At 36.1% G+C, this 270,216-nt stretch overlaps 3 protein-coding genes across 5 annotated transcripts; 1 reads left to right on the top strand and 2 right to left on the bottom strand.

Annotated features, from left to right (window-relative positions):
- Positions 1-69,252: 69,252 nt before the first annotated feature.
- On the bottom strand, positions 69,253-88,991 carry ALX1 (ALX homeobox 1). The gene is made up of 4 exons (XM_026097106.2): positions 88,496-88,991; positions 86,101-86,405; positions 82,279-82,407; positions 69,253-69,899 (listed from the first exon to the last, which is right to left on the bottom strand). The coding sequence occupies exons 1-4, from the start codon at positions 88,725-88,727 to the stop codon at positions 69,579-69,581; spliced, it is 987 nt and encodes a 328-aa protein (XP_025952891.1). The 5' UTR covers positions 88,728-88,991; the 3' UTR covers positions 69,253-69,578.
- A 12,946-nt stretch (positions 88,992-101,937) lies between these two features.
- LRRIQ1 (leucine rich repeats and IQ motif containing 1) lies at positions 101,938-219,264 on the bottom strand. Of its 3 annotated transcripts, XM_064509843.1 has the most exons (28): positions 219,067-219,264; positions 217,929-218,244; positions 216,615-216,726; positions 214,563-214,657; positions 213,226-213,340; positions 212,251-212,480; positions 210,460-210,534; positions 209,084-210,295; positions 208,010-208,162; positions 206,358-206,508; positions 201,685-201,878; positions 200,800-200,927; positions 194,475-194,548; positions 194,061-194,154; positions 186,216-186,392; positions 180,119-180,508; positions 177,693-177,831; positions 174,973-175,092; positions 159,535-159,624; positions 158,613-158,737; positions 157,907-158,002; positions 157,452-157,537; positions 150,124-150,225; positions 134,119-134,121; positions 124,252-124,375; positions 122,641-122,701; positions 117,779-117,899; positions 101,938-102,484 (listed from the first exon to the last, which is right to left on the bottom strand). In XM_064509843.1, the coding sequence occupies exons 2-28, from the start codon at positions 218,067-218,069 to the stop codon at positions 102,345-102,347; spliced, it is 4,548 nt and encodes a 1,515-aa protein (XP_064365913.1). In that variant the 5' UTR covers positions 218,070-218,244; positions 219,067-219,264; the 3' UTR covers positions 101,938-102,344. The 3 variants fall into 3 exon arrangements, with proteins under 3 accessions (XP_064365913.1, XP_064365907.1, XP_064365910.1); XM_064509837.1 differs by lacking the exons at positions 101,938-102,484; positions 117,779-117,899; positions 122,641-122,701; positions 124,252-124,375; positions 134,119-134,121 and adding an exon at positions 134,678-136,954 and having other exon boundaries at positions 219,067-219,263; XM_064509840.1 differs by lacking the exons at positions 101,938-102,484; positions 117,779-117,899; positions 122,641-122,701; ... (1 more) ...; positions 134,119-134,121; positions 219,067-219,264 and adding exons at positions 134,678-136,954; positions 218,787-218,934.
- On the top strand, positions 219,177-233,216 carry TSPAN19 (tetraspanin 19). The gene is made up of 10 exons (XM_026097117.2): positions 219,177-219,292; positions 222,263-222,426; positions 222,988-223,081; positions 223,172-223,244; positions 224,272-224,402; positions 225,760-225,834; positions 227,690-227,800; positions 230,279-230,422; positions 231,767-231,850; positions 232,958-233,216. The coding sequence occupies exons 3-10, from the start codon at positions 223,016-223,018 to the stop codon at positions 233,030-233,032; spliced, it is 759 nt and encodes a 252-aa protein (XP_025952902.1). The 5' UTR covers positions 219,177-219,292; positions 222,263-222,426; positions 222,988-223,015; the 3' UTR covers positions 233,033-233,216.
- Positions 233,217-270,216: the final 37,000 nt, after the last annotated feature.

The raw sequence follows: 270,216 nt of genomic DNA, 5'->3' as shown, positions 1-270,216 counted from the left end.
TTAAAATTGCAACGCTGTCGGAAAGCTTTTTATACACTCATAATTCAAAAACTTCTTTCCCAAACCAAAGTTATGCTGGGGGACTGGATGAGTCATGGGACTGGGAATTGAATATGAAGCCTTTCATCTCTAGATCACAAGTTCAAATATGCCCTGGGTCACTAAAGCTTTGCCACGTACTGACTGTTCAACACTGTATGATCCAATGCATATGAGAATGGCAAAATTCCATTCTTGGGGACTATGGAGAAATCCCACCAGGAGGGTAAAAGCACCCCACTACAATAAAATGTTGGGGGGGGGGGGTGCCTTTTTTCTTTCCTTCTTTTTTTTTTTTTAGCAAAGATAAAAAACTGTCTTATGAACCTAGAATGTATATATTTTTCGCTGCTTCAGTTATAATAAAAGACACAACATGAAGTTTTACAACTTCATGAACAGTTGGGGTGACTCAGTATCAAGGAGAATCAGATCAAAACAGACTTGACAAACAAGAACACTGAAATTCAGTTAGGGCTATGTTGCTATTTTCTTTTGTATTTTCTTTTGTATCTTTGAAAATGTCAGAATAAAACAGAAACATTATTTTGGAATCTTATTATTGTTGTCCCTAACTTTAGATGTATATGTTTAAATTTACATACTACTAAGCATTGCAAACTCTATTTTCATGTAGGTAAAAAGAAAATCACTGCAGATACGTTTCCTTCAGTCTCCCCGTTCCCAAAACACTAAAAAAGGGAATGAAGACCTAAGATAGAGAACAAGAAGTCAGGACACAATATTTATGATCTCATTCAACCTCAGACGTTATCAGTCTGTAGGAGAAATTTAATCCTGAACATAAATTGCATTTCCTAAAAAAACATAATCTTGCCTTAAGACACCAAGCGCACTGATTACAGGGAATGTCTGTGTTTACACATTTGTACAGAGCATGCTGACTGTATTAGTGTCCTAGGAAACAAACTGTGTGCAGCATAGAGGCCTACTCCAAGCACTAAGCAGAAAAAGAAAAAGAAATTTTGAAATCAGACCCTCCGATCTCTAAATCCTTTCAAATTCCTGAAGCACATTAGCTTTACTACTGCATGATGTGCGCGGTAGTATTTCCCCTAATGAAATCTGACTAAAAGTTTAAATGAGTTTAATGCATGAAATGTATAAATAAAATGTGGCCTTGATTAAATTTAGACTTGATACATAACTTAAATGGGTAGCACAAGAGCAGCTTCGGTATCATGTGTCCAGGCTATTTTTGGCTACACTTTGTTAAAAAGAGGGTGAATTTTAACATTCTGCATACCTTCTAAAGGATAGGCAATACAGGGAAACTGCATACAAAAACAATAAAGTGCAGCTGAGTTAAAAATCAGATATTTTCTGTTATTTTGTAATGTTTCAAAAGGAATTACTAAGTCAAAAATGGATGATGCATGGTTTCTCCACATTATATTTTTAAAGCGAGTCTAGGATTCTGTGTGACGCCTGACTGACAAGCATCCTCCAGCCATCCCCAGAACAAGTAGTATCCGTGTAAACTTTGTCACATTACCTCACTAATGTGTCTGAACCCTGACCTGTAGGAGCCCATTCTGTGGCGAAGAAGGTAATTCACTTTCCGTATCCATTAAATCTTTGGCTTCTTTCCAAAGTCTTCCACTGGGCACCCGTACAGTTTTCTGTCACAGCTTCTGAGAAGCTGACTTCAGTAAATTCGATTAATTTTATAGCGATCGCAAAGAAGGTGCCACTTTTTTGTTAAGGCTACAACCTCAGTGGTACCGCTACTACTGATTTAAACTCAATCAGGATATTGTACCCAAATTTCCTCCAACAGGAGTTGGATGTTAGCCAACTTTGTTCAGTAAGAAAATACATACAGCCAATTTTCAGTCCACAACTCCCATTCCATTCTTAAGCTTCTACTTGGTTTATAATCAACTACAAACTTCCCTGAGAGAAAGTGTCTGAAGGGGAGCAGGATTTTCTGGGAAGGGCAGAAGATGCCAAGGAGAAGCCAACACTAACACATATATTTGCTGTAAGTGTCAAGCAGATACATGGCAATCACCATCTCATTTTTGGCAGTCAGTTATTACCCTTGTGCAAGCCCTCTACCAGGGTCATTTTCCTCAAGGACTACAGGTCTCTTCCGGTCTCCATCAGTTATAAGCTCTGTGTGGACCCAAAAAAGAATCACTGCTCACTCCAATTCTCTATTTATTCTGGTAACCCAACACTGACTTTGAATAACAGACTCATTTTCTGAAGTTGATCAAAGTCAAACCTGTGAATGGCACTGCATATTATTCACTAGCTTCTTAAGCAGTAAGCCCTGGAGCCTGCACCCTACAGATGGGTTAACCAGCACGTGCGTGAACTAGCCCACAGAGAGCGACCCACATGCCAGAGCTTGTTCCCTGGCACACATCATAGAGGCAGTAGCGGTTATCTGAACCATATTTTTTCTCCGCTTAATGGCACACTGAAAACAAAAGAGATGCTACTGCATAATTCAAACCAATACCAAGCCATAAAGACAGCCAGAACTGCTCAGTTGATCCCATGAGGAGGAAGAACCAAAGATATTAGACCAGCTACTGCACACTTACATTCAGCAGCAAGATGACTGTTCTGCCCTCCTCATTCAAGGGGAAAATAATATAATATTTGCTGATAATCTGAAATTCTGTCTTCTCCTGTACCAATTTCAGGAGGGCTTATTGGAGGGAATACGCACAAATGCACACACACACTGCTTAATTTAAAAAATTTGCTTATTTTGAATAATAAACAATTCTTAAACTGAGAATTATTCCTAAGTAACACTTCCAGAAAGGTTCATCAGGTTACAGCTTTATATTAAAGCTCTAAAAGCACTAAAGTGCACCCTGAGTGTCTTGAGCTTTTCCTTTCTTTTCTTTTTTTTTTTTTTTAAAGTTCACTTGGATTCTGCCACTTCTGAAATGATGAACACTGTAAAATTGGATTTGAAACCACAGCATTAAATGCTCAAAATCTGATCCTTCTGTTGGGACCTGGGATAAATTAAACTGATGTACATTATTTTTAAAGAAAGGAAAAAATATGGGAAGCGGGTTTTGAAGCCTGAAGGCAGAGAACAAAACAAGTTATGCAGGTGATATAAACCATCTTATTTTCATTTTTTAAATGGTTTTCTGCTTCCATATGGTTACTCAGACTGGAAATAATTCTCTAGAAAACACATTTCAATATAATAACTAAAATGCTTCATACATTCTTTTTTATGAAATAGCTACTATAGCCAATGATTAAAATCCATTTTTTCTCTACTTTTATTCAACTTTTAGCACCTAGTGACTTTTAATATTTGTAAGTCCTATGGAGATTATGCAAGAGCATGTAAAAATTGGTAAATGGCATTAGGTGACATATTTTAAACTATTTCTCATGAAGCTATTTTCAACACAGGATGAAAAGGATTGTGTTTTTAATCCAAATTTTAGGAATGTAAAACAAAATACAACACAGCAATAACTATGCTGAATTTCTTGGTGAAGTATTTAACAGTAAATTTGCAGTTATCAACAACTTTTCTGGTTCTATAAAATAATATTTGTTGAATTAATATCAAAATTGAATATTCAGAATATCAGAATCAAAATAATTAGAGTAATACAGGACCAAGATACTGAGGATCTTCATCTCCCTGTTTCAGATTAACAACCTATTCCACTAAAATTAATTCTAACATGAGAATACTACTTTGTGGCTTTGACTTTAATTAGCACATTCTATTCAGATATTCAGGATAACTGTGGTTACCACAGTTATCCTGAATAGTTAATAAATTCAGCATCATCACAGAAACGTTAGCCTTCCTTCTTAGATTAGGAAAGGGAGAGAAAGATTGGCTGAATTCCCAGTTGCTGCTTTGCAAAAAGGCCTGCAAAAGAGCACGTTCCCCCGCCTAGATCATCTTCAAGAGTGGCTCAGTATTTCTCAGCCATCCCCAGTAACGCAGTGCCAAATCCCTTTCATGTGCATCACACGCTAACTATAGCAAATAGGATGCACGACCCCAGAGGATGCACATCTCAACCTTTCTGCTGTGCTCTTTATTGCAATACTTGGTTCATATTTTGAAGGCTTACGCATGTTCCAGACGATGTAATTTGCTCATAATGACAGAGCAACTCCAGAGAGGAGCCAGAAATAAAACACCATGTTTCGTGAGGCTGTTGCTGTTCAGAGCTATGTTTGTGAGGAAGAAAATCGATAGTTTTCAGATAGTTGAAACAGAAAAAATGCCCATAGGAGAAAGAAGATGCAAGAGTAGCTAAAGGCTGGAAATCTTGTTAAACCCATAGAAGTATTAGCATGGTACACCGGTATTCAGAAGGCAAATGTCTGAGGCTTGTGAGGCGGAACATAATGCACCCATTCTCTACAATAAGGACACAGTCAGACATGCTGCTCTGCTTCTCACTGATCCATGTAAAATGGTTTGTGCCCCATGTCTGCTCCCAATTCCCCGGTCGGCCTGCTTAGTCTAAATACATTTAGCAGCGGCATTTTTTTTACTTAGGGCTTGACAGACCTGGGTGAAGGTGCGGCATGGAGCAGCAGGACCGGCAGCCCTGTGCACAGCGACAGCCTCGGTAGCGAGGGAGGAGGCAGAGGAGAAGGGATGAGCAGCAAGCAGCAGCAACCTGCTCACGCAGAGCAGCCCCATGGAGCTGGCACCTGATCTCAGTCTCAGTGCGTGGCCAAATTAAACCCTGTGGCATGCACCACTGGAATTAGGATGCTCTGGTCTGCCGCTGGAAAGGACAAGTCAGTCATAAAACACAGCAAAGGCTGGGAAAAATTCAGTTTCCATTGAACACCAAAGGCCCTCCCTTGGAGTCAGTGTGTGGTCAATGGCATATCTTTTAACTGGCACACCATTAAAGTGCCATAGTTTATATTTGGAGATTTGTTTTTAATTATCATTTTATTTTCTCCACTCTGTAACTTTTAAAAACGTTGCCAGCCTTGAGGAACTCTAAGAGCACCAAATGGAGAGTGCAAATTTATCACTCTAACTTTTCAAAACTTCCTTCAGCCTTAGAAGTCACAATGACCTCCTATTTCTCCTTTCCAAGGGGTGGTGAGGGAGGAAAAGCAGAAGAAAAACAGACTTAAATTGATCTTAGCATTAGTAAAAAAAGGGAAAAGGGAAAAGAATTACAAAATTCACATTTTCTGACTTAAGCTTATTTGAATTTTACACTGATCTGACCTGTGAAAAAAGTTCACATTTTTATAATAGTGCCCATCAAACTTTATATGCATGTCACATGACCATAGTGGTATTTTTAGGTATCTTAACAGTGATAACATTGCTTTTTTTTCATAATAAAACTACACTGTGAAATCTCTTCTCTGAAATAATACGAGTGCTGTTATTACTGACTTCTGTGGAGACAAGAGCCAAGATATCATATCCACTTTTTGTTGTTTCATAAAATGCTGCTGTCAGTTGTCAGGCAAATTACAAATTGTAAAGCCACTAAAGTGACTGTCACTCCAGTTGTTTGTAGTTCTATAACCATATGATCAGTTCTAAAATAAGAAGTATTAGAGTAACAATTATCTGGGGAATCAGAAGCTAATAAATATATACTTAACTGAATAAAAAGTCTGAAGAGAGCTAGAAGGTGATATTGAAAGAGACCCATGAATCATGCTACTGATATTCTAGAAGTCTATATATATAGTCTGTATATATATAACTATAACAGATAAATATACATACATTCTTAGAATATATACAATTTTGCCAACAGAAAAGCGTACCATAGCATAGAGACTTAATAATTTCTTACATGTTTCTGAACAGTTTTTTTATATGCTATGACCATATCTGAACTATAGAAGAACTTGCTAGATATACAGCAATACTATGGAGTTTAAGAGTAAAATTAAAAGAAATATCTAGTTGAGAAGCTGAAGTTTCATTGTCCTTTAAGGAGTCTTTGTTGCTGACGTCACAAGGGTGGTTAGATACTATTACCAATATCACCATCTCAGCTCGTTCTAAGAAGACTATAAAATTAAAATCTATTAACTGAAGTACCATGTTGCCCTATTACTTACATTTCCATTACTCATCTCAGCTTCACAGAGACGAGTATAAGCGTGTTTGGGGGCTTTGGGGGTTTTGGATTTTTTGGGCACAATCAGATTTGAAACAAATGTTGGTACTCAGCAATAACTTCAGTAGAAAACATGTCTCTAAATTCTCTACACTCCAAAATTAATGAAGGTATGGATATGGACTGAGAAATCACCTTGAGAGCTCCTCTACAGTATATTATGCCTCTTCAAAGTCCATTTGTATCCCTGAATTTCTTTTTTTTTAACAGGCTGTGGCTGTTTTTTTTCCAAATCACAGAATAGGGTTTTCAGTAAGAAACTCTTAATTTTCTGTGGCTTCAACAATAGTAATAGGAACCATTTTGTGGTAATTATGTTTAAATTGTCACCATTTGTATTTCCAGAAAATAAACTGAAGCATACATACAGGATGTCTGTGCTGTAATCTTGTATCTCTGTGTAGAACTGGCAAAATATTTGTTAAAGTGGCATGGAAATATTTTATTACAAATCTCAGTTTCATTAAAATGAATTTTAACCTTCAATGCAACTCATATTTTTGTATTCAATTTTATCTCTGCCATCATATGATTTTGCAAAACCACAGCCTACTTCAGTTTTATAACTGAAGTCAGAAATCAAATTTAGCAGTGTTTTTAAATTTTTCTTTAAAAAATTATCCTTCAAAAATAATTGACATTTTCCACTAGTTCTTTTCATATAGCTGCTATCATGCTATACCTAATATCAGCATATAACTGTTCTTTAACAATTTGTGCACTCTTCTAAGAATCAGCTGTCTAGTAGTTCTATAATCTACAGAAAGCCAGAGAGAAGAGAAATGCTATTTGAAATATTTCTATCATTCCATCTTTGAGAAATGCTGTGCATTTTCCTCTCTCTTATGAAAGAAGAGGAAAAGATTTCTTATCACTTCCTCCAGCCCTTAGAAGCAACAGCAACTTATAAGGCAATTAATAAAATCTACCAGAATCAGTAAATCAAAATGAAGAATCACACACTCCTCCTGTATTGGAATAATGTAGATGGTGGACTTCAGTAATGGAAAAATATCTATTTGACAATCTTATTTTTTGAAGTCAAGACTGTAGAGCAACAGAATCATTTCATTGCTGTTGGCTTTGCAGGTATCCAACAAAAAAATCTCACATACTGGGGAATTTAGTCTCCTTGAGTTTCATGGGCCTAAATGGCAAATTTAGGTCTTTTAAAAGATAATGTTCTAAGCCTGTTTTTGAAGTAATTGTGGCAAAATAAATGACCCCAGTTAGAAATCCCTGCTGCACAATCTCCCACTCTGCCTTGCTTCACCATGTGTCCGTAGTGGATATCCTACAGTTCCCTAGGATCTTCCGTTTTCTAAGTAAATGCAGCTCAAAGCGAAGTTAATGACTGTTCATTATATCCATGAGCAAACAGTTAGTGAAAAGCAGCATAAGCCTCCTCTCATATAGTTGCTATATACCAAGGGAAACTACCCAGACTGATTTGCCATGCTGCCATTTGTCACATCTCATTACCTTAGCTACACTATGGTAAGTTACAGCAGGGATGTGACTAACAGTAACCACATGTAATGCTACACAGTACCATCTTGTCTGCCAAGGAAATTTAACAAGGCATGGTTTCCAGAGATCAGGACCTTTTTTTTAATTGCAGTTTTTAGTGGCTGTAAGACAAAAGTGGGGAGCCCTTAACCCATTAAAAATCATCTTGTGTGCTTCAAAGGGTTCAGTACTATTAAGCCTCGTATCCATACATGCAAGCTGATCATTTGATATGGCAAATTAACAGTAAAAAGTGGAAGGAAATCTGGAGTCTTATCTTATTCTCATTGAAGTCAATGGGCAAACCTATGCAGCTTCACTGGGAGGAAGAACAGAATCTCATCAATCTTAAATCCAGCAGTTCTGTAAACCTGAAGTTGCTGTTGTTGCTTCTGGTCTTTGAATCCTGGAGCCAATATGGTATGAACACACTACAGACAATATTGTTGAATAGACTTCATATTTGATTCCAAAATGGGAAGGCCCAGATCCTCAGATTAACTAAAATTCACATTAATGGTGTTACACTGATTTGCATGATCTGACCTGTAAATTATGTTTTGTTCCATGAATGTGTGGCAAGGTAGAATGATGCAATAGTAAGTATATTCTGATTCCCAAGCATATGTCTATGCCTGAAAATCTAGACAATTTATCTGAAATCTTATAACCTCTGTTATTTAATATAAACCTGGGTTGCCTGTCAGAAGCTAAATAAATCAGGAAGGACTCAATATTTCTAAGTGTTGTAAAGTCAGCTTTGGGTCCATTACTTTCTGTCCAAATAATATTACTATTATTACGTGTTCAGAGAGCATTGAAAAGACAGCTCCAGCAGCAGCAGAAAGATGCATGCTGAAGATGATTGGAAGCTTGAGAAGGAAATGGACTGAAAAGTGTTATTACTAACTGCTACATTCACAGGGCACTGGATTTCTCCCCTGAGCACAATTTTCCATTGTACACAGAAGTTTTCCTTAACATAAAAACAGAATAGTTTTGTTGTAACCCTTATGTTTCATGGAAAACACAAAATAATGAGGTTCACAGCAAACCAACTTAGTTTTAAAAGTACATGTAGTGGGCAATGTCTCACCCGTAACTAGTCCTGTTTTCAGTGTTTATAGTCATTCAGATTCCGAGACTTGTGTAATATTTGTCTCACTGAAAGAATCACATGGGAAACAATGCAATCCTGCAGATGTGACTTCAAACTTATATAGAAATACTTTTACTTTGTATGCTTCTGATAGCCTTTTTATGGTATTCTTTCCATAATTTTATTTTAGGTATGTCTGGCCCCAGGAGTTTGAGTTTAGAAAAGTAAAATGAAATTTTGAAGTTAAATCCCCAGATCAGGGCAGCCTGTTTTGAAGTTTCAGAAAAATAAAAAAAACTTCCTATGTTCTTATGTCACCACCATTGCTCATTCCAGCCTGAGCAGCATATCCTAAAATAAGAGGAAAGAGCTGCTGTCAACTCGTGTCACCTTTTCTTATGGAAATTTTACAGTGTTCCCTGATTTGTAAGGAAAGATTTTATAATTTACCTTTCTTCCTGTTTCAGTAACCCAGATAAACTTTTACAATATTAACAAGGTTGACATAATTTTGACCTTTGAAAATTTGTGTCCCACTCTGCCTTAGTCTGGCAGTTCAGACAGATATCCACGCTTTTGAACACCTTGTATCCCTCAGCAAATCAGTCTGGAATTTATTTAGGTAAGTCATCTGAAGAAGGAGAAATTAAAATAGATCAAAGTGGTACTACATGGAGGGCTAGGTTGGTGGGTAGGTGAATGAATAGTATGACTGGCTTGATGTGCCTAAAATTTCCTTCTTACGTCTTCAGAAAGTTGTTTCTTCCTCTTTATGTACATCAGCTTTGCGTTTGAAGTCGTGTTTTATTAGCTTTTTTCTTTCCAAGTTCCTAGAATTTAATAGAGGACAGCACAGCATACTTTAATCTTTGGATTATGCTCCCTAACTTGTGTTACACAAAAGGATTACAGTAGCTATTTTGCACCCCTGTCTCTTTTTCTGCCTGATGTGGTTTCAATTTTACTTTTGAACTCTTTTTGGAGGGCTGTTTACAGATCTTTGGAGGGTTTTGCTGTTGTTGGGGGGGCTGTTAGTTTTTGTTGCTTTTTTTTTACCTAATTTTGGAAGAGTTCTTCATTCTTTTGCCCAAAGCAATCTCTCCTGAGATGCTATGTTGTTATCCACATTAGATGGTCAAGCAAATAAGCCAATAAAAATAAAATATGTAATGAATGGTATAAGTGAGTCTAGTTAAAGTTGATACTAATCTTGAGGGTATTACAAGATCCTATTTGTTGAAAGTGAGTATTGCAAGGTAAAGAACACATCCAGGTGGTGAGTGTGCAGTCTGGGCTTATGGAAGGTCCATGCAGGTCATGTGCAAGTACTTTGAACTGACTCCTCTAAGATGTTTAGTGCTGAGGCTCCTACATGCTTGAATGAAGGCATCCTGTAGTTGTTCCTATATGGCAAAAGAAAGGAGATAACTTGCCACAGTTTTGGGACATACAAGTTCCAGAAAAACAATGTCAGCCAATATTCTAACTTACAAGAAAATGTGACTGAGAGTTCAGTAAGCTCTTTGAAAACTAACCCTGACAACATGATGCGCTGCCTGCAATAGATCGGCAGCAGTATTCTTATTTATTTCATTCCATCACCATATTACCCATTGCAGTATTTACAACAGAAAAGGATTGCTTTTCACATCTTGTCACACTGCATTACATGCTAGATTTGTACTTTAATTATATTCAGATTCATATGATTTCTAGAGAAAATAATGCAAATGAAGAGAAATTATTTTTTTTCTTATAAAGTCACTAGTTTGTTGATTTGAGAAGACATGGATGCTAAGCATTTCAGGCTTTTATACTTTTTAGGTATTTTATTATAAATGTGTAAATATCATTTGTAGTGTCAGATTGTTTATAACTTATTGATGCTACTTGGAATGCATGCAAGTCAATTTTCAGTAATTCATAATTGGTAGTATAATATCTTTCAGATTCTGTTTCTGCTAATAATTAAGGTTTTCTTTAGTATTTTTAATGCAGGATAATTAATGGAAAGTGAAAAGCTAACGAAACAATAAAGGAGAGAGGTATGATAACATCAGCATATTTTAGTAATACTGAACCTTATCTCAGTAAATTTTAGTCATATAAAAAACCTATTGGATAAGAATTCCCTATATGAGTAAAGTTTGGATGGTAATTGTTTATTCTTCAGTGACAGAAGTAAAAGGTTGGTTCTGTCTTGTATCTACGCAATATCAGCTACTATATTTTAACAATAGCGTTATAAATGGGAAATAGTGAAGAAAATTACATCAGAAGTTGTTGCCTAAATAATAGTGAGTAGAAAGCCATTCTATTAATCTCAACTATCTCAAGGGGCAGTTTAAGGATGAGATGAAATTTCTCTGGAGGAGCATATTTCTTATTGTTGACTAGGAGGAGAAACCCAGGGCAACTAATTTAAGCTTAGGTGATAAACTTTTAAATTCCTAAAATAGGAGGAGGTAATTTCATTAGTAAGATTAAATAATTTAGGAACTCTCCTCATTTTGGAGATTCCCAAATGTGAATTCCAACTTAAGCTAGAATTTTTTGTCAGTATAGCTGTTTGAACTAGAAAGAGGAGGCTTTTGAGTTGTATCTACATCAGTAAAAACTTCATCCCACACTTAACATCAGCATAAAATTGCTTTCATATACAGCTTCAACTGAGGAGCCCACCTAAACTTGGAGAAAGGGCAAAAACATCCTTTAATGGGTTTATATATATATATATATATTTGACATATAAACTGAAATTATACTAGAAAGCTCCACTCTGAGTGTAAAACTAGCCATAGTCTATTCAGCAAAGGCAAAAAGAGAGTTAATCCTCTCCTAAATGCTGTTAATTAGAAACAGGAACATTACAAGAAAGGACAAATTAAGAATTCAAATGAGTAAAAAATCCCAAACAATCCTTTGCAGTTTTTGTTTACCCAGCAATACTGTAAATAGGAAGCTAACACCATCAGTGTTACATTTCACCAGTTATCTGATAAACCAAAACGAGGGACACATTGGCACACTGGGTAGTCCTGTCAGTCACCACTAACCAGTTCACAAGTAGCTCCACAGGACATCCAGACTCTTCAGATGTATGGTTTAATCTCTATTGTGGGAAAGAAGAATTTTTTAATTAATCTTTTAAATAAGTATGTTTAAAGTCCATTAAGCTAGGCCTCATATTTAAGTCTAAAGAGATCGCTGAATTTTTTCCAACCAAATGTTAATAATACACAGACACAGACAGGCGCACAGCTCTCCTTTTGGTTTAACTTTAGCAAGTGTGTCTCTGGCAAAAAAGAGGTCCACAGAAAATTCAAGGATGAAAGATAAAACATTTGATCTATGCTGCTTGTAAAAAACAAGGAGAAAAGTGGGCTACTTAGTGATGCAGGTGGATCACAAATCCTGCTACTAAGAGGAACTGCAGGAAAAACATGCTGCATGCAAGCTGACCGCTCGTCCATAGGGTTGGGGAAACCATTTAGATTGCGGGATGCCTTTTAGAAATGAAACCCAAACTTTCATGGTTGTATGCTATATATTGTAAACTGTTGTGGTTTACTGGGTGCTCTTACATCTATTTTCCTTCATGCCCTAAGATATGTTTTAAGCTATTTAATGTTACGCATTTTATGAAGTGCTTTGAGGTTAACAAAGATCTTCCAAAGGGACTACTGGATGGGGATTACAGTTTTTCAAGAAAAGTTTGGTAGGTGCAACTATTTCTTACTTTTAATCAAACCCAAGACTAACTGTATGTTAACCAGAAGTCAAAATAATTCAGAAACTATAACTAAGCAAACACTAGAGAAGAAGACATTTAGCCTAACTTCAAAACTACAAAAGCTTGATACACTTTTGTCATATCTAATGATCAAATAAATAAAATACCCCACCATCCACCGAAGTTAACATGAGTTGTTTTGGGGCCCTGTCCCACTGAGGAGTAAACAACTACCTCATGTAAATTCATGTAAGTTAATGTGAGTTTAGATTCCTTCCATTTAGGTGCTCATTTTTATACTTATTGTTAATCTTGACCAGCCTTTCTGTTCACTAAAATTTACCACATGGGCATAACCACTGATAAAGTTCAAGTCATAGGAAGACAAACACAGACTAGCCTATGGTGGGGTTTTTTTGCTTGTTTTGTTATGTTGTCACCTAACCTTTCACAGAACATGTCTACATGACACTAAATGCTAAAAATGCCAGCACTGACTTGACATTAGCACTTTTACCATGTTGGCATTTGTGGCTTGATACTTCAGCTGTGGGAGATTTTAAGTATAGACTTACAAAATGAAGGAAAGTAATGACCTGATGTAAAAATCTTGTGAAATACAGCAGAAAGACTTCTATGACTTTTGTGCTACCCTACAAGTAGCATATAAATCATATTCCTTATATAAAATTACATCATTTAGAAAGAGACCCAGGCTCAAAAAATAAAACGTTTAAGAAACAAGAGTTTTAAAATAATTTCATAATTGCTGAGTACATTATATAGACTAATTTCATATTTCTGGCACATCCCCATTGGATCAAACAATTTTTAACGACATAAGAAGTTATTTTTACCACAGAATAGAGAAAATTATATCTATCAAGAGTAGCTTCCTCTTAGTCAGAGCTGTTAGACTGTATTTGAAACTGAGTGACTGCTTCCTTGTGGCTCAAGATTCACTGGGTAATGGAAAGATTACTGTGTTTGGAAAATTCAGGGAAATGGAGGACATCATTATTTGTGACATTTAATTAGAAAGGAAAAAGATATAAGAAAATGTATAAGAATAAAAAAAATACTGCATTAAAATATTTGTATAATCTAATAGGTTTATTTCATGCATAAAATCTTGTTCAAAACCTAGATTTTTAAGAGATGTTATACAACAACACTGACAGCTTTGCTATGAGTTTTAAAGATCCAGTATTTTGCATAAATGTAAAACTTTTGCCAGAGCAACTTTCCTTATCCCGTCTCCAAGTGCAGTAAACTTAATGAATTGAGTTGGAATATATAATATGAACCGACATTCCCCAAGCATAGAGATGAAAGGTATATATTATTGAACTTTATTTACATTTAAACTTCAGATTAAAAAGGAATATAGGGTTTATTCAACATGCTAGTAATAAAACTCTAGAAATAATATTGTAAATTTTAATGATTTTTAGGTCATAAATGTTAAAATCCATTTCTGTGATACTTCATCCATTCTGTTATTCTGAGGGTAATAGATATTTTTCCACTTCATAATCATCAAAAACTTACTAGGGTTTCTTTCTAATATAGGATATTGAGACAGTTGAGGATAATAAAACCTTCCTTGAATTATATTTCCACAAGGTTTCCCCCCACACACACCCAGGTAGGATAAAATATTTTAAATCTTTTTTTTAATGAACCAGTACTCTGATTATTTCTAGAGAAATAGTTAGTCAAATAATCTGAAATATTTAAAACCTCTATCTCTCCTCTGGACGTTATTTACCCTCTCATTAGACCTAATAATACTAAAAACCCAGAAGTAAAGAATATTTAAAATAAATCTTAAGAAACTTTACAGAGGGATTTTATTAGAGCATGGTACGGTAAGCCCTGACATCCAGTGCTGCATTCTCCTCCATAATTCTGGTAAGTAGGAATAATGATATTAAAACTCTGCTTGAAAATTCCACAGGGCATTAGCCATAGCGTATGGTTTTGCATCTGAGTAGTCTATCCCTTCATTTCAAACTGAAGTGTGATATGGTATACATTTAGAATAAATATTACTGACTGCAGTATAAAACATATCTATTGTTTATAGCTAGGAATTGCATACAGACTCTTTCTATAATATATTTTTTTATTATTCCATAAGAGTGAGCAGTAATTTCACAGCCTAATAAAACAGCAATGGTATTCCACACATATGCATTACTCAACAATGTTGAACATGTTCTTTTCCTGGCATCAGCTGAAATTAATTTGAATCTCTCATTAACAAGCACACTAACATAAACCAAGAACATAATGTTAAAAATTGTTTTTCCAGAAAATAAACAGGATCTTTTGCTCTATGGTGATTAATATTCCTTTTTTTTCCCCTGCATCTCGGTGACTTTAATAACTTACCACTGCTCTGGAACTTATTGGTTATGCAGGCTTTTTCACACCCAGACTATAAAAAACAACAAATATTATTTTTAATCCAAGCCACATTTTATCTGCTCCTCTATTCTCCATATTTCAGTAACACCATATATTGGAAAGGAACGTGAATGTTTATAGAAACAAGAAGTTTCGTTGCTTTAGTGTTTTCACTTAAGTCATCTAATTATCTACGTATTGCCAGCTAAAATAGATTATAGGACAAAGTTTGATTGCACTGAGAGAACAATAGAACATAAAGACGTAAGTCAAGGTTTTTGCACTGTGGTCCATGGACTGCTGGCGATCCCTGAGGCAGGCCCATGCTGCTGGCCCATGAATCCATACAACATTTACAGTGTTTTCAGTGAGATCAGATAAAATGTATACATGCTGATCTGTGAGAAAGTTTGAAGGTCAGCAGCGTTTTGGAAGCCAATGAAGCAGACAGCCAATGTGAAAAAAGTGGTTAAAATTTTACCAGCAAAAGCCTGAGGTACTACAGCACAACCAGAGACAGTAAATCCTGCAGTCAAATTGAGTCAAGTTGTAGCTACAGTAATGACTAACCTTGGACCTAGCCATCAATCTGAGTTTGGCTGTGGCATCATATTAATGTTGGGTTGTCCTTAGTTATTTAAAAGAATTAGAATTTAATGCTTTTCTGTTCCACATATCATAAAGAAGATGCAAACAGTTCTTCTGTGTCTTTATAGCTCTGTTATATCACATCTCCTCTTCTCAAGCTAGTTCTTTCAAAGCTAACTTGGGTATCTGTGGGCTATCTTGTCATCTGTCGGATACATATATCCTAATTTTGCTTGAGGGGATGAGGAAGGAAGGATCATAAACATTAATTGTGAACTCTTGTGTCATAGTTGAAGGGAAAAGAGTCCTGAAATTCTAACAAAGATCTCTTTTGTCCTGTCTGTGATTCGATGTTGAATAGCACTCAAAAGAAACAATGAACCTAATTGCTATTTCATTAACTGAAGATCAAGATCACCCTACTGAAGTTAATTAATTAGGATATTAGAAAACCATGGAGAATAAGGCCCCATTCTGGGCTTGCAAAAGCATTTTTCTTCATATTTTCCAGTGTTACACTATAATTTGGACAGAGATGTCAACAGCAACAACACGAAAAGAACTGCTGACATACCATCTGCTGTCTCCTCAAAACCTCTCATACCAGGTCAGACAATATCTCTAGGAGCTGAATCCATTTGATCCAAGGTAAATAGCTACACCTATTTTAGGCATGCAAACTCCATTTTTAGTCAGTGGAGAGAAGGAGCATGTTGGCCAAATTTGGTCCATCATAAAGTAGAGATGAAATGAGGAAGTCAGACAAATCCTGTCTTAGAAGATCTGATTTTAGTCTGTTGATTAGTGGGGAGCTTCATATTACTGGTTCAGAAACACAAGAGACTAAAGTTTGGTGGAATATACACTTAGCCATCAGTATATGACCACAGCCACCGACATACTCTCACTTAGGAGGTTACAGTATACTCTGTTTTGGGGGCATTTGCGTGTATGTGAAGAAAATAATCCTGCCTTCCTTTTTCTCTTTAGTTAATTGTCAGTGCCCAAGGAAAGAGTAACAGGAGCTATCTCTGAATCCCTACCACTTTGTTGGAGTTTTGCTCTAGTGGTAATTCTGTTCAAAAGCTTTCAGAAGAACAGTTCTGTCATTCCCACAAAGTAACTCTGGGCTGAAATGGGAACCCTACACCCACGTTCTTCTATTAATAGCAAAGGAGTTTTTAATTCATCAGCAATGCAGCAGTGTATATTTCTTCCCCTGTTAATTGACTGCATTTTCCTAGCTACCACATGATCTATTTGACAGATCATCTGCCTCAGTGAGGGCATAGAGGAAGTCTGTTAGTAAATGACTCTGCTGCACTTATTTCTGATGTGTGTGTTTTGCTCGTAACAAAAGAAATGGAGAAATGCTAACTGAGAATCAAGAAGTTTCATTTTTAAGCTCACGTACTGTCTAATTCTGGAACCCATGCGGGCTAATGGGTTACATGAAAATGTACTTGTGATTAACTGAAATGTAAAAGGTTTTAAAATCCTTAAGTGATGTTTCTAAATGAATGTAAATTATAACTGTACTATATATTTAGAATAACTGAGATAAAGCTGTTAAAAGCGAGTCCCCTATGGCTGTTGAAATATATTGTTGAGACACTGTAAAAGCTTTACTTCAAAGTGCATGTTGTTGTAAGCTAGATTTCCCTTAGCCTTAAAAAGAAAATTTCTAATTCAATTAACTTGATCGACCAAACTCAAGCCATGACGTTCTCTTAGATAGCAGTGCCACTGAAACTCAGCTATGTTCTCATTTACTGTATTAACTTAGTATCGCATATTGTATGCGATATATAACAAGTCTCAGACTACTTTTTAATTAAAAGGAAAAATACGCAGACATGAAATTGGTTGTGTAGATCAGATCTGTTTAATTTAACTTCATGGCTTTGTCACATCATTTTACTTCTTTGAATCATGCTGGGTATGTGCAGTTTTCCATCTATAACAGGGGTGATATGTAGTAGTAGAGTGAGGGAGATGGTTTTTGGACTGTTTCTTCCCTCAGCTCTGTCTGTCTTCACATCATCACATTTGCAGGAAGAAGAATTGGCTGAAAAATGACTCCGAGTAAGCCCTGCTTAGTGCTTTTTCAGTATAAAACTTGAAAGTGACACTACGGTATCAGGCAGCCACTTTTTTTTTTCCTTTCCCCGCAGTCAGATGCAAAGGCAAAGATATGAAACTGAAAGAAACCACAGCTCAATCGTCTGCCTTCCACTTAATTTTTCATACAAATTTAAGGTCAGGTTGTGGCCTGGTAACCAGTGAGGTGTATGTAACATTAGAACGGTAATTCTCTGAAACTGATTACAAAGAGAAATAAGAGCGAATGGGCAAGAGGCTGCTCTTGGTTAAACTGCTCTTAAACTCGATCAGCTCCATTGCTGTATGGAGTAAGCGATTTCTTCAGATTTATGCTACTGTTAAGTAAGTGCAGAATTCATCAGAGGACCACAACGGTGCTCTTTTGTTAGACTTTCAAGATAATGATCTTTTTATATATATATATGTATTTATATATATTTTTAATATATATATGTATATATATTTTTAATCTATATATGTGTGTATGTATATTTCTATACACACATATTTTATGTATTGAATGTATGCATAAAAGATGTATCTACATACAGAAACATGCCAGTATGAAACATGCTGCTAGATATTTTCAGACAAGATAGTAATATCATTGTTTATAATGTTCTTTTTTATAATTGTTCTTTTCACACGCAAAAGCCAAGTATCATTACAGCAACACGTAATGAGCTGCAGTTGGATTTTGCTTTTATTTGATAAATACAAGATCTCCGCTTACTTGTTCCTTGTTTAAACTTTTACTTGTCTGCTATTTAAGAAAAAATATGTATGTCAGGGCAAAGTATTGTTGGGTGGGGTGGGTTTTTTTGTTTCTTTGTTTTTTTCCAGACACATTTCTACACTGACAGAAAGACTGCTTGAAGAATTTAATAGGACTTGCCTAACTTGACCTTATATCTAGGCTTATCGATACAATACGCTTCTGAGTCTAGGTTAAGGGGATGCCCAGAGGCTGCAGGGACCACATTCCTCACCAGAAATTTTAAGATTCATGTTGCAGAAAATGATCTTATATTTCCAAAGAACTGGATCTCTTGTAAATTTGGTGAGAACAATGATAAAGGATTTTTGGGGGTCAGAATTTAAAACATATTTCTGTTTTGATAAATTCCTGATGATATTTCCTGGAACCCATGAAAGCCTCAAAACCACCTTGATTCTCTACCAGCTTTCTTACCTGATGCCTCTGAAGATGATCTACTGAGCTTCCAGCTGGGCAGGCTTCCTCAGAGATGGAAATACATTGTAGCTCCTTAAGCTCCCTAACTTTCAAAGCATGAAGATACAGCTCACTTGAGAATCAAAGAGCACCAAAATTTTCATCTCCGGGATCCCAGATACCCTCTAGTCTTCAAAGGGCTGAGGGCTACTGAGGACTAAGGTGGTCCCAAACTTCCATATACTCCAGCTCGGTAGTTCACCCGAAGGCTGCAACACAGCCCACGCCAGGCTCTGCGTGATTCTTCTCAGACCGATAGTAAGGCTAACCATACCCTAAGTAACAAAAATCTCATAAAAGTATTTGGTTGCTAGTCAGCAGCGAGCAGCTGGGAGTCTGACAATATTATGTCAGCTCCAGGGAGCAGCTGCCAGTCTGAGAAGAGCTGACAGGCCACCAGGTGCCAGCAGAGGATATGTAGGACATAAAGGTGTGGGTAGCTCGCTGCGAAAACAGCACACTCCAGGGTGAGGTGAAACATGGTGAGATCCACATTCTGGTTTTTCAACTTTTTTGGCTTTTATCAGACTGGCTGGAAATTTTGAAAATGTGAATATTTTCACTGCACTGGAAACCCATTGCCCAGCTGCAGTCCAGCTGATAAGAAAATCATTGCAAATATAAATCAATTCTGCTGTCTGACTGCAGAGAAACAGAAAGATCCTGTTGTTCTACACTGTTTTGATTTGTTTTTAAGACTTAACTCTGAAGACTGTCTTATTTAAACTTCAGTGTTAGTATAAACTCTATAATAATCATTCCTATTTTATTCTTCAGCCAACAGTGGAGGGCAACATGAACTCCTTTCTTTAAATCACTTGGGTAGAAAATGAAAAAGCAGGTCAGATTTCAGAGACTTTTTAGACTGGTGACAAATCAGATAGTTCAGAAAACTCTTCTTATTCAGGCAAAGCGTGTCCAAATAGAAAAGCCTCAAAATACTGTATTAACTCTCTATAGGTTTAATAAGGTTTATTTTACAGTATTGCCTGTTTACAGTATCATTTAATGCAAATGAAGAACTAAAACATCAGAGTAAAAGAACTCAGCAAAAGTGACCTTGGTAATACACAAGACAAATTTATTCCTGTGTAATAGCATCTCTATTATATTCTAACTTGTTGCAGACAAAGTCATCAAAGACCAATTTTTACAAAGAAGTTAGAAACAGTGAAAAACAGACCTGGCTGACAAAATACTATAATTTGCTAGTATCTTCTCTGAATGAGTGTTCTAATGGCAGAAAACTGCTAGTGTAGATAATACTCATTTCTCTGTCAATGGGCAAAGCAATGGTGATTTTATTGCAAACATATTCCCAGCTTACTTAGCAAAACCTTAACTTTGCTGAAATAATTTTGAATTTTCCCATTAATTTCTGTGGGGCCTTAGATTCTCCCTTTGAATATCTTGTACAATTAGAATCTTGTTGACATTCACAAAACGTGAAGATATTGGTTAAAAAAGAAAAAAAAAGACCTTTACATTAGAGAAGTTCAATAAAATAATGCATCACAGCTGAGCAGAATAGCTCAAAAAGAGCAAATAATTTCCTGTTTAGTTATTAAAGGAAGATCTAGTATTTCCAGTCATTTTAAACAATAGTGCATATAAGCCATATACAACATATAACTACATAGCATATTCTACTTGTGAAACCAGTGCATTTTATATGAAAAGACAAAAGCACTGACATTTAATAGCTCACGAATATTTTCACACAAATTCTTGATATTGCACATTTTGCTTCAGTTTTGCACAGTGATAGCTTTCTTGTCAATCACCGAATTTCAAGGAATGCAAATAAGAAATTGCATCTGTTACTTGTAATTTCCCCAATCAAACTCTGAATGCTTTCCATAACGTTTTCAACAATTCTAGCATGTGGTACTTGAGATAATCCTGAATGCAGTATGCTTTCCTGATGGCTAGATTTGTCTGTCACTAGTGTTTGCTTACCAGCAGTATCATATGAATGAGGTGAAATTTCATTGGAAAGAGCATATTGAAAACGTGTGTGTATCCCGTTTTGTCACATCTGTGTAAAGTTCCCCCCTCCCAATGCAATTGTTTTTACTTTCTTTTAATCTCGCAAAGAAATGTAAAAAGGGATAACTGACCCCGTGTTCAAAGTCATTGTCAGAGACAATGAAGTCATAGGCTTCTGTTTTTAATAATGTCTTGCAAAACACAAAGCATCATTAATCATATTCAGAGCATAAAAGATGCACAGATTTCCTAGTCTCAAACATTCCTGAAGCCTTGAACATTTCAGTGCTGTAGATTCACATAGATAACATCCCACAACTCTGCACAAAAGCTTAATCAACAAGTAAATTGACAAACGAAACTATTTTTATTCTGAAATATAATAACTGAGACTGCCTTTTATGCAAAGCAAAATAGCTTCTAATGCCTATTCTGTAGTACTGGTCCCACAACCGATGATGTCTGTAAGTAGATTCTCTCATTCTCACGTTAGAAATGTTAAACTACACCTAGGAACATTAATAAGGGTGTCCGTGTGAGAAATAAAACAGATAACAACCATGCTGTTGCAATATTCTCATTCTTGCTTCCTTTGCAAATACAGTATTTCCACTTGCAGACAAGCTTTGTGTTTTATTGCTTTTAGATGAATGGCAGAAAAAACTCAGACTACAAATTCCTCTAACTATTATTCTCTATGCATTTGCATCTGCCTTCCTACCTAAGTGTCCAGATTTTCATAACAAGCCCAATACTGCCAAATATGATTACCCTCGATTTTGAATTAATTTTGTCTTGAAATGCAGTCTTAGTCAGTTCATTTGTGTATTAATGCTTCAAAAAGTCATATTGTTCTAGGAGGAGGGAGTGCAATGGTACAGTTGAAATTTGGCTCTCTCCAATCCAGCGCATGCCAAGTTGGATCCAAGAGAAGGAATAACCACAACATTGTATTTAAATATGTTGATTTCAGTTCAGCAAACTGTTTAAGAACTGGCTTCACTATGGCTTGAGTTTAAACATGTGCTTAAAATACTTTGCTGAGTTAGGACTATGTTCTCAATATGTATGTAAACTGGCAATAAAAAAGGAAAAATATATTGTATGCTACACTTACATTTTTCTCAAAAACAAGAAAGAGAAGGCTAAACCTTGCCTAGAGTTACAGCTCATGTGCTCCCAGATGGAAGAAGGACTAACTTGACTCAGTCTAGTCTGCAGGATGAAATCCAGCCTCTGTGAAGGCCCAGGGAAGATTTGCCTTTGATTTCACTACAACCAAGATCTCATTTCTAAGCGCTATCATGCTGCACTGGGATAGATACAGCTAGCAGAGGATTCCTCAGCAATGTGGACAGTTTAGAGAGGTGGAGGGGGAGGGGAAGGTGGAGCCAGCTCAAGTACATTTTTTCCATTTATCCTGACAAAAATATCTTAATCATTATTCATAGGCTGGAGTGATTTCCACATCAGATCTAGACAGCTTTTGCACAGAACTGCATTGCAATAGCTTGCAGTTCTTCATTCTGTATTCTGACTTGGCTGATATGTATGCATAAATTAATGCTATAGATAGGTATATAAATATATGCATACATATATACATACATGTGCATTTGTATGACTTTTGCACAACATACATTTTCGTATCTGTGAAAATTTATTTTCCTTCATTCTTCATCAGCAAGTAAGTACCTACCATCTACAGTTTTATGCTTTTATTTACAGTAATCAATTTCTTTACTAAATTATTTCATTTTAGTGTGGTCCTTCCTGCTAAATGATTTCTCTGTTTATATTTAATATGGTTGCAAAGAATTTGCAGAGATTAGGAAATATCCTATTCTTTTCAATCTGAAGAGTAACATTTATTCACTGAAATAAGGTTTGCAGACAAGAAGTACAGAAGAGAAATAAGAAGGTCCCACTTACTCCCTTCATGCACTGAATGAGAAAGAAATTTGATATGTGTAGGCCTTTCTGTTTGTGTGTGTACTCACAGATATTTGTCTGAATGTGCTTCTCCACATTTGCACTCATGTTTCTAAACACTGCAAAGAACTTCAACAACTGTCATCAGAATTTGTAAAGATTTAGATAGTGTTTTTTGTATATAGGTCATGTCTATGTTCAGTGAATAATCTAACAAATCAATTTATTGAAAGGATTGTGTTCAGTGAATGTTAGAGGATGATAATAGAAAGAAAATTTCAAATTTTTAATCATGGCTGTTCTCACTGAAAATCTGATTTTGGAGATTACCTTTATTCAGTGAACTGTATGATCTATTGTCCTGTTGACTTATATAGCAACATTCTCTCAAGGAACTGTAAATCATTTGGTGTAGTAGATATGTTGCTAAGTTTGTAAGTTTTACAAAGATATATTCAGAAAAAATAACTAATAATCTGCTATCAATAAACTAGTCAAATCATTCCCAACAAGAAGGAAACACAAGATGAAACACAAAATAAAACCAGATCATTGCTCTGTGTTATCTATGTAGCAGGTTATTTTTAACTAAAATATACACATTCTTTGGCTCAGTCTCCCTTCTTATTGAATGAATGAAGACACAAAGCATATTGCACTCTTACAGCGTCAAATTCACAATGATGAGATTTTTAGATATGATCAAGTTTCATTGGTTTTTCAATGAAAAAAAAATCTGTCTCTCAAAGTTGAGTTTCTGCAGAGGAGAAGAAGGCAGTTCAGAGTGTCATAAATGTGTTGAGGAACTGTATAATTGGGATGGCTGAAAACCATGTATGAACATGTGTAGTTTCTCTCCTGTACCCATCTATTCTATACTTACCTGTGATTCAAGGTAAATAACAGCCCTTGGGAGGCCATTTCCTTGCATTTTATATTTTTACCTATTACACATAAGTGCCTCTTGTGATTTACTGCCTTGGTACCAAAGTGGTCGGCATCACTGTAAGGTCAAGTATCAGCTCATAAGAAATCATGCCAGCTGCCATATCAACACTGAGAATCATTCATCACTGTTTACTTGACATCACGATTACGTCCCTACAGGCTGAGTAACACACCATAGTGTGTATTGCCAACGTCACAGAGTTTTGCATTTGTATGTATACTTGTGGGTGAAGTGTTGCATAAACAGGCCAAAACAATGATGTACATTCTCATTAGAAAAATGAATAAGAAATGGCTTTCTATTTTGTACTCAGAATGTACTGCAAGAAACAATTTTGATCAGATAAAGATTCTCAAAGTTCTTTTTTTCTTTCTGAATTCTATCGAGATACTTTTAAGTGTTTTAAACTTGACATAAATTTTAAAAAAAAAAAGATTTCTTCTGGGGCTCTTTCTTGGTAATTTTTGTAGAATTCAGCCCAACCTATGAATATTTATTCAGTGTAATCATAAATGAAGAAGTAGTCAGTTACTACGGCATGATTTTTTTCCCTAGGTTATCTTTAAGTTGCAGCATTTCTTCATTTCGTCCTACATGATCTTTTCATTTATTTTGGGCTCAACTATTGTTTCTTGAAGAATGAAATCTGAAAAATCTTACACTGAAAGTAATGAATTGCAGCTTTTCATTGCAAAATGCAATATAGTGACAAGTAATTTGTATCTAGTAAAAATACAGCCATTCCTAATCACTTCATAGTAATGATGACCCAAAATATATATTTAATAAAACAGACTCCAAAAATAATTATTCAATGGAAAAGACTATTGCAATAGTGAAGGATAGTAGGCTGAACTAAGCTGGTTGTGGTAGAGATCAGCATCACAAAAGTATGAGGTTCAAAAGTTTTGCTCATTTTATTCATGTGGCTAAGAAGCAATATTGGCTTTCTTTACTGTGGAACAATGAGATATACTTGTTTTCCCATTAAGATTAAAGAGCTAAATTCTGAATTCATCTTTTGCACTTGATCAACATTAATAGTTATGGTGCATCTCTAACTCTCGTTCTCCGTAGTTCTCAGTTTAAACGGCCTTTACCACTTGTAGAATTGGCCCACACAACTTGTCCCCCATTCTCCTGTTCCCTGCCCCACTGGATCAGCAAAAGCATTTATTCATGGTCAGTCAGACTGGGAAACTTTTTTTTAACTGATCCATCCAGAACAGTTCCAGATTGGGGAATGAATCCAGACTGGATCCACTCCCCAGTCTGCCTTATTATTCAGCTCCTCAAGTGCTTATGACACCACAGGGGAAGGAGGCTGTGAGAGAAAATGAGCATGTGGGTAGAAGATGGGATTGCTGCTTTTGCTGACAGTAAGTTTGTGACACTTTAAAGTATACATGTTACTACAGCAGTAATGTAGCTGCTGAATCACTCTTTCAATCAAGGCTAAGGAACATCAAAATTGGTTCTGTGAGAACAAAGGTAATAGATCTGCTGCCACCTCTCTTGCCTTGCTATATTGTCCAGTGCTATTCAGAAATTTTGAAAAATGTATGCTGTGATAGCTTAATTCTTGCTAAAGTTAGGCGAATGTTTGCATTTTTGCACAGTTCACTTCCCAAAGGCAGAAATGAGCAGAGGTTCAGTTTATTACTAATATATTTCAATAATGCGTGCCCACAGTCTTCTCCAGAATTAGCACAATAAGCCAATGTTCTGTTCAGTGGGGACAATACCTGACTGTTTAGAGAGAGAAAGCCAAGAAAGTGCATGTTTCTGAGGTTTTAGTAAAGTTTAACTTCTTTTGAGGGTAGCTCCACTTTCCCTTTTCACACACAAGAAAAAGTATGATTCTAAACAGCCTTTTTGTAAGCTTACTGAATTTAACTGTGGCTTTTCTTTTTTTTTTTTTAATGCATGGCACAAAGGTCAGCCTTAGTCCATTACCTTTTTTCTGTAAATGCTTGATTACTACTTGCTGATTTCTTTAACCTTGAACCACATAAATCAGTAAATACTTTTTGCGAGCTGAACCATTTAGTAATTCAATGTTGAACATCTGTCTTTAGAAAAACTGTAAATTCATTTTATAAAGAGGCAATTCAGCATAGCTAATAAATATGATTTCATGCTTTTTTACTTCCCAGCTGGTTCTAGGTTCTAGAGTATAATGAATTAGGAACTTCTGAAACTGTCATAAGGGAATAAGCCACTAAATGTAAAAGAGCAAATTTCTGAATAATAGCCTTGTACTTTACAGAAGCATTAAGGTGTCCTTTCTCATGGGGACAGCAAGTCTTTGAGGATCTGAGTTATGGCATACATCGTTCTGATACTGTCTCTTAGCTGGTGTAAATTCAAGCGGCTGCAGTAACTACAGTAAGCACATCTGATTTCCACCGCTGAATATTCAGCTCTATCCCTGTGTTTTGAACAGCAGTTCCTTCTATACCCTCATACAATTCTTTAAATACCAGCTTTCACACTGAAACCTGATAATAGATAAGAATTAAATAGCAAGTGAGAAACCACCACTGAAAGAGCTGTCCAGACTTCTACAATCAATGGAGAGGAACAAGAACACCCAAGGTGTGGAGCATCTCCTATGGGAGGTACATAAAACAAGTCCTATGAAATGAATCATGCTGTAGAAGTCTTCTTTTCCTTGGGGCAGTGAGACAAGCATGACTAGCCCAGATGTGCCCCAGTTCCCACATTGTGGATACCTACAATGAGATAAGACTAAAGCCTTAATCAGATTTGAGAATGCAAACTCAGATAGTGTTGAAGGAGAGGCCTCACTCTTCAATGAGGAAACTGGAGTGACAAAAAGTACTGGTGCTCATCAAGTCAATCCTCTGGCCTTAACATGTGGCTCTTTGCTCAGAGGTGCCCTACTAAATACATTTATTTTTATTTTACAAACTAAATACTCTTTGGAGACAAGAGATGTCATTCCAAATATCATTCTTAGTTTTTCTGATACGTTTTGGAGTTTACTTTTGATGTGTCATTGGATTCCAAAGGAATCTGTTGTAATTTCTCCTCATATTATTCTAGGTGTTTGGACTGGCTGGGTTAATACACTTCATAGTGCCTCCCAGTCCATGGTAGCATTAACCTGTTTGTTGTCTTTGTTTTACCACGAAGTGAGCCACCAATTAGACGCATACTAACCAGAAGAAGAGGATTCACTGGAGGCATTAGCACTTCCTTTCTAAAATGGGAGCACCTGCTGAGTGCTCAGTGGTAAACCTGAAATGGAGGAAAGTGTCAAAATATTTGCTACGTGGCTACTTTGCGTTAAGTACCCAACCTGGGCTGCCTATTAGGCTTAACTACAATTAGAGGGAGAGTGGCTATCGCTGTTCTTCATTCACTAAGAAAACATGAATAAGTGGTTTCTAATTAGCTTCAGGCAAAGATAGAGTTTCCCCAGAGGGGGTTCTAGGTCCACGTGGAAGCTCCCTATGGGATAAAGCCTGAACATCCTCCAGCCTTGTAGCATGCTGAAGATGGAGCTTTATTAGAAACATCTACTTTACCCCACTGCTGTGCCTTCAATACCACAAATAACAGCACATGGAGTCTATTTTTTTTTAATGAATCCTGGTTTCAGCTTGTAAAAAATCCTAAGGATATTTTATGCTAATAGCAACATCATGGGCTATGTCTTCCTTGGCTTTACTGAGAACTTAAGCAAAATTCCCATAGACTTGAATAGGTGATTTGTTTTTGGAAATTGGGCAAACTTATTGCTCATTTGACTAATTTAAATTTTCAGATTATCCATAAATGCATTCTGACTGCGTTATTCTAAACTATTCTAAGAGGTGGTTGTGAACTACTGCCTTTTTTAAGCTATTCACACCTTTTTTTCTTGGTTTGAATGACACAAAAGCACTATTTAAAGCTGTGTGATTGGGTATCTAATGCTGAGAGTGTCTCTGTTCCTTGTTGGGTGAATCTCTAGCTCACTTCCCTGTGCAAAATGCCTAAACAAACAACTCTGTATTTAACACTCAGGGAACGGCTTATGCACCCAGATTATCAAAACACTCTCTGTTCCTTGCAGTCCTTTAACATGCAAGATTATACCTATTCATCTTTCCAGAAACTGGAATTACTCTGTTTCCAAAGTGAATTTGCATATTTTAATTATACGAGCACAAGCATTCCGTGAAGTCTTTGCTGAGCTCTAGTTTTGAGGAAATGAGTCAAGACTTGCCTTATCACAAAACACCAAACTCAGCCATTGCCTGGGATTTTAGCTTTAGTGATTAGTGATTTAACTATTCTTCAGAATTAATGATTTACCCATCATGGGATTTAATCCTAATTTTGGAATTAAACTGTCTCCCCTTCTTCATCACAGTTCAGAACCCCTGTTTTAGCTATTTTTCTTGATGTATCAGAGCATTCACCTGCAGTGCTGGTGAATGCCCATCAAATCCGCATGTGGCTCTGACTGCGCAGAAGCTCAAGGCAGACACGAGGCACATGCTCTTCCCATCCCAGGCACTACTGCCTGGTAGGGCCAGCAGGCACCCAGGGCATGAGGTGGCCAGAAGCAAAATAAAGGCTCGAGGAGGAGGAGGAACTAGGAGGTTACCTTCTGCAAAGGTTTGTGCTCTGGACACCAAACATTTGATTTATCATCTCCAGCGAGATGCTTTTACATGGAGCATTCACTCTTCTAAAATCAGGGCCAGTCAGGGCCAAGGGTTAGGGAAGAACTGAAATCTTCAAGTATTGTTGTTAATAATTCTATTAAAGTCTTCCTGTTGCTCGGTTTCCACCATAAACCGCTGTCTCTTTTACATCTCTCCCATTTTCTCAGACATGGGAGGATGTGACATTGGCACGAAGAAATAATATGCTGAAGTTTTATATTCCCCCCATTTTAGTCAGGTTCGTTGTTTTGTCTGTCACTTCAACATCCAGACAGTATGATCTCATTAATACAACACTTCTTTAAACCTAAGCTGGCCACCTACATAATGCTCACAATGTCTTGTCACTCCATGCAGGACCTGAACTGAAGTCTCTCTTACTCTCCAGTGTTTCTTAAATGATCACAGAAATTTTAGACTGGCAATAGAAAGTGGGAGGTATTTATGAATCCTGTATCACCCTTAAATCATTATTCACATGGGAAGGGAGGGAAGGAGGGAAAGCAAAGAAGAGAAGGAGAGGAGGAAGAAAGGGAAGGAGGGGAAGGCAAGGGAAGGGAGACTTGCTCCAACACAAAAAGGCATCTGACATCAAACTGAAGTTGCTATTAAAGAGCAAGTCAAGACAGGAAGCTAAGAATCAAAGATCTACAGATTTCCAGGACTTCTGTTGGTCTAGATGACTGTAGATTTTTGTCCTAATTCATATAGCATTTTTTTAAATCTTTAATCAATGAAGATTGACAGTAACATTTGCCAAAAAAAAGGGAAAAAAAAGAAATGAGAAAAACAATATAAAGAATATTGCAAAGGAGGATGAATTAGATGAAGCCCCTTATGAAGCCCCTTCTTATCAAGCCCCTGGCAGATCTAGTTTATTCTGATTTCTTCATCAACAATATGGAAAAATGAGTTAAAAAACAAAATTCAGAAAACTGGCCCATCTCTTTTGTAGGCCAAATCCTCTATGAGTTTTCTATCCAGACATTCAGATCACAGAACTCAATGCCTGTTGCTGCCCATCTCAAAGCTGACCAGCAGCAAGTGTCAGTATTTTGTAGGAGAAGATGGATGTTATACCTGGGAGAGGGGAAAATGAATTGTTTTCTTACTATTTCTTCTTTTCTTTTTTCCTTTGGATAGACATTTTGATGCAGCTCAAGACTTGGTATGCTGAAGCAGTCCAAGCAGAGATGGATGAATGGGACAAGCAAAGGTGGATGATAAATGTAATTTATTTCTTGACCACATATGTGGGACATATTTATTTGGGAACAGTCTGGCACAGTCCCAGGTATATATTACTCATCAGTACATTACACATCAGTACATTGCACTACTTCATGAATGTACTTTTGTTTCCGTTGTCCTACTGGTAAATTTAGAGACTGAGCAAATCTCTTACTGGTCTTCCAGCCTTTTCTATAATTTAGCAATTGTACTGTGGCAACCAAAAACTTTTGCGAAATTGCTATAAACATATAGCCAAACACTTTTTTTTTTAGGTTGGTGAATAATATTACTTGTTCCAAAATGAATAAAAAAAAACACTCAAGTATGTTTTGCTGTTGTGTAAAAAGCAGTGACGAAATTATGTTGGTCACGGTTCAGAACAAAGTGCAACCTCCTACTCTGGACCAAATCCATTCTGTTCCTTTCCACTTGCACTCTCTATTTAGGACATCCACACTGCAAATCCTGCCCTTTGTGCAGGATAAACTTACTATCAGAGCACAGCTGGCCACAGAAATCCCATGTTGGTTCTTTGAAAAGCTGAAGAACACAAAGCAAAACGTACAGTAAGCTGTAAAGTGACCAGTATCCTTTAAATGTTGTGGGAAAGGACCAGAACTACATGCATGAACAACAGCAGAAACTAGTTTTTCATGGATGGAAAATACTTTCCCAGAGACAATAGAAACAAAATAAAATAAATGAAAATATAGTAATTCTGGACTCAGAGGGTATAACCAAATCTTTTCCCTACATGTATGTTTTGTTCAAATGTTATTTCTGTTTTGAGGGGCTGCCAAAATACTCTAACTTGTCTCCCAATGAAGTTATGTGTTATTCCCTCTGGAGTGGGTGGGGAAAAAGGAGTCAAATAAGGCATGTTATCAGGTAACATAAATAGTTTACAGTGTTTTGAAATCATGGTCCCTTTATCTGACTAGGGGAATTTTGCCAAGCATTGACATTAAAAGCAGGAGGAACTTAAATAAGACTGACTCCTAGGCTGCCAGAAGATGATTCTTTATGATTTCACCCCAAACCTGCAGCCCTACTATTTTTCTCAAAAACATGTTTTGGCTTCTCTCCATCTAAAACTTTTGCTGATCCACTGTACTTGGCGCATTAATTTTCTATGATGATTTTGGCAACCATTAGACATTGGCTATGCCTAGCAAGGGGGAAAAAAAAAAGAAAGGAAACATGGATATGCTTGACATGAGGTAAGTTTTCCTTTCTATTGCATTACTGATAGCAAGCACCACTTCATTAAGCGTAGATAATGTGTAAGAAAAATTAATAGGAAGGAGATTATGATCTGTTATTTTATCAGATTTGGCCATCTAAGACAAGCTACTGGATACTAAGAAAGATCTGGTATTGCAAACTATAGTGCTCATGTTACAAGCAGCTAGCTCAAACTTAGTAAAAATACGTCTTTTGCCAATATGGATGCAGCAAAACTCTCATAAGCTCCAGGTGATTTCACGATCAATCTAGGAAGTTCACTTTGCATATTAACAGCTGGAGAATCCATTCCTCACTCAACACAATAAATCTAGAGTTGTGGTTGATAGGTTCTTCTGCTAAGGTCCTAACAGCTGTCTGCTGGTCTTCCACACATTTTCATTTCTTCTTGTCTTATCTCTTTCTTCTCTTTTGCCATCCTTGCATGTGGTGGACAAAGCCCATATAAAGCCCATTTGGGCCATAAGGCCCAACTACCTGACAGAGATACAAAAGAGATATAAAAGCATCTCTCATGAAAAACCTGATCACCTTGTAAAGCATCCCAGAAGCATATGATTGTTGTTCAGAAATCTCATGGTTTTCATACGCTGAAAATAAACACTGAGAAATTTAGATTAAAGAAAGCAGCAAATAGAAAGTCACTCGGAGGGAACGTGAAGTTTGTTTGTGATTTCTCAATGTGCAGTACATTGAACTGTTAGCTCTTTACCTAAATTTTCCGTCTAAAGTATGGATTACTGCAGTACTGGAGCACTGAACCTGGGAGCACAGCATATACTCATCACACTCATCAGTTTGTGAAGGAGCAAGGGCATTGGTGTAGCACCCACCAGCAGAAAAGGAGGAACTGGAGAGGCACCAAAGATATTCAGTATTCCTAAAGTTCACAGATCATCCCTATCTCCCATGTTCAGATCTGTCTCAGCTCTGAAACTATGCATCAGATTCTCGTCACTGTTATTTGAGAATAAAGCCATGTTTGCATCTCAAGAGTTTCACTGTGATTTGAATGTGACAATTAGCCTGAAACAAACACACTAAAAAACAAAGAAAAAGTGAGGAATTTTGGCTCTTATTCAGGTCTGTCGTACAAGAAGAGACCTCTCGTGGCAAACATAGGAATCATCAAGCAGCTACGATGTTACATCAAGAAAATAAGGAATTTTCCCAACCCAAGTAAGGAAAGTAAGGAAAATAATTCCCCTCAAAAATCACAATGTTTTTTATAATATATCTTTTAGACCATAATTAGGAAAAAATCAGAAATAAGAAGCAAATGTAGTGAAAGAGATCTAAGTTTTCAATTAGACTACAAAATTAGAATTTATCAGAGCCCTGTAGCAGGATTTAACAATTCTATGTTGCTAACCAGCTCATGATTTCATTGTTATTGCTGGTGGTTTATGGCTGTAGTGCTGCAGTCAGCAAATACTAAAAGAGGCTTTATGCCAAAGCTGGGCTAGTATTCTCTCCCCAGCAGCCAATCTGAATGTGTATAGTACATAGCATCTCTAAATGCCTCCTGCTGATGGTACAGGATGCATAAAACAAGAGAAGAAAAAGCAAGCAAAGCATATACTAAGTTTAAACAAAACAATCTGTTACTCGTAGTCTGATTTCAAGCTGCCTTATTCAAGTTGCTTCAATTTAGCGAACAAACCACCTTTTAAACATTATCAGTGGGGGAAACAATCAAATATATCCTGAAACATGGTGAAAATTAGAATACAGTATGTCATGCATAATTATTTTGAAACCCATAATTTTCACCTAGTAGAAGATAGCATATAGTGTATGTGTGTGTTTAAAATCAGAGTTGAGGCTACATGTCTTAAGTTATTCACTTCTATTCCCTGAGAAAATGACTATCCAGGCCAGACTCTATTACAACAAATTCTGCAATCTTTAAAGCAATATTCATGCCAATAGAAATTCTAAGTAACTAAGAATTGCACAGTTTGGCCAGCTAAGAGTTTTTTCTTAGCAAAACATTGGCTCAGAATGTATTTTTGAGCAATGTCATTCTGTGAAAAATGCCAGCTTTCTGAAATCATCAAACTGTCCTGTATATCTGGATGTATAAATACAGCTATGAAATTTTAGATTGAAAGAAAAATTCTTAAGTGAGTAGCCCAAAAGGCTTGGGAAATTTTCCTGAATGGCCATGCTTGTGTGTTTTTCTAGACTTGATGTTCTACAGAAAATCTCAGGCTGAGTAATGACTTGAATGTGAATTTTCTCTCTTCCCTGATGAACTCCTTCACTCTGCCTTAGCAAGTGAGTTTCTCTGTGTTTAATGTAGTCCCACCAAAACTATTTTGCTCTCATTTAATAGTCATCGAGCAGCTCAACAGCTGGTTTCTGGAGCACTTCATGGGAAACAGCAGGCATATTCAAGAACTTGTTCCAAATCATGTCACGCTACAGCATGAACCTCCATGGATCTACTACAACTCAAGCTGTAGTGTGTCTACTGGCATTCTCCTTCCTCCTTCTCTTGGAAGTTTCCTGTTTTGAGAAGTCTTGCGGTAGAACAAAAACAACGTTTAAAATCTCAGAATATTTCAGTCAGTTCATTGTTCTCCAACCAGCCCCAGCAAATGTAAAAGGTTTGTTCTATGTGAAAGAAACAGGGAAGAGGTACAAAAGTGTTATTCTGTCCTGTTGATAATTTGTCCTAGGCTTCTTTCATTCAAATTACCCTTTGATAATGACAGTAAGGCAATGTCTCATTTATGCATAAAGATCAGTTTCAGTCCAGATTTGATAAGCATGTTGTGAGAATATTTCATAGCCCATTTCATGACCCAACAAGACATACAGGTGGTAGAAATTCTACATCATGACCTCTGATGTGCCTATGTGTGTGTTATTGATATAGTTCTGCAAACATCCAACAGCAGAAATATAGGCTACTGCAGTAAACCGGGGTAATACAGCATCTGAGCTGCACGTCAAGCACCTGAAATTTGAACTTGGGCACCTAAAGTGTGAATTAGTTGCCCTAGCTCCTCTGTAACTCTAGCTGCTGCATTGCTTACTTACTTTAGAAAATGTTACCCTGAATCTCTGATCAAGGCCTCCAGACATTACTGCAATATAAATACAAACCAATGATTTTGGCCTACAATCACTTCCAAAAAGAGTTGCCAAAATGCAGTCATTTTTATTAGTGTTCTGCCAGTCTTTCCTCTTTTTTTTTTCTTCTTGTGGGTGACAAGCTACATGAAGGCATCAGACAGAAAAGTTACGTGACAATATAAGCGCTTATATATGGACTCAGCAGCGTCTCTCACCACACTGCGAGAACAAAGAGCAAAGAGCTAACCCCTTAAGAAAAGGATTGAGTGGCATTTTGCTCTATCAAAATAAATACTAAACAAAACTTTTTAGAATATTTTCTATGAAGTTATTGCATATAATTATCAGAACCCTAAAGAGAGCCAAAATACAAAATCTTGGAAAGGTGTATATATTTCATGTTTCCATATGCACTTTGATGTTTCAATAGGAAATACAATTAACAGAACTTAACTTATGAATCATCTTTCAAGTTGTTTATACTTATTTCTTCCTACTCTTTTTTTTCCCCCTTTAATTATTTATTCAATATTCCCTCAGAGAAGTAGATGGGGGAAAGAATTATTTATATAATGGAGGCCACATACTGTATAACGAAACATTTCATAAGTAGCACACTCACTCTTGTCCTTCATAAGTGTTCACAAAGAATGGTTTTATCCTTCATGGGGTAGGCTTATCCAAAGTAAACAATGTCGTCCTCAAGGAGTGTATGTTGACATGTTTGTGAAAAATGCACGCAGTCTGCAAGAGAGACATTGCTCTGGATTACTACTAAAAGCCCATGAAGATAGATATTTTTGCAAGAGATGGAGAAAATCTTGCACTGAGGACATAATTCATGGTAAGCTTATTAAATGGAAATCTTTATATTTAGGAACAAATGCAGCATGTTGCTATTAATCTTCATTTAGAAGGCGGTACTATAATAGCATTATGATAAGTGAACTGTTTGACTTCATTTTAGAACCAGTTGGGAATTTTTCAAATAAATGTTTTTTCATCTGCCTGCTTCTCATACAAGACTAACTCATGTATCTCTACGTGACACTGCCTTGTGTCATGTAGGTGAATTCATAACAACTCTTAGTCTCATTTCTCTGATAATATCCTTCTTTCCACACTTGGGTTCACTTGACCAACAGTTCTGTCCAGAGTGTTTGGAGGCAAATTCCTGATTAGGAGGTAATTTATGATCAGAATAAAGATCACACTGTAATTGTAAATATTGAGATCTTTGAGAAAAAGACTACTTCTAACTGAAAATCCATAAGATTTGTGTATTTTTCCATTAAAAGCTGCATCTTCTTTGGAATGGAAATGCTTCACAAAATCATGTTCATTTTGTAGAAATAGTATATCAAAATCAAGAAAGAAATAAAAAAAAGCTTTGTCATAATATCCTGCATGAATATTTCAGAAACATTTTTTTCTATCTGATGTGATCTTCATGTTGAATTTTCCATGCTATGATGCAACATACAATTTAACAGACACATTCAAATGAAATGCTTTGACTGAATAAAACAAAACAAAACCTATCCATTTTATCTGTGAAAAATGCAGAAGTGCTGAGGATTTATTCTTAGTCAGAACAGCTCAGTCATCTGCAAGATGGCATTTTCATTCTCCTGCTAACTTTTATATGGGTCCAGAAAAATTACTTAATGTTTAATCTATTTTTAATACCTTTTCCCATTTTTAACAAAATCTAGAAATCTGGACAGATCAAGTCTTCTATTAGATTGATGTACTGTTCATGCATACAGCATCTTCCCTACTATCTTTTTCTGGAATGAGGAATATTCAGAGTGCCTATGGTGCACTAAATAGCTGTTCCAAACCAGACTAAGACTAGTTTAAACTAGACTGTTCTAAACTAAACTAGACATCTGTTCAGACATGTAAGAAACACATTTCATGACATTAGTTGGTGTAGTTCAAATGAACAGAAAGAAATGTCCCAGGGAACAAATTTTGGGATCAGAAGCTAGCCACAATTTGTTTGGAAACACTCTTAATTAGGATGTAAGTTATGATTATGACATGGATTATTATAATTTACCCTCACTGGGCCTAGAGTGCTAACTTGAGCAACAAATAGTAAATATATGTAACCCTAAAATTAGCAAATATGATGCTGAACACCCAAAGGAATGGATCAAAAGAGGTTTTTTTTTTTTTTAACATAGTCTCTTTGCTGCATATAGCATCAGATTTATTTCTTGGTGCAGCTCACAGTAGATGAGGACTGCACAGAAAGACCTTCACAAGGGTTTCTTCTTTGTTTCCTTCACAACAAAGCTAGGATTTCCAAAAGGAATTAAAAGCATGAGAATCCCATCTGTTAGGCAGAAATCCTTATAGTGCCTTCCACATGGGAGTGAATTTTACTTGATACGAATAATCATATAGCCATTGTAATTCACGAAATCTTTAGTCATATAAAAAACAAATGAGAAAGTTCTCTTATTAGATTATATTTTTACTAGCTGCAATTTAGGATATTTTTATGAGACATTGCATAGGTCTGTCTGACCTTTAGTAAAGCTTCTGATATTAACTGTTTGCATTAAAAATTAACATCACCAGGTTTATTTGAAAAAGTAAAGTCTCCAGCCATCCATTATAAAGCAAAATTGTAGATTTTTTTAATAGCTTCTTCAAACCATATTTTGAAAATATATGATATAATGCTCTTAAGAAATTAGCATTCATTGTACCATGGTGGATGTACAGCTCCATGAAAGTCAGTTTTCACATGTTGTTGTTTCAATACAGGGGATTCATAACAGCCAAGTTTATCCAAGACTGGCATGTCTCCTTAACATTTTTGAATAGTCACTTGGGAGAGAAAGTCTGAAAATTAGGTTTTAGTTCCTCTCTTTTTCTCATTGAAAGTCCACCAAACCTTAAAAAAAAACCAAAAAACTTAGCACTGTGTTATGCAGCGTTGTCAGAATGGTTTTCATTTACAGCCAAATGCCCTTTCAAGGTTTGTTTATTACTTCTAAATTCTCCCAATTTGATTGCTTGCTTGTGTGCATATGCAGGAATTTCTGTATATAGTTTGGAGGTGTTTTTTGCAGGGAAGGTTAAATGGTTCCAACATTTTCATGAACTACCATCAGATGCCTTCCAGACCACTACTGGTTCCCAGAACGCAGATTGAGGAATACTGCATTAAAGGAGACATTTCCTTTTTCCATTGACTGTGGAGGAATTCGAAGAGGACTTGGCACCCTGGGCTGAGGTTAACCTCTGTGAACACCATCTGTAGTTTAATTTTAGACACACTTTTAGGGAGGGTGTTACATGATCACAAATGGTTAATGTTCATGGGTAGGCAGTACTTAAGCAAATAGACCTTATATTAAGAAAGAAGTGCAACACAGTGGGCCAGTAAAAGCTGCTATACAGTACTTTGGACCGTTATTAAGACCTTATTGAAGTCTTAGTAAGACAATACAATTCCTGTATGGGAACTAGACGCACAGTTTCAGCTGTCTTCTTGAATCTCTTATATAGAGCTTCTGGGGACTACCTGGGTATCTACAGACCTCTGGGAAGGGGAAGGACCAGGGGCCTTGGCTGTAGATCCAGACTATGTATTAGTATATACATTTTCATGCTTCTGATAAGGATTCAGAAAATGGCATTATAATGGATGCATCGCAGTAGCTGCAACTGGTGTTTGCCACAGTAAGTGGTATTATAAGGCTGCAGTTATGGCTCCTAGGAGCTCGTGATCAGCTTCCAGAAAGCTTCCATCTACTCTTCCAGTGCTAGATTCCAAACCAGAAAAATAAGAAACTAAATCAGATATATCTGAATAGATAGACACCATCACCTCAAAGCTTCAAAGCTCTGTTCACAGGATGAGCTAAGGAAAGAAAGCAAGGAACCCCAGAGCTGGAAATGTACTCAGGTCAGAATGAGTGCCCCAGGCAATTGTATTTCAATTCAATATCATTTGAAGTAGGAAGGAAGAATTTGAAATTAAGTCTGAGAAGAGGTAGATTTTAGTATCCATAAAGGACTATTATCCATGAAATGGAAGAACATCCCCCTTTCACACATGGAGTGTTTTTATTGTTTAACCAAAAGGGAGAACCACTTAAAGACGCAGCATGATATGAATGAGTGGTCAGTAGTTGGGATGTATATCATATTACATTTTTCTTTTAGCATTTCCCTTTTTTACACTAAGACACCTCCCCAATGTTTTTATACTAAGCTCTCAAGTGCTGAGACAGTTACTCTGCTGTTTCAAATTCCCACTTCATCTAGTCAGTATCCAGAAACAGCCTCTGCAGCTAACAAGCAAGACGTGAACTGCCAAAATGAAAATTTCCAACAAAACAATGAATTTGTCCTGTGTTTCCAGGCTTATTAGTGCATTAGAGATTAAATGCCTTTTCACAAGTATTTGTGCCAGGAAAGCTTGCGTTTTCTTAGGTGGTGAAGCTTACCATATGGAAAGGTCTATATATTGTTTAGGTCTCAAAGTATTTTAAAAAATGAATACTTCCTCTGTATGCATGAATAAACCATACTAAACTTTCTTAACCGACTGTATATACCCATTTATGTGCACTTGGAGCATGCATGTAGTATCCTATAATGAATAACATAATGTATAGAACACAAACAGTATCAGACTATTTTTATATTAATAGGCTTGACATTTCAAAGCTGGTTACAGGGGTAAGATAGAGTAAAATCTAGGGGAACTCATCCTGAAGACATAGCTGGAGGATAGCTGTGAAGTGTTGAAGCAGTGCAGCTGTGCCAGACCCAACAAGGTTTGAAGTCCCGAGCTACAAAAGTTTGAGAAGGCAGACCCCAGATATTTGTCTGGCCAAGGGGCTCCAAGAGCCCAAACCAACCACCAGCACTGCATTAATGAAGGGCAGAAAGAATGAGTCATCCTCTATAATTCATTAAAGAAATATCGTGTTTGCTGTGATAAAGGACATTAAAGCAGGTAAAAGAAGACGAAAAAAAGATGATCTCTTGAACTTTTCAGCAAAATACCTGATTGGTGCTGGGCTGCTGTTTCTTCTCATAGTGACTCCTGTTTCTTAGAGGCTGCCCCAACTCTCCCCTGTCCAGCTAACATGTCAGAGGCAAGACAGATGGTGCAGGTTATCAGTGGCCAATAGGAGTAGATTACCACTATGACATACTCTTTATAGCTACATCATCTGACACTGCTTTTTTTGGGTTTCTCTGAAATCTGGACATGTGCTTTACCACGTCTTCAAGACACAACATGTGGGAAAAGACATTAAATAACACAGAAACCAAATGACTATTATTTAAAATATCCCAGACTATCTGCAGTTTCAAAAAAAATTCAGAGATGAATTGTAAAATCTTGGCTAATGGAAATGTTTCTAATATAAATACCAATGACACATCTGAAGGGCTCCTGGGCCATTAAAAGAATGGAAAGTTTTATTGTGAGATGATGACAAGAGGGAAAGTGCTATCATTCTGACTCAGGTTAGAGCTATTAGGGAGCTTGAAACCCTGAAACCAATGGAAAAAGGCAAGCCAGGCTCTAACATTACTTCCATAATTGCTTTTTTATGTACCAAAGCCACATGCTGTTCCATTGACATAATATCATACACAAAGGTGTTTCATTAGAGTGTAAGATCTTCCATCCATGAGACACCATTCTCCTACGCTTTAACACGTGTGTAATGTTCACTTACACAAGTAGAGTTACAAGATTTCTTCGTACAATTCACACAGACCAGGACAGGCTCTGGAGCAGAGATGTTTTCTCCTGTGGTCCCCTTTCAAACATATTTTATGCATACTGCAACAACTCCGATTTCCACAGCCTTTTCTTGCTGTGTTTACAGCAAGGGAGAAAAGGTATTCTTTCTGTTAGCTCCAACTAGCAAAAATATGATCCAAATGATGTACCAGGGAAAAAAGATTTCTGCCCAATATTTCTTCAGGTAATGTCACTTTTGTTCATATGTGCATGTTTAAACTCTATCAATAAATAGATGAAGCAAAGCAATGATTAAGTATTTGTGAAACATAAAGCAGATGTTTAAAAAAGACTCGTTAAGGACAAAGACAATTAGTCAGACTGAAAAAACAAAACACTGAGATATGTATGTCTAGCCTAGATACACACAGTAGCTGCAGTCTGGAAGCATTTATCCTTGGATTACTTTTTATCTATTAATAATATTTGAAAAATGATTCTTCTCCCCAAGTTATTTTCATGAGGCAAGTATAATGTAAAATCTTGTACAGAGTCTCAAATGTAAATAACAGTTATGTTTGGTAGTTGAAGAAATCTCCATATGTTGCCATCTCTAGACTAAGGTTTTTATTTGTAAAGAATTTTATTCCTTTAAATTAAGAAAAATACCAAGCTTGTGTGTTCTGAACAATACAGAAACTGAGGCTTTTTGATGGTCATTATTGTGACTAACTTTAGGTAGTGATCAAGGACACTTGAAAAGAACATTGGATGCACAAGGAATAAAATGATATGCCCCCAAAAAGCATGTTTTTCAGTCAAAAGCAGAGCCTGATCCAAAGCCCATTAAAAATAACTAGAGGCCTCTCATTTGTCTGATTGCATTTTGAATCAGACCTTTAGCCACAACAAAGTACAAAATCATCTGCAGCTGACTGCTAGCAGTTGATTTTCCTTTTCCTGAATTGTATGAAACTGCAAAATCAGATTGACAGTGAGAATATAGTAATGAGAGTGGTAAGGGAGAAAATCCCAAGAGAGTATATAAAGTGGCAAGTCACGTTCATTAAAAGATCAAAACCAAAGGAGAGTGCATAAATCACAAGGCAGCCCCAGTTTGAGCTCTGGCTGTTAATGCAGGTTTTATTGCAACTCTTTTCTGTGACTTTCAATAAAAAAAGCATCTGCTGAACAATCAGCAGTATTTGATACACACACTGCCCCCACAATACAGAGCACCTTCTGAAAGAAATGTGATCACCCCTGAGCAGTTTGAACTGTTGAATCTTTTACTACTTTTTAAAAGAAAAATATGTTCTATGTAATTCAATCATTTCCCCACTTCTTTTTTTTTTTTCCTTTTAAAGTTAGGGCTTAAAATGTTATTGGTTCCTAAATCAAAAGCATATATATTGTTCACAAGAAAGGACATATAAGAGGAAACCTGCAGATGCAGAACAGTAGCAATATGAAATATACTGCATTGCATTAACATTGAGCTTATGGCTTCTTAGGAATTTTCTCTGTGAGCTTTTTCTCACTGGAATAATGGAATAACATTGTAGAAATGTGTTGCCTTTCCACATGGTAGGAGAAGAGAAAGTATTCTGTTAATTAAAGTATTCTTGAATTCTACTTTTCTACCAAAGTAATTCTGCTTTGCTTTGGTATCTGCAGCCTGCAAAGGAAGATACTATCCTCTTCCTATGTGAGCAATTTAAGTAGATTAGGATATCTATGCTGCACAAAATGTTTGGTGCTTCTTGATACACAGGCAAGGGAGACACTTCTCATCACAAGCACAATCAACCCACTAGCATCACTGGAGACACTGAAAAGCACTGTCAGTTCTCAGATGGCTGCTCACCTTTTCGTTATGTGGTTACCTGTCATCTTTTCAACAGTGTGCCAGTCACAGAGCAGGACCGTCTGCAGACCATCATCAATTTGGTGGCAAGCTCAGTGAACTGAATAAAAAATATAAAAGTGCTCTGTTATTTTCAGGCACCATAGGAGATATAATATTACTAAACTCAGAGGAAGCAAGTACTTCTTCTGCAGGTTATCTGTAACTGCAAATAGGCATGTTAAATATATGTCCGTGAATCTTTCCAAATACACATAATTATCACAGCAGTAAAGAAAGAGGTGAGGGCCAGCAGGGCTGTTATATTCAGTTATCGAGAGGATTGTAGCAGCTAACAACAGCCAGCAGGAAAATAAATATACAAAACAATTTGGTAATGAGAGCTACCTCAGATGTAACTGTTTTTCTTCAAGCAAGATGGGTTTAATACTGCTTTTACAAACCAGAAGGCTAGAGTTTACAGCTGTAGTAAATGACACTTTGAAATAATATGTATGGGTGAGAGGAACATGAAGTTGTCCAGTAACTCCAGTCTCACTACTACAACCCAAACTAGACTGCGTTATTGTTACAGGTTGATTTAGCCTCCCTGAAGCTGTTAAGTTTCATTGCTTTTCATTTAAAGTAGTTGTTAGGAAAAAGACACAAATGGAAGGCTGCTCAGAGAAGCGAGTGGAGTGGGCACAAGCATTTAACAGAAAATAGTCAATGTTCACATTCTTTGTGAGCTGGGTTGTGAACTCAGGTAGAAAATCACAGCTATAGCGCTGAAATAAAAATTGAGGAAAAAGTGTTGCACATCTTGAACAGCTGTTGTTGGGCTTGGAAAGGGACCTAAACAGCCATCTTTTTGGATTGGAGTGCTGGCTGAAAGAGATGGTGCTTGGGGTAGGGAAATTGTCTGATAAGTTGCCTCCCACCCCATTTAAGAATGTTAAAATTTGTGTCGTTAATATTAATAAACAGAACAAAATGAAATACACCTCACTGTGCAATTCCCCTGTCTCCGAACAGAATAAGACCTCAGGTTTGTGCAGTCATTTAATTCAAAGGAAGTTAAAATATTATATTACATATTATCAATAATGGTAGAAAACCTAGTGTGTTGCAAAGGTTGCTTCAAGAGTCACTCAAGCCTTGTTACCTTGGGTTGAGTTGATATTAAAAATACTTACGGAAACTTCTCTATACCTACAAAGGTGAGAGTAAAATGATGTCATATAAGGTTTTTTTCTTTTTGGCTTTACTGATTACACCCTCTCCTTCTACCTGAATCATGGGCTTGCCTCCTTTTTTCTGTATTCAGGATAGTTCCAAAGCAGGTGATTTAAGGAGAAACAAGTTGTTCTGCTGAATAAGTACATCTTCAGCTCAGAATGAGCATAAATGGATGAATTTCAATGGTGGTGTGGGTGCAGAGAGGAGGTCTGTGAAATCTCATTTTATTCACGTTAATAGACATTACATAAGTCATAGAAGTACTGTTGTAACTGTGACAATCTCAAGACAAAGAAGCACTTGTGTGCCAGAACTGACCAACATTTTCCAGCTTCGTCAGTTAACCTAATAAAAGAAACTAGTGCCTCATATATATGTTGCGTAGCTACAGGAGAAAGAGGTAAGTTCATATAGAAAGAGCAACAGGCTTTTTCTGACTTTAAAATACTAATGGAAATAAAATTTTTGTTGTTATATAAAAACTCAGATTGTGACATCACCTCTATCCCTGTGTTGTTTCTTCTAATGAGTAGTGTCCCATGTTTAAAGCCTACCTGTATTCCAGAAAAGTCCACATCTAGGCCCAGAACACTTGCCAGGCCTGCCGGAACACACCCGGTGAACATGTCAGACTACATTTAAATCAATGGGAGAGCACATTTGACTTTAGTGACATCAAGATTTCATATTCTATATCTCCATTCAATGAATACACAAAATGCATTATTTTAACGATTATTGTACAAAGATAGCTGAAGTTTCTTTCTTCTAAGCCATTTGGATACCAGCATGTAAGCTGACTTATTGCCATAACTGAGGCTCAATAATTGAATAATTACAATTCAAATTCAACAAACAAGCTAGTTCATGTAATTACCTTGTAAAGTTTCTTTAGCAAGCAATGGTGACAAATAAAAGCGTTCAAAATATGGTCTTGCCAGAATGCAGATAACTATGTTCAATTCATAAAGCAATGGGAATTTGGGAATTTGTTTGAGAATACAGCAAACCGATTATTTGTAGGAATTGTAATAACTTACTTTTGGTTAGGGATTCAGTTGTACTTAACATCCAGTTTAATTGTTTAATCAAAAGCTGATGTTTTATGAGGTGAATATTTTTCAGCATAGGTTAAAACCATTACTTAGTAGTACCATAAAAGAGTAAGAAAAAGAGCATTTGACTTAACTAATGTGTTCACTTTAGTTCAAGCAACTGAGCAATGATAGATATTAATGTATTAGCAGCATTCTACCATAAAAAAAGAAGAACAATACTACATATGGTTATATTATCTGTTATTTTATTTCCACATGGTTTAGTTGCACACTCCTGCATCACTCTGGGCAGATAACAAAACTAGATAGTTGGTGCTTCCAGTGGCTAGAAATGAAAAGCCTTCATTTTTTTCCCACTGTGCCTAAAACAAAACAAACCTGTTTAACGTGATTAAAAATATATAGTTCCGTTACTTTTCATGACATGTGAATTGCTGGAGACATTCTGCTTTCCTCTTCTAATGAGGTGCATTAGTCAAGAGCTAAAGAACCTTTGACCCTAGGATCAAGTGCCTACCCTGCAGGGACAAAGCTCAGTATACGGGATTATGGGTTGACAGGAGACAGCTGGAAGAAATACCTGAGAATTCACACTTAAAGTAATCCCTGAAAATTGAATGTAGGTATGTGGAAATAACAATTATGTTCTCTAGTGAAAAGCCTTATAAAAACTTAACCAGGGTTTTGGGACCCCAGCTAGAGCTGTAGCATCGAACGAAGCAGTCAAGCATGTTTAACACTACATTCAGTGAGGACTGAACTTTTGTGAATGAGCCTAATCTCCAGTTGATTTTACTGCTGACTCCTTCCCTCTGCTAATGATGTCCTGTGTTGTATACTAATATAATACCAAAGGATTCGCCCATTATCAAATAACAAAATACTGAATGGTTTATTTGTAAAGGTTCTTCAGAGGACAGTGATGACAGATAGTTATAAATGCTTGAGATATATGGATTGATGGATATATAAAAGTGGCAGAATAAGAGCATCACTCATGTTTTCTGCACAGAATAGTAACCAATTGTTAGAAGCAAAAGCTAGATATACTGTATATTTAGTTATTTTAATTTAAAATAAAAAATGTTCAGCTACCCTTTATGAGTTGTTTCTTCCTTTCATTCACCTATTTGTACATTATGACAAGAAATGTATCTAAAAATAATATTTAAAAATTGTAAATCAGAATAGATTTGGGCAAGAATTTAGTTTCATGTTGACTGAAAGAATAAAAAAGGATTTTTTCAGCTCAGCCTAAGAAGCAGCTATGACAAACAAAGCTTTAGGAGAGTTTTGAACTTCTTGAGAGTTTAATTAAAATGGGTATGCCTGCTTTATTAAAATGTACTTGTAATCAAAATCCTGACTTTTTTTAAAAAACCAGTTAAACAAAACATTTAGAGTCTTCTGAACTTTCCTTCAGGTTTGTTTGTTCTTTTTTCCATTAAAGATATTTGCCAAAATCAGGAAAAGTTTGCTAGCTCTAACGATGCAGTTCTTCATTTTTCAATACAGAAATTACCTGAAAATGCTTCTAAGTTCTATGTCAAACTTTTCCTGTAGGATAATCAATTTTTGAGATCTCAAGTCTTTATCTAAGTTCAAATGAGATGTTTCTGTCTGCACCTTGAATCTGTACTAGAATCTCCTATATCATTTTTTTTCATTGCTTGGGCTCAGACAAAGTACTGTCATGACAGTTTTATGCATTTCTAGGGAACTCAGCTGAGGCTTTTTTCCATTCTGTGCTTGAAAAGTCCTTATACAGCCCAAGTAATATCGATTATTACAGGTATCAGCAAGTCAAACCTAGTAGGGCCTGACACAAGATGCAAACCTTTCTTTCTTTGCCTATATTCTGCCTATACCAGCAGGAAAAAAGTGAGTAGGATATAGCTGTCTTTTTTCCTCTCTCTTTCTCGCTCACACTGTGGTTCATTCTCTGTCAAGGGATCATCCTGCACCGATGTGATTTTTCGGTAGTAACATAGGGTCTGCTGGTACTATGGTAAGAAGCAGGAATAAATGCCCAGTGAGACACTACTACCTGAAAAACTCACCACAGAATGAATGAATATAAAATCAGTTCATTAGTCAGACTACCTGTCTGTTTATGTTAATGACACATTTATATACAGTTTAATTCAGATTTGAATCACAGGCTTATAAAAAAAAATTAGTCCTTAATGAAGACTATATTGGTGATATAAGGGAGCCACCAATGACCCAGGAAGGTCCTTCAATCAAAAAACGGCCTTAATCCTGCCTCAGTTTTTTAGGGAAAGAGGCTGCAAGAACAGTTTGACTTAGTCAAGGCAACCAGAGGTTCCAGGAGAAAATTTGTCTCTTTGTCAGCACATTTTGGTCTTTCGTATTCAATTACTGACTGTATGGCTGATATGAGCATGAGCTTTACTTGTCTCAATAACCTAACTAGGCGTTCAAACGTGATCACCGTGTACTAGCGCTGTTTCTCATGGAAGAGTACATCATTTTTCATACATTGTATATACTTTGGAGCTGCAATTTTTTTAAATGCAACTGTTTTAAAAACACAATCAAGATGAATGATAAATTATGATCTAAAGCAAAGTGAACTTGCTTTGTGATAATCCTTTAAGATTAACAGCTGCCTAGCTGTCTGGCTTACATTGGCTAAAGAAACCTAAATACAAACATATATTGTCCATTATTATAATGGCAGGGAAAGGAAGCAAATCTGTCTTTCTTTCTGGAAAACAAAACAAATTCAGGCCAAGGAGCACATTTATTTACAAATACAGCAATCACAAGTAAAGTAATAAAATAAATCCAATAAACAGTGCAATTATTCTGTTTATTGTAAACTTGACATAGCATTTAGAATGAGCTCCTGGGAGGCTTCCCTTCCTTTCCCTTCTGGCAAGATGGATGTCTCTGCACATGAAATGAAAACTTCTGTCTTTGTGTAGTATATATATGTTTGGATGTGGGTATGTATATGCCTAAATTCTTGGTACAGAAGCAAGTGGGTAAAAAGGCAATGAATTTAAATTAAATAAATAAATTGTTCCACAGAAGAAACTCATTAAATACCTATACTTATTTTGTAAAATGAGGCAATTTCAGGTACATTTTTAACTTAAAAAAAAATCATGAATATGGTATATTTGGGCCATTGACTATATCTGTACTGAGGCAACCCATTTTTTTAGGTGCGCCTATATAAACTCTATTATTTAGAAAGATAATCCAAGTCAGAGCAATAAAAGGAGGGAAAACATGATCTTAATTCCAGATGATCTTTATTGTCCTCCCCATTTGTGAGGCACAGATGAATCAGCTGTGTGCAAGCTACAACCAAGATTCATAAATATGAACCTACTGAAAAGAAAATGATGAAGCTGAAGTTGCATCCATCTTTCAAGCCTTCTCTTCTGAGATGTCATACATCTTTCTTAGTTTTTATAGGAGCTGTATGTGTGGTTATGATGCTATGATCGGTGGGAAGGGAATAGGATTGTTCCCTGGAAAAAATAACTGAAGATTAAATTAAGCTTTATTTTAATTAAGCTTTAATTTAATTAAAATTAAGCTCAATTCAATGGAGACAAAGGCAGGCAGCAGAGACCCAGAGGAAGCCAACATGGTGTCCACACGCTGGTCCTGCTGCCACCAACCCCGTTCCAATAGTGGTTTATTTCTGAGCTTCTTCTAGGGTTCTTGGAGTTCTGGGAAGCAGAAAGACATGCAGGTGTTTCTACAGCATCTTTCCATGCTCCACTCTTCGCTGAGGGCCAAAATAGTAAGAACACACTGGTCCAAATTGTGTGGGGATTTCTGGAGTTATTATTTTTTTGTTTTACAAAGCAAGTATCTTGGTCAACTAAAAAAAATATTAGAAAATATGTGTTCATCTCTGGCACCAATTCAGTGACAGGGATCATTAGAGAAAATTAAAGAATATCAAATCAATTTTTCATTTTGTCTAATAGCTGTGGAAGTTGTGTTTTAAAATGCTTACAAATGCATAAAAAACAATGAATTCAGAATCTGTCACATTCCTAAGCAATGTTTTGCAGTTACTATCTGTCTTCTGTTAAAAAGTTATTTCTAGCTCATGCAGCTGGTGAAAGAGAGATCCAGTGTGAATTACAAATGTGCTTGAAGCAACGAAATTTTATAGATGTCAGAACAAAGGTGATATTTGAGATTCCTATATTATCATAGACAGTTGAATTAGTTTGCCTGTGCATTATCAATTGCAAAATTGAGATCTTTGAGTGTAAAAACTTTAGAACAAGAACTCTCCTGTGCCATGTGAGACCTAGCAGAAGACAATCCTGATCTCAAGTAAAACTTCATCATTCCATGTAAGTGCAAATAAGAAATATATTCACAACAAGTGCAATGTCACAATGAGAAATAAGCATTAATAGACTTCGGAAATATTGCGAGCTTTTTTTAACAATGTTCTAAATAGGGAAAGGACTAACTTGTGTTTTACTTTACCATTCTGTATGTGCTTTAAAATTGTTTCATCTGTAAATATAAATGGTCTCATTTTTCTTTTTTCTTCAGTTTTTAGTGATTTCCCCCCTCCCCAGGTTGCCATTCAGGACTCTGATGTAAGTGCAGCTGTGGTTTTTTAAGAGGTGTTTACGCCATTTCTTGCACACAGGTCATCCATCACTCTCTGCTCAGATATAGCAAGAATTCAAAATGCAGCCTGAGAGTGGCACAGCCATTTTTGCCTTTCATGAAGTGGCTTAGCTGAACCTGGAGCATCACCAGAATCAGAGATGACATGTCACCCACAAAATGTTCCTGAAGTAGACGCAGTGGTTTCTCCAATGTTCCAGAAAATGTCGAAGAGCAGAAATACTAATGTTTACATATCCTATAGTGAAGCTTGAGACTCATGTGCTGAAATAATACCACTTGGTACTTAACGCAGTTCTCATAGTGGCTCTATTTCAGGTGTCATCCTTGGTATAAGAAATTTTCCTTGGATCCAATTTGTCTTTCCTGACTGTTCCTAACGAAACAGTTTCTGACACTATACAGTTTCTCTTTCATATATAATATTATGTCTCTGATTAAATGCTAGATTCATATATTTCATAATAAAAACATAATATCAGTTTCAGACACGGCTTTGCCCCCTTGGACAAAGTTTGACCAACTTAGGTTATTTTAATAACTCAGGTTGGAGCTGCCTCCTTCTGCTGCTTCTTGGGGACAACGAGGTCTATCCACAAACATCACTATGTTTGTGACTGCTTTCCTTTGGATCACCTGCCTTATATTGATCAGGAGCTACAATTTTAGTTTATATCTGAAATCCACAATAATATCCCTTCATCTCTGTGAAGCTTTAAATGTGCATGCATAGGCGAGTTACTATTGCCAGTGGGAAAAGCATGGGGTGAAATCCTGTCCACTGGAGTTATTGGATGTGAAAACCATGCAGAGCCCAAAATGAACACTACATATAACCCTAACTGCCTCACACCAAAAAAGTTGACTTTCACCTATGTTTTCACTTCTCCCTTTCTAAGCTAAGTATACTTTGGTACTGAGAGTACAAAATCAGTAGCTAACCGGTTTGATCAGTTGGAAAAATAGAGAATTGAAAAATATTATTTTGCAACATTAATTTGCAATGTTTTCCAATGACAGCATAAAAAAAGAGAAAAATCAGTGGTAAACATATTAATATACAACTAGTATCAGGACAAAAATAGTTCACTAACTAGTAACTAGAGGGGAAGCATGATGGGTGCATTGGACACAAGATAGGAAAGCGCAAGCTCCAAGGAGTTATTCTGGGCATGGATTTCCAGTTTAGATGAGGAGTGGATGCACTCTGTTTCACCTCCACTCACAAGCATGATGATTTCATAAGCACTCCATTTAGAAGTTAGATAATCTATCCATCTTACAGTTTAAAACCTACAGACTGGGTCTCAGGTGCTCTCTCCATAAAGGCAAATCATGGATTACAATTTAAATAAAAGAATATAAAAGTTGTTTTTCAGCACTCAGAGAAGTTAAGTGTAAATTAGTGATGAACGAATGATATAGGATCCTCTCTACCAAAATACTTGGGTCTGACATAGCTCAAGCTAGGAAGCCTGGACTTCTAAAGGGTTACAGCTCAACTCCAGGGGACCAATAAATATGTCTGTTGGCACGTGAGACGTGTCTGAAGAAAATTTTCTACATAGATAAGAATAATTATAAACAATGAAAAAGTAGCATTTATGATAAATGTACCTAAATAAGTTACAGTAAAAAAGCTAGAGTGTGGTTTTATGATGTATCAATTACCCTGTTTTGATCTTACCTCACAATAAATATGGGATGGCATTTCAAGAGGAAGAGCCTTCATACAGAGAGACAGAACTGGTGTGCTTTACACTACTGGTATGAACCACTTATCACAAACTAACCTTAACAGATGCCCAAGTCCTTAAACAAAACATCCTAGCAACAAAACAATAAACTCACAACTCTGAGGGGCTCTGCCTAGCACTGAAGTAAAAGTTTAAGTCCCTTTGACCTTGGCCAGTATCTCAGTTCTCCTGAGATGTCTGCCAAGCGCTCAGCAATGAAGAAAACTTCAAAGAAAATTGATTGTCATTGCAGAAAGAGGTTTAAAATCTCTTTGGGTGCAACACTACATGTGATACCTTCAGGATTTTGCTAGAGCTTAGAGAGGTTTGGGAAAAGAGCCTGATAGTTATGCAAAAGTTTTACTAGATGAATTACTTAGTGAGGAACAAAGAGAGAGAGAGAAAAGAGCATTTGATGTCAATTCAAAATGGCACCCAAGTTGTTGCTCTGGCCATTTGTTGTTTCCCTCAAACACATTGGTTTTTCACGTCACAAAATTAAATGCAAGTTTAGAAAAAAAAAAATGGATAAAATGGACAAACAGTCAGATACCTATCCTGATCTAATAGGGAAGAATGTGCAGTTCAGCTTCCAGGCTCATTTCAAGACAGTTCTGCTGACCACCTTGGAAATTGCAATAGGGCAGTGCCCAAAGGCTCTGCTTTTTCTTCTAAATAAAACGGATCCCAATTTTCTAAATAAAACCAGCTTGAGAACTGATGCCCATCACTATTTATTTGTCAGTACTCTCCATAGCACAGTGCTGGTCCATGCCAGGTAAGGCTCTCTGACATAGCACCTGCACATGACTTAGGGAGCAATATACTCCAGGCAGCATTTGCTGTAAGGAGCATGGACAAGACTGAATAAAATTAGGTTTCCTCAAACCTGGACATGATCCACACTGCCCTAGCAAGGCTTTGCACCCCAAACTACCCACTGCCCTTGTATTACAGCTTAGGACATGCTCTGTATTCCTGTTTCATGTGATGGAAACACCATTCTGATGGACACAGACCAGGCTTCACACTACTTTGGTCACCCTGAACTGAAAAAACATGCGCACAAATAATGATAACTTCCTCAGGAACAATTCCTGTGACCACGGGTTACCCTGGCCCAAGTGCTCTGCAGCATGGATGTAGCTAATCTGTACCATTGGCTGCTGGACCAGAAGGCACTCCCAGGCCCTGTTTTATTCAGCTGCCATTGTGGCTGCGGGGTGTTGCAGTGAAAACAACAGTTTTACAAAGAATTTGAAGGGCCAAGAGGTGATAGAGTGGGCTGCTTTGACAAGTTTTGGAGATTTTTTCTGTTCTTTTATGCTCCAGAATCTGCCTGGAGCTTTCAAAAAAAAAAAAAAAAATCCAATAGTCTGTAACATTTTTATGAGGATAGCATCAAAGTAGGAATCAGTTGCAAACTTTCATTTGGTACATCTGCCTGAATTTATAAACATGACAAGACTCCTGTTAGCATTAATACCAAGTCTATGTACTAACCAGGTGACCAAGCAATAGGAAACCAACCTAAATCAGCCACTGATGTATGACTACATTTCTCTCATATTACCAGAGTGCGTAGTGCAGAATTTATACCAGATTTCTGCTTTTAAAATAGATTTATTGTAGATGCAGAAGGACAGACAATATCTGCTGCAGGGAAAACTTTGAGAGGCATGCCACTACTAGCTGATCTGGCATAAAATCTGCCAGGACAAAGTTAGCTTGCTTATCAAAATCTTTGCATGAAATTTAAATAAATAAACTAAATTTACATCAGGGCAGTATTTTGTTTTGTGTGAACATGGTGCTTTCAATCCAATACCAAGAGCTCTAAAGCTGGATTTACAATCTCATCAAACTTGACAATAGAGAAAAGAGTTAAGAGAAATGCAGGACTACAGTGGTTTCTCACAGTGAGTTGTTACCTCTGAACTCTAACATTTCTAATCATGATTATTAATTGTTTTGCTGCTGAGTAATAAATGTGTGGTCATCCCATGAAGACTGTTTAAACGGAGTCTCATCTGGGCACAGTGAGTGGCTTGCACATAATCTAAATTAAACAGTGAAATACAATCCATGTTCTGTAGAGCTTAAGGAAAACTTGGCTGGGTATGAAAAAATATCCAGCCAAAAAGAGGGAGTATATATTTCATAATGCCCAAGGAAAGCCCATCAAAGGAGAGGCTACTACAAAGCTGGTTGAACTATAAATCTGCAACCAATAACACCAAAAGAAGAATCAGGGCTTGAGAGCAAATCATCCTACATAGAGGAGAAATGCAAAACTTTTTGTATATAGCCTACAGAAAGCCATGTAAGCATATTAGGATGGTAGAGGTGGCACAGAAGAGAAATATGTTAGGATTAGGGGGACTTCGACTTCATCTGTGTCAGATTTAACCTTCACTGTTTCTGTATATATCTCTAAATGATATTTCCAGTAAGAAGCACTGAAAACTTCAAGCATGTAATATTCCATGTTCTTGTATTCAGGACTCTTTTTTTTTCTTATTTTTAGAGGTTCAATAGAGGAATAAGTCCATGGGCTATTAATTGTTTGGCACTAGCAGATATAAGTACTTTGGAAAATTTCTTCTTTAGAGGAAGGTAACCCCAGATCAGAACACGCTTACATTTGCTGAAGTTTACTTACAAATATGAAGTTTTAATCAGTTTTGCCTCCCCTTGATTTATGTCAATTTCTATATAGTTTCAGAATATTTCTAAACTTTGGGGAAGTTCAGAAATAGATTCAAACCTTGGCCGCTCTAGGATTTAAAATGTAACAGAAATGTATATGTTTGTCGTATAACATGGAAACGATTCAACTTCATGTTTTAAGTATACATGCCTCTTGAATTTCTTTTCCAACAAAAACCTTCCATTTAGCCAACTCAAGAGTGCCAGCTTTCAGCCAATTTACCAGCAATCAGAAAGTTCTATTTATATTGTCAATAAATCAATGTTTTCTGCCAGCAGCTCTGCAACAAGCACTACTCTATTTTCTGCTGCATATATCTAGGAAACACAAATATGAAATTACAGAAAGATAATCACTAGAAAGTGAGGCACTAGATGCGTTTCCCAGTACTGCTAGCTGGGCATACCGCTTGCCATGGTAACAGGCCAGAGACAGAGCAGTGGAATTATCTAGGGCTCGGCTATATGTAACCCACGTGAACTCTCAAAGTAGGGATCTCACCAGCCTTTCCTTTGATTACTGGCAATTTTCTGGATCACATCCACTGTGCCAAAAGGCTTTTTCTTCATGTGGATTTGATCCTATGGGGAGTTGGGTTTTTTTTCTTTTTTTTTCCTTTGATGTTGTTTCAGGTTGTTTTTAAGAGAAAATATTAGAAAAACATGGGAAAGAAGCAGAATAATCTTGTTCCCTTCTCTCTTTTCTACTTGCCTTTCTTTACTGAACTTTTTTCTCTTTTCTACTTGCCTTTTCTTTTAAAATTTTTTCTCCCATCCAGACTTTTTCTTATTTCTTCTGGTCCAGCACAATAATTATTAACTAGATTTTTGCTTAAAAAGAAAGGTTTTATATAAAAGGAAAAAGTAAGATAAGAAACCTATGGCAAATGGTTTACTGCTCAAGCTCCTTATATTCTATCTTATCTCTTTTTTACATAGTTTTCTCATCTTACCCAATCATATTTTTTAAAAAAGTTGCATTTGATACCCTCTGTTCCAGCTGAGTTGTGCTTAGCACATAGACTTAAGAAAAAACATTGTTTCCAAATTATTACTGCTGCTTCTGATCATCTGAGCACAGCTTGGAGCCTGCCTGCCTATGACATAAATTAAAATAGTCTAAAGATCTGTGTGCAGCTGACAATAGTAACCTTAAATAACTACCTCCACTGTTGTTGCAAAGGAGAGAGGGCCTCCTTGATCAGCTTTGTGTTGATTACAGAGTCACCTTACTTCAAAGAAGATCCACCACCTTTAAGATCCTAGTAAATCACCAGAGCAGTTGAAAGGAGCTGTAAGCGTATGGAGAATCATGCTTTTTAGTTTCTCTGAAGCTGAACTTTCTATATTTATAGATGCACATGTATGCTACTCTATATATGCATCTGAATCAAACAATAAAGTGCTTTGACGGAGATATTTCTGCCAACTGTGAGACATCAATATAAAGTTTTCAGTACTTCAGTTTCATGATGGAAAACTAATTTGCCAATCTCCGGTCTATATTCGTGGCATATGTTGTGGGCTATACTCAACTACAACTAGAAATTTTTCCATCCACGCATGCTTATCTTCCTTGGAGCAGAGGCATATCCTCTTTCTCCTACTTTTCTCAATTAAACTGAGATACACTTTTCTGAATTAAACTGAGATACACTTTTCTGAATTAAACTGAGATATCTGGCCACGGAAAGCAGAAAAAAAGCATTGGAAGGCCTAGAAGTGTATTTAGCTCTAGCGTAGGGCAACATTTCTTTCTGAGAACAAGGAACTGTGGCTGCTCCTGACTGTGGCTGTGCCCTAGCTTTGAGTCTGCTGTGTGTTTTCTAAACTTGGTTCTATTACTGCTCTTAGCATCTTTTTTAATGTTTGACAGCTGGGAAACCTAAGGAATGTAGACAAAACCAGACTGGATAAACATACATATATTTATATATACGTGTGTGTATATCTATGTATATACACACACACACGTATAATCATGTGTATGTGTGTGTATATATGTACACACATACATACGTACATATTCCTAAGTATTTAGTCTACATATGCAAGTTTATATTTCACCTGTCCTTCAGCCCAGGTGGCAGTTTTTGTGAGAATCTCTCTTTTTCTACAAGACACAAACAAAAGGAAAAAGTGTATACTATTTTTCATGGGAACTCTGAGGGGTAAGGAATCATAAAATGAATCTAGTAAAGTAACAGTGTCATGTTCATTATTACAAGAGTCAAAGCACAGGATCAAAGGCTCAGAAAAAAACAGAGTTTGACAAAAAAGAATCAGTTGGGAGTAAGGGTCACAGCCAAACAGGAACAAAAGAATAACGAGCAGAAGAAAACATCTGCAAGCCTTGCTTGTGGGGAGGGAGAAGGAAGTAGGAAGAGGGAGGAACCTTTCCACATACTTGCCCTCAGAGGTTTGCATACATTTGTGTACTCCACATTGTTTGAACCTGATTTATAAAATAGTTGCATTTCAGAGATAATGAACATCACAGATGACCTCCCCGGAGCTGGTCTGCCTTCCCTTAAGGGACATGGGAAGGGAATTTTCTCACCATAGGATAGCATAAGACCATAAGGGGCTCTGGCCACCTATCTCCCATAACTTTTGTGAGATATGTTATATATGTTCAGACCTCTGTAGGTCATTTTCTTAAATATTAGTCTCCTCATTTCCTTCCTGGTTCCTCACCTCAATCTTTATGTGTGTCTCTGTCAAATAGCAGGGCATGACAGAAAGAAACAGAGGAGCCAGATTCAGTATGGGGTGAGAAGAACCAGAAGGGATCTGACTCCCGTTGGAGACTCGTAACCAGGAACCTGAACAACTGAGGGCACAGACACAGACAGCACAGAATTCACTTTATATTCTGGGCTTCCCTGCTCATCATAGTCATTTTGGGATGGGCTGCAGTAAGCCACTGCAAACTAGGAAGGCTTTAATTTATACCAGAAGCTTTTCTTGCATCCCAGATCACCTTAAAGCCAGAGAAGTATATGTATCTTCTGTCTAGTAATCCTCTGTGGGGAGTCTTTCATAAAGAAGTCACTTTCACAGAGTATTCACAAAGGGTAACTTCAGGTAGGCAAGGCCAGATTTCCTAAGCTTCCTCTACAGTCAATGCAGTGAAAAATAAAGGTTAGCACCTTCCCTTAGATGGTGTCAGGAGACCATCACTTTCGATAAATATGGAAATTTCCTGAACAGAAGTACTCTTTTATTACTACAGAATATTGCTCCTTCCCTAGCTTGCTTCTTTCTTGTAAACAGGTTAACAGTAGTAGATTGGTGCATCTTCATGGACCAGCCATGAGAAGCATAAAACAAATCATTTTTTACCCTTTGGCCTTGTATCAGGGAGTATCAGGAAAGTCTTGCCTACATGCAATTAGGCTATCCAGAAGATGCTCAAATGGATATACAGAGTAGAAAATAGCAACCATGAAAGGGATAGTTCTTTATACTCACTCTTGGATATGACTGCTATGTTTTCATAGTGCATGCTTTGCTCCTTATAATATTTACTTGATTAATTTTTCAACTATTCCTAGGGTAATATTATACTTTCCTTTATGGCTACAGGGATATTTAAGCTATTATAGTCTACCTATCAAAGATTCGGTTCTGTGGTATTCTTTTCTCCCTCATCCCTCTGAATTTTATAGCAGATTAATTTCTCATGATATGAATGCTCTGTGATGTAAATACTCATAACAGTTGTCAATGATCTCCAGTATACTGCAAGCAAAAGTACAAAAGCAAAAATGAGAGACGGTCTTTCCAAGACGTGACATTAAACCCAAAATAAGCAAGATTCTTTCTGCAGACTCAGACTTATAAAACCTCTTTCTCATTCAAAGCACCATAGGTAAAATCCCGTTACTTGTGTAATACTGAATGTCAGAATCAGTGCTATGGCCTTCAAAACTTTGACTCTGTTAACAAAATGCACTAAGTTAGTGTTTAATTTAAGTAAGAGCAACTACCTATCAGTCACTACTTTTGCATAGCACTTGTGACTGCTTATATCCTTTTATCTGTAGCCTCTTTTAACTCTACAAAATGTAAATATGATTTTTAGGAAAAACATAAGCAAAGAACAGTTTCTGAAATGGTATATTCCCATTTTAAGGCTTGTAAATGTTGCAGGTTCAGACGGTTTTAACTGAGGAACACTTTGCTCTAAATATCATCTATCTTGAAAAATGCACACAGTTTCAATTTCTACAAAACTTATTGCATATAATTTGACATACTATTTCAAATATATGTAAAAGAATTCAAATATAACCACTTTATGAGAGTAAAAATATTTACCTGAATGTTTCGAGTATATTGACAACATATTGTGTTATGCTGTCTTTGAACACTGGAACATAAAAATTTAGCTTAGATATCTTTAATCATCATAACACTGTTTTATAAACATGGTAATAAATATTAGAAACTATGTAATGCACACATGGAAAACATAGACTTTTTTGAGACTCACAGGGTCATTTCTGCTTTGCAAGTCATGAACCGTAAGAGAGACATCACTTAACAGAGACAAAAGCAGGAAGAATTTCGGAACAGAGTCAAGGATTTATGATAAATCCATATAGGAGCTGTGGAAGATTTAGGCATCTGGCTGCCATTTTACATGCCTAAATCTGAAGGTTACAACTTCAACACCCAGCTAAGAGGAAGCCTAACTGAAGAGGCCCCTATGTCCTCAACTTAAAATACTCCACATGCCAAGAATTCTGTTCTGGGCATGTCCTAAAAGGCCTCCATCTCCCTAGGTCTCAGCAGCACAAAGCATAGCTCACAATCAAGCCTTTCAGGATTTTCAAACTTCCTTGCACATAGTAGATTTGGTGGAATTTTAAGAACATGTCAAAACCCCAAGAAGTTGGGATTATCACCACACTCTTCTTTCTCCAGTCTCAGCTGTAGAACTCTGACCCAAATATGAGACAGAGACCAGGAAAAAGAGAGACAGTATGACTGAGCATGACTTCTGTTATCTAATAAGTAGATTCACATTTGAAAAAGTTCCCACCCTGCTCCAGAAATATTTGCCAGGTACTTTCATTGAGTGTTCATGGGAGCAGAGGCTGGAGTCCTATCTTGGAATATTTCCTGTAGTAAAATTCTCTTCGATGACCTTGAGCTGAATGATAGCGCTGTCATATCTTCTAACGATGCTTTCTGTCTTAAAGAAAGGCTCCTCTGCCTCAGTGTTATGCCAGGAGCTGGAAAGCAATATAAAACTCATTGAGAGAAATTTAAGGGAAGGACGAATAAAAATGAGTCAAAGAATAAAAATAGAGAAGATGATAGTTTCTAATTCTACCTTGAAAAGCCTTACCTGCCCTTTTTTAGAAAGGAGCGAGGATAATGTAACTTCAAATGTCTTTAGGATAAGGCAAGCTAAATGTAGCTTGGAGGGCTACTAAACATACAAAAAGAAAGGAAAATGATACATCATTGCTGTAAAACCAACAGGAAATATGTATGTTGTTTTCTGTGACAGATACAAAACCAATTTGTTCTATTTGAATAACATATTAAACAACATATAAGTCCCCTGTCATCATGTGGCTCTTGTACGTTCTTCCCTTTCCATTAATCTCCTCCTCATATCCAATATGTGAACTCCTTTCAGGTGTTGGTCTGAGAAAGAGAAAGCTGCATGCAAAGGATCCCCTCATGACTTACTTCTGAAGTAAGGAAGGAATCAAGTCCTGTTTCTTCGCTGTCTCTGGACTCTGCAGAAAGGCAGCTGATAAAGAACTAGCCAGATCCATGGAGATGCCCATTGCTTCTCTATCCTCCAGAATTCACCCAGAAAAAAATATATAACTTCAGGTTAATTCACTTCTACCATGATTCTTCCATCACCAGTATATTTACAGCCAGAGGGAGCCCTCAGTGCATGGTGCTATTAAAAGCTAAGCTGTTGATAGCACTTCTGTAGTAAACAGTGAATGGAGGAAGCCTTTTGAGTATGAATCATGCATGCAACAGTAAGAGCAAGACAGCATACACTCATGTGGAAAAATGTGGTGGCCAGTACATGGAAGGCTATATTAAGGCTGCAGGCAGAAAAAGATGCTGAACTCATGAAGAAAAGAATGCAGATGAGGAAGAAAACAGAGTCTGTAAAATGATTAAAAGGGCTAATGCATGATAACCAGGTAGCTGTATAGATGGAAAATATCCACTGGGAAGAGAATTAGGGAGTTTTATTGGGAATGACAACTAAACATGAGGAAACTGAGAGGAAGTCATGTGTTTAGTGACCTACAAGAATTATTTAATGTATGTATTTGTGCCAAGTATTCTGCGTATAATTAGGAGTGTTTCTGCTCTGAGGTGTCACAAGCTGAATGCTCAGGAAAATTGAATGGCACTAGATCATTTGTATATAAATCCACTACATCCTACAAGAACAAGGAAGACAGCATTTAAGAGAACTTGTATAGTCAGTCCAATCATTGCATGGGAAGGCCCTAACATCAGGACAGAGCTACATAGGAAAGAAGTCATATAAGTTGCCACACAACAACTTTACAAATATTGATGAAGCAGAAGCAATGGGTGGCAGACAACTTGGATATTAACAAAAGAAAAGCAGAGGAGACTTTCAAAGCCTTGAAGAGTTACAAAAAAACTAAAAAAGCAAAAAAGACTTTGGATTGACATGCAATGAAAAGCTAACAGAATATATAAATATATATATGTGTGTGTGTGTGTGTGTGCGCGCGTATTCTAAGCTCAAACCAGAAAATAGCAGTAACTTTATACATGTGCTTTGAATGCCAAAGAGGTGGTGAAGTTAAAATAAATAAAATGTCTTCTGTAGCAAGCTATTGCAGTTTATAGAATTCTTCCTTCTGACAGTTTTCCCAAGGTCCCTTAGTAGAGCATTGACACACAGCATAAATGGAAAACAGCACTTTTTGGTTTAGGCTACAGTTTCCAACAGAATCAATACTGCTGAAGAACAACAGAAAAGTAATTATCTCATTAATCCACAGGACCAAATTTAGCACATCAAAATATCATCTTTACAAATTCATACAAATACTATTTGAGGATGAATTAGTGTTTTTAGTGAGATTTTGGGACCTAGCAGAATACCCATTTTGGATGTTTTCTGCATGATGGAAAAGTGGTGAGAGAGGGAGAGATTTGTTTTTGTTTCATGTAAGGCAAATAATAAGCCATATTTTCTTCTGAAAATGATAAATTTCTTCCCAGGGCAATAAAAATTCTCTGTGAACCCTGATCTTCCTCTTTAAGAGTGTAAACAGATGAGTATTTATAAAAAATGCTACTTAAGATAAATGTGTTACACAGTAATACTCAATCATTTGTTCTTTGTTAGGATCTTCTCCTTTTTTTGTACCTTGTATATTTTCATTGCAAGCATCCTGGGTCCAGGGCCTAAGGTCTGGTCTTCCTTGCACTTCTGGAAATCAGAGCAGAGATGCGACTATAAAACTAGGGACAGTAACATCAGAACTTGGTCCCTCATCTCCATATTTGACTGAGAGATACCTAGTACACACTGAGGGAGAGAGATGCATGAATAATAAATAATAGCAATAAAAAGGAGGCGAGTGACCTTTTTCTCTTTTCTCAGCCTAATATCAGAAGACCTTGAGAACTTGACCTACTGATGAATAAGGCATAAATCTGCTAACCAGCTATGAATAAATGCAGTATAATGCCTTCTAAGGACTTGGAAAATTCTTTTCATAGTTCTGACCTCCAAGGGGTCAGTATTCTTATCTCCTGGCAATGAAACTTAGTTGAGACTGTTGTCTTGTTTTTGAACATTAAAGAGCATCTATGATGAAGCAGTCAGGGTTTGAACAGCATAGATTTCTCTCAAGCTAAAATGTGTATCCAGCTCTTGGCTCTTCACATAAGACTTATAAATGATGGAGTCTCCATATCTTCTAAAAGCTTTAGGATACTTACAAGCTTTAAGGAGCCCACATTTACTAAAGACTAGATTAAGATTTCTCTCTGTTAAGAGAAAGAGCTCCTTCTAACACAGTCAGTTGTTTATCCTAACTATGGCTTCAAATGCAACAAACATTACAATAAAACATTATCACTAATCACAGGTTTGTAACTGTAGACTTTGAGGTAAGTAGCTACTTAAGCTCCTTTGTTTAATGCAGAAGATAGATGACATAGGAAAATTGTATCTAAGAAAACAGTGAATATTTTACTCTGCTCCGTTCTATAAATAGTATGTTATTCACTTTTTGGAGAGAGAGAGATTATAACACTATTTGGCTCTGCTGGCATGACTAGGGTTGGTGGGGGTTGGGGAGGTTATGTCCTTAGGGTCATAGTAGCAGCCTCTTACCACTGATACATAGCTTAAATGTTCAGTAAGTCTTTCCTCCACACATAGCCACCTCCTTGGGTTGGCAAATAGCCTTCTGTTCCTACACAGCAGGGCTGTCTTTGAGCCATTGCACATCCTTATTGTTCTGCCTTTCTCGTGATTATTGGACAGGGCAATAAGATATGGGCCACTGTGCATTTGTACCTGTCGAAATGTTGCTCCCACTAAAATAGCATATCTGGCATAGGGTTGGTTGAGGAGAGTTAAAATTCCAAGTTACAGTTTAAAAATGTTATTAAAGGCAGAAAAGCTATCAGTAGAAATGGGAGTATGGGCTGATCTAAACAGCTCTGTAGCAAGCTATTGACTCTTCACATACTCTTCCAATGCTGGAATCAAAGCAGTCACACACTTAATTGCTTTTGTTGTCCTGTTAGCATTCTAATAATTAGATGCCCTTCAATTATGTATTGGAGACAGTCTTCCAAAATAGCACAGGGTGTTCCTTATACAAATGACTACATAATAATGCCAAGTTGAAGGATAAACATGGTCTTTGATAGATATGCTAAACATCAAGTGAAGTTTCTATTTGGGCAGTGAATAACTGATCAGCAACTTTTGGCAACAAAGAGAGAGCAAGGTGGGTGGACATATTTCTACACAGCCTCTAGGGAGGGAAGTAACCCCATGCTATCCCAATGTTTCTCGGTACATCTGTGGTATCTCTCAGCACCCTATATTTCAGGAAGTCAGCCTGTTTGTGAAGTTATTGTAAGGTAGCAGTGGGCATAAGTAAAACACTGCTAATATAGTACTTGGCCAAAAGTAGCCTCCCCTGTAGGAGTTTGTTTATAAATTGCTTTGGTCCACTTGACAAGGTCAAATCCATTCTCTTAATGATGAATCTCATCTGTTCTGGTGCAGAAAGAAATGTTTTCTTTCACTTCTACGTGTGGTAAGAGCTCATTCATCTCTGTATGTTCTAAAGGGAAATCTAGCTACATCAGAGAGAGAAGGAGTATTCAGAGGGCAACTGATGGCCAGGAAGATATATTGAATTCACTTTCCTGGGACAGACATTCAAATGGTAACAAGTGATAGAAAACAGCTCTATATTTCAGCATGATGTGTGTTCTCTCTCTTATGATTAAACCCCCTGTGGGCCATCTGCATTTAATGGGTTAGAACTACTTTGTAGCTGCAGTTTTTTCCTTCCATGGCTCTTATTTATTTGAGAGGAGACCAAACTGCACTCTTAAAAGTGCAGCACGTAGGAAACACTGCCAAAAGAATGAGATCGAAAAGGCAAATTTATGAGCCAGTGTTGTTTTAAGCATTTAGCAGTATAAATAGGAAGTGTAGATAAATGTGGACATATAAGTGACTCTCTGTTTATCTCAGTTACATTATTTGCCTAAATTCCAGAAGAGAATTAGCCCAATTAGTTTATATAAGGGTTAATGCTCTGCCTCTGGACTAGCAGTTTAGCATATGTGTAGAATTGTTTTCAAACCAAAACTAATACTCCTCCTTAGAACAGATCTACCTAAAAATAAAAAGCATTGCTCAGTTCATCCTTGTCTGTCTGATCGTAGAAGAAAGGAAAGGAAAGGAAAGGAAAGGAAAGGAAAGGAAAGGAAAGGAAAGGAAAGGAAAGGAAAGGAAAGGAAAGGAAAGGAAAGGAAAGGAAAGGAAAGGAAAGGAAAGGAAAGGAAAGGAAAGGAAAGGAAAGGAAAGGAAAGGAAAGGAAAGGAAAGGAAAGGAAAGGAAAGGAAAGGAAAGGAAAGGAAAGGAAAGGAAAGGAAAGGAAAGGAAAGGAAAGGAAAGGAAAGGAAAGGAAAGGAGAGGAGAGGAGAGGAGAGGAGAGGAGAGGAGAGGAGAGGAGAGGAGAGGAAAGGAGAAACAAATATGGAAACTACTGTAATCAGTTAGATGTAAAACAATGATTTAATAAAGTGCAGTGTTTTAAAAATAGCAGAATGGGCTACCTAACAAGAAACCATTGATATAAAGTAATGTTGTTCCAGGGCAATTTGATTTAGCATAGTATATCTATTATGTATTTATTAGGGATCAGATTCTGGTCCCAAGTCAAGTCACTGGCAAGATTCCCACTAACTTCAGTTAGGAACAGGATTTGATCTTATGGAGATTTTTGAGTAGAGTTAAGGAAATTTCATCTTTCCTCGCCAACACTGAGTTTTCTGGCTCTAAATATTCCGTGAACCTTCCGCCAATGAGGCATTTTCCTCTTTTCTCATTGTATATATTACTTAAGCATTTGCTAAATAATACTCACTAATTCAGATCTCCATTCCAGGCCTTTTTCTAAAAGGCTCCCAAAATCATTCAGTGTATTATTTATCCTATGTGCTCAAGTGACATCAGGCATATTTTTCCACGTATAAATATGTATTTCATTATATTATTAAAATGTTTTAAAGACTAATTTAAAAAATCATTCTTAGCACTCTAGAATCTGAGCTGTTCCCTAATACCACTTTGAAAGAAAAACATAGCGTCTGTGTTGTATTGTCATTTGCACAGTTAAAGATTTCAGCTGCTTCCATTTTTAATGATTAAAACAAAATCACCTGAGTAAATACACACAAGTATACACACCTTTATACACATCCAGATACTTCTGTCTCTCTTCGGAGATACTGCTTAACTTTCATTTTATGTGTACTTTTCTCTTTCTTGGGAATCAGAAAGGCAAAGCCATCAAGAAAATGTCAACTAGGACCACATTCAGGCAGTCTGTTAATAAGACTGGATTTTCCTCTGTTTTTAGCAAAAATGCTTTAACCCGCTTAGTAGTCCCCCTCCATATCAATAAATTGCTCATTCACTGAGCAGTTTGGGGGACAGAAGTCTAACCCTTTGAAGCTCCCAGAGTATAACAGAAGAGTTAGCCCAGCTGTAATCACACTGGGTCTAAACTGGGGCTGGTACGTGCATATGGATATTCTCACTGAAAGCATGAGGGTACAAGGCAGGCAGAATCAAACCTATTTCAGTAATTTGTAAAAATTAGAGGATGCAAAGATCATTGTTGCCCCAGCTTCTGAGAGATGGAAGGGGCTTTGGGGCGGCCAGCTGTTAGAATATGTTAGAAAAGTGCTCTTACACAACTGTCATCTTGTGAGCCATTAAGTTCCACTGTATAACCAGTCAGAAAATATGAATTTTGTCCTGACCCTATAACCTGTACTCTTACAAGTAATCTTTTTTTATACCAGCAGCCCCGCTGACTTTGATCAGTGTTATTGCCTATACACTGACGGCTTTATTGTCTAGTAATTGACCCTATTGTAATAATCATTGTTATGAAGGCAGGCCCCTTCGAGGTTTTCTTTTTTGGATTCTTTATATCCCTTCTTAATCCCATGATCTTCTTGCAAGCAGAGATAGGAGAGCTGACAGTAAAAGAATTCTTATGTTCACAGGTCCTGGTAAAATTTAGGCAAGGGAATTGAGGCAAGGGTGGGAAGCAAGAGACCCCTGGCTTTGCATTTCCTCCTTACCCCAGCACTACACCCTGACTCTCCCTGCCGGAGCTTCTCCTGCCATTCCCAGCCCTCATACGCCGTACTCACTGCGCACTCCCTCCCTCCCACACACCTCCCATTCGCTGCTTGCCCAGTCTGCTGCTTATTTTACACAATTTAAATCTAAAATACGTCCTTTTGCCTTTCATGATTTTACACCCTGGATATTTCCCTCATAAGTTTGCTTATACCACTAATATTTCAAATGATAATTCAGCAGTGTACCACAGCTGTTTTGCATTGCACTGGCAATGCAAAGCATCTGTAAACCTGGTTGAACTAGACATATGCTTTAGCTTCTTCGGGCTAGTCAGAAGTGGTATAAAATAAATGAGAAAAAGAAGTAGCCTTTGGACTGAGAGCTGTGTAACTCACAGTGTCTAGCTCTCCTTCCGATGCCAGCCAAACTTGCAATATCACTGTAGAGAGGAAAGAAAGGTGTATTCTGGAGATAGAGGAGCAAGCCCCTTGTTACTTGGGTATGAAAGAGATGGGGGAAAAAAACAGTGCCTTGTCACAGAAAGAGCTTCCCCTGGAAATTTTTTGAATTTTAGCACTTTAAGTGCTAAAACTTCTAAGATGAGTTTTAACACTGTTTCAGATCAAACAGGTAATTATTTATAAGTTTATCAAGGAAATTTTGATTCATTTATCTCATTCTGAAAGCACTGAACTATTTTATTCTTTAAGAGCAAAAGCATTTATTTCTGCCATGTGAAAATGTACCAGTACTAAATGCACTGTATTTGTTGTGTTTGTTAAATAAGATACTTCAGGGCCTTACCATATAGTCTGCAATTAAAACAAAATATTTTTAACATATTGAAATGAAATTTTTCAAAACTTGACAGTATAAAGTACTATGACATTAAAAAAGTGAAGTGAAAAATACGGTTCATTTCAGCTTATTCTCAGTAACAAAAAATGCCTTCCTTGATATGTTTCTGTATGTAATGCTGACGATTAAACTGTAGTAGAAATCACTTGTGTCAAACTTTTCTGACTGTTTTTCTGGTAAGGAGGCTGGGTCTTTCGCCCCTAAATGCAGTGTTGTCTATCAGTCACGTGAATCTGCAAAAATCTGGAAGAGGACATTAATTTTCATAGAAGAATTTGCATGTATTCAAAGATTTGGTTTCAAACACAGGCTTAAGTTTTTCAAATTGCTGATGAATCAATCATAGAAGAAAAAACAGCACAGCAATATGTCATCACAAATTCTTCACAGCAATAATTACAACTATATTTCACTTTCTCTTTTAACAGGATAGGGACTCTTTGCCCAGAAGTTCTATAAATTTACTTCTCAACATTGCATGATGATCACATATCTCAAACATTAGTTAAAGTACTTGGCAGGAAGGCTATGTAAATCACCTCCTTTTGTTTTTAGTGCATTTGCCACATGTTGAAGAAGCAGCAGAAAGATTAGTTGCTCATGCTAGAAATCATTAAGTGGACAAAATCAAAGCTCAAGAGCACAAGTCCTGTCAAATGTGGGAGTATAGTCCAGAGGGAAAGAAAATCATTTAACTTGAATAGAAACTTACTCAAATTATTTGCATATACTGAAATGCTTCTTTTCTAAAGTCTTCTTATAAAAAGAGAACCCTACAAATAGCCCTGTTGACTTTATTTACACTGTATTTGTGGAATAAGGCGCTACTCATCTTGGTTAAAAAATCTGAGTCTGGCCTTTAGCCAGTGCAGGCCAGATTCTGCCATCCCTACCAGAGCTGAATAGTACCTTAAGCTGGGCCTGATTATGAACCGATTACTCATGTTGTGGTGAGCAGCTCTTTGCATGAATAGGGCCATTGTGAATAACCACTTACAAGTGATTCACAATTTGGCGTATGTGAGTAGTCCCGCTCTCATCAATGCATCTACTCATGGAGTAAAGCACTACTAAATAAAAGTGGCAGAATGTGACCCTGTTGTAGTACTTGACATCTAACACGAAGATACTTTTTCATTAGCTAAATGAAAAGCTGCAACCAACAGACTATCATTCATTCTTTGAGACGAAGCTGATGCAAGAGCATGACAAGCTTAATGCAGGGTCTGCAACTTATCACACCTCAGGTTTAACGAAGGGTTGAATACCTGTTTGTCTAACGCATAGCAAGATGAAGCAAATAATCCCCGTGGCTAAAAATGGAGAGGAAAAATTAATTAGAATTGTATCCTTTCCACTTAATAAAAATCAGCAGGATGATGACAGAGTCTTTTATTTTCCCCTTTGATTTGGGGTGATTCAAGCATCTAGATATGGTGTAATGTTTTGAAAATGGTTGTTTATTTACCCCAAGCATTCTGTCGCTGCGATAAATTCCTCGGAATTGTTTAATTTTACTCTTGACATAAAATGCCTTGTAAAAAAGAACTTTTTTTGGGATTCACGAGGCAATAATTACAACTTCTGCTATTAAATTACATCAGTAAACTGAAGGAGAGGCAACAATAAAAGTGGCTTGAAGTCTGCCAGTTAAGCTTTTGCTGCTTTATCCACTAATGATGCTCTAATAAAAATTATCTGGAAATCAGTTTGACATGTTCCAAATGCTATACCTTAAAAAATGATTATGTGGAAACTGAAAAAAATATGAAAAACACATTTTAGAATTGGAAACAGCTTGACCCATTAAAAAAACTGTATTTCCACTGCTTTTGTCCTTCTGCTTGTGGCAAGTGTCTATATAAAACCTGTATATTTACCTGTGCTAATAAAATGCTTTTTGCTTTAAATTGTAAGGCTCATTTTACTGTTGTCTAAGCAGACCATAAAAAAGGAAAAGATAAATTCTAGCCTGAACATTTTTTCCCAGATCCTCAGGCTAAAGTTGAAGCTCATTTTCAGAAGGAGAATAAAATTAAGAAACCACAAATTGAAGGATACATATGTATTAGACATTGAGTTTCTTACTAGTGACAAATAGGACAACCTTCCTTTCAATCAGCTTGGCAAAAATTTGCTATAAAATTCTCATTTCCAACTGATCCTAATGGTTTCAAAGTTGGATTTATTTATTGCACTGAAAGATTACAGAAAGGCTCTCTCTTGTATTTATGTTTTCGAGCTTAGCCTCATGAGGAGGAGGAGCAGAGCCAATCTGGGGGTTCCTGTAAGTTCGCTTTTATGAGTACTGGTAGCTCTGTGATGAAATGTGCTTCCCTGATCTTCCCTTCTCCCCTCACCCCTCTCTACTTCTGAGTAATGGCCAGAGAGAAAAGCAAGAAGGAGCAGGGGGTGCCCAGAGAGTTGTATCCTGTTCCAGCACAGCCATGCAAGTCCTTCTTTATTTCAATTAATTTACTTTGCCTTTATGAACCTGAGAGACTGACTGTTGCTTTCAAAGAGGCTGACATTTCACTCATCTGAAGGAGCTTGGAATGTGACAGGGGAAAGGGAGGAGAAGTAAATCAAAGCAGATAGCAATTCTCCAGATGTAAAGTATTTTTCTTCCCCTCTTTTTTTTTTTTTTTTTTCCACCAGAAATGTCAGAAAGTCTGCTGACATTTTAATTCCTTTGTGATAGGCTGGGAGATGAGAGCCAAATCTTGCTGCCACTTCAGTCGAAAGGATTTTTCCTATGGACTTTAAAGGGAGCAAAGCTGTCTTATACTCTGAAAAAAAAGAAAAAACAAATAAGCAAAAGTGTCAACAAACTGTAACTAAAACTAAGTGAAATGTGCTCTTACAGCATCTCAGGATTAGTTACAGATTGAAACTGGCAGCCTTGGTGGACGAGGTCTTTTTTCTCTCTTTTCAATTTGACCGTAGCATAACAAAAGACAATTAGTAGGAGTGACTCTGGATTAGAAGTAAGACTTTGTTGTTGTTGTGGGGAATTTTTCTAAATCTAGATTCTGCTGAAAGTGTTCCAGTACTTTTCCATGCTCTCTGCTAATCTCCTAAACTTCAAAATACTCTATTTACTACCTTAAAGATTTCATCTAAACACTGCTTGATTTAAATAATCTGTGCATTTCTTTGAAAGCCCTATTAAACACTGTACTCCTGCTTCCAGTGACATTTTTGGCAAACATCTCTTTAACTTGAATAGGAATACACTCAGGTCCATAAAATAAAGGACTACCTCCCTTGCCCATTACATTTGCTGTGGATTGATACAAGTCCAATAAGCTCAACACAGACATAGCAAAACAGAAGAGCTGGCTCAGAGGAGCAGCACGGTGCCGAGAGAGTTAGGGCTATAAGTTCCATCTACAGCATGAACGATCATATATTTTCCTCTCCACACAATGTGCTTGGAGATTTACCTCATGGTTTTAGTATAACAAATTTATTTTCCTCTACAGAGTTCCTCTTTTTCAAGTATTCACTTGTAAAGCATTAATTTTGCATGCAGGACTTTTAAAAACCAATAGAGTAGACATATTTGCTTAATAGTTTTATTCTTTTTTTCAAGTTCTATAATCATATGTCATCAACCAGTACAACAAAACATGTTTTTATATAAAAACCAAAACAAAGAGGGCTTGTTGAGCTTGATGCATGGTAAATCCATTTGGTTTATTCTTAAGTTTTATTGTTAAATATTATATTGCATTTGTTTAAGCAGACTTTGTGTATACCGTGATTTCTAGCATTCCACACACAGCAGCTTATTGTAGTGTCCTTTAAATATGGGAAATAAAAATGGTTTTGGTTTGCTATTTAAAAAAAAAAAAAAGAAGAAGAAATGAAGAAAGGTTATTGCTATATTACATGGCCCAGGAAATATTGGCAGCATGCTCTTTGGCCTTCATCCGTAGAACTGCAATGCTGGAAGACCTCCTTTCAAATTCTGGCTTGGTTTCAAAAGCATGTCCATTGGTTGCCCCGGAAAGTAAAGAGTCAGTGAAAAAATTGTTGAGGGGCACATGGCTGAACTGATTCTGGTGATTTGAAAAGCCTGTGTAGCCGGAATCTGTCCGCGGTGAGTGGGAATAAGGTGTCATACAGGAGGAAGTATCTCGTGGTAGCATGCAGGAAGTAACCACAGAACCGCTAGCTGCATTCCCTGCCCACAGATTGTTCTGAATCTGGAACATATCAAATGAATAAGATTAAATTTAGATATTTCATCTCTTGTTTTCTGCATTATTTGCTTTGCTTCACTTAGCATATCCATAATTAGTTCTGCACTGTAACAAGTACTTAACCAGTTCTCTGCAATCTTATTAGAAAATACCATGAAGATACTACATGAGCCAAAATACTGGATCACATGCCAGGGAGCTACAGCATTACATGAGTCAAAATACTAGATCATATGCCTGGGAGCTACAGCTGCTAAACCATATTCTCTATTCTGTCTTCCATTTACTCTGTGACTTTGCTCTGGGTATCTAACAGCATGCCTATCAGTCCAGCTTGTTGAAGGCTTCCAGTGGAAGCCTACAATGGACCTCAAAGAAAAGGTGTCAGAACAATACCATAGCTTTTGTCATTATAAATCTTCTCCTAGTCAGAAATTTGTCTCAATATACTAGAAAAAAAAACAGTGTAAAAGAGTGAACCAAACAAACAAAGATTTCCCAAGCTACCAAGCCCAACAAATATTAAAAGAAAAAAATCTTGAATAGCCTTTTATAGTTATTTTAAAACAAACAAATCCATAAAATACAAGCATGATTGATAGTACATTTAATAATTTTTCCTAAAGTTGTTTCACAGATGGTTTTAAGATAAAAATCCTTTTTATTATGTTGTTATACAAAATTATACTTGAGGGTATTTCTTTCCCAGCTCTCAGCCTAAACTGGCTGCACTGTGTGGCCCTGGAAAACGTTGCATGACAGCCTAGAAGACAAACTTTGTGGTTACCAGCAATGTCTGCTGAAGATCTGGAGTAACCACGTATGCAAGCTTTGATGTGTAATGCCTTCTATACTTGGCAGTCACTTAAAGCTTAATTTTGAGTCTCAGGCCTTCTCCGATCATCTATATATACATGCTGCTTATGGATAGATATTTCTCTCATATTTATTATTTCATCAACAGACAGAAGGATTTTCAAGGCCTAGCACAAGTTAGCTCCTGTCATTATCCCCGACTGTACATTCTTTCATTCGCCCTCTGTTCCCTTTGCTGTAACCAAATTTCACATTCAGTCCTTCTCTGTTTTAAACACTCCACTCTCTATATACCTCTGTCACAGCCATATGGATATAATCTAACCTCCTTCTTCATCGTATTTCTCTTACACCTACTATTCTTCTATATAGCTTTATATTTCTTCTCTACCTTTACTTACATCTCTTTTCTGAAGGTTGATTAAAAAAAATCTAGAAACTGTAGTAAAGAGGAGAATATGATGATACGTGTGTAGCCCTCATTCACAGTGGAGAATTTAGCCAAGAACTATGTCCTTTTCTGTTTCTTTTACTTTGCTAAACTTGCCTTCCTCCTAAGAATCTGTTGGCTGTTCAGTATATCATTGCTCTGATGCATTGGGATTGAGTTCACATGTCTTTGTTTTTCCTCTGCTATATGTTGGAGTGACTGCAATTACTCTTTGGTTAGCATTGTAAAGTGAGTTCCTACTTCAAACCTAATTTTGCCTTCCCGTTCCAAATCCATAGACAAAGGAATTTTGGCTTCAAGATATGTAGGTTATCTCTGTGGCTGAGTGATTTTTTTTTCTGCCAAATTAGAGATCAGTGGAAGTAATGAATTATGACAGTCACACGCATACACACATACACACGCACACACACACATACACACAGTGAAAAAATTTTTCTAATGCAGAGTTGTTTTTTTCCCATTGTCCTATTACTTTGCAAGAACACATACCCCCCAAACCACCAACAGAAAGAAGAGATAAATTATGGTTCACTGAACTCATCTAGCTGAGATCTAGTGCAGATATAGAGGATGAGATAATTAGACTCTTATTTTAAAAGTTAATATTTTGAACAGTTACATGACCAGGGGTCATTAGGAGCTGACAAACTAATTTGGGCTCCTCAGCAATTCCAGCATTAGAAAAGAATCAGTTTGGGTCAATGTTCCAGCTTGGTTTCCTGCAAAAGGCTGGGAAACAAGCAGAGTAGCAACACATCTCCCCAAACTCTTGCTCTTCCTAGTCTCCCTGTTCACACAGACATGCATACACATACTTAGTTAGATGCCCACTCACACGAATGCAGTTTGCCTCTCCGCACACATGCATATGCACAGCTAGTCGGGCACACCTCAGGCATCTGCTCCTGCATATCCTAGGTGGTCTGCTGAGAAGTAATGGAGTGAATAATGTGCCTGGGGGAGAAGATCAAGGATATTTTCTCCTTCTTGTGGGCCTCCTGAGATCTACAGGAGGAAAGAGACCCTAGTGAGAGTTTCAGACCTTTTTAAGTCCCCATGCTTACCTCCTCTCCCCACCCTGACCTCCTCCCTTCAGCAGTTTTTAGTTTGAGAATATTCTCAAATATCAGGCTCATGAGAGACTCTACACAGCTTGATATGATCCTCAGCTGCCTTGTTACTCCTTAACTGATCTACCTGAGCCTATTTTGACTTGTAATCAGACATACTTGTTCTTGGTCCTCAGAGAACAGGTAATTGATCTGGAAATTAAAGGACACGCCGTATCTGGATCTATTCAATCCATTGCCTTGGTTACAGAAATTTGTTGCATGCAACAACAGCATTTAGAATTCTCTGAAGATTCCCAAAGAGAGCAGTACTTCTCTTCTGGCTCAAGGTTCAGGGATCTCTGACTATCCTATTGCCTGGAAGGTTTCTCATATCCTAATGTAAAGACATAAAGACTATGACAAAAAGAGGACAAGGGACCCTGAAAGGTTTGGAAAGTAGGGGAGAAGCATACATGGCAGCTGAAGAGCCACGCAGTAATGATCATAAGGCTTGCTACCTTCTCAAACTTACAGAGATTTAGAGCTACATAGGATGTGATTAAGGTACAGAGGAGAGTGGTTAAGAAAATTGCAGCTAAAAAAACTAAAAAACTGAGAGGATATCTTCACTCAGCTTGAAAGCCTAAACTACACACATTCTGTTTCAGCCATGCAGTGGGAAAATCAGAAACCCAGTCATCAACATGAAAACTTTTGTCTTTGTTTTGTTCAGGAACACTAGAATCCTTTATTTGTACTTTATTGTATTTCATGGTTACTTATACATCTCTTGCAGCAGCAGTGACAGATTAAGCAACTGTTTGGGTTTTCTCTCCCTTTCTTCCCTTAAAACAAGTTGCCCATTCCTATTCCCATACCGTTTCACTTCAGCTGTGTTGATACCGTTGATTGCTGGATTGGAACAGGGAGCTGATACAGTTAAAAAAAAATACACCAAAAAAGAAACTGTTATTTCATACCTGAATAAAGATCAGTGACTGGGTTCACTGTACAGTGCCATAAACAGTACCAGCATAGCTGAGGGAAGAGTGTGGGGATTGGAGTCAGAGATGAGGAGGACGGGGTGCTGTACGAGCCACCCCAGCTGCCAAAAAATGGTCAAGTAACCATACCATACTGTATGGCATTGCAGCAGCAATCCAATTATCATTAAACACAGAAGTTGTGGTCCAGGTCATCAGCTGGTAGAAACTAGCTTAAGCTTACCCAAAGTGCCTGCAGGATTACCCAAGGTGAAAGTATGTCCTGTTATGCCCACAATAGCTACTAATATTTTCATATAAATACTCTGTGGTATCTATTTTTCACACTGCAGAACAAATGTACTGTCTTTTTAAAATATAAAATTTGGACTTCTTAAAGCCCTTAAAAGGGGAATGATCCAAGAAATACAAACTTAACAAGCTTTCATAGTACTGAATCTCTAAAATTAATTAATTGTAAAGGTTGTAGCAATTTCAAACATGCACGCAAAAAATCCCATTCTTTTTGATGGTATTTTTGGGCCGAGTGGTTAGTCTCAGAACCTTCATGACAGAATTAATTTGCCCAGACAGGGACTAATGCATCTATGCAGCTCCAATACATGAGCTAATTCTGAAGGACCTTACCATCCCCAGAGCTAACTTGTACGAGACAGAGTCTCATTTATCCGACCTACTCAGATTGCTTTTTAAGACACCCTATGCCAAATACTGCAATTGCCAGGCTGCATAGATATAATTACTAGAAGAATTTTCCTCAAAATGTGCTTAAATGGGAACACACACAACTTATGCCTTTAATACGGCCTTGATGGGCAGACTTCAAAAGGCTCAGAGGCTCAGTTTGAAAGTGCCCAATAATGTATGCGGTCTGGAGGTATCACAAAATCAGTCTTTCCTTCCAGATTTCTATTAGTTTGGTCTGTAGCGAACTATAAATTTAGCACCACTGGTTTTCCTGATATTTTTATCCTAGACAAACTTCTTTCAATTTAACTTCAGTGAGATTGCACAGGTGTAAATGGGCTGTAAAATTCAACCACAAATCCTAAAATATACCTGTGTTTTGTCAAAGAAATATGTGAACAAACTACCAATTCTTAAAGCTTTCAAAGTGGTGCCCAATGTTCCCTCATCAGAGGGAGGAATCCGAATTAGCAAATTGCTCAGAAATGCCACAAGATGCTAGAAAAGCTTTGTGTCTTCTTTCATGAGACTGTTATGCTTTTTGAAAGTATGATCATTATCCAATTTCTGTTCTTTAGCTGCTATACATGCAAATCACCCTGCCTTCATTTTAGTTGGCTGAATCCCCTCACTCTTGATATATTTTTAGTTTTTAGAAGGAGTTACAACATACATCTCATAGTGAAATTTAGGTGTAAAAGATATTCCTATATTAAAAATAAATTCAGTAAAGTTTTACAATAAGTCAAAATTATCAGGCCTTCTTCTGGTATGTTAGAAGGAAAAGGGACATTATGTACATGAATTTAAAGAAAATATTTTTCCTCTTAAACTCTTGTGTGATCCATGAACTATATAAAAGGCAATTCAGAGACTGTGAATGAAGCTATACATACAGCACATCTCTGGTTTCTGTTAACATCACAAACAACTTGAGCTTTGCTCTTGTGGTTACCATGAAATTACCAGAGCCCTTCAATATATTTACCTACTGTATGTTTTATACACACACGCACACATACACATACACCCTTCCCAAAAGAAAAAAAAAAGTGGGATTTCATAGCAGTGACAAGAACATAACCGGAGAGTTATGGTAGCTAACACGATGATGATGTCACCTCCTAAGAATATGACCTTCTGCTTGCCACTGCAGAGGAAAATTAGCTGAGGTAGTAGGTTGTCCCATTTGGTTTCATTGCTTTTCACTTCAAAATTTCAAGCTCCTGGAGTTTCAGTCTTCTTGTACGACACTTGGACAAATTACATAAACTCAAATCTGCAATTTTTCTAAGAGTTTAATTATCACTTATCCACTTTTAGTTCTTCCATTGCCAAACATCTCATCTTTTTTTTCTCTCTTTCATGCTATTTTAGTCCCCTGTCTACTCATACTGAAGTATCTTTGCAGCAAACACATAAGCACACATATTTTCTATGTTAGTGCATGTGTGGTTTAATCCTTCTCATAAAAAAAAATGCTAACCCCTGTTATTATCTCTAGATATGAGCTAGTAAACAATAAGAATAAAGTAATTGGCTACTAAACCTTGGCTTTGTTCTCAGAATGATGCTGGGCATTGTAAGGGAGGCATCAAAAAGACCAAATTGCTAGTTTTTTGTCACTCCTCCTTTCTTTGTCCCCCGTGAAGAAACATCCTTGCACCGCCAGAAAATACAAACGTCCTGAGCTTGCACAAGGAGATAGTTTAGTCAACTTAAATGCAACAGCTATTAAACTACTCTGAACTACTGGTTTATGATTCATAATCTGACAGCCATTCCTGGTCCATCAGGACAAGTTGTCTGACCTGCCTTTGTCACAGTCTTTTTCTGGGAGCCTTTCAGGAACAGACAAAGAATGAGCAGAGGTTTGCCATTGTCTACCGGGTATGAAGAATCATAGATTCATAGAACAAATGAGGCTGAAGAGGACCTCTGGGGTCGTGAATACAAATCCCTTCTCACAGCTAGCTTTGAATTTAGATCAGGTTACTCAAGCCATGTCCAGTCAAGTTTTGAATATCTCCAGGTATGGAGATTCCACAACTTCTATGAGCAACTCGTTCCAAGGCTTTACTACTCTCATTGTACTTTTCTCCCTTATATCAAGCCAGAATTTTTCTTCATTCGTGATCATTACTATACCGTTGGAACAACATCATTGGGCCTGGTGAACATGCAAAGATCATCTATACTGTTAGGCACATCAGGTTCAGGTACCTGTGAGAGAGCCACAGTACACCATTCTCGGATGTGTGTGTAAAATGCAGATTGACCCTTGGTAGCCAGAGGCTTATTTCATACCTTGGAAAATACTATTAAAAAGAAATTTCTATCTTAGAATAATTCATTAGCCTTGTAATTAAGCCCCAGTTAAAACCACTCACAGAGTTCAAGGAATCCATGTATTCATAAAAATAGTGTAATAAGAAAAATGTTGAGACTCCAAGGAGGACCACATACAGTGATGACTGAAAACCAAGAAAAAATAAAATCATAGTGCACAAACTACTTTGTGTAGAACAGACCAAGCAAAAAGATTAGAAGTATAACTCTTGCTGGAAGATCAGTCACAGCAGTGCAACAGTCAGCACATAGGTGGCAAGCGACACACTATCCAGGTGGTGGCCCAGACTGACTTCCATGCTGTCATAGCTAGACACCATGAGTAAATGATAAAACTTCTTTGAAGCTAGTTCAGATTTGTCTGCCACATCTACTCCTACTTAATCAGTGTCCCCATAGCCTGAGTGAACTATTGTGATTAACTGTCATTTATATGTCTGTTACAGTTAAAAGAATTTTTAACTCATATAACATGTGGTGTCTAATATACGCCATATGAAAGATTTATTGGAGCATGTAACTTTGATTATTGCTAATGAGAACTACCCATATGTACTAAGGCCAAAGCAGAACTGTAATGATGATCCACGGGCTTAGTACATAACACATGAATATTGATACCAATTCTACATTCTTTGCTTGCCAAAACAAATCATGTGATGCCATGCTGTTCAACATATTTAATTTGATTTATCGCTCTGGCAGATGGAATGCACTTCGGCCTCTTCCTGCTTCCATTTTTTAGAGGTTTCAACATTTCTCACTTCTTTCTACACCCCCTTTCTGCATCATTCTAGTTCCCCATACTTTTACAATTTTTGTATCTCCTCTTGGTATTCCCACCTACAGTAGGCTAGACTTTCCATGAAAAGATTAAATTCAGTCCTGTCCATTTGAGAAGAGCTTACAAGAACAATGACAGCAAGTGAAATAGACTCAAAGAACAAGCAAGACAAAAAGATGCAAATGGAGATGTGGAAAGAGAATCATTGAGGAAAACTGTTGCTCCTTATGTCTGTTTTTAAAGGATATAATTCAATGCAAGTATTTATTTATGTGCTGATGTGCTTACATTTATGAAGATAACATCTATAAACTAAATTTATCTTATACAGGGAAAGCTGCAGTTCTACGTGAGCCATTAATAATGTAAGCTACCGATCAAATTTCCCTCTTTTGTGTGTAAATAAGGAGATGAAAAAAATAAAAGTTTGTCTCAGGTTTTTTGGTCCCTTCCTACATTTTCAGACACAAAAATTAAGTCTCATAAAGTCAAATACTCTTTGAAACATTAGCCTTCTCACAAGGCAAAGGAGATGACTTTGGTTTCACAGCAGAAGCAATCATGTGGACACCAATAAGGTAAGAGAACAAGGCTAAGCAACCTTTTTATTCTTCCTTTCCCACACAACATGTATAAATCTACCTATGTTAGCTATAGATGTCTGCAGTTGAGCTAGACTATGGAGAGTAACAGACACTTTTGGAGGTCATTTTATCTTTTTTATATCTATTTTAAGAAGAGAAAACTCCATTAACAAGATTTTCACTGACTTTAAAGGGAGCCTGTCTCTAGCATAAAAGTCTATTTGATTAAGTTTCCTACACACAGGGGCCTAATCTGGACACCAACTGCATCCCCTGAAGGGTGGATGCTTCTTGCACTTCTTGTATCCCAGCACCATAACAGCGTCTTAGATATCCCAAGGAATCTTAACCAGCACTAGACACCGTGCTTAGGGGACTGAAACAGGCCCCAGCGTTTACCTCGGTGAATTGAATCAGTGTTTCCATGAAGTGAATCTGCACTCGTTTTCCCCCTATTAGGATGTTGCCTCTTAACTTTCACACCATCAGCAGAATATTGCTGGCTAATGAGGTGCAAAGTGCTTGGGATAAGAGTTTTATCCAGCGAATTGCTGCTGGCTGCACTTGAAAATGACTTAGAGCATTATGTCTTGCATTAGCAGGAGAAAAATTGGAACCTGAATCCTGAAACTAATGAGACTGAAACGTCTCAATAAAATTAATTTTAAAAAGAATATATATAAAATTTACCCAGAAAAGCCCGCTTTTCAGCATAATGTTGTCAAAAGTTAAATATTTCACCTGAATGAAAACTTGCTAACTTTGTAGTATTTTTAATGTTAAAAACATCTAGTGTTTGGAAAATTTCAACTGGTAATAGTTTTTGCCTCTTGTCAATTTGATTTAATTTTATTTTATTTTTCCACTGGTATATTTTGACAACAGTAGGTTCAGGAAGCCTAGAAAAATCATGTGAACAACAGATGATTGTCCCAAAATACTATACTGACTGCACTCCCCTGCAATCCAGGTGTTGTCAGTATAATTAACGGGAGAGCTATGTTTTGCACAGCAACCAGCACCTACAGTCAACATACTGTAAAAATAATTTAGGTTAGGTTGAATTAAGCAAAGCAATCTATTATGGTCTATAAAAAACAAAATTGTTTGTTACTATTTTGAAGATTAAAACGTGTAATTTAATAGCAAAGTTAGGCCAGGTAGTAGAAAAGTCAAAGCCAGCCTTCCATGTGAAATAAGTTGAAAAGATTGTTTCCTCACAGGAATATCTTTCAGAGTCACATAATGCATAAAGGCATAATGTTCTTATTTTTTACTTGATGAAAAGGGTTGGTGAAGAGATTAAGCAGGGGTCTCCGCACCCTTTGGCTGTAAAAGAGTCTGATTTTTCTGCTGGAATGCAAGTGGGATGTCTGTTTTGGGAACAAATCCATGGTGATGCTCAAAGCAGAAATCTTCAGACTGCAAATTCATATAATGCATAGCAGAAATTCACATTTTTTTCTTGCTCCTTCTGCCACACAGTAGTGAATATTCCAGTTTGATTTTACCCTTGTTGAACATCATCCTATATTTTTCTCCAGCAACAGAAAGTCTGTTTTCCTCCATGTTACTAAAGGCTTCACAATCCAACTCCAATGATCGCTGTTCCACAATCCCCAAGAAAACCTAGTTTCTCAAAAGTATGGCAAAGCCTCTCTAATCTTGAGTGATGCCAGTGTCACAATAAAAGTTCTTGCACACACGGAAAACCATAAGTGGATGTTTGGTTTACTTTGTCATCTTAAGTTTTCCACATGTGAGACTTCTCCGAGTAGTGAAATAATGGAATTGTTCTGGGAAGTCAATCTATAATAGTACCAAGACCAAACATTCAGACCACGGTCTTAAATATCTCTTTCTGCCTTATCTGTAGGATAGTTTCATGAATTTATAGGCAAATCATGTATTTTATGTTTACTTTCTATGACTGAGGCACTTATAAATGGAGATCTAGTTTAAAAGACTTGCATGTAGTGATGGTAGTGGCCATTGTGTTTTTAATATGGGCTTTCATTGTCTCAAGCATTCTCCCTGTGAATAAGTTATATATATGGTACATATATAGTTTTACTGAAGGTGAGGATTTAAGAATGTGAAAGACATTACCATGAGGGTAACAAGAATGTCAACTTACATCAAATCTTCTGTAATAACTGCCTGGATACATATTCATATACCAGAATATTGTAAAGCAGCCTTCTCTTTCTTCACTGAGGAATAGGATACCTTCCTTTTATCATGTAGCCGAACTACGCACACAAGAACTCATCCAAAATAGCCAGTATACAGTGGGCTCAGACCTTAGTTTAGGTCCTTGTTCCTGTTCATGAAGTTCTATTACAGAATAAATTAGATAAACCACTCTTAAAAGTAAGTGAGAGTGCTCACATGTGACCCTAATTATGTGACTCCCCCTTGGAGTTAAATCAGTACAAGTTTCTCATGTAGGTTACCCGAGGCTGTTTATGTGTGTGTATGCCGGTCTGTTTATCTGCAGTTTGTAGGTCTATGGTTGTGGGTGAGTACTGCACATTTACTTGTTTATGAATGAGTACACATTTTATACTCCTATACATTTCAGAAATGCTTTATTTAAGATTATGCTATCAATATTTCCATTCAAACCTCCTGTTTTCAGGAATTTATAAATCAGTGATAAAAAGTTTTACCAGGCTGAAACTTAGGCATGACATCAGCCTAGGAAAAGTACTTTTTACCAAGTTCATAACAAGCAAATGCAATGAATTCACTTATCTTTTTTAAAAATCTGAAAATACAGAATAGGCATTTCATTGGTTTTAGAATTTTGTCAACAGTATTCTCCTATAACTCAAAAATGTTTCATTTTTAAAAATACTAATTTAAGCACAACCATGTTAAGTACCTACCAACGATTTGCATTATCCCATCACCTTATACTAATGGAGCTTCTAACAATTGGAAAAGATTGTGCATGAAGTCTTACTAAAAATACAACATGAGCTTGGAGGCAGCTAATTTAGTCTAGAAAACTGAGTCAGGGATAGAAAGCCCAAAGTCTAAGTCCTATTCCTTGAGTCCCTGTTCACCTACCATGATACTACAGAGAAGTGAGAAAGGCCTTCAAAAGATACTTGCCTCCTTGAGTGAAGTCAGTGGGTGGCTATGCACCTACATCTCTGAGAATCTGCTTAGAAGTTTTTTGCAGCATATATCTTTCTTACCTAGGTGGATCTCAGAAAAGTATTGTGTCCTCCTACACAATACTATGCACAGTGTTTTTTGCAATGGTTTCGAGTGTAATTTCGGCTAATACACTATTGCATAATAAAATATTAAGAGTTAAAAAGATATGTGCCAACAGACCTGAAATAATTCTGCCTGAGTTATGAGCTGGTGGAATAGAAGACAGCTCTGGTTCAGAAACCATACTGAGAAACATTTAACTTCCCGAGAGGTAAATCACTTTAAATTGGGTATGGGACCAAGAGACTAGGTTTGAGGTCTCTGGTCCAGAGCTAATCACGTTCAGCAAACACTGAGTATGAGCAAAGCAAGTCCAGGTAGACATATATGGCAATAATGCTTATAAAGATGACAATGTTACTAAGTCTGGTAGAGATATTGCTACCTGATCAAGTAGAAGAGCACCAAGACACCAGAGATGGAAGGACTTTACAGCAGGGATCCATAATAGATTTTTGCGCTTTTTTTTTTTGCTTTGTTTTTTGTTTTGTTTACATGGTGAAAACAATGGGAAGCAAGAAAGATGAAAAGAAAAGCCTGCAAAAATAAAAGTATTAAATGCACTAAAACAAGCAGACAGAAAAAAATGACAGAGAGTGAGGCAAGGAGGAAACAAACAGACTTGAGAATAGAAACAGAAGATTAAGATCTTCTTACATGGTAATACCTTACTATGCAATAAGGAAGGAATAACAGGGGAAAAGAAATGAAACAAGCTAGTATCATCCAAGAGAGTTTTACTTTCTCTCTGCATCTCTCTCACAGCCATATAGATTCAGGCCTAATTGTGCATGGCCATAAAGTAGCTTCATGACCCTAGAAGACTCACTGAACTCAGAGGTCTATTCATATTCATAGAGGAAAGTGCATGTTTAACAGAGTTGGGGCTTCAGAAGCAAGTTGCCTAGAGATGGCGTGCTTTATGCCTTATCTTACCAAAACATACAGGACCAGTTGTGCCTGCGAATGTATGTGCCCCAGAAGTGAAATCCTGGCCTTATTGCGGTCAAAATGGCAGTATTCCTGTCAATCTCAATGGGTCTACCCTTCATCCAAAATGTTTGTATTGACCTATAAGTGATTCAAATCCCCACATAATTTTATGTGCACAAAAATATAAGCTGCACAGCCATATTGCCAACTATTTGCGTACAGTTCATCCATCATAACTTATGTAAAACTCTACCGCTCATAAGATTGTTCTTTAAAAAAATACTTGTATTCTGAGAGTTAGTTATTCATGTTAGATGTTGGAACTGTTGTCCACAACGGCAGCTTCTGTGGCAACAGTGTTTTTCACATTTATAAAGAGCACAAAAAGCTAAACACAGTAAAGTCTTCATGCATCTTCTGTGCAGGTATATGCCTGGGGATGGAAGAGAAGATAAAGCGAGAAGCAAAGTGCTACTTGGTTTTTACCATACCTGAGGGTAGCTGTCAGTCCTCGGAAGAACAGATATATCATAGGTAGCGGCGAAATGGCTCTTAGCTTGCTGGATCTGACCATAGCGTTCTCTTTTCCTCCACTTTGCTCTTCTGTTCTGGAACCAAACCTACAGTAAATGAGGAAATAACCATGAAGGTAAGCTCACTTACTTACTGTCTGAAGTCTTAGCAAAAAGCCAAGAGACTTTGGGCAGTAGCTTTCAAAACGTCTCTGTATCTAGGAAAGAGTAGTCCTCTGTCTGAAAATAAACAACTTGCAGGCTCTGTTAAATGTAAATCTTCTCAGTATCAGATCTACTTAAGTTATTTCTGGCTATTTTAAAAGTATATATTTTTTTCCTTTCCACTTTCCTTTCCATTCAAAAATAAGCTAAGGATGCTGGCACAAGCTACTCCAGCTGTCAGGAAGTGCTAATTTCGAGAGAGTTGAACTCTTTAGAGGAACATCTCCAAGCAGCAGCAAGTTACACTGTAAAGAAACTTTCTCCTTAAGTTCTCATGCCCACTGACTTGATGTGACAGCCTTTGCTCTGTTTTTTAGAGAGATACATAATCTTTATCAAGTGCTATAACAAAAAGGCAAGAAGAGCCGGCTGCCAAGACAATAGTCTGTGCTCAACAAAAGGCTTCAACAAGGAAAGGCCACAGATAACCATGATGGATAATAATAAATAATTATGAGATTGCAAACAATTTAAAACTCCTGTGACATTTTTTTTTTGTTAGGAAATATGTTTCTGCCAGTGGGAGACTCAAAAATGGTATTTTACACCTACATTCTGAAACAGTTTAGATTTAGATCTGAAGCAATGTCGTGCTGATCAACTAAAAGCTTCTGACATGCTTAAATAGCCTTTGGATTCATCCAGTATTTTGAGCATCATGTGTTATCTCAAAGCCTATCTCAAAGTATATGCACAGTTCTTGCTGCAACTGGTATCTAACTATGTCCTGTGGTCATCAAAAACATTCTCCTCTTTCCAACAGTTTACTTTGGAGGAACCTAGGCTAAAAACTGACTAAAAAGAATTATTCTGATGAATTAAAGGGACTGCTAAAGAAATAACTGTTCCCTTACAAAAGGAATGTTATCTGACTAAGTCCTTATTGTTCAGCTATAAACAAATTTATTCCCACTTTTTAAAAACAAGTCATACCGTAGCAGCACCATTTTTTTTTTATTTAAACAATGGCATTGGTTAGTATTCCAGCTAAATGGATCATGAATGCATTTAGATAGACATGGTATACAAATAGAGCTATTTTTGATAGACCCTGCTCATGAATTATATTTTGAGGGATATTTTGTGTTACCAGATGGTGAAACACTTAAAATAAAACTATTTGGCTTATAATGCAGTTTTTGCTCTGATCTCTGGAGAACTTAATTCTCCTTTGATGCTGCTTAAAAAGGGGCATAATTTTGCTCATTTGAATTCCCAAGGACTTGTTACAAATTTAGTATGTGCAGTTTTTTAAAACATACTCACCAGACAAAGCAAGACCAATGCATGCAACTGCTGAGTATATATTGTTAGGGACCTTGTTGGTAAATTTGTATTATTTATTATGCCTGAGGCTCAGCAAAAAGAAAGAAAAATTTCTGCTGTCTCCACGGGAGGCACCAAGAACACACTAAGGGAATTTAGTAATGAGGCTCTTTCATTCAAAAAAGACCTTGACAATCTCCTTAAAATGGGTGCCAATTACTATACTGACATGCAGCAGGAAAGAGAACAACTTAGATAAATTAGGTTCAGGTTGGCTCTCTCCGCATGTATGCAGGACAAAAATTAAATTGGATCTTGATGAAATGGCGGTGAAGGGAAATGTGGGTAAGGTATCCAGCTGATCACTCTGCTAAGCTAAATCAAACAATTTGCTTGAATTTATTGTAACTAAAGAAGAAAAAAAGCACACATTTTTTTCCTTTGACAATCCCCCAAAATGTTTCTGTTTACATCACTTTACTAGAAACTGACTCTTGGCAGAGATAAAGTAACCATTTGCCTCCACAAAGCAATGTAAAAATCTGCTGCTTGTTATCCTTGAGTTGCCAGATGCTTGCCTGTAATGATGTAAGGCCTTCCAAATTGCTTAGTCTTGTGAAGGAATACTGTTGTTACTCTGGATAAAAATGATCACCCTTTCCTTTCATATTTGACTTATCAGAAATGCAAAGATCAGTTGTTTTTTAAGCAAGGCTAAAATGTGCATAAATAAAATAGAAATTGCTATATTCTGTAAAAATCCAGTGCAGACATACATAAGGTCTCACATTTGGTCTCTTAATTTTAATACTTTCATCATACAAAGATTCTGTAACTCTGAAAAAAAGTCATTCAGTTGATTTTAACTCCTCTATTATGGCTATTATTTTATTAAGGGAATATTTCTCACAATTCTATAGTTATGCAACTGGAAGAACAGTGGTTTAACATTACACTAGCATTTTCTTTTTAAGTTGGAGTAAATCCTAATGAATAGAAGTCGTATTTCAAAAGATCTCCCAAATTCTGCAGGAAAGGGATTCCACAGAGCCTGAAGAGTTAAAAGCCGCTGAACTAAATTGCATTGACATCATCGATATTGTATCGATGTAGCTGATGGAAGAATTTGGACTCTGTTTTCAGATGACAGCAGTGAATATGCCAGTTGGTTGAACAGACGTAAAAAGAAAATTTATTTAGCTGAGTTTGTTTCTGAATTTGATCTTGGTTTAATTTCAGTTGTATGCATGTGCACTAATGTCTATTTCTTTATATACATGTGTGAGTATGTGTGTAATTACAAGCTGTGAAGTTGTTATCATATTCAAGTCACTAAGTTAAAAAAAAAATTATCACAGTCTGTAAGAAACTGCATGACTGCTATTCCCTAAACTGAAATGAGGAGTGTAACTGGAATGGGAAAGGTCTCTAAAAATAGGACAAACTTGCAAAATGCAGCTCACACCCATTTCTGCGGGAAGATCTCTTAAGGGGGAAGGAACTATGCTTCCTTTCTCACCGTTACGCATTCAAAGCCATAAATATTGTCAAAATTACTGTACGTGCCCTTACTGAGTAAAGCAATTTTGTACATAGTTAAGATACTCAAATACAGCGCAAAGTGGTCAACAGTATGTTCCATTCAAAAATTAGAATAGCATTATGAACTGGTTATGCAAGTTTAGAAACAAGCAAAAGTACTTCCCAATTTTGCAAGCATTAAGCTCATTCCATTCTACAGAGATGAAAGGATTGAGTTCCCACCATACACAGATTTGCACACGCACATACACGCACACATGTACGCACACACATAAATGTGTGTGTGTATATATACACACACATGTCTATATATGCAGTTTCACTGTATAACCTTTGGATGGAAATAAGGAATTTGGTTATTTTCTAGTTTGTACTTTTCATTTCGTAACACACAGAGAATTCGCTGCAGTTGAGTTCTGAATCCTCATCAGTCTGAACCCCTTTAATGGGATCTTTACACATTAACACTTTGCGCATTCACTGGCTGGAATTCCGACTATAAAACAGGGCGACCAGAGATCAAGACTGCTTCTATATTGATGTCATTTTCTCCTCCTTTAAACAACTTTTGAGAGCAGTAGCACAAGTTATTTTAAAAGTAACCATTTACTTTATCGCTGTAGCATAGCAGCTCATATCCATAAGGAAATAAAGCAAAACAGGCTAATTACTGTAGCTTTACAGGCTTTCGTACAATCCCCAAGAGAGTCATTGATCAACCCCTACAAAGCATAACTCGCCATGGAAATGCTGAGGTTTGGTTCCTACCTGGACTCTGGCTTCAGTGAGCTCTGTTCTCAGAGCTAGCTGTTCTCTTACATAGACATCAGGGTAATGAGTTTTCTGGAAAACTTTCTCCAGTTCCTCCAGCTGCAAACTGGTGAAAGTTGTTCTGTGCCTCCTCTTCTTACTGCTGGAGACATTGCTGTCACACTTATCACCGAGTTCATCCAGGTCGCCCTTCTCCTGCATCCCTTTCACTGGAGACATCCTGAGATTGCTGCAATTGTCCATGGGCCTGTTCAGCTCTGTGTGAAGAGGCTGTCCTTCCACCTTAGTAATTCCATAGTTCACTGTACACGGGGTGGGGGGAGGGAAATAGCTGGTTAAACGGGGGTTTCATACTCGAGGGTTCATACAAAACAGCTTCACAAGGAACCGGGTGCTATGTAATTATTTATTTCTATATAAGAACATGGAAAAGGAATCGGTAATATTCATCATACATAAGATAAAAGTACTAAGACACACAGAATTTTAACTGAGAATTGTTTTCAAATGTATCATCTAATTATTTTTTTGGTGTAAGGAGGCGCATGAGAACACTTTTATTCTGCAACTAAAATAGATAATCATCTATGAAATCAGCCACAACTGGAGTTGCCCAGATAAGGAATCTTAGCCCAAAACAGATTTTCATATAAAATAAGTGGCATAAAGCTATTGACAAATGTTCCTTAAACTCGGAAGCAGATAAAAGAAACCCACTCAATTTCTATGAAAACAACTATAAAATAAACTAAATAGGTGTAAACTGACAAATCAAGAAGCAAACGAAACTGAAAATTAACCTCACTTTACAAACTCAATAGGATCCACTACCTCCTCTTGGATTTGTAAAGTGGAATTGTTTCCAATTAAGTTTGTTATGGTTACAAAATACAGAGAGTTTCTGCAAAATGTTAACTAGTTAAAGGAGATTGTCTCATATATTTCATATCAAGATTGCGGGAACTGTTTGTCTTTGGGTAAAATCTGAATGGTAGAGATAAGAAATATTCCTCTGTAGCTTCTTAGTAAGAAATTAAAACGTTTTATATTTTTCTATTTTTACATATCTCACATCACTTAAAAATATGCAGTAGGCTACAGGATTCGAAATGACTTTTTTTTTACTCTCAGAGACAGGCAAAAAAAAGTTAAAAATACTATTGTAATAAAAAACTACATGGTTGACATGTAACATACAATAAGAAGCTTGGTTTGGGATTTTTTCGCATTCTCAATAATTTCTTTTCTTTCAGTCCGAGGTGATTTTAACTAAACACAATTTTAAATACTTACCATCAATACATAGATAGGAAATGCCCCAAAGCCCCCGAGGCACCCATTAAACGAGCTAATTAAGAAAAACTTCAATCTATAAATCAATTTTCTGTAGTTTTTCTAAGATGTGTTTGCAGAAGTCTGCCATTGTTTCTTATGAACTGTTTCATACAAAAAGGATGTTCTCAAAAAAATACTTCGACACCTATGTGAAGTCGAAAAAATATAAGATATCGTTAGTCTCAGTATTACAGCTGATTTTAAGAGTATTTTCCGACCCTCTGCTAGACATTTTAGATAAAAGATATTTTACATTAAGTTTCATAAGCCCTGAGTTATTATCCTGTTGAAATAATGGGCAAAATTATGAGCAGTTTATAAAATAGAATGTTCCGCGTTCTCGTTTGCAAAGCAGCTAGGGGAAAAAAAAGATAGTATTTAACAAAGCAATTTGAATTACCTGCATTATTTTTTAATCTACACTAGGAATCACGCAGTATGCGTGTTACGTGTTATTTAGCAACACGGCAGCGAAGCGCTGTCGTTGCGGAACGCTACTTCAGTGCATAAAACCACCAGCAAATTACTTTGCATTTTCATCTTTTACCGGTACCTACAGGCTGACGAGGGTTGCGCGCACCGCTCGCTGCAACTCGCGGCTGCATTTTTCTGAAAAATTCTGAGGATGGAAAGAAAAAAAGAAAAATGATAGCAATGAAAAGAAGCGGCCGGCCGCCGCCGCGGCAGGGCGCGGCGGGGCGGCCGGGGTGGCCGGGCCGTGTCCTGGGGCTCCGCCGCCGCTGCGCGGCCCTTCGCTCCGCCGCTCTCCGCGATGCGCGGAGCCAGCCGGGGGCTGCAGCCTTCTGGGGCAGGCAGAAAGGGCGGCAGCCGGCGAGACAGCGCCAAAAAGGAAAAAAAAACCCAAAGCGCTTCGAAGTGAGCGATCGCCTTTTCCCCTTGATTTTTTATTATCGGCCTTCTTTTTTACCTGACGGCGCCCCACATGCCAGCGCCCCGAGGCTGCGAGGCTCCCGTCGCTCTCCCGGGCAGGACGAGCCCTGGCCTCCCCGGGACGCCTCCAGCGCAGGAGTGCGAGCAAGCCAGGATGGCGACTCACCGTTATTGTCCTGGCAGGGTGAGGTCCTCTCCAGCCTCACATGATGCTCAGCCCGTTGCAGAGGGTTGAAGGCCTGCACGCATTTGCTGCCTGACGTTTTGCTGTAAAAGGACTCATTGTCCAAAGTTTCCATAACGTGCTCCAAAGTGCCTCCTGCTCCCATGTAAAAGTCACTGTTCTTGCTCGGCTGGCTCTTCAGGGCAAACTTCTCGCTCAGAAAATCCATAATCATCTAAGGCTGCTTGAGAGCCTCTTCCCTAGACAGAGGCAGGACTGTGAGCAGGGGAGGGAGGGAAAATGGGTGAGCGGATGGAAGGGAAGGAGGGAGGGAGGGAAGGAGGGAGGGAGGGAAAGACCTTCTGCGCTCAGGGAGCTGCTTTGCCTCTGAGCCTTTGATTTGTCTTGTCTTGAAAGGGAAACCCGAAGTTGCTTTTATATCTTGAAGCTCAGCAGGGCTCCTGGTGCAACCTCCCATTTTTAATGAATATGAAAATAGGCAAGCAGTGTAACTCCACCCCAGGTCCCCAAGACCTAATCCCAACAGAGGAGGGAGTTCCAGGCCCATTTTAGACAGACAGATCCATTTCAGACAGACAGACACACAAGCCAGCGGGGAGGATGAGAGGAGAAGAGGAGGGGAGGGCACATGAAAAGGACGTTTCCCCTCCGCAGGCGACTCACATTTCTCCAGGCATTCGGGAAGGCCAGCGACCCCCTCCCCTCACCCCCCAACTCCCCAAGAGCTTCAGAGCAAGGTAGTTTCAGGGGCAAACCCCCTCAAGAAAAGGGTCTTCTTTAACCAGTCTGGCTGATAACTCGGTAGCTGCAGTCCTCTTCTCCGAAGCTGTAAAATTGAGAACTCAGGCTCCTTCTTTATTAAAAGCTCTGGAGTTTCGGGCCCAAAGTTAAAGGAGAAAGAAATACCATCGGGTGTTGTTCGTGTTGTAGGAATGGAAAATTGAGGGACTTAAAAACAAAATAAAACATCTGTTATATCAGAAACTGGCCCAGGAGAGAATTTGGCTGCTATCAAATAGACCTCCAGTCTGCCTCTGTGTGTGTGTGTGTGTGTGTGTGTGTATGTGTGTGTGTGCTTGCGTGCGTGTAAAACAGCTAACGCAAGTCTGTTATCTTAAATCTCCTAGAAGCTCAGCCTCCACTGAGTTGCAAAAAAAAGGGCACTTTCTAAATGGAAATATCAGAACACAGTCTGAGGTAATAACACGAAGAAATGAGGCGTGTACACTTGTATTCCTACGTATATTGAAAAAGCAAATGGTTTTCACCCAAAGTGTGTGAACTTTGAAGCGCTGAACTCCTTAATGCCTTTGCACATAGACGGGATTTGAAACGCGGACCAGAGAGATACGACATTAGGGGAATCTTTAGAAAAGGCCCGAAGGAAAGAGTTGCTCCTTGCTTCCTACAGAAGGAAGATAGCTGATGTGTCCATCTAAGCAAAGACAAGCTTGCAACCGCTTCATATGAGTATTTCAGCGTTGTGGGCCCGACCCTGTCCGCCTTGCTAAGACTATTTTAAAAACTAGCTTAGCGGGGCATTCCCCCATTTCGGGGAGGAGGAGGAGGAGGCAGAGGCGAAGCTGCAACGAGCGCTCGCAGCCGAGGTGTGGGGTGGCCGGCAGGACCGCGGAGACCTTCCGGCGAGCCCAGCCGAGGCGGAGGGAGGCCGGCCGGGGCCCGGCGTGCGGCCCGGCCAGCAGCTCCCCTCCGCAGGAGGAAGGGGCGGCCGAGCGAGCGGCCCGTGCTGCAGCGATGCCTCCTCGCTGCGCACACCCGGCCCTTCCCGGGCGCCCGCAGCCCCGGCCGTACCGCTCCCCTCCGCCGCCCTCCTGGGGGACGCGTTACCTGCGCGCCGCGCCGGCGGCGGCCCCAGGGCGCTGCCGCGGAGGGCTGCCCGCTGCTCCGCGCCCGCGGCCCCCCACCCCCACCCCCCCAGGGGCCGTCGCTCCTCCGGGTTTTCTCGAAGAAGCGGCGCATTTTCCCCCTCGCACCCTTTGGTGCGACGCCTGCTCCGCACCCGAGGAAAGGGCTCTTCTCCCTGCCCCCCCCCTCCGCAGCCGCCCGCGTCTCCGTGTGCCGGCGTTTCGGCACCTTCTTTATAACTATGCCTTAAAAGCACTGAATGCCTTGAGGGAGGGAGGGAAAAAGAAAAAAAAACGCTCTCGCTGTCTTTTAAATGAAAGACACATGCAACGTTGTTGCAGCCCGCAGTCTCCTTTTATCCCAACAAATGTCCCTCTCTGAAGGCAGCTAGTAAACTCCGGGCAGCCGGGACAAGGAGCATCTCACACGCCCGTGGAAGCAGCTCGCGGCGAGCAGCGGGGTTTTGCCGCAGCGGCGGTGCCTGCGGCCCTGGGGCGCGCAGGGCCCGCGGGCGGCCGCGCCGCTCCGCTCAGCGCCGCGGCCCCGAGCGGCTGCAGCCCCGGCGCAGGCGCGGGGGAATCTCGCCGGCCGCGGCCGAGAGCCGGGCTGGGGACAGGCTGCCTTGTCCTCGGCCCCCCCTCCCCGCCCCCGGCTGACAAAAAGGAACGAGCTCCCCTCCGGGGCAGCATCTTCACCCGAGGCCCCCGGGAGCGGCTCCACCCGCTTCTCGGCCCGTTTTTTGTAAAACTGCGAGATCAGCTGCGAGCTTAGCACCTTGATCTATGTAGGCGCTCGCAAAATCATCGGGCTGCGGATTAAAGATTGGGAGCGAGGCAGATAGCAACATGGGTCTTTAAATGTACCCCACTTCCCGGAAAAAAAAAATAAATAAAAACCAGAGTGGATTTCACATTTTTAGCTTCGGGGACCAAATTCTGCTCTAGTTTACCTCCGTACAGCCCAGCTGACTTCAAAGGGAAGGAGAGCTGTAAGCCAGGGGAGAGTTGGCATTCGTTCTCCTAAAAAACTCGAAAACAGCAAGCTGACTTCAGCGGGCTAAACCCATTTAAAAGGGGTTGGACAGATCCCGGGGGAGAAGGCGGTAAAGCAAGAAAAAAAAAAAAAGTCCTGTGCTGAGGTGAGACAGCTTTGAAAAGCATCTTTCTCCGGGGACTGGCTCCCTCCGCCCGGTCGTTCAGAGCTGCGCGCAGATGTGCCGCTGTGTTTGCAGAGACGGAGCATCCCCCAGACCTGCTGTGGAAGGGTGTCGGCGTGATGGGGAGACGTTTCGCGGCCGGAGGCGGTGGGAAGCAGCTCGCCCCGGCGGCGACCGGCAGCTCCTCGGGGGCGCCCTGTCCCCCGGGGTAACCCGGAGCGCCGCTCCCCGGCACCCGCCGGGCTCCCCGGGCGCAGGGCTGGCCTCCCCCTCCTCCCGCGCATTCCTGCCCTCCCTGAGATCAGGAGCTGCAGACCCAAACTTCCAAGTGAGCATCCCGGGTAAATTACCAGCGCCTCGCTGCTGAAAAATGAACTGCCTTGAAAAAGCAACGGGAGAGCCCCGGGAAGGACCCGGCGAGCCGCTCTGCGAAAGGTGGTGGCCGCCGCTTCCCCGGCAAACGCTGTCGCTGCAGTTTGCAGCCCAAACAGCGCCACTGCATGTTTGAGGGGTCCCCTCAGCAGTGCCCCTCAAATTCTTGCCTTTGCCTAGATAAAGTGACAGAGCATCGGTGCGAGCGAGGGTCTCCCTTGTAAACACCCAAGCGCCCCCATCGCGCTGTCTCTCCTCCCCGTTTCTACTACTGTCCTTTTAATCACGGAAGTCAGGACACAGAAAAGGTGTTTTTATCTCGGGATCTGTTTTAGACCTCTCTTCCGCCCCGGGAAACGTTACAACGCGAAATGCATTTGGCGACTGAGTGGAAAGAAATCATTGCTACCTGGGGCTGGACCAAACGCATTTGGGAGTGTTTGTTGTTGTCCTCTTCCCTGGGCATCCACCCGCCCCCGCCACCCGGGACAGCGGGAAGGCGTGACTGTGGAAATGAGAGCGGGTGTTTTAGCAGGACTGTTCGGAGAAGGGCAGCTGAGGACTGGCTAGAGGGGAAAGGAGGAGAGCGATACCCCTCCTCGAGTACGCCAGCAGCTGCGGCAGGAAGGAAGGTCTGTGAAATACGGAGAGCTGCAGGCTGTGTCAAAAGACAGGTGTCCAAATGGTTCGGTATTTCCACAGACCTTCTGTTTGCTTTGCCAGGGCTTCGCCTAGTCACTCATTCCACATCTAAACGCGGAGGTTTTTATTACGTTAGATCAATTCGCGAGTGAGGTTAAAGCGAAACCCACCGAAAAATGACCGCACCAGCTCCTATCGCTCGGAAACTTTCTCCCGGTGCCAGTGAATACCGACCTGATCTGCGGAGGCGAGAAGAGGTGTAAAAAGACACTCAGCGATTCACTCTAAATCTCCCTTCCAGTGAAATGCGGGAAATTGCAAGTCACAGTTTGAAATATAGCTTGACTGAGTTACAATTTTCCGAACATCCTGTTTGCGAAAAGAATCATAGGAAACATTATTACTGCGAGCACGAAATGTGTAATAAGCTTCAATGCAGCCTAAAGCAATTGGTTTTGGGGAGTTGTTGGCTGGGGGGAGCTTTTTCTTTTTAATATATATGGCAAGACTCATTCCCTAACTCCTAAACGTGCTGATTCTGCCTCGGATCTCGGCAGCTGGGCTACATAAAGGGCCAGATCCAAGTCCCGTTTAACGAACTTTCTTTGTAAAGGGCGTTTTTTGCCCACCTAAGAAAAACAAACAAACAAAATTCGCTTCTCATGTAGGTGGGAAGCCTTCAAGATTTTCCGCTTGGAGGGGAAATGTTTAATTGACACTGTTTGGAGTGACTTTATTAAAAACTGCGATCTGTATTTTCACTGAAAACGTAGCACCAAAGCGACTGCTCTTCTCTTCGGTAATTTAATGCTAATACTGCACCGACAGAGGAAGGGACTCAATAGCCTCCTTCACCCTCTTTAAGCACATATAGTGAAAGTGATGGTGTCGTTTCCCATCGTGCTGGGCCCGAGCCTGGAGCCTTTTCCAGCCAAGACTCCAGGAAAGCTGGTTCAGACGCTCCCAAGTTTTGTCCACAATCCAGCCAAAACATAATGACAGCAAGCATTTCGCGGTTCCTGAAGTTTGGCGCTTTGACAATACCTCGGCTGTCTGGGAGGCTTCTTGCACGACACCTGCACAGATCAAATGAAGATTTCATGTGCCTCAAAGACCTTCTGAGGGGGACGACAAGAAATAGGGGAGCGGGTTCCCCCATCCCTCTCCTCGCCTTAGGAAAGCAGGATTGCTTTCAGAGCTGGGCGAGCTTTGATGATTTTCTTCTTGCAACACGTAATGACTCTTCTTAAACGGTCTAACGTTTCTTTCAGCGCAAAATGGAATGAGATAACATTTAGTGTGTGGATTTAATCTTAGCCCCATAGGAAATCTCAGCAGAGATGCTCTATGAAAGCAGATTAATCTCTTATCTTGATCTAGTTCGAATTATAAGGAATCCTACTTACATATGTGCTATAAAAACAAATCCGACAAGAATTTAATCTACGCTTTATCTGGATGCTATTATAGTCCTTTATCAAGTTTAGAAAGGATTTGAAAGTTGGGCCATGGGACTCACAGCCCCGTATAGTTTGGCACTATCGGGAGGAAGAGATCTGCTCCTAAAGATGCTTCCGCACCCGATTTTTGCTTCGCACTTCATAAAAAGAGTCGGATCCGGTTTTCCACTTTGGAAAACGGAAAAGACACCCACAGTGTCCCCTGCCCTCGGTGGGAGACGGCGCTGGCGCGGCTCCTGGAGGAAGCGTCTGTCCCGGGCACCTTTACATGGGGACGAAACTGGTGGCCGAACTGGCTGAGAGGGGGTTGCCATTTCAGCAGCTGGATGTTCTCTTTGAAATCCAAATCCTCCCTCCCTCCGCCTATTTATTCCTCTAATAAATTATAGACACACGCAAAGCAAAACACAAACACCGTGCTTCATATCAAAGAAATAGGCGCCTAACACGCACACACACAAAATCAAACACGAAAAAAGAATCTCACTAGTACGTTATGGTTGCTGCTCTCCCCTCCGAATTGCTTTCTTATGTGGGTTTTTTTTCTCCCCCTAAACAAGCTTATGGAGAGCTTTAACTTTAGGAGCCTTCCAAAGAAATTAAGTTGTTGGTGGTTTTTTAACCAACAATCCCTTCTTGCTCTACCGTAGTAAACCAACCCAGCCCTGCCTGTAGGGCATCGAGCATTAACGCACCTTTGCAAAAAAAGCGAACGGAAAGAAAAGCCCTCCTTCGCAACTTATACCGTCTTCCCTGCTGGCAGTTTGATTAATACTAGAACAAGTTGGGATATATACGGGCTACATTACCGGAGCGACCCCGAGGCTCTGAGAGTATCGAGGGGCCTGCAGAATGTGTGCGGGGGGGGGGGGGGGGTCCCTTGTCATTTCGGATGAATTGATTCTTTTAAGGCATGAAATATGGCTCGACACTCTGGTTTCCAAGCACGAAGCTAAAGGAAGGTGTGAGACAGAAGGGACGGGGTCTAAGAAACAGATCCCTGTTCAAGCTGGAGGCACCAACAAACGGATGCATTGAGCGACTTTGACAGGGACTGCTGGTTTTCAAGACTAGCTCGTTTGAAAGACCCGTTGCTTTTTTCTATGCGACGTGTGCTAGATCCGATTAAATAATGTGTAATTCAGCGATGCTGAAAGCCGCAGAGCAATTTTATTCCGGTCTTTCAGCACTCGGCTCTGTACAGTCCCAGCCTTATTTTGTCCTTTGCTGAGAGCTGCCTATATCTTTCCAAACGTGCATTAAGGAGCATCTATCCCCTACTAACAGGCTGAAGACTCTGCCCTTCTTACCAGAAACGACTAGATGAATACAAAAAAGGACTTAGTGGTTAACCGATATGCTGCTAATATTTCATCCATGGGCCTCCCCCCCTCCTCCCTCTTTAAAACTTCAACTCTTGGAAAAACAACATATTTTAAGCTTTCCACACAAATATTGATATTGGCAAATAAAGCCAGCCCCCGGTCTATGGTTAGAGACAGTCTTCTTTCTGTTTCTACCCCGGGCAATCAAAATTAATCCACTGTATTACAAATTGCTAAGGAGTATTTCACTTTTCCTGACAAACCCCGTACCTGGGATCTGTCACCGCGAAAAAACCTTTCCCTAGCACATTTATGTGGTTTTTGTTTCTAGAGAGTACCAGGGAGCGATGTGGGGGCGAAGGGGCGGAGGGCGTTTCCTTGCTCAGCTTGAAAATTTGCTATTTGTTCCTGTATTTGCGCCGGGGCAAGACGATGTTACCAAGTAACCAGGGGAAAGTGGAGGTAGGGTAAGCGAGATGCCTTGCTTCGCCTTCTGCTTGCGGAGCAAGAAGAGAAAGCAGATCACCCCTCTGGACCACAGGAATCAGACACAGCGCATCGCTCCGAGCCGCCTGCAATACGAGACTTCAGACTAGGGATAAATCATTTCAGCACCGCCCTGATCAAGGAGCTGGGCTTAAGCTGGCACAGGGCCAAGCTGTACGTTACTTGTACTCGACACCATCTGAAATTTAAAATGAATAAAAATGGCACGGCCACATAAAAAGGATGCATAAAATGCAGCTCTTTGTTAACGGGTTTTTATTCAGGTAAAAATCACTGCGAAACCAATGGGACTGAGCTCATAATGAAGAGTAAAGCCATTGCTCGTAAAAAGAAAAGCGAATTTATCCAAAGATGTTTTTCACACACACGAACACACACACACACACACACACACACACACACACACACACACACACACACAAAAAAAAGCCCAGATTTTCCTGTGCTCTTCCCAGGGCTGTTGTACAGCGCTGCTGCTTCAGTGGACTAACACTGAATTTAGCACCACGAAGTGCATTCAGTTTCATCACGCTGGTTTTTGTACAAGCTGCAAACTAAGAATAAACTGAGAGGGAAGAAAAAAGTTATCAGAAATCATCACTTAGTTGAGACCGCGTGGTCTATGTATTGCCGCCTTCTCTCCTGTCGTTTGCCTAGTGCAGCCTTTGCAGTGCTTGTTTTCCGTGGCACGCCTTCTTTTTTCCCACATTAAGATCATTGCTTAAAGGAAAATTGCTGGAGAACTGAATTAAATCACGCGAATGACAAATAGCATATTAGGCAGACCAGAGTCGGATTTATGTATTCTTGCACTGTATTCTTGCAAACCTCTTGAATCTGCTACGTGTGGTTATGGTGGCAGAAAGCACGTACTTTTGAAGGGACAGCTCGTATCTAATGATAGCATATCCGCAGGAAAATAAAGCCACCTTTTTTCTTACATTCTCCTTTTAAAAGTGTGGCTAACAAGAACAGAAAATTGACATGAAAGAGGGGCATTTCTGCTTATTGTTTATTAGAAATTTAACTAAATAGCAATAGCGATCTCTCCTAAAAAGCTTTAGGAAAAGGTTTTGTACAGACACCACTGGATAAGAAGGTCGAGGAACTTTGGCTGTGGCTCAGCTAATTGGTGCTGCTTATTGGCATTGAGGCTAAAGTAATGTCTCTCAGAAAAAAAAAAATGCTAATCTCTGGTTTCTCTCTGTAAAAGTAATTTAATAAATGAATTCCCTAAGAAAATCCCACTCTTAGCTATTAACAAACATTTTTCATCACACCTAACCCTTGTCAAATCGGCATCGGTTGTTAACAATGTTAAGTGCTCTTGGCTGCTCCTTATTATTAAAGAGATGGCTATTGCGTTTCAGCCAGAGGTCAGTTCACTTCTATCTGCGTATAGAGGATTCTTTAATGTTTGGATGCAAAAAATGAGTAGCTATATAAATGACAATCAATCAACCAAGAAATCAAAAAAAAAAGTCACTAATTCCAAATCTCCATCACAATTCAACTGAAAATTTGTTTTGTCAGTACAAAGGATCTATATCACCAGAAAAACAGAGGGAGTCCATCCTATGCTCATATAGGAAAATCCATTTGTCCATCTGCTCTGTAAATAACAATGTAGTTCAAAATGCCATTCATTTCCATTTCTTGTAAGGACAGACAGTCTGGGGCAATTACACACTATTTCCATCAAAATCCCTTTGAAATAACAGTGCCTATCCACTGGCCATCATGGACACACAACATTCCTTCACCAATATCTCTCTGATGAGTCTTTTAGAGCTAATATGACTCGGCATCCCAAAAGTGCCTGGAGGATGGGGCTGAGGAAATGTCGGCTCTTTCCTGCCCACCGTCTACCTTTAGAACCAGTGAAGCAGTTCTCCACAAGACCTATCTGCTGCTTGAGTTACTTGCAGGCCACAGCTATGTCTCTTTCCCTGCACTAAGCATATATTTCTGCCTCTCTGTGAGAAGAGAGAGTTTTCCCATTTCTACCTTAACCAGAGCTATGTCCAAAACCCATCTCACGCATATCATACAGGCTCTTGGGAGTGCTGCAATAGTCCACTGTGGGCCAAGATTTCCATTTTCTCTTTAAGATCTTGTGCATGGAAGAAAACAGGAGTGACTCTGGTTTGTCTTCTACGTATGGACTACCAGCCAGAACTCCTAGGCTGGGCTAATGTTTTTCAAAGTTCCTATTAAAAAAAAAAAAAAAAAGAAATTAGTTAATTTGTTATTCACTTACTTTCACTTTCACTGTAAAAAGAAATAAATCAAACTACAAAGTTTGCTATTGTAAATCTTTCTCAACTAGCGCAGCTAAGTACTGGATCTCTGATGTGAAATCTGGCAACTCAATCATTTATAATGCAGTTGCGTTCCCTTCCTGCCTTTTTGGGGCCATCCAGTAATAACTACCTTTCATAAAGGTTCTTCTCACTACAGAAAAACATGTTCAGGTATTGCAGTGTACCAGAATATTAGCCTGGCTTCCATTAATGCTAAAACGAGTAACTTCAGTGTGTGTCAAAGAAAGAATGTACCTCCATAAAAACACATTTCCATGACCGTGATGATGTGACACTGAAACCAAATGGATATTAATGCAGCACATTCCTCACATAGAGAGAAATTGTTGTAGTGGGAGACTAAGTGGTCGTTTTGCACCCAAGTGCCGGAGGCCAGATTTGGACTCTACTTATGGAATATTTCTGAAAAATGTAAGTTTTACATGCAGCGCAGCCCTCTTTAATGGCCGCAAAAGTTAGTAAATCATTATAATTAATGGTTAATAATCATACTTTTCGAAGATGAAATGTTACACCAACTCAACCTGAAAACAACCTTAGATTTCTTTCCTCTTCACACCAAACCAACATCTGTTCATTAGATACATTCGCTCTTCGCTATTTGGAGAGCTCTTGAAACACAAAACCTCTTTGGACAATAATCTTCTGATTCAGCAGGCCTACTGCTTAAAAAGTGTCTACACATATTAGGAGGAAAATCTGACCGTTTTTCAGTGAGAAACATATGAGCGTTTGTCACGTTTTGTCATCCGAATGAGGGTTATCTGAGCACCATTAACACCTCTTTGCGTGGGGGGCTGAAAGTACACATTTTTTTTCTGTTGCAGCAGGTAATGATGCTCCTAATACCGCTGTTCAAACAACTGAGCGTTTAAAGAATTAATAGAGTGGCAGTGATCCCCAAGCCAGAGAAGAAACGACACGGCAATGCTTCGCTCCGAGGAGAGCTCACACAAAGCTTTTCAATTCGATTTGCTCAGTGACACCCATTAAGGGTTAAATGCATAAATGCATCTCAGTTGTTTCACTCTTAATTTTGAATGAATGCTTTTCTACATTTCCGAGACTCGAACTTCATACACGCCAAGGACGATTTTTAAGCGCTGGTTCACATGAAGTTGCTCCTCCTTTATGGAAAAGGATCTACAAAGAAAAGAGCAAAGCGCTGAGGAAATCATGTTAATGAGCCTTTAAGAGCTCTGGAGCGCCACAAAGACAGCAGCGCATCTAGAAAAATACAGTTTCGGGTATTTGTGGTTCAGGTTTTGATGGGCCATCCCTGTGACTTCCACTTTCTACATTCCCAGCTTTCTACTCACAGGCGCTCTGACATCAAACCTCATTTTCTAAGAAATTTACTTTAAAAAATATGTTCTCCTAAACGGGAATTATTCTATTCGGATAAGAAAAAAATAACAAACAAATAAAGAAAACTCGAGAAAGGAGGAAAAACCCCACAGAAAACAGCTTTCTGTTGTGCAGGATAGGGGTCCAAAAAGTCATGTCATAAATGCCACCGTGTGAGACATTTGTGTTACCACTACCCTCACAAAGTGTAAGGCGTGACTAAGAACAGTAAGCATTTGCCCAGATTTAGGGTTGCTTCAGCTTGTCCTTGAAAGCAATAAAAGTCTTTTTACTAGCTTAAAGAGAATTTTACATCTTGCACTTCTACCTATATTTGACCAGACACACCGTACTTTCAACACTGCAATTCTTAAAAAGTGTGTTGCATACAATAATAAGACATCACATGCTGTATACATTGCAGTGTTATGTAATGAAAACAGCAACATATTTTGGCATGCTATACAACTTAATTTCTGTTGAGCATGCTATTTAACATATGCATGACAATATCAATTTAGGAATACTGGAAACTGAAAAGGCATGTTATTATGAAACTGAAAAGGCATGTCACAAAACACTGTCACTCCAATTTTTAACTTAGTAGATTGTACATTAAAAAGCTACTATTTTCTCTTTACAAAATCAAAAGCCTTAAAAATATGTTGTGAAAACATTTTATTTAGGCTTGGAGGTCATTCACTTTCAGGAACATCTGGAGGGCAAAGGAGATCAGGTATGAACTTTTATGCAGTGAATCTTTATTACATAATAATTATAATATCTTATGAATTTTGAAATATGCCCTTACTAGATATGATTATTACATACTACACATTTTTAATATTGTTATATATTTGTAACTATATGATACAATATTATTAAGATAATATTGCTATATTATAATAACATCTTACAAATTCTGAAATACAAATATCCCTTATCACAGCTGTGTGGATGTGCAGTATATTATATGCACACCCTAACCTACAGAGGGAATAATCTGCAAGAAGTGTTAAGCTGTAAACTGCTTGATTTTTGTATTGTGATCTCTAGTTAACACACATAACAGCAGTGCATCTATTTACTGACTACACTGCCACACATAATGGCAAGCATTTTAACTAAGGTTTTTCCTGCAGAACTGATATCCTTGATGATACAACTGAAACCACAGGAACGGCAGTCTTTGTGCAATGACATTTAAAAGGCATCATATAGCAGATTGGGTTATCAGATTAACACTTACTACGTATGTTCGGAAACAAATTACATAATATAACTATCGAATGATATTTTATACCCTACTGATGACAAGTAGGGTTCCCAAAGCCAGGTCCAGCAACTTGCATTGATCAACATCTCTCAGAACAGTAATGAAATCTTTTCTGAAGTAAGCAGCACTGACTTTTAAAATTCAAAATGATAAAACCAGCACATCGATTCAAAATGAGCAACACCCCCTCCCCCCTTCTTATTAATTTTAAATAATAAAGTATTCAATTTACAGTTATCAACTCCAATAATGGAAGTTTTCCACGGAAACAGACATCTTTGAAGGTTAAAATAAATGTAAGTGTTCAAAAAAGCAGAGATAATTGCTTTCATATGTGCATGTTAACAGAAAAAGCACCTCACAAAATAATGTCATATGGAATTTAAGTACATTTTAAAAACTGCCACAACATAAGAATTTATGTTCTTTACTGACTGGAGTTTCAAGCCCCATTAGCTTCCCCACCTCGCTCTCAGTTTGTATGGGGCTGAGGCTTTACAATACTGGACAAAAACAGATGAGGAAATACCAAAGACAGATTTCTCTAGAACCAGTTAGCAACTTCTATCCTCTAAGCGGAAAACATTATTTTAATGTTAGTCTTTGAAATCAAGGGGCCTTTTCTGTCTTGTATGTGGATGGATAACGCATTCACTGAAAGTAATGAGTAAGGCACTCAATTCAAGGTTTCTACCTCAAAGTAGAATAAACAGTAAAAATAGTATTTCTTCTGTTTCTTTCTCTAACTCTTTGTACCACAATACTTTTACGCATGAGTCTGAAGGAATTAGGCTGCATGAACAAATCAAACTGAGTTATCAGTGTCTTTTAGATGTAATGTCAAACTACTCCAGCACAAAATAAGAGCATGGTAAATTTATTATTTCTCTAGAAAAATATGTTAGAAATCTTTGAAAGTATACAACTTTAATAGGTTGTTTTATCACATTATTTCCATAATTTAGGATGAAAATTCAAGAGGACTTTTTGTATTATTAGGAAAAGATAGCTGCATCCCCACCATTTATGCTTCTAGTGTGTTGTGAATTTTTGTTCCTTCAATAAAATATTCTAAATAGACTTCTTCAAGAATGACATTGCTGGCCAGTTTACAAGTATATATTTATTTGCGAGACAATGAGGATTTAGCATTTTGATATATGACATACATCCTTTAAGCATGAACTGTTATTACATTTGCACATCTCAACCAGTTCTTATAAGTAAGCCTAAACTTGTTCCGTGTTTTCCATTTTAACAATTCTTGTATAGGGAATCGACTCTGTATTCCACGCCACATGAACACACAAGCAATTGAAAACACAAACTATGATAACTTACTGACAGGTATAAAATATTTGCACCAAAAAGAAAGTGCCCACTGTAACCCATCTATAATAAAGTAAGTTAAATGTAGTTAACTGAAATTATATATATTGGTAACAAACTAAAATCCCAAAATAACTGACATTCACAGACTTAAAAAGAAACAGCTCTCCGCATGCTTTGGAAACCAAAAATTCAATTAACTCAACCAGCTAAATATTCTCCAACATTCAACTGGTATTTTTAAGCTTTTGCCTTTTTTTGCCTGTTCCCCATCCTCCGCTGCGCTGCACTGGATGGTCTCGAAATGATATCCGTTCTTTATGAGATGGACCCAAATGTGATTTTTCTGGAGTAGATATATTTTTTCCTAAACAATAAACAAACATGTGAAATTAAAAAAAACCCACAACATTTCATTTCATTGCATTATTTTAATATAATAAGCTATTTATGTGTCTAATATGACAGCATATTCCTTTTATAATTATGCTTTTTCTCACTCTTTTAAAAAGTAATACAAGGTAGTATTTTTTAAAATAAAGTATTTATGAGACTAAACAACAAAATTACTACACAATATTGCCATATATTTAAAAGTGCCACTACCTGTCCATTTTGAAAATATCATCAACATATATAGAGATACACAGTGCTTTTGACAGAGAAATTAGCAATGTCATGCAGTCTTTCAAGTGCACAGAGAACAACTTCAGAAAGTTTCTCTCTTTGATTAGTTATTGCTTTAATATATTAGTCCAAATAAAACAGATATTTCTTTTATAAAAGCCCAGCAAAGCCTTCTTCTCCTTAGAGGTAAGTCTCTTAAACTTTGATGAAAGCTGAACAGTGCCACAGCAAGTTCAAGAGCACATACAAATACACAAAATAATCACATTCATTGTCATATATACAAACACTTGAGTAATTTAGCCAATAATTTTGACAACATATTTAAGGCAGGTATTTTAATGGACAGAATAACCAGTAGTGCTGACCAAAGTTATGATATTTATTTTACACAAACCAAAATTTTACAGATAGAAATATCTTTCTTAGACATGTATAATAATGTAAGCATCTGTGGAAGACAACTTAAACTCAGCAAGAGAATGACATGGTGTGGTGTTCATAGGATAGCAATTTGATAGATACAAAGATGTATTTTTTTTTATATGTACACACACGTATATATTAGCATGGTATCTATGCTTATGAAACACATATTTTACAATTTTTGTAAAATTGTAGGTCTTTTGCCACTTATCACAGGAAGACATTACAAATTATGTACTTTTGATAAACATTTTTGATATTTTAACTTTTTGGTATTTTTTAATAGCCATTTCAATTTTTCCACAATAAATAGTCCCAAAAAATTAAAATGGAAAGTTTAAATAATATGACTGAATATAAGTCTTCTATTAATACATACAACATAGCTATAAATTTCAAGGAGTAAGACCTTCCCTGTTTTCTCATGGATGCTTTTCTGTAGTCTAATAGATCTAAGTATCAGGAGCTTTTCCCAACCTACAGCTCCCTCTTTCTAAAGTTACTAACTATGGTAATTGCACCATACTAAGTAGTCCTCTCTTTTTGCTATTAAGAGCTTTCAAGTATTTTCAATGTAATTCTTGTTTTTTCTTTATGGCTCTACAGACATCAATTATTTTTTCTTCAAATAGATGGTTAACTTCAGGTCTACCTGATAAAGGTTTAAAATGTTGGTGTCCTGTCTTTGTAGCTGACTCAGTTTTCTTGTTTTTACTTACTTTATTTAAACAGTCAATTTTCCATTAGTTATTTTGACTGGGAACCATAACGTATTCATTGAAGGCTGAAAACTTCAGAGCAGTATATTCAGTAGCTAATTTAGTGAAAGTAAATAAATAAATCTAGTAAATCCTAATATGGTAATACTGTTAAGAAGATTGCCTTCTTTTTTAATTTAAAGAGATTTTTCTACAATTGCAAGTGTTGTTAAATAGCAAAAAGAATTAAGAACGTGTAATATGTTCTTTGTTAAAAAAAAGGAAGTAACTACTATATGTTGAAACTGGAAAAGAAGTTTGGGGCTAGTGTATACATGGGACTGACTCTCCTAGGCACTCATCTTCAAGATTATACTAGTGATAAAGGTAAATTAGACACAACAATTATTTATTTCTGTATTTCAATTAAATAAATATTTTTATTACATTAATTAAAAAATAGAATAAATACAAATGTCAGAACAAAAATAATTATAAATTTGAAAGTTAGCTTAAAAAGGATAGAGTTAATTTAGCAAAATGTGAAGTCAACTACCTCCTAATTGCCTAAGCTGGATTCTTTCTGGAGTAATAAATTCATTTGTTCTTGAAACTCTCTGTATTGCTAAATTTTATTTTAAGGACGGACTTCAGAAACCTGTAAATGTAGGGTTTCTTGCTTTCCACTTATAACCACATATAATTCTTTGGATGGGATATATTGTACTTCCATTCCTATGAAATGTATATTACTATTTAGCTAAAAAAAAAAAAAAAAAAAAAAGACAATGTAATTTGTTACAAGATACTTGTGAAAAGTCTTTATAAATTGCTGATATATCTTTATATTTTGGCAGAATGGCAGCCATGTCTGTTACTGCATGAACTGTGCTTGTCTAAACTTCACGGTCAAAAGTTCACAGATTTATTGTCTTTATTTTTTTAATTGTAATTGATTTATGGATTGTTTAGAGGGTAGTCAAATATTTTGTAAACAAAATGTAGTAACTTATTAACTTTGAGTGCATTTGTTTGGCAAAACAGTGTTCTATATGTCTGTGAGAACCATCACTCAGAATTTGTGGACCCTGTGGTCTCAATAACAGGGCAGGATAACTCCCTCAGCCCGAAGGTACTTTTGCAAGTTCCCAGATAATCTAAAAGTGTAGACTCTCTGCTCCCTTCAATTCAGGTTTAGCAAACCAGAGAGGATGTTCCAAAAGTCTGACAGTTATGGCTTTTCCTTCATCCAGCCTGAAGTGCTGGATAGACTTCCTAGGGTGCACTTTAAACTTTACCATACAATAGTGCTCTAAACAAACTTAATCAAAGCATAGACTACTCTGTATTCTTTCTTCACACAGTCCTTCAACACTTTCAACCAAACAAAATAAAACTTGTAGGAAAGAGTCAACTAATTTAGAATGAAAGTCAGGTTTGGTATAGAGTGCAAAGACTGCAAATCACTCCCTTTGTGTCCCATCTTCCCATCTCTGAAATGGACATAATGTTCATGGCTCTTCTGATAAAGTACTTTGATGTCTACTAAACAGTACTAAGAGACAGGTATTATCACCAGGACTGCTGTTGCAGTTACCAGTCCTACCGGAGTGACGAAAGACAGAATTGGTATGGAGATTCAACCTTACCTAGAGACGAATTCTCAAACACAGATCCCAGTCAGACTGGCATAGAAGCCTAGTTAAGTTATGTTATTGCCAATGACTGTGTTGACAACAGGTCTAATTTTACACTATTAAAACATTATTAAAACACTATTAAAACAGCAATCCAGGCAAATTTTTCCCTTGGGATATATTCCAATAAAGACAGGTTGGTTAGAATTTGTCATGTGAATTGCTAGAATTCTGTCTAGTTTAAGGGGACAAGAGAAGTCAAGAGAAACTGGTAAGAGATGGCAATGCCATTTTGAATTAATGCTTACTTATATTTACTTATATATACTTCTTCTCCTTAGAGGTACATACATTTATACCTGCTCAGGGGAAGTTGTGCAATTTAACCATTTTATGATTTTTTTCTTTTAAGAAAAGGGTAGAAAATTATAAAAAGTTCCTTCAATGTACAGAAAATAAAAACCAGTAACTGCTAGCAAATGAAAACACTTTGCATTTCTGAAATGTTCTATGAAACATATACCTGAAGCGCTGCAAGGCCAGATACTCAGGTATTATTAAAATGTTTAAAATCTCAGAGGGTCTCTGTGAGACCATTCAACTGTTGTTCTTCAGAGTGTGCTTTCTATTTTTTTTTTTCTGAGGGCTAACGGCTTTGTCTTACAGTATTACTAATGTTGTCTAAATATTTCTGTTAGGAGACATCGTGAACAGCTGTTACAGCAAGCTTGGATTTGCAGTATCTCCTTTTTTCCCTAAAATGAAAAGTGCTTCTTGTGAATGAGTGGTTCAGCTGTTAGCATATACGAATGAAAAAAATTCATATTATCAGAAGGTTTTGACTGGCAAAATAAAAGATGACATTTACTGTCTTATTTTGTTATTATATATAATGTGATCTATAAAGCATATCTTTCATTTATACACATACAAATATATATATATACACATATACACACATTTGCATATGTGATTTATCTGTGATTTCTGAATAATTGTAAGCATTATTATTATACTTTCATTTTTTGTTATATTCCATGAGTATATTTGTAATTGGCCTTACTCAAAGGCAACAGCAAATTCACATTGTCTCAAGCCTGCATGTAAGTATAAATTAGAAGCATTACATTGGTTTTACTCTATGTAGTACTGATATTTTTGACAACCATAATAATAATAATAATACTTTTTATCATTATTGATACAATGATTAGATAGAATCTGGCAAGTGTATTAAGTATAATTTAACATGATATACAGTTATTCTAATACCTACTCATGTGGGAAAAAAATCTTAGCCAAGAAAAGCAAATTAATTTCTGCGATCCCAAACCAGGCTTTGGAAGATTGAAGCTGTAATAATAATTTACTATACTTTAATTGAACTGTAACATTTGACTATGTGAAACTCCAGTATATTTGGAGATATATTCAGATGCTTGTCTATACCAGATAACCATTTCTTTTGAGTATGTGCTGAAAGCTTGTCTTGGGTTTGGTGAACATGCTCTTATTTTCAAGCAGTCACTTTTCTGTTGTTTAATCTGTTTTCTGCTATTGATTTGTTCTGGTCTTTTTTGGTTAAAGCCTGGGTCTTTTAACAAATGTCAAGGTTTACATATCTCTGTTTTGATAAGTAATGCAATATGTAAAATGCTTTGAATGAAATTCTTGGTATCCAAGAAGAAAAGCTTTGTTAAACAGGTTATGATGGAAATTTTATGATGTATAATATACGTCATAGGGTATTCATCAATCCACCTAACGTTGTGTGTCTGGATAGAAAATTTATTTCAAAGTCCTTACCATATTGTATTACTTAACAGCAAATACAGCTTAAGGAGGCATGGAGAAAAAAATTCAATATTTTAATGAGAGCGACCAGAACGAATCCTTAGCAGCAAAGCGTTTACATCAATTTAAGCTCTTGAAAGAAGCTAGGTTCAGCAGGTCTGTAAAAAAAGTAAATGCTACAATCTAAGAAGAGTTGTTTTTTAGTATTGTTATTTATAGCCATTTTGTAGTCAGAATCATAAATATTTGGGTTTTCAGTTGCACTGCTTACATTAAAAACAAGAAAAAAAATGTTTATTGTTCTGCAACTTTATTTTTTTATTATTATTTGCCTCAGGAGAATCTTATAAGAAATCTCAGAAAATCTGTAAGGATATATTCCCTTTCCATATGGGAATTTGGAGATAAAACATCATCCCGATCAGAATATTTTTTGTAAGAAAATGATTAATTTTAATTAAAAATATCCTTAATTTCCAGTTTGTAGGACTAGAATCTAAACTTGAAATTGTATAGAAGCAATTAATTTAAATATTTTTATTTATGAAACATTGAAGTTATTCTAACCTGATCGTGTTGACAATTACATACATGCATAATTTGAACTCTAACATGCCACTCAGGCATGTAAGAGAATTCACATACATAAGCATTTTCAAGAACAGTGACTTTAATTATAAATCTTTATTGATGGAATTTCTACAAACTTAAATAAAATACTGTAAGAAAGATAATGTTCAAAAATGTTTCTGTAAAATATAACATCGTCCTAACTATAAACAGGACTTTTAGCATCATTGGTTATTAAAGTACAATACTTATTTTGTTTTCCAGGTCCTTATTTTTTTAACACATTTTGACCATTTAGGCTGAATTTTTAAGTGCTGAGTACCTGCCTTTGGCTAAAGATTTCTGAAAGGTCAGTCACCTCTAAGAAAAAAATATGTGAAAAATTTATGCTGCCCTTAGCAGAATAGACTGGAAATCTGTCAAGTAATAGAATCTCTGCTTTTAGAATATGTCCAAATTTGATGAAGTACACAACAAATTGAAGTTTCTACATGATTGGAAGAGACTTTATTGGTTTTTTCTGCCATATTCCCTAAAATATCAATCAACACGGAATATGCTTTCCTGTGACGCTACAAGGGGCTAAACAAGACTATTCCTAAAGATAATGTTGAAGGTCATGATAGGCTGGGGGACTCAGGAGCCTGCTTGTTATCTGCTCTCTGTGTCAGATGGAGCCTAGCTACCAGTAAGCAGGAACCATGGAGAGGATAAGAGCCAAAGCTCCTATAAGACGGAGACTGAGAAAAGAGGCAAAGAGTTCCAATCAAAACCTGAGCGAGAAAGGAGACTGACTGGGTTAAGGTGAGATGAACGAGGGCTAATTTGGCAAGCAGATTGAAACAATAATCTAATATAGCAGGCACAAGAGACTAGAATGACTTGACAACTAGACTGACATTGGAAGCAGAGAGAAAACAGGGAATAAGGGAGTTATGAATTGGCAAAAGGGAACTGAGACAGAATAAAGAAAGGGGATTAAGTGGCACTAGACCAGCCCTGACTCTCAGAATTTACGTGATTAAAAGAAGTGGAAATATAGGTGATGATAAGAAAGGGAACAGAGAATAAGTAGATGAAGAGTCTGGACAAGAGATCTGCCTAAATAGTACACGAAAAAACATTAAATGAACTTGAAGGAGATTTAAACTAGGAGATAATGAAACTGAAATACTGGCAAGGAATAGTTGGGTACAAGGGAGAACAGGGAGAGAGAGAGGAAAAAAGTAACCAGATAGGGACCTGCAGAAACAGAAACAGAACTGAATGGGGACTTTGGAAAGGAAATCTAAGCGTGAATGGGAGAGGAAGCTTAGACTGGAATAAGGAGCTGAAGAAGCAGAAACAAGAATTGATTACGTTATGAGAAAGAATTAGGGAATGCCAGGAGTGAGGAAAAGTCAGCAATGAACCAGAGACAAATTAAAAGAAAAAAAAATATCATCTTGGGGAAAAAATCTGTGGACAAACCTTTTGCCCTCCAATACAACAACTCTGTAGCAGATCAACATTACTGAGTCTTTCTCTACTCTGATTTGAGAAATATTTCTGAAGCTACTTGACAAATATCCCCTAGGAAATGACACCAAATATAGTTAATATGGTTATTATTTACTCCTATCTCATATGACAGGGGTCCTTGCGGTAAGTCTAATGCTTCCATGGTTCCAAGTGGGTAACTAAGTTACAGGGAGGGCACAATATCTCAGAATTGAATTTTTCTTTTTTTTTTACTTGCTTTTTCTAAAAAAAACTACAGCATTCAGACACACCCTCTACTAAGAGAAAATCAGGCTGTAAAATTACACATGTAAAATTTATGAAAAGCCTGAGCTGAAGTTCACTATGAATTCTTAGTTATGCTTTCATTGAAGTCTGCATTTTGGTAGTCTTAATTACCTGAGCACATTTTTTTCCCTGTCTAGCTCTTTTTACTATAAGACTGAATGGAACTTGTGTAGTGAAGGAAATTGTTTGCACTCCCCCCCTTTTATTTGTTGTTTTTGAAAGTGTGAACTAGATGAGGCAGAAGATTGCAAGAAGCGAAGTTGAGGAAGCCTGGTTAGGCAACTTAATACTGCCCTGAATTCTCTTTCTGCCTCCAGTTTATGAATGATATTTGGAAAACCACTTAATCTTTTCTTAAGAACTAACTGTGCATTTTTCCTTTTTTTAGTATCTAATTAGGGTCTCACCTTTGCAGAAATATCTATCAGTCATAGCAGAGTCAATGGCAGCTGTACTTTTATAATGAGTGCCTATAATGCTATCCACTTTAAGAAAAACATGTCATAACATACTTCAAATTCAGTATCCCAAATTAGTCAATCTCCATTTTTGCTTTCTGATAAAAATATCTTCTCAGTTTACAGAAATGCTGTAGAAAGGCATTATTTCCATATTTGTGAAATCCTCAATTACTATATGAATGAATATAATAAAAAAGCTCATGAAGAGATTGCACCCTCAGTCCAGAGTAAGAATAGTGTGTAATGAATAATAAATAAATTAATTAATGAATAGTTTGCAAGTAAATAACACTGAAATACTTAATAATAACTTAGAGAGCACAATGTATTTTGTGCACTAAAAGACAGGAAACAATTGGAAAAGAGAATGAGAATGTATACTTGGAAACTATCACAATACATATATGTAGGGGAAAGAGAAGGAGTAAGCCCCACTGAAATACTTATTTATGATTTTCAAGCTTTGAATTGATTTTGCAATCTCAATAATAGTCTCTTTAAAATATCTGTGGTGTATAATTCTATTTCTTTCTCTATGTAGAGATATTGTATATATCTAATACATAGTATCTGTTCTACATACTTTTTGAATTATTTTCACAATTCAAAACATATGATGAAATTACATTAGAAAATGTATTATTTTTCTCTCCATCCTACTAAATTTAATGGAAGCAAGTTCTAAATGCCTTTTAAAATCTGTATTTAAGTAATTTTTTAAAGTATGTAATCTGTAGGTTGTTCAAAAAGATTAGGAATGTTCTGTTAGACAGTTAACTACTGTAAGAATACATATGCATCTCCATATTCATTTCACATGATTGAGACAATATTATCTTTCAACTGCGATCAACAAGCAGGTAAATGTTCTGATCCTGCAATATATGTGAAGCTTTGCGTACTTGAAAATTAGCATTATGCAAAATTATACGCAAGTACTTCCTCGGTCAAGATTTTCTTCTTAAACACACTCACCACAAACCCAATTTTTAAACCATTTGGGCAGGGAAGTCAATGGGATTGCTCTGATGAGTCAAAACTATACGCTTGTTTCCTTAAGTTTCAAAAGAATAGCTGTAAGTTATGAAGATGGTATACAGCAACAGGGAAATACTAGGATGTTATATATGAGACTAGAGAAAAAAAACAGTAAACAATGCATTGTTTCCCGTATTAGACGCATGTGTTGTACTGAAATCTTGGCTGCTGGCTTTGATTAAGCCATGATTTTGCTTTAGAACTTCACTTTTACCTTTGTGATCATAGATTTGAACCTGATTTACATCAATTTTTGAGAGAAGCCTTCTTATCACACAGATAATATGGAGATTAATAGTTCTCCATACCCATAATTAGTGACACCTATGTTGACTTACTTCCATTGCAGACTCAGGATATAAATCTATACTGAAAAGAAATGCATGGAATATATCTCATTTTTTCTAATGTTGTCACTATAAACTGTTGATTTTTGAATAATATTTCTCCAGGTAGTATTGCACTTCTATTGTTGCTTAAAGCAACTTCCTCCTACTTAAGAAAAAAAATCAATTACTGAATTTAAGAAATTCTCAAAGAATGAGAATTGGAATTACAGAGTCATTATCTTTTTTTTGGGGGTGGTGGTGAATTAGTCATTCCCCTGTATGACAAATGACTTGATTTTGTCAACACACTTTAACTAATTTGAGGTTTGCATGGCTATACCTGTGTATATCCATTTGAAACAGGTTCCAAATAATTTATCCAGTTCACAAATGAGGAAGAGGCCCTTTCCCTATCCTAACAGTTAAATATAATGATGCCATCATCATTTCATCAGCAGATACATAAGCATTATATAAGGGACTATCATGACCATCATTTCTGCAAATAGGAAAATTGATGCATATAGCAGCAAAATGACATTCCTAATATCAGCTAAAGGGCTAGTGATGGAACTGGAAACAAGCCAAAACTCCTGAGTTGACAATTAAATATTTTCTCTCATGTGGATAAAATATAGTCAATCAGCAATTTTCATTTACCCTACACAGAAAAGCAGTTTTTAGTATCTAAGTCTGCATAGGAACAAATTGAAATGTGCTGTGCATTTTCACATATAGGTCATCAAGTAAAGTTCAATATACTGAATCATGCTTAAAATAACATAAAGAGTATTGTACTGATTTATTAATTTACAGTACAATGATTTACCCTGATTATTTAAAAGAATGCATCAACATTAATGCCAGATGCAAAATTTGGATGTGACATTATTTTAACATTATAAGCTTTGTCTACCTACACAATAAGCTGGCAGGATAAAAGAGAGCTCTAGTTTGAAAGTCCTTAAAGAACCTCAACTTCATATAGAGGTGTGCCAATTCTAAAACACCCACCCCTCTGCAGGATTTTTTGCCTGGGAACAATTCAAACCTAACGTGTCATATAGATACATGCTATGCATTAATGTACAATGGATTGACAGCTCTGTTTCTGAGGCATATTTTGTCCTCTTTGGTAAGGCATATGAAGGTATCTGAGTGGAAAGTATATTATGTTGAAAGTATGTTCAAAGCAATTGGGGATATTCATGCTTTCCTACTAGGTATCAAAATCTGGTAAGTTTTAACTACTTCAGAACTGTAGAACTTCAGAATTTTTTCAACAACCTTAAGCATCCATTTTCTGAACACAAAAATTTTCATAGTACAGAACAATCTCCCTGTCTTTTACTGAACACAAGACAGACCTACTAACATTCACGCGGTCATCTTGCCAGCTATAGCTTACAGAAGAGTGAGCTTTATTCCTAATATTGTGATAATAGTAATTTCTAAGGTAAACTGGGATCAATGTTTTACTAATTGAGGAAATTAAGTAATCAGTACTGTAAATATTCTCTACAAATGTATAGCATTTCTACACATTTCTAAGGAGAAAGACTAAATTTTACTATTATCTTCCAGTAAGACTACTAAGCAGGTAGATGCCAAGAAATTAAAATGACTACTAAAGAAGTACCTCCATATTTGATCGTATGTTTCTAAGACGTGTCTTAGCTCCTAAAACATGGCAAATTTCTCATGGAGATTGTATAAGCAAAACTAACCCCACTCCTCACTCCCAAAACCCCTGAACAGACCCCCCCCCCCAGTAAAATATGAAACAGAGCTGAAGATCTTCTGAGGGACTCTTATTTATCAAAAGAAAGGAAGGCAATAAAAAAAAGGCAGGGGGTTCTATCAGAAAGGAAAATATGGCAATTGGCAAAAGAATATGAGTTCAGATAAAAGAGTAAAAAGGACAGTAAAAGTTACTATTTTTTCATTGAGTTCTAAGTCTTTCCACTGTTAGAAAGGCCTTATTTAAGTTCATTAATTTAATTCCACATGAGTAACAGAACTGTAGAGCTGGAATTTATCTGAGAAACAAACGGAAAAATGTTTTGTAATGAAGGTAGCATTTAAGGGCTGGTTTTAGAAATAGGGATGATTAAAGAATAACAGGATTCACGCCCAAGGGTTGTTTTTTTTTCTTCCTGGAAAGTAACATTTTACTGAAATCAGAGACTCACTGAAAGACTAGGATTCAGGGAAGAGAGGAACAAAGAATTCCAGGCAGTATTTTAAATTACAGTTAAAGACAAAGCTCCCATTACATTCTACTTTGAAATTCCAGTACTTCTGGAACAATCTCAGTCTAAAAGAGTGCAAGTCAAAAGACAAGAAGTAGAATGAAGATAAAGTTTAAGATCAGTAGAAAAACAAAAAAATTCTGCTTTGTGAAAATAGTGGTGATAGGAAAGCAATGTAGAAGATATAGATGAAATGTAACACAGGTTGGAGAGAACCAGATTAGGATAAGTAGGATAATCAGGAGTTGAAAGGTGACTGATGATTGTCATGGTCACTAACTAGATATTAGTATAAAAAAAATCTGTTCCTATCTCGTTATCACAAATTAATTAATTTCTAATTCTTGCAAAATATTTCTATGTCCACCTTGTAACTTAGCACTGACTACAAAACCAGTGTTCATGAAAGTGTTCACAAACAGATTTTATTATTATCAATTCACTCCAATGTTCATGGAGCTGAGAAAAAAAATGATGAGCGTAGGACTGATATTTGAACTTCGTGTAACGCTGACTATAAACCACTAACCATCATGGCCCATGTATGTTACAGAGAAGGTACATGCAAGGGAAAAGATCTTTTTTTTTCTGCTGTTTCGTACAGAAACAAGGTAAGCTAATGTGAAACTGAAAGTTAGAAAATAATTATCAAAAGGTCATACATTTCCTTTTGCAACTTATTGGCACAAGGTACCAGCGAGATCAAGATTTAGCAGTGGTCAGACTAGAATGGACAAAAAATGGAAAAGAAAAAATCCCTGAAGAAATAGAAAACAAAAATGAGCTACCAGGGAATAGAAAGAAATAGCTGTGATTTCTGGAAGTAATATAATCCAGCATGTTTGAGAATGCCACAATTAGAGTCAAGGTATTAAATTAAAAAGATAATTAGTTAGTCTCACTGAACAATTGTTGCTCTCTTATCCTTTAGTTTTTTTTTTTTTTTCACTTTTTTTCTCTAATACTAGGTCAATTTAATCCACATCAGTCAATTTTGCTTCAGAATATGTAACACGGAATCACATTAAATACCTTACTTAAATTGAGATACACAAATGCTTTACTTAAACTGAGACACACTGTGCCCACAGCATTTCCTCTATTCCTTAATACATCTTTATGTCAAAGAACAGAATTAAGGTGGTTCAGGATTATCTTTTTATTAATCCACTCCAACCAGGTTTTTCAGAAATAACTAGTAATTTTGAGCAACAAAAATCTTAAAATTCTTTAACAAGGTCTAATTTTAAAAATGCTAAGAAACTATCCCTGGAAAATAAAGTCTACAAAAAGTACTTCATAGCTGGGCAGTTCCCCAAAATATCTCTGAAAAATCTTGATTTAGTCTTTCTAAAAAAACCTCCAATAACTTTGAAGCATTGTCTGTCTGTCTTTATGAGAACACAGTCATTCATGTACAGCCATTCCCTTCAGTATATAAAACACACTTTCTTTTAGTAACAAATATACTTTTTTTGAGTAAATATACCTAACAATTCATTTATTCTGCACTTTTAGGCTACTGTCTTCAGCTTGGAGGATCTCAACAATTTTACAATGCAATTACTGAATTACCAATTTCATTAAAGGTACATATACAATGCCCCTGACTAACACCTCTGGTATATACTAACATGTCTGTGAGAGAATGTTCAAAATATTTAATACTTCCCACCACTAATTCAAAAGAATTCTGAGCATGAGTCAGGGTTATGCATGCTGCAAATCAAATTTAGTAAAGCGTTATTAATTAAAGCTTGCCACATCACTGAGTTCAAATTCTCCTGAAAAAGGTGTACAAGGACTTAATTTAACAAAATTCAAATGGGGGCACCTCCAAGGTCACAGTTTCTTTTTTTAAGCCATTCTGTAATACATATTCAGTGCTAATTCAAAATACATCTACCAAATCATTAAAATAATTTCTAGGAGATTATACAACAGGAAATATTTTATAATGAATACAATGTCAATGTCAAAATATAAACACAAATGTCTAATGTTTTCAAATTAAGGATACCACAGAGTTAAATTACTGTAAATTATTGAAAAACAATAGTATTTGGCAAACTGACCTAATAAGATAAACATGTCTATATACTGCATATTAATTCTATAAGGATAATGGTGAGGTCTAGTTTTATATATAATGTGCATTACAATTTAATGTGTCACCACTGTTCAATTTTCTAAAATCAAGGATGAAGAATATTTTATAGATGCGCATGTAGAAACATATATGGGAAGACAGAAGACATGACCCTGAGCCTTTTATTTTTCATGAGTTCTTGTACCACAGAAAAGAGAATGAATGCATAAATGTGCTATAGCAGATAAGTATTTTGCTATAACACACATATATTACTAGACACAATAAACTGTCTCTCTGTCTCTCACACATATGACTCTGCCAGTTCATTGTTCTTTCCTGGTCCTTTTCTATTCTCTTCTTTATAAAGGTATAATACAATGGCACTTGTTTTCTTCACCATACTCAAGCTCCTAATTAGGACAAGTCTTACTGGGCTATCTTCAGAGAAAGACCTTATTCTTGTTTATTTTTCTCAATGGCAGCATAGCATAGGTTACAATATAGACAGCAATTATATATTGATATTAATGTAGCATATACTATGTAACTTAATTATCCAAGATTTATGCATACATCCTATTCTGAATATATGAACTCAATGAAAAATTTTCCATTGACATTAGTAGCGCTGACTTGTTTCACCTAAATTCAGGAATTTAATAATTAGGAACCTCATTTACTTTAAATGGTGGGGCTTCTTCAGTAGCCAATGGAGAGAAACAGGAACATTCAGGATGCAATTCATTCCTTTCTAAGATGGTAGACAGATAGAAAGAATCATATTCTCTCTCCATGGATGTGCCTACCTTACACTAGGACCTTAGCTTTTATCTAGCTTAATTTTAGGAACATAAATCAAGTGAATACGCACTGACAACACTGTATTCACTTTTACTGTGGTGGACTAAAATAATGCAAATAAATCTTTATCCAAAAAGTCTTTTAGAAATATGTCATAAAAATAGAGAAAAGTATTTTTAGTATTTAATATATACTTACATTTTAATTCAATTTTTATTTAAACTGAAAAGTCAGTGTATATATAATTCTAATCAAAATAAGCAGACCCAGTAATTATATACTATTTGTGAAATAACCTGTTTTCTATTTTGACATAAAGCATTTCAAGAAAATTCACTGCTTATACAGTTTTAGGAGTTTCAATAATTTTGCCTGTTATTTAATACGGCATATTTTCCATAATGTACATTTTCAGGTTTGGAAGTTGTATTTATTTGCAAAATTCATTTTGTATTAAAATGACATACAAAATATAGTACGTAATACTACAAATATGTTAATATTTTCCTCAGTAACACTGCACAAAATAAAACATGTAACTTAAAATGCTACCTTTTTATGAGCTTCAAATATCACTTTTCCAGTTTTTCATATACAGATTCTTTTGTTAATTTATATGATATCAAAAAATGGAAACAATGTACAGCTTAAAAAGGATTCTCTGCCACTGAGCTGTAGGAAATAAGTTCAATAGTAAGAATCTACTACATCATACTTGGCAGTCAACATGATTGAAATTTGTGGCTTGATTAGGATATGTGTTCCGGTATTCAGTTAACAAAAGATGTATTTCACAAACCTATTTTGGTAAAATGTGGAGGGAGAATATAAAAAAAGCTTTTGGAGTAAAATACTCTGTTTTATAATTACGAGAGAGAAAAAATAATAATCTTGTAAAAAACCAACCATCAGAAGATTTAATATACATCACAGGGGACATCCCTTGGGTTAAAATTACAAGAGAAAATTCTAAAGATACTAATGATGCAGTTTCTAAACAGAACTGTAGAAAGAGTATGGAAAGGTTTTAGGTAAGAGAGAAACAGAAAGAGAAGTAGCACGTGTTATTAGGGATTCCAAGTACACTCAGTTCCACCAAAGCATTTGACTGATCTTTAAAACTGATATTGAAAAACCCCACAACTTACTTGACGATCTTGCTGAATGTCTGTGTGGCTGATTATTTTTTTCTCTGTTCTGAGTCAAAGCACTTCCACTGGTCATGGAAACAAGGTCTAAATCTGTGTCTTCTCTGCTTACAGAGCTTGCCTGGGAGCAGTGGGAGAGAATGTACACAATCATGAAACAAAATATAACATTTTCCGAATGCAGCTCACATTACCCCAAATAAACAAACAGGGTCTGTCAAACAACCTTCTTCAGAATGATACCACAATCCTTTATTGTTGCTTAAGCTGAACAAATGCACTATGTCAAAGCATTTTTGTAAATAAGAGCCGATTTTAAAATTGTGGTTTGCGATCTGAGTCAGTGCAACAACAAAAGAAAACATTTTAGTACAGTAATTTTGAAGAAAATCAATCTTACAGACAGCTGATGAAACCTTAAACAGCTTAAGATCATTTACTGACCAGTCTATAATTTAAGCTATAGTTGAATGCCAGAGATGTCATATTGGATTATTTTCTGCAATATTTATGTTTTATCCAGGACACATATCAGTTCAATCAATCAAGGATCCAGTAAGTAATTTAATCTTTTTGTTGTTCACTACTTAGCCATATCCATCAGAAAGCATTTGAATCATACTTTAGGTAAGAGTATTATATTAATTATAATCTTCTCACGTGCAGCGGTGGTACATTTTGGCATTAGGCATATTACCTGAAGCTAAATATGGCAAAATAGAAGTGAAAAACATCTTTCATTTTAGCAATGTGTCTTGATTTTGTGAAAGTGTAGGGTAAAGGTTAGATATACTGACCTGGAATATACCACACACTGTAAATGGAAGATTGTTATTTTTGTTGAAATTACTTCATATTTGCTCAAGAGCTCCCTTACCTTGAAATGAAAAGCTATTCAACACCAGAAGCAGCTAGCTAACAATACTGCTGATGAGATACTGAGAGCCAGTCACAAGCATGGGGAAAAATAAGGCTTTGCAGAAGAGCAATCTACAAAATCTCCAGCGTAGAGCTAGTCAGCTGGAAGTACTGAATATAGGGCTATATTTAAATTTTCTAGTCCCTGGAACTTCAGAAGTGGAGTCCAAGATGCAGATCAAGTCCTCCCTCTGCTTGGATGAAAAATCCCAAATTCCTTTCATAACCTAGGTGTCTAAATAAGTTCATTTTTTACAAAAAGAAAAAAAAAAGAAAAGAAGAAGAAAAAAGAACGAGCAACGCTGGTGGTAATGTCACCAAGATTTTATTTAATATCCTAGTAGCTAGACTGTTCGATCAGGGATTGAGAGCCTGGGTCTCAACTGCTTCCTCAGGGGGTTGAAGCCTGCCGCTCTATTTTTGCAGGAAAACGCCATTACTAGAAAGTTGTAGGCTCTTCTGGAGGAGACGCTCTCCAGACTTCCTGTTCGTAGTGGCTCGCTGTACCAGGAGAAGCCATGCACCACCACAGACAAGCAGGGAGATTGCTTTGTAGTCCAATTTCACTTAGGAGACTTGGATGAAATGGAGACCTGTTTCATTTCTTTGTCTTTTTCCAATGACTGTTTAATGTAAAATTCATTAAAAAGTTTGTGCCATCAACTCCATCATCAACTCCAATCATCAACTCCAAAGATACAGCGGTTTCGTTTATGCTCTTCCTTAGTGATTTTGTACCATTTGTGTCAGCACAGAAAGTTTATTCCTTGTTTCCTGATGCCTGTCTTTTATATGTCTAATGACCATGACTTTTGTTTTCCATAGATTGCAGGCTGTATTATTGCTGTTAACTTTAATATCTATTTTCTCTTCCAAGGCCATATTAAGAAAATTTGAAAGGAGTGACAATTTTCTCCCACCAGTTCTACTTATTGTTCTACTTATTTTCAACCTTCTTATTTACAGTCCATTTAAGCTTGCTCAAAATCTTTAAATATAAAGCTGCTAGTCTTTCTCTAGTAGAAATAATGCAATCATTGTGATGCTCAGAGAAAGTCTGAACAATGGAATTGATCAAATCATTCATATTTCCATCTAATCTTTTCTCAACAGAGCAACACATTTTCTAATGTCCCAATTTCCAAAGATCGAAAAGGCCGTAGTATTTTACACAACCATCTTCTCTATGGAATTATTATCCAATTCCTACCATCATAGATTCTGAAGCTTCATCATCTTGCAGACAAAATTATAGTGTATCATATGCTAGATTTCAGTAGGGCTGTCCAATTTTATGACTTAAAAATATTTGTTATCTTCATTCAAATAAAGATAAATGTTTTCACCCAATTATAGTCAAAGTAATAATTAAAGCTGTATTAATTGCTGGAGCAAATTTAATTTCAGGTTTATAAAGAACCTGATTGAAAGTCCTCTGAAGCAAATTAATACTTTCCCTAGGGAAATAAATACACAACCAGTACAAACCAGAGATTTTATTATGCACCAGGAAACTCTACAAATGAGTATATGATACATGAATAAAGTATTTTTGCTAGAGCAGAAATGTTTTCCTGTTCTGATTTTTTTTTTGAATGCATATTTTCCCCTTTCTGATTGCCAGAGATTTTCCTGCTTTTTGATATTGATTGTTGCTAAATGTTAACTTATTTTTTTTGGCATGATTCTATAGCTTTTAGCTGAGTTACTTTGCAAAAGCATTAGGGGTATGTTCATATTTCAACAGTCAAAATTTAGGAAAGCAAATATAAATTTTTAAAACATAATTCTCCAGCCATCTATGTGTACAAAGCACATCATTATTTCATTGCCTACACAATATTGCTGTCCACATTAGAGAGATATTTTTTTCCTTCTTCTATTTTCTGATCTTCTATCGCATTTTTCTCTGTAATAGATTCATGTGGAACAGCTATGTAATTATGTGGCACAAGCTGTGACAATCCTGTAACATTGCCAGTTATGTGGGCACACCACATAATACTGTTGTGGGATTGCAGCAGTATTTTGTGGACAAAACTGCTTACTGTATATCAGTTACAATCTACCTATGCACACATGCTTACTGATAATTACATAATGTGTATTTTTAGATAATATTATTAGATTATGATTTGCTCAAATTAGAACAATTGCTGTTTTAGACTCTACCTAACAAATAACTACTCAGACTGCTGCACCAAAACCCAAGCAGTAGCCTAGTTCATGACTGCAGATACTGAACTTTAAAAGGAACCTGAGAACTGGTCACACAGCAGACTCCGAAGAAAAAATTTAGACTTCAAGAGAATAAAAACAGTAGCCCCTAACTCTTAACAGCCTTTTTTCAGCAGTGAATTTTAGAAATGTTTTGTCAAGAGATCACCCGTTTTTATACCTATTGCCTAGGTGGTGAAGCTAAGGAATGCAGAAGTTAGAAAGCACCCAGATTGCTCAAAGTACAGAACTAGGTATATAATTTCATCAAGAGGGGGATTATCTAACTGTGTAAAACTCTTTTATGCAACATATTATATTTTGTATAAAAATCTAAGACGTTGTCCTTGTCCTTTGCCCAGACTTGAAATCTGAAGCATTTAAAAATGTCTCTCTTTTTCGGGGGTGGCGGTGGGGGAGGGAAAGCCATGATTTTCTCTACATTAAACAAATTTAGCTTAAATGACCCCCTATAATTCAATGCAATAACTTCATATTCTCATCACTACATAGAATGATTTTTATTATTTTAGCAGTTATAGGGTTTTTTAAAATAATGAGCAGTATAAGCAAATACAGCAACAAAAATATGTTGTTACACTTTATAAATACAGAGTACATATATATATACACATACACACATTTGTTGAAATGTGTTAAACTCACTGCCTACTGAAATCAAAAGCTGAAAACATTTTATCTGTATAACTGCTACAAAATTCAATTTTGGCGCATTTTAATTTTTCTTCAGTAGACGCATGGAATATATAAATATATAGACAACTGCAATAGTATTAAGTACCCACTATACACATTCAAATGAAAATACAGATCTATCATAATTAAAATTTTTTATAAAGCTATATTAAGTATAGTCTGTAAGTTTTTGCACATTTTTTTTATCCACTTGTAATTATATCAACAAGAATATTGCTAATTTGGCTATAAGATGTCAAGTCATATATGAAATAAGTGGGTCTACAGGCATCATTACACTGATCACTATCAAAGGAACTTTTGGATGTTTATGACACAGTCTTTCATCTTGCAAATCTTCAGATTGTTAAATGGCTTATATTCCCCCTCCCATCATACTGTAGAATTACCCATTTCAGAAAACAGAGATTTTTTTTTAAACTCTGCAAAGAAAAGAATGAAATGTGAAAAGAGTAGAAGGCATTTTAAGATGTAAAGAAAAACAGATTAAGAAATATACAAAAGAAAATGTAGGAATAAGTCTAATTTTAAAGACTGTTTCATTAACATGAAAGTCTAACTTACTGTTTTGAATATATCACACTATACATGTAAGAATGAAGTAGGTATGTGACTATCTTACAGAGTTTAAGAACATTTAAACTTGTCTGATTGACATAAATACATGTTTTCAGTCAATAATGTAATTACTGCTGAAGTACCTTTTTAAAGGCTTTTTTAAAGGTTCAGTGGAAGCTTTAAAAAACACCCAGTAATGTTTGATGTCTTAAAAACAAAAACCAGTACCAGATCCGAAATCAATGCCTTACATATAAACATGGGTTCTTCTGTCCATACATCTTCCTCTGATCTCCATCAACGGTTGATTTGATTGCCAAATAGAGACAACATTAAAGAATAATATTCAACCCAAAAAAGCTCCTGCTTGTTTTTATACTAAGTACACATTTGAAAACATGATCAAGCCTTAGCTGAATTCTGCAAAATTCTACGCGAAAACAAGTTCTTACCACAAGCTGTACACGTCTACCGTTGCATATGGCAGGATCTAATTCAGGCAAAAAACGATTGCTGTGAAAAACATAGAATGGAAATTTCAATAAACCCCACTGTACTGGGTTCACTAAAATACTTGTACAGAATCTCTTTTCCTGGAAATGCTACTGCTCAAAGGCAGCTAAATAGGACTATTCAAAATAAGCTCACAGTTAAGATATATTTTAAAGTATTAGAATAATTGTTTATTCCAATAATAAAACACTATTTTCAAAATGTAGATATCAATAAATATAAAAATACATGCATATTTGTATGTACTGACATAAATTGTAGCCACAGGTCCTGACTCATAGAAGAGGGATGAAAGAGCTTCCATTAACTTACTGGGACTGTAAGTCAAGCTCATAGTTATCAGATATTATCAAATAAGTTGTCACATTATCTTACGTAGGAATAAAACCATTTCCAGTTAGATAAGTGTATCAGCTGCTCTGATAATGGGAGTTTTGCTACAGGCATAGATGGGATTTTAATCTTAACAAATGTCAATACAAATTTTGGTACATTACACATACCTGCAGAAGCTTGGTAAATATTTTTCAAAGACTGTCTTATAAAGTGTCATGTTTTCTCACTTTCAAACATTAAATGTTCTCTTGCAGTATTTTTATTCAAATTAAAAGCCATGACAATCACCTTAAAAAAATACCACTTGGAATGTTTCACTATTATGAAATATGACTGAGAGAAAAAGATTTTCTAAGGAATACTTGCTGCAATATACTTCCACAAGTTACTGATACAATTTTGAAATGTGGAATTTTTTTCCATATAAAGCATAACAATATGCAGTGCATTTCATTACAAATTAACTTTATTTTTATAAAAATATATCTAAAACACTAATACTAAATTCACTGCCTATTGACACATTGTTCAGTTTTATTAAGGTGCTTAGCATTGTGATTACTAATGACTTCAATAAGATATTAATGGCTTACATTGCATTTATAACCAACATATACTGACTATATCTTCATATTAGTTTAGAGAATAAAATTAACCTTTTATTTAACTGCACTGAGATTTTACCTGTTTAACAACCAAGATTAAGTTACTGCAGACTGAGAGTTTTTACAACATTTTTCTAAAATATACCTTAGAGATGCAAGGGTAGGGTTTATGTTTTCAAGATAAAACACAAATGCATACTATCTACCTAAAAAAGTGTTGGCTTCTTTTTTTTTTAATTCCTTAATCAAATTTAACAAGATAGATAATGTTACAGTTTATCTAATTACATAAAACCATATTACACACCAAGGCAGCTATACAATATATGAACAATAGGCACTTTTTTCTATGCTCTTCATAATAAAGAAAGCATTGCCTTGCTAGTTTAAAGTTATACAGATATTCATAAATTCTGCATTTATTATCACTGTAGAAGTATCCATACAATGATTAAACCAGTTCTAAAGGGCACTCTGTTTGGGACCTGGAAGTGTGGTGTATTGGCTGCTAGCTACAAAGTCATGTTTGTTTTAAGACAATTAACCTAGGTTTCATTTTACAAGATACATTTACAATAAAAAAATCTAATTTAAAGGAGATGACCTCACCACTTCATATTTCTGGAACTGGCTGCTTCATAATCCCAAATCTGTGTATGAAGCCATTGGTATGTAAAGTCTTTTCTCCATAGTAATTTCTCATCTAAAGCAGTATCCAGCTGGGAAAATTCTTCTCTCTTACCTGGAGAGGAAAAAGATATTCTTGTCTTTCATTATTATTTTAAAAGAAAAGCTTGTGAAAAATTCTCTGGATAAACTTTGAGCATATTGCATCATATAAAAGAAAAAGACAATTATCTCATTTAAGAAAGTTCAAATAATGTGAATTATTTTATTTTTCTGATATATTTAAGAAATACTTTTAAATTAATTTTGAATTATATAATTTATTTTCTTTTTTAGGATTAAATATTTGTCTTCGAATAAAAGTTTTTTTGAGAAAAGTTTCTTATTATGTTGTTAATTTTTCATACTAGAAATACATATTAAACATAAATTGTTTATTATAGCACCTATGAACATTGCTATATATATGCTATTAAACTGTGCTATCTCTATGCCTAAAAAATACACATTAATTTATATTTATAATTCTATTTACCAGTCCACGAGGTAAAAAAAAAACATCATTATATTTAAGAGTGGACACATGGCACTCCTGTTCTTCTGATCTTTTAGTAACAGAATTTATGAAGACACTTTAAGGACAGCTTGTGACATTGGATTTCAAAGCAATTGCACACATTAAATTATTTTTCACTAATTAGTACATATTTTTGGACTACAAAAGAGACCCAAAGAGAGAGAACCAAATACCGACTTTATGACAAAAAGCTGTGTGATCTGGGAGATCCTTTGGTTTTGGGGACCATTCGGGTGGATACCAGACATGTTCTGAAGCATGAGAAAGAGTATGCCAGAAAATCGGAAGAGCCTGCAGAGGAATCATCACTGTGACATGGGGACAGTGATGGGGGTAGAGTAACTGTTCTTGTTTTCTACTCTCATACACTCATTCTATAGGTGATGTCTTTCTGGCACCTTTGACTTGACTTTTATGAGATATAAAAAAAGCTTCTGTAATTTTGCTTTTCTCTTTAATCACATTTCAGATTACTCTGATTTATCTTCCCTCTTACTGTTTATTCCTTTTGTCCTTGTGGATTTTCCTTTCTCTCACTGAAACTTTTTACTTGAACTCATCCACTACTGGAAGCTGCTTAGTAAACTGCAAGAGCTTACCTGTCCTGTACAAATTATTTTGCAATTGAACCAGAGAAGCATATAAGTCATTCTACTTTATACTGTTTGTCCACGATTAATGATTTAACTATCAATAACTGTTTCGGGGGAATTAGTACTGCCTTTGAGGCGAATGGCTTCCTCACACTCCCTATTTTAAGCCTTAATCCTCATTAACGTTTTTGACAATGTAAGCTGTAGTCACAGGCGATTCACAAACTCACCTTTGTCATGGGTTTTTTAAATTACCTGTAGTAATTTTTAAACTTTTCCTCTGCAAAGATTATAATTTCATTGGCATGAGCTGTGAAATGTAGTTTTCATTGTCCAGCCCCTCACTTCAATTTTACCAGGCCTTGCACTGAGCTCATTGTTTCCATCCTTTAAGGGAATACTGTTGAGGTACCATGGTTTCTTTTCTCATAATTTTAAATGTTTTTGGTTGTGTTCCCCATTTATCTGGGTATAGGGAATCTCTGTTCAAATCTATTCCTTAGGCTGAACCTGTTTAGTTGCCTAACATGATTAACCTATTAAAATTAGACAGGCTCCTGGGTCCAGAATATAGAGTCATACATGTTAGTCTCTTGCTAGTAACTGAGAGCCTAGAAATTAGGCAGAGGAATCTGTCCTCGGTTGATGTGAAGAACTCTGCCGTACCTCCCCACTGTTGTATACACTTTTCAGAAGACAGAAAATTAAAAGCTTGGATGGAGAGTCACCATGCCTTCCCAAATGAGATTGTGAGGCCTGATTAAAATGAACAAGTGGTCAACTACTGGATCATTATCAAGTATTAAAATATAAATAATGCTAACCACAGAGTTTGCCACCTTTTCCTTGATTAAAGTGGGAGCCATTTCTTCTTCTAAGTTTATAATATTCTTTTCATCTGTTCCTGGTTGAGGAGCACAGCTTGCTGACCTTTAAATCTTGAAAAGTGACAGGTTCCACATTTGCAACTCCTCTGGTACCCTCATAGCTCTTCACATTAAGAAGACACTGATCTATATAACAGGAGTAAGAAATATTCTGCATGACTTCTTAAGAGAGTCTGGGAGAGAGGACCTTCTGCTTTTTAGCCTATGTTCTCCAGTGAGGAGAACATGCATATAGAGAAAAGCTGGTGCCATCTTTCTTACCCATCGTTCTCAGGAGAACTCTTTCTCCCTATTGAAAAGATCAGTAACAATTATGTATTAACTAATATGTTTGTACCCTTTTCCTCCATTACAAAGGAAATCTACGTATGGATTGAAAACCAGTATCAAAACTTTACATCTTGGTATGTGAGTTTGGTCAAAAGAGGTTGCATATACAATAAGCTATGTTAAAACTTGCAACAAAAAGAAATTACTTTTAACTTGGCAAGTTACGTTCCCCAAATTATTGTTAATAATGCACTTTAGTTGTATTTTGAATTTCTGACTTTTGCTTTGGAACACTACCAGTTTTATTCAGAGCACTTTTGTGTATCATTATTGAAAACAAGGAAGAGATCAAGATAAATATATAAATGCACAAAATGAAACAGATTATTTTTTTTCTTAAAATTGCATATGCTATTAAACAGCATTCTTGTTCCATATGGCTATTAATAGTGGCTTTTTTCTCAAATATGCAGACATTGTTCCCTGATTTGTTTAATAATGCTGCAGAAAACTGTATTCTATTTTCTTATTTGGGACATATCAGTAGTCTCACATTTTAATAGTAATATCTCTCTTTTTAATTTTTATGAAAAAATACTATACTAAAATTAATTAATAATATATTTAAAACACGGCATTTTTCCTTTCTTCTTCCACTTAAGAACATCATGTGCTTTAGGATATAGTATATCAGTATCATTAACATGTATTTGCTTGATAGCTTTCCTAAATTAGGGCTCTGGGTTTTTTAAAACCTGGACCTGATTTTGTAGAAGTACTAACACTCACAAATTCCACAGAAGTTCTTAAGAGCTGTAAGCATTCCGCATCTTTGAAATGGATCAGACCTATAATCTTTAATTGTTAAACCCAGACAACTCATGGAATATCAAAGAAAAAAGGAACACATCAAAGAAAGCACAATCCCACAGAAAACCAAATTAATCTCAGAAGTATTTAAAGTATCATACACTCATTAGATTATCACTTCTAAGCTTTCAGTCTTTTCAACTTTTTTTATATGACAGGCATACTCTAATGTTTTTAGATTAGAATACATTTACACTTGGCATTAATATAGTAATGATTTTTAGGTGTTGCCGATTAATCATCCACACACAGCCTGCACACTTAAGCCAGATTCAACAAAGTTTTTAGAGGCACTTACTGCCACTTCCCTAGAGAATTTTGGCATCTAAGTAGAGAGAACTTATTCAGAAGACATACCTGAAATGTGCTTGGAACTTAATATTTCAGGAAAATAACATACTCTTTTCTTGGTCCAATGTGCAGACTCTTAAGAACCTGCCTTTGCTGAGCTGCTTACCTGTTTATTTCATGGCTAAGGGATGTTAAGGATACAAAGAAATATTATTCTTCATCTGTCAGACTCCCTGTTTGCTGGGCATATGCTCAGGCAGCATAAGCCATCTTCAGTCTAAAATATTAATGTTATTTCTGTTGGCTAAAGTTAGTTAAAGGACAAGGGATAAGAATATGTGGACTACTTCTGGTGAAGTGCCTTAAATTCTAGACTGAGCCAGTCATTTTCTCAGAGATTTTTCTTCAAGACTGATGCATCTTGTGCCCTTGGTGGTAGAGGTCAGCTTTAAAAAGGGGATTCAAATACTCCCAAAGAAAATAGCCTGGATTGTGGAAGCGGGAGATTCAAATCCCACCAGGCTAAAGAGTATCTCAAACCCATGTTTTCCTCTGCCAAGGCAAGTGCTCTTAACTACAAAGTACTATACAAAAGAAAGAAGATGGTTGCAGAATTGCCTGCATTCAAAGCAATGTTTCAGATTCTGAATTTCATTTTTGCACAGTCTATGCCTAGGAAACATCCATTCTGATTGTTCTGAATCCCAGTTAGCTACTGAACTCTTTGCCAATTTATGTACAGAGCTGCTGAGGTACCCAGTCAAACACAGTGATTTTTGTTCAAATATAACTGTAGATAGGGAAAAAAAAGTTCTAACTTGACATATATTTCTTGAAACAGAGAACTGTGTGAAGAAGTTTATACTGTATTCAAACATTTACAGTTAAATTTGGAGTTTAGAGCATGATTTAATTCACTTCAAAACTTGCTTCACACAAAATACAACACAAATAAAGTCAGTGACTAAGAAAACTAAGACCTACAATGTGAAAGGAGGGCTTGGAATTTCTTCAGCAGTCTAAGTTTTCCTTCCTTAATACAAAAAATCTGTGACCAGAGTGAATTTTCTCAATATCTATTCTGGAAGCGGTGCTCCTAATATAAAAATCAAGCAGCTGAGATTGGATATAAAATTAATGTCAAAGCTATTCATTCATTGAAATTTTTCTTATCTGCCAGTATTCTGGTATACATTACTACCTAGTAATATGCATTCTATATGTGTGTGTGTCTGTGTGTGTACAAACCCTATAAAAGCATACTCTGAATGAATATTAAAATTATATACACCCCATGAGGGTTTTTATAATTTCTCCTGTATCATCTACAAAGTTGTTTTAATACACATTAATAAAAAGAATCAAAATTCAAAACCGAAAATGCAACAAACAAAATGAGGTTATTTCTGTTACAATCTACTACAGGCAGAGCAGAAAGCAAGAACAACATGAGTAACAACATACTGATACCCAGGCAAGAAACTGGAGAATTTGGAAACAGACCAGAAAAGAATAACAATAAAAAAGCAGAAACATAGTAGAATGTAAGAGAAATTAGAGCATTTTTTTTCTTTTCTTCAGCAAAAAGGATAATACATTTGTCGAAAGTCTGTTTTGTCAGAAGTTACTAAATACACCTAAGCATTATATAGCAATCACTATATGCCCAAAATACTGTTTTTTGGTAAAAGAATGGTATTTAGAGTGGTTCTTAGCATGCTCACAGGTATTCAATGAATATGTTAGGAATATATATAGGACTTCCAGATAGCTGGTAGTATAGTGTGGCAATTACTGATGCAGGGTTTTCTTCACTTAATATTTTCACATCTCCAGATGTGATGTTTCTTTATGTACAACTCAGGTTATCTGGATTTTTAAAATAGCTCAAACACATACATTTTAAATAGCTACTTAAAAAAAACCAAACTTTATGCGATAAGTGTACTATACAGATTAGTTAATTTTAGTTAATTAATGAGTTAATCAGTTTGATTAAACTTTGACAAAATCATTTTGCATCTCTAGGACCAGAATGAATGAAATAAAGAGAAATATTTAGAGCAGTGTCTGAGTCAGTGCATAGATAAATAAAAGATCAGTTAGAATTTTCTCAAAAGAATACAGCATCAGGTGATGACTTGCAAAACCTGCCAGCCTCGTCGTCTTCTTTAATTCACTCATACTACACTCTCAAATAATTATCTCCTTTTCATGATGCAATTGTTCTTGACTTTGTCCTCACTCTCACTCTTCCTTCCTAGAAACCAGCTATCCATCATACTTAAAAAGTCTAGAATAAAAAGTCTTGAGACCACAGTCCGGCTTTTTTGGTTGTCCTTTTTCTGCCTGTTTTCATTTGTCTGTCTGTCTGTCTGTCTCTGTCCCCTTTTACATTATGCTCTATTTCTGAGTGATCCATTCCAGTAATATAGAATCTACTTAATCTGTCCCACTTCAGTATTTACCACATTTCAGCTTGTCCCTTCTGTGCTAACTCTTTGATCTCTTTTCGTTAGATTATGCATAACTGGAATCCTTACATTGAGATTCCTAAACCATCAAAATTGTACAAATTTCAATCTCTGAATTCAAGGAAAACAGAATTTCATACTTGGGCCTTCCCACACATTCTTTTCTATTTCCCTGCTTGTTCCAGCCTCTGTAAAATACACCACCATTACTATTTATCAGTAGCATTTAGTATTTACAATAGTTTAAGGGTTATTTTCAATTTGTTCCTTTTCTCACATTAAGGCAAACCCAGATCTTACCTAATCTTCAATGGTATATTTTTATGATAGCTCATTAAATGTTCTCTCTCTCTATTCATATTGCAATACTGTCAATGAAGCTTTTCTCCCAATATTTCTTGATTGTTTAATCTCTTCCATTGCAACTGTCTGACCACACAGGTATGTTGCAAACACCATTCCATATAAAGTACAGCTGCTTAGATCTTCTGTTCTTCTTCTGAACATGGTACATTTCCTTTTGCTCTTTATAAGCTTCACTTTCCCAGCACTGACTTCAAGGCAGCATTAAACACTGTTCCTTCCACTTTATCCAACTTTTGCATTTTTCTGTGCAATTTTCTTCCTTTACTCCACATTTACACTAAGCACAATTTCTCATTTATCTTCTATACCTTCCTTCACAATAATATCAGTGTTTCATATCATGCCATTTCCTAACACATACAAGACTCTTCTGACTTGATCTATAAACCTAAAGATATATTTCACCTGAGGTGTCTACAGGAAGCTACCACACATGCAACTGTCTATTTCATTTTTTGCTAATTTATAAGTGTTCTGATCTGCATATATTCAGACAGTGAATCTTGGTACAGAATCTGTAGATTTCTTTGGGAGAAAGATACAGGGATTGAACAGTGGAGGACTAATAATAGTACTATGAGAATAGCTTGCTAAGGTCAACTAAAAATAAGTCAAAAAAGGAAGAGTAGTGCAGTGGTTTAACAAAGGTCTCCACCTCCTAATGAATGAGATTCCCTTGTCTAAAAAATAAGCTACAAAACAAAATAAAATTCTGCTGTTTGATTAAACTGGTTGATTTTGTACCATTAAAAACATTATATTTAGAGTTATGTAGACTACTATTAATGCACATAAGTATCATGGTAATACTCACAAAACTAGGTTATTTTTTCAAAGTACTAAGCTGCCATTTAATACTGGAATTAAACATACAGTTATGGTTATTTATTTTAACCTCGTTGGAAAACAGAAGAAAGAAAACACAACCTGACAAACCACTGCTTTGGTTAGTCAGCAATCAAAATTGTGGTGTTGAATTCATGTCTGTAAATTTCTGATAAACACTGTCCTTCAAAATGATGCAACTGCAGTTGAAGAAAAAGAAAGAATAATTAGGAGGCTAATACTTCCATGTGCAAGAATGTATTTTAGCTCTTTGACAGGGAAGAGGAAAATGACTTTTCAGTCATTTACTCAGTGTTCTACAAACTAATGTTCCATTGTCTAATGCTAACATTTGGACAGAGACAAGATGCAACAAGTTTTCTACGGGACAGAGCCAGCTTAAGTTCCTGTCATTCACCCAAACTCAGTGGTTGATCAAATATATTTCACAGTGGGAGGTAAGGGGAAAATAAACTGCACAAACATTCTGAAGTGCTAAGACTCTAACTTCTCTGAAACTTTCCAAGTATGTAATAATTCACCTTCCACACAGAACATCAGTGCTGCTATTTCCAAAGTAAGGTTTATAAAGAAAGCACTCTTTTAGTTCTTGTAATCTGGAGGAATATCAAATCTTTGAAATGTCTGTGCCAGCATTTCAACAAAACATGTTCTTAAAACTTGTGCTGAAATTATTTTAAAGGAAAAAACAAAAACAGAGAGGGAGGGAAAAAGAGACAGGTATGGCAACATCATTTGTGGCTCCAAAGCAAAACATACTAATTCCTATTACAGCCCACAATTTGAACTGATGTATGTTTTGATCCTTGATTTGCACCAGGTTACTTATGCAAGACATCCATTTTATGATCATAATATTCAAAAAAAGACAAAAACGTAACAGAATGTAACTATTTTATGACACTAGAAAGCCAAATCTAGAGTATGTTTAAAGATAATTTACTTTCTATGTTAGGAACTTAAAAGAGTTTCCATTAACATGTTAGCTGAGAACTCCTCAATCTTTGAAGTGTTTATCATTATAATCATTATCACTTATCACTGTAATGATTATAATCATTGGAATTTACCATTATAATGTATTTAATGTATTTACAATATCTATCTCAGAACTGAATTTCCCAAAGGTGAGAACTGAATGCCAGTCCACCAAATCTAAAGTTCGTATCCAAACATTGGGTCACTCTTCCTCTTATTTTACTTTTTGGTTTTCCAAACCATTAGTGAAAAGCAGAGAATTAAAATTTTAAACAAACTGCTATACATATGCTGTGTTCTAAGTACTACAAACCTGTCTGCAGCCATCATTTTTAGATTTGAGGTACTATTTCCCCCTCAGTTTAAATTTGACAAACAAGAAAGCACATAAGGGAGATGAGAAGAGGAAATGCAAACATTAAGTTCTGGCAAGCATGTTTGTGCTTTTGTATATTTTAAGTTTTGGATTAAGCACTACATAGTCACTGACTCCATTTACTGAGCCTACAAAAGTTGAAATGTATCAGCTGTTCTTGGTATTTTCTGTGTGAACTAAAGGTATAGATGCATTAAAGACAGTCCCAACATTAAACTCCTCAGCTTCAGTATGTTGGACTTGTATGCTGGACAGTACATTATCTTTTGGTAATAAAATAATAAGCAGTATTACTACTATCATTACACACAGAAATTTTTCATTTGGAATTAGTGCTGAATTTTAGGAGATGCTGCAAAAGTGAAGATAGACTGCAAGTTCCTCAGGAATCAACATAAAGCCAGGGGTTGGAAGAGTACAAAGAGGATGGAAGACAGGGCATGGAAAAGTATACAGAAAGAAAGGGCAAACATCTCGCTCCCTTCCAGCTAATCATACTTCACTTCCTCAGGTGCCCAAAACTTAAAAAGATAAAAATTAAAACCCTTGCCATTATTCTTGTTGTAGTCTTCTGTGAACAAGGTGCTCTGTAGCCTATATGCTAGTTGCTTCAGCCACTCAACCTACGCAAAATTTAATCAACAGGGCTGCTGAGTAGTAAGTTAGGAGGATATCTAAGTCCATTCCCCTGAGATCTTTGGATAACACAGGCCCTAAAAGAACCAAAGAAATTAAGAAGCAGTAAAAAATTATTTTGAAACGATATGTCTAGGGTTTCCATGCTTACTTATCTGTTAGTAAATGCAAGGAATAAACAGCATGCAATTAGAACCTATGTTGTTTATCCTGCCTATTTTTTCACATAATCCCTGCCTCTTTCCCCAAATCTGCCTCGTAGAGACCTTTTCTCTACTTTTTTCATATTCTCTTGGAATTAATGAGCCCTCTCCTGATGGATACCCTCTACTATACAGGGGGGAAGAGTTTACATTGCCTGGGAGAAAATTAAGAGATGTATAATACCAATAAAATTTTCTCCCTTTTGATAGATTTTATTCCATAAATTCTCAGTTCTTGAGATTAACTGAGAACAGTAATCAAGAGCTTGAACACAAGTGCTTAGTTGCTCAGTGATGAAACAGCATTCCCAAATATTTACAAAAAAAGAAGATCACCCTATGTATGGAGTCCCCACAAGAAGAATATTTTTCTATAAAATCAACAAAGCAACTCTATGATTTAAAACATCAGATCTTCCAAAGGAATTCTTAAAAGCCAAACACAAAAGAATATTTTGTAGGAGCACAAGAGGTTGGACTACTATCTTGCCTTCTATCAAGAGACCAAAAAAATAAAGGATATTTTATTCAGTGTGACATTCATAAAGGTAGGTTTTGTTTTAGAATCAAAGGACCTAGAGCCAACATTAATCAGGAGCACCATGAAGTTAGTCAGGAAGACTTACACAACACACATTTGTCTCATAATTTTTATGAATGAATAATTAAAAATATATAATTTTGTATCACAGATTGGGAATGGACATTTTTAAAAAGCATATTTCAAAAAGTATTAGATATCTGAGAATAAACATTTTCTCTTGATAGTTATATATATATATATATAAATCATTTATATTACCTAAAGAATATACGAACTTGGTTTTAAGAACTTATATTCACCCACTGGGAGTTTGATTGATAACTGTCAACGGAAGATAACACTGACAGTGAAGCTGAATGAAATATTTTTATTAATGTCAATATGTAGTTGCATTATAAATACCTATGGATTTGGTATCTACACTAACCAATTTATGCACATATACTATTTTCAATTTTGAAGTGTTTTATGTTGCGTAGGTGAAACGACTTCTGGCTTACTCCTTCTGGCTTACTTATGTTGACCTGAAGTACCTACTGGTATTTGATGAAGGTACTGTGACAACAATTCATGGCTGTGTCAGTGCAGCAATGCATAACAGTAAAACCACTCTGCGCTGTCAAACATACACATAAAATCTACATAGACTAAGCATGAAGCTGCTGTTTAATTTACTTTATAGCAAAACCCAGAGGTAACACTGAAGATCAGGCCTGTCATTATGCCAAATGTTGTATAAACAAGGCTTGATTTAATGCTCTTTGAATTAAATAGAAAAAATATCTCATGCTTTAACACAGACATAGACATGGTTCTTTTTCCAAAGACCCTACATCCAAAGTGAGGTAATCCCCAAGTGTGTACAATTCTTACATATGTATCTCCAGTTCTAAAATAACCATAAATACTATGAACTTACAAGCAAATACATATAAAAGCATTAACTGTTCTTATTAAGCTATACTTAGTGAGCTGATAAATCATGGAAGAAATACATGAAATTCAAATATCTTATGGATCAATTCAAAAAAGAGAATTCCATTTGTAAGGGAGGACAGGTAAAACAATACAAAACAAAATACTGATTTGCCTAAAAGTTGCCCTATATTGATACGTAATTCACGTTGCTCAAAGGGCTTAATAATTTTATAGAGGTCTTTATTATTTGCAATACAAATTTTCAGCTTGTAATCACATGAAAAATGCAATAATTTGAGTACAGTAAATTATTTTTGTTTAGCCAACACATATTCAAGAGTATTCAGTGCCATGGAAATTGAACTGAATTCATTATATTGATTTTGAACCAGTTCTAGTTACAATGGCACAGTATTTCTATTTATGCAGAGAAGGTTTGAAAGATTTTCCTCACTGAATGAAGAAATCAGAGTTGAAGAAGCAAAAAATTGGCCTTGACTTCTGTTTCTTAGCAGAACCATTTTGTTTTGAACTTTACTTAAATTATTTTTTGGAATAAGAAAATGAACAAAATTAAAAAAAAAATCCATTACTGAACACAATTTCATCTTTCCTAAGCTTAGGTGATGATTATCATATTATACTTACAGTAATTGTATTTAAATTCTTACTTTCATTCTTACTAAACTTTTAAGCTACAGTCCCTGCAAAGCTCCCTAGTTCACTGACATACGTCTGTCATCTATATAATAGCTACATCTATATAATGTATATCTATCTATCTCTACCTTTATGTATATAGACAACATAGATACAATTTGTTTGAAAAGGAGGGAATGAGTTAAATACCAGGATAGTTTTGAATAGGTGATTTTGCCTCATGTTTGTTCTGTTTATATGTGTAATCGCTTTCAGGACAGCCATAACTAATAAACTTAAAAGTATAATTTGTTTTACGTGTTGCTTTGAACAACAATGGACAATGACAATAGTTGTCCATTCCTAACTCTGCTTATGTGCAGCCAATTATGTAAGTTCCTGCTACTGGCACATGAACTTACAGAGCACTAAGGGCTGATCCAAAAAGAAGTGAAAGCACATGAAGTCCAATTACGTAAGTAAACTCCCATTTGAGATTAAGGTACTTCAATAGCTAACCACATACTATTTATTCCAGGAGAAGGGAACAGACAGTTGTACTAGAAGCTTCACAACCTTACCAACTAAATTAGACTATTAAAATTGTATCACTTTACAGGGGAATTCTTCTAAAAGATAACAAAATAGTATTTTACTGACCAAACCAAGTAAGGTTTTACTTTCATTGTAACAGTCACTGTCATGAAGAAGAACTAACAGTATTCCATTGTCAACTTTAAAAGTAACAAGAAAATGTCTGCTTTTTGGCTTTTATCAGATAGCTTGTTTTATAAGAAAGATTCTAATATCATTTCTTTTTCATACAAAATATACCAATTTTTACACAAAATAATCTGACTGAAAAGGTCAACAGTCTTCTTTAAAACAGTTCAAGAAATGGAGAAACATTAATTAACAGTATTTACAGAGCCTTCTTTAATTTAACTACAAAAGTGAGCAGTTTGTTAGAGGTATTGATACAGAGACTAGAAAAAGGTATATGTACCTGAAGTGAGAGCACAAAAGATATACAGAAGTAAATACACAAACTAGTCTTTAACTTGCACCACAATTCTTGAAACATTCTTTCAAATCTTCGAACTCCTCCATATTCTGGTTCAGTGAATGCATCAAGGGATACTAAAATTGGAGAGTGTCTGAACAGCATCATCATCCCCAAGGCTGCCTGGTCCCTGAACAGACTCTCCTTCAGGATTCTGGTTAGAAGAGGAGGAAAAGAGGAGAAAAGAATGCAATGATGTAGAAAAGTAGTTACTATAACAAGAAATGTAATTTTCAGTGATATTTAAAAATTCTTAGTTCTACTTACCCTCTCCTGGATTTCAATCAGATTCTTCAGCTTTCACCTGACTAGACCCTGAATAGCTACATCTCACAGTGCTCTGGATGCTCATCAGTATTGTCTCCCTGTGCAACTGTATTAATCAGATAATGAAATAAGGGGACTCTCCCCTACCATTTTTATGATGAACAAACATATTCTTGATGGGAAGTCACAGATGCATAAAATACTCTCATAGGGGAAATAAATCTCAAAGTAAGCAATTAGCATGATGCATGGATAATTCCCATGCTTAGTAATATAGTGAAATAGTAACTATTTGTATAGCGGTATAAAAATAAAAATCCCTAGAAGCCATAATTCTGGAAGAATCAATTTCTAAAATTTATTCTGAATAGGTTTTCATAAATATTTCCATTTGCAATAAATAAAAGGAAAGATATTGGAAAGAGATTTTTGAATACAATGCACAGTGCTCACATGGTATGATGACAGCCTATGCAATGTTTTAGCATATGTAGACCAGACTACAAGTAGAGTCTGACAAAACCTAAGCAAGCAGACCTGGCTAAGAGTCAGGAGTCACGCTTATTAAATACAACTCTCAGGGGTATCATGCAATCAGAGGTCACAATCGAGGCAACAGAAGCAATGTCACGATATCAGAGAAAGGGCCAATTCAGACCTGCTCCCTGACAGGCAGTGAGGTCAGGGCTTGCGGCAAATAACTGTATTAAAAGGGAATATTCTCTGCACACTTTTAGAACTGTCATCTGAACAAACAAAGCCAGGTCATCGGTAGGTTAAATCAGAGCTTTCTGCCTTAGCTTCTTTTTTTTTCCCCTTTACATTCATTACTAATTTCTTAATTACAAATGTACAACATCAGCTACTACAGCAAATTCTCAGTAAATTTTACTTTGAAATATGTATTAGTGTTTAAAATACATTTTTTATTGAATTCTATCTCTGACAGAAGATATCCCTGTTCTCTTCATAAACTGAAAAATAGCAAACTTGCTTCGTATTAGAAAAAATAAGCATGCAATTGCTTTAGAGAAATGACTTTCCAAAGTCAATTTCTTAGTAAGCTTGATACTCAATCTGCACTTAGAAACCATTCAAAAAACTTAGTTGTTCATATTCTGCTGTTTAATGATGATTGTGAAAATGAAGTAAATTCTTCTTTTCTCTGACTATTTGGATTTCTTTATGTGAATTCGGTTATCTACATAATTCTAAAAGTGTAGTGACTTATGAAATTATAATCAAATATTAGATTATTTAACCCAACAATAAATCTGCAAAGGAATAACTATTCCAGATTGTCATGTAAATAAATTATTTTGAAAAATATTATTTCTGTATGCAACCTGTCTTAGGAATCTGAGAAAAATATATTTAATACATATACACATTCTATACATACATATATATATAAATAACTAGAAAACACAGTATTTCCACCTTAGTCCAGGGTTAAATGCATACATTTTTTCCATGACAATTTGAAGATATCAGTTGTGTGTTCTATTATAAATCTCTTTTTTTAAACACATAAGCCAGAAAAAATAAATGCGTTGTATACATCAAAGTTGCACAAAACTACAAATTTGACAAAACTGATAAAATGTTTGTGTATTGCACATGCTAAAAGTTGAACTGTAAAGTTATGATGTTGGAAGACGCACATTATAGAAATACACAGCTTATCACAGAAGTTGCAAAGATATTACTACATGATTGTACATTTATATTACAATATGTGGGTTACTTATAATCACTCCTACAATCCTTTGTAAAATCTTCTAAATCTACTATACTTGCTGTCTATTTTTATAGACCACATGAAACTTGTAAAAGGTGTAACACTTTGCCACGAGTTTGTATTGAACAATATAAAATTTTCAATAACTAGGTATCAATTCTGCAGTCTTTTCTTAACGTTTTGCTTGAAAAATGTTGCACATTACCAAAATAAATTATGTTATACAGCTGATCCACACCTCTCTTAGTTATAAAAAAGAAAAAGACTTAAATGTGTGTTCAGTATTAAAAGCATTGTCACATGAAAACCACCTTTCTGGAATGCTGTAGCTCTCTGACCTCCTAATTCCTCATAACACCATAGTTCCCATTACAGAATAGAAGAACAAGAATTTTATTATAAAAAACTTTAATTGATTACACTTTCAAATCAACAAAATGCTCTGGGGTTAAAGCCTTCCTTTAATCTACCTTTAACAGTACTTCAGAAGATAAAATAGGCAGAGGCATTGCAACATGAAACTTCTTAAACTGTAGCATCATGTTGTCCTACTGTAACAAGACTTGCACTTATACATGTTTCTAAGAATTTATCATAGTCCGTGTTCATAGCTTCATACAAAATGGAAATACTTTTGCAAGATGAATATTTATGCAATGCAACATTTGTGATCCTCCTCTGGACACAACCTATACATTTAACTTTCTGTGGCCTATGTTAAAATACCATGTGCATACCAATATGAGTTCAAGGCTTGAAATATTCACTTTGGAAAATGCTTTGAATATATCTGAAAATGCAATTTAAATGACTTCTTCATGAATAATTGTTTTATGAAGTATAAAAAGAGTACCTTTACATTTAGATATTGTTTAGTAAAAGCAAAATGAATAAACAAACCACCCCAACATTGCCTACAGTCCCCAAGCATCCAAACGGATGACAGCAAATTTAACAATTACTTTTAACTAGACTTACTAAATCCAAGTGTTGTAACACTTTATTTTAGAGGAATTTAGCCAAATGTATTCTCCCTCACCCCCTCCAATGAGATCCATTTGGATTTAACTTGTTGCTAAAATTATCTGTCTTTTGCACTCTAAGACCTGGGTCACAACCTTACTTAGGGACAGGAAATAGTTATCAGGTCACTGAATGGTCAAATGAAAAAGGATTTGAAATGCTTCGGTAGTCAGGGGTCTATTCATCCAAAATGACTGCCTGATGTAGTATAAAATGCTGTGGATCTGAATGTGGAGTCAACTTATTTATGTACACATTGGCTGAAATACAGATGATACATTACCTAGCTCTTGGACCTACAGTGCCAAGCAAAGTAGGAAAAAAAGAGAAGCAAAACCTCGGAAGATGAAAATCAAACTCTGTGAACTGCTATGTTACCTTATTCAACAATGGGATAAACTTGTCTTCAACCACTGATGATATTTTATGCGAAATCTCATTCCTACTGAAACCATCACTGGGCAGTCTTTAGCTAAAATAGCAGTAAGATTTTTTTTTTCCTAGTGTGGAGTTCATTTTAGTTTAAAGATAAACTATTATGGTGTGGAAAGCACAGGTGATAGCTTACATGTTGTATAAAATCCAAGTTTTAAAAGTTTGTTGGAACAATTTGACACAAAATTCATTGTCATATTATATCAGAGATCACATTTAAGTCCGATGCACTAATAAAGTCCACTTGACGTCATTGCAAATTACAACCATCTATAAAACCACAGAGAAAGAGAAACAGATAATACACAAGCAGGTGAAATACGCAGTCAAAATCAAAATCCTTTAACACTGGAATACAGGACCCTTGAAGACTAGAACCATAGTAAGACTTTATAATATGAAGTTGGAATATATGTATGGTAAGCACCTCCAGTTCAGGAACTTCAGACAAATAGAAATGTTGTTTTAAAAAAAAATTGAATACGAAAAACAAGAATATTAATAAAGATGTCATATGTCTAGATCATTTACAGATATTCAGACACGGATATGCACCGCATGATGCATATAAATGACATCTTATGTATTTATTTTTAAACTCATACTATAATTTCAGGATTGCTTCATTCCATGAACACTGAAAAAATCCTACATTATCATTGATGGACAGGGGACTAGAAAATTAGGCACAGATTTTATTTTTTAGTTTTATTTTATAATAAGAAACTGGGCCACTAAAACTATGTAACTGAAGCTCGAGTGCGTGCACTGTAAGGCCCCTGCAGTCTTTTACAACTTTTCAGCATACCGCTGTTGTGAACTGGGTTTGCACTCTGCCAGCAGAGCAGCTCTGACCCATGGAGAGCACTCCTTCAGATCAACACTGCCTCAGGCTTTACTGCTTTCTCCAAGAAGTCTTACATTTCAGGCATCAAGTTGAATTTCTTCTGGAGATGATTAACCCAAACCCATGACAGATTTTTTCCAAGATATCCAACTCCTTATGTTTATTTTATCCTGGCTCTTTTTGGATGTACTGGACACAAGTAACCTACTCATTTTACATGTTAAAGGGCTGGTGGAGAGCCATTAATTCCTTAAAATGAGAAAATATTTCAATGCGAGAGCTCTGTTGTGTGAGCTCACACTAGATAATAAGAAACAAAGCCATAGAATTCTGATTTTAACAGATAGATTCCCTTCCACACTGCAGGTTTCTGTAATGCGTTTTCATCGCATTTCAGGACAGACCTTACATTCTCTGGAAAGGTATTATTCTGTCATTTTCGTCAATGCAATATGGTTTAGAAACTGCTTCTGCCATAATCTGGCACACAAATTTAAAGCCTGGGAGATATTTAATAATTACATTTTACTGTAAACATTGCAATACTTTAGTAGAATTGCAGGAATGCCAAATTTAGAATGTGGTTATTAATGCTTTTCACAGCTAAACAAAAGATGACTTAATTTAGAAATGGATGTTTACAAACAATGTCTTCTTCCTGGGTGCTGATGCCATTTATAATTCTCCATTGAAAATAGCTAATTTATTAAAGATGAAAACAGCTAACACACAACTCTTAGCTACAGCTCAATGCATTTTTAACTGCCCTTAAATAACAAATAAAAAAGTATTATTATCAATTTTACAGCATATAAAAAGGTTAATCATAGTATTCCATTCTCAATGCCTTCTCTTAACTCTCAAGCGAAGTATTTAAAACCACCAGTGATGTGAATCAACATAAATGCTATTTAATTACTACATACCTTTTCATCAATGTCCTCATATTGAGTAATACAGAAAATCTAAGAAATTATGTTTGTCATTATGTAAAAATATTTTGATGAGTTTACATAATTAACTCAAAGACAATCCTAAATTACCAGTGTCCAAAGTCCCAGTTTTCATTTTAAATTAGCACTAGTTATAAGAAAATGTAAAAACTCCTTGCAACATTTTTCATTTGAGAATACCTGGAGCTTCATAATTGTGAACTATTAGAAAGCTGGAGAGCAGACACAGATCATTCAGGTTTACCCAAAGTCATGCTGTTAAATTTAAATGGATTCTTGATATTTGTTTTCCAATCATGTGACATAATCGCAAGACCATTTTACCTCTTATTCTAGTTCCAATATGAAATATAAATGTTATTTTTACTGACAATTTGAAGAGAAATGAACAAATATTTCCATAATTAAAAGCCACCTGAAAAAGCATAATCTATTCATTACCAAATTTGTATTGGTGAAATTTATCTTAACATCATTATACTCACTATGTTTTCAACTTTTTAGTCAAAGAGCATAAGTATTGCCAATTAGAAACTGCAGGTTCCCAAACTACAGTAAACACATCCTAATAATATAATCCAATGCAACTAATATAGCTGAACTTCCTGGAAGTGGTTACTGTGCACACTCCTGAGTAAAGTCAAGTTATATTGTTTTCACTTCTTTGAACTATACAGTATACACATGCCACTGATAGACACAAATATGACTAAAATTACATGTATTATAGTGGTATTAAATCACCTAATCTACAAAATTAATTAGAATATAGTGTCTGAAATTCTGAGAAACTGCAAGTGAATCATATCCACATAATACAGAGCTTTCATGGCTTTAACCGGACTCCTGACTAATCTCTACTGCACTTTTCCAACTTGCTCTGTGGATTGGAATCCAGCTTCCTAAGCCACTGAATAGAAATTATTTGGATGACCCACCAAAATTGTTGAGGCAGATGGATTACAGAGGACCCCAAATGATTTGTAGTGTTTCCAATGCTTGTAGCAAAATAATGTGCTAGGCCTGGGGGCTCCTTTAGCTTTGTGCTGCTGTATCAGGACAAAAGAGTCTCACTCTTGGTTGACAGAGCAGATAGAAACTTCTGTGTAAATGGAATTACTGAGACTAACACACAACTGATGTACTTTGCCTGAAATATTCTAGATTTTTCTAGATTATTTTATGTTAGATCAATGACTAAAATAGCCTCTGCACAACCACATGAGAAGCAGTCATAAAGATGTCTAAAAATACAACTAAAACACGATGAAAATTATTTGCATTTCTTAAAACCTTCCCAAAATGCTGAGACCCTTAAACTGTCACCACCTATAAAATACACTAAAATCTCCCAAAATATTCATCAGAATAGTTAGCTGACTATTTTGTTTCTCAGCTAATTAGTGCTAACCGACACTCAGCAACCCTGCTGGAAGCATAACCCAATAATACCAAAAGCAGCAGCATACAACACACAATCCAGGAAATGTCCAGCAAATCATCAGCTGTGAAAGCACATCAAGTCAGGCTTTCATTTGCCTTCAGGTTTTTGATCAGGCCACAGTTTCTTAAGAGAAGCAGGAAAGTTCATATAAAGCACAATAAATGCACATTTACATTTGTGTATTCTGTGGCACACTTTATAGTCTACTTAAGTTAATGTAACAATATGTAACTATGATCTGAAAATATTCTTTACTTAATATTTTTCACTAATCTATCTGTACTACACAATGAGTACATGCATTAAAATAATTTTAATGAAAGTGAAACAGTATCTTGACAGAAGCCATTTAGATTACAAAATACACCTATATGTTGATACTACAAATGACAGCAAAGAGTAAATGTTCACAATTTATTTTCCTTTTTAAATATATGAAAAAGCAGATAAAAACTATACTTAATATACATATTGAATTCATATACCTATTTATACTTACAGTATATGTATATGTGTGTTTAGACACTCGGGTATTGTATGTATACATATTCATACAGACATATCTATACATATATGTATACACAGAACACATACAATGTCATTCCCTTTGCCCATGCCTTTACACATTGTTTGTATTTTTAAATGGTAAGCTCTTGCCTGTAGGCAAGATGATGTTCCTTCATGTTGTGTATGAAGCCTGTAATACAAAGGGGTTTGTCTCTAACTTCTGTGTGCTATCGTAACACAGATGTGAAACAATGATCCTCCAAAAGGGAATCATTATAAAGTCAGGGAATAAAGTATGATGACTCTCCTAAAAGTTAATACAAATTTATGACATTATTCAAACTTTGAAAGAAGTATTTTCATTTATATCTGTCCAACCAAATCATTATGTTATGATACATATGTCAAATTAAGAGCTATGTGAGTTGTCCCGTGGGATCAAAGCTATGCACAAGTTTTGAAAGTTGCATGTCTACATTTATTTTACATATCAGTTCCTTGCAATTGTTGTAACAGAGTGGTCTTCTTAAAATTAGGTACTCAAGCCCATTTTATAAAACTTGTAGATTCAGAATTTTTTTTTCATTTATAGCTACTATTTTCTCAGAAAACAGATTTCAAAAGAGAAATAAGCAAGAGATTTAAAACTAGAGCTCCTGCACATATAGTTTTTAATGAAAAATATAAGATTAAAATACATAAACAATCAGCATACTGTCAGCAGAGTGCCTGTTTAAAATCTTCCACAAAGCATCACTATAACTTAGGTTTAATCATTTGTAATAACTGAAACTTGGAGGAGGGAAAGTTATAGTTTTCACAGAATATTAAAACAAGAAGAATTAAAAAAAGGAAAACTGTTTAAACAGTTATCAACTACATTTAAAGCCAAGAAAGATGAGTATTAGATCAACTATGTCCTCACTGTGTTGCTTTCGACACGGTACATCATATAACACTGCCAGCCTGATGCAGTAGCTTGTACAAGAAGGCAAATTATGCCAGAACATAATCCTTAATTCAGCAAGGATTTCTTTTAATTATCTCAGGAGAAGGTAACTTTATTTAAGTGCAAGATTTTCCCTTTATGTTCAGTGAACTCATTTTCAAAAACCAAAATTCTTGGTTTTCACTTGCTGTATTCTCATTGTCCAATAAAGGTTTACCATTCAATAATCTTTAAAACAATAAACATAAGAAAACACTACTGGTACATATAAAACAACAGCTATATTTACAACTGATATGTTAATCAACTCATTACTCAGGATAAAGTAAATATAAATATGATACCTAGTATTTAATTAAGGCATACAGATACTTTACATACAAGAGTCAGATATTAACCTCCCCCCCTTTCACCCTTTATTTTCGTCTATTTTTATACCTCTTTTTTTTAATTCTTTTTGTGTTTTTTGCATTAGGCACATTTTTAGTGCTTTAAACATAAACTAAAGAAACAATGAAGACTCAAGACATTCATCATACATTTTAACTGGATTACCTCCTACATATTCACTACCATGATGTGTTCCAGTTTGAAAAGCTAAAACTGTTCTAATTGTTTCACTTCCGAGGGCATCCCCTTTCAAAAGTAGTGATTCTGTTATTTAACAGGTAACACATGTGTACTTGCTATTGATGTTATGGTTTCTCCCCCCATTTTCACTTTAAAGAAGTAAAGCAGGAATATTTAAAATGCATGTTTTTTTGGTTTTTGGAGATTACTTAGTGGTTTATAAAGGAGATGGACTGGATTTCAAATTCTGCACCAGAACACTGACTACTTACCAGTCTACAAAGGGAAGACCTTGAAGTGAGGCAGTTTATATCTCCACCAAACACTGGTGCCAGATCAGAACACTGGTCTGTGTTCTCTTTTGATTTGGAATATGGTGTCCACAAGATTTACAGATACAGAATGAAAACATTCCAACTTCTTGTTACAAAAAGAACTCTCATCACAGAGCAGACCCGAAGCAAGGTATTCCAGGCAAAAGAGGAAGAAATAGTCAAAAGGTGAGAGGGTAAATGGGAGACAAACTTTTCTGTAAGTGAAGGAGGAAGTGACTGACAACACCATTTTGTGAAATCATCATGCAGGTGCTTTGGTTTTAGTAGATAACATATCAAGTGGTATCCAAATTCTAAACTCAGAAGCTCTGAATTCTGATTGTATCTCACTTACATAAGCAAATGCTCAGCAATGCACTCTAGATTCCAATTCATCATCTAGCATTTTCTAGCCATCCCATCTGAAGTGCCAGTGACTTAAGCAGAAGGAAAATTTTATATTCTGGTCAATTAGAATGGTACTGCTTGTCTTCCTAAAGGCACAAGACAGCGAGAAACACCCAGAAGTACCCAGTAAAAGACTGCTGAACAAAATCTGTTTATTAGCTGGCCAAAGGAGTATAGCTATCCTTGAAATGAAATAAAGTTCAAGAGCACCGCTAATTTCAGTGCTTGCCTTTTGGTATCTAACATGCTGCAGTTTCTTCTGTGTGTTCAAAAAGCAATTCAGTAACCATCAGAATAGATACATTGGCTTCCTAAAATTAAGGGAAATATTCCCAGGCAGGAATAAATAAACCAGCGGCAGGAAAGCTAGGCTAAACTTACGCTGACTTTAGGGTGCTGAACCTGGGATCAAGCTTGTTTCTTTGACGCAGCTCTGAACATTCGCACTACTGCTTGCAGGCTTCAGGCACCCGCATTGTTTTGCAGGCAGTCTACCTGCCTTGTTTCTTCAGCATATGCCAGAAGAACTGTTATGATACACAGGAAATGCTAAATCAAGCACAGTATATGTAGTCTGTCTCTATTATAAGTAAATTCATGCTTGGATCCAAAGCAAACAGCAGTGCAACCTTATTTTTCTCCTTCATAATACCCGTAGAATTCTTTCAACCAATTTGAGCATGGGCTCGTGAATGTAAGGCAAATTTGGACTTGCATATAGCCAGGTTAACTGACAGAATTGCAGTTCAGTTATACTTTGATCCTTTCCAGACTTGTCTCAGACAGGTTCTAACTCCTCTTCTCAATCATAGAAGATTACAGAATCACAGAGTGGTTGAGATTGGAAGAGACCTCTGGAGATATCTAGTCCAACCCCCCTGCTCAAGCAGGGTCACCTTGAGCACGTTGCACAGGATTGCATCCAGGAAGGTTTTGAATATCTCCAGAGAAGGAGACTCCACAACCTCTTTGAGCAACCTCTCCCAGTGCTCTGTCACCTTCACAGTGAAGAAGTTTTTCCTCATGTTCAGATGGAGCTTCCTGTGTTTCAGTTCGTGCCCATTGCCTCTTGTCCTGTCACTAGGCACCACTGAAAATAGTCTGTCCCCATCCTCTTGGCAGCTTCCCTTAAGTTATCTGTATGCATTGATAAGATCTTCTCTGTCTTCTCTTCTCCAGGCTAAACAGGCCCAGCTCCCTCAGCCTTTCCTCATAAGAGAGATGTTCCAGTCCCCTAATCATCTTAGTAGCCCTACACTGCACTCGCTCCAGTAGTTCCATGTCTCTCTTGTACTGGGGAGCCCAGAATTGGACACAGCACTCCAGATGTGGCCTCACCAGGGCTGAGTAGAGAGGGAGGATCACCTCCCTCGACCTGCTGGCAACACGCTTCCTAATGCCCCCCAGGATACTCTCAGCCTGCTTTGCCACAAGGGCACCTTGCTGGCTCATGGTCAACTTGTCCACCAGGACTCCCAGGTCCTTCTCCGCAGAGCTGCTTTCCAGCAGGTCAACCCCCAACCTGTCCTGGTGCATGGGGTTATTCCTCCCTAGGTGCAGGATCCTGCATTTGCCTTTGTTGAACTTCATGAGGTTCCTCTCCACCCAACTCTCCAGCCTGTCCAGGTCCCTCTGAATGGCAGCACAGCCTTCTGGTTTTTCAGCCACTCTTCCTAGTTCTGTATCATCAGCAAACTTGCTCAGGGTGCACTCTGTCCCTTCATCCAGGTCAGTGATGACTAAGTTGAACAAGACTGGACCCAGTACTGACCCCTGGGGAACACCGCTAGCTACAGGCCTCCAAGTAGACTCTGCGCTGCTCATCACAACCCTCTGAGCTCTGCCATTCAGCCAGTTCTCAATCCACGTCACTGCCCACTCGTCTAACCCACACTTCCTGAGCTTACCTATAAGGGTATTATGGGAGACAGCGTTGAAAGCCTTGCTGAAGTCAAGGTAGACAATCTCCACTGCTCTCCCCTCTTCTACCTCGCCAGTCAGTCCATCATAGAAGGCTCTCAGGTTGGTTAAGCATGATTTCCCCTTGATGAATCCATACTGACTACTACTGATCACCTTCTTATCCTTCACATGCTTAGAGATGACATCCAGGATGAGCTGCTCCATGACCTTTCCAGGGATGGAGGTGAGGCTGATCAGCCTGTAGTTTCCTGGGTTCTCCTTCTTGCCCGTTTTGAAGACTGGACTGATGCTGGCTTTCTTCCAGTCCTCAGGCACCTTTCCTGTTCTCCATAACCCTTCAAAGATGATGGAGAGTGGCCTAGCAATAACATCCGCCAGCTCCCTCAGCACTTGTGGGTGCATCCCATCGGGGCCCATGGATTTGTGGGTGTCAAGTTTGCCTAAATGATCTCTAACCCAATCCTCCTTGACCAAGGGAAAGTCTTCCTTTCTCCAGACTTTCTCTCTTGTCTCCAGGGTCTGGGGTTCCTGAGGGCTGACCTTAGCAGTAAAGACTGAAGCAAAGGCGGCACTCAGTAACACTGGCCTCTCTGTATCCTTTGTCACCATGGCACCCACTCCATTCAGCAACAAGCCCATATGTTCCCTAGTCTTCCTTTTGCTACTGATGTATTTGAAGAAGCCCTTCTTGTTGTCCTTGACTCCCTTGCCAGATTTAATTCCAAATGGGCCTTAGCCTTCCTCGTCACATCCCTGTATACTCTGATAACGCTCCTATATTCCTCCCAAGTGGCCAGCCCCTTTTTCCACATTCTGCATACTTTCTTCTTCTGTTTCAGTTTTGCCAGGAGCTCCTTGCTCATCCATGTAGGTCTCCTGCCCCCTTTGCTTGACTTCTTACTCATAGGGATGCACCGGTCTTGAGCTTGGAGGAAGTGATGCTTCAATATTAGCCAGTTCTCTTGGACCCCCCTTCCTTCTAGGGCCCTAACCCAAGGGATTCCTCCAGGTAGGTCCCTGTAGAGGCGAAAGTTTGCTCTCCTGAAGTCCAGGGTTATGATCTTACTTATTGCCCTGCTTCCTCCTTGCAGGAACCTGAACTCCACCATCTCATGGTCACTGCAGCGATGGCTGCTCCCAACATATATATTATATATATATTTTATTATATATATAGTATTATTATTATTTTTTTTTTTTACTAAATGAGATTGGGACTAAATGAGATATCATATAGCTTTTGACTTCTTGATAAAGGTAAAATGACAAAGGTGACAATTATCTGATCACAGTTTAGAACTGCAAAAGGAACCAGAATATTCTAAAAATAATGTCTTTGCAGATGCTCAGCTTCTTAAAAGGAAGGGTTTTTTTTTTTAATCAGACTTGGCCTTATTCTAATTTTACTAAAGTCAAGGAGAGTTTTACCATTAATTCCATCAGTAAAAGAAATAGACCAATATTTAAAGGCCTTTGGAAAGTCTATTTTATATTTACATGGTGAAATTTCCTGTCTTCCGTCAAAAGGTAAATTTTTAGGGAATGCTTAAGAAAGTGGCTTCTTCTTTAAAAAAGGTTAATGATCTTCAGGAATCAACAGCTAGCTTGAGAAAAGATGACCATGAGATGGAAAATGTGAAATCGCATTGCATCTATAAAAATTATTTCTAGTGCTTTCTGTTTCTCTGTGATGTGCTCAGGTGTTCTTAAAAGTATGTTAATTAAATAGGTACCAGTTCATTATGAATTAATCTGTAAAAGCATTCCCCTCCCCCTCGAATGAAATGAAATTGAAATGCTTCCATGCTGAAATTTGAGATACGCTGCAACAGCTAAGAACCTTAAACTCCTGCCTTCTTTTATTTCTGCATTTTGCTTCTGAAAAGATATTATGATATATATGTATACATGCATGAAGATATAGTGAAATTCATGTTCATACCTTCAAAGTAACCAATATGTACAGGCTGTGCCTTCCTTGGTGGTTTCACAGGGAGATGTTTATTTTCATTGTTTTTGAACAACGCCAGGCGCACAGCTGGGTCTAGATGACAAGAACAAGTTAAAATCAAAGGTCAGACCTGTCTCATTCATTCCTTCAAGCAGTTTTTCACCTTTTAGCCATTTAATAAATGAAAAATCTTTAAATCTACAGAGTTATTTGCATGCCAAAGTACAAAATCTTAATTAGTTTCATAGCTGTTGTTTTGAAAACTTTGTAAAGAATCAAAGATGAACACACAACTGTATATAAATCTAGATAATATGTTTTCCCAGACTGGCAAAGACAAAAAAAAAAAAAAGAAAAGAAATTAACAAAAGCTAAACTTCAGAAAAGGCAGGAGAAGAGAGTCATGCAGATTATTTATTATGGGAAGGAAGAAATGTTTGCTTGAAGTCAGAGAAAAGTATGAATTTAAAGGAAGCACTGTTAGAAAGAAGGCAAAAATTTTATGCATCGTGCAGAATAAATCAGTCAGTTATGAAAAAAAGAAAATAAAAGGAGGATTTGGAAGAATGTAGACACAAAAGCAGACCTACAATGGGAAGCAAAAATATATAGGTTTTTGTGTTTGACACTAAACATGATGACACAAGTGACAGAAAACCAAAGGAAAAAAACAAATAGGATTCATATGGTTAAAAGATGAAGACATATGCACAAGCAGACAAATACAGAATCAGGAAAATCTGAGAGTGAATGAAGCAGAAAAGCGTTGTCTACAAAGGTGATTACAAACTGTCAAAAAAGCAGAAATTATTACTAATAAAGAGGGAAAACTCAGCAACAGAACTTAGCAAAAAAGTAAACATGGCAAAGAAAAGATCTAAATTTTTACAGAGTGCAAGTGTAGCAAAAATGAGTATGTCAGACACTGCCAGAACAGATAGAGCAGGAAAATAAAGGAGATGGGAAGACTGAAAGAGTGTTCAGACTGAGTAAGTCTGGTTCTTCATTCTGAGCCTGTTAATTGGATGACCTTGTAGCAGATCACTGGTGCTTACTGAGGGAGGTTGTAAGAGCATCTATAATCCTGCAGCAAAATAAATAGCTTCTTTTGTTTGTTTGTTACCTTATCTATTGAAATAAAGGATCAGAATGCTCTACGAAGTCAGCGGGCAGTTTCTTATCAAGTTTAACAGTAACTTAGAAAGTTAGTTTTGAACAGACCCATATTTTTGCTCTAGACACTTCCGTTAAAAAGCAGTATAAGATGAAGGGATCCTATAAGTTCCAACTTTTCTCAGAGAATGCTCTTCTGACACAAATAAATGAAGACGCAGCCAAAATGTATCTTTGATTTATAAGCCCAGGTAAGATCTCTAATGGTGTATGGAGATACACACTGGCAAAGCACTCCAAAAAGTTGACAGTATTCTTGGTCAGTCCACACTGCAGTAACTTTTGGTTGACAGGATGCTCTTGATGGTGGTAACCTCTCAGAAAGCAGCAAACATGATTAATCAAAGAATCGTGGAAAATACAGATGGAAGTCAGTTAGTCCATTCCTTCTTCCCAAGGCACATTCATCAATACCTTACACTTTCTGTTATCATCTCCAGTTGTCTAAGAGACCCTTCCTCATCTTGTATGATGATAACAGCTTCCAGATTCACCCAGAGGTTATAAGAGATGCAAAGTCATTTCACTTCACTTTTACAAACTATCTCAGGCATAAGTTCAGTGGAATGACTCAAGAAGCACAGTAAAGATTGATTAAACGCATTAGTTTTAAGGCAGATTATTAGAATGATTCAGATAACTGAATTACCTTTTTCATGAATCAGGTTACTGGTCTCGTAGATGTTTTAGCATTCACTTTGGGTACATGGAGAAAGTAAATCTATTTTGGCATGCCTTCCTACTCAAAATATATTTTTAGTAACCTAGTGTTTGTCTGGGTAGTAAATGTTTTGGGCAGTAACCTGATGAGTTGTGATAAAATATCTTGAAATAAAAATACTTTTATATCAAAAATTCTTTTCTCTGCAATTTTAAATGACAGAAGTTATTACAAATATTTTAACTGAAGTATAACTTTTAATTATATTTTCTATACTGGTAAGATTAAATACATGGCCATATGAGCAACATACACAGATAGAAATACAGAAAATAAAATTTTCTGTAGTTACAATTTTTCCAGCACTAACTAGTGTTGGAAACTAACTATTCCAGGTTGTATTTTTGATTTTCTTAAAACAATTTCTGCAATAGCATATTGTTTTCCTAAGGTGGTCTACAAAAATTGTTCCAAAATGCTTTTCAAACATTTATTTATGCACAAGGATATCAGTATTAAAGAAGGTCCATGAACTGGGAAGAGAGGGAAATGATGGAAATTGTTCTAAGAGATTTCTATCAGAAGATTTACTTTTGAGTCTTTGCAAAATAACTTAAATAATCTACAGGGATTTAACACAGTGCCAGACTACTTGAATTTGTACCTACCTGGATCACCTCAACCATTGCCTACAGCTCTTTTGTTATTAAAAATGAGTCTTTATCTAGTCCCAAATGTAGGCAATATTACACAGATTACTTTATAATACTAGTGCTTTTAGTCTCTGACAGAGATGGGGAAATGAACCACATGTATGCTTTGATGACAAGCAATCAAATGTTTTAAATTTCACACAGAGAACTGTGAAAGAGTCCAATAGTTCAAAATCATACAAATATCTTCCTGGATTCTGGCACACTCATTTAAATGTGGTTTATTAGATGATGATCTGTGCTGGCAATCTAGAAGCCAGGGAGGTAATTTAATGCACATTGCTTGGCAGATTCCAAATATAGAAGATAAGTTGGACAAACATTGTCCAAATGTTATAGAAACAATATGGAAGGAGTAGTTACCACCTGATCTGGCACCACATTTGTTAAACAACTTCTTGATAATTTGTGAAACTGAAAAAATTAGAAGTTTGTCATTCATTGTTGTGCAATAAGTGTAATTGGAAAAAGATGCATCTGTGCCAACTTTGAAGAGTTGATAAATCAAAGCAGCACAGTGACAGATAAATATGTATAAGATTATTCAGTTTGCAAATTAATCGGGAAGAAAGACCACACTTCGTTCCAAATCAGACAGCAATTAGCACAATGGGGTTCTCATCCATGGTTGGAGCTCCTAGATGATATTGAAAAACACAGTATCTACAAAAGCATCGTTCTCTCCACTGCTATGAAAATTTAGATCGATTGTCATTTAATTAATAAGTAATAATGAGTAATAATGTCCTCCAGATTTTCATTTTGACTGTTGTTGATTCAACAAATTTAGGCTGTACAATCAGATCATCTGTTTTGGAGTGGTTGGGGGTTTTTTTGTACTAGTATTGCATTGCCGTCTTAAATTCTAAACCAGAAACAAAAATTTTTGCTGACCTCTATGAAATATTTTCATCATTGTGCTCTGATTCTAGGAGTCAAGTCTCACTCCAGTCGCTTCGTGTGTTTTTGTTTTTGTTTTTTTTAGCTGTGTGGCAGCAAGAATTATCATCTCATGTTGTCAGTCACTGACAAAAATCTTTTCCTTTGGAGAGGAAAGAGTTAAGCCAGAAGTAATAGAACAGGGTAGGAGAGGCAAGTTGAAAACAAGACAAGGCCCTCCAGCTGTCTTAAAAGTAAAAGAAATTAACTTTCAGAGGTTAATATCAAATCCAAAGAACCAATGAAATTCAAAGTTAAACAAGAAATTCTGTACTCTTGTCACATATTTAGGAAGTTAGCAATGTTATGAGTCACAGACCCTTAAGTTTTAAGCACAGTGAGGTGCATTAATATATGCTGTGTTTAGATTTTTAATTAGAATTCATATAGAATTTTATGCATCCATAATAAACAGGAGTATTTTTGACATTATGCCAGTTTTATTTGGCTGCAAAATTTCTGGTCTCTTGCCCACACTTTTCGTATTATCTTACTGTAGAGTAAAAATAGTTGAAGTAGACACAGCATACATTTGGTATGGTTAAAACACAGGCCACAACTTTATTTAACTACATAAACAATCATACATAACCATAATGGATTAGTGCATAACAGGCCTTAAGGCTATTAGGTGGTGGGACTGGCTTACTGCAATAAAAGCCTTGCCTGAATCACTCTCCATTTTAAGATTAGGCTACTTTAAGCTCTTCCTTGTAACAGAAACCACAGGATTCGGTGCACTTGCTAGTATTTTCCACATTTTTTTCACTATTCAAAAGGTACTTGCCCAGACATATGAGGTAAGATACTTCTCAGTTACTTTTACATTTCTACAGTTTAGACTGTACTTCAGCCAGTCACTCTAGGTTCTGTGTATAGGCGATGGAGAACTATAAATGCTTTTACAGTGAGATTCAAGTAGCCTGTTTTTGAATTCTATTTTAGGAGAAAATTAATAGCATTTAAGATGCATATTTCTTTCCATAAAGGAAAGCAGATGACTAAGCTCAGATGTAGACTTTTGTAGTTAACCCATTGTATCCATCACTGTTGCACTACGGAAAGATGAATGATTCAGATGGGAAATGAATAAATTCCCACACCTGATGATGTTAGGAATCCAGGTTTTTCATGACTGTCCAATCCAAGTTCCAAGGAACTGTAAAACTCTCTGAGTGGAGGCCGATTTTACACTTTGTTTGTGAATTTCAGGGCCTGGGCAAAGGAATTTGTTGACATTTCGAAGCAGACAGCACATTCTATACTAACTTAGAATTATTTTAGTGTAGTTAGCATACCTTCAACAATTTTCAATCGGAGAGCTAAGTAGGAAACACCTGTAATTATAACACTGAAGAACTGGAAATTAAAGAGAGAAAACACAAATAATAGCAAGAAAAAGAAAACCTAGGAGATTTAAAATGAAGTTTCAATAAGTAACGGATGGACAAAGCTCATCCCAGAGGAGATGAAGTTGGTATAATGCTAATTGCTAGGGAAACATTAAGAGATAAGAGAAAAGGATGCTGTTGATATCTATTTATTCAGATGATTTTTACTCTGCCTCACAATATTAAAAAAAATGACTCTTTTACTGAATTCCTGCTTCAGTAGGAGGTTAAACTCATAACTACGGCCTAAGATTGGGAACCAAATCTGTCTCTGTCTCTCCCATAAGAGCGGAATTGCTGAAAGTATTCTAACACGAGCTGTACCACACAGAGATCCAAGGCCTCGTGGATCTTGTTACAGTTTCCTGATCTGGGGCTGGCTAGCCCCAGGATATGGCATATCTACTCTAATTTAAGCACTGTAAAGTCCCTCTGTTCACCAGACCCTCAGCAAGACCCTGACTTGCTCTCACCACTTGAGAGGAGGCAGTTTATGTAAAACACAATTATAACTATGTGGAGGTTCTTCTCCTACGTGGAATATTCTAACAGGATCATTTTTAGTGTACCATATAACAGCTGAGCTTTAGCATCAGTTCACATAAAAATACTTATTTTAATTGATAATGTTCTATTTGGTCCTTACTGACCAAGGACTGGCTTTGCCAATGTGCTGTATAAGAAAGAATAGTTGCCTTGATAATTTTTGTATGGAAAATGGCTTGAGTGTGCAACATTTTCAGTCATATTTCTTGGTTCTGGAAAAAGCAGAAAGTGATTTTAATGACTGTCAGAGAACTCTGTACAAGAAAATTATACATACAGGGTTTTTTTTCTTTAGAAAGACAAAAAATTCCCTTACTGGGTAGTGTCAGAAAGAGAAAATTTGAAACTATAAAAACATTGTGCAAAAGTTTTGTTAATTTTTTCTACACCAGTAAGATACTTTGAGAATTTTCCAAATGATACATTAAAAAAGCCCAACACACACATACCCTATCAAATAATCTGAATGAAATGAATGTAAATACATCCAAAAATCCATTAGAACTAGAACAGAAATAGGATAGCAAATCCGATATGCGCAAACAATCAAACATTTATGACTGGATTAATTACAACTAACATAGACCAGACAGCATATGGTGAAAAGATGATATAAACTAATAAGCTCTATTCATTAAAAATGATACATAGGCCACCAAGTGGAACACAAGGCAAAAATCCAGCTGCACACCAGATATTTACAGTTAATTTCTAGACAGTGTGGTACAGCATGGATGCTGGGAAGCTATCAAGGTTTAAATACAATCACTTTAACCTTCTGTCCATTCTTCCTCCCTTTTTTTGTAAAAAGAAAGCATGGCTTGTTAATTGCATGTCATTTTCTTTTTTAAACTAGAGATCTTTTTTGTCATAATCAGTCTTAGGCACAATATTTAAGTGGAAAAAATATATCAAAACCCCACTTAACCTTCTCTGTAGACTGAATCCTTTTCCCTTTCCAAGACCAAAATATCTTTGAATATTTTCAGTGCTTCTTAATACAGGAGAGGTTTACAAAGTTATATAGAAGAGGAAAATAAACTGTGGCTTGTGACAAAATCATAACAAATAAATCAACACTTAAAAAATTAAACATAAATACAGGTACATTTTCCAGAGACCACGTATCATGATTATTAATTTACATTCCGATCAAATTCAACCAGGATCTAACATACATTTCTTATATGAACATGACTTTACTAATGTGTTTATTAACATATTACATTGACATTTGCATCAGCATATTGTATTGACAGCTAAGGATTCTGGGAAAGGTTCATTGACATAAGCAGCATCTGAGAAGAACCAGAAGACAGAGAAGCTACCTAAGCATAATTATTTTCTCAATGAATATTACATACAAAAAGTATGATTCATTTCACATATGTATCACATGATATTTTCAGAAAGAGTTCTTGCACAATTAATCAAGTTTGATGTGGAGACAGGAGTTACACAATGCAATTCTTTTTAAGGGCAAACTTAATCATAGGAAATGGAAACAGAAACAACCTGAGTAAGTCAGTCATTTTAACCTGAGATTCCCCCAGCAAAAAAATAGAAGAAGCACAAAATGCAGAAATATAAATTACACATCTACCAGAAGAGATACATGAACAAAAAGAAACAACATTCCTCTTTACTATATCTGTCAAATATTCCTTTTAATATCCACCAGAATGTTTTTTAAAATCTGAATATATTATCACTGAAACAAATCCATCTTCTTATGGAGATTTAACCTGTGAGTTGTTTTACTGAATCCCATTCCTCCTTTATTCATATTAATGTTTAATGTTATACAAGCAAACTTCATAAAAGGAGACACTCTATTTTGAGATGTAGGAATAGAACTATTACACGTGATACAATAATTTTTATCTGTTGACTTACCTAAATTTTTATTACTAAATTTTTTGGGTTTCATTTTATGGGCCCTCTTCAGCATTAGCTGTGCAGTAGAAATATCTTTAAAACCCCTAGGAAAAGAGAATAATTTACTATACATTTGACCTATATTATGTTACATCAACTGCATATTCCTGTATTTATGTAGTTTTCAAAAAGAAAACAAATGTATAGAATTTCTTATGTAAGTTATTAAACATTCTGAATTACACCAATACCTGCAACGTGTATCTTAAAGTTACAATATTGCAACTTATTGAGCTGGTGTCTCAGACACTTGTAAAAGCAATTACAATAATTTTTACTTTGGTAGAAAACAAAGATACTTCAAAGGTTTTTTAAGTAAAGTGGAATTTTAATAAAGCAAGCTAAAGCAGACAATGATATTGTATCTATTCCTGGAAGTCACTATACAAGAAAAATAGATAAGCTTAACATACCATTCTTCTGAAATTTTCTCTTCTTTTTCTGACCTGAATGAAAATTTCTTTCTTTCTTTCAAGTCAGAGAGCTGTGACATTGTTCCCTTCTCTGACCTAAAACAAAGTATGTAAGAGAGGTACTGAAAGGCAGGTAAATAAGGAAGGACCTGGGGTGACTGCTTTGCAGCCTTTTTTACTTTGAAAGTTGTTTGTGCCTTTTGAAGCTTGGAAATAATACAAAAAAAGTCTATTTTAATACGCCAGGAAGGCTTTATCTTGGAGAGTAATAAAAGTCTGCCATCAATTTGAAATGTTTACATTTCAATTACTCGAAGCATATTTCAGTCCTTTCTCTCGAAAGGAATGCAGCTGTATAAGAAATCCCTTTAAATCCTTATCTAGTCTTAGAAATGTCTATTTCAACATCTAAATGTTATATGTGCAAAAATATAAGTTTTATGATGTATAGATTCATACACACATACATAAATATATATGTATATTTTCTTCTATTCTTAATTCTGGTAGTTACTGAGAAAAATAATTCATTGAATTGAGTACATTTAGTTTTAACAAGTGAATACATTTGCACTCCAGTAATAGCATAACAACCAACAGTTACAAAAACATCAGAAAACACCTCAGTTCCTCCTCCTTTTGACTTTTGTCATATCCAAATGAACTAAACAATGAAAAAAAATATACATATATATATGAGACTTACCTGCTATGAAAGTGGATACTTTCTGGTGAGCATGACTGTGGTCTGTCATCACACTGGCAAGCTTCACATGGTGCCAATGGCAAACTAATTGAATGTTCACTGGAATTTGAAGGCCTAGAATACTTCTAAATAAGAGAAAGAAAAAAAATACAATCGATGATTCCTACAAGTTTGTCACAAACCTTGCAAATAACTACTCAAAACCATGAAATTATGGACATGATTAGCTCTTTGAGCATCACTGAGACTACACATATGTCCAGGAGTTTAAAATGCGCAGGTAAACCTGAGAGGGCTTGCAGAGTCTATTCTTATAACAAAAAGGATTCTTAATACTGATATGCCCATTACAGACCTTATCTTTAACTAAACAGGGCAAAAAGGTGGCCTTGTTTACACCTTTGAAGTCCCAATGAATTACATACTTACCAGTCTTCTTTCTTTTAACTGTAGGAAATAAAAAGTTAGTAATAGTATGCTTGTAACAAAAATCTACCAAAACAAGAAGCAAAAGCTTCAAAGTTTATCAAATAACTAGCAGACATTACAGTTCAATGACCTTTAGTTGTTCTGAAAATATTCAGCTGTTGTCATACAATGCAGATCATAGTATTTTTAAAGCAGTGTGTCAACTAGCAATTTTTAATCCATTGCCAACTGTACAGATGAAATACATCATCTTTTTTTTTTTTTTGCTACTGTGAAGTAAAGTGTTGAAAGAAATCCAAAATAAAGAAAAATTTAAGCAAATGAAAGAAAATCTAAAAGAAAAATTGCATCTGGGGATGAGGAGGAAGTCCAAGACTTCTAAAAGTAATTGTGTTTTTCAAGTCAATGGATTGTAGTATTAATCACCCTAGAACAGTATATCCTTAAGGCATGAACAAAGACTGAAGAGTAAGAAGTTTCTATAACATGTTACCTTTGGCCAGTGCAGTTGGTTTGAGAGCAGGAGTGTTTTTGAAGGGAAACGGGTGGTATCTAGAGTTAGCCATTCCTTCTCTAAAGCAGCCTGTAGGAATGAGTAAAGTCAAATAGTGCACTGATAAAATCAGTTTAGTTTTGATAACTTTTACAAAGTCTCTTTTAAACTGTTTTACATACTGTATCAAATGTTTTCAAGTCATATATCAAAAGTGCCACCTGCAGAGCAATCACATTCAAAACACCTTTGGAGATGCTGTGTTGTACTGTTTTATCTAAAACTACTCAGATCAACACATTTTAAAATGAGATGCATCACCCATTTCTCAAATTCTTATATTTTTATTCCAACATTGTCAGTAAACCCAAGTCATTAAAAAAGACCACCATACTCTAAGGTTCTGTAAGGCTACAAGAACATGAACGGCTTTGTTTGCTGTTTTTTGAGAAGTTAGTATTTTCAATCCAGATTTAGGTGCCTGATTCTGTCAGACTTGTTTTTGTTCAGTTGAACTTCATTGATGAATTGTCTTCACTGAAATCAGAGGTTAAAAAAACCAAAATGCACTTATTTCTCTAATTAATCAAATTTAGTTTTTACATAATGGAACTATTTGCAAACTAAAATGATAACTTGGGATGAAAAGGGATGGCAGAATTAAGTGCTAGATGGTGTCTCTGGCACTTTAAGGCAGAATTAGGTTTTCCCAAATATAAAATTTATATTATATATCAAACTCAACCTGTATATAAATTATTTTTCTTATACTTTCTTGAGCTTTTCCCCCATATGTTTTTTCAATATATTCAGACAAGTGAGAGAAATACATGACTCCCACACAGTAAGTAAATACTTCTAAAGAATTTGGCTTCACTTACACAGGCCTCAGTCATTCAGGCTGTTCTTACTTCAGCAGTAAAGAGCTGCGGTTTGTTCTTTTGAAAATGACTAACGTACAAAACCAGACCACCTTTCCCCCGTTCACAGAATATTTCAGATAGCATTAATTTCTAACCTGGAGAATTTGAGATAGTCACCCTAGCTTTAGAAACCACAAGATAGGACTACAGTAGTCCCTTATTGGTTAACTTGCATACATAGGACTTTGCACAACCTTACACTGATGAACAAGAAAGGCCTTCCAGGCCCCTCGAAACTCTGACAAACAAAAGCATTGTATTTCAGTTATTTTGAAAAGGTTACTTCAGGTACTGGTCACATAATTTTGTGACTCTAGAACCACTCTTCTTTTTTATAGGATAAGTATGAATCAGTCTTCTTCTTCCATTCTGACCTAGCTTTACCGGATAGTTTTTCAATACAGTTTAAGTTTATTTCCAAGTCTTAAAAAAGATGCATTCTTACATCTTGATTCCTTGTTTCTGAAATCTCTTGTTCTCGGTTTACAGTATGTTTTGGTTTTCATTCCTTTATTTTAGTCAAGATAAATTCTGTGCCCTCCTCATTAATAGCTGAGGTCTCTTCACTGATCTTTCCCCTTTTGTTATTTCAACACAAGATTAAAATATACAAAATCATCCTTTTATCTTCTCTCCCCTTTCAGATGGTTACATATGTTAAGAAAATATCTATGTAAATAAACTGTAAAGGCATGCAACAAATAAAATGTATCACATTCTTTAACTGTTATAGTTGCCTACCACCTACTAGCCTCTCTCTCTGCCATAATTCATTCTCACACCAACAATCATTAAGTAAATTATTCAAGTAACTTTTATAAATATATAGACATGTTTTGCCACAGTTAAAAACCAACCAACCAAACCCCCCCAAAATACTATTCCAGATGTAGATTACAATAACTCAAATCCTCAAGGCTATCAATTAATGCCTGGGCTCTATGGGCAGAATGCTCTAAGTGCAGTTACAAAAAATGCAGAAAGTTTGAGCAAAAACCATCAGTGAAGTTAGACATTAGTTCTCCTTACCCTCCTTGAATTTGCACTTCAATTTCACTAGGCAAATCATATTTACAGTTTTTTTGATTTTTTTCACTTAGTTTCTGAGTAAGAGCATTTATATAGGTACAATTTAATTCATTTGATTCATTTACAGTTTAATTTAATTTTTATTTCAGGCAACTTCATTTGTGTGGTGCAATGATGTGCCCATGAATTATGTGAGTATTTACATGTCTTACATTAATAGTGAATAGGATCCAGCCTTGATTGTCAGATTTCAGGCCAAGCTTGCTTCCTAGCTGTTTGAGTTTTTACCTCTATGACAAATTAGTTTGCTATAGAAATCAGTATAATCATGAAACATGAAAGCTAATATTCCAAATTTGTAGTCAATTTTGAGGAACAAGAATCAGTGAGGTACTATACGGGCTGAAACCTGTATCTCAATTAAGGTTCTTTGCTTTAAATACTCTGGTCGAAAGTTTTCTCACAACGATTTTCTTAGTCCAGTACTTGCCATTTATTTATTTGACAATCTCCACAGTGTTCTTATCTCTTTCATAGCTTATGAAATCTCTTGCAGTGGTTTAAGTAGTGAAAAGAAAAATCAGTGAAAATATAAAATGATGAATCAAAGCTATATACATGCAAGATCTAAAAGCCCCCTAAACAACAACAACAAAAAACAAAAAAAACCCACGACCAATTTATCATTAAGATTATATCTGCTGATATAAAGCATATTTGGCACGCCTAGAAATGTATATCATATTATAAAAATATACCGCACTGTCATTTGCTTTAGCCAAGAAAAATAAACACATAATTGATTTCCAAATGTATGCTCTTCCACTGTTTACCCCTAGAGATTTTGACAGTACTAAGTTCAAGAAACTTTTGTCCATATCTTTCCCATAAACACAGTCCTGAAATACAACTAATGCAAAGTTTACAAAGAAACAGGTTTTGCCAATAACTAAGGCTAAAAATTAGGGCCATTTCTACTGAGATTATTCACTAACAGAAACAAATACAATCTGAGATGAATTACAAAGCAAATAAAATGATAATGCTTGATTGTATGGTCTATGTAAACAGTTACTGACTCCTTCTATTCCACAGAACAGGAAGCAGGCATACTGAATATATGTTTATTTCTAAAGTCAAATTAAGGAATTGATTTCACAAATACTGAGGTATATAAAATAACTTTACACATATGTGTAAATCACATTCAGTTGAATTAATATGTTAGTTCATCCAAAGGTAAGTCTTTTACCCTTTTGAATAGTTCATACTTTATCTCCAGTTTGTCTGAAAACAAAGAAAAACTGTACTGATTATTTTAAAAAGCCACAGTTTTTACAAGCACACAAAACATGACTAATTTTTTCTTAAAACTTTAAAGAAATGAATTCACTTTAACATAGTATTTAAAAACGTTTTTAATAATTGGCCAATTTCCAAGGGTATTTTTATTCTGTTTTGTTTTGTTTTTCTGGATGTTATGTGAATTGTTATTTAGTTCCTGCTCAGGACACACAAGACAATTTCCAAGACTAGTAAGGATACAGACCACCAAATTTTCCATTAAACACAATAAAATGATCTCCGATATTCTTATAACAAAAAGAAACTATGAATATATTTTCCTAAATTTTATAATAAAAACATTTATAATATTTTTTAGCTATTTATATTTATCCATAAGGACCAAGAACTTCTTATCATGATTCACCATATATCCTTTACCTTCTGTGAGTCTTATCCTACAATTTTTCTTCTCCCGTTTGATTTTGTAGCTCATGCATGAACTCCGAAGGATTAGGGAATTTTTTTCATGGCATACTGTACATAACCTTTTACATTTTGCCACTCCTTCCTACTTCAGATATTTATTCTAGTCCTTCCTTCACAAAATGTAATGATTATTTAACATAAAACACATTAAACTTCTGAGGTCCAGGAAAAAGAATCTAATCCTACATCACCAAAGTCAAGCAGTTCTATTAACTTTAATGGGGCCTGAAAGCACTACTGAAATCCAGAGTTTTAGTGCAAAAGTTATTCATACAGTCTAATCTATCATCTTTTTGATGATCTGGATTACACTTTGGAGTCATATATCCTTTTATAATGATTATATATGCAAATTGGGCTGCTCCAAGTCATGTCTAAATTAAGAACAAAAAATAGCTTAACAGGACACAGTGTGAAAACTGCACTCAGCTTAAAGCATTTCTACAAGTAACTTTCAGAACTGCGGAAAATGTTATGATATATTGGCCTTTTGTCATATCTTCGCACAAGGAATATTACAAGAGTGTAATAAAAAACAAAATAACACCCCAAATTATGCTATGGTTACAAGGAAAGTAGGTGATGCAAGAAGACAGCATTAACAATACAGGCTTACTGAAAAGGCCAGCATTTGAAACGACAATTCTGTACTGGGTCAGACCAAACATCTGTCTACATCGTTACCCTGTTTCCAAAGGAGTTCAGCAGCAGATGCTTATGAAAAGAGTGAAAGAAGCTTATGAAAAGAGTGAAAGAAGCTGGACATGTAGAGGGCAATCCTTCCCTAGCTATATTCTTTCAGACCTGCAAATCAGTGGTTTAAGGAGTTTCCACAAACACCTAGGCAAAGAACCCTCAACTTAAAATAGTAATCTAACTTCTTATGAGAAATATGACCATCCAGTGAGTGTATTTTGCAAGATCACCTCTACGCCAATCCAGACAGAAAGCAAATCACATACATGTCTCAGAGTGCGTAACCTCAGAAGCGGCGCAGCTTAGCTTGGAAAGGCCTCACTATAATCGGTAAAGTTGGCTGTTGCAGGAGCTGGAGCTGCTCCGGCACTGAAAACATGGTGGACCCCAGAATCACCAGATGAACATATTCTGAGACAGGAAAGTCACTATCCACTGATGAACATATGTTAAAAGTCCTCCCCTGTGACACAGAAGACTTAAGTTACCATACCCTGTAGCTACACAAGCTGGCATCTTCAGCTCAAACTGTAAACAATGTGTGTAGTTTTGGCGATTCCTGGCTTCATTTGTGTTCTAGTAGCCAAATTAGAAGGTGTCCCCCACAATTCCATCTTGTATTTCTGCTTCTCAGTCTAATTGGCCTCTTTTCTGGTTATTAAAAACATATCATTTGAAATGCTTCCTGTTTTTAAAATATAACAACTGAATCCTGAGTTAAATTTCTGTGAAGACTAGAACATACGTGACACTGAAAATATCTGGAGAGAATTCCGTTTATTATACTTAAATTAAATACTGAGTTAATATATTGGGAAAATTAATTTTTAAAAGTTGATAAATTTGTGGAACTCTATTTTTAAAATTAGGGAGGACTAACTAACTCTTTATACTTTTTTCTTTTCTTCTTTCATTCCTTCCTTAACTCATTTGCTGCTTACAGGACAGCAAACATTTAGCCAGACTATCTGTTCTGTTGCTATTCACATGGCACTTTTATTTACGTGTTGTTTTAAGATAAAATGGGAAAACTGTTCAACAGAATATATACAAGTAAAGGAAAATGAATGTCCAAAACTCTTTCTGAACTCAGAGTCACGGCTGGCTTCTGGGAATGACAAGAGACTATGAGGAATGGAAGGGGAAAAAAAATATTTTATTCTTAAAATTATTTCCACATTACAGTTTCACAGAAATAATGAGTGGAATTCTTTGCTTTTAAAAAAGATTCACTCTCCAGTCCTCTTGTCTGGTTTTGTTTAACCTGTTTCTCTGGACTTCTGTTCCCCTCCATGAGGCCATTCGTGCCATTCTCGGTCTTTTACATCATCACCACAGAACGGCCTTTTCCAACCAGATTTTACAAAGCTTCTGTCCTCTCTACATTCATATGAGTTTTTAATAAAAATACACAAATAAATACAGCAAAACACTCAGAATGAATCTCTCCAATAGTTTTCGCTATAGAATACAAGTTTAAATAAAATTCTTGAGGGTGGTGATGTCTTTGCTTTCTACTTTGTAGAAATGTATATAGGAATAGTGCAGTTCAAAAAGTCTAGTCCACGCCGAGAAAACAAAACAAACAAGAAAAAAATCAAAACAAAACAACAAATTAAAACCAGTACTTTGATCCAAAGTACAATACTCAACAGCATTTTTAGCATCACTCTTTCCAATAGGCTGGCACAATTTCTTTTCCTGCAACACATGCCCAATGAGGAAGAACTGCTTTTCCTAGTGTTAGACATCCTGTAGGTAAGGTGATTGCTTTTTGTGGGTGGAGGGCAAGGAAGAGTTGGGGTGACCAGGAAGAAGGGATCATATGCGAACCCTGTAGCTAGTCACAGCAGAAAAAGGCATATCAGAGAAAAGCATGCTGTATTTTCTTTTGTCTAGCAGAAAACTCTAACTTTCTCCCTTCATTCCTGGCAAACATCTTTCATTCTGCGGTGTATTTCGTTCAAATGCCGTGCTATTCCAGGAAAACATATTCCATTACTTTTTAAACTAAACTTTTTTTTCTGCCAAGGCAGTATTCTTTACTACAAATTTCTTCTCCAGAAGCGTAAGTAAAATTTGAAAAACTTGTTAGGAAATCATGGAGTTTTAGATTTTATAGCTGATACGGAAAGACCAAATCACTTTTCTGTGTTCATTTATATATTATTGATAGATTGTGATTGAAAATTGTCTTTGAAATTAGAGATCTGAATATTTTTGCGCATGTAATGGTTTCTTTTATCCCAGTTGTTTTAGGAATCATATTACTCCATGGGCTAGGTTTTTTTGAGAAACTTAAGCTCATGTGCACAGTTAGTTCAAAACTCGTAAGTTGAATATCAATTCAGAGCCAGACTTTCTAGAAAAATTCCAGAGCTGAGGTAGTATCAAATATGAACATCCCTAACTAAATCATCTCTTTGTTACATTATTTTTCCATTTCCAGTATGACCCAACTACAGTCAGAGTTCTGGCATCTTAAAACTAGTGCAAATGAATTGATCTGACTGATCTTTCAAAAAACCATACACACTTGTTTTAGATGGGCAGTTTAGTTGATACACATTGTATACAGAATGGAACAACCTCTAGGAAAAATATTTTTTCCCGGATTTGTCTTTCATGAATATTTTCTGTTGTGGGAATAAATAGGGTAGCATCCTCATAAAGGTTATTTTAACCTTTGGCAGTGGTTCTTTTTCAACTCTGTCATTATATAGGATCAGAGAATTAGGAAGGAAAGCTGGGCATGGCTGCATTCTTTTGACTGTTAAAACCAAACAATGTTTCAAGCCAAAAAAAGTAGAGAGTATCATCTGGATTCCAGAGAAACATCATAGTAATAAACTGACCCCAAGAGATTTTAAAGACATAAGAAAGCTGGTTAATTATTTGAGTACATTCTTGTAGGAAAGTTAAAGCTAGAGGACAAGCATATTTGCATAGTTGTCAATGTAGCCTTCTTATAAACGGACAATTACTGAAAAATCACAATATTCTCTTAAGAAAAATATTCAGCAGAATTTTACTGGGGAACATCTTCTCCAAATGTCATTTTTCCAAAATGTTTAATAAGCTCAATTACCTTTTTACTCAAATCTATATATATACATACAGACATATGTATATGCACACATATAAAAAATATATATGTATATGTATGTGTATATATATACACACACAAGGCATATATATGTACACACATATATGTGTGATTTCTCTAAATATATATGTATGACTAAAACTATAAAATAGTGGATTTGGGAATATACAAAAGTAAATGAATAGAATAAAGAAAATCTCATCAATTGTAAAGGTTTTCTTTCACAAAAGTTTGAGTGTATTCACATACTTAACTTTCCACATGTCTGAATCTTACTGTAGTCTACCAAAGCCATTCATGACCTACATATTGCTTTTCTAAATATATGGGTTTTTTTTCCTTAAGCCTGACAGTGTTTAAAGGACGCACAAAGGGTCAGGAGCTAACTTCTACATCTTGTTTAGGACACAGGAATATAAAGTACAGATGAGTAAAGGGCTACCCTCAGTTTTAGCGTTTAGACATGGTTAAAATAAGCATCAGAAAAACTTTACTGCTTCAAAATTCTTTTAATGTTTCCACCCACACGCACCCTCAGCAAACCTCAGCTACCTTCTGGCACCTTCAGGACACCCCTGTAGGCTGATGGCTCTAAGATCCCAAACATAGTCTTCCCCCATGTAAATGCCAAAAATCTTCAGGACCTCCCCTCTCTGATTCTGCCACGCTATACAAACTTCAGCTTTGCCTAAGGACTTCAGCTGCTATGTCCCTGCAACCCTTTTCCTAAGTCTTTCTACTTTGTGAAAACAAACAAATAAATAACCAAAACCCACAAAAGGTAATGAACTAAAAAACCCTAAACCAAGCAAACCCCCACCCCTTAAATATTGTATATTCAAAAAATATGCATTTTCTAAGAAAGATAACTCAATATATTCCTTCAGGTTTTATGAAGGAGTACTAAAAATACAATAATAAAACATAGGCTAGTCACAAGTTTCCAGTCACCCAACCTTTAATACGTTTTCATGTGACATGAGAAATTTGATTTAATTTCGAGATGACTTCCTTTTTGTTTACCAATACCTATTTCAGAAATGAAGATAAAATGAGAAAGTGTTTGAAAGTTGAAGAGCAGATAAGAACTAAGTTTTAAGCATATATTTTTGAAACTGATAAAAATCTCTAATTACGCTAAAAATGCTCAATTCTAAAGACTGTCTTAATTATCTGTCAACTTAATTTACACTGTCCACCTTCTCTTTCTCTAGCCATAGCTCTTCTCTTTGAAGTAATACACAAATGAATCTATAAGTTGAAATCTGTTGATTCTTATCTGAAGTCCTGGTTCTTTAAATCTTTTGGGATCTGCACTGCACAATTTGCTACTCTCTGGGAAATTTAAGAGCTTCAGTAGCCGGTTCTTCCCAGTGTTTTCCTGTTGGAAACTCAGATTTGTGCAATGATCAATAACTATTGCTATTTGCACATCAAAATAAAATTTTAAATTATTTTCCATAGAAACAAAATGATGAGGTGAGAACCAGAAGGTGGTTTTAACAGTAGCATTTAGGATTCGTTAGCCTGCTCTATTCACTGACAAACTAGATTAAAAAAAAATTAGGTATATGTGAAATGCTTAATTCTGAATGCTTAATTCTCCTCTTCAGGGAAAGAGATTTTTCTTTCTAGATTCTATTTTGAAAGAACTGATTTCTCCTTTGAATCATGACTATGCTAATTATTAATGTCCTTTTAGAACAATGAATTAATCGTAAAAGCAATTCCTCCTCACATTTAGAATCTGAGAATCATAACGTAGGTTGGGAGGCACCTCCAGAGGTCATTAATGCAATCCCCTGCTCAAAACAGGTCTATTTAGACCAGGTTGCTCAGGGCCTTGTCCAGTCAAGTCTTAAACACCTCCAAGGACAGAGATTCCACAGTCCCTCTGGGTAGTCTGTTCCTGTATTTAACCACTCTCATGGTAATTTTTTTTTCCTAATATCCAGTTGGAATTTCCCATTTTCAAACTTGTGCACATTGCTTCTTGTCCTAAGACCGTGCATCTCCGAGAAAAGACTACCTTCATCTCATCTGTCCTATCAAGTAGTTGTAGACAGCAACAAGGTCTCCTCAGAGCCTTTTCTTCTCCAAGCTGAACAGGCCCACCTTCCTCACCTTCTTCTCCTACCACATGTTCTCCAGTCCCCTGACCATCTTAGTGGCCCAGTCCAGTTCTTGCACTGGGGAGCCAAAATCTGGACACACTACTCCAAATGCAGTACTAGAAATATCAAACAAAGAGGAAGGATCACTTTGCTGAACCTGCTGGCTATATTCTTGTCAATACAGCCCAGGATGCTGTTGGCCTTCTTTGCTGCAAGGGCACACTGCTGACTCATGTTCGACTTGTTGTCCGCTGTGACCCCAGATCCTTTTCTGTGGAGCTGCTTCCTAGACACTCAGCCCCTAGCCTGCAGTGTTGAATAGGGTTACTCCATCCCAGACTGGACTTTGCGCTTGCTCTTGTTGAATGTCATAAGGTTCATTCTCCAGCCTGTCCAAGTTGCCCTTGACCAAGGACTGACATATTGACTACTCCCCCCAGTTTGGTGTCATCTGCAAACTTGCTAAGACTGCACTCTGTCCCATCATCCAGGTTTTTAATAACAACACTAACTGTTTTAGTTCTAGTACTGATCCCTGGGGGATCCCATTAATCCACTGGCTAGATTTTGCTTCACTGATCATAACTCCTTGAGCCTGGCAGCCCAGCCAATTTTTCATTCACCTTATTGTCTGCTTATTCATCTCATATCTCACCAATTCTTGATAAGAACACTTTTTTTGTTTTGCCATAACACTGTAACTTCATAAACAAGTTTAATAAAAAAAAAAAGATCATATTCTTTGCAGCATAAAACACAGAGAGGCTTGATCTTAATCTGACATTTATAAGCAATTACAACAGTTAGACATGCCCAAAAGTGTCAAGATACAAGAAATGTTATGGAGACCTTGTAATCCATAGGCTACACTTCTTTCCTGACGTTAGAAAGAAAACGCCAATCACTGTCACAAGCCCACAATCAAAAGTTCACAGGCTGAGAGAAACTACATCTGAAAAGATTATCTGAAAAGAACCAAAACACATTGCACATATCCAATGCGAACATGTGATAAGAATGTTAAAGATGAGAGATACAAAAAAAAAAAAAGCTGTTGCTCTATGTGCTGTTTAATTTTCAAGGGTTACTAAATTTGAGCTAGCTTCTATCAAAAAAAAAAAAAAAAAAAAAAAAGGGAGTGCAAGAATAGGCTCCTAGGACAAATCAGAGCTGGGCAAGAAGAAATATGAGGAAATAACTCCCAGAATATGACCCACTAATGATGTGAGTGAGTTGATAAACCCTGTAATGGATTTACACCCAAAGTTGCTATAGTGACATCTGCTAGATGAGTGCCTGTTAGACATTACAAGTACACTAATGGGGGATGCCTCATGTAAGCAATGGAAAAAGCTGTTAAAGCTGACAGCAAGCACAATGCCCACTTTGGGTTTTACCAGGTACCATTTTCCTGAGTATCTTCTTTTTTCTCTACAATCATTGCTTTTTTTGGTAGACACAGACTCAGACGTCAAACACTATGAATTTTATTTTAGAAAATGACAAGCCAAAAGTTAGGAGGCCTGATGGGTGATCTTCTACTTCACAGAAGTCTTGAAAGCTGTATCTGTGCAAACTATTGTAAACTTTTCTAAATTGATTAAAACTAAATGCAAAAAGTTTGATTTTGAAAAAGACAGCACATATTTTCTCTTTCATGTAAACATCAGAATTGGTATGTATCACAAGGAGAATAAGACATATGCCCATATGCCAACTCAGTGTTGGAAGGCAATAATTTATTCTATTTCTCTTATTCTGAGTAGTTTTAAAAAATGATCCTACTGAGCAGGTTCCGCTCAGTGTCATTGGTGTGTTCAGCCATTTTGCATTTGATGCATGTCTTATTCTCATCAAGAAAATGCAAATGCTAATGGTTACATGGCACAGAAAGTAAGTGCTGTGTCAAGCAAATGTATTATCAGCTTTTGTCCACCAGAGGTAAAGTGAGCTCTGCCTTGTAGATCATTTGCTACATGGATGGATTGCTGATAAAAGGGTGTCTTAAGATCAGCCTTCTGGAGCATAGAGGCTGGAATTCTCCAAAGTCCACATGAAAGACATAAAATGAATATGAATGCCAGGCTCATACTTTCTGAGACATCTGTTGGCCAGATATTTCATCTCATCTGGGACAGCCTGTTAGACATTCTATGATACAACAGACAAACCACTACAGCTATCAATTGCCTTTGAATGCCTTAGCAATGTATGGGAGCTGATGTAAACACAAGGAGATAGCACTAAACTGTTCAGGTTAAATGATTACTATTCACACAATGGCAGCTAGCTAAAGACATCTTCTCCAGCTTAATCATAGACAATTCATTTTTCACATGATATGGTGCCAGACATTTGTATGAATAATATATCACTGCTCAACATGCACAAAAGGAGTAAACAGAAAATCTTTGCAAAAGACTACAGTTTTTCCCATGGCATTTCACAGTCTCACTTTCCACAAAGCACTGGGTTTACTGGGGTTATAATGAAGGCATTGAACAGTTATTTAATGAAGTCTGGTTCCCAATGCAATGTAGTATTGACTTATTGCACTGTGATATTTGCAAATGGCTTTAATAGACACTGGGACACTAGTGATTTTGTGAAGTGTTAGATAATAATGAAATTATAATGACTGAATCTTGCATAATACTGGCATAAAAATAATGGTGACATTACAAAATAGTGTACTATTCTAAACTTTTGGACAAGATTTTGTAGGTTTGTATTGGTTTGAGATAAGGAAAGGTTTTTCTGCAGTTCTCTCTCACTTCACTCATCCTATCAGCAGTGAAATCTGCAGTTCAAAATGGCATCCAGACCTTTTTCTCTTCCATCACACCCTAGTATATGGGACCTCTTAGACCAGCAATATGTACTCCTCCCTACACATTTGTTTGAGGCCCAGCAGACAGCCACTGATATCATGTGTCACTATTTGGCTGTGCTTCAGCACTTTGCTATAAAACACTGAGGCCAGAAAGGAGGGCAGAGGAAGTATAGGCTCCTTCAAGCTTTTCCTGCTTGTCTCTGCTGAAGTAGAAAGTCCATGCAATTTGGTATTGCTCAGGTCCAGGGAATGAAACAGGTAAAGACACACAGAACCAGGCAATCTAGTGTGGAGGGTGGCTACTCTGGGCTAGGCTGAGCAGAGCATAAGGCAAGAATCATGGAAACTGTAACAGAGTATTAATACTAGTTTGCAGTAAGTGTTTTCTAGTACTGCATGCATTTAATAACATAGTACAACTGTATCACCAATCACTACTGCACACTCCAGTTCCAGTAGGCCCATTATAGTATATTTCTCATAATCACACTCTTCAGAAAAGACATGCTATATGCTTGAAACAAAAAAGAAAATTATGACAAACATCAGGGTATGAGAAATCTCTGAATTCCAGTTACAGTCATCAGTCTTTACTACTGAAATGCTCAGTCACTGAATGAAATATATCCTTCTCTGAGCCTATACACTGTAAGCTTATCACATGCACTGCTATGTAGAGAGTAGATATTTTTACATTTTTTCTTTATGGGAAGCTAAGGGCATGAGTAGCTTATTTGACGTCAATCCCCAGTTCAGCCTTTGAGCCTTTTGTTCCAATTACAATGTCAGTTCACGGTTTTGCTATCATGATCTGAACCAAAGAACTTTCTCTGAGAATCACTCCCCAAAACCACGTTTTACTTCTTCCCTGAAAATTAGTTTGACAAAAAGGAAAAGATTTGTGGAAACACCAGAGGGTGTTACAATGCAAACCTCTCTGAAATGACCTGGTGTTTTGCCTGCTCCATCGTCCTCTGCTCCCTGGTCTCAGGACCACCTGTCCAAATGCAATTGTCTTGCTGAGAGACAGACGAAACAAAACTGCTCAGACAGTTTTCAGTTAAGCAATTAAAAATATATATAGGATTACTGAGGCAGGACAGAGTGAAACAAGCATGGTTCAGCTGAATTACAGTATAGAAGACTCTGGCCCACTGCTGAATAATTCAAAACAGGGTATTTTCCTTCTTTAATACATATGAACAGATTCTTCCTTCCTATGTGAAAAAATAAATCCTTCACCTTTCCGCTTTTTATTATTTTAGAAAGAAGCCAGGGATCAGAAGACATCAACTAATGAGACTGCTCTTTATTGTATATATTTTTAAATTAAAAAAATCTAAAATTTAGGCCAGATCTCTGCGTTTATACACACACAACATTTCCTGTCCACCAAACGATTCTTGGGACTCTTGCCTCAAATATTTTGCATGCTCTTACAATCAGACGGCAATTCTGAAAATCTCTCTCAAAAGAGCTGCTCAAAGACAGAAGAAAAAATTAAACATTATTGCAGTTCATCGGCATACAAACTGCCCTGCTCCAGCTAACATATTCGGTCTTCATAACTTTCTGTGAGACGTATAAATATGTGATCTCTGGCTACACAGGATCTCATCTTGCCAGTAGTAAGGATATCACATCAATCTCCTCTGCAAAATTGCAATGGAATGTTGACAAATGGCTCTTGAAAGGATGCAGCAGCTGAATAAGCACATCACTATTTATAGACAAACATTCATTAAATAAATTTAAAAAAACCCTCAATCATATCAGCTTAGGGCTCAAATGGCCACACTTCTGTTTTCTTTGCTCTACATGAAATCATAAAAAAGAAGGTAATGAATGTGAACAACTAGAGAAAGCAATACTCCGGACAAATACATAGGTGAGTCATCAACAGCTGACTTACTATGCATACTGAGTCTAGAACTAGGCAGGCTGTCTCTTTGAGGGAAAAAGGAGCAAAGCTACTTTAAAGATTCTTTTGCTTGCTTACTGAATGACAACCAGGAGATTGATCCAATAGATGTTTTTATTTTTTACTTAATTATCAATCAGGAGCCTGTTTTAATTTCTTAAAGTGGAAATTTCTGCCCCAACTGCAATCCTTTGAAACTTAAAGGACTCTATTAACTGTACATAACTTGTAAAAATTACTAGCCATCGTTTCGGGATTTTTTGGATCACAGACTTTCTAAGCTTGTTTCTTTCATGACTTAACTATACTTTTTTCATTATTTATCACTGTATTCAGACTTATGAACTTTTTAGCACCTGATTTATAAAACCAATTAAGAGCTAATAAGCATGCTTCACCTCTGTTTGGGCAGTTTTGCTTTTACTGGGATTCCGCAACACCAAACCTCAGCTATATTTTCATTATTGTTCTCATTTTCTTATGTAAATGAACAAAATACAAGCTCACATATTCTTCTCTGAGGTTGATCCATCACTAACATATCTCCTGATCTTTTAAATAAGTATTACTTCGTGATACTTAAGAGTCCACTTAAGCAATACTTAAGAAATTTCCTGATAATGGTCTGCAAGGGTCAGAAAAATTTTTGGGTTTTGTAATATTTGGAAACTACTTTACTATGTTTTACAAGTTAGATAGCACAATAATACTAAAAAACCTAAATATTTTAGAATGAAAATATCTGTTTCCTTATTCCCATTTGTTTGTCCTCCAACTGTAGAAATATATGGGGTTCTACGGTGGGTATGACATTAATAGCATAGTAACTACCAGAGCATCTCAAAGAGCAGGAAGCAATTAATCCATGACAAATACATTTAAATGAATTATATATACCAAATGCTTCTTTATCCCTGCACATCCAGCTTGTAATTCTAACCCTGGCACTCCTTTCAATTTCTTTTATTTCAACACCTACATGATTGCTTTAAAAGAATAATATTTTTTTGACATGAATTTTTTATGCTAATGACTGTGCTTACTTCATGAAATGTGTAATCATCCACAGTTATTTCTTCATAGTCATCCTCCGCTTCATCACTTTTAACAGCTGCAAGAGCACTGGCCAGTTTCTTTCGCAAAAAAAATCCCTTCCAGAATGCCTAAACAAAAAATTTAAAGCATGTTATACAAAGCCATAGATCAAACCCAAATCCAGATTCTCTATGGTATCCCACTAGGAAGATAAAACATCTTCAGCCTTGGTTTAATAGCTCAATGATCTGCTTTTTGAACTTTATGTGACATTTAAAACTACAAGACAAATTAAATGCCAGCATATGTCTAAAGCTTAGAGTACTCAAGAGGCTCTCCAAAAGTAAGCAGAAAGGAATCCTGCAACTCCCTCAACTACAAACCTGGGTCAACTAATTAATTATTTGACAATTCCTTCAGGGACTATTATAAACTGAAAGAAAAGACTACATAAGAAAAAGCTGAGTGTTAACTTTCAAATTACTGAGAATAAAAATACACTTGCACTAAATGTCATATGGTTTACAAGTAGCAATTCTTGGAGGCATCTCATGCAATTGACCTAGGTCAGTTACTCTTTCTTAACTGTCTCAGATTTTTGTTTTAAAATATATCACCAGTAGGAATAATCTTATGAAAGAAAAGGAGCATATAGTAAAAGAGCAAAGAAGAAAGTGCTAGAAAAAGAAGAAACACATTAGAAAAACATACGTGCCAAGCCATAGAATCAGATCCAGCAAAGCACTTCAGAAACCAGAATGACAGAGATGGAACTACAAAAACTAAATTCAGGACAGCAACACATCCCCCAAATCATTGTTTGATATAATTAGGGTCCTAGATGCCCTAAGCACTTAAATTTTAATGCAAAAAAATTCCACTGTCCTAGATGATGTACTGTTGTCCACAACTAGTGGCTTTGCAATGAAGGCACTAAGATAGGAAAGGTAAACCTTATAGCCCAGCTTAACATTTAGTGTGTTTAACTTGCGGAATTCATTGTCTAACTTTTAAAATTATTGAAAATATCTCTGTTTTTACACACACATATTCCATCCTAAAAATAATGATATGTATTAGATTTGCTTTCTTACTGTTTACATTTTTGTTCTTTATGTACAGATCTCCATAATCATCCAGATTAAATACCTTAATATTACTGAGTGAGCAAATGACAAATATTTCATTTAACAAATACAATTAATTGTTTAAAAATGCAAAAGCAGAAAAAGAATCTTAATAGTATATGCAGAAGGATAAACTCTAAATCAGCTATTATCACAGATCTCTGAAAACACCAAGTTAGTGCTCAATCATGATCAAAAAGATAAACTGTATGTTAGCAATTTTTAGGAAAGGAACTGACATGAAAACACTGTCTCACTATATAAATTCATGATAAACATATCTCTGGAATTCAGTTATTACCACTTCTTTTAAAAAGGAGGTAATAGAATGAGGTAAAGGTTCGGAGAGGGACAAAAAAGGATAATGAGAAGTATGGAGCAACATGTGAAAAGGGGCTAAATGACTAAATTATTAAGGAAACTGAGATATCTAAGGGTAGATATAAGAGAGACCTATAAAAGTATAATACACATAGAAGATAAATAATGAAAGACTACTTTCACACTAACTTTGGAAATTATCAGAAGATCTGAAACAAAGAAAGGAAGCATTTTTGTGTTCACCTTATAAATTTGTGGAACTCATCACTTTCATATGTGGTAGAGGCCAAAAGTATAAATAGGTTCAAAAACTGATTACATAAATGTATGGAAAACAACAGTGATTATACTAGCTACATACTATACTTCAGAAACATATTTCTGCTCTAGTTCCTAAATCATTGACTGCTGCAAGCTAGAAAAGTATACTGGAGAAAAAAATCTACACTCTTCCATTTCTTAGGATGTACATTTACTAAGCATTTTATTACTGGTCATTTGTTGAATAGAGACTACCAAGTTACATAGATTTTTGGACTGAAAGTGGAACTTAGGCTCCTAAATCACTCTGGTACTATTGACATTTTTATCAAAGACTTACAACATGGAATATTTTCAACTTAACTTAAAATCTCAAATCACAAAAGGGTCCATTTGCTTCAAAATGTAGAAAAACCCAAGATCTTTTGCAGCTTTGCTTGTAGATACTCTATCTGGTGAGCAAATGAAACAGAGCCAAGGCATGGATGTGAGTTCTGACACACATTCTGTTTAACTGTTATCCCAGTATTTAGCATGGAATAGCCTAGGCCAGGGCCTGTTCCTAAGGCAGTATGAATGAAGCTATCCTGTTTTTGGGATATGAGCAGAAAAAGAGAGATATGGATAGGTAGGATGGAGGAAATGAGAAGAGTGGTTAGCTGTGTAGATATGAGCTGTGATGTACCATTTACTCTGTGTCAGTCAGTTTATAGCATAGACATTCCCCATAAGCATAATGCATCTTAGACATAATATTAGAATTAAATCAAGCAAAACTGATTCAGGGAAATGTTTGATATACAAGGAAAAAAATATTTTTATGCTTCTACAAAACTTTCTGAGCAAAAGGCCCTCTTTTAGAAACATCAGACTAATACTGATTAAACAAAATAAATTCAATAAAACTTTAATTATAAAATTATTAATAAAATAATAAAAAATAGAGAGATCACAAGTTCACATAAGATTGTTTCTTATTAAATCTGAAAAAATAAGCAAAGAGAATACTGTAAACCAACCTGGATTAGTGTGGCAGCTTCATGCTTCTGTTTTGAAGCATCTGTAAACTGATCATTCTCTGTTTTGGTGCAGTCAGTCTTCTTCCTGGCATGGTTCTTCCTCCAAATGGACTGGATCACTGACGCTGCCATACGTAGCCTAGCAGAGAAATAAGGACCTTTATAAATAAGATAATCTTGCCAGTAAAACTGGCTTATCTTAGCTGCCAGACTAGAATCATAAACACCCCCCCCCTCCCCCAAAGAATAGCGCTGTCCATATGACAAATGTAATGAATGCTCTGACATTAAACTGTAAAGAAATTACAACCCAGGTATGACACATGTGTGTTCATAAACATAGTAAGACATTCACTTTGTGCAATTTTGGGAAACCAATTACCAAAGAGAGTTAATCTCCCCTGGGCTTTGTTCCCTCTATATTCACTGGAGAGTGAGAGTCTCTTCAAGGGAAAGACTGAGAGCAGAAGTCTAACAATGACTGATTCTCTTATTGAAAGAGTCCATCTATCTCCATTGCCTACCCAAAAAATATAAGAGAGTGCTAAGTTAAAGGCTGAAAACTTCATAGTTTGAACATCCCTAATGCAAGGGATAGGAAAATTTGGGAAAGTGCATTTCATCTTTTGCTTACTTTTCTCCTTCAGTTTAACACTACAGACCATTGGTAAATGTGTACTTATTTTTAGTTGGTTATTCTTTAAAAAGCATTGATTACAGAATATTAAGACTTGTTCAGTGATCATTCTTTCTAAATATTTAGGGAATAAATTATTTTTTTCTGATGGAAAAAAAGTTTAATGGCAGTTTTGCTTTATGGCCTTATTATCGTGGAATCCTTTTCTCCATAAAACTCTCATTTCATTATGTCAATGGGTTCTGAAAAGACATCTAAAGTTCCCTCAGTCTTTACAGTATTTCCTTGCCTTGTGCAGTGCAGCTATTAAAATAATGGCGTACTTTTCAGCTAACAAGATTCTTCAGCACAAATTACAGCACACTTCAGAGATTAGGCCAGAGAAAAGCAGTGCTCGAAATATGATTAAAAATACATATATTTGCTCTAAAAATGTGTTTATTAAACTTATCAACCCCAAAACTTAGTTTGTTTAGAAGTTTTGCATCCATAAAAACAGTAGCTGACTTAAAAAAAAAAAAAAAAAAAGGCTCTAATAAGCATTGTATTTTGCATCGAAGAGGACAGCTGTCCAGCAAGAGGCTCCAGAATGGACTTAAAATATTAATTAAAAACTTGAAATGAACTATTTAGAAAAGAATCTCTTTTTTGAAACATTCAATTTCCATAAGACACTACTATACTGACTCCTGGCTTCCTGAGAGGCAATGATGAATTCTGTAGTCTTCCTGAATAATATTTTTTAACAAATTCTTAGTATCTAAAGTACAGACTAAGAACTACCGCTCACTTATCACAATTCTAAAGAAAATGAAGAAATGAGCCTTCCATGCTTGATCCTCATAGAGTATTCAAGATACGTTCATATTTATGAAACCTGAAACTGAATTCTTACAAGAGTCATAACTGAACTTTTCTATCTTAAGGGCAAAAATTTCAGCTTCTATTCTCCCTGACTATAACTCCAGAACCATATGAACCAGCGGCAAATACATTCCAAAGAGGAAATAAACCAGCCTGTCTCATGCAGGAGAATATATGGGGGCACAGAACAAATTGAACTGCCCGTCACCCCTGCCTGTACTTGTAAGAAGCGGGTTGAGGCACATTGGGGGAGTGCCAAGGGCAGGGCAGACAGTTAGCTCCTCAGTCATCACAGCAGCAGGAGACTGGCCTGAGGTCAGCAGAGTAGGATGGTAGATTTGAGCAACTTTTCCCTCCTACCTTCTAAACAACACTGACTGTAAACTCAGCACAGGTGAATCTTGAATCTCTGATGAATAGTACAGCAAAAAACCTTACACCAGGCTGTGATTTAAACTCTCCAAAAATCCCAAATAGCTTCAGCTCTAATATTGTATGTTACTTGAGCGTTCATCAACTGGTGTCATGAATGTATTGCAAAAAAGGAAGAAGTTAAGAAACCAAGAGAAAATTCGAAAATTCTCTTATAGAGGGTTTTCTTTTTTTAAGTCCTTATATAGTCTAATTTATTAACCAACAGAATATCACACCGTATTGCTGTTAATATGGAAGTCTATCCTGTATCACCTTAAAGTAAAACTTTAACTTTACTGTCCAATAAACTTACAACTATTATTTTCTTGATATCTGTTTCGTGTCTCTATGTTTTAAACAAGAAATCCTTACTCTTATTGCCTATCTGTATAATCTATTTAAAAGCAATCCAACATCTGTATCTTACTTTTCTGTATCATTCTCAAAATGCTGGAGATTTCTTCCCACATTACTTGTTAAAACTGACTGTTGTAGTGCTAGTTGGGCTGACCTGTTATTGTTGTCTTTGCTCTCCCCATCATAATTAATACAGGATTCAGTGCTCTCTGGCTTTATTCTAAGATCTTCTTTATTTTCCTTTCGGTGCTCAGGTATGGAGGAGTTAATGAATGTGGCCTGAATATGGTCAGTAGTAATCCATCTTTCAGAAGGATCCAACAAGACCTGTTTATTTTCTGTCACACCCATGATAAAGAGGTTATTTTCCTGTGGGCAGTCAGTGGATGTTTGTTTTAAATGATTTTGCAGTGCTTCTGGTCCATCTCTGTCAGTAATGTTTAGTTCACCGTACTCATGTGCACATCGATGTTGGATACTAAGTTTCATCAGCTGATTAAAATACCAGTATTGTCTCTGTGCATCTTCAATGGACGAGGCAATTCTGAAGAAAGATAATAATGTGATTACATGTATTTTAGACTGTAAAACTGTTTTTTAAAAACAAAATATCCCCTCTATTACTTTCTAATTTACCCTATATTCTCAAGTAGCTTTACACATTCCCATATCCTTAACACAGTGAACAGTAATTACTCTGACAGAAAACCAATTTATAGTGTTTACAAATCTTAATCATGTTTTCCTATTTTTGTAGTATCTCAAATATACTAACATATATTAGATTCCTTATTTTAATCTATTAATTTTTTTCACTCTGTCTGGAATATGCACTTGGGCATGCATTTCACTGTTAATTTTTTGTGTGGTTAGAGGCATACGAAGCCGCAAATTTTAAAGGATTTGAGGTAATTTTCTTTTAAATCAGGCAATAGCCTTAATAACCCAATTTAATTTAGGAACTGGGAAGGTTAATATAAAAATAACAGTATTTTTTAAATTTAGATCAGAACTACAACAACAAAACCCAAGCTTAGATTCTATCCAAGAAACCACAATGCCTAGAGAGAATTTAGGAGAACAGAAACTTTTAAAAGTAAATATTTTTAATAATGTAAGGGAAAGTGCTAGATTGATTTTCTATGAAAAATTACAATTTTCTGCAGTTTTTTTATTTTTTTTTTCCTCCTGGTTAATTACTAGCGGAGTTCCTATTGGTATTTGTTCACTTTTTACTCTGGATTTTAAAACTACTAAGTTGTATTAGCCTGGAAGAGGGATAAGATGGAGTAAAAGAGGAATATAGAACACCTGATTTCCCTTCTGATTGTTAAAAAGAGCCTAGCAATGTTAACCTATGAAATCTGGCTCTCATTAGTTCTTAGTGTTACACCATCTAAATGACAAGGAGATGTAAGAGCAAACGAACTAATTGTTACAGATACAGAAAGGTGTCTGCATTTAGATAGTGTTTATCCATGTTATTAGGTAGCAGACACTTTTAGAAGTAGGAAAACATTTTCCTTTGATAGTAGAGATAGATCCAGAGATCTGCCACCTGGAGCTATTTTCAGAGAAGCATAAAGCCAATTCTAGGTCAGCCATGCAAGAGAAAAAGCAGAAACAAGAGGGATTCTCTTGAGGGTCTGGAAAAATCACATTCTAAATCTATTGTTTAAACAACAGAGTTTCCCTTGTGTTTATCATTCTTGAAAGGCAAAGCTTTTATAAAGTTTTATTGTGAAAAAAAATCCTTACTTGTATAATAATTTTCTTTAGTGAAGTTCAATCAAAAGCTTTAAAAATTTTAAAGAATACACAGAATCAGATCTTTACCAGAAGAAAAAAAGACACTGGCTTTTTCTCTACTTGTGTAACTTCAATGCTGTTATACAAATATGAATGGATAAAATGCAAGCCAAATCCACACAGCCTAATTATACATCTCACTACACATTTTTGAAAGCTGCACATCTGACTGCTTGTTAAACAATATTTCTCTTTCTTTTTCCTGTTAATTCCACAAATACGGCAGCAATTCCTAAAAAGATTTATTTAAACCAACACATACATTTGCTTAAGGAATTGACATAAATACTAGCTGTTTCCTGCTACACAATGAGAATAAAGTTATTTCTTCAACAAGAAATACTATTAAAGTATTTAAGAAGGTAAATTTGAACATAAGGTGCCACAACTGGTGCAAGACCATTTCCAAAGTTCTACAAAATATACAATGGTGAGAAGGACAGGGAAAAAAAAACCAACCAACAAAACAACCAATCAATTAAACCAAATTCTTTCCCGCTTTTTTTTTCTTTAGTCCATTAAAGCTTTTGTTACCACAAGATTTCCTTTTCAGAAGTTATTATAAGTTGGTTGTCTGCCTTTCAGAGCTTTTTTGGTATTATAGGTGAAGGGGTCTGGTCACACTCCCTCTTCTGGAACTGCTTCTTGGTTAAGATAAACTGGCACTTTACAAATTGGCATTTAGACAAAACAAGAAATGGGATGCTCCTGATAGAAGCACCAGTGTCCATCCTGTCTGGCTGCTTGCTATGTGGTGTAAGGTAGTCACATACAGCAGTCCTGCTACAGCCAAAGTTTTATGGCTTCCAGCTTTGGCCAGGCAGATTTGCTTATTCTTAACAGCTACCCACAGCCTCATTTTAACAAGGGAAGAATTTTTACTAGGTAAATTTTAGCACAGACGGAAAGGATGTGATAGTCCCTAATATTCTGCTTTTGCAATGGGAGAAAAAGGATCATAAGCAAGAAAAGGAAGAGATGAGACTCTCATAGCAAGGTACAACTGTGCTAGAATAGCAGTCCTGCTAGTACCTATGGACCAAGATCCCACTTTCAGAAAAAATGCTACAAACAGATTCCTACCTGTAGCTTACTTACTAAAAAGATACTTCTTGACTTATGCTAGGGTTTCCCAGGGGCTTGGAGGAATGATAAAAGCATTAGAATTCAGAGTATAAGCTATCTGGAGGTTCAAACCAGGAATTCATCAGTAACAACTGTGAGGACTCCAGTCCCAACACCCATCCACCAAAAGTATCCATCAATACTTTCTTGATAAACCTAGGCTAAGCGCTGCTCAGTGTCACATGCCGTGTTCGGGAACAGGAGGGGCAAACACCCACTGGCACGTAGGAAGTCTGAGGACCCATGCAGAGGCTGACTTGGCAGGTACTGAAAAGAACAAGCTAAGGCCTTTCAATGGTGTTTAAATCAGTCAAAACGTTGCCACTTAAACTTCAAGGTAGCATTGGAAGTTTGCCCACAGAGCTGACACATTTTGTGTAGAATTTCCTCTCCCACACCTGCAATGAGTGCTGGCGTATTCAAAGAGCATCATTTTGTCAGAATGCGACAGTAAAAGTCATATGGATAAGTGACATGTGCACCTTCTCAGAGCATTTCAAGGTTTCATTGCAGTCTTTTGGTAGTTTAGACAGACATGTCCATAACCTCTTTTGGAACATACAATAGAGAGGAACAGCGCATGAAAAATTAGCCTATTTCTCAAGTAAAACAAAACTGTACTTTCTCCCATCTTCTTGGAAGTCATAATTTACCAATCTAACAAGAAAAGGAGTTCATCCAGGAGCAGAAGACAGATTATGTCCCTCCTCCCCCCCAACAGAAAACAGACTTTGCCAGAAAAACTCAAATATGAAATAATATCTATCTCTATGCATGTGTTAAACGCGAGAATTCTTCACTTTATTTCTGCATCAATATCTACTCATGCTAACACTGATGAAAAACTTTGTCTATAACGTTACAAAGTTGTCTGGAAAAACATATTGGTAAATGCTGGTAAATAACCCTTTATTCAACAAGCCAAAAATGAAGTACCTAGAAGAAAATATTCAGTCATTTTTTCACCAATACTGGAACTGCATTCACAAGCAATCCACTTCTATAGAATGACCACTTAAAGAAAAAAGATGATAGGCGAGTCCAAGTTTCCTGTGGAAAAACAGCCCAACAAGTTCTCTCCTGCCACTACTGGTAAATCATAAATAAGATTCTACCTCTAACTGTTTCTGTGCTAGCTTAATACATAGCTTAATATCACGTATCTCATACTGCTGCCCTAGTGTGATTCTTGTAAGTCAATTAGGTAAAAAGTTAGCTCCTTTTGTTCTAATTATCATTCAATTCTGTTTGTAAGAGGAATGTGGAAATTCCAATATATGGAATATTCAAATAATGTACTCATATTTTAAGTGAGCTTCTGTTGTAATTGTGTGGTAAAATCTAATTTATCTTAGAGGACACATTACTGACGTTCAAGTGCAGGTTACAAAAGTCCTTTGCAAATACATGGAAGAGGTTAGTTTACACTTTTTCTCCTGCAATCCCCTTTATGAGATTCCTGTCATTTTCACTATGTTATACACTTAGTACTTATGAAGTTCAACTTCCACTAGCCAGGTATCTGCATATCTGACTACTAAAAGCAAATTACTGCAACCAAAGTGCATTAATTTTGTATATGATTACTCACTACAAGGTAGCTGAAGATTATGTGACAAGAAGCATTTACTAGAATGGAGAAATTTAATTAAAAAATAAATGTAATTCTTAAATGGTAAGAACAGTGACTTTGCAGGCAGAAACAGCACAGACAACCTAATTGGGTAGCAGTAGTGTATGAAACATGGATTAGGGAACCAAGCAGTGATTACTTTTGGCAGCTTACATACTTGAGGTCGTACCTACAGGGGCTCATAACTTAGCAAGATGGGAAACAGACAGAAGGTTGCTCTATTTTTGGCCTGTTCTTCAGCAACGTCACATTAATTCAGTCAGTTTGGAGAAAGTATTGCCGTATGTATGTATAATAGCTGTGCTGTTAAGGTTTATATACGTACATGTTGTTTAGGGTTTCTTTTATGAACTGCAGTTTTCAATGGTTTTTAAATCATCCATAGAATGCACTTTTAGCCAAAACGAAACATAGAGGGCTTTAACGCATATGAAATGCATTTTAAAACTAAATTTCATATATGATGCTTCAACCATGTCAAAGTTACCAATTTAAAAGTTGCTGTGGATGAATTTTCAAAATCTTATAAAAAATCTCGTATGAAAAATTAGTTACATTAATTAGTTACATTACTCTGAGCCTGACTATCTAATAAGTTTTTTACCCATCTAGCTGTCCATGCATCTGGACCATGGTTAAATAAGCCATTAAATTTTGCAAATCTTGCCCACGAACCAACTTTCTTACAGAAATGTATGTGAAAGTGAAAATTTATTACAGCTCTCTCACAAATCATATCCGAATCAGATTAGCATTTTTATACCAACAAAACAGGTCCTAAACCTTGGACATTACAAAATGATCTCTACCATAAAAGGAATATTTTATCCTTTTTTTTCCTCTTTCTTCCTTCTTTTTTTTAACAGAAAAATAAAAGAAAGAACACTACTTCAAATGATAAACAGAAGCCAAAATTACAGAACCGGACAAGACACCTTTTCAAGGGCTCAACGGAGAAACACAGGAGTTCCAAGAGGCACCTAGGCATTATATCTGTCAGAGAAACTACACTATATAATTTCTTTCAAACTCATTCCAATCTAAATCTTAATATTAATCTCTCTTCTGAGAAATCTCAGTTCTGTGAGCTATGAAGAATTTAGTGTAACTTTGTAATGCAGTTACTAAATAACACAGTAAGACATAACATCCAATAATACCTCACTGGTCTATCCCCATGCATGGGATGTAATATTCCATTAGATTGTAATAAGGCACTATATATGCATATACTTATGTGTAAATACAAAATGGCTAGATTCCGAAAAAAATGTGGGTACTTTTCCTGAACTAACAAAGTAAATAAGCAGATGTTCAGACTAAAGTATAGTGAAATGTTAGATGCTTCACCTGCTCTGGGAGAATGTTCAGTACCTGGCAGGCTCAAGCAAACTATCTTTCCAAACATTAACAGAGAAGTTGGACATTAAAAGGACTTCAGAGATACCATGGACTTGCTAAGAAATCAAAATATCTGTGGGCCTTGGCTTTTTTGTTGTTAATATTCAGAAAACAGGTGCAATATTCCTTGCACTAAACTTAATGACTGATAATTTCTTTCCTAATGTAATACATGTTTCTAGGCAAAAATCTAAGTAAAATTCATAGGAAAAGCATAGAGAACTACAGTAAGGATACATCAAAACATGCTTCTGAAAGCAATTGTATTCACATCAATACATACCCCAATTTGGCAGCCTTTTGTTTAAGTAGAACATTCTCTTCAATTTGAGATTGACAAAGTTCCAGAAAAGTTCTTGATTCTGATCCTTGGATTCTTTCAGTTGTGAGTAAACTATGATAATTTAAGTTTTCACCATTAAGAACCTGTAAACTATTAAGGACCTTAAATAGGGAAGACCTTAGAAAAGAAAAAAAAAGTCATAATTAGCTGTATGAAAATCCTATGCTAGAACTCCCATCTTATTGATACTATTGTATAAAAATACAGGATGCTATCATAGTTCTCTATAAATTTTCATGTTTGTTCTTACTTTACCTTTTAATATATTTACTAAATTTTTTTCTTAATAAACCTCAAAACTGATATGAAAAATCACTTTCTTAGTAGCTAACTAAATCACTTTCTTAGCAGCTTTTCTTAATACTTTGTTGATATACAGACCACTGCTGAGACACTGGGGTCACCCAGTGAAGTCATTGAAAACATGCTCAGTTCACTGGGGGTAGTGTTTCACCTGCTTAAACAACAACAGGAAAATCTGACATGCCTGTGCAAAGGCACCTGCAATGCATTTGATCAGGAGGCAACACAGCAAACTAAGCCATGGGATTAAGATACAGCACTGATTTTGTTGATGTGTTTAGAGACCTAGATTTAAAAACTGCACAGAACACAGAGACAGCATTGTCAGTCTTATCCTCTTCTTCATTTGCATAAATCTCATAAAACAGTAATAAATTTAGGAAACAGGACAAATCTATTGGCAATTACAAAAGTGCTATCTGAGGGGAAAATAGCACAAAAACTTTTTGCACCATGGCTATTAGTTCCATACGTTCATGACCATTAACAGTATTCATGAGTGTCTTGTGCCTTAGAAGAACTGATCTCAGTTTCTGTATTCACACATACCGAGCTTTTGTTGATTTCTATTAACTGGATTGCATTCAGTTCATGTCATTTAAAAAAAAAAAAAGGTACCTATCAAAGCATTTCATTTTAATTCTTCTAAGTATCCATTAAACATATTTACACATTTACATATTAGGTATACTGAATAGTTAGTTACCTGACTGGACTAACAGAATTAAGAGTTCACTGAATAGCATGAAGTCCACTTCTGAAATATTAAGGTCAGGTCAGTGAAAGGGATGGTAGTAGAGGTAACATTTCCATATTACGAAAAGCACAATCAGGGCCACCAATATAAAAAATAAGTATATATGAGAAACATATTGACCAGTTTAAGAAATACTATTATTAAGGCTCTCTTTTAGTTTATTGTGAAATACAGTCTAGTACTGCAATTTTGTTCCGCATATTTCATATGTCAGTCCAAAATTGTTTAAAGTTGTAAGTTTGCAAGAACATTAAAATCAATATGTCAATACTCGATATTTTCATTACATTAGTTTTAAATTTTTTTACACGTGGAAGAATGCCTATTGTTCCCTTGCTATTAAAAAAAGATAATGTGGTTTTCAAAATTTTAGAACCCCCTGTCTATTCCCTGCAAAAGTAAAAGATGATTACTTAGTTTGGACTGTAACATTAGGTTTCAAATTAGAGAAAGTTTCTATGACTGAATTAGAATATTCCAAAATGTGGCTTATTAGAACAGAATGTTAGTTCACAAAACTTTCCTTCTTCATTGCCCACTACTGTAAGCATAACAATGTCTGAAATACATTTGGAATAAAATGATGGTTTTAGATAGACCATCTCCAAACACAGAGAGCAATTACCAAAGCTAATGTTGAATAGTGATACATTAAAAAAAGTGCCATATCATGTTGATTGATACTGGAAGCATTGTGTCTTAGAGCTATGGGATCTCAACACTAGTTTTTCCAGCTGGGTTTCTCCTGGTGAAGGGCTGAGTCAATATTTCATTTAGTGAAAACTTCCTGGTGAATATTCTGTCACTTAAGAGGCTCTATAAATCATTATGGCATTGAAACACATTCCCCTAGGAGTGCTCAGACTGATCCCAGGGTTTAATTTTTAAAAAGCAATTTCTTACTACTTCACTTTTGTTGGTGTTATCGCTGGCTGGACATGAAAGTACAAAACCGATCGGGAAATTTTACAACTAATTCCTTTGTTGGTATCAAGGGGTTATGTAAAGTTCACTAGAACACATTGCCTGAAGTTACAGTCAGTGCTGTATTCAGCAAATCCATACTCTATAGTATCGCATACTTTAAATCCTCTAGATAAATGAATCTCTTGTTTAATCATAAAAGCTCTATTGGGTCAAACAATCTAAGGAAAATCTAAGGTGTCAGTTCGTATACTTAAATTGGAATTCAGAAAGGTTTTCCCCTCCAGGTTACAAGTGAAATAACAGTTCTGCAAAACAGTGGAAATTAAAGCAATGCAAATGGGAATGTAATATATTGTCACAGTCATTGAATTTTATTCACAAAGTTACATTCAATAACCATGGGAGTCCATTCACATAAAGAAAAAAAAAGAATACATTTATAAAGTTATCTTTTAAAAAACTTGACCATTTCTGACTAAAGAAAAATCAAATGTTTTTCCACTGAAATACTAACCACAAGTTTATACAAAAATCTTTAATGTAAGATATATCTGTAAGTTTTTTTTCCTCCTCTTAATACATTGCATCCTCTAGAACACAAACACCCCCAATTCTGCTGTTTTTATACCCAGGCAATCCAAAATACAAAATGTACACATAATCCTATACATGCTTTTATAACAGTGCAAATCCTGATCTTTAACTGACTTGAAATTATACAAGAAACAAGTTCAATTTTAAAAAATTGTTACAGAAATGACTAAGTTAATGTTTGTAAAAGTGATCATTATATGCTACTCTGTACAGTGATGTTACATTATTAAACGCTTGGTCGGTAGCCCTGGAAGACCACATACATGCACTGCTACCAGGAGCACACTTCTGTGGGTTGAGGATAAACTGTTCAGAGGCTGGCAAATTAAGAAAGGGAAATAAAAAATTCTGATCAAATATGGGTAAACAGTAATTCTATAAACTGTATATCCCTTCACTTTGTGATAGCACTTTTGAAAGAAAAGGAATGAAGGATGTTTCTATCTGCTAAACCTAAACAAAAAAACCTTCACTAATCAAAATCTGTCACCTATTTTAATTGCATCTGAAATGAAAGACCAATTATTGTATCTTACTTTCTATCCTCAGAGATAATTTATTATGTTAATACTTTCCCAAGTAAATACTTGATTTTCTTAGCTGAAAGAATACACAATGATTTAAATTCCTATTGATTAAAAGCTTAATGGAATCACGGTAAGAGTTCACTACAAGAGACAGCCTACCACTTCAACACATGTATTCTGAAAAATCACCTAAAAATCTGTAAATGAATTTTTAATTTGTCATTCTGTCCTTGAAATCTGTGGACTAGGAAGTGTTAATTCACAGGGAAATGAAAGAACACTCTATATTAAATCAAGACTGTTACTGTACTTCTGATGATTAGTCCTCTCAGTCAGCTTTAAGTCTGCAAGGTATTGGCCTAGGTGCAGGGCTTCAGGCAAGTGGATTCTCAAGAATCCAGGAGACTTCTACTAAAATATGGAAAACACACAAACAGCCCATCCATGGGCCTTTTTATTCAATTCTATCACAACTACTCATTTCAGAGATTGTGATGACTGTACCTCATTATACATAGGAAGCTTCCTTTCTAGTTTTTCCAGATTTTATATATGCATGTGTAATAGTCTCTAGGACCAGTTCTCCAAGTTTGAGATATGCATTGTGTGTCACTGGAGGGGAAAGAATAGCACTATTTTTATGCCCGCATCTCTCGTAACCTTAAGAACAATTAAATTCTGGTGTAAAGATATGGATCTCTCAGAACAACAACAACAGCTTAAGCTTCAGCTACTAGAACAGAACCAACCATTATTTCCCGCTTTTCCTTCTTCTAAAAATTTTCCCTTTAAAGATGCTAAGCTAAGGATTCCTCTATACATTCACTACAGACAGGAATGCACTACTCCTTTTCAGTGGTAGGTCTCTTAAGCAGAAGGTGGATGAAGTGATGGAAGGGAATAAACAAGAAAATAAAAAGACAACAAAGCAAAAAGAGAAACACTGTAAGAAGCTATCGGACGGACAGTCAGGAACTGGTGGTTCTGAGAAGGACAAGTAAGCAGTGTCAGAACATTCATATTATTCTGATTAATCAGAAAGAGTAAAACCAGAGTAGACTAAAGTAAAGAAGAAAAGGATGAGTGGATGGTAATATCTCTATGCAGATATTGTAATGAACTGTAAAACAGGGTAATAAAGGCTGCATCAGACAAAACCTCAGTGAGAAGGCTAAAGTCACCGAAGATAAACCAAAGGTAATAGACTGAGGTGATAAAGTGGAACACCCGAATTCATGCTGAAAAAGCAGATATTGTGGACAAATCAATGGACAAAGAGTTTACAAAATAAACATAGTCAAAAATAAGGCATATATCATCTTCACAATTTCTACATTTGCCTAAAGAAAAGTACTCACTACAGCATTTAAACAGCATAGAAAACTCACTAACATAGGCACGATCTTACAGTTAAACAGCACATTTGTTTTCCTTAATTAGGAATTACAGAATCTTATCCTGTATTTACTTTTGAATGAAATAAGGCTGACAGCATTTTCATGGAAGAAATACTACCTTCATTTTATAAATACTGAAAGTAAGGTAAACAGTAATTAAATAATAAAGTTTTGATACAGCCAAGAATGTACATAAGCCCTCTTAGGCCAAACTTTAAATTTTCCTTTAAAAAATATAGGTTAGAGCCACTAGAAACATTGACATCCCAGAGATACGAATAATTGTATGAAGGTATTTCATATATTTTTGCATTTCAAATTTAGTCTTATAATCAGTTATTCAGAAAATGGGTTTATACAAATGAAAACTGATTTTCGAAAAGCTTTTCTGCAGCTATCACTTACTTGAATCATCAAAAAAGTGTTCTATTGGGCTCTGACAAGGATATCAGTAATTCAAACACATGTAACACAGTAAACCTGTCAATTTAAATTTGTACACTGTTTCAGAAAGAGAACAGAGATGAAGCAATATGCATGCTGCAAAATCTCTGAGTGACAAATGTCTGTACCAGATCAGCTCAATACATACTCCTATTCTGTGAATGGAACAGAAAATACTGAACTAATATGTCCTAATTAATCTTTCTAAACCCATCAAATTAAAAAAAAATCATAGAAATATTGTATTCAGAGGTCAAGAAAACCTTTAACAAGAAAGACAGTAAACGTGGGAGAAAACACAGCACACAGTTTTGGCAAACAATCTTTTATTAGGGCTATGAATACTAGGCCAAACATCAAGATTTCTGTTTAAAAAACATGATAAACAGGAGTTCTTAGAAAATAAAGATCACATATTTAAATTTATTTGTTCTCTTGAATAATTCTCTTCCAATTTGTAGTAGTGTTTGTATGTACATCACAATTCTTCTGTGTATACCTACACTGTTCTTTTTCATTTATTCAGAAGTGCCAAACTCTACTGTTTGCAAAATTTGCAAGGTAATACTTGCTTGGCAAGGCAAAGACCAAGAAGCTCAAGCCACAGGAGCCTTACTCATCTCATCAGAGTGAAGAATCAGCTGTTTATTCACTGGTCCCTTCACAAATTTTTTTTTTCAGCTTTTTCTAGTACATTAAAGAATGGGAAGGAATGAAAGAATATCTCCATGAACTAATACTAATCTATAGTCTTTATGTTTGTAAAAATAGAAACTGCAGCAGTAGGGTTTTTTTGGTTTTGTTTTGTTTTTTAAACCTAAGTTCCTGTTTTCCTTAACTACAAATCTTTGAACGTAAAAGGATTGGAAGATTCAGATAAAAGTTTCTCATGGTGCTTTTGCACTGTGTTTCCACAAAGACTCTTGGGTTTTTCTTTCTTCCATTTTTAATTTAAATGATTGTGGATAGAACTTTTTGCATTTAATCTCTGGAACTGGAATTGGGAAAAGGGGGAAGAACTGCGGTGAAGGGGTTTTGAAACCATTAGACCTGACACAGGTCAGTTTTCACTTGGGTCCTTGCACACATACATTTGAGTAAAGTTGACTCTGCACAAAGCAAAGAAACAAAAGATCCTTTATATACATTACCACCATAAATGCAGATGATAGAAAGTTCATCTATAGCTTACAAAGAGAATGGATTTTTATGTAGTTTTAGATGCTGTTGGTACATACTTTGTCTAGAGATTTCCAGAAATTTCCAAAGAAAGGTAAATTTACATGTCAAATTAATGTATTAATTTATATATTACTTCACATAAATATCAAACAAATGTAGATCTGACACCAATCTGGCTTATGTTGTGATACTTCTCCAGTTTTTCCCAGACAGTTAGCACACTTAAATCAGATCTGAGTTTACCCTTTGTATTTATTTTCTTTGCTATCATGTAGTAGTAAATAGTATTACCAGATCAAAAGCTTGACTGTGACCAATATTTGATGCCTAGTGGTGTGGGGAAGCCTTGGAACTGATGCAAACAGTCAGACCTCCCCTAGTGAATAGTGGAATCTGTGGTCAACTTCTCTTATTTTCTATTCTGACCAGACAGGTCAGCCTTTCTCATTTCTCTGCTAGTTCCAGATTACGGCCAATAACTGATTAAACAGTGGAATATATTTCTTTCCCTTTTGTCTATGCCACAAAGAATTCAGAAGGCAATAGGCCACAGTGGGCCTCCTCATGAAGCTATGCATTTCTGATCAATACGCCTCTTTTTGCTAAGTATCAAGAAGTTGTTTTTCCTTTCACTTTGGATGACTTTTGCTGCAGAAAGCCACCGTTTTCATCTCCTTTGCTCTCTCATAGCACTGTTAGTTTGACTCCAGTGTATGCAATTGCATAGTCTCAGTCACACATGTTAAAACTCTCTGTAAGTATGTGTTTGCTGAGAAGGGAGGAGAGGAATCAGGAAAAGGTAAAAGGAGTCCTTTAAACAATACACAACATTAAACACAGAGCAGAAATTTTCTTGTCCTAGAATCTATCTGAACTCATGGTAAGACAAGCAGATGTATAATGGCAGACAGGTTTAAGAGAATAACACTTTGCAAACAAAGAAGTAGTCATAACTCCTTTGCTACCTGGACTACTTTCTGTAGGCTTACCATTATTAGGCCTGCAGCAGGTATTATTTGCCACAACTCGGGAAAAATCTCAGGTCACTCACTAATCACAGAAAAGTAAACTGAAGATCAGCCTCCCATTTGAAATTAATCACTAATGTAAGATAATTCATATTTAAAATAATATTTTTCCAAGATGGCAAACCATACTGGCTTTCTAATTCCTCTCAAAACCACATATTTATAGATGCCTTTGTGTTAAGGCGGAGACATAGAAGAAAAGATCAGTACTTACAATGCCTAGGTTTTTCTCATTCACAAAAGTCCAGCACTTTGGCTCAAATTAAAACTCTAAAATAATACAATTCTTTTAACATTATGCCACATGAAAAATTATTACATCTTTTTATCAAAACTGTATTTACACTAACACAAAAATGCTGGTGCACCTACATAACTTTCTACACTGTGCATTGCAAATGTTGCCACAAATCTAGAAAAATTACACATCATCTTTTTAGTGCATAAAAGTATGTGAAGAATGATTCTGAACACTTATTTGGTGACACAAATTTAAGATATTTGGACTAAAAGTGTATTTTACTAATTTTCTCCTATTACTGTTTAATTAACTTAAGAAATACTTGCATACATCTAGTTTTTGGCTAATTTTCATTTTTCTATCTAGTAAATCAAAATTTTCTTACCTCCAGGTCCTTTCTTGGAGAAGTGGATTTCCACTGAGTGACAACTCACTTAGTTTATGGCAGCCATTTAACCATATAATGACACTTTTAAGGTCTGTATTGTATTAGGAAAGAAAATTAAATGTCAAGTTTAGCATGGAATCATATAATTTATACTATATCTGCTTAAAACTTATATGAAAATAAAATGTACCAAAACCATGAAGTACCACAAGCAATTCTGCTATACTGTACAATTATTATTAACATTCATATTTGAAAAATATTTATATATTTTCTATATTTATATATATTATAAATAATATTTGCACACTCAGACTCAACTAAGTTTGTAATTTATTTTAAAAAGTTCTTATTTGGATGGGGTTTGCTTTTGTTTTATGGGGGTTTTTTGTTTGTTTTTACACAACTCACCTGACAAGCGGTTATTTCTGATATCCAGTTTTTCCAGAGATACACATGAATTTAAAGGTGCAAGCTCAGTCAAACTAAGAACAAAACAGAGCAATCTTTTTCAATTAAAACAACAGCAGTTCACAAAGAGGTAGGCAGCAGAATCATTTGCAGTTGTGAGAATTTACTCATTTATATGAGTAAATATTCATTTAGCTATCCAAGGTGCTAAAATTAATTACAGAAATTCCTCTGTTAACTTGAAAGCATTTCTTTGTCTTTTAAGTAGCAATAACTCAGCTTAATTTTTGATACTAACTAATGTTTTGTTTTCTTTGATAAACATTTTATTCTATTTTTCTTACATTTAGTTCTGAAGATCTGCAGTCTTGTAACATTTACAGATGATTCAATTAGCTTTCCTTTAGGCATCATAACTAGCATGCATCTCACAAAACCCCCTGATTTATTATTTATATTTATTTTTAAATATCTTTTTCCTCTTTCCTCCATTTCTAATTACTCATAAATTTTGTCTGTCTTTCTTCTTCACTCACCACATTGCTTCCTAGACCCTAAAACAAATACAATTGTATTCACAATTGAATTTCTTAACAGATCAAGGCTGCACTGTCCTGTAATGCCTTTTTAATGCTTCCTCTGTCTTACTACCTCTGTAACACGGTGTCAGATAGCTGCCAGCTATGGAACCGATCTTCTTGCACATCAGAGCTTTTCTTGCACAACAAAGCAGCAAAGCAGTGGGAACACTTTGACAAAATTTATATTTGTAGCATTGGAGAGTACATATACGGAAAGTAACCTGACATTCATCTGGATAAAGGCCATCTTGGACCATAAAATGTATATTAACACTACTATTAAAATTAATAGCATCCAGTGCTGTTAAAAGATTTGTTTGCTTACAGACTTGCATTGGTGTACCTAAGAATATGTTAAAACCATTCAGGCAGCTGCAATGCTGTTTCCAAATATCACCTTTCAGATTAAAAAGTTTAGTTTCTTTTATCTTAAATATGAAAAGGGGAGGGCAAAAAAATCAAGATGTAAAAAGCCAGTCTTCAATTAAATCTAGAATGCTTATATACAAACACATGTTAAATCAGCTAAATCTATTTAAAAACACACTTTCAGGTAACTTTTTTCATTTCTGTAGCAACAAGGCTTAAGAAGCATAAGAGGAGAATGATGGCAATGTGTGTGGTCACTTTGTAATTGTTAATTTTAATGGTAAGCAATATTCTTTGAGGGTAATAAGTAACTGAATTTGAAAGCTATAAAACAAAATTCTTATAGTCAGACGCGTGACCATGCAAAAAAATGAAATCTACTCATTCAACAAACTTAAAACTGGTCAGAGTCAAAAATGCTCGTTTGCTGCTGAAATGTGTGACTATGTCCTGTTCTCCAACAGAAGCATTTAAACTGAGAGACAGAGAGCTGGATTTAATTCTCGTTCACAAAATCTGAACCAAGTTTTGATTGTAGATTCTTTACTCTTGTTGAAAAATGTGCACACAAGCAGGAGAAAAATTTCATTTAATTTTCATTCAGTTGACAAGAATTTCTATATGAAAATATAACATTTGAATTGTAGATTTGGAGAAACTGGTAATATAACATTTTAATTGTAGATTTGGAGAAACTGGTATAAAGTCAAATAAATATGTGTCATTATGATTTTTCCCCCCACAAACTATACCTTAAAATAGTCCTGATTTTAGTCCTATTTAGTGCTATTACCTCCCGGACAGTTTTCCAGGGAATCAAATAAACATGAAGCATTAAGTCTAAAAAGCATTAAGCCTCATGCATAGAAATGGTACTACAGATATCAATGTTTTGGAGAAGTTTCTCATGACCAGTCAGTAGTATATAAATATATTTTAATATTCATAACAGCTGTCAATATAGATATCAGTGGCAAACACTATGGCCACACAAACTGAAAATCTGTGAACAGATTATAGATTCACATATTCCTGGAAAATAAAGGTTGTACTTGGTACAAGTGACTGAAAAATAATTTTTGCAGTATCTTTCCTTCTACAAAAGACAATGAAATAGTTTTTATTTATAGTGTGTTAGGTATGTGGATCTTTGTCATTTTATGCTGTGGTGTGGTGGTTTAGAAATCCTAGTTAATTACTGGACTACCCCTGCCTGCCGTTGGCATTATGAGAGTTAAATCTTTCCCCGTCATTCTATAGCTTTCCTTTTACTGACATTCTTTGTTAATTTTTTTCCTAAGAAAATTCAAACCAGAAAGACAAAGGACATTACTGAAAACTTAATACTACTTGACCTTGTCACATTAGCCCTGGGCATATGAGAGATATAAATTACAAAGAAGACACAAAAGTAAAAGATATTCACAAAAAAGTAAGCTACAGCTTCCTCTTTCTGCTCCCATTTAAGGTTGTAGTAGGACAGCACATAAATAACCAGAGAAATTTCAAGCCAGAAAGCAATATTTAAGAGACTAGAAGAGTTCCAAGTATGGACCACAGAAAATAAAGATTGCATTTCAGAACATGTATACCAATTACTGCTCAGGATGGTCCAAATTTTGTTGCGTGTCTGCTTCTTCCAAGAAAAAAATTATCATTGATGTTAATGAGAGGTTAGCAGGAAAGGGGGCAAGATAATTAAAAATGAATTTTATATTGATTGAGATGTTTAAGTAGTGCACATATTTCTTTTGTGTTCTTTAAAAATAAGAGCAACATTTTTGTTTACAATGTTCATCATATTTACAAGAAGCAATCAAACATAATATAGGAACTCTTTCAGTCTGCCACTTGTTTCTTGAATACTCTGGCAGCAATACTTCCACAGCGTTGTCCATGGTGTCAGACTCTCAGAGATAAACATATCATCAGCGAAGAATTACTGAAAATGAAAAGAATGCTGACTGCTAAAGAAAAAAAGAGAACTATATCCAAATATAACTTTTTAACAATTGATTAAATTCGATATCCAGTGCCATTTAGATTTATCAAGATGGCTCTGGAAAAATACAATCAAAAATACAACGGCTTGCAGTGTCAGTGAGCTCAACTCTTACCTCTGAGATATTGTTTTAAAAAGACAAATGTTTTGTAATTTAAATAGCAAGAACAATATGTATTAAGAAAGTGGTGAGCTAACCTTTTAACATTTCTATTACAAGCCATTTAAGAATAATATAAATCTAGTTGCAAAACATGCATATGAGCAACATGTTCACAAAGATTATCATCCTATCCAAACCTCACCTCTTAACACCCCACTAAATGGAATTTTTGCAGCCGACTTGAATTTTTTAAATTAAATTCTTATCTACCATCCTTATGACACCTTACAGAAAACAAAAAATGACCCTTGCCATATTAAAACAGAAATTTTGAGAGAGATAAATTTGTCTATTTTGAAATTGCACATAAAAATGTATTGGCCATCTGAACAGTAGCTTGATATAATGTCTCATTGTAAAACTTTTATATGAAAAATTAGCAAAGAAGCTAAATAATTAAGCTGGATTACAAGTAAAAATAAATACCACAAGACCTTTTAATACATATTAAATACATATTAATTTTTGTCCTAGTGGCAAGGTTTTATTTCTCCTACAAAAACAGTGTTTATCCAAATAAAAAACAAAAGCTTTCCTTTTATAAACTAACTTAATGCTTGTGTTCTCCAGGTGCTATAAAAGAGAACGCAGATCTTCATAGCCCCATTTCCACAGTGTTAAAGTCAACATCATTGACTGTAGCTACTGCAAGGATTGAGTATATGCTTGGTATGTGAAAGCCATAGTAAAACACTCTTGATAAAAGCGGTAGCGGTGAAAGAGTTGCCATTGGTATATTTGAAGGAGTTCATCAGTATGTTTTATTTAGCTCTACTGTAACTCCTTCTTGCTACATTGTAGATTTAAAACAGAATTGTTTTTTATTTTGGAGATTTTTATTTAGCAATTTCTGGCTTATAATACAGACAAAGCATCTCATAAATAAAGAACTTGTAAATTAATGTAAGATTTTACTTTTAGAAAGATCACAGATTCACAGCATTACCATTATACAGGCTTCCTGCAATCAGTAAAAAGGAAGTGGCACTCAGTGCACACTTAGAAAAAAAAATCCTCCCCAAAAAATCATAAAATTGCACTAGCTGTAGGATAAAAGTAAAGAAACAGCTTTTCTTTCAACAGCTTACTCCATCACATTCACTGTTTCTATATAGAACATCAAGTTACTTATGCTTTAGCAGACACATATGGTGCTGCTTATAAGTGTACATAAAGTGAGTGTAACAGAGCAGGCTACTGAAATGCCAGGAATTTTGAGGCTTTTAATCTGCATTTAATGCTATCTTGTCCTGCTTGCCCCACAGATTCAAGATAAGGTATAAATACAAAGGAAAGAAAGGGAATTACATTTTTTTTTTTTTGAAGGGGGGTTATCAGCACATCTCATTTGCTGATGCATAAACATGTGTTTTCTCCCAGTCTAGCAAGAGAAATTCAACTGACCAAACACTGCATCTCAGCCTGGCTACTAGAAAAGCAGAAGCAGTGCAATGGAGAATAAAAATTGTAAGATCATGGGATGGGTAAGCGACATAGGGTGCATCTACATCGCCGATGTCAACCTAGATCCAGAGGCTCCACTCCAGCTATTCCTGATGCCATGCTCCTAATTTCTTTGTCTCCATGGCAAGCAAGTCAGACCTTCAAGCAGTTTTGAAAACATCTTATTACACACAGTGCAGCCACACCTCAATGTTAGCAAAAGAAAAAACAGGAGAAAGAGGAGGAAACTGCAAGAAGATACAGCCACACTAGTGTGTGTTCTATGGGAAGATGAAAAAAGAAGGAAAAAACATGAATGGACGAAAAAAACAATATCCAAACAATTTGTGAAATTCATGCATACAGCCTTATACTTTTATCTAAGATTCCAAATTAAATCAATACGGATGATTCAGAATCTAACACTCAACAAGTAATGCTCTCACTAGTCACAGGCAGGAAGCACTTTCTCCAAACTCCAGAAGAACGAAAAACCTCTCCCCCAACAACTTGAAGACTAAGGTCTTTCATATTTACATCAAAGAGTTTACATGCATGCTACTTTATTAGAAATGACCTGAAAACAATCTGAGAAGTTTATATACTCAAACAGTAATAAATTTTCCATAAATAAGAACATCCTTTATGTTAACTGGATTCAGACTTAGGGATCTTTTTCCTCCCAGAGTCACAGCTAGTTGACTTTGTCATATAGGATGGGATTCATCTTTTCAAATGTAGATACCCACATGTGAGCTGGTCATCTAGACTCTGCTAAGAGTCTATGAAGATGAACAGACACTTGCAGGATATAATTAATCTCACAGCAGATGTCTAAAAATTGGAGATGAATCACACTCTAAAAGTATCTCCTTCTCTCCACTGACTATAACAGGAGCTGTAAGTGATCAGTTCAGAGGTAGATATTCTAAGCGTTTAAACAAGATAAATCATAAAGGGAAACTGATAATATAGAAATATGGAAATAATATGGAAAAAATCGTCAATTCATATCAATCTACTATCAAAATCTATGTCACTTCTAAAACTTAGAAAATTCAATTAAAACAATAAGGAACAATTATAAGTTAAGAAAAAACAGTGGGGAGAATCAAGGCTTTGACTCTGAACACCTGGTCATTTGAATTCCATAAGTATACAGATTCGTTCATAAAATGGAACAGAAAGTTAATTACATAATACTTTAGTTCATGGTCTAGTTTTATGCTTTTCGTCTTGATTCATCCTTTCTATTTCATACTTTTCAAATTAAACCATAACAATGAAGAAAAGGCAAATAAGCACTACTAAAGCTTGTTTTTCAGGCATCAACACATCACGTATATGAAATAAAAACCCAATGAACATTCTAACTTGTACTCTTTTACTCCAGTAGCTGCACTTAACATAGCCTTCAAAGTCTGTTTTGAATAAGCTGGCTGTGAAATATGAAGTTCGACAGGGATACTCTCAAAACAGTTGCTAAAGTAAGGAAAAAAACAAGCTACCATGGTTTTAATAATACCACAATGCTCAAAAATCATTTTCATATAATATCTAACAGAAAAATTTACTTTTCATAGCTACTGCTGTTTCAAATTTTCTTAGCTAAAGGTGGCCAATGACATTACTTGTCAAATACATTTTTTCAAAGAACTGGACAAGACAGTGATATTTTCAGCACATTCAGAATTATATTCTTTAGATAAGTGTTACATTAGTAAATACTATATCAATTTTGTTAAATGGAAGAATGTTTTTGTTTACCTATTTTGAGACAGTGAAAGAATCTGCAACAAAGGCAACCAATACAAAGAAAATGTTTTCATAGAAGAGATGCTATTGTCATCCAAATAGAGTTCTCTTAGCAGAACATGATTTTCCAGTCTTGGAAGCTAAATTGAAAAGAGAAGGTAATTTAAAATTAATATTAAATTAGAGAAATAACAATGGAATGCTTGTCAGATGCTTTTCACCAATCATCACTAAAGTAATACACGTAAAAACACACTTTGGACATACGTATCATTTGCTTATTATACATGTATCAATTGTTACATATAATTTCTACAACCAGCTTGTAAATATTTCTCAGTGTCTTCTATGTAGACTGAATATCCAGTATAATTTTTTAAAAAGGGCTAGAGAGCCATAGTCTTACTATTTTATTTCTGCAGCTTTATGCTGCTTATTGAAAATGGTTTTCCTCTCACAGATTCATCAGAAAGTCATTGTCAGTAAAGATAATTAAGTGTACAGTTAGCAAACTAGTTTCTTATTTTGAACACTGCGGCACAAACTTCAACTTTTGGAAAATCAGCATTCATGAAATTAACCTAAGCTATGGCTTCTCTGTAGTGATAAAAATATTTTGGTACATTTTAAACACAGAATCATCATTGCATAATGCAATCTGAAGACTACCTGCTATAAACCAAGGAGGGAACTATAATTGCTGTGGGGACAATTTTTAAAGCGCTTAGGAGGAAGAAAATACTTAACCACAGTGATAGCCATTTGTATCTTTAAAAAAATCTCTCTCTAAAAGAAAAAAAAAAAAGCAAAACAGCACATGATCAACATTCTGAACAATACTACCAGTAACAAAGAAGTATGTACAACAAACATCACATTTAAATCAAAGCCTTTTACCTCCTGGAGGTTATTGCCTTGTAACTTCAGAATTTGAAGTAGGCCGCTATTCTCAATGCCTTCAACCTGCGTGAGATGATTAAAAGAACAGTCGAGGTGCATGAGAGTAGGTGCTTCACAAAGACCTTTCGTACTGATTAACTGATTATGATCCACAATTAACCGTTGAAGATTTTTCAGTGACTCCAAACCACCTGGAAAAAAAAAAGCTGAATTAACCCACACTGAAACCAAAAACTGTTGGTTTCCCAGTATCAAAAAGAACCTCTGAAGTTTATACTCATATATATACTCATATACTCATGATATCATATCGTATATAGTAACAATTAATATTACTCCTGTAAAAGTTTTAAAAATTCTTACTGTATTTTGACCCTTCCAAACAGTACTCTTTCCTATGCTTAAGAGCACAAATATATATAGCTTTAGAATGTGTACAGTTCACAGATTTCTGGTCCTATTAACTAAGTAATAATAACTCAAGCACTTCTATTGGAAGAGAGAGTGATAAGCTATACCTACTATGCTAGAACAGTTTATAACTGTTATTCAGAACCCATGGGCTTTGTGAAATGCTAACAGCCCTCTTAAAATCCATCCTAAGAATAGAAACAGCAATTCTGTTTAAATGTTAATTTTCATTATTTCATTTTTAAAGGCCTTTAGAAAGTTACCAGCAAGATGAGAACAAACTGTGTTAATGTAATATACCTAGGCCAACACCAGCACTATTAATGTGAGTGTGTCCTCTTTAAGGAACTGTCATAAAATAATTTTTATGAAGAAACTTATAAAGAAGTCTAGTGTCTTTAAGTATAAAGCTATACTTATACAGTCATTATATAGCCTACTTCTGCCAGCTAGTGTAGAAAGTAAGAATGTGTGATATCTCCCCCACAAAAAGACACAAAGGAAAATCTCATGTCAGTGTCCATTCCTTCCACAGAATTTTTCCCAAATAATCCTCTTACAGCAGTAAAATCAGACTCTCTTTCCAGTCTTATAGATGCTAGATGATCTGTAACGTCTACCTTTCTAGAGCACTGATGTACCTAGGTGCTACGGGTCCAAGCACTTTTTTTCCTATATTCAGCAGTAAAGCTCCTTTGAGAGGGGACACTTAACGAAAGGGATCTAAAAAAGGGAGTTCCTCAGCTTACTTTTCTTTCCAGTAGTTTTCACAAGATTGAATGTTTGATGTAATACTCTGTCTCATCTTTACCTCACTCAAAGCTTCCCAGGTTTGCATAAGCAACTTGGGCAAGCTTTACAAAGATTAATCTATCTTTGTGATTATCTTTGGAGAACAAGATGGACTGTGAGAGCAGCATAAGCCACAGATTGTTTACAAGATGGAGGAGGAAGAAAAGACAAAAGATAAGAAGAAAACTGAAGTAAAAAGAATTAAATGTTAAAGTTAGAATTAAATAAAAAAGGCAAACAAAAAACAGGGCTTTGCGTCATAGTAATTTAGAAAAGGAAAACACCTACTGGAAACAACACATTCACCTGAAAGTGTATTGTATATTAAAGAGATATCATCCTACATCTAAAACAAATGTTGCATACTGTAACTTCCAAACCAAGTTTTAGGAAAAAAATATGCAAGTCTTTAATTATTTTGAAAGAATTTCAAACATGCCCGTGACATTCAATCCTGCCTGCAAGATCCTGTTCTGTGGGGTTTTTGGTGCTTGGAAAAAATAAAAAGGCAACTAGCACCATCTAGCGGTCTCAAAACAATTTCATTTCAGACAGTACTCAACACCTTCCAGGACTTCTTTGCAAGAGCTGTTTCCATTTTTAAGTTTCCATTTTTAATACCAGCATAGCAATATTGATAACTTGAAAAGCACTGAGTTATCATGGAGTTGGAGAAAAGGATAGATTACACATACAATAAGCAGAGCGAGGCGTTAATACAGGATCTAGGAATTTCCCATTCTGCATGCTGCACAAAGCATTTTTTCACATCTCCTTCTCCCGACCTCTCTTGTTTAATTAGACTGTATGTCGATAGGAACACACATGCCAAGGCTGCCTACAATGGGATCTCAACCTATTTTGGAACTATCAAATGCAATCCAAGAGAAATATTTAAGAGGCAGAAAAATATAGTAAAAGTGGTGGTATTTTAATACTACTTTTACATATATGAAAAATTAAAAATAAGCATGAAAGTCTTCTGCACATTTCCAGAAGATATTGTCTGTTTTACATATGATGCAGCAAACAATAGCTATGTCAGTATACAACAACAAATCCCACCACAAAAAAAACAGTCTGATTAATGATGTGCCTTCTTAAAAACAGTAGGTCCAAAGCAGCACTGAAGAGCATCCCTATTCTAGGATAGCATAAAGAAATTTTACAACCCCCCCAGCATACTTATGCAATAGTTCATTTCCTGTGAATTAAGTCAAAATGCTGCTTTTTGTGTGTGTGAAATATAAGAAGATATTTAAGCATAGCATCGATCTTCCAAATATATACATACACTAAATTTCAATATATTAAAAATGCTGTTACATAGTTTGTGACCAGGCATTATTAAGTGGATATGCATAACTGAGACATAATTTTCACACTTCTACCTTTATTTTATGGGTTTCTGACAACTCTCATTTTTCCCCAACTGATGCTATATTTTAGTGAAAAAAATCATAGTACACTTGAAATTTCCTACAATCAGTTATTAAAGCAGAAGTATTATAAATAAGCCTTACTTCTTAGTGAAAAAAACACTCATTATTAAAGCTGAATGAAGTAAGTGTAACCAACACAGAACACTACACCATACTGCAACTTCCAAACATAAAAAATAAAAATAAATAAGAAAATAAATAAGAAAAAACTAAGTAAGATAGTAAAATAATAATAATAAAATACAAAATAAGAATAAAGTAAGCATAAAATAAGAAAATAAATAAATGAAAAGGCTGAATTAAGCCATACTATGTCATACTTTCAGGAATCTTGCAGCCACTTTTATCAAATGAAGTATATCTGAAAAAGAATCTCATACAGCATGATTGGCCACAAGGGCAACCTTCTTACAACCACTTTATTTCACCATTTCTCTTTAGGATACTGATGTGCTTTTACAGTAAATGTTGGTATTCCAGCACCTCTATTCACAAGACTATTCTCAAGTAATATAAATTATGTTCACAAACACCAACATTTCAGATTTGGATTATTTTCATTTATTAGCAAAAGACATTCAAAATATCAACATTAAACCTACTAAATCTTAGTATATATCGAACATGAGGGTTTGTACATATCAACATAATTTCTTCAATTTTCCTATTTCCTCCTCACTATGCCCTTGTTATTTATCACAGAATTGCATCAATCTTCATATTGGTTCAGTCTCCTGTTTTTGACAATGGAAACCATTTCTTTCAATAAATCTTATATGTGAATGTGTTTCATTCATTAACTTCAAAACTGTTTTATTTTACTTTTCCCCTGTCCAGGTAGTTCTCCATTATACGTATTTTAAGGAAAATTAAAAGTCTAAATCAAGATAAGAACCAAAATAGTCTCTTTTCTACTGTCCCAACTCTGAAGTCTTTCCAAGGAATATCTCCAAATTGAACACAGGCCAAGAACACAACTAGAAATCCACCTTTTTAGGTTTCCCAAACAACTTTTCAATTTACATAAAATGAATTACTTCATCATATGGAATTTTTCTTTCTTGCCCATAAGGACATCTGATCTGATTTCAATGGGAAAGTGTCTGAAGGTTAATCTCCATTGAAACACCTGTATGTTGGTGGCATTGACAAACCACACAGTATGCCACCTATCAAAACCCCACTTCCTACAGCCATAGGAAGGCTGTTAAATCTAGTTCTGTTCTATCTGCTGTACTGCCTTCTTGGAGAAAATCTGCTGCTTTCAGCCTTGAGAACTCCCTTTTCAGCAATGATCTGGCAATTTACCTCTTCTGAACTGTTAATGTTTCTTTTCAGGGACCACTAATGGTCTTACCTCCCTACATGATTCCAAAACCAGAAAACTACTTGCTCCACTTAAGTACAGCAGTGCCCCCAGTTATTTTCACTGCCCTGTACTTTCCTGCCCTTCTATCAGTGAGAAAAGGCTCTGGATCCTGATTACACCTATATCGAATCTACATAACACAAAGCCCATGAGTCAGTATCTTTGGCTTGCCAGCAGCTGAGACATGATATCTGCCCCTTAGGCACTATACAGTCTGAAAGGCAGTTCAGGCAGACAGGAGAAATACTCGTTCTGTATATAAGAAATTCCTGGCTGGCGAACAGAAAACATGCATCTCCTGGTACAAAGTTTTCACTTAGCGATGCATCTGTTGAGTGATCGGGGGCCATGTGAATTCTAACTGGTTGACTGCATGCTAAAAGACACACTTGTTGTGTCTTTTGGAGAACTGTTGGACCTAACAAAATAAAACATGCTGCCTCCATAAATAAAATAGGTGCAGCAGGCATGTCAACACTTAATGAGCCAAGTTGACTATGCTCTAAAATGCAGATCTCTCCTAGTCTGTTTCCTCATTCTCCTCCTTGGGTTTAGCAGTTGGCTGGCCCTGAATCCAAGGTTAAGTATAATCCTGAATGTAAACAGCACAAGTAAGCCTTTACACAAATTGGAGTAATTTTTCATAATTTGCTTACCAATTCGAGTGATTCTATTGTAGGAAAGTTCAAGATTTCGGAGATTTCTGCAGCCACCTAAGCCACAAACTGATGAAAGATGGTTCTTATTCAGAATTAGAATGCAGAGATTTTCTAGATTCTCACAGTCTATGATCTGAATGTTGTTTTCCTGTGACAAAGAACAAGAATATTAAATAGCATTTTAAGTGAAATAGCAGAATAAATGTAAGAATATGGTAGATATTATCACCGTTGTTCATTTTTAACCTAAACTTCTAGCTAATGGTAAGGGCATCACAATTTTTTTCCACTAGGAAAATAAATTGATGAGTCATAAAAACTGCTTTTGTGTCCTACTAGGAGAGAACCAACAGACATCTCATATTGCATTCTGTCTCTAACAACGCCCAGAAGTTTAAAGAAATAATATAGTAAGTCAAAGATTGGATGGTCCTTCCCAAATACACTTTCCTACCTTCACAAAGTCTGGGAGACTGAACAAAAAACTGCACAAAAGCCATCATATCTGCTAGATGCTAATGAAGACAGGTATGACTTTGATAGAATCCTATTTACTAAAAAAGGAAAATAAATGAATACTATCTTTAGAGGTATTTGATCACAAGCATTTACCTGCTTTTTAGCTAATGTTCTTCCCCCCAAAACTCTTGCTTTTTTTAACATCCCCTCAAGCCATTTTAATAGCGCTTCCTCTGATTTCTCTTTTACTATTTCCTGCTTTTATTTACCTCTGTTGTTCACCTGCAGATGCTCAAAGAAAAAAAACCCTTAAATTTCCTGCCATTATAACAAATCAATTAAGCCCAAGAGACTAATTCCTATTCCAGAATTAACAAGCTGACTTGGTTTAGGTGCAAGCTCCAACTGTGGGCATAGATACAAAGAGGTTTCCTTTGGAAGCCACAACACTGATTCCTTCCTTTGGACAGCCCCTTCACTTGTATCAGTAAGTCAGAGCAGCGAACTGGTATGGCTTAAAAGTTAGTTAAAAGGGGCAATATTAAGTAGGAATGAATGTCCAAGGGAAGCAAAAGGGCAGCTGCTTTAACTATGCAAGAAAAACACATGAAACAATCTTGGATTGTTTCAGCTGTTACAAAAAAAGACTGTTCCTTCATTTAGGTTAAATGGAAGACAACAAACACATTAGCTGGAATCATCAAAATATAAAATATTATTCTTAAAGTATTAATAAAGTATTTATATATTATTAAAGTATTAATAAAGTATAATTAAAAGTGTATCTTTTAGGAGCCTTCACCAGAACAAAATAAAAAACACACTTTAGAAAGAACAGTATTTACTGGGCAAACAGGAACATTCAAGACTTCTATAAACAATAAGGGCATATTAACTTTCTTGTGAATGGGTATTGTCAAAACAACTCAAATCAAAAAGGTAAAAAGAGTTGCTTGACATAAGTTGTCAAGTTCCACAAGTGAGATGCATCACATGAGAAAATGTTTTCTTTTGTCATTAAGAGAAACTTAAATTGCCACGTAAGACATAAGACAGTGTCAGGTGTCTAGAGATTATACCTCTAGTATCAGTCATTATACTGTTCTTTGAGTAAATACAGTGTAACTGCCTGAACAGCAAAAGTGGCAGTCCTTTCCAAGTTATAATATAGAATCAAATGTGCTGGGTACCTCCACATTGATATACTTTATGTCCTTGCAGTTACTCAGTCCTTCCAGTGCCACTAGTCCACAGCGTCTGAGAGTCAATACTTGAAGATTTGCACATTCAGATAATGTGGAGAGGTTACATCTTGGTAAATCTTCGAGTGTCAGTATTGTGACCTACATGCATTTAACAATATATAAGATTAATTGTTGCTATATTTACCATTCATTACACAATTTTATGAGCTAAGTTTAATTTCTAAAGTTTTTTAAAAAAGACCAAAACTACATTTTACTAAGCCTTTATAAAATGTAAACAACTAATATGTTAATTCTTTCATACAAAAAAGGATGGTGATGACAAGTTTGATCTATTAATTAGGAAATGATACCGTAAAAATCAGTTTGATTTTGACATCCTTCTTAAAATAAATATAAAGGATACACTACTTACGATATTGAATTTAAACAGATGGAAGACTGCCACTAAAGCAAAGCAATTAGTGCTGTGGATTTTGTCCCATTACAGTCCCATAAATAATGACTAAATGTACAAGAATAGACCAAAACAGTTCAGACTAAAGTTCTATCCAGCACAGCATGTAACCGCAGTGTGGACAGCAAGAGAACAGCGAGCATGTGGTGATGCTCAATAAGTGTTGGGAGCCAAGAGGTATTTCTTAAGGCAAAACACCACCTATAAGGTAATTAGCAATGTCTTGCTTCTGGAAGAGACTAGTGTTCTCAAAACTCCAATAGGGCTAGATGAGCAGCAGCTGAAATGCAGTACAAAGGCAAAACCTTGCTAACTTAGCAGAAAATAGGAGCTGGAAGCTCCTGCCACAGTCATTGACATTGTCAATCATCTGAAGACTGCTACCATGCCAGCCTGCTCCACAATACTCACAAGAATTCAGAGGGCCTGTATCCTACATCTGTACAGAGGATCTCAGAGTTGTTGCTATAACCTTCCCAAATATAATTCCTTCCTCTTCCATTTTTCACAATGGCATTCTGCTGATATTCGAAAAGTACAGAATTCTATAGAATATAGAAGCCAGTACTTCTTATTTAACTCTACATCTTGTGTATAGTTACCTGCTGTAAAGTGCTCCAAGGGCCACTCTGAATGATCTTTTCTATACTTAATGGAGGCATCCTGTTAACTGAACTTTTCCTTGGCTGTTTTTTTTTAGTTACTTCCTTTCTTTGATTTTCTCCATATATTTTAGACCAAGGCTTACATGTCTTCATCCAATTTAATCTCTTCTCTTCAATATCATCAGGAAGAATTTCTAGTCTATCGGAAAACTTAGCTACATCTTGAATTCTGTCCCAATTCTCACCAACCTTCTCATTAGAATCTTCCATTAGAAACACAGCTGTCTTCACTGTTTCAGACTGACAAAATTGATCTTCAATTTCTCTATTATTGGCATTTGGCTGGGCATTCAGTGGACTACTGTTTGTATTATTTACCTTATTTTCTACCACATCACTAGCTCTAAAATCAACAGATTCATTCTTTGAAGTACATGTAATTGTAGCTTTATTAATATCTCCAGTTTCTGAGTAACTTTTTTCTGCGCACATTACTGAATTTCTATCTATATTTTCATTATTTATTTGAGAAGATTGTTCCTTCTTCTCCGAATTTAATATATTTGGTATTGGTGGTGTCAACTTTCTTTTTACTGGAATCACCCAATTACTTGTTTCATCCATTTTTTCAGATTGATTTTCTTCTTGTTCTATTAGTTGTTTACTCAGTTCCTTTTTCTGTTCTCTTATTGCTTTTACATTTTCTCCCAATTTTTCCTCTGCTACATTTTCTTCATTCTTTTCTCCATCTTCATTCATCGTAACTCCTGCTGCTTTTTCTCTCAATTTTCTTTGTTCTTCTCTTCTTATCTGCAACTGTTTTTCGAGTCTCAGGCTTACTTTCTTTTTCTCATATTCCTCACGCCTCCTCATCTGTTCCAAATATAGCTGTCTTTCTAGTTCTTCTTGTCTCTTTTTCTCTTCTTTTTTATGCTTTCTTTCTTCCATGCGCCTCTTCATTTTCTCCTCCTTTTCTTTCATTTCCCTTTCTATTTCTTCTTGTATTTCCCTTTCCCTTTTAATTTTATCTTTCCATTCTTTTAAGAAGGGAGCATATTTTTTATGGACTAAAAATGATCTAAATCTAGCTTGAATTTTCACAGCTGCTGCATTCTGTTGCTCTGCCAAGTGTTGTCTTTGTTTTGCTCTCTGCTCTTCAAAGGCCTTTTCCTCCTCTTCCACTTGCAACTGTAGTTTCATGATCAATTCCTAAATCAAAACAACAATGGGGATAGAGTTCAGCCATTCTGAAAACAAGACAGGTGTTGATATATATTTATTCTTAAGCAGCAGATTCTGGTGTATTAACTGTTATAGAATAACATTCATATATTCTCATGTTCTTTTGACAAAAATTCTTTGTACGACCTTACCTCATGTTGCATCACTTTGTCTCTCCAAGCTTTCTTTTCTTTCTGTAACTCATCTTCCATCATATTTTGTTGTTTCTGCACAACAAATTAACTTAAATGAATATTGTACAAAACCCTGAATGTCACAAAACACCCTCTCTCTGAAGTCCCCATCTTCTTGACTTTCCAGTGATCCACTGTTGTGAATGCCTGAAGCAAAATGAGAAGCTCAGCTGTGGGGAACAAAATAAATGACTGGATATTCAGATCAAAAATGCAGATTTGGTCATACACTGAAAGAGACCTCAGCATATGGTCCAAACAACTCCCACCTTCTCCTAACTCTATTCTATCACTGAAAATGAAGACTATGCTTATGAAGACAACATTCAAAATATACAGGGATTATGGCAACATAACAAAGTAATCTCTGAAACCTGAAAGAAAAGTTCTGAGAGTAGCATGAACAGACGTCCTTTAATTGCAGTGGTATAGTAATGCGGATGGTCTTCAGTCTTTCAAACAGGATTTTTGCTGAGTAAAGCTATAGGAAAATTTTTCATCAAAACTGTTTCCAAACTGAAAATGGAAGTTCAAGCCTATTTTCTCACTATTTGAAAATACATAGCAATTTTTTTTCCTACACATGCTAAATCAGAAAGAAAACCCCAATGATCTGGAATTACATGTGACTGAAAATTAGGAGACAGTAACTACCTAAAAAATTAAGGATAATCCAGAACCATCTAACTCCTGGTAGAACCAAGATAAAATCATTATCAGACAAATTAAATACACAGTGACATGAAGGAACCAGTATATACAAACCAGCACTTCCAATTTGGAGCATAAAGTCTTCCAGGTGTCTAAGCATTGCTTTTCCTGCATGTTCAGAAGCGTGCTGTTCAGAAATAGGAGACTAGAAGTCTAGGTCCTTCTGTAGTGGAGGAAAGTGCCTCCATCTCTCACTTCCAGAAAGAGTGCACTAGGCCCAGGACTAACAATTGTCTGAATGGGGACATGCTCCACTTTGTCCAGAGAAAGAAAGCCATTCTACAACCAAAAATAATTTATGACATCAAGAGGAAGAGGAAGCCCTATTTTGTGGTCTGTTGAAAAGGAAAGCCTGGATTCTAATCTGTTCCAAGAGGTGCATTTGAAGGATTGGTAATAGGACACAATTTTAAGACAATTTTTTCACTTTCCTCTTTAATCTCAAGGAATCTTGCATTTTATTCCATAATAGCCCAAAGTATGAAGGAAGGAGAAAGTGTGTTCCATTCTATTTTATTCTATGAGCTGGTGATAAGAGCATGTTCCCATGAACCACAGGTTCAAACCTCATCAGGTTGAGGAGGACCAAGGATCCTGTTTTCTCACTTCTTGGCCAAGCACCATAATCATTAGGTTACTATACAACAGGAGGCTGATGACACTTGTTCCAGAAGAAAGATCAGTATTTAATAAGGCATAGTGATCATTTTATTTTTGTGAGTATCTTAGCACCCTAAGTCTTATCTCAGGGACTCTGGCTGGAGTCATATCGTAAACATCTAACAATGTAATAAAGGCAAAGCCTAAAAAGCAATTTAACATTTAGCATAGTATATCAATTCACTGTTAATCAAAGCAAAAGAAACCAAAACCCAAAACAGCACAGGTCATATTTATATATGACTTACACCTCATTTTGGTATCATGAGTGATGGAGTTTAGGATGGCCATCAGGTTTGGGAAGATCTCTTTTGCATATTAGATCTTGAATTCAAATAGCTTAGAAAGGAACATTTTGGTTTCAGTATCATTAATTACCTTATGAAGAAGCTCTAACTTTATTCTTTCAGCCTCAAATTCCTCCAGACGCTGCAGTTGTCTTGCTTGTTCCTCTTCAATCTGTTTTTCCCGTGCTTCCCTCTCAGCTTTCCACTTTTTTATTTTCTCATCTTCAAGTTCCTTTTGTCTTTTCTCCCACTGCTCAAATTCTTGCCTACATTTTTCTTCTACTTCATGGTACGTAAAGCTTATGCTCACGTCAACATCAGCTAAGAAATTGTAATCAACCAAGTAAACCTTTTATTTAAATTCATAGTAAGCATCAGAAGCCATCTTGAAGTATGGACAAGAAACACAACCAAAAGGATTCTGTGCTGGTACGGCCAGCAATATACATCCTCCAGGAAGACAGGACTGCAACAAGCCTTTCATACCAGAGACATCCCTGCCTTTTTTAATCATAAAGTACACTTACTATTGCAATCTGTGTTTCCTGCCACGGTCATGCTTGCTCTACCAATGCATATTTCAGGATTGCACTTTAGCTTCAGGAGAAAGGTCTTCCATGGCCATCAACAGGGGTTTTATAACTGATCTACACCAACCCCAAACATGCAGAGACCATAGTAAAAGGGAACAATCCCACCCAGTATGACTATAAAAAAAAAGGTAGTTGTAGCAAAGCATATTCTTGATGCCTCCAGTTTGGCTTTCATTTGTATTTATAATTACTTAAATCATTTTTGGAAAATGTTTTTTGGAATAAATTTATATCGAGACCTTGAAGACAAATAAGAGGATAATTTCCTAATCCTGAATTTAGATAAAAGCATAAGCATCTGCTCGCCTATGTCCAACTCATGAAGAATCTAGATCTATTGGATACTATAATTTTGTAATTCTTTACAAAGAGTATGAGGCTACTAATGATAAGCAAAAAGAAATACTTATAGGAAGATTTGTTAACATGATGCTAAAGAGCAACACAACCAAAGAAATAATGAATTCGCTTACCTGCAACAAAATGTTCATCAGTGACCTCTTTAATAGCATCATCACTTCTGGACTGAGTGCTACAATTAGCAGTTGTAGCAATCTGCAAGTCTTCATTTTCTATTTCAGACAATACCTAATATAGTTTAACATTGTCATTAAGAAACATGAAGTGTTGGAAAAATCTGAATTTAAAAGCAAAACATTATAAAAACTCTGCAGGACAAAGATAATCTCCTCATCATATGACAAGCATAATAATGACCCTGAGTGCTGACTTGTACCCCTAGACATTGTATAACGCAAACATGCATCAGTCAAAATACTGTTTTCTAGAGTTAGAAATAATGGATTATTTTCCAAAAAAAAACTGGGGGGGGGAGGAATTTTGGGGGGATTAGGTTTTTTGTGATTTTGGGGGTGTTGTTATTACGTATTTTGCAGTATTTGACTTGGAAAATGAATATTTTGTGTTTGGAGCTTGTTTTGCTTTGCTTTAAAGTAAACACTACATATATGCATTAATACTGTTAAGAACATACAAAAAGAAATAGTTACAGAGTTTTTAAGAAACTGATTTGAAAATAACACTATGAGCACCAAGGTTTGCTATATTCCTTTCACAGTTTTTATTGGCAAGAATTAATCTATTCTTTCCGCTCATTCATCATCTGTTTATCACGTACTCCAGACATACTATTTATTCCGCAACTGAAGTCATAGAGAATAATTGTGCTGTTTTAAACAGTGGTCTCTTGAGAATAAAGATTTGTGTTTGCAACAGTGCTAACTAGTAAAAACAAGATAACAAAATAAAAATAATTAAATTAAACATAGGTCTGTGTTTTTCTAAGAACTTTAGGAAAGTATTCACTCAAAACCCCTTAAAATATAAAAGCGAGGTCCACAATGCTTGATTCTTTGAAAGTTACAGACATTATGAAATTAATACTTTCTATAAAATAATGGAATATTTTAGGAGCCTGATTAAGAGGCTAATCATCATAACAAAAGGAGTAAGATTGAAGAAGTTTAAAAGGATTATAATATTATTGAGATAATATTCTACTAATAAATAACAATAATGGATTGTTTAATTTTGCTTAATTTTGTTGATTTTTGACCTTCCAACTAACGATACGGACATTTATTCCAAATTTTAAAACTTACAAACACAGTGTCTTACAATTGATGTTGCAATTCTAAAGAAAGGTGTATGCAAACTCATCTTAATACTCTGTGAATAGTCTGAAAGGGACAAAACACATCTATAGGGCTCTTTAGGATGCCAAGTAAGCATTATCTAGACTACTTTAAAGAACTTGGTTCACTACATGTATTGTTTAAATAGAGAATACCCTTTTTTTAAATTCTTCTGGATCTTCATTATATTCCAAAGCCAACTCTGCCAAGTAATCTGAAGCATGGCTAGAAACTACTTCATAAACATTACCTGAAGAAGAAAGAAAATATACAGGTTAGGACACAGACAGAAAATCTCTTTTCAGTACTAGAATTCTGCTCTACAATGCTTAGTTACTATCTATCTTCAGACTACAAAGAAATAAAGTATTTTTTTCTTAAAAAAAAAAACTTAAAAAAAGAAAAATCTCTGTTCTTTATGTACTCTACATATGGCAGTCATTTTTATAGATTAAAAATAGCAAATATGTATAACTTGAATACACACAGTGACACCATAAGAATCCAGTGATAGCAAATTCTATCTATGAAAAGAATTCCATGGTATAAAACATATTAAAACATTTTCTGCCTAAACATCTGAATTTGTAAAGTTTCTTACACCAAACTACTGTATGTCAAAAACTTGACAGTTTTATTATAAAAATAATAAATGAAAATAAGTCTGTTACAAAAAACATTTAAAAAATCCTTCCTTAAAAATGTATATAAAATACTGAACTTTTGTTCTCAAAGACCCTTATACTGCATGAGTGTGATGATAAGAATTACTAAAATGGAACAGACAATGCCAACTGTATCATGTAACATATAAACTATGGGCTTGGCTTCAGTCACACAGCTGGTACAGCTAGATTGCCCCCAGTAACAAGGCAAGTTCATTTAATGTTAGCTTGGATATCTCTACAGATCGAATCTAAACATACCCTAGAGGGCTCAATTGTATGTGAAGTCTTAACTTCAGCTCCCATTTGATCCTCACGAGGAGTCTGGCCCAGGTCAACAATTCCCATTTCCTGTAACTTATCTCAATCTATGGTTTACCATCAGATGAATTTTTAGAAAAAAATCAATTGATGCTCAAAAGCTAATCCTAGCAGACCATATTCCATGATTGTATTCCTAGAGATTATAAGCATGGTTTCTTTTCTATATGTGTGCATTACTTTCAAAGACATGATTATCTGACTAGCCTGATATTTAGCACTCCTCATGACTAACACAACTGTGTTTTAAGAATTGGGCTTCCTACTCTTCAGAAGAGAAGGAGTACTATGCATTAGCTCTTAATATACACTAGTAATAAAAACACCTATGTCTATGTTTACCTGCAGTGAAACTGCATTACAGCAGGGAGTAACTTTTACCTGAAGAAGCAACTTAAGTGCTTCAGCACAGTACACATGAACTTCAGTGTCAAAAAAATAGAAATAATACGTATTTAAAGATTTAGTGCTATGGTCCACATAGTCATAGCTCACTGCTTTCAATATTGGATCTATTTAGGGAAGAAGACGCTTAGATATAGGTACACACGCTAAAACTGTACTCTTTGAGTTAAGAACGGATATTTTCTGAATAATTTTTTTAGAGCTAGGATGGCAGCTTATTGTGCCTAGTACAACTAGGTAAACTTCATTTCACCAGCTGTGAGTAAGCTGCACAAATGAAATGCCTTACACTTAACCCTACTGAAACTATGCTGTTAATACAGAAAGGTGCAATCACTTACATTTAAGCAATGATGCAAAAAAGAATGCAGGCTTTAAGAATGCTATAATGGTAATTCAAGTTAACAAGTGGCTGTAGTAATAATATTGTTTTATTTATGGATTCCTCCTAAGCAAAAAAGGACTTTTGAAACAATAAAAGCCAATGCCTTTAAATCGGTTGTAAATTATTACTCACACACTTACAATCATTATCTTAGCAAATCCTTCATAAATGAATTATTTTATAGAATAAAAAGTGCTGCATAAAATGTTTATAAAAGATAATCTCTCTCCAGAAGATACATAGTTACATTTAATTAGAGCAAGCTGAAAAAAAAAGATCAAAGATGTGACAATACTGGGAAATGAGTTTGAACTGATGCAATAGCTTTCCTGGCTTGCTGTACTTAAAAGTTTACATTGTTTTTTCTGACAGTTGCTAGTTCCAGTGGTAATATGAGGTGCACACATATTGTAACTGTGATCCCTGCTTACTTGTAGTTTCTTCATCTTCTAAGTCTTGCAGTATAAACTTTTCGACATCTTGATTTCTGTTCTTTATAAAGTTTAAATAGGACAAAACTGATTCTGGCAAGTCATCTGAAATCTAGAAAACATGTTGTTTGACAAAAATACTACATTTTTATCTTACAGCCACAACCAGAGATAAATACTTAACATGCAAGAATAAAGACCCATTTGAGTTTCACCCAAACAGTACTTACGAATGCAAATTTTAGTAGCTACTGTAGCTACCAAGATTTTTTCCAATTCCTACACACTTCTCATTTTGCTTTTACTGTTGTCTCATCACCCACTGAATAACTAATAATTCTAATTATTAGTTACATTCTAATTAAATTCTCAGTAGAATACATTTTAATATCTGCTATCTTCTGCTATCTTCAGAAGCATGTTTCATTTAATATTTTTCCTTCGTAATTTGTTTGGACCAGGAAATTAAGAAAAGGCTTAAGATAAAAATTAACCAAGAAAAATCTAGACATATGGTGCACAGAGTCTTTGACATAAAGATGCTACAGCTCTTCCAGAAAACAAATTATTTTTAAATTATTACAAATGTTTAAAATATTGATGTAAATCAGATACTTCAACTTACTCTACTACACAAATACTTTGTATTCAGAAGACCATCTTTTATCCACTTCAGGGATTTGGGAAAACGGACTTTCTCTATGAACTGTAAACTGCTGTAAACGTTGCCAGTATTCAGCATGTAAGTACATAAATAATTACCAATGATGCCCTGGCCTACCATGATTTCATGTCAAATATGTGGTTCATGTTCAGATACGCTACAGAGCAGTCCATAGCCTATGAGTCTGAAAGACTGCAATAACACAAAAAGACCCAAAAAAATGAGTGGACTTCAGAGAAAAATCTTTCCCCAAAATAAGAAGTCGAACCAAAAGAAAAAAAGAGGTCTTCAAACATATTATAAAATAGTCTTTTGCAATATTTAAATCATTGTGTGCATCATTAATGCATTGGCTTTTTTATCCAAATTTTAATCTAGCTCATTAACTTAAAAAATTTTCCAACTTCAAGGGATTCTAAAATAAATCATGGTCTACTAGAGTCTGATTTTCTCACTTGAGCAGAATGCGGATGCTATGTCTATTTTACAGGAGATTATATTTTCATGAAGCAACAATAATTAGACTGTTTCTCAGAATGAATCCTCTGGTTAGATATATCAGGATAAAGTTTGTTCATCAGATAGTATAGGCATTGGAAAGCCTGCTTTCAAGAGCAGGTAAAGGAAGTTTTAGCCCACTCAATACTTACTGTCTCACTGTCACTCAAAGCTTCTTCTGATACATCTGTGTCAGGATCATCTGCTTCAAAGGAAGAAACACTGATCCTGCTCAGTTCAATTTCTATTTCTTTTTCAATTCTTTCAACATCTTCTGACATTCTATTTTCCATAGTTTCTTAATTGCTTTCAGTGCCACACAAAGAAAACATTAACTTTCAGCACTGCATAAACCAAAATAAAAGGTGTGTTCACTCAGTGTAAGTTTATTCAGATATAAGTTTATTCAACAGTAGACTTAAAACATGAAAAGGAACAGCAGATGTTTGTTTTGAATAACACTTTGCTCTGTAACAGAAACATACAAGAAAGAGGTTAGGGGGAAAAAAAAAAGGAAAAAGAAACGGTTAGTTTGTGGTAAGAAGATCCCTACAGTATTGTCTATCCCTCTGAATTTTGCAAGTGTTACCAAACTGGAATATTAAAAAACTCTACTTCTTGTGGATGGTACCAGTGCTAAGGCCTATGCATCACATGTAATTTTTCTGACCATACTAGCTGCTGAGAACTTTAAAAACAAAAAAAAAAAAAAAAAAAAAAAAAAACCTAGAGATATAATATATATATATTTCTTTAAACAATAAATACATAAACATAATAATAGTTACATAATAAAGACTCAGAAACCAGAAAGCTCTTGATGAAACTTCATTGAAAACACACAAAGCAAAACTACATCACAGCTTTAAGGCCAAGTTCCAGTTTCTGGAAAACTTCGGGCTAAAAAAGCAGCAACGACAGAGGTGAGAAAAGGCCGAGGCCGCCCCAGACGGGCGGGGAAGGGGTCCCTCGCCGCTGTCCCCCCGTACCCCTCTCCCCACCCCTAGTACCAGCTGAGGCCCGGGGCAGGCAGCCCAGACCCACTCCTCTGGAGGCAGCGAGCAACTCCCCGTCCCTGCCCAGCTCCCGCCGAAGGCGAAGAGAGATACGCTGAGCGCCCCCGAACCGGAGACGCCTCCTCGCTCGCGGAACTACACCTCCCAGAATGCACCGCGCGACAACTGCGGGCTCACCCGCCGCCGCCCCTAGGCACGCTGGGAGCTGTAGTCCTCCCGCTCTACTAACCCGTACCCCTCGGGGCTCCGCGACCTGCTCTCAGGAGCTACTCACTTCCCGTTCAGCCAAGCTGCTACCGGAGCTGCCACCGCCTTCCAAGCCGCCTCCGGAGACCACCTGGCCCGCTCTGTCCGCCTTGAAATCCCGCAGCCTCTAACCACCCTGAGTTAGACACTTCGCGAGGACAGCGAGCGCTTCCCCGAGGCCCTGCTACACCGGGCGGGTAACCACAGCAACGGGAAACAAGCGGCGCGGAAGGCGAGCGGCAGGAGCCAAAATAGTGAGAAGCTGGCCGTTTGCGCTCCGCTGGGGGCGGGTCTAGTGGGGTTTTATTCATTTATTTATTTATTTTAATAAGGGCCTCAAGGAAACTCAGGTTTGCAAATACGTTAATGCTGTGAGTCTTCTGCAGTCGTCAACGTTCAGGAGCGGGATTTTGCAGCAGAGGGGATGTCTAACCACATCAACGTTTTGAAAAGTGAAGTAAAATTGTAGGGCCCGCCAGCCTGCAGCAGTAGAAATATTTAGAGATTTTGTGGCTAGTTACGTATGTGAACACCTGGTTTCCTTTCTGCTCCTTTGGAGTACAGTTAATTAATATGAGACTAATGTTCCTATGCGTCCTCAGCAGCACTTATCTCAGTAATAACCTGGCTTCTCTGGAGTCAGCAATTAACAGGCGAAAGAGAATAAAAGTAGACCAAAGACAAAAAGTATACTAGAGGTAGATTAAAATACCTTGTTTATGCCTCCTTTTTATGAGGAGAAGTCCAGAGGCATAAAAATGAAACGCAGTCCCATATCTCTTCTGTTTTGACACATTGGGGTCCCATCGTCGGCTGGAAATACAGCTATCTGTTGTCACTCGTGTAACCTTGGAAATTTGGCCTACCTAATGCAAGGGAATTGGAAAACTCTGTTCTAGAACTAATTAATCTGAAAAGGATTTTAGAGTCCATAGCAGACCAGCACCTCAGCAACATACTCTACTGCAAACGCTGCAGAGAAAAAGGTCTAATGTGATTCCTGCATGTAAAATGAGGGGAGTAGTGCGTAACTATATGATTTGGTCTTTTTATCTACCGCTGGGAAATGTCTGTACTGGATAGTTTACAGCTCAGTGTTTTAATATGTTCTCATAGTACAAATAGATGATCAGAAAAAAACAAAAAAACACATGCAAGTGTTTTGAGAGGTCGAGAAAAGTGTTCAGCCAGAGAATTAAATAGTCCATTTTGACTTAGTCTGGCAAGAATAAATTGGGGCAGGGAGAATACAGATTAAAAGCCAGATTAGGAATGCAAAACTGCAAAAACAGGTGTAAAAAAAAAAAAAAAAAAAAAGCTGAAAATTAGATGAACACATTTTAAATAGAAAATGGCATGGCACTTTCGTGAACTTCGGGTGTATCAGCTATTCAGACAAACTGTCAGGGATTATAGGATTTTTCCATCTCACAATGTCTTTAAAATAAACTGAGTACATTTCTGAAAGACTTAAATCAGTCAAACTCAAGATACTGGATTCAAAGACAACATTTAACATTTTCTCACCTGTATTATGTATCAGTAGGTCATTAAAATCTTAAAACTATGAAAACTTGTCCACCTGAAATCCAACCTGTGATGTCTAATAATTTATAGAATCATGTAACTGGTAAACTTCTAAGTGTGATCATTTTAAGAAAAAAAGAATTCAAACACACATGAAGGTACACTTGATATTTGTTTTCTAAAGTCAGTTACACTATCATCATAGTGATTGAAAACCACAGATACTGTATAATGCATTTATCAGACAACTTACTGAACCAAGAAAGAAGATTTTTCTGTAGACATGTAACCAGGAAGTAAGATATGATCAACAGAAGAAAACTTCTGTGTGGTAAATACGTGGTTAAGATGTACTCAAGGAAGAAACATACCATTATAGGATTGTGCTCTTTAAGATAAGATGGAAATATTCAAAGCTGGTAAGGATTTTCTTATGAAGTACTAATTTAATGTTATATGTACATGGTTTTATGAAGATCATATTTATATTTTTCAGAGAAATAAGAGAAACTGAATTATTATTAAAATGCCTCAACACAAAGCATTGCAACTGCATAATTACTGCACCAAGAACATAACTATTTCATATGCAAGTTTTCAAGTGAAATATGTAACCATTTGGGGTTCTTCTTGGAACAAACCATCAAGTCAATGTTTTAATATATTCTGGATTTGAAGTTCCTGAAGAGTTTTAATTAATTTTAAGAGTATTGGATCTTCCCCAGGGAAAGTGCAAAACCTGTTATCTAATACGGTTCATAAATTTACATGGTGCATTATAGACCCAAATCCATTATGGAGCTGTTTGGAGAAGCTTATAATTTTCTTCAGTCTGTGATTCAGCAGCTAAAGTTTTATAATCCAGAGAATGAGAATCTTGAAAAGGAAAGCAAAGGCTAGTGTTTGCCGAATCTTTTCTACTAATCAACAAATTTGGTGTGTATGTACTATACACTTTTTATGTAAAGTAAGCTGTTAATTTGAGATATATTTTGACTGTAGAACCTTCATCTTTGTCCCTTTCTTCTTTTTTATGAATAACAGAAGACATAACTTCTTCTTGCAATCAATCTGTGGTAGTTCTGACAAAAGACAAGAACTTTATACATTTCCACACAATTTTCTTTCAAACATTACATGATGAAATGTCTTCATATTAGAAAATATTTTCTGAGGAGCATGCATATACTGGTTACGTGCACATGTGCATGCATGTTTGTATGTGTGTGTGGTAAGTGGTAAGCTGATGAGTGTAGGGCAATTGGAGTAGGCTGTAGTTGCAGAAATCATTTTCTAACACTGCTCTTTGACTTCTCTCAGTTTGTATCACAAAACAAGGCAGACAAGAATACTGGAGACAGCATTATGCAGAAGACGTAAGACCAGGTGAAGGGCAACATGAGGTGGGGCGCAAATGTATGAGTTTCACTCTCAGATCAAAAGTCTTGATAGGTCTGTAATATACTGTGGAATCTAATAATAAAAATAATTTTTAAAAAGTTTTGTATCAGCGAGTTTAAAGTGCTAGGGAAGCTGTCCTGCTGAAATATGCAAAAATATGCTCAAATCATAAAATGCCTGCATGAATTTACAAAGGTTCTGTCTATGTTTGCAAGTGTTGCAGCACGCTAATATAATCAATAAAATGGTGCAGTTGGAAATGATGTACACTAATGTACACTTTCTTTGTATTTCAGAGGTTTTTACTTTGGATTAGCTGTAGACTTGTTCTTCCATTGACTGAATGCCCACTTGCTGCTGATCACAGATGGAGCGCATCTTTTGGTTTAGTTGCATTTGAAAGGAATTCAGGTTTTGCACATCCTGTTACATTCTGCAACAAAAGCAGTTAAAAAAAAAAGTAAGTAGGGATGACTGGGAGGTTCACTTCAAAAGTGTGCTCCTGAGCTTTGGAAACTGCAGTTGATGTAGCTTTAGACAGTTCTCTTGGCTTTGCTAGAACTGTATGCTAGATCTCATTGAAATCATTTGACTGTATCTGCTACTTTCAACAAAATTTGGATCAAGCCACGTGACACAAGGAGGCTTGTATCTTTATTCTGTATCTCTCTCCTCTCCATTTCAGCTGATATCATTAGAAATTAGTAAACTAAATGTATTTAAGAATTTGGGGACAAGTGTACATCAGGCTATATAATGCTTGCCATCTCTTGAATATAGATCTTCTTACATCCTGCCCCTAAACGTCTTTACTAGTTAAGAAAAAAAGCTAAAAATAATTAGAGACAATCAGGACTTGACATCATGTTGATACTTCTGTCGATGCCACCATTTTTTGCTCAGTCTGTCAGGTTACTGTTTAGATATATAAAAATTTACTTCTTATCTGAAGTAAATAAATCCTGTGGTAATTGCTTCGTTATCTGTTTCATATTGACTGAATATATGAATCTATTTTCAGTTGTGATTCAGAAGAGAAAAACAGAAGAATGAAAATAAGAGATAAAATATTAATACAGAAATACTTTTTAAACATCTTCAATGGAATTTTCTTGGTAAAAATCCTGAATTTTTGTTGTTTAGCAACTTCATATGAATTATTTTTGAAATGTTTGAATTGAAGCAATAATCCTTGTTATTTCCAGGTTCCGGGTCTTGTGCTTTTGCAATTCGGCCTGTGGCTTTTATATGACAGAAACAATTTATTCAGTGTGTTATGTGAGTATAAGCAGAATTTTTATTTTATTTTGAATGAATGCAGCATACACCAACAAAACCAAAACAGCTATAGAATTTTGTTTCACAAGGTGGCAGTATTGGATTGAAATGCATAGGTTATTTTTTTATTGTGTATATTTTCCATCATTATACAGTATGATTATCAAAATAGGGAAAAATATAAACTGTAGATATAATGATATGTGCTATATATTTATGATTCACTTGGTGTATGGCTTACAGATGAATCACTGAAAAATAAAACAGTTCTATTGTTTTCTTTATATAATTTGTCAGAATGCATTTGCCCTACAGCATGATTATAGATCATTAAAACAGATATTTGGGTGGAATGAACAACAGCCATAGCTTCTGCCTCTTCATTTAGATACACCCTTTTCTCTGGGTGTCCATGAAATTGTTTCACAGAGAAATAAGTTTTGGGTCATTATAACAACAGCCATACTCTTAAAGAATGGTCTGCAGCTGTGCCAAGAAGCACTGGTTCTCCCAGCTGGTAACGTAATTCTGGGACAAGGCATTTGAGATGGAAGTTGTAAAAAACCCCAGGTACTTTCCATATCTGTGCAACAATGGTTAGAGTGGAAAGGGGAAACTGGCCAGTCACAAGGAGGGAGGATGGTGTTGAATCCAAGTCTGGATTTAATGCAAACTGTATCTATGTCCATGAAGGAGCTGTACATGTGCTACTAATTTTTGGTGAACAAAGAAAATCTGTAAAATTTTAATTATTCTCTGACTTCATTATGAGTCATTCATATTGTTCAATTAAATATGTTTTTGCTCACATCTCTTATGTTGTTACCCTATCTGAATTTATGAATACATATCTTTTTCTTTCTGTGACTGCAGATAGCTTAAGTAATAATGATGTCCTTTTGTCAATCTACTATTCCCATCTATTCAATAATGGCATTACAAAGGTTTAATTGTTTTTATGCTATAAGTTTTCTAAGTAGAAGTCTCAAATAAAATGAAATGACAATATGAATGCATTATATTACAGTTTCTTCAGGTGACAGTCGGCTAGTAACATATATTTCTTGTATGTTCCTTGGAGCTGGATCTATTATAATTTTTACATCAGCCATGGGATTCCTTGGAAGTGTTAAGGAAATCAAATGTCTACTAGTTATAGTAAGTGCAAATCAGATTCCAACTTTCTAATAAGATGACAGGGAGTTTTGTGTGCATGAAACTTCTGTGATCCTGTCTTGATGTTGTGATTTTCATGTACAATGCATGCTTAAGAAATCTGCTGACAGAAAGATATTTTAATAAAATCTTGGCTCCAGTGAAAGCTGAAAAAATTGAAGTGCCTTCTGTGTCATGGCATGAATGTTTTTAATGACAAAACTATTGCAGTTTGGTGAAATAAGTTTTAACCACTGTGTTTATTAATTTAGGGGTTGTAAAAATTTATTTTTGAACTGAAAGTATACGGAGTTAGTATATGCTGAAGAGGTAAAGGAAAGCCTGCCCCAAAATATCCCAGTTTGAAAGCACGAGTAGCTACAATATGGCTATAATGTAGAAAGAGAAGTATGATTAAATAGCAGGATTTAAGCAAAATAGGGACAGCTGTTACCTCTCTACACCTACTTGGGTACCCCATGTTTATATATGATAATTTTTTTAAGGGAAAAAATGCTTTGCTTTCTTTAAAATTATACAGTAATTATATATGTAATTATAATAATTGTTATATGCTATACCTGTAATTATATTGTAATTACATGTTCATATGATCACTTTGATTATATTTTTATTTCATTGTCTTTTATTTATTGCCACCTTTTTTGAGTAATCTCTGTTAGACTATAAGAACACTGAAACAGAGAACTATTCCATCAATTCCTTTGTTACACTACAGATATCAATAGGTACAGCAGTGAGAGGAGGCTAGGTGTTATTACCAGGACTCCTGTTCCTTCTTCCTTCCTGCTACTGCCCTAGTCATTTAATGATTACCTTATTTTTTATTAGATGATAAAAGAGAAGTAATTGTCTAATTTCTAGCTTCCATGGAGTTGTCTGAAAACTAGTTTCGCTATGGGTGAAAATCTGGTCTCAGTGGAATGACCAAAATCTATGAACTTTTTATTCTGTTTGTACATTTTCTGTCTCCAAGGAGTCTTTGAGTATGCATGAGGCTTTTAAGTACCTTGATAATTCAAAGAGGAAATAAAAATTAAATCTTTTAAAAACAAAAGTTTTTTCAGTGGGGCATACCTTTTGTTCTTCACTTTATGGCTTTGTCCTTAAATCCTGAAACAGCGAGTTTTCATTTGATGACAGATTCTTACTCACAAATACAGTGACAATGATATACCGAGCTTTCTGAGGACTTCTAGGAGAAAATATTTCTTACTTTTGCTGCATTGACTCTAAATAATAGTCATGAAGGATAATATTTATAGTTTCTGGAATTTTTTATTATATTGCTCTCTTATTCAATATTATGTTTATACATAATTTGTATACATTTTTTCAGTATATGAGTTTTCAAATCCTGGTGTTTGGCACCCAATTTGCAATATCAGTGCTGACATTTGTGAAGAAAGAAGAGGTATGTAATATGTTATATGGGTCTGTTGTTAATTTCAAAATACTTTCTTGCAATGTATTAAAAAAATTCCAATAGTCAATCCTCATTGTATGCTGTATCACCATTTGTTTGAATGTCTACCAAGTCAGAATTGCTTCTTATGGCACAGCAGAGGACATGGAAAACTTAACTTGAGGAATTCAACATGGTTGAATAGTCAGAAAGGGGAGTGCATGGAAATACATTTCCAATTTCTTTTCTCCTGATTTGCCACAAAACACACTTTTCCTATTCAGGCACCCGGAATCAACAGTGTCGGGGGCAGCTATTTTTTTCTGAGTGATGACCCAGCAAGCTTCTCTTTGCTGGACATCAGCAGACATAGGGCATGGCATTAGCTGCTGCTAACCTGTTTCTGCTTATATCCACTGGGTGATAACTGTAGTCCACAGTGCAATTGATAGCAGGAGTCATTGGTATCATGGCATGCAAAGTATACTCATGAATTAATTTTGTCATTTGAGGCTATTTTTCATATCTAAGAAGAATTCTATTATAAAGATTACATGCCTTTGTTTTTAACAACTGGACACAAAAATAAATACCAGTGTACTGTACATAGCTATTGCCGCAAATGACTGTACTGCTTTGAATCTTTATATAGTCACTAATTTTTCTACAAATAGCAGCTCCAATTGCTTGAGCAATCCTCACAGTACTGTATGAGAGGTCATCTGTGTTGAATCCATACCAGTCCTGCTTCTTCCCTTTTGAATATTTCCTAAATTTGTGGTTTGAGTCTGTGATACTGGTCCCCTAAAGTTCATAAGGTTCTCCAAATCCTGCTCCTATTCAGGCTGAGTACAACAAAAATAGATTAGTTTTACTCCATCTCAGTAAATCTGTATCATCAAAATTTCTTCATTAAATGTTAATTAATGATGATGGAGTCCTCATTGTTTTATATAGTGATTTAACATATTGAAAGATTTAAACTCTCAGGAGTGATGCATTCTGGAATCAACTATTTGTACTAAGAAAATTAGTTGAAAGATCGCAGTTAAATATATTTTATATCAACTGTAATTTCCCTTGATCTCAACCTTAATTAAGTGCTGCTGGAGTATAATAAATGACGGTAACATCATCATTCACACTGCAAGCTTTTAAATTTTGGTGTTAGGATGACTGTGGCTTCTGGAATGAGTTGGAGAAGCTTCATGTTTTCTCGTTTTGTAATTAAACCTTTTGATAGTGTAGTAATCCTCATCTGCATGTGTTCCCTGCTACGCGCTCTGCAATAACACTCTGATCAGTTTGTCTGCTTTAGTTACAAAGTTGTATATTAAAGATCTATGCAAAGATCCCTGAGGTAGGGCCAGCATAAGCCACTGACTCCCCTAGTCCAAAGCACTACATATCCTGATATCCTGGACAAACTGTAAGGTGTTCACAGAAGTTTGCACCATGTTAGGTGCAGAATCCATTTTGTTGTTTTCATGCTTATTGTTATATGGTGCTGTGCTTATTAACAATAACTCTGAGAGGTAGGATTTACTGTTTCAGGACGTATCGGGCATATCTAAACCATGCTCCCTGGCTCTTCTGTCTCCACTTGTGCTAATCACCCTGTGTCTTGTGCTATAGATGCAGTCTGGGTCACTTCATTTATCTTCCTCTTCTACTTTCTATTTTCCTGTTAGTCCAATGGCTATGACATGTCTTAGATCACACTTGGCAAATTGATTAGAATGGTGCTGCTTGCAAGTGGCCCTTCAAGAAAGCTGAATGTCAATAAAAGATCAAGGACTATTCACTATCCATCCACACTCTTATCAATATGCATATACTAAATGTTATAAATATTTATGAACAGGTCCATAATCAATGGAACAACAGAATTGATGAAGTTATTTCTGAATACGGGAATAGGAGTCTGGCTGAGAAGGAACCCGTGTGGAACATTCTGAATGCAGTGCAGCACGATGTAAGGAAAAAAATGAGAAAGTATTACCACCAAAAATATTTCATTAACCAGAAAATGTGCATACCAGTGCGAACTTACTTTAATAAATAAATCCTTCAGTAAAGGACTAATTCTTTAGGATGTGCTGCTAATATTTGGTGTGGGAGGGCAAACTGCTTGCTCTTACAGTGCCATGGATAAGATTAGACATTTGAATGACTTCTTGTCTGTGTGTGTAGGAACAGATATAGTTCTAGTCACTGAAGTCTAGTGCAGCTGAAAAAAAGGATGAGTTTCCTAATATCTTGGAAAATGCTAGATACCATAAAACACTGGGTCTGCTTAGGTCTGAAGACCGAACCTGGGCCATGGACAAGTAAAGCTGGCATGAAGTCAAAGCGGAGCTCCTACTGTGAGAGCATTTAAATAGGTATTGCAGTGAGCCTTTCTCAGAAATAATGCTTATAGCCTCAAATGAGCTTGCAGATCAATACTTTAGCACACACGTTTAACTGTTCTTCATAATCACTTCTGTGGCATGGCAGCATGTAATTTGTTTTATTTTTCAGAAATCCTTAATAGGATTTATATGGGATCAATTATTTTGAAAGTTGTTAGCAATTTTTTTGACTAGTGGCCCACTACCCACTCTTCAAATTTATTCTGGATCATCAGTTTTAATTACAAACACTACAGCTTTACAGTCTAACATGATTTAATATGCCTCTATAGATCAGTTGTGATTCCCTCAATATGACTTTTTGTAGAAGGCAAGTTATGTAGTTCTTAACAAATGTTGCAGACAATTTATGATTCCAGATAACTCACAAAACATATATGTCTAGACATAAGATTATAAATGCATTTGTAATGTATATTTAAAATTTGTTCTTTGAAAATCAAGTCGTTTTTTATTGTGTTTATGATTTTTCTAGTGATTAATGGTGACCTCATTATATCAATAGTGCAACTAGAGGATATGCTGGCATACTTGAGCTCAATTTCATTGAACTGCTGTGGCAGCAGAGTTCAGCAAAGCTGCCTGTCCTAGTCAGTACCCGGAATTTTGGGTGGGCATGTTTAAATTGTAGCAGATCTCAGAGTGCTGTGGGTATTTTTTTGTTGGTATCTAAGCTAGATAAAATGATATAAAACCTGCCAAAACAAACTGTAATCACACTCTTAAATGAAATGCTGGCATCCCCAAGTCTTGTGTTACATGCCTCCATCTCTCTACAGCATCATAAGCATCTATCTTGAGAAAAACAAAAAGCCTAAGATCATGACTGGTATTACATAAGAACTAGATTTTCCATATATTTTTCGTAAAATATAATGTACTGTTTAAAACTGCTGTTTTTTTTTTAGCTGAAGTTATAGGGTTGTTGAAATTGAATTTTTTGCAGAAAAATGACAGTTTGGGGTTAAGTTATCTAATTTTTCAAAATTTAGAAGCAATATATTTTGGATTGACACTTCAGAATACCAAAATGAGGTTTTTTTGTTTAGCAGTCTCTAAGCCAAAATATGTCAGATTTGTGGTCTCACAAAAAATCAAACATTTCTAAAGTTTCCTTCTGAATCAGAATGAAGAACTGCTGGAATTTCCTGCACAATAAGAATTCCATTCTCCAAGCTGTTTGATGGCTTGGTTTGGTATTACTGGTATTGAAACAGATTCTTGGGAAAGACTAGTTACAATCCATTTGAACTGGGCTTAGTATTTGCTTTGTCCTTAAGGTCTTTAAGCTTCACAAGAAATCTCTTCTTACTTAAAACGCAACTTGGAATAGCAAGTCTTTCTAAAGATGTCCTCTTCTTAAGAGCTGAGAACTTTTGCAAATATAATCTTAGAAGTGACAAAGGAATAACTAAATGCTTTTCTAAATCTGGTCCTTATTTAGGTTCCTAAATCAGACTAAATTAGGTTGTCTGTGTTTTTATTTTTAATTTTTAAAATGTATTTTATAAAAGCCATCTCCAATTACAGAAAAAGACTCATTCATCATATTTTTTCTGATAATGTGTAGTTTTCTTTCTGCTTTTTAGTGAGCTTCCCAGTGAGCAGGTCTTGAATTTAACTAACTGCTAACAGAATTTATAAACCAAAATTATTTGTTAACTTTGTAAATTGCAGTGTTTGTGAAGGCTATGGATGATAGTTAAAACATTTTGCTTTAATCTGAGTTTACAATAACTTTTTCTATTTATGTGTGTTTTAGAATCATTTCAGAGTCTAAAAGAAAGTTCCTTTCAAAAGTATACTTTAAGTTCATACCCTTCTTAAACCCATACTATCTGGTGCATATCATTGCAAATTATACATACACAGAGAAGAATCATCCCCTGCAGAAACCTCTCACCATTGAATATAGAAGGGAACTGTCTAACTAATTCAGTCAATTCAATTAAATGGCTAACACTGGGTGAGGTGAAAATTCCTCTGTGTGTCAGTCTTTATCAGTTTTGATGTTACAAGTTACAGGACTTCTATTCTAGATGGAGTGCTGCGGAAGATACAACATCACACAGTGGGATAAGAATAAAAATAAAGGAAATAGTACTGAGATCCCATGTTCATGCACAAAATCTAGTCTGAAGAAATGGTTTTGTGATGTCCCAAGGAATTCAACATACTATATGGTAAGGAATAAAAACTTGTCTTAAAGAATGCAACTTTTGTCACGAAACGGACTTTGGAAAAAGTAAACAAAATGTATTTTCTACCAAGGCTTCCTTACAGATACTAAAATCTACATAATGTTCATTGTTTTGTCTTTGGCCACTCTGAAGACTTGGTCTTCACTCCTTAGGTGTCAGTCACATAGAAAGTTCTAAGTACAGGATGCTTCCAGATAACAGAAGTTGGAAATATCACACAGAGTCAGTAACACAAGGACAACTGTTAATGGTTTATGAGGTAGTAAGCATCCTGGGATTCAAAAATCAGTTCTGTGGAAATACAGTGATGATAAAGGAAGGGAACAGTATACAAGAAGTATACAGTATCTCTTCCAGTTGTAATTACTGGTCATTATTTATGGATGTCAGTGATGTCAGTGATGTCTTCATCTGTGTTATCTTTTTCCAGATCATCTTTACATACTTCACTGAGTAAGAGGAATGAGCAAGGCATTAAAATAACAGATGTGTTGTTTGAGAACAGTTCATGTCAGGATTTACTAGTCTTCGTATAGGGGGACCAATTTGCACTGGATTATCAGATATTATCACCTTTTGATATTAGAAAGCGAGAGAAAAGACATAAATATTATTCTCTTGTAAAAATCCTCCAGTACTGGAATAATAGGACTGTCCAATGGGAAAAAATGTAAAGGGTTCTCTTTTGATAAGACAGGACAGTAAGTAATAGAAGGGATGTTGTCAAATGACTTCGGGCATTCTCTTTGCTTATCAGTTTGCAATTGGTCACTGTTGCTACAAACTCTTGCCATTATTAAAGATCACTTGAAAGGACAGAAAGCATTTATTTATATGTTATATTATTATTTATAGGTATTTTAAGCTATGTAATGATTTATAAATTCTTAATGTAAGCAATATAATAACCATAGACTATAATCTGGAAAAAATGCACATCCATTTCAGGCTGCATAATGCAGGCGGATCATAGAAAACTTGAAAAATATTCTTTCAAGCATTTACTTGTAAAGTAATCTCAGTTATGCTCCTACAAAAGCAAATTCCCTCTTGATTAAGACACAAGCTCCGGTACGTTTCACTTCCAAAATATCAAATTTACTTAAGAACAATCTGCAGTTTAGATAAATTTTAAGTGTTACAGCTAACTCTCTGCAATATACATTACTGTTGTATTTACTTTCTGGCAAGTAAATATCAGAACCCATCACATCACACAGTTTTATTCTCTATATTTTTAACAGCATGTTCTTGTTATAAATACGCAATCTGAATTCTAAAGTCAAAATGATTTTTCTTGAAATCTGTTCATCTGTACTTGCTTAGGGATGTGAAGAATATTTAGATACATGGTTTGAAAACACCATTTTGATCTTAACTGCAATTAATGTTGGCCTGCTAATTATACAGGTAAGAGTAATTTTAAGAAAGAAAAAAACAAAAATTGACATTCTGTTAGGGGTAAAAGTTGATTCAGTACCGTTTGGCTTTGGCATGTTCTCTGAAATTTTATAAAGCTTCCATCAGTTTTAATTGGAAGTAAGATCTAGCACTGTTTACCAACAAACTCTCATATATTCAAGCACCATCAGAGATGGTGGTGTCAAAGGTTTATTAAATAAAATATTTGACTGGACTCATGAAAGCAAACTGCAATATAAGGGTGTGAAGAACTTAAAAAGAATGTAAAGTCTCTGGAGCAAAAGACCTGTGTTTGTCCTGCATTTGTACAGAATTTAGTCCCTGAATGTGCTAAATGAAACAATATAGAATCGTGAAAAAACTCTCACCTGCCTGTGAAAATTTTTTATTGGGAGAAAAGGAATAAAGCTTTCAAAACAAAAGCCTGTGAATAATGGCAACAGGAATTGATTCTTCACTCCAATGACACCCCAAAGGCTGAATACTATCAAGCAGGCAGGAGGAACTTTGGATAGTATCTAAAACCATGGGGCTGAAAATGAGATTATTTCATTTTTACTCAGAGAACTAAGAGTATGACCTGTTTTGCCTTTTCCATATGTAGTACCATCCCATACAGGTAAATCAGTAAAACATTCCAGCTATGGAGTGGACTAGTTCATTAATAAAAAAGTTTATTATATATACTCAAATAATCCGCATTAGCACAGTACATAAGTGTTTCATGATCTTTAATGTATTATCATTTATGATATCTTTTAGTCAGGTGAGAAAGAAATGTAATCTACATCCAAGAAATTAAGACCAAGATTCACAGGGCACTTGAACACTTAATTGTATTATGTGCCACTTGAAATAGATTTCAAGATACTTTTATGGATGTGGGCCTAAGTGACTTGCTCAAGGTTACATAGCAAGTCCATACCAGTGCAGAGATTTCAGCTTGTGTATTGAGGTACATGTCCTGGTCATTCGCCTTGTTTCCTGCTGCATTGTCATTCATAGGAGCCAGGTTAGCTGTCAGTTTGACTGAGTCATGAACGAGTATGAACACTTTCTTTGTAGTTTTTAACTCATACTTTCTGCTTTTCTCAGATTTTTGTGATCACACTAACTGCTCAGCTGTTTAGAAATATCAAGAAGGATCATATTTGGCCAAATGAATCCTAACATCTCCTGAGTGTTGCTGTGGTGCTGAGTGATCTGATTTCTGCTTGTGATACTCAACAGAATTATTTCCACTGAAATTTGGGGATTGGACCCTCCATACTGTAATCACTACTGTATCAACATTTAGAACTTAATGTGTGATTTTATTGTTGTGGTATGGCAGTATGCTATAAAGTTATGCATATTAAAGTATTAAGTACTTTGCCATTTATTAGTTGGTTCATAAAACTTCTTGTTAATATTGTTTTTTTTGGTGTCTCCAGAAGAACTTGTTCAGAGAGCTGTAAATAGCACTGTATACTTTGAAACAAGGAAACCTTTATCAGGCCCAGTGGAGAATCAAATACATTTACCAAGTCTTGCTGACATTTCTCTAAGTCTTTATCTTTCCTCCAGTTCTTTCTCTTTGTCTATTTTTGTCCTTGATTGTAGTGCAATTTAATCTCTGAAAATTTCACTGAGTCTTATATTGCTCTTATCTGTTCTATTCCATGAAGTGTTGTGGTAGACACCTTTCATTCTTGCTGAATGGTTATCATTTATTTAGACAAATGGCTTCACTGGTTTAGGTGAAGTAAGCCTGAAATCCCCCAAACATTTGTTATACTATGAGCAGTGAAGTGACCTGAAATATCTCAGGGAACATTGACTGAAGGCATTGTATTACAAGTGTAGATGGTAACAACATCTATTATTGTTTGTCTAAAACTTCCCATTTTAGTAATCCATTTTCTGATGCCTATAAATTTTGTAAGTTTTATTTATTTAGTCCAAAAAATTTCCATGCCAAGAGCCTGCCACAGGCTGAATTTCTCATTTAGAAAACTTCAAGCAAAAAAAAAATCTGTCAATTCAGATGTGAAGGTTGTGCTCAGAACAGAATCTGAATTCCAAAGTTGTATCTTTTGTCCTACCATAAGCAAAAATCTAAAGAACACAGCATCCAAGTCTCTCATCCCACTCCTGTGTTTATCTGGATTAGGGATGGTAGCATACTACCTATAGGTTATTCTGTTAGCTTGCATTGAAGTCTATGATGGATGAAGAGGTTTTAATCTTGTTACTGAAATATGCAATCTGAGGATATTAAATAATAAGCAGTAAATAATAGTTTTTCAGTAATCTTCAGTTTGAAAGTTTAGAATTTGAAGATTACTTCAGAATATTAAGGTCAAGAATCTGAATTTCAGTTCATGTATATCATTTAAAATATAAAGATAACTCAGCTTCACTGTGAGAAACATTGTGCATAAAAATCCCAACAATCTGGTGAAGTAGCAGAAGGTACTTTTTTAGTGGAAGTAGGACTATTAGATTGAATAGGTCAGAGTAGGATATGACAACCATTTTCACTTACTTCTTTCCATGCATTCTATACTCAAACATGGAAACTAAACATGCAATCATAGAACCATACACCAATATAGGTTCAAATGGACCTTTAGAAACAGTCATCAATGTGTGAATGCACATCATCTTTCCACAGTAGGTTAAAGTCCAAATTCTGTAACAAAGTACTGTGGTCTGTGCCCAAATATTAGTTCAGGATTAGTAGAAGCTGCTCCTATTGTCCTTGGTGACAGCCTGGCATGCACAAGTGAGAGGAGAATTTGCCTCACTGTGTAATAAAATACTGCACAATTCCTACCAAGTCTTGTCATTGAAATTCACAGTAAAATATATGTATTTTCTGCTAAAATCCCCAGCAAGCACAGATAAATAGATAATAGGGGTGTGTGTGTGTGTGTGTGAAGATTACATATAAAGTAGCTGTCAATACCACCACAGATGCTGCCAGTGCTTAATGACAAAAATAATAAAACTAACATTTTTAATGTAATATTTAGTAAAAAAGGAATAAGAACAAATACAGAAGAAAATCTATAGGATAATAAGTTAAATAATTATAGAAAACTTTTTTTTGTGCTTTTAGATCAGAAAATGGAAACAAGTATTCATTTAATCTGTTAATTTGTGCAATGTTGATAGTAAGACACTAGAGGACACAGGGAGCTAAAGGATTATACAGGGCATAGAAAAATAAACAAAAGATTCACAGAATGCCATAATGGACATACCTCACACATAATCAACACTTTAAAACATACTGAATAAGTCAGAAAGTGAGAGCCACATGGATCTTAGACACTGCGTTTTCAGTGAAAAAGATGTTCAGGGAAGCGTTCTTCGAAGGAATCTGTTGCAAGAAACAATTCTCTGCAGCGTTCATCATGTTAAAGCTCAGTAAGGCAGTGAGTGAATTCAGTTCAGTTAGCACATTTAGGAGCTAATTTAGAAGCTGCATCATCAAAATCAGGAGATGTCCCTAAGGAGATTATTGGTGTGGGAGTGGAGGGGGGTACTGTAACTGCCTGAATTGTACTAATCACTGAAGAAAGGAAACAGATCATCATGGTTACACAGTCCCTTTAATCCGGCCCAAAAGCACACTATTGCTAAAGAGTCAGTCCAGTTCTTAGCCTTGCTTCCACCCCTTCCTGGGTGCTGGCAATGACACTCATGCAGTTTTGTGAGGAACCAGTTCAGAGCCCTGACTGGTCTGAAATGAAATCCTACAAAAAAAAAAAAAAAGTGATCCAAGGCTTTGCCCCTCCCTCCCCCCCAATACTACTTCACTGTAAAATATATATAAATCTCTGGGGCTGGAATTTCAATTCTGTCCATTCTGTACTGTAATGTCCTAACACTTCTACTAAAATCAGGCTCCCTCTTGCTTTCTTTGTATCTGTCCCATCATTTTATGCACCTGGATGCCCAATGGTTCAGCTTCAGTTGCGTGCTCTCGCACACGACACCTGATGGTCTGAGGACTAGGATGAGGTCTTGAAATTTGTGGGTTCAACCTTTTCAGGACAGTGAAACTGAAAACCTGTGTTTCCTACCTCTTTAATGGATGCCTAACTATTAGCACATTATATGATAATAATGGGTGGGAATCACTATCAGTATTCCATTAAATAAAGTTGGTCATACTGTTGACCATGGAACTTTCTGGAATTCTCCTGGGGACTTAGGGAGAGCTCAAGTGGCTCTTTGAATAAATCCTACTTGAATTTTGTTAGAGGTACAGGTACAAGTTAGATGCCAGGTTCCAATGAAGCAGGCATTAAGCTCCCAGAAAATTTTAGGGCAAGGTAGAGAGACATAAATGAACTATTTGCCTACATGGCTAAGGAGTCATAGAAAAATAGTAGCATGAATGACAACTGTTTTTTAGTTTATATTCTGAAAGAAATAGAAATTATAGTCATTTCGTTTCTGCTTATTTCAACGTACTGCTCAGCTCCTGAGAGAATAGAATCTGCAGTTCCCACAGGACATCTGTAGTTTGTGTTCAGTAGTTATCCAAAGCTAATTTAAATCAATATCAGTTGTTCTGTGAATGTCTTTTCTAAATTCTGAATGGGAGCCTAATATAACCCTTTGGATAGCAACAAAATTACTCCAGTACAAAGGTCGTGCGGAACAGGTCCACATATTTTAAATATTCAGTTTAGGCTAGAACAAAAGGGATAATTTCAGCTATGACCTCCAAGAATTTGAAGATCCAAGCTCAAAAGAACAGGCCAGATCAAAGAGATAACTTGTCTAGAATAAAAAGTTCTTTGTAATGAAAAATGGAAACCACTTCTAATAGAAGAATACTAGTAGTCATGATGCTGTCATTCATCAACAAACAAAAAATGAACATCTAGCACAGAAATGTAAACGAAGGAAAAAAGTTGTGAACAGCTTTTTTTTAGAGTGATTCAGAGTTGATAGCTCTTTGAGTAATCACTAACCAAGTTACTGTTATCCATTCTTAAAAAAAAATTAGCATTCCAAAAAGAGTACAACAAATAGTTTTCTGTTTGCTTGAACGGATGTAATAACATTAACATATGATTCCAGTGATCTAACGATACTTCAAAATGAAAGGTGACCTTTTTTTCTTTAAAGAACATTCTTAAGCCTCAATTATGCTAAATACACATGCAGACAGTCCTGCATAATGCTTTGATCACAGATCTTATGGAATTTATCCCTTATGGCAATAAGGTGATTAGAAGGATCTGTATATTTAATTTTTTGTAAAACAAAGCTTACCAGCTAGATTCCCATCATGTATTTTCCCTTGGAAATGATAGATGTTTATATTTTAATTTTCCCCAGCCCAAACTGTTTTTATAGTAAATCATATTTATTTAGTATTGTCTTAGCTGAAGAGCTTTCAAATAAAGAGGATCAATGTTCTATTCCAGATTGGCTGAATATAGCATTCCAAAATCTTTAAAAGAAACACATAGATAATTCTACTGTAAATTATTGAAGTGGGGTAATATTAAATTATCTTTGGAAATACTTTTATCTGTAAATAAAAACTAGTTTTCACATGAATTGGCACTTTCAAAATCTTGAACTCATGGAAAATAATTGTAAAAGTATTTTACAATAAGTGTTATTTTTCATGTAAACACATTTTATACTGTGGTTTTATTTTAATTAAGGCTTTTAACAGTCTAGAGTGTTGCTGATTCTTAAGATTTTGTCAAAAGCATCCTGATATTTGATTTATTTCTTATAATTCTAGTTTCATTAAAGTTAATTTGTAGCCCTCATGGCTGAAAAGTTTTAAAAATAAGACATATAGGTTTGAAAAAGGGGGGGAAGGGAAAAGTTATAAACTGTATTTTTTTAGAAAGCTTGTAAAGACTGATAAAATTCCATGTCTTGTGGGCACTTGGCTCAGTTGGAGCTGGCAATGCTGCAGCTTTTGGGAATTGGTCTAGCTGCAGTTGTTTTAAATTTGTTTTATTGTTAGGGGTCCCAACAGCATCTGAAAGTTTTGCAGGCATAATCTAACTCATTATTGCAACACTTACAGGGTCTCTATTGTCTATGAACTCTACATTCAAATCCAATGAATGAAAATGGAAGCTGCAAGGGAGATCGATGGTAATGCATGTCCCTTTGTCTGTAAACACTGTACTGCGATTATCATGCAGAATGTATAATTCTATCCAAATTCAATTCCAGAATGTACCCAGAGAGCATGAAGAGTAGGGGGAACGTAAGGGACCTCTCTGGGGAGGCAAACAGTATGACAGCTTCCAAGGAACGAACTCCAAGTATTAGACATTTATGATGCGTATTGGAAGTGCAGGGAACATGAGTCAATTCCCACCTCTCCCCTTTTTGTTGAATATAGGATGAAGAATATAATGATGCCCCAAATGACTGGCTGATGCAGCCCATATCTTCGCTATTGTATGAAATAAATGCAGATTTTTTTTTTGTTTCTTGAGACCTAGTCCTACCTAGACCTCTTCCTGTATTTCCACATTTCCCAAGTGCAGGGAAAGCAAAAAGTTTACTATCTGGCTGTCTGTGCTATTTCAATATAGATTGCAAATACCTAAAGTACTAAAGCCTAATACAGCACATCATTTTTAAATACTATATTACTTGCAAGCGACATGAATTGACTGTGAGTGTATGATCTTGAAAAATGTCATTCTAGTTTGACTGTGGATTGTATCATCCATATTTTTGAAGCGCTATGCTGAAACAGACTGTGGCTCTTGAAGGTCTGCTGCACTGTTCGGTAGAGTGCCATTTGATTTAATGGCTGTAGTTTTTGGAAACAAAATATTGTTGCAGAATATAAATAAGCAATTCCCACCGCCTCTTGAATTCAAACCAGGATTCTGCACTGAATTATTGGATGCACATGGCTGATACACACACTACCTTCACCTGCAGTATTCCTGGGCTAGTACTGATTCCCATATCACATTCATTGTGCTCTTATATATAAGTAACTCCACTCATTAATCATTAGCAAAATGATGGGAATCTCAGGTTTTCTATCTAGTTTTGAACTATGCTACATATACATATGTAGATTAGAGGTAGACATACTTTGAATGTTTCTGTGAAACCATGTTGCTTCACCAGCTAATTTAAACATGGATATATGTTATTTATTGAATATGGGAATGACTGAAGTAAAAACTCTTTTGATAACATCCCCATTTTTTCACCACAGAGTGTGATAGAAAAAAGTGTAATTTAAATGTCACTAGACTCAATCTTGCCTGAATTTTGCTTCTCTCATGCCAGCCCCATTTGAAGCTTTTCTCATGCTTAGGCATTCTGACCATTTCTTTTCTGCATGGTGTCTTACATTTCCAATGAAGGATGTGTTCCTGTAGCAGCCCTCCCTCTAAGAGTCTCTCTCCTCTTCTTAGATATCTGTTTTAATTACTACTGTAGGAATCTGAAAGCTTTCAGACCTCTATTCATCTGTCAAATTCGGTTGAGAATGGCCAACATGCAAAAGATATGGGGAAGGAATGACGGAGGGACATTCAAATGAAGATGGGTCTACATATCCCTGCATATGTGCTTGTACCCATGTACCCACCTTCACAGCATGGCTATGCACTCAAGACTCATTTTCTTAACAAACACAGCTGAAGAGTTAGACTGTTAGCACAGTTACTAAATCTGGTGCCCTATAGCCCTGCATGACTTGATCTCCCATACTCATTACACTGGGGTATGACTGTGTAAATAGCTGAAAATACTAATTATAATATTTTCCTATACTAAAAAGGAAATTGTTCTTTCTCATTACTTTTTGGATAGTTTGTATACACTGATACTATTCAAATCCTCAGCGTAACTTCAATAAGTTCAATCATCTGTAGGAATTCACACTGACTAAGGGTGTGATCCACGTGTAAGAAAGTAGTTATGTTTTAGAGAAAACTAAAAGTAACAGACATGGTCCAATATTTTCAGAGCAAATAGCAGAGTCACTGATCGGCTCTTTCCAAAGTGCTGTGTCATGTCGCTGCTAAAGATCACAAATTTCTTAGTGATCCTTGCAGCTGGTGAATTTTTTTCTACACTGGCTTATTATGTTTTGGAAAAACAATAAATACAAATGTAAAAGTAAACTTTTTTTAGAATGTTGGCAAGGCTCTGCAAACACAAAGGGAAAAAAGCCACTGAAATATTTCTCTATATGTGTCCATAATCTTTTCTAGTTTCCTCTGCCTCAAAGTTAAATTTATTTTAAGAATTTCATGAGTATAAATCTTTTAAATAGTGCTGTAATTGGCTTCTTTATATTGCGCTTCATTGTGCCATGTATATGTGTGTGTGTATATATATATGTATATATATGTATATATGATATAGCTATAAAAGCCTAGGAGAAATTTTTTTAGGAAGAGAAAGGCCTCTTTCTTCTTTCCCTCACACCAATGTCATGTGGATGTAACTCCCCCAGCTCTAGTGGTGTTCCTCAAGATGAATAACAGTGCAAGCGAGAATAGAGCCTGAAGCACAGGTTCCAAAGCCTGACGCTTTCCCCAGCTTTTTGGAGAAGGGCGTATAATGAGATGAAGGTATATGTTTCCTTTGTTGTCTTCATATCAATAGATGAATATTTGTCCATGTGTCAAAAGGGGATGCGAACTGCTTTAGATTGTGTTTTCTACATGATCCATCATGTAATATACTGAAGGGGCTGTGTATATATACATAGGATGAGCTATTGTGAGGGTTACTAGAAATGCAAATAGAATAAAGGAGAGGTTTAAGACAAAAAAAAGAGTTACTCGGGACCACCATTAGTTGGATCTTGATTTAGAAATAAAGTGTTGAAATCACTTTTGGAAGGTTGTACTTGGGGTGATAGAGACTCAGAAATTCTTGATTCATTCTTCTTCTCTGTCTCTAACATACTGTGTCATTGTAGGCAAATTTTTTCATCTCGGACCATCCATTCCACCCATAAAATGGAATAAGAATGCTTTTTTTTAAATTCATTTGTCTGACTTCTCTGTTTTAAATGCTATGCCCTTTGGCTATAGGACTTCTTTTTTAACTCTGTATATTTGTTTATTGTCTTTGTTGGGAGGCACTACTGCAATAAGTAATAATGTCACTGTTACTAGTGATGTTTGAATCTGGTTCTCAAAGGGCAAAAGTCACAGTTCATGTGCTAGGATCACAATAAACCTCATTTATAAAATTCAAGTGAAGCTGCTTAAAACCCAGCCATCAGCAGGCTATGTCTGCTCCTATTAGCAACAACCAGTGCCTCTGCTCTCTGTCAGTGAGAAAGGTGTTCGAATCTTTTGTTGAAGCTAGTTAAATCCAGACAAGGGCCAGACAGCTTCATCCACAGATTTGCACAAAGATTATGCCATCAAGAGTAAATCCAGTCTAAAAAGACACAAGTTTGGATAGCATATCTGTTTACATTACCAAGGTATTTTTACCAACGGCATTTTTAGTACTGCATTGTTAGGGGAAATTCATGCAAACATTTTCATTTGTGTCTGGCAGAGAAAAGCAAGAAGTTTATGAAAATACAGAAAAAAATTCTTGTAAAATATCTACAGTCATATGATAATACAGTGGAGTAAATTTTAGATTAACTTATATTATCAGGTTTGAATCTCTAGTATTTTTAAATTGTTTACTTTGTTATGTAAAAGTGCCTTTAAAGAACAGAGATTATTGATAGTCATATGCATGTATGGATAAAGGATTCTGGTGCACTAGATCATTTGAATGTTAAACTAATTTACCTGTGCTGGATGGAATCCAGATTGGTTTCTTACTGAGTTTAACCCTAAAACAATGACCAGGATGAAAGCTTGACTCAGTAATTTTAATAGTCTATAATTCATAAGAGAGTTGTCATAGAATATATCAAATGATGTATAATCTCCTAGTCTTGTTACAAAGTCTGACATCCAATAAGGGCAAGCGAGAGGGATTTTCAAGGTTACATCTGAATCCTTGCCTCTTCATACTTTGTCTGGCTTCTGGTTTTATGCTTCATAGAAATTATGAATATTCTCTGCTAAGCTCACCTCAAAGGCTGGAGATCTGAGTGAGATATGTTGTCAAAAATACAAGTTATTAAGATCATCATAGCTAATTAGGTTTACAAATTTTTACAACTCCTGAGTCATGAGAACTCCTTCTGGAAGTGTAAACACTGACAAACTGGGAAATATTCTCTTTTAGATATCAGCTAACTGCATTAGGATGATTCCACTCATACAGTCGGACTTGGTTCAAGTCAGACTGACTTTGACACCTCTGTCAAATTTGCTGGGCTTTTTTCTTAATTCTTAAACAGAATTCTTCTCCACAGCCAGAGGAATACCAAGCCAGAGAATGATCTCAAAAAAACCCTCACACCGGCACTTGTGTTCCCCCCCAACCTGTTCTTCTGTTTCATGGAGGAAACTGAAAACTGCAGCTCGCTCTGCCAGTTAACATGTAGGAGTCACCAGCCATTCTTTGTTCCTTCCTACTGGTCTGATCCAGGTGGAGCCAAAGCGAGCACTCAGGATATAACTAAGACACATAGGAGCTGTAACCCCATTGAAATTTTTACAACTGAAACCTGCTAATTGCTGTATTCTCAGGTTCAAGGCTTGCATAGCTTATGGAGGGCTCGAAGCTTACTCAAATACTCCTTCCCTTTCCTACTTACTTGAGTGTGCCATCAAATGCAAAACCTAGCTCAAAGTTGGCATATCAATCCAGCCAAATACTTCCCAAATCAAAGGTGAGTTGGTATTCTATTTCCTAGTGCTGTGGTTTCAAGTTCTTTACTGTAGTTCATGGCATGATTGCTTTTTTTTTTCCTTATTACTTTAGGAAAGGGGACATCAATTTTTAATTTTTACACCTAGTAATTTCCTTTTGGTCTTTTGACATTTAAATGCACTTAAGCATGCTATTTCACAGAATAAATATATGTATTTAATTGCAAAAGTTTTACTTCATGCAAAATGGAAGAAAACAGCTGTGAAATCTGTATGAAATAACACTTTATAATGTGAGAAAAGTCATCAGCAGCTAACTCAACAGAATGGTTTATTGAGCTGTTGTGGAAGGTCAGCTCAGCTAAGCACTCCATAGTCAGCTGCTAAGACCAACCTTGCAGATAAATTGTAAATAGACATAATAACAAAAGTTTCCCTGGACTCTTTGCAGACTCTGAACTGTTGTTCAGAGAGTGTAACTGATTTCTGTGAGATCATGCACAGACACTCGGGCCACGGGTACACATTATGCAAGAGTCTGGTCAGCTGGCACAGCACAGTGAGCCCCGTGGCAGCGAGAACAAGCAGGCTTGGAGGGAGGGCGCAGAAGCAAAAGAGATTTAGGCCATCGCTACTGCCAAGACGTTGTTCCTAAACTACACCTTAACAGTAGTAAAAGGAATTAGAATCTAAATCTAATGATTTTGAATGCATATTTAATCCACTTGGTCATGGCTGCACTATGCCTATGAGGGTGTGTTTGTAACATCAGAGAAATTTGCCTATGACACAGAAATGAGGTACTGGACTGTTTCATAGCATTAATAAAAAAGGTTTTTATGTGGTTTCTAATGAGTTTTAACCTGTTCAAATAACATCACGTAATAATTTAACATATCTTGTAATTGTCTTCAATAATTACCAACTAGCTTTAAGGGCAGCTGAATAACAGCAGCTCCCAACAATTTTCTTGCATCAGCAATTATAGAAAGAAATTCAAACCGTAGGATGAGAAGGTCAACTCCACTGAAACAGATGAGGCCTAATTCAGCCCAGGCTTCACTGAGTTAACAGAGAAGCATCTAAATATATATTTGCTCACTAGATTCAAATCATTTTGGTAAATGGGAAACAGTCTTTCTCCACTCTAAGTAACGTAGAGGTATAGACTTCCTGCATGATTCTTTTTCATGTGGCTGACTTGTCACAGTGCTTTTGGATTCCTTACCATTAAAATCATCATTAATAATTTTAAGAGATTCTAGGAATTCCTTTGAAATGAACATGCACTATAGTTGTGCTGTGCATGAAGACAAGCCTGGGGATCTGCTATGTTTTGTTGAACCACACTATAGGACGTATTCAGCCCATGATGCAGGGAGGCCCTTGGATCCTGACATTTTTAAATGACTGCTGGAAACATCTGTTGATAGTAAATGTGGTTCTTCTCCCAGGAACTGCTTAGTCATAAAGCCACTTAATTTCAGTTACCTCTGGATAGCTACTGAAAATCATCAAGTCCCCACAATCCCTGAAAACTGGAATAACAAACTACATTTCCTCCAGTGAGTCCAAGAAGTTATGAAAAAAAAACGTGTTTATAAAAGACACTGGAAATCTGTAGCACACAAGGACTGTACCATGCTCTGAAACCTTCTGCAGCAGACCTGGGGCCAGCCCTTCTCTAATGAGAGGGGTGGGGAGAGGTGGCTGGTGCCCAGCACACTCCTTTCCCACCTATCAGCTGTTGTCCAGGTTTAGATATGTTAAATATCAGGTGATCTGTTATCTTTAAAGATCTTACAGCATGGGGAAGGAAAGGAAAAAGACTTTACTACCTGACCTAGATGAAGCAATCAGAGCTGGTTAAGAAAAACTCACAGGAGTACCCTCACTTAAGCTACTGCCTTTGGACAACAGGAATGCAGAATAACAATTAACCAGAACCAAAGACTATAAAAAAAGAAGTGTTTATTTGTTTGTTTATTTTTCTTTCTGCTTTCCGTGAGTCCTCAGATCATGCCACTATAACCTGCTATTACAGGTAGGTACCTTCCTGCTGTTCGACACATCTGACATTCTATCTTGCTCATTCACAAGCACACAGGGATGATAACAGTTTATTCACTTTAACATAGAAATTAATGGCATTTAAAAAACAAAAGTAACCACAAAGCCAAGCTCTCATTTAACTGTTCCATTTCTTTAGTTCCCTTTCTTTCATCAACAGATGTTTGTAGAGAGCTTGCTCACCTAAATTTCTGCCCAGCTGGAGTTCTTGTGCAACACTGGGGCTTTCTTTTTGTTCACCATCAGGGGTCAACAACGAACTTCCTAGTCTTCTAGGATTTAAAGCCAAAAAATTTTGCTTATCTAAAATGTAAAAAGCAAGGTCATAAATAGCTGAAAGGGGAATCACAGCCCCTACTTAAAAGCTGTGGTTTTGATTTAAGAAAGGCTACATATTTAAAATGTAGTTGATATAAGTCAAAATCCAGAAATTATGCTGTCTCACAGACATGAGAAATAAAATTAAAAACAAAACTGTGAAAATGCCCATCATCAGCTTGTCCTCCTTACATGACTTTTGTAAATTCCTCCACAAATTTATTTTGAATTGATTTTGGAGTTCAAAACAAATATCACGTTGACTCCTGGAATGTCAAAGAAGGAGATTATAGCTTTTGCAACTGATTTTATTCATGTTCTTCAATGAATGAATGACAGTGTACATCTTCTAAGTGCATTTTCTATCCTATTATCAATGGAGTTGTGCTAGCCTTTTCATTTCTATACTTGTGGTAGCTTGATGGGGCTTAATTATCATTCAAATAGTTTCAGTTAAAAAGAAGTAGGAATAAGATATGCAATTTTTTGTTAAAAAAAACACACAAAAACCAAAGCAGTTAAAAAAGCCTTACTGTTATATGCCCGCTGACAGATGTGTCATGAAACACATAGTTTCACAATGGTTCAGCATATCATTTAATATTTTACAAACATAACACTGGTAAGTACAGGAAAATTCTTGTTGCTGAGCAGATCAAGCAATAACCAGACTTACATGATCAGCTGAGTGCCCTCAGGTTAACAAATAATATGATAATCCAAATTTTAAACAACTAAAAGAATCTACATTTAACTAAAGCTGAGATCATAAAAAAGAAACGGGCATAAACACCTCGGAAAACCCAAGCCACGGGTCTGGAAAATCCCTGGATCTTTCTCACTTTTTTTAACTCTAGTTTGTGAGGCGCATTCATCTCCACAACCAGAGCTCAGATTCTTGCTTGTAACTAAGATCAGAGGTCACGAGCTATTTCTTGTCCCTTGAGGAGTTCAGTCCAGTTAGTGTCCTCAGAGCTCACTGAACATATGGGGCTCTGGCAGCACATTTGCAGCCGTGCATTCACTCAGCACATAGAAGAGCCGCAGGTGCTTGCAAACTGGATACTGTAGAGACTGGACCAGGAAGCAGACCTCTGCATAATGGGACAGGGAAAAATAGTGGGGTCATGGATTTATTATTTTGTGCCAAATATGAAACCTTCTCCTTCCTCCACTTTCCCACTGCTCTTATCATGACAGGGTGTGGGCCAAAAGAGGAAGAGAAGGAATAGTCCCAGACCAAACTCAGGAGGTAGGGACATACAGGCCAAGAATGACAGAGTTCAAACAAGGGAAAGAAAGGATAAAAAGGATAGTCTCATTTTCAGTGGAAGATGTTTCAATACCTTGAACAGCTAATTTTGCTGTGCAGTATTTCATCATTATGAGAGAGAGGAGAAGAGCCACAGAAGTTTCTTATGAAACTGAGTACATAGAGGTGATGAGCACTTCTGGAATAAGATGCAGAAGTAGGTAGGAGTAAGTAGGTTTGACAGCCAGTTTGAGAACGAGCTGTGATTTTAACAGCCATTTTGAACTAGCTCGAGCACAAATCTTCCACACGCAAATGCTGCTACCATTGTGATGGGAACAAATCCATACCTCTCAACTTCAGAGCAGTGCCCTAATATCAGGCCACCTGTGAAGAGAAAAAGGAAGAACAGTCTCCATTCCTTCATTAAACCTGCTTTATATCATGGAAAATAATCAAAGATTAACTGGGCAAGACAGACTAAAAGCAAGAATGAACAAGTCTCTCTAGCTTAGCCATGCATCTGAGGGGGCAAGTTTGGTGCTAGAATCTCCTCCAAAGATTGTTTAATGTGAAATATATAAGCAAGCCATGAGGGTAGAGACCAGACTAGGCTTCCCCACTTCTGGGAGAGCATCCCAGTCACTGCATGAGACAGGCAAGCTTGCACTTGTTGCCTCTTTGTGGGTCCACTGAATCTGGCATTATTTTCTTTCAGAAAATTGCTGTTTCAAAGGCTGAGGTGAAGACTGCCCTCTTGCACACACTCTTGGAAAACTTAATGAGTAGTGGGTAGGGCCTTAGACACAGCTGTAGGAATGGTAAGTTATAATACAACCCTGCGGCAGGTGAGTGCGAGTGCACTAGCCACTGAATTATCAGCATCTACAGCTGGCTTTTGAGGAGGAGCAAACAATCTCTGTTCCACCTTTGGAAGAAGGACATAGGTAACTATCTTTTGGAAAGGATTCAGGAGCTCTGTCTCCCAAGAGGAAGACAGGGTTTTCTGGCAGTGTAAAATAGGGTGATAAAATAGCCACCGAGCTTTCTGACTTTGGGCATCTCACTTTTCAGAGTGTTATTTTTGGGGAATTTATCTGTGAGGGGCTCTAAAGTGTATCCTTGCACTGGGCTGAGGAACCTGCACCCATGTTTGGATTGAGGCTGACTCATTCTTCAGTCATGTGAGACAAGCCTGATAAAAATGCGTATAATAATAACTGGCCTCAAACATGGTGTCTCTACTATGAAATGACCACTACTGTAAGACACCAAAATGGATTCCTCACACACACTGCAGTCATAATTAATGCTTCAGAGTTGCTTTCCATATAGAGACTGCAGTTCTACTTTTGCTTCAAGTCATTCCCATGTGTTTGATGAAAAAATCTTATTAACACTGTCACAGAGACAAGGAAAACTGAGATTCAGAAAGCCCAAGTAGAATACTTATATGTGTAAAGTTAGGCAAATATTTAAATATTTTCTGAGTAAGATAATATGCAATTTGTCCATAATAATAACACAGGAAGTTCTGGCAGAGCATATACATTCTGGAGTGAAAACTTAAGTCATGGAAGCCAGTAGTAAAACTTTCTTTGACTTCAGCTTATATCAGCTTTAACCATGGATTTTTTAATTCCCAATACTTTGCCTTAATCATATCATCCTTCTCTGCATGTGTGAGAATGAAGTATGCATTTATGTCTGAGAACTTTTTAAATATTTTTTTATAGTTTTTCAGGTTTTATATATTCAGAAATGTGCCATATTAATTAAATCATTCCATTAAGGTAATTGCTTGGATTTCTTTTCTTTCTTGTTGAATGGTCAGAAGACAATTGTTCTCTTTATGGAACTGATGCTATTACCACTCTATAAATTGCCAATGAGGCTGATCTAAAGCTATAGGCTTATAATGACTTCTATTCCCAGGGAAAGACTTAAAAAACATTAATGAGGAAGTTATCTTTCCTGGGATACACAGGCTACCAATGGAGTAAGCAATAAAATAACACCTATAAAGTTATGGGTCATCTTGTTGGTCATCTGTCATTTGTATATATGCAGTTTTGTTTTCTGGCAAATAACGCTAAGCCAGAGCTAATCAGATCTTTTCAAGCTGTGCTTTTCAAGAGGTCCTATATGTTTTTCAGAGAAAAGTGCAATGATTTAGCCTTTCAGTCCCTCCTGACATTTATTAGACTTCTGTATTTCAGTGTCGTGTATTATTTCTGAATTATAAGAACAAATTTTAGCTTTGTCCCAGTTTTTTTCACCTGTAGAGTGTGTCTGAGTGAGAGCTATTATTCACTAATAAAGTATAGTAAGAATTTGACAGGCATATTTTCTGAGGCAGGAGCTGTTCCTGTAAAGAGCAGAAGGCGGTAATATTCAATAGTTTGAAGCAGAATCTCCTACTAAACTGTTTCACCTGTCTGTGCTCAGGTTTTAAGGGTAGTTTCCATCTTAAGAAATTCGTGTCTATTTGGGACAGGAAGACAAGGTAAACTTGTTGGCACTATGTGATGTTGGCCCTGTATATTGCTGGTTCCTAAAGGTAAAAGCAGCAGTATACCTGCTTCTCCCTTGTTCTGAGGACGCAGCTGGGCAGGAAGTGGGTAGGTGGCAAGGGAGGTTAATTTTACTGTCTCCAAGAATGTGAGAATCATGAATAAGGTCTCAAATTATTATGTGACTGACTTGAAACTCAAAAGAATAAAAATAAAAATAAAAAAGATAAAGTTTTCATTTCTTGGAGAAGCTCAATAGATTGATCTGAAAAAAAAATTACATCTATATTGCAATTATCTTCTGAATTTCATGTAATAATGGCTGTAATAATGACTGAAAAATACAGTGAGCCTATTGTTTTACAGAATAGATTAAAATTAAGAGGAGAAATATCTGAGTTAATAGGCACCTCCATTCTGTGTCACAGTAACACAAATCACAGAAGAATTGTGTCACAAAAACACGGTATCTTATTGAGGAAGAACAAATTCCTAAACCCTTAGCTTCTTATAGGTTCAGCAGACATGAGCATCTTAATACGTAAGTGGCAGTGGCACCACCATCTTTTTCGCTGCGTCTGTCCTCTAGGACTACTTTGGACCGTGTGAGTGCCTTCACATATTTCCCAGACTGCTTCATCTTTCCCTCTTCTCCAAAGAGCTTTTGTCATCTGCACCTCTTCCCAACTAACTGCAGCTAACTTACTCTGGCGTTGTGGATGGAGGCTCCCTTCAGGCTGAATTTGTCTCATGCTGTCTCAAGAAATATTCCCTGCATGGATCGTGGGCACCTCTCTTCATGTGTTTTCTTGAGAGCACTTCATGGGCTGTTATCTTTCGTCCCACGTCTTGTTCTTCCAGTGAAGTCCCTTTCATCTCTTCACTGAGAGACAAGAAGCGCCTGTGGAGAACTCTGGGAACAACGGAGTGGAGTAACAGGGAAGGAAAAGAAGGTAGTTTCTCACATATGATTAACCAGCTGTCTTCAGGAAATACACAACTCAGTAAATGGACTGAGATAGGTGTCACCATGTTTGTTTTCATACACTGTGACTGCCTTGCCTGCTTTGTATCTGCAGTGATTTTTTTAAAGAAATAACCATTCCATTTTTAGTCTTTCAGTTTTAGCCATCAGTAGTGAATTATAATTTTGTTAATCCTGAGCATTGTGTTAGGACTTCAGCCCTTTATCCATTCAGTGAAATGATCATTTAAAATTTTGCATATTTTGCATTTATACTGTGAGCTGAGATAGTTCAGATTATGAACCAGTTAAGACTTCTCAAAGCCTCAGCCTGGACAAAATGTAATAGTCACTTTCTACAAAGCAGTTCCTTTGCCAGTCCTCTGTCTTTTTTTCCCAAGAGTTGTTCTGATTCCTCTAATAGGATTATAATTTACAACACATTATCTGAATTTTTAACTAATATGACCCTTGAAAATGTCTGAGTTCATCAGCACTGGCTGATCTATTTTGTACCAATTACTAGTAGGATGAGCTTACTTGACTAGTTAATTATGGCATCACTAATATAAATGACACTTTATTCAAGCCTGGTTTAAGTTTGGATGTCTATGGATTACAAATATATAATGTGATTTTTGAACTGGATTCTTAAGGATGCTGAGTATCCTGAATCATTACTGGACTCAGTGAGGTTTGAGGGTGCATAGGTGTCTTGTAGAAATAGCTTGCTATACTTTGGGATCAAACCTTTTAGTTTCTAAATTACCCATTTCTTTGGTTTATTAATCTAGCACAGTGATTTATATTTAAACAGTGACAGTCAGCCCAATCTTTACAAGGATCTTCACAAAATTTGCTAAATCTTTGTCTCCTGATTCACATGAACAGGTCACTCATATAAGACTCCTCACATGGGTAACAGATGAAGCTGCAACCTTATACAACTTACCTACAAAGGCATCATAAAAAAAAAAAAAAAAAAAAAAAAAAAAAGGAGCAGTGTAGGCACTAGTCAGTTACCCTGACTGCACCATTTGATTTCCTGTAGTCATTCATCCTATCAGCACAATAATCTTCTCCCAATATTTAGGTTTCCTGGAATTTTATCAATTTAAGACTATTTTAAATGAAGACATATTTCAACAACTGTTCTGGTCCTTGGAAACAGAAAACAAAAGAAAATCAATAATGGATTTTAAAAGGTTTAAAAATATTTTTAGGAAGTAGTATGGAGATTTTTACAGTGTGTTACCTCATGAAAATATATTCTGGTCAATAATAAGATTAAGAGAGTAACAATTTGAATACATTTTCTATAAGGCTCCTGACCTATATTTCTTCAAGGCAATAAATACACACACACGCACATACACATGTGTATGTTTATATATATATATTTACTTAAACTTTGTCTTTATTTCCTGCCATTTTAACAATGTTGTCTCTATTCTATTATTCATGAATCAGCCATAGTATGTTTCTAAGAGCAACCAAATATTAATAAGATATGTTCTGTGTCATTGTGTTTCTTGCTATTGAAGGAAGCCATCAATCTTCTAGTCCACTTTAAAACTAGCTACATACTTTGCTTCCACTACTGAGTCTGGAAAATTGTTGCAGAAATCTCTCTATAATTTACATCCCATCTTTTTCCTGGCTGTATTGGTCTTCTGCAAACATGCTTTAAATAACCAGAACAAACCACTTTAGGCTCTTGCTTGTATTGGAAAAAATTAAGCTGGTAAATATAATGTACCCTCACTTTTTTTTTTTCTGGAGTTACTTCTTTTTTCCCCCCCAAAAAACAAAACAACCCTGCTCCTGAAAATACAACTGTACTAAGAGAGGCCAGGCTTGAATGAAGAGACACAATTTCTCTTTTTCTTTTTAACCTTTATCAAATCTACGCAGGCTTGGATTTTTCAGTTACACAGACTAGCACGGCATTTAGGCCCTGAAAGGCTAATGAAACTGCCTTCGTCTTTGAAGTCAGACAATTCAGAACAATTACTTCTGTTTTCAAAGTTAGACACTGTAGAACTAGGTTGAATCAGAGCCTTAATCATGTTTACTGACCAGAGATATGTATTTAAAGTGATTTACCAAAAAAGGTTAGAAAATCAAAGCCATTTATGGTGAAACAAAGCCAGCTTGGTCAAATACTGGAACATGTTGCCAAGAGAGTGTGAAATCTCAGGCCCTGGAGATTTTTGGAAGTCAGCTGGACAAGATCCTGGACAACCTGCTTTAACTTCGGTGCTACCCTTGCTTTGGGAGGTGTGATCAACCTCCCGTGATCCCTTCCGAACTAAGCTATTCTGTGATCAGAGTTAGAGTAGGAAAAAAATAAATCCAATCAAGATATTCTGAAGAACTTAGGAGTGGACAAGCAGCATTACTATGCAGAGATGCCTCAGACAATATTCAGTATTATTAAAAGATGCAACAATTATGACATATTTTTAAAGATCCATTTAATTGAATGCATAACTCTATGACCAAGTAAAACAACCAGACATTTCTTGTATGAGTAATTTTTTAGGAAATCTGAACTCTTCAGAGTTTTACCAGGGAAAGTGTTATTTGTATATCTTATGTCTTAGTCATGCTTTTGTTTCATGGATAACATTAATACAGTCAAAGATATTTCAAATGCAGAATAAACTTGAACATATAAATCAAGAGTCAATATTTTTATATAAAGTAAAGGGTGATCAGGAAATGTTCTAGTATGTTTGACCTTTGTAAATATACATATCGTATTTGATATTTATTGAAAACAACTCCTAAGAACCAACTTCTATGTTAAATCCCACTAAAGCAAGTGGATGGAAACAGGATGGATTCATTCGCGCTGTCCAAGCCTTAAAGAAACCCCTGGTAATAACCCAGCCATTTACTCTGAGAACTGCCTGCATATTTTTATCTGCCTAAATAAAGCATGTCATTTCATATGAGATCCATTTCATAAAGGAAAATGTTACCCCTTTTGGAGACTTATGATTCAAATTCTTGCACAAATGGTCAGAGAAATCCTTTCTTCTCAGTCTTTTCTGCTCTTTTTTGTATCAATAGAAGCACAGTCATAGTTTAATATTTCACTGTATAGAGATTTAAATAAGAGAAAGGAATGTGTAACACAAGCCAATAATATAGAAACAGTCCATGTACATTAAATAACTACTCCACAGGAACTCAGCTTGTCAGTCATCTACAAAAAGTTTACCTGCCTTATCCCAGCCACAGTGTAGATAGATATAATCACAGGGTAACACAGCTATGGATGACAGTCAAGTAGCAGAGTCCAGCTGGTGTGCACTCTACTCTGACAGCGTTTTACGTTCCACATTTCCTTTATGCCCTGGAGATTGAATGTTAATAACCAGCTTTACCTTTTTTGAGGAGCTCACCTTGGCGAGGGAATTCACCCCTATCGTGAGTCATCCACTTCTGCTCTCTTCGTGTGACTTTCTGAAACAAAAAAGCTCTTGGCCCTCCCGACAGATGTGTATATTTTAAATCTCCTAGTATTGAACACTCCCTGCATGGGACATCATGGAGTTACTTAACCTCCAAAAAATTATTTTCAGATATTTCTATCTGCTGAACTAAGGTGTCAGGACAACAAAGTTAACCTCTGAACTTCTTATTGATGTAGGGTGATATTTCTACTAACACAAACCCCAAGTACTATAATAAACATATATTTATTTCATATCGAATTGACCTCTGATATGTAAGTGCCTCATGGGCATCAGTCTGAAAGAACTGATATGAAAATAAATAGCTTCCAGTATTTCATAAAACTAGGGAGAACCCAGCTGTGATTGTTTATTGAAGAGCTGTTCCAAAGGTGGTGTTTGAATTAAGAACAGTCTGACAGTTTCTGAAATGTTTCTGAATTTTTCTAAAATTTGATTATCTTGCTACAACATAAGTTAGTTGCTAATGAAATTACAGTGGAATAGAGTGGAATCTCAGTCAGTGCAGACTATGTTTTTCCTTTTTGTCTCCTTAGCGTTCTCTAAAAGATACAGGTGAGAATAAAAGATATTTTATGTAGCATTGTTATTTATCAAAGAAATTTTGAGACTCCATTTCTCAAGAACAACAGAAACTTCATACACAACTTAAATCTATTTCTCAGTAACAATTAGAACTACCTTCTTTTTCTCCTATTTGCATAGCACAGTTAACATTCTTTGAAATCAGTACCGCTAAATGTAGTGGACTGGTTCAAAATGAGTACTGTGCTGTGCCCCTCTATAATGAATTGATATTTTAAAATTGGCCCGGTGAACCAAGCAACTGAACAATAAATGCCTAGTTTTGCTCATATAATTGTATCTTCCCTATGAGCTTTTGCCAGCTCCTTTGTGTCTATCAGACTCTCCTGTGCTCGCTGAATTCTTCAGTGTGGACGTGGTCTAAGGTACCCAGTCAGGAGGAGGTGACTGCTGCTTGATTAGAGATATACTGCTTTATTAAAGATCCAATGCATGCTGACCTTTTCTCAGAGCCCACCTGGGAGTAATGTCTGCATCCCTGTCACAGCCACAGAGGGCACTTTGACTAGTTGGTTTGGGAGAGAACTGCAGCCCTTGGGGCTGCTGTGCTGTGTGGGAAACAGGGCCAGATCCCACACTGCAGTCAGTCAGTCATCCCTGAGTCCCAGACTGCAGTAGTCCATATCACCTCTTCTCCACAAAAATGCATCTCGCTAAGCTCTTAAAATTGTTAGGCTGACCTCCTAGTTCCCTAGGCATCTAATCTGAGTCAACCAGAGAACTAACAAAAATATCCTATAGTGGGGGTGTGGGCACCCATCTTCCAGCTAAGAATCTTTGTGATATGTGTTTAAGCAAAGAGCTGCTGATATACTGCTTTCTTCTGTGGAAAAGCCTGAACAATTAGTTGCAGTTAGTGAGAGATTATTCATCTGACTGATCATGCTTATTCATTCAAAAACATGGCTGCCAGGGGAGATGACCACCTTTGCATAACATCAGACAACTTAGAGCACTGGCTCAAGGAAATGACACCTAGTAAAGATGTAGGTGCTTTGGTGGTTGGGTTTGGCTTGGGATAGGGACTGAAATTTTGGGTATTGCAAGAACTGATTTGCATAGTTGGGATCTGACCCAGAGATTCTGGAAGATTATTTGTCTGAAATGTAATAAGACCTTGACTTGGTTAAAGTAGGTAGTGGCATGTTGCATTACCAGTGTACTATCAAGAACAACCAGGCTAGGCTCTGGAGAGAGAAGAAAACAAAACGGGAGCAATTTTATGAAATCTATTCTTGGCTTCTGGTATTTTTGTAAGATATTACAAAATATTATTGTAAGTAAACATAGTTTTTGATAAATAGGAAAGGATATGCTTAATCTACAGGAAAGGCAGTAGATAGAGATGAACTTTAGAGTCAGTTCTCGTGTCAAGCTTGATGCACAGAGTTTATTCATAAACTGGGATGCAGCTTTGCACTGTTCTCTGGCTGCAATACACAAAAGGATGGAAGGCATCATTTATTCTATTTACTTACTATTTATTGTTCTCAGTGTCAGGCAAATCCAGATGTTCCCAGGTCATTCTTGAGAGGAAGCTACCGTTATAAACTTCTAATTCCCTCCACCTGGGTTTGGCATAGTTGTATTGTTTAAGCAAATGAATCATCATCTGAGCTGCTAGAGTTGGTTGTAATGAATTACTACAGGGTTTTTGGAAAATAGTCATAGAAACGAAGAGTTTCATGATGCCACTTAATTGCACTTCTCTTCTCAAGTAGTAGAAGCAGCTGCTCTATAGCTAGTATATTTTTCTCCTATTGAAGAATCATTCTGTAGCCAAGTTCTGTTCATTTGGAGAACAAATAATGTTATCCATTGCTAAATCGCTTCGCAAGCTTTTAGCAATATTATTTCTCCTTTTTTCCAGACAATCCCAAGTATATTGATTAAAGACCAGTATTGCCTTAGAATCACAATGAAAATTCTGGCTCTGTGTCAGGTCAGAAAATGGTATCGCTAGAAGCTTTTCTGAGAGGATATTATGAAGATGCAGTAGCATAAGGTCAGTTACAATACTCAAGGTGAAACAAAACACATTACAGAGTTGAAAAAAATAGAGAGTGAAACAAGGAAACTTTGAAACCATATTTTTGCTAAATTTCTTCTACATTCTTCATTTTGGAGGAGTGACTGCTTCACTTAAAAAAAGAAGAAATGTTTTATTTTCTGAATGCATACAAAGCACTCTGCAAAGGAACATTTAAAGATTTTCAAAATGAAAAATGTGAATTTTCCTAGACAAAAAGAATATAATTTAAAAACTGAAGGTGAATGAAGTACAAACTCCAAAATGTCAAAACTGAAATTAAATACTTCCATGGTTAGCATTAGGTTTTTTTATTGATGTTTTTACATTTTGAGTATTCGTTCTGATTTAGAATAGAAATGTGTTTACTTTCACAGAATGAGAAGTATGCCACCCAGCTCTTTGCCTGGCTGCTGTTGTATCTTAAAACACACCTAGGACAACATAGAAATGTCTGTATCAGAATGATGTCACAAGATAAAGCAGTAGGGCTGGCACTGGGAAGTCCAGATGGCCAGTGATCACAAGGCAGTAGTAGAATGGCAGGTGATCAGAAGAAACATAAGAGACACCAACTGAGATGAAAGCGGAAATTTTCAGCTACTGCAGTGCCTACTGTTTCAGCATAGCAGTTGAAAAAATGGCAGGGAAAATAGTCAAGGTATATCATAGCCAGAGCTGTTTGGGATAAGTGTTTGAGATTTGTCCTGCAATAGAAGAGTGGAGTGGAGTACAGAACTGACAGCCACTGTGCTGAAGACACTCTTAACTGAAATGAGGTGACTCTTAAGCAAACTGGGGTTAGTCAGCAGGAGACTCAGAAATGCCAATTTTAATCAGAAATATTCATTTCAAATACAATTTGCAGCTCTTGCATGGTGAGAAGTGATTCTCGCTAGGTGAACTCTCCAGGTCATCCATAAAGTTAAATAAATCAGGTCCTTATGTAGTACACATTTCTAATCAGACATAACACCTTTCTGATGACTTGATGGCAATATTTGGGGATAAACTTCATTTTTAAAAGTTATCTGTTTTATAATAGAATATATTTTAGCAATGAAATTTGAAAAAAAAAGTGTTTTTCTTCTATCATCACACCAGCCAATGAGAACTGTATTTTGATATCCTCAAGAAATGAGTTCCATACAGTCATACTCTGTGTGTGTGCATGTGTATGCATCCACATTCCCCTCTTTTAACTTGCTAATCCGTTGGTAATATCAAATATGAAAGACAGACAGAAGCCTCAAAACTGTTACATTCATACAAATTAAAATTTTATGAAAATAAGCAGCCTGCACAGAGGAATTTCTCCCCAAATTGTGCTCTCAGTCCTAATTAGACACCAAAGAATACAACCACAATATACAAATATGAGAGGGCACTCTTTGCCCTCTTTAGTCGGCCTTTTTTCTTCCACTGCTGAGCAACATGCATACACTATCAAAATCAGAAAGTTAATGCAGACTAAATGTGGGTAGCAACTAATGATATCACAATAGGTGGCTGGACATAAAGAGAACACATACTCATAGAAAAAAAAACAAACAAAAACCCTTCCTTAAGCAATAAAGTTAGGTTTCTTACCCTAATTTCAGTTTTTGTACCATCCTATATAGTTGATAGCCCTCTTGGGGGTGAAAGGACTTCATCAGTGGCATGTTGCTTGTCAGCAGGGACCGTGAGAGATGTTCATAAGGCTTTCTCATGACGACTCACTTATTCTGTTACAAATAATGTATCGGGGGAGGATAGAGGATGAGTATGAGACAAGGCTGGAGAATATGGCTGAATAGAGGTTTCACCCACTGCTGATCTGCACAGTACTGCCTGTCAAGTATGTTGCTGGCTCGGCCCAAGATCAAAAATACAAAGTTGATTTAAAGCCACCCTAACTCTTCTCAGTCTGTGAACTCTTCTGCACCTTCAAGAAACCTCTTGTAGAATTCTGAGGTGACTGAAACTTTAACATAACATGTTTAGAGAAAAATCAGTTTTTCCATTTTGACTCTTTCTAACATTATTCCCATTTGCAAATAATTTGCAGAACTGGGAACAAAACCAAGATTTTGTTCCTAATCCTGATCTACATCTAGATAAGATGTAGAAACACTGAATTGAAATCAGAATGTTGGAAGTAGTGGATTTTTTATTATTTTTACTTATTAACCCATAATGTACTGTAGCTCCAGTTTTTAAGTCCCTCCAAACATTTGGTGTGCATTGCTCCTAAATAACAGCTATTATGATCACAGTCTTCAAATCTACAAGCTTGCACATTGCCTACATAAATACGAATTACAATTATGTTATATTGTTTGGCTAGGATTCCCCACAGTTTAAAATTCCTAAGCTATGAGAAATACATTCAGAATGCATGTCAGGGAATGTTCAGGTTCTTTCCTTGTAAATTGTTTCAGTTGTAGGTTTTCCAATAAAACAAGCTCAACAATAGACAATCTAACAATACCATTCTGCCTAGCAATAGACACTTCAAATGCCAAGGTTATTGTTCATTCATTTTAAATGTTACTGTAATAATTTTTCAGTAAAAGCAACTATCCAAAGGTGGGCAATGGAACTAATATACGGAAAGCCAGAAGTCAAGATTAAAAATAACTTTGGGGAATGACTAAACTGCTGTCTACATGTAACACTAATAACTGCTTCATTCAAGGATATGAAGACACAAAAATAAGAAGGGGAAAAGATGCAAAAGAAGTGCATGAAGAAGAAAGAGAAACTACCTTAGAACAGAACTTTCTACATGTAAAGGAGCTACGAAGTGCAAGTGTACTTGTCACCATCCTTTTGTTATATTTCTCTGTATTGAATACATACTTCTGTGTTTATACATATACCTACATACATATATGTGTGTTTGTGTATATGTGTATATGTGCATGTGTGTGTATATAAAAATATATATAATATATACATCAGTCTATTACAATATTATACCACTGAAATTAATTCAGCCTCCCTGTGCTGGATTATGTAGAACTTTTGTAACTCTTAGACTTATTACAATCATATGCTATTTTTCCCCTTTGATGACTTTCACAATTACAAGATACCATGAAGCAGAGAAAACTTACCCAAAAGTGGTGATGTTATATGTAAATCAGAACATTCCTTCAGACTCTGTCTTTACCTTTCTGAAATCTCTGATCTTCAAACAATCAAGAGAATAATCTTGATATAAAAGATTCACCATCCATAGAATTAAACTGCATAGTATTACCGTGATTGAATGGATGTGGAGCAAAAAGGCTATAATCATTCCATTTCAAATTTGCATCTCACTTTCAGTGCAGCCAGCCATTTGAACATAACTAGCTGGATGTGCAGCATCCAAATTTCTGCTACAAGTGATTTCCAGTAATGATGGCGCCAAGAAGGCAAATCTAACGAGAAAGTTATCTAATTTAGAATATGTAATGTAAGGCTTTTCACATCACAAATATTTAGCTTAGATATAAAACTATGTTTTGGGGTTTTTTTTCTAATTACTTGCTTTGCACACTTTGAGTATTAAGCCAGGTTCTTTCCATTTCTTGAATCTCTGCATTTAATGAGGAATTAGATTTAACAAAATGGCTTAATTTTTAGGCAGTTTTTCTTGGTGGAAACCAAGTTCTGATTAAGGCACTTAGGCTTCCTACAATAATAAGGAAAATTGGGCATTTCAGAGTGGACTCCAGAAAAGACAGCACAATGGGCAAAGGATCAGTCTGCACAGCATGCTGAGGATGGTACTTTTGAAGTGATTGTGAGCAAATGAACAGCCTGACCAAGGGTTGCAGGAAGGCACTTTTGCTTTCAAAAGCTCCAGATGAGTACATACAATTTATGTCAGGCACTTCTAACCATTCTTTTAAATGGTTGAGTGGGGCTTATTCTTCTCAAAAAAAAAAAGGAGAGAGGAGAAAAGAGAAAGAGGTGTAGTAGTGACTTGTGTCTTATACTTTGGCTAGAAAGTGTCCCCCACTTGGATTCAAAGTTCTCCTCAGTAAGAAGATTCAAAGCCATAAAACTCTCCTCATTAGATGATATCAAGCCAACCATTCAATGAACAATGAATATTATGCATGGGTATATCCCATTTCCTTGTCCATCTGCTGTGCCAGAGTTGAAATTTATGAGGCAAGTGAAGGAGGGCTGGGTGCCATAAACTGGTGGCCAGGATATGAACAGGGCTGGAGGATTTCCTGGCCTTTAAACCAAACAGATGACCAGGACTCTCCGTTCTCAGACGGATGCCCAACCAAGAACAGTAAACCCATCTGACCTCCCCAAAGAGCCTCCTCTTTTTTTTCCTCACAGCAGTGAAATGCAGCCAGAATAAGCAAAAAGCTCCCCTTCACATTCCTGCTGTATTTCTGTTCCCTCAAATAACCTACAGTTTCATTGGTATGTGATTCTCCTGGGAGGTACGTGATGTGGGTTTGAATCCCTTCGGTGAAGGAGAGGACTCGATCCAGATCACCCATTTCCTGGTTGAATGCTTGGATCTCTGTGGCTACTACCTCCTCCGCCAGCCACGGTTGGAAAGCAAGCAGCCACAACAACATTTTTGTGAGGTCCTGTCAGCCTATGTCAGAGCCCAGGGGAGCCTGGCAGAGGAGTACCTGGTTTCTGTATCTTCCTCAGGCTTAGACAGGAGATGAGCATCGAGCTGCGGGGCTGGGGAAGCCCTGGGCATGCACTGAAACAAAATGTTGAGTTTAGACAACTTCAAAATCAAACAGGGAGGAATCAGCAGATCTTAACAGCCTTCAGGGTTAGACACCAGCTGAGTGGGAATACAAGGGGATTATCTGTTTTAGTCATCTCGGATCTGCCTATATCCCGCTTAGGTCCTTTATTAAATCTAATTGAAAGATCTTATGAATCAAATCAGGCTGTTGAATACGGGTGCAATCCGATGGTCAGATGACATATGTGTAACCAACTGGCTTGAGTTTATATGCTTAGCATGTTATTCTGTTCTTGAAAAAAGGAATTTTTAGAGAAACATATTTCTGCAGGAATGTATTTCCATTTTAAGACAAAATAATTGAAGTATAGCAATTAAGTCATTCATATTAGAAATATGGCTCAGACAAATAGAAAAAAATTGGCATGTTATCTGAATGCTTCTGAGAATTTTATTTATAATGTCTTATCTATCAGACCATGTTTTGAGTGATTTTCATTGTTGTTGTTTGAACACAACTTATAAGTAATTGACTAGCATATACTCACATAGCTATATGCATATGTATTAGGGTGTAGGTATCTCCAGCAGATATACACTTTAAAAAATAGAATAAGACAACAGCATAACATTTCACAACTTCCACAAAATGAAATTTCAAAATTATTTCTGTTTCGGAGTTATTCGAACATCCAAAAAGTGTTTTGAACCAACACTGAAGGTTATATATTATTCAAAGTATAAGTTAAAAAGGAAATAAAAAATCAAAGATGAGAAAAAAAGAAATAGAATACTCTGAGTTCTTATATTGCATTTTCACAGATGATATCTTATCAAACTAAAATGTTTTGCTTTTCTGACACAACAATATTAGCTTAGAGATTTTAATTTGCTATAGACATAAATGCTTCTAGATATCTATTGGAATTAGGATTAATGAAAGATAGAATTATTGGTTTTGAGTTTGTGGGATATGCTGAGAGCATGCCATTCTGTCAGACTGCAGAAATATGTCCTGTACATGGTGGCTCATTCAAATGTAATATCTGGGTATATAGACTTGAAGCCTATGAGAACTATTTCTTAGCCTTTGTTCTTTCTTTATCATTATTTCAATTCCTGAGGAGAAAAAAAAAGAAAGAAAGAAAGAAAAATGAATGAATCTTACCTTTTCCTGTCAAATCTTTATACTTTATTCTTTACTTTTATACTGAATATATGATAATGCCTCTGTTACTGTTTCAGACATTCCTTTTTCCTATATTATGACATAGCAAACATAAATGAAAAAAGCAGTCTTTTTAATGCTAATAGAAGTGCGCCTGCTTCATTTTTTTATAAATACAATTTTTAGAAGCATATCTTAGAAAATTAACTCGATTGGCAGTATTACCCACAGGAGTTTTTTGAAACCTGTCCTTTTTTTCCACCAGAATTATCATTCTGCATTATCACTGCAACGCACTGGGAAACTCCAGCTGTCCAAATCAATATTTCCATCCATTTAATTTAAATCTGTGCACTCACTGTTGTTGGGTGGCTATAACACATAAGAGCCATCACATGCTTTTCTGTTGCTAGGGGCAACAGTGCTGAGGCCGAGAGCTGGTCCGTGTACATCACATGGCATGCTGCAAAGTGCAACAGTTTTAGATGGAGACTCCTTGAATTGCCTAAGCCGATGTTCAGATCACACAGTCTCCCAAGAATTGTACTAACACTAGTCAGAAATAGAATTATTTGTTCCTTATTTCTATGATAGACTTATCGAAAAACTGCATCATAGCACATGTCTGACTTTTTCTCCTATAAGGGAGAGACAATCAGCTAAGCAAAATATATTGACCTATTTTGACCCTGATCATTCATGCTCTGAAGGTATTTCAGATTTGGTTTTATCAGGAAATTATGTTTTTGGAGTAATCGCATCAGAATTACAGGCAGCAAAAGACTAGTTATTAGGCAATGGTGTTATAGGTAGGGGAGTGCTGTGTTACTTTTCTGAGCTATGTTGTCTGGAAAATTGCTTCAGGTCAGAAGTGGAAATGAATTTGTCAGCATTATTTTACTGTTAACTGGCTACATATCCACATTGCCGTAGTTTGCATGACTGTCAGAGTTTGCTCAGGGGAGGCTTAGGACTGGAATAGCAAGGGTATTGCAGGTCAAGCATGTTGTGCATTGGCAGAAATACAAGACACAGTTCTAAAATAAACCTCTATTACTACCACAATAGTTACAGTGAATATCATTGAAAAAAAAATCTGTTTTTCCAATCTATATGCTTACTGTCTATACTAAGACTTATGCACATAAGTAAAAACCAGCAAGCAGATATACAATTAAATATATTCTTATTGTTTCATCTGTTAATGCCAGTTTACTTGAAATGTTTTGTTCAAAATATCTTCAGGTTCACAAACTTTCAGCAAATCCTGTGCAAGTTTCTGGTGGAAATCTCAAAGAGTTCCTGTCAGGCAACTTCTGGTATGGGGGTCCCAGGAGGTCTGGCTCTCCTTCCCTAGGGCGAAAAGATCTTGTGGGTCTACCCCAGAACTTGTGACCATAGGAGCTGCTGGTACCCAGGTTGTGGTGTCTTGATTAGGAGACTAAACCTAGATTCCAGAATGCTGGAAACTCTTAGAAGAATGCAGGAACCAGAAATCTTTCCCTTTTTTTTGACTTTTTTTTTAAATTTTATTCTGAGAAATGTAAGCCTCTTCTGAACGGGAAATCATGCTTTTCAAGAGATCATGCTCACCAAATCAGCTAAGCTGCTCAGCACAATTCTTCAAATCTAGTATTTATCACAAAATAGCCCCTTATATCTCAGATTATTAACCTATCTCTTTCACAAATGCCCAGGTTGAAATGTCAGTATACAGTTGAATCTATACATGACAGGTACATGACATACTGTACATAGTATGCCCATGGCAGGAAAATCAGAAAGGACTTGTTATCCATGCTGAAATGTTACTGTCATCTTATTTCACACATTTTAAAAATGTACCTCACCTATTCTTTCTGTATACAGTTGAACTCTACAGGATATGTACATTTGTCCAGAGGGAAAAATGTAGAGAGGAATGGTCTTTTCTTCACTTCAAGACAAATGTGGGAAAATATTAAATATTCCCAGAGATGCCGAATTAAGCCATAACCTTAAATTTGGAAAGAAACAGCTGATGAAAATCATTGCTCTCTCCAAAACACAGGAACTCTGTGGGTTAAGTCTGTGTCTTTTTAATCATTCCTCCAACATGCCAGGGCTCATGAAAGTGATTTCTCTCTATTAGATTCACATTCACTCAGCAAATTTACAATAAACGAGAACACAAAGTAGAAAGTAAATCCCTCTCCGTAATTAACCACCCACAATGAACTTTGCATTGTTAGAAGTCCATTTTTTCTGGCAGTTCTTTGATGTTTGATTTTATAGAACTTTTTCTATTTCCTTATCAAGATACTCAGATGAAGAACCTAGGTTAATATTTTCAAAAGCACGTGGAATGCAACTTTTATAATCCCACTTAAAGAAATTACTTAGGCTTAGGTGAGAAAGGAGAAATGGCAGGTTTTAAATTGTATTTATTTCAGTAGGATATTTACTTCTGATTCTAACCATTTTACATACATTGCCAATACCAATTGTGGGGAAATGAGCTGTAAAATTTATGTGAAAGTAAGACTTACAGTGAAATGCCAGAAATACTATAGGAACTGAGACTTATTCTCCAACACTATTGAATGTGCTTCATAGAATCAAATAGCTAGTATATCTGCTAAGGGAACTTATCTGTTCCTTGAAGAGTTTTCTGTAGATCCTACCACTATGGTGCATAAGCAGTCACAGATATATCTAATTAGCAGAGCAAATATGAGCTGGACTTCCTGAAGGAACCTGGATTTTGGCCCCTCGAGATTCTAAAAAGCTGGAATGTGCAGTTAGCAGCTTTAAGATCATTTTTAAAGCACTTATTAGAGAATTTAATTATTTGAATGTGCTGCGAAAACTCCCACATCTTATGAGCAGAAGTATAAGAACTATTTGTCCAAGTGACAAGTATTTTGTTCTGTGTTTATTGTTGTTAACCGTATTTCCCTCTTGCCTTGACAGATCATAGAGGAAGATGTAGCCACTGATGTAGCTGGGTCCTGTCTAGACCTGAATGGAAAATACTGACGAAATGCTTATAACCTACAACTCATAGCCTCGTAGTAAAGGTGTTTAACTAAGAAACAGGAGTCTCATGTTTAAGTCTCTATTTTACAATTTGAAGCAAGGACATGAACCTGTGTTTCTTACATCCTAAGACCCCATAATCAGTCTCCTTCTCAACGCAACTGAGAAACTGAGAGACAAACTGCATAGTCTGAATGAAGAAAAAGAGGATTTTAACCCATGCACTCCACAGCCAAGACAAGTGTTATAAAAAGTATGGATTATTATATGGGGAGAGAGGAAGAATACTCTCTTATTCTTTATCCATGCCCCTCCTCCCCCTAAGAAAGCAGTAGGTCTCGTTCCATTCTGAAATCTTAATGTTCTGCAGAACTGAAAGTGCAATTTCTGGAGCTGTAGTCTTTTATTATTGTATTTCTTATGAAGCTAAGCAATACAAGTTCTTGAATGGGGAATGCAAAGTGACCATGAGCTGAAGGATGAATTAGAGCCACAAGGAAGGCGTAGTGACTTTTTGGTGTCCCATTCCACTCTGCTGGAACTCTGCCCTGTCCCATCCGGAGCCAGAGAAATAATGGCATATAGTAATGTAGTCTGGAGATGATAAGCATGTGGAAGAGAGAAGGATTTTCACACAAACGTGGTATCTCCTTAACAGAAGTCTCTGGGAAAAAATAGTTAAGATTTTTCTACTCAGATTACATAAAATCCTAATTTTGAGATCTGTGCTGGACACTTAATTCCAAAGTAATGTGAATTCATTGTAGCTCTAAGAGTATTCATGTTCAAAGTTAAAGCAATAAACATACATACCACCTTACAGGAGTATGAGTACTTTTTTTGTAAAACAAGGTTCAAGAAAATAGGCTATTTACAATGACAGACTAATAGCAACAGGGAGACTGAACACAAATGAAACATTACCCATGCTAAATTAAAACTAACACACTACCCTATCAGCTCTATAAAAATTGCTTGTTACTTCCCAACCAACTTTCTGTTCTTGTAAGTCTGTAGAAAATTTTGTGCAAGAAAAAGAACTGAATAAAGGCCCACAAAACTGTGTTCTCTGGTAAAAATGAAAATGGATATGCATGTTCAGCTTTTTAATTCTAAGAAAAATCATTTCAAACCACCAATAAAATAAAAAGATAATTAAAAAAGGTGCACACTTACAAACTGCGTTTTCACTAATATTATTTCTAATTAAGAGGAGCTCAATACCGAAATCACTGGATGTTTTGCCTTTGACTCTATCAAGGGCAAATTTTTCCCTAATTTTTTATATATTCCTTTTAACTGTTACTTCTGTTTTCATATTGATTCATATCTTCTATGTTTTGTTTCACTTTATAGTGAATCTGGGATTCTGTATGAACAAGAGAAGGTAAAGTCTTGAGGCTTCAGGTTTCAACCTGTGGTCATTATATAAATGAACCACAAGCCACAAATATTTCATCCCACCTCACAGCATAAGAAAACCTCTTAGAGTTGTTGCTAGAGACAGATTTAATTATGCTACGGTTTCACAGAAGCCTGAGCATATGAGCACAGGGTGGACATGAAGTGTCAGGGTCCATTTGGCAATGTTTCAACTGCCAAGGGCAAGACCCTAGATCAAAGGAAAGAGTCAAAACTCCTAATCTCCGTATGAAAAGCTCATGCAGTCCAAGTCTGCTGGCAGACCCTGATCAGATTATTATTCATTATTACTTTTGCTATTTCTGCTTATAGATGAGAAATGAGACTTACCTATGAATGTTTTAACAAGAACGACAAAGATAATCCTATAAGAAAATCCTATAGCTAGTGGATGGAAGAACATATTTTTTCATAAATTCTAACCTGCTTGAACACTATAGGTTTAAATTTTAGAGTACAATTTAAGTCCCTTGTGAATGCATGTGATTCCATCAGATTTTGCCTGTATGCTCCAAGTCCAGATAGCCGCAACAAAAAAAAACTGCCTGTTGACTCAAGTGCATTCATTTGATAGTTGAGTTTTGGGATAGAACAGGTCTTTTCTTCAGCTCTTGCTTTCAGCATAAATGAGTGGCAAGTTATAGGTATCAATCAGCTGAAGTATTTTTATGTAATCCAGTGTAATTTGTATTAGAAGGCATACAGTTCTTTAGAGACACAAAAGAACTGTTTGCTTCAAGAGAAGGGGAGAAAAAGAGCTTCCTCTCCCTTCCCGCCTCCCCCCCATGAATCCATAAAAGGAGGAGGGATAAGGAATACAGATGTACCCCTTACCCTCTGCATTCCTCTCTCTTGAGGGATAAAAAAGCCTTCAAAATGAGAAGACAAATACGTGTACAGAGGAAAATTTCTTGGACTCTACTCTTATTCCTTTTCTCTAAATTAGAAAATCTTAACCCTTGCTCAGCTGACATAAACACATTTTTAGGTGCCTCAGTTTGTTTTTAAAAATGTTTGGGTTTCCCCAAATTCAAAGTAAGTTCTGAAAACCAAACCACCTATTTATTTTTGAGTCTAATTATTCAGACACAATTTTTGGTAGGGGAGTATAAGACAAAATAAGGTATTCTCATTTCTTGTGTAAATCCTCTGCATTCAAAGGCAAGAGAAAAAATGAACAAAATGATTGATCAGTAGCTTGGCTGAGGCTAGAAAAAGGCAGCTGTTTTGAAAAATATTTGTTTCACAGAAAGCCTGTGCATGTGAAAGTGGTTTTTTCACTATATTCTGGAGGGGGAAAAAAAAAGTCACTGACGCTCTGGTCTCTTCATACTGGAAAAAGTCCAAATGATCTTTCACTATTAGTAGAAAGTTCTCTGAACTCATTCTTTGTTTCAGATATCAATTCATCATGTTGCTGAGGGAAGAAAGAATAAACTCTTATTGTACCCTCACTGTACTCACAAGATGCATCTGATACGTCCTCTGTGTACTTTTATAATTACAACATTGATGCATTTGTTTTCTCCTGAGCCTATGAGCATAGACACATGGTTATTAAATTATTTTAACCTTCATATCCAAATCTTTTCAATAATCCCTTATTACTAACTCTTGGCGTGTTTAAATAACCTCAATATCTGTCAGAAATAGTAAAATGAATTATTTCAAGTTAAATTTGAAAATAAATCATGAAATTCCAACACAACACACACACTCATCTCATAAAATAGACTCTGGTTCTGTTTCCCATGAAGCCAGTGGGAATTTTGTCATTTGAGTTCAGTGGGAGTGGGACAGGACCGAAAGATAGTCTAATTCCCTGGGAATACTTCAGAATGTAGATTTCCTAACTAGTTTTCCCATATAGCCTTTGAGATTTGAAGTTTTCACGTGACCAACATTTACTACAATTGGCACAGAAACAACTTTAACTTTACTGTATCTCTCTGTTCTTCATAGTCTGTTCACTGCTCAAGAAAGACACAGAATGCAAGATTAGATGTAGTCCATCAGGCACGTGTCAGTGAGCATCCAGAGATCATTTGTATTAATTTTGTTTATTGGTTGCATGAAAACAATTGTCTCTTTCGGCTCCATGCTTGCTACTTTTCATACAGAGCCGTACGCTATGATCAGGTTCAACAGCTGGGATACTAGACTCCAAACCAAGTTTCCACATTTTTAGCTGATTGAGCTTCAATTTAAAAATGTTGTTGGTCAAATGAGTGTAGCTGCTGACCGATCTCCTCTGACCTAATTCCAGGATTGCTGGAGCTGCCTATTTCTTTCCTTGTTTCCTTCTCTCTTCCCCAGCATGTTTTGTTTCTGATTCACACATCACTGACTCTAAAATCAAATGAAGTAGTACTTTGACAGAGTTGAGTTCATACGCCTGGGTGGACCTCTATGAGATTCTCCAGATACACAAAGTGCATTTGCAGTGCAGTGAGATCAGTCATCCACCCAGCCCCTGATTAGATCAGGTGACAGTACAAAGTATATGGAAATTTACTGCAGCAGTTTGTGTGTTTGCCCAGCTTCTTCTGTAAGTTATACTCCCCTTTTGACACTAAGAGGATACTACCAGAGTATTACAGCTGTCTTGCTCACTTCCTTCACAAGCAGAATATGAGTTCAATCAGGCCTGGAGATTTTATGGGAATTGAATCTCAAGTGTGTGGAATGGAGTGAGAGTTGGAAATTCAAAGTCAGAAATGGAAGCTGTCAATGGATGCACTTCTTTTTAACAAGAGTGTTTGAAAATAAGAGTTTAGACTGATCCCAATGACTTTTCTGTTGTATGAAGTTTTAGGAGTTGTTAGGAAATGAAGATAATTTTGAAAAAGTACCTAGGCATGACACCGCAAGCTTTTGTGGAGCTAACAGGTACTTTAATTGTTACTTTTTCATAGTACATTTATTATTATTTGTAGAATAGAACTTTTGTGTCTTGAATAAAGACTGCCACACATTGCATGAAGTTATCTGACAGAAAGGGTAATACTGTCCCTCCTAAACCTTTTGCAAAGCTATTCCGGTTATGTAATCAGCTCACATCTTCAGTAGAGATACTTTGTGACAGTTAATGCTGCAGTAGAAATGGCTATGGTAGTTGTTTTAATATATCTTCTTAGAAATGAGGAAGGGCTGGCTTCATGTATAAAATAATAATAATAAGCAGCTGCTTAGGGCAGTAGGCTGCAAAGGGCAAGAAAACCACTGTGGCCCTGTTGACCATGTTGCTCACGCTATGTGTCTTGGAAATCCACATTTACTGCCATCACAGGAGAAGCTGGGATGTGATGCCGCTGGGGGAACTTGCTGGAGCTGAGCAGGAGTCTCCTCCCAGTGACCCTTCCCTCCAACCGCCCCATGCTTCAGTGGCAGTAACCCCCAGGCTGCCCGAGGGCTAGTCCTGCTCCGCCACTTTTCCTTTCACCGCTCCTTGTGATGATGTGAGCGGCCTCACCCTGGCCAAGCCCGTGTCTCTCATTTTTAAGGTGATGAAGTTCTGTTTTGCCCACACTGTTGAGCAGCCTTGGGATAACTCAAGCTTCATACATTTCTATGGGCTTGTTTAGTTAGAGAATCTGTCACTGTTGCCAAAGTTATGATGTAGCAGTCACTTGATTTTTGATCACTTTTCTTTTAAATGCTGTAAACCTGTCTTGGTATTGGCTTCAAAATTTAGGAATTTTTTAGCAAAATAATGTTGACATATAAACATATCTAGAGCTTTCAAGACTGAAGTGAAAACCTTAATCTGTAGTTAAAAGCTGGTAATCAGGTGACAAATATCCTTTGACAGATGCATATGCACACACCAGACCAGATTATAAATTAGTCTCCAAAAGGGATTTTTTTGTGGTTATGTCTGAGCTGCTCAGGCTGTGCAAGGAGATCTGACAGAAATAGTTTATATTACCTAAGTATTAAGAGTAAATCTTATAATACAAATGGATTTAATTTTCGCTAACTGAAAGTCACTTCTTAAAAGAGGCAGTTTAAAATTTCTTAGAAGATGCGGCCTTTGGTTACGAAAAAGACTAGTCACATATTCTGAGTACTAGT

This window comes from Dromaius novaehollandiae, chromosome 1 (genome assembly GCF_036370855.1).
Source record: "Dromaius novaehollandiae isolate bDroNov1 chromosome 1, bDroNov1.hap1, whole genome shotgun sequence".
NCBI lineage: Eukaryota > Metazoa > Chordata > Aves > Casuariiformes > Dromaiidae > Dromaius > Dromaius novaehollandiae.
The sequence above is the reverse complement of the archived record's forward strand: the minus strand, read 5'-3'. Positions and strand labels throughout refer to the sequence as shown.

Excerpts from the sequence above, each read along its gene's own strand:
- ALX1 (XM_026097106.2), bottom strand. The coding sequence starts at position 88,727 with ATGATTATGGATTTTCTGAGCGAGAAGTTTGCCCTGAAGAGCCAGCCG. Across the intron at positions 86,406-88,495 it reads ACCCTGCCAGGACAATAACG|TGAACTATGGAATTACTAAG; the intron begins GTGAGTCGCCAT and ends CCCCGTGTACAG. Across the intron at positions 82,408-86,100 it reads TCACTGAAGCCAGAGTCCAG|GTTTGGTTCCAGAACAGAAG; the intron begins GTAGGAACCAAA and ends CATTTACTGTAG.
- LRRIQ1 (XM_064509843.1), bottom strand. The coding sequence starts at position 218,069 with ATGGAAAATAGAATGTCAGAAGATGTTGAAAGAATTGAAAAAGAAATA. Across the intron at positions 201,879-206,357 it reads CAATAGAATCACTCGAATTG|GTGGTTTGGAGTCACTGAAA; the intron begins GTAAGCAAATTA and ends TTTTTTTTCCAG. Across the intron at positions 175,093-177,692 it reads AAGCTGCCACACTAATCCAG|GCATTCTGGAAGGGATTTTT; the intron begins GTTGGTTTACAG and ends TTTTTTGTTTAG.
- TSPAN19 (XM_026097117.2), top strand. The coding sequence starts at position 223,016 with ATGAAAATAAGAGATAAAATATTAATACAGAAATACTTTTTAAACATC. Across the intron at positions 225,835-227,689 it reads CATTTGTGAAGAAAGAAGAG|GTCCATAATCAATGGAACAA; the intron begins GTATGTAATATG and ends ATTTATGAACAG. Across the intron at positions 230,423-231,766 it reads GGAATTCAACATACTATATG|GGATGTGAAGAATATTTAGA; the intron begins GTAAGGAATAAA and ends GTACTTGCTTAG.